Source organism: Eumetopias jubatus, unplaced genomic scaffold (assembly GCF_037043125.1).
Source record: "Eumetopias jubatus isolate StellerSeaLion01/CBP00866 unplaced genomic scaffold, mEumJub1_p1.0 scaffold_4, whole genome shotgun sequence".
NCBI lineage: Eukaryota > Metazoa > Chordata > Mammalia > Carnivora > Otariidae > Eumetopias > Eumetopias jubatus.
The window spans coordinates 100069485-100353278 of record NW_028274810.1 but is presented as its reverse complement, the minus strand read 5'-3'; the positions used below and the strand labels follow the sequence as shown (position 1 = coordinate 100353278).

At 50.7% G+C, this 283794-nt stretch overlaps 4 protein-coding genes and 1 non-coding gene across 10 annotated transcripts; 4 read left to right on the top strand and 1 right to left on the bottom strand.

The window, feature by feature from the left end:
* Positions 1-63547: 63547 nt before the first annotated feature.
* SLC25A33 (solute carrier family 25 member 33) lies at positions 63548-99529 on the top strand. 2 transcript variants are annotated; one of them, XM_028108350.2, is made up of 7 exons: positions 63548-63754; positions 77790-77969; positions 89850-89927; positions 91697-91797; positions 93442-93508; positions 97380-97660; positions 99052-99529. In XM_028108350.2, exons 1-7 carry the CDS (start codon positions 63699-63701, stop codon positions 99252-99254), a joined length of 966 nt encoding a protein of 321 aa, XP_027964151.1. In that variant the 5' UTR covers positions 63548-63698; the 3' UTR covers positions 99255-99529. The 2 variants fall into 2 exon arrangements, with proteins under 2 accessions (XP_027964151.1, XP_027964152.1); XM_028108351.2 differs by lacking the exon at positions 63548-63754 and adding an exon at positions 71360-74868.
* A 3094-nt stretch (positions 99530-102623) lies between these two features.
* Positions 102624-127474, top strand: TMEM201 (transmembrane protein 201). Of its 2 annotated transcripts, none has more exons than XR_003610197.2 (11): positions 102624-102758; positions 109358-109478; positions 109959-110153; positions 111331-111507; positions 112912-113261; positions 113831-114034; positions 119408-119637; positions 123020-123091; positions 123661-123960; positions 124192-124611; positions 124744-124823. XR_003610197.2 is itself a non-coding variant. In XM_028108597.2 (11 exons), exons 1-11 carry the CDS (start codon positions 102646-102648, stop codon positions 125469-125471), a joined length of 1998 nt encoding a protein of 665 aa, XP_027964398.1. In that variant the 5' UTR covers positions 102624-102645; the 3' UTR covers positions 125472-127474. The 2 variants fall into 2 exon arrangements, 1 of the variants encoding a protein (XP_027964398.1); XM_028108597.2 differs by lacking the exon at positions 124192-124611 and adding an exon at positions 125374-127474 and having other exon boundaries at positions 124744-124881.
* Positions 127475-140001: 12527 nt separating this feature from the next.
* PIK3CD (phosphatidylinositol-4,5-bisphosphate 3-kinase catalytic subunit delta) lies at positions 140002-203682 on the top strand. Of its 4 annotated transcripts, none has more exons than XM_028108150.2 (23): positions 140002-140095; positions 190739-190911; positions 192907-193135; positions 193225-193454; positions 193883-194062; positions 194308-194457; positions 194969-195058; positions 196146-196367; positions 196923-197019; positions 197109-197239; positions 197705-197755; positions 197824-197991; positions 198079-198200; positions 198338-198481; positions 198629-198728; positions 198876-199054; positions 199162-199274; positions 199457-199535; positions 200091-200258; positions 200860-200983; positions 201106-201251; positions 201395-201527; positions 202182-203682. In XM_028108150.2, exons 2-23 carry the CDS (start codon positions 190771-190773, stop codon positions 202317-202319), a joined length of 3135 nt encoding a protein of 1044 aa, XP_027963951.1. In that variant the 5' UTR covers positions 140002-140095; positions 190739-190770; the 3' UTR covers positions 202320-203682. The 4 variants fall into 4 exon arrangements, with proteins under 4 accessions (XP_027963951.1, XP_027963952.1, XP_027963949.1 ...); XM_028108151.2 differs by lacking the exon at positions 140002-140095 and adding an exon at positions 154100-154198 and having other exon boundaries at positions 197827-197991; XM_028108148.2 differs by lacking the exon at positions 140002-140095 and adding an exon at positions 154100-154198.
* Positions 203683-204029: 347 nt separating this feature from the next.
* Positions 204030-282501, bottom strand: CLSTN1 (calsyntenin 1). Its single transcript, XM_028108152.2, has 17 exons — positions 282196-282501; positions 241947-242069; positions 227501-227696; positions 224967-225175; positions 223476-223625; positions 223175-223360; positions 220924-221172; positions 220432-220553; positions 215176-215338; positions 210834-210991; positions 209504-209652; positions 209045-209271; positions 208386-208556; positions 207875-208020; positions 206584-206719; positions 206068-206252; positions 204030-205605 (listed from the first exon to the last, which is right to left on the bottom strand). Exons 1-17 carry the CDS (start codon positions 282284-282286, stop codon positions 205405-205407), a joined length of 2862 nt encoding a protein of 953 aa, XP_027963953.2. The 5' UTR covers positions 282287-282501; the 3' UTR covers positions 204030-205404.
* Positions 239684-239809, top strand: LOC114213425 (small nucleolar RNA SNORA40). Its single transcript, XR_003610211.1, has one exon. It is a non-coding gene; the product is annotated as a small nucleolar RNA SNORA40 (small nucleolar RNA).
* Positions 282502-283794: the final 1293 nt, after the last annotated feature.

Here is a 283794-nt window from a genome sequence, read left to right as displayed (position 1 = left end):
CCACGTTGACATTCCCAGCCCCCTCTTCCCTTGCGGGTCTCCGCTGAGGCCCGGAGAGCCAATGGCGCCTGGCACAGTCCTACCAAAAGATGCATTTGGGGTGTCTTCCGGAGGCCCTCTGGAAAGGCTTTGCTTTTCTTCCGTAAAAGACAGTAAGACCAGCAATGCCCCTTGCCCTTCTTCCTTCCATGACTGTGGGCCTGATTCCAGGAGGTGAACAACCACCTTTCTAAAGCCTCTAGTACCCTAGTGCACAAAGGCTCTCCAGCCGCTAACCTTCTTTCCCCCCGGGAGTAACGATGGCGATCCAAGGACGCTGGAAATGCTTGGAACATCATTAATCCAAAGAAGAGGGGCTGTACCCATCACAGCCTGGCCTACTACCCTCAGCTAATCCAAAGGAAACAGGATGTTAAAAATGATGCTGTTTCAATTCTAACGCAGAGAACCAGTCCAATACCCCCATGTTCCGAAGGGAGGTGCTAGACCCGCTCAGCAGGGCCCGCAAAGAGCTGTCGGGGAACCTGTGACCACCCACGCATGGGAGGAGGCAAGAAATCAGAGAGAGGATGTCTCCAGAGGATTTGTCGCGTGCTGGGGCACTTTCCCTCCCCGTGCTCCCGGTGCCCCACGAAGGAGGGGAGGGAGCATGGTGAGAAGGTCCTCGAGGGGGCGACTCAGAGCTGACACGCACGCGCGGTAGTTCACAGGACCAGACCGCTGGTGTCCGCCGCACGCCTGAGAAATCTTAATGAGGACAACACTAGAGTCAGAACAAGGATGGGTGGCTGCATGATTGGTGCAGAGCCCCTCGCCCCTGGTTTTCCCACAGACCAGATGCCATGAAAAGGAGCTGGCCTCAAGGGCTAACCGGTGAAAGGACTGAGCGAAGATGCTAAGGCACTAGCTAGGATGTCCTCGCCCCCTCAGGGAACCATGGGGGAGCAAATCCCCCAGCCTACGGGGAGTCACCGAGAAACCCCAAAGCGCCTCGCAGGAGAAAAAGTCAGCTTCAAGTATTTGCCATGGCCAAAGGAAGCAGCGGCCCACTTCAGGGGCGCCCCCACCCCACTTCACCCTGGAGGGGCTGAGGCAGCCCAGCGAGTGGAAGGAAAGAAGGCGGACGGAAAATGTGGGGAAATCAAGCGTGAGGGTTAATTCTGTCTGTCAACTTGACTGCCCCATGGAGTGTCCAAATATTTGGTCCAAACAGTATTTCTGGGTGTGTCTGTGAGGATGTTTCTGGACGAGATCAGCATTTGAGTCTGGACAGAGAAGAGCAGAAAGCCTGCGCCGGCGTGAGTGGACCTCAGCCAATCCACTGAAAGCTTGAGTGATAAAGAAGTCTCTCTGTCTTACTGTCCTCCGGCTGGGACATTGGTCTCTGCCTCTGCACTTGACTCAGAGCAGAACTTACACCCTCGGCACTCCTGAGTCTCATGCTTGCTGACTGCAAATCTTGGGCTTCTCGGCCTCCGTGATCCTTGGAGGCCAATTCATGATAGTAAATATATGTAATGGTCCTGTTTCTCTGGAGAACTCGGACTCCTACAGGGAGGATGCTTCGAGAAGGGCCCCTCCCCCATATCCTATCACAGCTTCTTCTGGTCGGGAGCAGCTGAGGTGGGTGGGAAAAAAATTTAACTTCAGTGAGTCTCTGGGGCACCGAGACCCTGTTGACTCAATGTGACCAGGAAACATTTCGTTATCCAGCAGCCAGTGAAGGTCACTGGGCTGCCAGACATTTCACTAGGGGGTTTGAAGAGAAACCGGCCCCCCAGGGAGTATGGAACAGGCTGGGGAGCAAAGAAGGGGCTTTCACTCCTGTGCACCCACAAATATTGTCTGTACCGCACCCCAGTTTTACAAACACAGCATGTGATGTCCGCCGCTGGTGTTTTTTAGACGGAACCCGACTGTTTCCCGTGTTCCTTCTCCCAAACGCTAACCCCCCTTTTATCCTCCTTGGAAATCTGCAGGTTCTAGAGCACAATACTCTGCGGAATCTAGCCCTCTGGTTTATCAAATAGAAAAAGTAGCTTCAAGGAGCAGAGAATTACACGACTCCTTATAAAGGTGCGTAAAAAGCAACCGGTTCGAAGCCATATCATCTCCCATCCTGCATCTCCAGAGCCCTGCTGGAACGGGGAGGGCTGGCTCAAAACTGCGTTTCAAGCGGCCCCTCGGCTGGTGAGAGAGGAGCTGGGGCTTTGCATCAGACAGTGTGTTGAAAACCATGAGACCAGGAGTAGCTGACATTTATCTGTCTCTGCCGAATTCCCAGGAATACTGCTGGGGGTTTCCAAGCCCAAGTGGGAGGCATTGTCAGCCTGTGCCTGGAGGCGCAAGAGAGGGAGATTGGGCAATCTCTGCTGCTTCGCTCCCGCTGCCCTCATCTTGCTTGGTGTTCACTCTTTCCAAGTTCCCTTGGTCCCCTCGCCAGAGCAGCCGAGTTGCAGCCAGGATATTTATAGTGCTGGTACAGGCCTGGGCAGCTAGTGGGAGCAGATGTTTTCTGATATGGGCAAAGGGAGCTATTTATACTGGGAGTTGAATGAAAATTAGTCAGAGGGGAGGCTGCACCCATAGTTGAGGTTCCTGTCCTCCCAACCCTGGAGAAAGTTCTGCAGATCCTTAGGTGAAAATATCCCTCACCCTCGCTGTTTAGACAGCTCAATGAGTGCCAGGCGCTGGGTGGGCACCAAGATGAGTAAGACAGGGCTCTTCCCACTGGTACAAGTTCAGGAGGAGAGACATCACGGAAGCCACTCGTGATGATCCGGTCCATCCCTGCCAGCTAGGAGCACCGTTGGAGCCCGGATGCCAGCATGATGGCGGCTGCTGGGTTGGAGGGTGGTGGGGGTTGGGTGGGGAGAGCAGAAGGAGCGGTCAGGGAGGACCACGAGGCCAGGGCCCACTAACCTGGCTAGGAAGGGGCCAGAGGAGAAGGTGTGGAGGCAGGGGGAATGGAATTTCGGGGGGTGGAAGTTTTGCAGCCTGCTTGATGCATTCCAGAAACATCCAGGAATCAGATGTGATCTGAGGGTAGAGGGGCTTCCCGAGGGATTTCAGAGGAGGGCCCCAACAGGCGAGCTGGGTCTGGGCGATCAAGGGCCATCATCCGTCCTCCGGAATGGGCAGTTGTCCGGCCTTCACCTTCAGGTGGAAGGAGCTGGCCACGCTTCTAAGGAAGGAAGCCGTCATTCCTCCGGGGAGTGGTAGAAACCACGGAGCTGTGCTCAAGTTCCTCCTGCCTCCGCGGAGTCCTGGTCCTGCAGCAGCGCACCTGGCATACAGTCGGTGCTCCATAAATGCTCCTTGAAAGAGCAGGTTCGCAGAGTTACTTCCCTGTCTCCAGGCGGCATGCAGACCATCCCTGACGTGAGCCCAGGCAGACGCTACAAGCAGGTGACAGCATAGGCACCATCCCCGGGCTCTCTCCCCATCGTGCTTCTCCTGGCCTCCGCTTGGCCCCCGGTCCAGCCCCGGGCCCGGCCCCGGCTCGGGTTCTGCCCATTGCGTTACCTCCACCTGAGCACTGGCCCACGGCAGGTGCAGCCTCATCCTTAGGGTTGCAAACCGAGTGATAACAATATTAGCCAAAGACGTTTCTGTGTCTTCTCGCGGAAAGTCTGGGGAGATGGAGCAAGTGTACAAATGCAAACAAAACAGATTATTAGCCTTTTCCTTGTTCTGAAACTCCCTTATGCCGTTTCTGCCAACGTGGTTCTCGCTTTCACCCTACTTCTGGCCCTCGCCCCCTGCCTCCGGTCTCTTCGCCCCTCCTCCTCCCGCTCCCCGAATGCCCGTTCTCGAATGATGCAAAAGCCACTCACGGTGTTCAGGGGCTTTTGTTTCTTGGTCCCCTTTTCTCTTGACTCTGAGGGCCTTACCTTTCACCCCTTAGCTGGGTCTTTTCCTAAACAAAGATTTTTTGTTCCCTAATGAGAATGCTGGTTCCGTGAGGCAGGAAAGTCATCTCCCCACACCCAGCATTACAGAGCCGTGTGTGGTACCATGTATATCCCACACCACTATCCTTGGGGCAAAATGTTGGAGGACCAAGATTCTTTGCTTGACCAAACTGTTCCAGGCTCTTGACATTCCTCCTACCCCAATCTGTGCCCTTCCTTGTAAGAGAACCCTGCTAAGTCAGTTCAGCAAGAACGCCCCCCCTCGATGTCTGATGGGGCTCCTCACCCCCACCGCCCCCCTCCCAGGTGATGTGTGACCACTCTGGCCTGCCTTCAACAGGAACCCCATTAGATGGGTTTAGCCAGAACCCCCTTTACCCCTGACATTTCCTCTCCGTGATTTCCCACCCCGGACCCCCATCTTGCGCCTTGGTTATAATTTCCTACTTGCCCCTGCCGTGTTGAAAGTGGAGCCCACTCTCTCTCCCCTACTGCAAGACCCCATTGCAGTGGTCCCTACGCCTATCGCCCTGCCCCCGCCTTGAATAAAGTCTGCCTTACCGTCTTCAACAAGTGTCTGAATAATGTGTTCTTTAACAGGAGAAAAGACTTCACCCAGAGCAATGCCACTTGGTATTTAGTCTCTTGCTCAATGGCTGGCTCCACTATATATATGCAGAAAGACAGAGACGAAATATGTCTATGTGGGCTGGGAGCAGACAGGACAGGCAAAAGCTCTTCCAGATCACCTTATATGGGAAAAGTTAACCCTCCTGGGTTGGAGGTGAACGTGGCGGAACCCGGCAAGGAGAAGCTCACTGGGTAAGCCCTGGGGATGAGAATGATGGGGGGCGGGGGGGAGGGCAGTGGCAACATGAGGAAGTAGAGAGAGAGGGAAAAGGAGAAAATGTGAGCTTTGTATGTTTTGAGTAGGACGAGACAGAAGCCGAGAGGCGCCCCGATCCAGGCTGAGATGGTTTTCTGAGCTGGGACCACGAAGAGCCTGGCAGGGCCAAGGCCAGGGCCGTGAGGGATGCCCTGGGCCGGCAGGCATGGGCTATACCCGGCAGAGAGCGTTTCCACCTGCAGCCACCTCAGTCCACTGCCTTGAGTGGGGGTCAAATTTTCCAGGGACCTTGTCTTTCTACAGAGACTGGGAAGTTGCTGAAAAGTCCTGTTCTGACTCTCCGGTGTTGGATACAAATTCTTGGTTTCTTCTTGGCATATGTCAAAGATTTTCCATGTAATCCAGACTTTTCCCCCCTTCACTTGTGTATTTCTGTCCCATAGCTGTTTGGTGTGGTCAGGAGTTAGTGGAAGAAGCCAAAAAAGGAGAGAGCTCGACACCCCTGGGCTCAGCCACTCGGAGCAGCCCTCCACCCACCACCACTCAAAGGGTGATGAGGCCAGTTGGTGACACTGAGGGAATTGCACTCGGACACGCGTGCAGAGACATGCAAAAGACCACCACGTAAGTATCTGTGAAAAGCAACATCAGGCCCACCAGAGGCCACCCAGGTCCCAAGGAGGAGGAGGGAAGGTGGGTGAGAGAGGCCCCCGATCCACAGGGCCTGCTGGGGCCTGAGGACCGATCACAGACAAGCAGAGAAATGAGAAAAAAACAAGGGTAAAGGTGGCAAGTGTTTCATAAAGCTAAATATATTCCATTAAAGATCATCTTCTGGGGCGCCTGGGTAGCTCAGTCGGTTAAGCATCTGGCTCTTGATTTCGGCTCAGGTCGTGATCTCGGGTTCTGGGGATCCAGCTCCGCACTCAGCAGAGTCTGCTTCTCTCCCTCTCCCTCTGCCCCTCTCTGTACACACGCTCTCTAAAATAAACAAACAAATCTTTAAAAATAATAAAAATAATAAAGACCATCCTTTAGTCATTCAGTTTGAGATTAAGTAATTCTGTAGGAAGAGTTTTCTTTTTTAAAAATGATTAGAATAGGGGCACCTGGGTGGCTCCGTCGTTAAGCGTCTGCCTTCGGCTCAGGTCATGATCCCAGGGTCCCGGGATCGAGTCCCACATCGGGCTCCCTGCTCGGCGGGAAGCCTGCTTCTCCCTCTCCCACTCCCCCTGCTTGTGTTCCCTCTGTCACTGTCTCTCTCTGTCAAATAAATAAATAAAATCTTTAAAAAAATGATTAGAATAGGGGCGCCGGGCTGGCTCAGTCAATGGAAAATGTGACTCTTGATCTCGGGGTCATGAGTTTGAGCCCCACATTGGGTGCGGAGCCTGCTTTAAAAAAAAAAAAAATCATAAAAAAAATGAAAGTGATCAGAATAGTATACGGCTGTTGTCCTTAAGGTTCTTATCTGGCAAAATGAGAAGCTGGAAACATTAAGTCCTTCCAATTAAAAAGGAAAAAAATAGCTGGCTCTAGGGAACCATGAATTGGAGGGTCACCTGGAGCTTGAGGGTGCACTCCTCCATCACCTGGATGCCGACGACAACTGCTGATCGAGGCAGTCTGCGGGGAGGGCTCCGGCAGGAAGGCTTGGGATGAGGAACAAGGAGTTTTTCTGACGTCTTTCTGAAAATAAGCCCGAGCATCATTTTCTGCTTTGCATCTTCTCCCGCCCCCCATATGACATCTCCACTGGGGAAATGCCCGAGAGCCAGGCTGAAGGGCACGGCATGCACCGAGGCCAGTCCCATGCAGGGCAGTGGTGGCCAGAACACAGATCCCAGGGAATGGAGGGCCATGCTGACCCTTAGAGGCCCCCAGGGAAACCGAAGCTGCTTTTGAGATCCGGGGCCCCCACCCACCTTAGGAGTGGCCTCGGGGCTCTGCGAGGAAAGTATCTAGTGTGTGAGGCTTCCCGGGCACCCTTCCCAACGTCCCAGGCTCCCTGTACCGTCTGCAGTATGGAGTCCAGTGAGGCCAGGAGCCTGTCACCGGTGGGAACATCCACAGGGGAAGAGGAGACGCAAGATTGGCCGCCTCGGGAAACTTGGAAACAACGCAGACCCACAAACCACGACCATCGGCTGCTCTCAGGCATGGTTCCGGGCACAGGTGTGAACTCTTGCATCTAGTAGCAGAATCGGGGAAAGGGGACCCCCCGATGTGCACGCTTTCGACTGTTACACGCACATGCTCTCCTACACCATTTTGGGCCCCACGCCTCGCTCAGCTGGTAGGAGAGTTGAGATCCTTCTCCAACGGGATGGTTTGACCTCTTCCCATCTCAGGACCCCTGGCCGGTCTCCCCCCAATATCCTGAGCAGCTTCCCCTCCTGCGGTCCCATGGACAGTGAGAGCCATGACAAGAGAGAATACGTCCCCGGACAAACCTCCCCGGGCACGTGTGGTGGAGAAGCGTGGCCCAGCCCCATGTGGCTGAGACCTTCCACCGTGGTGTCCTTATAACAACCAGCAGCCACCAAGGAAGAAAACCATCTTGGTGCAGTTTCTTGGCATAGCAGCTGCCCCCAGGACTAATTAGGGTCTGTTTAGACTCTTTAGAGAAAGCCTCCATTTTGCCAGATCTACTTTCTCAGGATCTCTTTACCACTAAAGATCCCAGAAGGGACTGATGCTATACTTGGAAAAGGAGGAAAGTACTTTTGAGTCATAAAATGGAACGAAAAGCAGAATGGAAACCAAGAAGGAAACTCAGTTTGCAGTCCACTGTTGCTATTTTATCAAAGAACCCTTGTCAGGTAGGTCAGCTGTGTTTACTCTCAAAGAAAATCATCAGGCTATTCCATAGGAAACCTCAATGCCTAGAAGCACTTTACGAAGTGGTGTGATTGTGAGAATCTGGAAGGTGCGCCATCCCCTTTCCTGAGCCTTGGAAATCGGGAAGCCAGACCAGGGTAGCGCTAAAGGAGGAGTGTGGCGCCCCCTGGCGAGAGCAGCTCGTAGACCTAGAGTGGGCTCCCACCTACCGAGGACTCATCTCCAGCTGCCTCACCTCCTCCACCTTTGCACAAACCCCAAGGTCAAGAGCTTTGCACAAAGCCCTTCGGAGTCTGCACCTTCAGGCAATGGGGAGTTAACGTGGCTCGGTCGTGGAAGACCTAATTTAGTTTGTGGCCAAGTGGGGAAGGACGTGTTTATCCCAGTGGGAGATGCACAGACCAGTGAAGGGCTGAGATCACAGATAGCCAGACAGCCCCGGGGGGGCGGGAGGGGGGGAGGGGGGAGGGGTGTGGAGGGCAGGGAGCCCTCAGGCCTTGCGGTCCCAGATGCTACCCACAGGTCCCATGACTCTCTCCTAGTCAACCACCCCTACAGCGGCCCAGGGTTTTCCTCCACAGTAAGGACTGGGCAGACATCAGGAAGCCTTCACATTGAACCAAGCATCTCGGTCCATCTGGGATAAACGTACTTGTCAGGATTATAGACAGTCCCAGGGAAGAGTAATGCCACGTGCTTGTAAAAGGGCGTGATCTCGGAACAACCCAACCCCAGGACTCACCTCCTAGGTCAAGTGGAAAAGTCCACAAAAGGCCAAAGATGGGTTCTGTTCTTTCCAGGCCTGGACTTGAAGCCTAGAGGAAGTTACAGGGAGTGAGATCTGGATGGGCCTCGGTGCCACAACAGTCTCTCCAGGCTCAGATTTACCTGCTTGATGGTTCCAGGTCCCAAACTGAGATTCCACCCAGGGCCCATTATCTGATTCTCATAAACAACATCTGTCTCTACGTAGCATTGATAAGGCACGCTCTGGACCTGAATCCAGAGTCACTGGGCATCCAAGAGGAATTCCTCTCTCTGCCGTAAGTGTTACTCAGGTGGGTTCTTTCCAAGCATTCTGAAATTCCCTGGAGGGATCAGCCACGGCCCGCTGTAGGACTTCTATGTGCCCTGACACCCATCTCCTGCAGAGGGTGGGAGTCTGGGCTCTTGGAAGGCTCAGCAGGGACCATGAGGAAGCAACCCAGAAGACCCCTTCATGACATCATCCATCCCATTAGAGAAGATCTGAAGATTGCATATACTCTGTGGCTTTCACATGCCAAATTTTAGATCAATTTTTTTTTTTTCTAGAAGTACAAGCCCGCCAATGATCAAACTTGAAAATAGCCTTGCCTTGGTGGCAGCCCAGGAACGCTCCCTCCGATCCAGAGTCTTGGTGGTGGTGTTGGGAGGCAGCCTGCCCCCCAGCAGGGCGTGGGGCTGGGAGCTCTGTTCCCACTTCTCCATCTTTGTAATGCCTACAGCTCTCACCCCATCCACTTTTTTCTTATTCTTAACCTTTGTGGCATATAATTTTTTTTTTTTATTGAGATCTAATTCACATACCACTGTACATGAGTTGTATGCTGGGACACAATTCACCCTTTTAAGGTACACAATGTGGTGTTTTCTAGTATATTCACAGAGTTGTGCATCCATCCCCACAGTCCTTTTGACAACATTTTCATTCCCCCCCCCAAAAGAAACCCACACTCTGTAGTCATCATCCCCATTCCCTCCAGCCCTACGTAATCACGAATCTACTTTCTCTAGGAATTTGCCCATTCCCGACGTCTCATATGAATGGAATCACACACTCCATTCTTTTGTGTCCTGGCTTCCTTCACTTGGCACCAATGTCTTCAAGGTTTATCCACGTTTGTATCCACGCTGTATTTCTTTTGGTGTCCGGATAATTTTTCATCGCATGGATATATCACATTTTATTTATCCATTCACCAGTTTCGGGCCATTTGGGTTCGTGTCCCCTTTTTGGCTATCATGAAGAATGCCGCCGTGAACACTCATGAACACGATTTTGTTTACACGTGGTTTCATTTCGCTTGGGTAGACGCCAAAAAGTGGAATTGCTGGATCACGTGGAAACTCCACGTCTAACCTTTTCCAGGAACCGCCAACTGCTTTCCACCGCTATTCACTTTTCAGGAGTCCTAAGAATTGGTCAGTCATATTTTACAAAACAACAGTGTCACTGGATCTTTCCAGAAAAGATTCTGGGGAAAAAAAAAAAGTCCTGGGGCTAACTCGCAATTTTAGCTGGGGAAAGTTGGCCAACCAACTGCCTGGGTTAGGTGAAAATAATAACAATCATGTTAAACTCCCATTTGGTTTTAACACTCGATGAGAAGCCTTCTAATTCAAATGAGCCCTCACAGCTGTGTCCCCTAGAAGGAAGAGAGCAGGGAAGATCACTTGATCGGGGTGATCTTCAGGGATCGCTAACACTCATGAGGGGCCGGTTGCTGGTCAGGCCTGGGCCCGGGTACGTGGGACCCACAGATGAACGAGGTAGATACTGGCTCTGTGCTTATGGGCTAAGTGCTAGCATGGGAGAGAGTCCCACAAAATGGACAGAATTACTGCTTAGCGGGTAACAGAGGGACTGAGGGAAAATAACCAGTGTGTTAGGGGCGGGGGCTGCTTCAGATACAGGAGGGCCAGGGAATTCGTCTCTGAGCTCAGCTGTGTAACAAGTTGCCACAAACTCAGCCATCTACAACAACATGCATTTATTACACCGTTCTGTAGGTCGGAAGTGTGGCTGGGCTGCACTGGGTTCTAGGCTCAGGGTCTCATGTGGCCAAAATCAAGGTGTTGGCAGGGCTGGGCTCTCATCGGGAAGCTCTTGGAAAGAATCCACATCCAGGCTCGATTCATTTGTCCAGAGTCCAGTTTCTTGCAGGCGCAGGCCTGCTTTGGTCTGTTCGGGCTGCTATAAACAGAACCCCACTGTCTAGGAGCTTAAACAACAAATGTTTACTGCCCTCCGGTCTGGAAGCTGGGAAGTCCAAGAGCAAGGCACCGGCAGACTCCATGTCTGGTGAGAACCCACTTCCCGGTTCACAGCCAGCTATCTTCCCGCCATGTCCTCACATGGCAGGAGGGGACAAGAATGCTCTCGGGGGTCTCTCCGAAAGGCACGAACCCCACTCACAAGGGCTCCACCCTTGTGACCCAATCACCTCCCGAAGGCCCCACCGCCTAGCACCCCCACAGTGGGTCAGGTTTCAACACGTGAGGACTGAGTCTACAGCAAGAACCAAGATCCCTGTCTACTTGCTGGCAGCAAGGGGGCTGCCCTCAGCACCTGGGAGACACCCACGTTCCCGCTCACGCAGCCCCTCCATCTTCAGAACAGCCGTGGTCCGTCCTGTCCTCCCCATGCCTCCATTCCTGAGACTTCTTCTGCCCCAGCCAGAGAAGTGCTCCGCCTTTGAGCGCACACGTCTTCCCATCTTCAGGCGAACTGTGTTGTACGATATAACGCAACCCCAGGAGTGATGCCTTATCCGAGTCCCAGATTCTGAGGATGAGGACATAGGCTGGGGGGAGGGGCATTCTAGACTTCGGCCAAGACACAAAGCGGACACTAAGACCCAGAGCAGGAGGAGGAGGTGAGGAGGTGAACAGGGGGGGATAGAGTATCCGGGACAGGGGAGGCAGCATCCCACCCACCCTCCGGGGAGAAAGAAGCTTGGTCTGCGGGGAGGCACTAGAAGGCCAGCTGGGCTGCAGGTGGTGAGGAGCATGGCCCGAAGAGAGCATGGCCCATGCGTGAGTGGGAAGCACCCTCTCAACCATCAGGTCCTCGTAGACAGAGGCGAACAGAATGGAGCTGGCGGTACCAGGCCTGGGACACTTGGAGGAGACTGCCTTTTAGAATTAAACCCCTGAAATTGTTTTAAAAACAAACAACAACAACAAAACAAAAACAAAAAACCTTGATTAAGATATTATGTATAACTTATGTTCAGTAAACAGCACATATTTCAAGTGTACATTCTGAGGGGCGCCCGGGTAGCTCAGGGGGTTAGGCATCTACCTTCGGCTCAGGTCATGATCCCAGGGTCCTGGGATCGAGTCCACATCCGGCTCCCTGCTCAGCGGGGAGTCTGCTTCTCCCTCTCCTTCTAACGCTCACCCTGCTCATACTCTCTCACTTGCTCTCTCTCTCTCTCTCTCTCTCAAGTAAATAAATAAAATCTTTTAAAAAATCATATATCTGATAAAGGGTTTGTATTCAAATACATAAAGAACTCTCAAAAGTTAATAAAACAACAACCCACTTAAAAATGGGTAAAATATCTGCACCAAAAAAATGCTTATTTTGTTTAATAAGCTTATGTTCTCCTTGCTGGATGGCCATTAAGCATAAAAGACAATGTAAAATCATTAGTCATTAGGGGAATGCAAATTAAAACCACAATGAGATATTACTGTACATCTGTTAGAATAGCTAAAATTAAAAAGACTGGGGTGCCTGGGTGGCTCAGTTGGTCAAGCATCCAACTCCTGATCTCAGCTCAGGTCTTGATCTCAGGGTCATAAGTTCAAGCCTGGTTTTGGGCTCCACATTGGGTGTGGAGCTTACTAAAACAAACAAACAAACAAACAAACAAAAAAACCTGACCACACCAGGTGCTGATAGAGACGTGGAGCCACTGGAACTCATATATTGCTGATGGGAATGCAAAATAGCACAACCCCTCTGGGAAACACGGTTTGGTACTTTTAAAAGAAGTTCCACATACGGGCGCCTGGGTGGCTCAGATGGTTAAGCGTCTGCCTTCGGCTCAGGTCATGATCCCAGGGTCCTGGGATCGAGTCCCGCATCGGGCTCCCTGCTCCTTGGGAGCCTGCTTCTCCCTCTGCTTCTCTCTCTCTCTCTCTCTCTCTCTCCCCACCTCTGTCGCTCATGAATAAATAAATAAAATCATTAAAAAAAAAAAAAAAGAAGTTCCACATACAACTGCCATATGACCCAGCCATTCTACTTCTAAATATTTACCCAACAGAAACAGAAACATACATCACACAAAGACTTGTAAACTGATGTCCATAGCAGCATTATTTATAAAAAGCAAATAACTGAAAACACCCTGAATGCTCACAGCAGGTAAATGGATAAATACGTGGTAGTGTATCCATAGGATGAGATTTTATTTAACAATAAAAATAAACCTGTACAGGTGAAAACGTAGATGAATTTCAAAATAATGAGGCTGAACGAAACCAGTAAGACAAAAAAAAAAAAAAAAAGGTACGTACTTGTATTAGTCTGCTGGGGCTACGATAACAAGGTAGCACAGACTGGGGGCTTAAATCACAGAAATTTATTTTCTCGGGGCGCCTGAGTGGCTCAGTCGTTAAGCATCTGCCTTCAGCTCAGGTCATGATCCCAGGGTCCTGGGATCGAGTCCTGCATCAGGCTCTCTGTTCAGCGGGAAGTTTGCTTCTCCCTCTCCCACTCCCCCTGCTTGTGTTCCTGTTCTCGCTGTGTCTCTTTCTGTCAAATAAATAAATAAAATCTTAAAAAAAAAAAAAGGTCTAGAAAATGCAGACGAATCCCTAGTGATAGGAAGCAGAGCAGTGACTGCCCAGAGATGGGGGAACAGCAGGGTTTGGGGGACGAGATGACAAAGGGGCGTGAGGAAACTTTTGGGAGCGATGGATCTGTTCATTATCTTGGCTGTGGACACGTTCTCATGGGTGTATACAGATGTCAAAAGTTATCAAATTGTACACTTCATTTTTTAAAAGATTTTTTTTATTTATTTGAGAGGGAGAGCATGAGTGGGGGTGGGGCAGGGGGGGCAGACTCCCCACTGAGCAGGGACCCCCCCCCAACACGGGGCTTGATCTCAGGACCCTGGGATCATGACCCGAGCCGAAGGCAGACGCTTAACCGACCGAGCCACCCAGGCGCCCCCAGATATGTGATTTGTAGGTATTTTCTACCAGTCTGTGGTTTGTGTTCAGTCTTGTAAGAGTATCTTTCAAAAAAACAGAAGTTTTTTCATTTGGATTAAGTCCAGTTTATCCATTTGTTCCTTTATGGATTGTGCTTTTGGTGCGATATCTAAAAAAATCCCTGCCTAACCCAAGATGACAAGATTTTCTTCTGTGTTTTCTTCTAGAAGTTTTACAGGTTTAAGTTTTATACTTAAGTCTGTTTTAGATTAATACTTTTATAAGACACAAGGTATGGCTCAGTGTTCCTTTTTTTTCTTTTTTTACAGAACATTTGTTGAAATGAGTATCCTTTTTCCACAGAATGGTCTTTGAACTTTTGTTGAAAATCTGCTGTCCATATTTGTGTGGGTCTATTTCTGGGCTCTTTATTCTGCTCCATTGATCTATTTGTTTGTCTTTCCGCCAATTCTACATTATCTGGATTACTGTTATCTTTATGAGCCTTGGAATCAGGTGGTATGAGACCTCCTCCTTTGTTCTTCTTCAAAGTTGCTTTGGCAATTCTATGTGTATCCCAATTCCATTTGAATTTTAGGATCAGTGTGTCAGATTTTGCCCAAAAAGCCTGCTGAAAGTTTGATTGGGATTGCATAAAATCTACAGATCAGCGTGAGGAGAATTAACACCTGAACAGTATATATATATTTTTTAAGATTTGTTTGTTTGTTTGTTTGTTTGTTTTGAGAGAGAGAGAGAGCACACGTGCACGTGCATGAGTGGGGGAGAGGGGGAGAGGGAGACGGAGGGAGAGATCTCAAGCAGGCTCCACACCCATCGTGGATCTCACCACCGTGAGATCATGACCTGAGCCAAAATCAAGAGTCAGACGCCCAACTGACTGATCCACCCAGGCGCCCCCAAACAGTATATTTTTCTCATGGAGATAAAAGTCACTACCATAACCTTCACCATTTTAAAGTGTACTATTCAGTGGAGTCTCGTACATTCACAAGGTTGTGTAACCATCACCACGACCAAACAAATCCCAGAATGTTTTCATCCACCCAAAAAGAAACCCCATCCCCATTAACCGTTATTCCCCACCCTCCATTCTCCCAGACCCTGGCAAGCCCTCATCTACTTTCTGTCTCCGTGAATTTGCCTGTTCTGGACCCTTCCATGTAAATGGAATCCTACAACATGTGACCTTCTGTGTGTCTGGCTTTTTTTGTTTTGCATAATGTTGTCAAGGTTCACCCACATCTTAACAATATTGAGTTCTACAGCACCTACGTAAATGGAGAGATATGCCAGCCTGGGGCACTGCAGAAACCACTTTTTAGAATTAAACCCCTGAAATCAGCTTTTGAAACATATATGTTTGCTTATTCTTTCTCAAAGTAAACCATGTGATTCATTTCCAGTTAACTGAGGGGATGGCTGGCTGGAGTTTCTAAAATCACTGAATTTAGAACTGACAGGAAACAGAAAATGTGTAGTCAAGAGGTTGCAAACCAAGTTGCCCAGAAGCCAACTTGGCAATCAGCTGTGTTTGTGTGGCCTCTGCAGGATGTCATTAATATGTGAGCCAACACTTCAGAATTTAGGAGCTTTCACAAAAAAATTCTTTAAAAACTCAGACGTCTGGTAGACCAGGGCCCACATTCTGCCAGGGTGGGGGATGACTGGGGGAGGGGTGGAGGCTCCTCTGGGGGTCTCCTAGGACCCCGCCACCCCCAGAGGGCATCCGTGACCTCACACCTGCCCCCTTCCCCATCAGCTTACCTGCCTTGCCTGTAGCCGGGTGAATTTGCATCTCCCCACACAGTTCCCACCTCTCCCTTTTACAGGTGAGCCCTGGCTTTTACAGGTGACCTGACTTTCCCAGGGGGACAAACCGCGAGTTAGGGGCAAAACCATAAAGCTGACGTTGAATTCTGTGCTTTTTCCTGCCCCGTAGACACCCCCTCCCACCAGGGTGACCAGCTCATTCTGGTTTGCTTGGGAATTCTCTGGTTTTAGAACACAAAGTTCTGTAGCCCAAAAGCCCTCTCAGTCCCAGGCAAAACAGGGATCATTGGCCACCCTCCCGCTCACTCCCCACCCTCTTCCCCCCACCAAAAAATGAAATAAAAATAAGCTGAAAATTGTCTAAAGTGCCGAGCCAGACACTGTCCTCATCAGCACCACCGTACCTGCTCCCCCTCCAAGCAGTGTGCGGGGTCCCTGTGGCAGTGGCTGGGTGGGTCCCACCCGTCCTGCCCGTCCCGAGCCTCCTGGGGCCTGAGTGGAGGAGCCTGGCGCAAGGCGGGCTCGGCTCGCGGACACCTTCGCTGCCAGATGGCAGAGCGCACCTCTGTTTGCGGTTAGGGGGCTGCCTGCGCTCGGACCCGAGCAAGCCCACGATGAAAGCTGGGAAAAGAACATCGTTAGAGACTTTTCATAGTTTCCCAAGTAAATATTACACTCACTGCTGCTTGAATTACTAATGCCTTGGAAGCGGAGGCCGAAATCTGTTCCCAAACAGACTCCTCTTTTTTTTCCTCTGTCACCTAGGCACTCGGCATTGTTGTCGAATTGTTTTCCTGGGCTCACTCACGGCTCAGAACATTCCCTCGGAGTGACCTCTTGGCACCCCCGCGAGCCCGGATCATTTCCCAGCGCCTCCGCGCTAGCTCCTGATCCAGCAGGCAGCCTGCCTCGGGGCAGGTGACCCCCAAGTCCTGTGATGTGGCCGCAGAAAGGGGAGCAGTGGAATGGCAGCCCCAGGTCTTCTGCAAGGAGACAGGGCTTCGAACGGGCCGCTGCAGACAGAAGACAAGGGCCCTGCCCCGCACGGCCCCTCCCGGCCCCCACTGTGGCATTCAACTTCTTCCTCGGCCGCCTGGAGACCAAAGGGCCCTTGGGTCTTCACTGTCTTTATTACTGCTTATAAAAAGCTAGTAAACAGATGGTTTGGTTTAGAGAAGTATGCAGCCAGGGTTATTAAACAGAAAGAAAGCTGAGGAATGAGGGAGGAAAGGGAAAGCAAGCAGGCTTGTACATGCAGGGATGGTGACAGCTCGTAAATCCCAACACCGCTCGTTCTGCCTGCGTCTCTGGTTGGGGCTACCCTGTCCACACCAAGCCCGAAAGAAGCCCCAGTTAGACCCACCTCACGCAGAAGACGCCCTCCGCCCTCCTCGGCGTCCCCCTTCCCGTGTGTTGTCCCACACATACTTGTGAGCTTGGGATCAGATGAGCCCATGCCACTTGGGGCCGGAGGACGCATATGTGGGCTGCCCTCTGGGGAAGCTGGTCACGCAGTAGATGGCCATGGGAGAGAGGACCAGGCCGTAAGGGGGAGGGGCTGAGCAACCTCAGACCCCTCCCTGCAGTAAGAAGTACCAAGACCACAGATCTCCCGCAGGGACAGAGAGGGCCCTGGGGACAGACGGCTTGGTTACGTACCTGGGAGTCACCCCGACTAGAATAAAGCTGCCAGCCCACCTGAGTCCTGAGAGCCTTCCCGAGAGGACAAGCCCAGGACATGTGGGCTTAGGACTGGACTGCGGGATGGAGGCCCAAGTATCGAGGAGGTAAATGGTGCCTCCTCCATGCTCTAGGGACACCCTTGACACACCGCGGTGCCAGGATTCAGTGTAGCACGTGGGTGGGGGCAAAGGGAGAAGAGAGGATCGGGGTGTGGCACCACCTTCTTGTCAGCTGGATACTACTGCAACCCAGCTGCAGAGGGACCTTGTCCCACGTCCGAGAGAGAGAGAGAGAGAGAGAGAGAGAGAGAGAGGCCACGAACGGTGGAGGGAAGCGAAACATAACTCCTCGGGATCTGCTAGCATCCCAGGAGAGCGGGGCCTGTGTGCTTAGATCTTACCCCAGGATCCCCAAACGGGGGGGGGGGGGATGGGGGCAGAGGTTTATACATCTTTCACTTCAGCTAAAGCAACATATACAGAAATCAGACAAAGGTGGGGCTGCCAAGGAGAGGAAGAAGGGCCCCAGGCAGATACAGATCACAGAGACAGGACAAGGTCGGCTGAGGGCAGGCAGAGGGATCTCAAGGTGGTGCGGCTCCCCGGGGGACCACTGGTGTGTGGGGCTCAGCGAATGGCTTGTCATCAAGAGTCCAACAAAAGAGGGATAGCAAGCAAGAGTAAACACTGACAAACTTCTATATGCCTTTTTCCCTTTGTTAGGTTTGTCCTATTATAGTTTGTGAAATGCAGTTTTGTTGACGCTAATGATAAAAAAGAAATGGGGGTTTGTATCTTGCATGGCTCTTGTTTCTTCCGTTTCATTTTCTTGAGTATGCGTGGTTCGTGCATTTCACAAAGGCAGGGGTCTGCTATCCGTTGGAAATGTTGAAAGCTGCTGGTCCTTCTCTGCAGAGAGTTTGAGACTCCCTGGCCCAAGGGATATGAAGCAGCAAGAACTTGCCCCTCCCCCCCACCCCCCCCACCCCCGGTCCTGGGACAAAACCAGTGAAATCCATGCAGCTGCAGGGGCCCAAGGCAGCCCCGGTGGTGGAGGGGGGTGGGGGGGTTGGGGGGGGTGGCGCTGACCAGGCAGCCAGGAGCCAGGCCCTCCCCCCAATGCCACAGGGACACATGGGTGTGGCAGCCGCTAGACCCCCTGTCCTGCACCGCCCAGGGGCGATCGGAGCCAGCCCCGCAGGGGAGAGCTTCACTCCCTGCAATGATGCAGGTGCCCCAGCATCCCACCAGAAGAAGTGAGGACTTTGGGGTGGGGGGCCAGGTTCCAGAGACCCCACTGGCCGGGCTCGACATGGCTCTGCTCTCCCCCTCCTTTCTCCTTCCCTGAACATCAAGTGGAAACCCAAGTTACCTGGGCACAAGGGGAAAGGATGCTGTGCCTTTCATTTTTAAATCAAGACTCTGCCCCCCGCGCCCCCCATCCTATATATGCTTTCCACTTCCTGTCTTGACAGCCACTGGCCTGTGGGTCAGGGAAGGTGCCTTCCCTTCGTGCTCTCCTCCCCCTAGCTGGTGGCGAGAAGGGGGCACTCGAGTCTCTCAGTAACTAAAAATGCTGTTGGCTTCAATCCAGGAGAGAACATAGTGTATGATTCCATTTACACGAAGTACAAAAACAGGCAAAACTAAGCTACGCTGCAAGCAGCTAGCATAATGGTTACCCTGGGGGTAGAGTAATGAGGAGCGGGGACCAGGGGGCCTTGCGGGGGGCTGCTCACGTGCCGTTGCTGAGTCCGGGTGCCGGTGAAAGGGTGCTTCAGTCTGTGACCCCAAACTTGGCCACTTACAAAGCTTGTACACTTTCTTCATGTATATTAAATTATCAATAAAAGGTTTGAAAAGCCTTTTGGCTCCAAGCATAACAACAAAAGTAAAATAAAATACGGGGACAGAGGTGTGCTCGACTTTATTCCGCTTGCATGAGAGGCACAGAGCCGTAGGACCACGGGAAAGAACACTTACCCTGGAAGGGAAGCTGGGATCTGTTTTTTGGGTCATTGTTTTCCCAGGTGGTTGGGAGGTGGTGGGGGGCATGGTTGACTCATTTGCCTTGCTCCTCCTCCCGCTCCGTCCCCACCATGTGGGGCTGGATGGGGACCAAGGGCTGGAGGGTTGGGACTGTTCCTTTGGTAATGTTTAAATATTGGCTTCAAGTTATGATGGTAAAATAAATAAGCAGGAGCCTTGGGGAGCTCAAAGTGGTCCAGCCCATTGTTCCAGAGCCCCACTCAAAGCCCATGCACCAAACTGGCTCAGCTCGCTCAAGTCTTTAGCTCTCTCCAGCAAGGACAGAACGTAGGTTAGGGGCTGCGTGCGCCCCGGACGCCAGGGACCCATCCTCCGTGCTAGATGGCCTGTCCCAATAGACTCTCCTAAAATTCTTGTTCATGGTGGTCCGGCAATATAGTGGCCAAGAACCCAAATCCAAGGCCTGGGGAAAACTTTCTCCATCTTGGAAGGTGGGGTGCGCACAGAGGGAGTTCGCAGAGCTAACACCACTGCTGCGGGTAGCTGTGCTTGCCTTCAGAAGGCAAGGGCAAAGAAAACTGAGTTGTTTCTACAGGGTACATCCAGGCACCAGGAGCAGGGTCCTTGAGATTCACAGCAGCAGCCAAGAAGATGAGGCCTCCGGTCTGGGAAGCAGAACAGCGCTTTGCCCAAGATAAATCCTTAATGCCAATCCCTTGCTCTCCCCACGAAGGTCTCTGACTGGGAGGTGTATAGCAAGTACTGGGCTCCTCTGGGCCTCAGTTTCCCCGTTTTTAGAGATGGAGGCAGGAGAGAATGGGACACCCGCCCTGGGAACACATCCCTTTGACGCTCATCCCGGCAGGCTTGTGGCAGATGTGCAGCGCGTAATCCAGGGTTTACGATCCGGCTGCCCTCGGGGAAATGGAAACTTCGCCTTGCCCATTCCAAACGCATCCAAATAATAAACCTCCACCGAAGTCTTGGCTCAGAAGATCTGCTTGTCCTGCTGTGTGTGCAAGGGAGGAGAGAGCAGACACACTTGGGCAGGGGCGAGGAGGGGGGACAGATCCCTCTGGGCAACGTTGAGCGCTGGGCGGTGCTGGGAGGGGCCCTGAGTGTGGGACAACCAGCATGAGGTCACGCTGTCCTCCCCCTAGGATGTGATGTGTCAGCCGGCCGCGATTGGCCTGCAAGCCATGATTCATGGCGGTGAGCATTCCTCCCACAGACCTCAACCCTCAGCCTGCTGCTACCCTTCCCAGCCGCCTCCTTGTTTTCTCTCCCTCCGGCTCTGCCCTCCTAGGGCTCCAGCCTCAGGCAGCCAGCAGGGCGTGGGGCGAGACAATGCACCCCCGGGGCTGGATGACGCTCCTTCCGACGTGCCGGTCCTCCGCAGGGCCCCAGACAGCACTGTGATGATCGTGGACGTTCACTGAACACCTGCTATGTCCCGTGTGTGTCAAATGCTTTCAGTGGTAACTGGCCTTTGAGGGCGTGTTTTGTTTCGCAGGGCTGCCCGTGACAAATTACCTCAAACTGGGTGCTTAAAACGGTTCCCTCGGTTCAAGAGGCCACAAGTCAGAAATCAAGGTGTCAGGGGGCCCATGTGCCCTCCAGAGGCTCCAGGGGAGAATCCTTCCCGGCGTATTCCATCGCCCGGTAGCCCCAGGTATTCCTTGGCCTTCGGCCACACCATGCACTCTCTGCTTTGTCTTCAGATGGCCTTCTCCCCTCTGTGCATGGCTCTGTGTGTGTCCTCTCCCCTTAGAAGGACACCAGTCACCTAAATCCAGGGTGATGTCACAAGGAGATCTTCAACTAATTACAAAGACCCTATTTCCAAATAAGTTCACATTCTGAGGGTCTGGGTGGATGTGAATTTGGGGATCCCCTTTTTACAGATGAGCAAACGGTACCAGCAGAGTGAAGTGGTTATTCCCGAGTCCTTCTGCCAGTAAACGGTAGAGTCAGGATTCAAACCCATTCCACATGGTCCCACGACCCACTGTTTTACCTGTGTCAGAACCCGACATCTGCAAGAATGCCCACCCTGCACATCCAAGCAGGAGGGGGACCAGGTGGGAAATCTCAGCTTTTGCGAGCAAAGCATGGTCCCATACTCCCATCATTCTCCAGCTTCAGTTATGGACGAATCCCCAAAAGGGGTTTGTAAAATCACTTGCCAGTTCTGACCCAGTTGGCTGGTGGGGAGAGGCGAGCCACAGTCTGCACTGGAAGAAGGGCCCTGAACCCCACGGGACTCGGTGAGGGCAGGTACAGACGGGTCCAAGACCATGTCCTGAATCCCTGAAGCATCCATTGAGACCAGACCCTGGACTGGAGATCAGCCCGTCTCCAGCTCAAGGTAAGAGCAGAGCATACAGCTCAGCCGAAGGGCCCGGTGCCCTCGTCCACGCCAGACGAGCCCAGTGCCAGGCCTGCGAGGACCAGAAGTCCTCTTCTGCTGAGCAACCCGAGGGGAGGTTTGGATTCAAACTCCCATTCCTGGAGGAGCCAATGCAGGCTCATTCTGGGAGAGCCCCAAGGCAGCTCTGGGCTCTGCCCAAACCCCAGCATGGAGGATTTGATTTGGAAAGGCCCAGAGAGTGAGCCAAAACCCTCTTTTCCCTTTATAATCCAGTGCAAATAGCTCTTCCCAGGGACTAGCCCTCTCTCATGCTGGAGTCACACACGCACCCTCAGTGCCAAGCGTCTCTCTGCCACTGGGGACCCCAGCCTCGCCCCGCGCGCAGCACAGCGCCCTCCCACCGCCCAGAGCCGCGAGGAAAACAGGTACAGCTGGTGAACAAGACGTCCTTGGCATCTCACTGGAGCTTGCTTGACCAGCTTTCATGAAAGTACATGAGCTCAGCTTCCGGACCAGCCACCCTGTTCCCACGGCCCCTGCGGTGGGCAGTGGCCCTGTGGGCGACCATGCCTAGAATTGCCTCTGGCTTACGATCCACTGCAGGCCCCAAACCCTCTGAGGTCGAAGAAGGGAGAAAGCAGGAAGAAATGGAGCCTCCCCGACCAGGAGGCCCTGTGGAATGACGGAGCATCCCAGGATGCCTTTCTTTTTTTACTAAGGTGAGATTCACCTAACGTAAAATTAACCATTGTTGTGGGATTTTTTTAATGTTTTTATTTATTCATGAGAGTCAGAGAGAGAGAGAGAGAGAGAGAGAGGCAGAGGCAGAGGGAGAAGCAGGCTCCCCGCCTAGAAGGGAGCCCGATGCGGGACTCGATCCCAGGATCCTGGGATCATGACCTGAGCTGAAGGCAGACGCTTAACCATCTGAGCCACCCAGGCGCCCCTAAAATTAACCATTGTAAATGAACAGTTCAGTGGCGTTTAGTAGAGTGCTTATTCACAGTGTTGAGCAACCACCACCTTTACTTACCTCCCAAACGTTGCTTCTCCCTAAAAAGAACCCCCTGCTTCTCCCTGCCTTCTTCCTTGCCCCTGGCATCCACCAATCTTCATCCTGTCTCTATGGACTCACCTCTTCTGGACACTTCCTATAAATGGAACCATACTGTATGTGACTGGACATCTGCCATTTTCACCTGCCTGGCACCCCAATTCCCTTCTCCTGATCAGAGCACCTGCATTTTACTTTAGGGAAGTCATCCCACCCCCCGCCCCTCAATCCATGGGGCTGCCTGCCCCCCGCCCAGTCCCCTGCTTGCATGTGGCAAGCGACCCAAGCTTTGCAAATTGGGTGCCATGACTGGTTCAAGAATGATCTCACGACTCACTCCCAGCCAGTGAGAGCAGCCGCGGGACGCACGCTGGAGCAGGCTCAGTTGGCAGGACGGGAGCCCGGAATTGCTGGCATCCATCTTTGCCACCTACGCGGCCAGTGCCCACCTGAGAACGGAGCCCACACAGGAAAGCGGGGAAAAGGCGGAGTTCCTGCCAACACGGGCTGAGCCCCTGGATTCAGCTCTTCCTGAAGGCAGAGCTGTCCTGGGACACGGCCCTTTTTGAAAGCTGATAACCCCCGTATGTGCTCAAAGTTTGGCTGAAACTGGGTTTCTGTGACCCACAACTGAGAGAAACCTGAACAATACACGTGGCAGAGGTGAGTCCGTTTCACTCTCCTGTCTTTGCGTCTCCCCAGCCCTTGTGGAATAAAATACAGCTCCTTAGCAGGGAGCATGCGGCCTTCCTGATCCGGCCCTTGCCCCCCTCCCTCTTCATCCTTGCACAGTCCAGCTCTCATTTAATATGCCAGCCACAGAGCTCACTCACGCACACGCGCGCACACACACGCACACGAAGCTTTTTCCTGCCTTTGCGTCCCTGCTCTTCCTGTCTCCTCTGCCCAGAACGCTCTCATCACCCCCAGCCCGACCCCCGAATGCTTACTCATCCTTTATCACTCGGTTCAGGCATGACCTCCTCCAGAAAGCCTCCCCTGACTAAGCGCCCCACCTCTCCTCCAGCTGGAAGCCGTGTCCTGGGCTCCCCACAGCCCCGTGTGTGGCTCTGTCACAGCACCTGACCGCGAGTTGTTTTTAATGACCTGTCCCTGCTTCCTCCTGCCCCCCAACAGGGCCAAGGGGGCAGGGTCCTTCAAAGCCACGTCTGTGCCTGGCTCGCTGCTGCCCGGCACCATGCTCGGGCCATAGCAAGGCCTCTACACATGAATGAACCCAATGCCATGGAAGACGGCTTGGAGAGAGAGTTTACTTTCCAAGTTTCTCCCAAAAATAGTTTACGTTTACACCAGCAGCCCTCATTCAGGCAAGCGTCAGCTCCATTCTGTCCTGTACTTGAGAGTGCAATTTCTAATATTTCAGCAATTGGTCATTTTGCCTTGGCTGCAATTGGACTCTGGGGCCACGCCCTCCCTGAACCCCGCTGTGCAGGGATGAGGAGAGATGGGCTTGCTTGCCAGTGGTGGCTCACAGGGAGGCCTCTGGCACCCACTGCTGACGGTGGGGCACACAGAGGTCTCCCCCCAGCCCAAATGATCCCCTTCAGGCCTTTAAGCACCCCCCCCCAAAGCCTATCTAATGCTTCTGATTGTGGTCACATGAGTGTTTTTAAATATGAGACCCCGAAGGCTGTCAGGGGAAGTCATCCATTGTCTGTCCCCCCTTCCTCCCCGGGTGGTTCTGATTTGCAGACCGGCCAAGGCAGTGATGTTAGGCCTCTTGCCAGCCGGCTCCACGGGCTTTGATTCAGTGTCTGGGCCTCCATGAGCAGAGAGGAGCTCAGAAGGTGGGACACGGAGCCTCCCCGGCACATTCTTTATTTCTGAGGCTCCCAGAAGGGACCAACCCCTCCGGATGCCAATGAAGGTGTGAACAGCTGGGGTGGGGCTGAGCTGGATGACTCAGGGCTGCTTTGGGAACCGGCTGTCCAGAGAGCGCCCAAGCCAGAGGTGAAGATTCACAGATGCCTTGACCCGAGCTGAAGGCAAGATGAGTTATGGCTCCTGGGACAATCTCCTTCCTCTGCCAGTCCTACCGTTTACTTTTCAGGGAGCAGAAGTTGTCTCTCTGGACACTCCCTGCCTCCAGGAGCTGCTAGGCTTCTGAGCCAGTCTGCAGGTTTAACTTCCCAGGATCGGCTGCACACCCGGCCCCTGGAGTTATAATAACCCGGTCCATGCAAGGACTTTATCAAGAAGAACGGATCCCAGGCTCTACTGGGGGAACCCACCATTGGCTGAATGTCAACAGGGCCTGGCTTCTGTCCAGGGGTCAGCAGGTCAGGGCCGGGGGGGCCGGAAGCCCTGTCCTCCGGGAAGCTGCTCACCCTCCAGCTGCCTCCCTTCCTGGGGCACCTGCACCTCCCAACCTGCCACACACTGCCCCTGGTGCCATTCAGCACCCTTGCACGTCCCCAGCCGGACCCAGCCGCCGCAACACTCCCCCCCTCCCCGGGGCCTGCTGACAGGAGAGCACCCAGACCCAGCTCTGAAAGTTTTGGGGAGATTACCGTGGAAGATTGCTTCTCAGGGACTCCTTTTTTCAGGAATAGTCTATTAAGTTGGGGAGAAGGGTGGTGTTTCACTCATTCGTTTTTCCACCAACATTCATCCAGAGCCTAGTAGGAGCCAGGCTCTGTGCTAGGTAATGCCCACCCTGGAGCCAATCACAATAAATTAAAAACAGCTAAGCACGAGAAGAGCACACTGATAAAGTGCTCTGGGACCTGGGAGAGTACCGAGAGCCAGAGTCCCTCTGAGAGTCCCCTCCTTTGTTTGGTTTATGTAACAAGGGCTTACAGAACATTCTGTGCCAGGCATTGTTCTAACAACAAATGCTAAGCCATTTAATTATCTTAACGGCTTTATGTGGGACCAGGATTACCACATTTTATAGAAGCTGGGGAAGCAGAGGCACAGAGAGGTTGAGTAAGTTGCCAAAGGTCACACAGCTGCTAAGTGGTAGACACAAACAGCGGTCTGGCTCAGGTCCCTGTCCTCAGCGCCTGTGAAGGCTGCTTCTGCGGATGGAGGGGGGCGGGCGGGGGGTGGGGGGGTAGGGATGTCTCTCTGGACGAATTCACACCAGCTGCGGTGTCCTCAGAGAGCAAGCTGCCGCGCACAAGCCCATCTTTGCATCTCAGGGCGTCCTGCTTTTCCCGCCCACTCCGGGGTCAGGGGTCAGGGGTCAGGGGTCAGGGCAGCCGGGGCTGGGGTGGGGTGGGGGGCGCTCCCAGGCCATACGGTTCTGCCTCTGTCCTCCAAGCCCTCAGGGGTGAACTCCAGGGGCCTGGGGGTGGGTCGCCGCTGCGAAGCTACGGGAGGTAGGCCTCCTGCCCCAGAAAACAAGGCTTTACGTCTGCCCTTGAATGAACAGTTTGTTCCAGAAGGGAAAAACAAAACAGTGAAACCTGATTCTAGGTAGAGGGAGACCTCCTTCTACCAGCGAGAGAACGTGCTCCCGGGAAGGGCACGCAGCGGGCGCGGCTCCTTCCCCGCCTGCAGCACGGATGACGTCATCAACACCGAGCGGAGGGAATGTTCCCAGCGGCCCACGTGGCCCGCAGCACCTCCCCCCAGAGATTTGTGAGGGAGCCTCGCCGGGCGGGGCCGATCTCCGTCCCTCGTGACGGCCGATTGTGCTGGGGGGGGGGGGAGGAGCTGGAGAAATTCTAGAAGCAGGAGAGGATCACTTTCCAAATGGTCTCTGCCCTCAGGGGCAACTTCTGGGGCAGGAGAGCCCCACCAGCCTGGAGCCCCAATTTCTGTCTTGTTCATGGCTGTGCCTCTCTGACACACCGGATCACAAGGCCCCACGATTTTCCTGTACAGTTTAAGTTCGCAGACCACGCGACCCCTGCTGCTGCCCGCCGAGCTGCCCCGCAGAGCACTGGCGGCCTCGTTCACTGCAAGGAACGCACGTGCCTGCGTCCCAACGACACTTTATTTATGGATCCTGGGATGTGAACCTCCTATCATTTTCCGATGTCATGAACTATTGTTCTGCCTTTGATTTTTTTTTTTTCCTTCCCCAACCATTTAAAAAGGTGAAAACCATTTCAAAATTGCAGGTTATACAAAACAGACGGTGGGTGGGATTTGCCCCCCACCCCCACCCCGCACCGGCTGCCGTTGGGCGTCGTGGTGACCACAACCCTCGGAATCAAACACAGTACGAGGCTCCGGACACCACTGATCAGGGTCCCCTGACCCCCATCTGGACCCCATTTAAAAACGTGCGCACTTCTCAGTTCACCCGCTGAGTGTGCACTTCTCAGTTCATGAACCCGCTCTTGCGGGTTCATCCGGAACATTCTTCTTCCCTTTCCAACATTTGATTTTGTTTTTTAAATAAAGATTTATTTATTTATTTACTTTAGAGAGAGAAAGAGAGAGTGCATGAGTGGGTGGGGCAGAGAGAGAGCGAGGGAGAGGGAGAGAATCACGAGCAGACTCTGCCCTGAGCGCTGAGCGCAGAGCCTGACACAGGGCTCGATCTCACGACCCTGAAATAAATCACAGCCTGAGCTGAAACCAGGAGTCAGACACTTAACCAACGGCGCTACACAGGCACCCCAACACTTGATTGATTTTTTGAGACTCAGCTCAAGGGTTCCACTTCCGGGAAGCCTCTCTTGATACCGAGTCAGGTTTGGATCCTCTTTAACTGCTTGAGGCCCCAAACTAGGCCCTTAATGTGTTGGTTCCTGGGTCTCTGTCATCGGCCTGGAAGCTCTGCAGCGCGGGGTCTAAGCCTGCCATCCCCAATCCTGGCCTCTGCAGTGCCTGGAACAGAGTATGTGCTCCATAAATGCTTGTGGGACTAATTCATCCCCCCTCCCCCTCCTCTTCCTCTCCCAGCCTCTAAGGGCCCGAGGGGTCTTTCTTCCCACACTCTCATCCTTTGTGAGTTCACCCCACAGAGGGCTTTCCGGCCCCCTATGTGGTGACAACTCCCAAATGTCTGTCTCCACTCCCGACTTTCCCCGTGGACCCCAGACCCAGACATCCCGCTTCCCACCAGCATCCCGACCTTCCATGCTGCACACCGGCCCCTCTTGCAGGCTTCCCCAGCTCGGTGGACAGCAGCACCAAGTTCCCTCTTCCCCTCACAGGCCTGGTCAGAAACTCCAGCTGGCCCTGCTTCGAATCCAGGTGGCGCCTTCCTGTCCCTGCCGGTCCCAGCCACCGGCCTCTCACCTGGATGAGCGTGGGGGCCTCTCATCTGGCCCCCTACCTCGGGGTCCTGGCTTGTCCCCCCCGCCCCACGCAGCTTCTCTTCACACAGTGGCCAGAGGGGCCCTATTGCCACAGAGAAGTCACGCCTCAACTCAAACCCTCCCAGGGCTCCCATCTCATGCAGGGGAGTGCTCTGAGTCTGTGCTACTGACACTGGCCCATTACCCCTCACCACAGTCCTGAGGTAGGACCTGAGAAACAAAGGCACAGAGAGGTTAAGTAGCTAGCCCAAGGTCACACAGTAGTGATAAAGCTCAAGGCCTTCAGATGGCCTTCCTGATCACGCCCCTCCCCCCATCCACTCCACCCTTAGCCCCAGGCCACCCAGGCCCCTCCAGGTTTCTTTCTTTCTGTTAAATTTTATTTATTTTTGAATAAGTAATGTAGGCATTGGGGCCAGAATTTCAAACGTACACGAGGGGAATACGTAAGTCTCTCTCCAACCCCTGTCCCCAGCCACTCCTCCCAGAGGTAAACTTCTAGAGTTCATTTTATTGTTTTTTTACGATTTTATTTATTTGAGAGAGAGAGAGAGAGAGCACGAGCAGGGTGAGGGGCAGAGGGAGAGAGAGAAGCAGGCTCCCTGCTGAGTAGGGAGCCCGAGGCGGGGCTCCATCCAGGACCCTGGCATCAGGACCTGAGCCGAAGGCAGATGCCCAACTGACGGAGCCGCCCAGGTGCCCCTAGAGTTCATTTTTTTTTTTTTTTTTTTTTTTGACAGAGAGAAAGACAGCGAGGAAGGGAACACAAGCAGGGGGAGTGGGAGAGGGAGAAGCAGGCTCCTGGCCAAGTGGGGAGCCCGATGCGGGGCTCGATCCCAGGACCCTAGGACCATGACCTGAGCCGAAGGCAGACGTTTAATGACTGAGCCACCCAGGGGCCCCTAGAGTTCATTTTAAAATAGACAAAGAAATATACATCTATAGCAAGTTTAGAAGGCCCTGTTCTCCACTTTGCTTGGCTAAGTGTATCTGTGTACCTTTCCCCTCCTTGCTTCTCAAACACACCAAGCACCCTACACCAGGACCTTTGCAAACTGTTCCCCTTCCGAGAGTGTGCTTCTCCGGGATGTCCACATAGCCCCGCCCCCCTCTTTCGTTGGGTCAGCTCAGAGGTCACCTCGGCAGAGCACTGCCGCTGCGCACACAGCAGAGAACCGCCCCCCACGCCCGATTCCCCTTCGGGCTGTCCCTTCTGCAGGGTCGTCTCACTTCCTGCTCAGGGGCTCCTGCGGCTCACAGTGTGTCCGCAGGGCCTAGACCAGGGCTTGGCACATGCTGGGGGCTCAATAAATACTGGGGAGGAGGCGGTCACTCCCAACAGAGCAGATCCTAGGACTTCGATCTTGTGAAATAGCAACCTATATAAATGAAGGAAGGAAGGAGCAAACGAGTGAATTTGTGAATGGTTAAGTATCAAACTTAGGGTTCTCGCCCTGGCTGCATGTGAGAATCCCCTGGGAGCTTCTAGAAACAAGGAGGCCCGGACCTCACCCCAGACTAATGTGAAGCCGAATCTCCAGGGAGTGCAGCCTGAGCATCCTTGGGTTTGAAAATCTCTGCCTCCCACTCCACCTCGTTCAGATGCACAAAAGGGGTCCAGAACAGCTGACCGACCGACCACCCCTGGGGCTCCCGATCCAGGAGATGAAAGGAGTGTCCTCTGTCTTATCGTCCAGTCTCATGTGGCAGCGTCAGGTAGCAACCATGAGAGGGGGCAGAGCGGGCTTGGCGGGACACGGCTTTGAAACCGCGTCAACACTGTCTTCCCAGGAAGGGAAGGCACAGAGCCCACACCCTCGCCACTCCGTGTGGCCCACGGACCAGCCGCGTCGGATCCCCTAGAAGCCTGTGGGAAACGCAGCCTCCCAGGCCCTCCTCCATAAAAGTCTGCACCTTCTCCGTTGCTCCAGCAGTGCCTGGCACATTCGAGCCCCTGCGGCTCTGTGCTGGCACATGTCCTAGGCGCAGGGTCATCCCACCCGGTCCCTGCGTCCCACACACACCCTCCCAGGGTGCTGGGGCTGCCCCTTAAAGGGCCTCACTTTCCTCACCAGCAAATGAGGGGACCAGAGAAGATGATCCAAATGTTTCTGCTTCAACTAGTAGCAGTGTATAGACCAGGGCACCAACAGGCAGGGCACTGCCTCGTCAGCCAGAAATAATGAGGCTGCGTGACCTGAGGTGTGAGGAACCAGGGAAAGTCAAGGACACCGGCCCGGAAAGAACCGGCAAATGTCTGCTCAGCCCCAACCAGAGGCTGGAAGTCCACCGGTCAGTTACCAGGGGGAGCATCTCGTCCATCGGCCCGTCGTTGCCCACCCTGGGCTCTGCCAGCCGACCCCACCCGCCTGCCCCTCCTTGCTGAGCTCTCCCCCGAGCTGGGTCCGTGGGCCCGAGCCCGTCTGCAGCCCCGGGAGCCGGGCTGCACACCCGCCACAGCGTTCCCAGGCAAATCCCAGGCAAACCGGGGAGAGAGGCTGGGAGCTGGAGCTCAGGCGAGGCGTGGGGAGGCGGCCGCTGCCTGCACAGCACTGCCTAAGGCTTTGATCTTGCAGAGTGTTCGCTGTCAAGCCAGGGAACACGTCCGCGGCCCCTGGGATGCTATTATTCTCCCCCTCGGGCTTTTTGCCCAGGACCGGTCTTCATGCTCAGCCTGTCACTTCCTCTTCGTGACATCCCAGCAGCGCCCCTCCCAGACGCGCCCGAACCTCTCCCCACATCTAGGCCCCTAACACCTGCCAGCCGTGCCTCGGCTCCCCGAAACCGGCGCGCCCGCCACCACGCCGCCCTCTCTCCCGCTCCTCAAGGTTCCCTCCAAAACCGCCCCTGACCTCGGTGTGTGAAGACCCAGAAGAAAATCCCCCAGATAAGAAACAACTTCTTATTTCCAAGGGTGCTATTTTTGGGCCAGTACTTCTCACGGGCCCGACTGCAGACACGATTTTGGCCAGACTGAGCATATTTGTGATACTCTGAGGGTTTCTGCTCTCTCTCTGAGCACGGGTTTCCCCCCTCTCCTGGCCCACCTCTCTGCCCTTTCCAGATGCTCTTCATCAAGCTGTGAGAAGAAACTGATTGGGTTATGATTTCTCAGTTTCTGCCTAAAGCACATGCAACTGGAGGCACAAAGTGTGGGCCTCAGGGGGTAATCCTGGAGCCCTAGGCCCGTCCCTCCCCCCCCCCCCACACACACACCAGTCATTCCAGCAGCCTGGGGCCCCTGCAAATGTCAGTGGAGCATCTCCCACGGGCCAGGGAATATTTCATTTGAAACAACCATCCTAGGGGGATTCACGACCGCCATCACAGGGAGGAAAAGCTAGGTTTGGGCAGGTGTAGACAACCAAACATGGCTGTATGGTCAGCAAGTAGGGCTGGGATTTGAACCCAAGACCTTACCTTTCCCATGGAAGCGGCAATCCCTCCATGCTCACATCTGGACCCTAAGGCTCCGGTCCTTCTGGTAACAAGGGAATTATATTCCACCTGCTGCTGCCTCCAACTGAAAGGACAGAGTTGCTGTTTACAGGGGTCAGGAAGTCTGCGGGAGGAGCAGGTTTGGATGGGAGGGTGAGAGTTATTTTGCAGAAGTTAGGGCTGAGCTCCCTTACAGGGCATCCCAGCAAGGTTCTGAGGCAGGTGGATGCGGGAGTCTGGCCTCATCAGACAGAAGAGCAAGCCCCAGCTGGCAAGACAAGGCCTGAGGGAGGTCGTCAGTGATCTGGTCAAGAGTGAATTCAGAGGCACGGGGAGGGCAAAAGGCTGCCCGGAGCAGGTTTTGGATCCTGCTCCTCATCACAGTTCTAGAACGAGTCCTCAGATGCTCCAATTTCCCTGGCTCCTCAGTTTCTATCTTCCTCGGTCACCATGTAATGATTCTGAAGTATGTGGCTCACTGGTCAATGGCAGATGTGCGGTGCTGTCAGTCACCACTGCCATCTACCTCCACCACATCTCATCCCCTCCCCCGAAGCACCCCACGCCCATGAGCTGTCACTCCCCGTTCCCACTCTCCCCGGCCCCCAGCAACCACTAATCTACTTTCCATCCCCACGGATTCACCTGACCAGGACATTTCAGATCAACAGAGGAGTCCCACAACACGGGGCCTTTTGCCTCTTTTGACACAGTGTTCTCAACGTTCACTCGTGTATCCATACTTCATCCCTTCCTACGGTGGAATGGCATTCCCATGCTATGGATGTGCCACCCTTCGTTTATCTATCCCCTTGTGGATGGACATTTGGGTTTTCCCCACTTGTTGGCTACCATGAATGATGCTTCTACGAATATTTGTGTGCAAGTGTTTGCACAGACATGTGGTTTCAATTCTCTTGAGTCTGTACCCAGAAGTGGCATTGCTGGGTCATAGGGTGACTTGATGTTTAACTTTTTGAGGAACCGGCAGGCTGTTTTCCACAGTGGCTGCACCATTTTACAATCCCCCAGCTGTGTGTGAGGGTGGTCAGGCCTTTCTGAACTGTAACTTCTCATCACCCTGATCTCATTCCTTGTGTGTGCCCACGTGTGTGGGTGGGGGGTGTGATCCACCGAAGTGGACCCTAACTCTTTAGACTCTAACTTTGGAGAAGTCCGTTTCATTGAGCAGGCCATAGATTATCATGGCGGTCTGTGACTTCCATGTTCTGGACCAAGGTCTCTGAAGGAAGGGGCAGGAGGTCCCAAGGAGCCCCCCAAATGCTCTCACTTCCAGGGTGGGAGAGAGAGAAGCATACTTACTCATCAAAACCACAAAGGAATGTCCAGAATAGAGAAATCTAGAGACATAAAGTAGATTGGTGATTACTCAGGGCTGGGGGCAGGGCACGGGACGACAGACAGGGTAATAGCTAAAGGGTACACAGTTTCCTTTTGAAGTGATAAAAAATTCTCACATTGACAGAGGTGATAGTTTCATGTATCTGCCTATACTAAAAACAAATGAATTGTACACTTGAAATGGGTGAATTGTATGACATGTGAATTATATCCCGCAAATAATTGTTAAAACACACACACACGAGGGAGACTGGAGAAATTTGGGGACAGAAACCAAAGAAATCAAGTTCTCCAAAGTGACACTGGGATGCCCCGCTTGTTTGTACAAGTCTGCAGCATGTTCCTGCAGTCTTGACCTTGGCCTTGACCTCATGCACATCTTTTAGGTTTATGCCTCAACTTCCCCCCTGGAGGAGGAGTTTGAAATCTCAGCAGGTCTCAGAGGGGGTGGAGGAAGGAGGGCGGGAAGCATGGGGCGGCGCCTGGGTGGGTTACCACGGTCTTGGCCGCCCTCTGGTGGGCACTGGGCCTGAGCCACAGAAAGGGGCATCAGGAGGGACCAGCCCGCCAGGCACGCTTTCCCAGCCAGCAAGGATACCTCTGAGTGACTGAGTCCCTTTGTACCCAAAGAAGTCTCTGTGTGACTCCTCTTTTTTATTTTTAAAACCTTTTTTATTACGGGTCATTTATATGGAGAATTGCAAACATATTTTTAAAAAAATAGAGAAATAGTCTAATGAGCACCCCCCCGTAAACCCCTCCCTTCAACAATTACCAACATGTGGCCAATTTCATTCTCATTTCACCTTGACCCCCAACGCTTCTCTCCAACTGTATTGTTTTAAAGCAAACCCCAGATAGTATATTATCTATCTGTAAATATTTATGCATCAATATTTGCATAAAAGATAAGGACTCTTTTTTTTAAGATTTAATTTATTTATTTGAGAGACAGAGAATGAGAGATAGAGAGCACGAGAGGGAAGAGGGTCAGAGGGAGAAGCAGACTCCCTGCCGAGCAGGGAGCCCGACGCGGGACTCGATCCCGGGACTCCAGGATCATGACCTGAGCCGAAGGCAGTCGCTCAACCAACTGAGCCACCCAGGCACCCGATAAGGACTCTTTTTAACATCACCACAATACTATTATCACACCTAAAAAAGATTCTTCAACATTATTCAATTCTCAGTGTCATGTTATCAATGGTTCATCAATACCAAAGTGTTTCTTTCCTTCTTTTTTTTTTTTTTTTAAACAATCTGTTTGAATCAGGATGCACTGAGCTTGGTTGATCTGCCACTTAAATTTCTCTTTATAGGGGCGTCTGGGTGGCTCAGTCAGTTAAGTGTCTGATTCTTGATTTTGGCTCTGGTCATGATCTCAGGGTCGTGGGCTCCACGCTGGGTGTGGAGTCTGCTTGGGATTCTCTCTCTCTCCCCTTCTCCCTCTGCCCCTCCTCCTGCTCGAGCTCTCTTTCAAAAAAAATTAATAAATAAAAATAAAATTTCTCTTTATAGTCTCTCTGTTCTTCTTGCAATTAGTTGAAGAAACTTGCTTTCCTATGTTTTCTAGCTTTGTTGAAGTATAATTGGCAAAAATTTTCTACATTTAAAGTGTACAATGTGAAGATTTGACATATGCATACACCATGATTAATCACCACAATCAGGTAATTAACATGCCCATCACTTCACATAGTTGCCCGTGTGTGTTGAGAACACTGAAGAGCTACTCCCTTAGTGTTTTCCTATTTTAACAAATAATTCAAATTTACAAGTGTCCTGGGACTGTTCATGTTAATGAACAGAGGGAACCAAGCCACATCCCTGCCATGTTTTTTTTTTTTTAAGATTTTATTTATTTATTTGAGAGAGAGAGAATGAGAGATAGAAAGCACGAGAGGGAAGAGGGTCAGAGGGAGAAGCAGACTCCCTGCTGAGCAGGACGCCCGATGTGGGACTCGATCCCGGGACTCCAGGATCATGACCCGAGCCGAAGGCAGTTGCTTAACCAACTGAGCCACCCAGGCGCCCCACATCCCTGCCATGTTTTATGGTTGGAGCTACAGAGGTCTTTTTATATATATATATATTTTTTTAACTTATTTATCTGGGGGGGAGAGCACAAGGGGCAGGGTAGCGGGCAGAGGGAGAAGGGGAGAAGCAGCAGAGGGAGAGGGGGAAGCAGACTCCCCCCTGAGCACAGAGCCCCACACAGGGGGGGGCGGGGCTCGATCCTAGGACGCTGAGATCATGACCTGAGCCGAAGCCAGATGCTTAACTAACTGAGTCACCCAGGCGCCCCACTACAGAGGTTTTCTTGGCCCTTTCTCTCCCAGTTTCCCCAGCTCTCTGTGGTTCTAATTCTTTTATCATAGAAAAAACATTTTTTTAAAACAGAAATGCAACTGAGAGACACTGTCAGAAAAAATTTAAAATACTGCCCAACTGACCTCTTTTAAATGACCTGAGCCTAAAATTTCTCAAAGTCCTGAGATTTCTGAGCCTGTGGAGAATAATTCTGTGAAGACAGCGGTGTGAAATGCGAAGAACCAGGCAAGCCTGAGTCTAGGTTTGAGCAGATGAGGCCCCCGCTCAGCTCCCTAGCTTGGCCACAGTCTACACTGGGAGCCCTTGACCTTTCTCTCTTAGCCGCCCCTCTTCCCTGAGCTCAGATGCCTTGCTCTCCTTCCAGAACAACCTGCCATTCTCGATCCCTGAGGGCCCTATCACATAGCCCATGTGCTGGCTGCACCGTGACTTCCAAGACAACACCAATGACGTTAAATGTTGTAAGTGACTGAGGTGTCACTTTGGGTCAACTGTGCCCTTTGAAGTTCGGATAAACATGGCTCAAATGCCCTGATTTCACAACCCACTCAGGTCTAGACTGAAACCCAAACACAGACACACTGCATCTTCCAGTCTTCCGTGCCCAGTGGTCCCCACTCTGCCCTCCCAGCTGGGGGTGTTGGCTCCATTTGCTTCGTCAGTTCACCAGTTTACTCCAGAATCCAGTCACACTCGGGCTGTCCTGAGATTAATAACCTTCACCAAGATCAAAGACCCAGATTGGGGTGGGGTCGGGGGTGGGAGGGGCCTCAACAGAGGGCTATAGGGTGGCTATTTTGCTGGGCTAGGGAACATTTGCATGAAAGATATCATCAGCCATCTGAAGACAGCACCAGAAAACCATCCTTAAAGATCTTATTCGTAAATACTTTATCCTCACAAATTGGTTACCTGATAGGGTTTTTTTTGTTTGTTTGTTTGTTTTTAATTGCATCTCGGGGCACCTGAGTGACTCGGTCGTTAAGCGTCTGCCTTCGGCTCAGGTCATGATCCCAGGGTCCTGGGATCGAGCCCCGCAACGGGCTCCCTGCTCCGCGGGAGGCCTGCTTCTCCCTCTCCCACTCCCCCTGCTTGTGTTCCCTCTCTCGCTGTGTCTCTCTCTGTCAAATAAATAAATAAACTCTTTAAAAAAAATAAAATAAGGGGCGCCTGGGTGGCTCAGTCATTAAGCGTCTGCCTTCGGCTCAGGTCATGGTCCCAGGGTCCTGGGATCGAGCCCCGCATCAGGCTCTCTGATCAGCAGGAAGCCGGCTTCTCCCTCTCCCACTCCCCCTGCTTGTGTTCCCTCTCTCACTGTCTCTCTCTGTCAAATAAATAAATAAAATCTTTAAAAAATTAAAATTAAAAAGTAAAAAAGAAAATGGAATCTAGACTGTCCCCTTAATGGCCAATTATTTCACCGGTATTATCACCTTCTCTTACTGTCTTCCTTTCCTGAAGTAAACAGTCGTACCATCAACTTGGGAATTCGAAACACATCCTGCTTCGCGTTTTTTTATACTTATTTGGGGTCTCTGGAGATGGAGGGTGGGTAAAGCCCTGCCACTCTCTCTCCTTGCCATCACCCACCCCAAGTCTTGGTACTTGGCTTCATTCAAAAACCACATGGAAGCGCCCCACCCTGAACTTCCGGCCTCTTGAGGAAGGGTCCCGAGAGAGGACCACTTCGTATACCCTGCCCTTGCAACTGATTTTGTGCGGTGGGTTCCCCTGGGCTGGTGCAGACTCTCCAGAGGGGAGAAAGATTGCCTCCCTCCACCCCTGGGGATGTGTCCTGAGAGATCCTGAGGGGCATGGGGTGGTAGGGGCGGGGCGCGGGAGGCGTGGAGACAAAGGGGAGTGATCTCCATCCCAGGAAAGGTTGGTTATGGGCGGATGAAGGAGTCTGGAGCACAATCCTGCCTGCTGACCCCCAAGCACCCACTAATCCTGTCCTGAGAATGGTGGCCCAAGACCTGAGAGAGAGGAATCTGGAAGAAAACTCAGTGTGGCCCCCTTTTGGAACACTTGATGAAGGTATCTTAGCGCCCACCCCTGGCAAAGCCTCAGGGACCAGTGCGGCCACCAGGGGGCGTAGTGGCACCCGCAGGAACCACAGGGAATTGGCGTGTCCTCCTGGGACCACTAACTAGCTGTCCACCCTGAGCCATCCACCTGTGTCACCTCGCTGATCTTCACCGGTGCTGGCCAGAGGTCTAATAACTACCCCCGTTTTACAGATGGGCGCCGACTTGCCGAGTTTCCCAGGTTTACAACCGTCACCATCAGCTCCCCGATTGTCCCCTACCGGGCCTGTAGACATGAGAATGACCTGGGCAGGCCTGGATGAGGGAACAACTGCAGTCCTCTGCCTCCTTAGGCAGGCTCTTCCAGAGGCTCTTCTGCTGCGAGCCCCATCGTCCCTTCTACTTCCAGCTAAGTGGGCTGGTGAGGGAGGTAAGGGGGTGCTCAGTGAAGGGTTTTTGGCTGAGTGAATAATTTGTTTTAATAGACTTTATTTTTAGAGCACTTTTGGATTCACAGCAAAACTGAGCAGAAGGTACAGAGATTTCCCATATACTCCTGCCCCCACACATGCACAGCCTCCCCCACTCTCAGCACCCCTCACCAGGGTGGTGCCTTTGAACCCATATTGACACATCATCACTCAGAGTTTGTAGTTCGCTTTGGGGTTCGCTCTCAGTGTTGTACATCCTAAGGGTTTTGGCCAATATATGATGACATGCATCTACCATTGTACTATCTTACAGAGTAGGTTCACTGCCTAAAAATCCCCTCCTATTAACGCTCCTTCCCTCCCCCTGACACCTGGCAACCACAGATCCTTTTACTGCCTCCGTAGTTTTGCTTTTTCCAGAATGTCACATAGTTGGAATCATACAGCACGTAGGCTTGATTTCAGATTGGCTCCTTTCACTTAGTAATATGCATTTAAGTTTCCTCTATGTCTTTTCAGGGCTTGATCGCTCATTTCTTTTTAACCCTGAGTAATATTCCATTGTCTGAATGTTCCACAGTTCATTTTTCCATTCATCTACCAATGGACATCTTGATAGCTTCCAAGTTTTGGCAATTATGAATAGAGGTCCTATGAACATCTGTATGTAGGTTTCTGTGTGGACGCTGTGTAGGCAAGGAGTGCAATTGCTGGGTCACACGGTAAGAATATGTTTAGTTTCGTAAGAAACTGCCAACATGTCTTCCAAAGTGGACGCACCATTTTGCATTCCCGCCAAAAATAAATGAGAGTTCCTTATGCTCTACATCATCCCAGCCTTTGGTGTGGTCAGTGTTCTGGATTTTGACCTTTCTAATAGGTATATTTTAATATCTCATTGTTGTTCTTTTTTAAAGATTTATTTATTTATTTGAGAGAGCGAGAATGAGAGAGAGTACAGGAGAGGGGGGAGGGTCAGAGGGAGAAGCAGGCTCCTCGCCGAGCGGGGAGCCCGATGCGGGACTCCATCCCGGGACTCCGGGATCATGACCTGAGCCGAAGGCAGTCGCTTAACCAACTGAGCCACCCAGGCGCACCTCATTGTTGTTTTAATTTACAATTCCCTAATGACACATGATGTTGAATATCTTTTCACATGCTTGTTTGCCATCTATCTATCTTCTTTGGTGAGGTATCTGTTCAAATCTTTTACCCAATTTTTGTAAAGATTTTATTCATTCATTTGACAGAGAGAGAGAGAGCATGAGCAGCGGGGGAGAAGGCAGAGGCAGAGGGAGAAGCAGACTCCCCACCGAGCAGGGAGCCTGACGTGGGGCTCAATCCCAGGACCCTGGGATCATGACCTGAGCAGAAGGCAGACGCTTCACCGACTGAGCCACCGACTGAGCACCCAGGTGCTCCTGCTATAGGTTTTTAGTGGACATTTTTTACCAAGTTGAGGAAGTTCCCCTCTATTCCTAGTTTGCTGAGAGCTTTTAATCATGAATGAGTGTTGGGTTTTGTCAAAAGCTTTTTCTGCATCTAGTGATGTGCTCATGTCATTTTACTTCTTTAGCCTGTGGATGTGATGGGTTACATCAATTGATTTTTGAATGTTGAACCAGCCTTGTGCTTGGGACAAATCCCACTTGATCATGGTGCTTAGTGAATAATTTCATGTACCAGCCCCGTGACAGTTTATGGGTCCCCTGTGCCCTATGCCACACCCACGCACTCCATCGAAATTGACCCAGGAGAATATGATACTTTTGCTGACTCGGACTTCTAATTTGGAGGACTCCCTCCTTCCCTCAGTGGGACCATTCCCATCATTTCAGAGCAGGTGGATGTGGTCCGAAGCCCACAGTTCCGATACTTTCCTCCTTTCTCCTCTGCTATCTCAGGGCTCTGCCCTCAGGCTCGCCCACTTGAGCGGGGGGTCACCCCACACCTTATGCAACAGAGGAAGGGCAAGTCTGAATCACCCTTCTGTGGACTCTACGTCCCCTACATAGTGAGACCCGGGCTCGGTGGCAGAGCCCCCAGGCCCACACCACGCCTCCAGCTGCCTTTTCAGCCTCACTTCCTCTTACCTCCTCACTCCAACTCCCAGCCCCTAAAAAGTTGCCTACTACAAATCAACAGGTGGTACGTCCACCCTGCAAATAGATATTGAGGGCCCCATGGTGTCTGATCCTAAGCCCAGTTCTGAGATACAAGGCCAGTAGACCCAGTCCCTGGCCTCAGAAGCAGACAGTGCAAGGGGCCAGAGATGTGAGTAAACAAGCCACTATAACACTGGGGGATCGATGCCAGAGCGGGGGTGGGGGGGGACACAGGACCTTTGATAGCTCTTCGGTCTCCAGCTTCTCCGCTCCTTCTCTTCCTCACTCCTTTTAAAACGTTCTTCCTGGAGTCTTACCACTGCAAACTTGTATTCATCCTGCAAAGCCCAACTCAAATGTTCCCTCTTCCATGAAACCTTTCTTGGTTGTCCCTTCTGCCCCAGGAGAACGAATTGCCCCTCCATCTTTGCATTTGTACATTTGGTGCATGCGCCAAGCCCCACCTCCAATGCACACTGTGCTAGATGGCCCTGACTCCAAGTACAACTCCCTGGGGTAGTGTGGTCAGCTGGTCCCCAGCGTCCCTATGTGGCCACCATATCACTTTCTCACTGTGCCCCTTCTTTCCGCAGCAAAAGCTTCAGTCACCAGCCTTCTCCCAGGACCAGCCTATCATCATGGAGATTAGAGACTCCTGGAAGGCAGGCAATGGTACTGGAGCACTTTGGAGGCCTGAACAGGGTTGCGCTGTATGGATGGGCAGGGCGTGCACAGCACACATCGAAGAGTCTGCTGTTCACATCGTGAACATGCTGGACCTCCTAGATTTGTATGTTTATTGCACCCATTTCCTGACAATCAAGGATCTCGAGGAAGGGATGCCTCTCGCTGATTCTCACAGGGCAACGGCCCTGGGCCTGAGGTAGCCGAGGCTGGAGGGAGCCGACTGCCTTGCTCACGGAGCCACAATGAGGACGCTGGGCCAGCGAAGATGAGAGAAGGGGGTGGGAGGGCGGAGCGTGCTGCAGGGGCAGACGCAGCTCCGCGGGTCCCTTTGCACTGTACTTTCTGCTCCCGGTGGCGCCCACTGGCCAAGTGCAAGTGGCTACTGATTAACAGAGGCCTCTAGGCAGTTGGGTGCGGCTCTTGCAATGAGCTGTGGGCACGTAAACTTTTCAAAGTCAAATGTGGGTAAAGAGGCATCGATCACAGAAGTTAAGAACGAGGCTCATGGAGTGTGGACAGCCGTGGGTTCAGCCCCAGCTGTGTGTGACCTCGGACGACTTAGCTAATTTCTCAGTTGCCACATCTGTGGGATGTAGGGTAGCGAGGGCACCCACCCCATGGGTAAATCGCTTAGCATGGGGAGCCTCGATTACCAGTGACCATAAAAGATTAAAACAGTGGTGGAAGGGGGGGCCCCGAGCAACCCCAGGGGCAGACTCTCCCCTCAGGCCCAGGAGACACTAGGCCTTGATACTTTTAGGAGCTCGCAAAAATGTTTTAATTACTTTATAAAATCAGGAAAAAAATGAATATATTACTAATAAAGATATAATAATAAATCCAGCCTGAATTATGTTTATCTTTATCCTGACACGGTTATAAAATGTAACTTTTAATAATTTCTTTATGAAATAAAAGACCCACGAAAGCAAAAGCGCCCAGGGCCCACAGAAGTCATAGCACATCCCTGAGCCCCACAGTGCACATTCCGGAGGCCCTTTCCTTGGGAACCTCAGTCCACTTGGCAAATAACAATGAAGTTCTTATATGTCCCTCTCTGAGAAGGACGTAATCCAGGACAAATTCTAAGCAGATGCTCTTGGGAGCCTGTGGCCCTCCCCTGCTTCCTTCCTACCATGAAGGGATCTGTGCCCAGGGGACCGTGGAAGACAAAAGCGCCCAGTTGAAACTTTGAGGCCTTGACAATGAGTGGTGAGCCAGTATTGACCCAGCGATTTGATTCTGGGTTCACCTGACTCTGTTCCAATTCAGATTCTCATTGGAAAGAGAAAAAGCTTGGCACTGGAGATTGAAACAAGCCAGTCTGATCCAGGAGCACAGGTGGAGGCCAGGGTCATGAAGAGTGGCTCCACACCTGGCCCCAGAGAAGACGCCAGGCGCCCAGGCCGTCCCGCCAGGCCCAGGTCTCCCCTTTGGTGTCAGGGTGCAGAAGGAGGGCGCTGATGACTTTCGTGGGTGCACACGTGCTGGCCTGACAGAGCATTTCTCCCCTGCCTAGGGCACTTCAGAGGTTGGCGGGGGCGGGGAGGAGCTGCTGAAGGAGAGGTCCTTCTGGGCAGGGCAGCAGGACACTCCCAGGGTCATTTCCGGGCCTGGCACTTAAGGCTTGGATTTAACTCTTTAGCCCCCGCCCCACCCCCACCCCCACCCCTCAGGTCCCTGCAGTGCTGGTTGGTGCAAGGAACCTCAGATCTCAGGGGCAGGCCAGGCAGAGGCTGTATGTGTTCCAGTCCCAGGGTGTGAATACGACAGAACCAAGCCCAGGAGCCCTGGGGAAGCTGATTACCCCGCCTGTCCTGATCCGGCCCGGCCAGGTCACCCAACCGGTCTTCGCTTTCCTCTCTCTCGAGAGCCAAGTGGGGAATATACTAGCATCCACCGTGCGGGTTAGTCCAAGGATTAGACGGTGTAAGTAGGTTAATGCTTAACCTACATAGCTCCTGGCATGTGGCAAATGCTGCTTTATTTTAAAATAAATACATTATAGATGAGGTACAGAGACTTGGAAGGACCATATTGATTTCCTGTGACCGCTGTAACAGATGACCCCTGAGTGGGCGGCTTAAACCAACAGAAATGGATTCCCCCACAGTGACAGAGGCTGCAAGTCAGAAATCAAATGCCCACAGGACCTGGCTCCCTCCGGCTGCTGGCAGCTCCCGGTGATCCTTGGCTTCTGCCAGGCCACCCCAACCCCCGCTTTCTCTCCACGTGGCCTTCTGAACTGGGTGTATCTGCCCTTCTTTTATAAGAAACCAGGCATTGGACATAAGGCCCACCCCGAGGATCCAGGGTGATCTCATCTAGAGATGTTAACTTAATTACATCCGCAAAGATCCTTTTCCCAGATAAGGCCCCCTTCACAGGTCCTGAGAGCTCATATTTTGCAGGGCCACCATTCAACGTGGCACAAGGCCTACTGCCCAGGTGAGTTAATGGTGAAAGGGAAGCTAACACCAGCTCCTTCATCGTCTGCTGGTGGTGGACAGGGAGAACCGGGCAGCAGGAAATCCACACAGTGTCCAGATTCACCACGAACCTGCTGAGACGTCCCAAGTGAGGCCGGAAAGTCTGCAGGGAGAGCTGGAACTTGAGGGAGAGCGAACTCTTCGTAATCACTCTGCAAACCCATCCGGCCTCCCTCCTCAGCCCCCTGTGACCCGTCACTCTCAGTGAGAACCGATGCACCCGACACTGGGTGTGAGACACTCGCCCTCAGCTTAGCTTCTGGAATCGAGTTCTTTGGCTGCTTTGTGGCTGTTTCTTAACTCGGCTGCTATAATCGAGTCTGCGTTTGATCTGGCATCATCACAAGGGTCCTGCAGACCGGGCGAAAATTCTGTCGCTTGCAAAACTGTCCCAGATTGCAATCCTGAGTTCATAGCTTAGATTGGAGAGAGATGACAATCAGGAGCTGAATCATGTGATTGTTTTTGGTTTGTGCACAACCTGTTCCAGTGTTGTTTTTTTCTGGGTTGGTTTTTTTTTTTGGTTTTTTTTAGATTTATTTATTTCTGGGGCACCTGGGTGGCTCAGTCGGTGAAGTGTCTGCCTTCGGCTCAGGTCATGATCCCAGGGTCCTGGGATGGAACCTGGTGTTGGGCCCCCTGCTCGGTGGAGAGTCTGCTTCTCCCTCTCCCTGTGCATGCTCTCCCCCTGCTTGTGCTCTCTCTCTGTCAAATGAATAAATGAAATCCTTTTTTTTTTTTAAAGATTTCATTTATTTATTTGAGAGAGTGAGCAAGAGAGAGCGAGCGCGGAGGAAGAGCAGAGGGAGAGGGAGAAGCAGACTCCCTGCTGAGCATGGAGCCTGCCTGACATGGGGCTGTCCTGGGACTCCAGAATCATGATCTGAGCCGAAGGCAGACGCTTCACCGACTGAGCCTCCCAGGCGCCTCTATTTATTTATTTTAGAGAGAGAGAGAGAGAGTACAAGTAGGAGGGTCAGAGGGAGAGGGAGAGAGAGACTCTCCAGCAGACCTCCCTCTGAGCGAGGAGTCTGACAGGGGCTCCATCTCACGACCCTGAGATCACGACCTGAGCCGAAATCAAGAGTTGGACATTGAAAGGATGGAGCCACCCAGGCGCCCCACACCTGTTCCCTTTTCATTCCCCCTCGGTTTCCAGGACCTCACAGATGTGTGCCACCAGCCCCGAGTGTAATGTGGTTTTATGCCCTTTGACTAGGCCGCCTGCTCTGGTCCTGAGTTGATCTAACGTTGCTCCACCCAAGCTGGGGTTGTCGTGAAAGTAACTCTGCCAGTTTACACAGTGACACCTCCCGGTTGTGCATGTATTACTAATCTAAATGAAGACTGCCTTAAAGCAGTCAGAGAGGGTTTGATTTTGTTTCGGTTTTTAGTGACAGCTTTATTGAGCTGTAGTTCACATACCGTTCAGTTCACCCACTTAAAGTGTACAATCCGCTTTTGGTATATTCACAGGTAGGAGCAACCATCACCACCACAGTCAATTCTAGAGCATTTTTACCCGAAGAAGGAGCCTTAGGCATCACCCACTCATTCTGCTTCCCCTCAGTTCCTAATAACCACTCACCCTCTTTCCTTTCCATCTCTATGGATTTACCTATTCTGGACATTTCATATAAATGCAATCATCTAATACGCGGCTTTTTTGGTGTGTCTAGCTTCTTTCACGAGGCGTACTGTTTTCAAGGTTCATCCACACTGTAGCAGGTGACAGACCTTCTTTTCTTTCTATGCTGAGTGATATCCCATCGTGAGGATAGACCACATTTTGTTTATCTGTTCATCAGTTGATGGACGTTTGGGTTTTTATGCTGTTTGGCTATTATGACTAATGTTGCTATGAGTGTTCGTGTCAGCAAGTTTGTGAAATATTGCGTTTCTTTTGGGACCACAAGTAGAAAACGTGCAAATGTCCTTAAGAGAATCATGGGCACCGTCTGGCCTGCTCACCAGGAGAGCTTGGGTCGCGAATTTTTTCCAGAGAAAGAAGGGACCTCTGTACACAGAGAGGGGGTGCCTTTTTTTTTAATTTAATTTATTTATTTGACAGAGAGAGTTAGCGAGAGCGGGAACACAAGCAGGGGGAGTGGGAGAGGGAGAAGTAGGCTTCCCGCGGAGCAGGGAGACCGATGCGGGGCTCCATTCCAGGACCCTGGGATCATGACCTGAGCCAAAGGCAGACAGACGCTCAACGGCTGAGCCACCCAGGCGCCCTGAGGCGGTGCCCCTTAAGCGTCCTCTAACGGCCAATGTTTTTGCAAAATTTGCAAAAGTGAGATATTCAACAGCAGTCAGCTAAATATTGCTTCTTTCCCTTTGGACTCCCCCTCCAATTCACTCCCGCTCCTGTCTGGGGGTCCTGCATGACAATGGCTGTGGGCCATGCTTGGGGACTGGGGAGGGGAGAGGGAGCGGGGTTTCCTGGCGTGCATTTATATGGGCCATAGCCAAGGCTGTTATGTTAAGTGTCTGCAGACAAGGCTTCCCGAAATGCTTCCACCACTCACTGCAGTTCACCCCACATGGCGACGGAGGTGCAGAGTCAGAGAGGGTGCAGCCAGACGTAGGAGAAAGAATGCCAGCAGCCTGCCAGCCAGCTGATTCACTTTTAAATGATTCTTTTAAAGTTTTTATTTATTTAAACAAAATGTTTTTATGGCCCCCCGCCTTGGGGTGACTTCTAGTACCGTGGTGGGCAGCAAGAGAATGAGGTTGGTGTGGGTCCCCGCGGTGTTGGAAGCATGTGTGAGGACACCCGGCAGGAGATCCCGGGGAGAGCAGGAGGAGCTCAATGAAGACAAGTCTGGGCACAGTGTCCACATGGGAGCCGAGCATACGGGTGCTTATTAATGCCCGAGAGGAAATGAGTCACCGGGGGAGACAGTGCGGGGGAGAAAGGCAGGCTGGGCTTCCTCACCAGGAGGTGGCCAGAGGGCGGATGGAGGGCCCTCTGGGTTTAGCAACAAGGAAGCCATTGGTGACTTTGGCAGGAGCAATTTCAGTGGCTAGAAGTCAGGCTGAGGACAAATCCAGAGTTTGGGGGACACATGGGGTGCCATGGTGGGAGGAACCCAAGGTGATTGGGGAGAAGGTTTTTCAAAGATGCTAGGTGCCAGAGGGCAGGAACGCACAGGGACAGTCAAGTTCAGTTAAAACGCAGAAGAGGGAGAGCAATGATTGCCAGGGTTGGAAGGGAAGCTGAGTAGGTGACGCATGGTGGGATTTGGGGGCGCAGCAGACCCGTTCCGTGTGACACTGGGCATTTCAAAATCCCTGGCACCATGGGCGCCTGGGTGGCTCAGTTGGTTGGGCGACTGCCTTCGGCTCGGGTCATGATCCTGGAGTCCCGGGATCGAGTCCCGCGTCGGGCTCCCTGCTCGGCGGGGAGTCTGCTTCTCCCTCTGACCCTCTTCCCTCTCATGCTCTCTATCTTTCATTCTCTCTCTCTAATAAATAAATAAATAAATCTTAAAAAAAAAAAAAAAATCCCTGGCACCAGGAGTGAGCCTTAATGGAGGCAAACTTTTAAAAACTCAATGAGGAGGATGAGAGGCCGACTGTGGTGAAGAATCCTAACTGTGTCACAAATACGGGGCACGCCCCGCTGAAGGGGGTGCCCACCCGATGTCACCTACCAAACCAGGGCTGAGTGGAGACCGGGGGATGAAGACGGAGGAACATGCACAGAAGCCCTTGCCCTCTGCTGGTGACATCATGCCTGGCGGTGTGCGGGCCAACGGTTCTGCGGCACCACGCGTGTGTGCCTGGACTAAATACACAAAACGGTGGGTGGTGAGGGCAGGAGCCAGGTTCTCGCTGTTGGAGCAGGAGTGACAGACAAGCACGGGGGATGCCTAGAAGGAACCATGTGATGTGGGTCTAGAGTTGGAGACATCCACACGAACTCATGTTCAGCCTAATGTAAGTACAGGCGATGAACACAGAAATCCTCGACATGCATAGATGCACAGAGTACTGTATTTGTGTGTGCATTTCCAGTTTTGTCCCTCAAGAGGGCTAGCAGCATGGCACCCAGTGGCAAGGGGCACACATGGCACCCGGATCTGGGTCTCTGATCCCATTCTCAACAGCAGGGACCAGGCTCCTTGACGAAATGGCTGATGCCAGGATGGGGGAGGGAACAGGTAAGAGCAGCCTCCCGAAGTATCTTGTCGATCCAGAGTGTCAGAAGTGCTCGAGAAGCAGAACAGTGGGGGCTGCGCCAAAGAGACAGGTGCCAACTGAAAGCCCCTGGTGGCTAACGCTAGGACAATTTGAACAACAAAATAAATAGTGTAGTGTTGCTAATAACTCAAAGTGTATAATAAATGTCCGTGAGTCCATACTTATGCAAATAACTGATTGAATAAGTACATAAATTGGAAAGACAAACCTCACGTACAGAGGAATTCTAAATTAACAATGTAGATATGACCCCTCGAGAAGGTGAAGCATAACTCCCACCCTTTAAGTGTGGGCTGTGCATGGTGACTTCCTTCCAACAAGGACACCAAAGAAAGGGGGACAAAGAGGAACTCTCCAGTGGAGACACCTGGCAAACACCACCTCGGCCAGGTAACCAAGGTCAAACGAGCAGTGGTGAATCATGTTGGTAGCAGGTACCCTTGATAGGGCGAGATGAGAAAGGCAGCGGCCCTCTGTGGTCTTCCTCCCAAAAAACAAACAAGCCCAGTCTACTCATGAACAAAACATTGGGTAATTCCCAACTGAGGACCTTCGACAAAACACCTGCCCAGTACTCAGAACTGTCAAGGTCATGGGGCACCTGGGTGGCTCAGTCGGTTTAAATGTCTGACTCTTTGATTTCAGCTCAGGTCGTGATCTCAGAGTCGTGAGACTGAGCCTGTGGAGCTTGCTTAATATTCTCGCTCTCCCTCTTCTCCTGCCCCTCCCCCTGCTCGCGTGTATGCGCACGCATGCTCGCTCTCTCTCTCAAATAAATAAATAAAAATCTTAAAAAAAAAAAAAGAACTGTCAAAATCATCAAAAACAAGGAAAGTCTGAGGAACTGTCACAGACAAGAGGAGCCTAAGGGGAACACAACAACCAAATGTGGTCTCCTGGATGGGCTCCTGGAACGGAAAGAGGATATTAAGTAAAAACTAAGGAAATAAGGAAATTTGAATAAAGTATGGACCTAAGTTAATAATAGTGTGTCAATATTGGTCCATTAGTCGTAACAAACATGCCATATTAAATTTTTTATAAAGATTTTTATTTATTGAGAGAGAGAGAGAGAGAGAGAGAGCATGAGAGGGAAGAAGGTCAGAGGGAGAAGCAGACTCCCCGCCGAGCAGGGAGCCCGATGCGGGACTCGATCCCGGGACTCCAGGATCATGACCTGAGCCGAAGGCAGTCGCTTAACCAACTGAGCCACCCAGGCGCCCAAACAGGCCATATTAACCGTAAGGTATCAATGGAGGGGAACCTGGGTTGGGAGGGGGGTGTTGTTAAGGGAACTCTCTGTACTATCTTCATAACTTTTCTGTGAATTTAAATGATTCTAAAGTTAAAAGTTTTATTAAAAAACAAAACTAAACTGCAGAAGAGGAGATCATCGGTGGAGCTGGAGGGGGTCGGGGAGCACTGGGCGAATAACAGGGAGGACCCCCTCCCACTGCACGGAAGGAAGGGAGGGGGTGGTGCTGCACGGGTCCCCAGCAGGAAGCCCCGGGAGTTTGAGGTGCACAGCCCCAACACCTGTTTTCTCTTTGAAGCCAAGCTGGGATCCTCTGGGGGCAGAAAGTATTGGTGGGGCCTGGGCAAAAGGAGGTTTGCGGAGGCCACTGCTGGGCGGAGGCGAGAACCCAGCTGAGGACACGGCATCACCTACTGAGCTATGGAATAACGAGCATTTTGTTTTCCTACTCTTGGAAAAAAGAACGCAATTGTTTTTCCCCCCTCTCTCTCCCCTCCTTGACACATACTATCTGGGGTTTGAGGCTAGAAACTCAGGGATTCTCTACTCTGGGACAAAGTTCAGTTTTTTCAATTTCCCCAAAAAAGTTGAACTGTCTGCAGAGGCCAGGGGCTTAGAGAAGGAGGGAAGGGCCGCCTGAACGCCCTGGAGGAAGGCTGCCTGGAGGAGGTGGCGGTGGGGCTGCGGCTTCAGCCAGAAGAGGGCGGGGCTGATCAGCCACAAGCGGAGGAGCCCAAGTTCCCTGGGTCCTGTCCCGGTGTCTGGGCCTCAGGACACCTTAGGACCTCCACAGGTGGGACGGCAGGGGCTGCAGTGCCTAATAAAGAATTTCTCTTCTCTGCCACATGACAGGGCCCAGAGCAGATACACTTTGATTTAAAGAAAATTAGGTGTGGGGGACCTGGGTGGCTCAGTGGGTTGAGCATCCGACTCTTGGTTTCAGCTCAAGGACACTATCGTGATCTCAGGGTCGTGAGACCAAGCCCGGAGTTGGGCTCCCAACTTGAGATTCCCTCCCTCTGCCCCTCCCCCGCCTCTCTCTCTCTCTCTCTCAAATAAATACATAAAATCTTTAAAAAAAATAAAATTGTGTCCCCTCCCAAATTCATATGTTGAAGTCCTAATCCCTAGTACCTCAGAATGTGACTCTATTATAGGCTGACAGGGCCAGTAAGGAGATGATCAAAGCTCAGGGAGGTCGTTTGTGTGGGGGCCCTCATCCGGTAGGACGGGTGTCCTCATAAGAAGAGAGAGACACCAGGGACACCCACTCATGGAGGAAAGACCATGTTAGGGTACAGGGAGAAGGAGGCCACCCGCACCCAAGCAGAGAGGCCTCCCAGGAAGCAAGACCTTGATCTGGGACCCTCAGCCTCCAGAACTGGGAGGAAACACATTTCTGTGGTGGAAGCCCCCCTAGTCTGGGGCACTTTGTTAGGGCAGCCTGGGCAAGCTGAGACAGTAGGTAACCTGACATTGCTAGCTCTGAGAATAAGGGAGTGGCGTTTACAGGGGGACAGGCGTGCTCCTGAGCGCCGCTGGCTTGGTGGCTGTCCAGAGGGCGATGTGGTGACGCCCTGAGTCCTAGCGCATGGGTACACCTGTGCTGCCCACGCCCACCACCCCTCTGTGAAGCCTCAGCATCGGTGCAGCGTGGATCTGGGAAGAGCCGCAGGTAAAGCTCTGTGTGAACCAAGTTACCTTGTCCACTTCATTCATTCATTCATTCATCACGTATGTACAAATGCTCAGTGCTGCCCAGCGTTTTACCAGGTGCTACCGATGGGTGGCATTATTAACTGCTTTATCATCAATATTCTAACCCAAGGCTCAGCAAACTTTCTCTGAAGTACCAACCGATACCTATTTTTAGCTTTGCAGCCATGCAATCTGTCTCAACTACACAACTCTGCCTTTATAGGGAAGGCAGGCACAGACAACATGTAAATGAGTGGGCATGGCTGTGTCCCAGCAAAAGTTTATTTAAGGATGGAGAACTTTGAATTTCTAGTCTTACGTCATGAAATACTATTCTTCTTGTATTTTTCTCCCAACCCTTTAAAAAACGTAAAAACCAGGGCGCCTGGGTGGGTCAGTGGGCTGAGTATCTGACTCTTGATTTCAGCTCAGGTCATGATCTCGGGGTGGTGGGATCAAGCTCTGAGTCGGGCTCTACACTCAGTGTGGAGTCTGCTTGAGATTTTTCTCCCTCTCTCTCTACCCCTCCCCATGCTCATGCACTCTATTTCTCTCTCTCTCAAATAAATACATAAATAAATCTTTTTTTAAAAAATGTAAAAACTGGGGCGCCTGGGGGGCTCAGTCGTTAAGTGTCTGCCTTCGGCTCAGGTCATGATCCCGGGGCCCTGGGATCGAGCCCCGCATCGGGCTCCCTGCTCAGCGGGAAGCCTGTTTCTCCCTCTCCCACTCCCCCTGCTTGTGTTCCCTCTCTCGCTGTGTCTCTCTCTGTCAAATAAATAAAATCTTTAAAAAAAAAAATGTAAAAACGATTCTTGGAGCCCAGGCCATAAAAAATGGGTCTTTGGGTTGTAGTTTGATGACCTCTATTTTTTTTTTAAAGATTTTATTTATGTATTCATGAGAGAGAGAGAGGCAGAGGGAGAAGCAGCCTCCCAAGGAGCAGGGAGCCCGATGCGGGACTCGATCCCAGGACTCTGGGAACATGACCTGAGCCGAAGGCAGACGCCCAACCATCTGAGCCACCCAGGCGCCCTGATGACCTCTATTTTAATAATAAAAAAAAATCCATCAAGACAGATGAATAATAAAATGACCCTGAGTCTAACTGATTCATCAGTTTCAGTTTTCCTTTGTTTCACCCCTTGCTGATGGATATGATTCCTGATACCAAGTCTGAGCTAGAAAACGTAAACTTAAGCTAGGCTGTCTCCCCGGGAGAGCCCCCCCCCCCTTCTGCCCGGGCAGCTGATCCTGGAATAAAAACATCCACGTAAAGTCACTTTCCCAGTTCACTCCTCACTGAAGACTTGTGACTTGTAACCGAAGCTGCCATTCAGGAACTTCTAAAGGCCTTGGGATGGAAATACGATCTGGGACCGTGAGAGCCTCCTGTGAGGGCACAGATGGGGGCCAAGTCCCTGCACCGTATCCTTAACAACCAGGGTTGAAGTGCCAGTTCTGTTTCTCGGTGGAAAGATTGGCTTGTCCCTGAGGTTGCCTAAGAAGTGCAAGCTACCCCACGTCAGTCCTAGAGCATCTGCTGAGCCCCTGCACTCCCCCAGGGGAAAGCCCTTGGAGGGGGGGCAGGGCTGAGGAAGGAGGCATCTCCATGCTGTCACAGCACAGCGAGTTCCCACCAGCTGCCAGGACACGCTAGTGTCCCATCCCAGGGATGGGTCCCCGGAGCCCTGCGCCAAGAGGTGCGTTTGAAACCCCACTGTACGGGAAGGAGGTAGAGCTCAGCACCATTTAAGACAAAAACAAAAACACTGATATGCACACTTCAGAGGGAGACCTGATCTAAAATTCACAGACCATTTTAAATAATTAAATGCTCTTGTTTTCGAGGACGCAGGGTTATTGAAACTAAGTGGACCCCCTTTGCCGTAGCAGGGCTCTCCTGAAGAGGGGACCAGACCGTGCAGGGAAAACAAGGCAGAGATGACAAATGTAAACAAATGCTTCTTTTTGGGGACATCTGGCTGAGGTGCCCAGAGGCGCACGGGGAGGATTGCTTAGCTGGGGCCGGGGCAGAAGAGCAGCAGTCTCCCCGGGGAGGTGGCATGTGAGGTAGATCTACCGGCAGGGAAAGGGGAGAGTCCAGAAGGAGGGCACAGCATGGACAAAGGCACAAGGCATGACGGAGTGTCCCGTGACAGAAGAATCTGAAAGTATCGCCAGGGGGCAGATGGTGCTTTGAGGTGGTGGCTTTGAGCTCACATTCAGCTGGGCTCCGGAGGATGGGAATCCTGTAAAACCACGGTGGAGGGTGTGGGACTTCCATTAGACCCCCCAGCACTGCCACCTGGGGCTACTGAGTTAATGGATCAAACACAGTCAGGGACTCCCCCGCATCCCCTCAGCCAGGCCCAAGTCATGGCAGACACTTCCTTGGTGGGCCCCTGTGGCTTCCGGAATCTTCCATGAGGACAGTCCCCGGCTATGGGAACACGGGCAGTCTGAGGGATCCAGGAGTTAGCCCCGAAGAAGGAATAGAAGTTGGTGGACAGACACCCAGCTTCCATGCCGCTGAGGGAGGCATTCTGAGCTCTGTCCCACACAGCCTCCCTGGGGTCCCATATCCCCACGGTGGTAACAGCTCATTATCACCCCCTGGACCTCTCTCCTCCCTTCCCTCACCTCACTGCAACGCCTGGGACCACCTCCCAAGCGAACTAGCCGCACTCAAGCCCCATCACAGTCCCTGCTTTGGGGAAAAGCAAAGGCAAGCCTCAGTTTCCCATCTGGCTCTTTCTGGATCACAAGGTGGTATCAGTTCGACTCCCAGACTCACAGGGAAGCAGGCCCGTGAGCACATTTTCAGAGGAGTTTTTTTTTCCCTCCTCCCTGCGTCCAGATGACAGACAAACCTCCTTCCCTATCTTTGCTGGTGGATGTGTTCAAGTCCACCCTTCACAGAGGCTGTGGCCCCTGGAGGGCCCCTCCTGCACCCCTATTCCCTCAACAATCTGACCCCAAACACCTGGATTATAAAGTTCAGCAAATAGCTAGAGGGTAGCCACAACTCCGTCTGCTGACCCCTGGAGATTTCTCATGGGTTTACTGAAAACATCATGGCACCTCCCCCAAACAATTAAGCATTAGAATGACCACACGACCCAGCAATTTCTCTTCTGCGCACACACCCAAAAGAATTAAAAGCAGTATTGTGAACAGATATTTGCATACCCATGTTTGTTAACAGTCTTACTCACAATAGCCAAAGGCGGGGGGGGGGGGGGGGGGGCAACCCAAGTGACCATTGGTGCATGAATGGATACACAAAATGTGGTTTATACATACAATGGAGCATTATCCAGCTTTAAAACAGGAAAGACATTCCGATACCTGCTACAATGTGGACGAACCTTGAGGACATGATGCTAAGGGAAATGAGCCAGTCACAAAAGACAAATATTGTGGGACACCTGGGTGGCTCAGTTGGTGAAGCGACTGCCTTCGGCTCAGGTCATGATCCTGGAGTCCCGGGATCGAGTCCCGCATCGGGCTCCCTGCTCAGCGGGGAGCCTGCTTCTCCCTCTGCCCCTCCCCCCTCTCATGTACTCTCTCTCTCTCATTCTCGCTCTCAAATAAATAAAATCTTAAAAAAAAATCTTTAAAACAAAAGACAAATATTGTATTATTCCATGTCCATGAAGTACTTAGAGTTGTCAAATTCATAGAGGCAAAAAGTAGAAGGGTGGTTACCAGGGGCTAGAGGAGTGGGCACAGAGTTAGTGTTTACTGGGGACAGAGTTTCTGTTTGGGTAGATGAGAAAGTTCTAGAGAGAGATGGTGGTGATGGTTGTATAATAATGTGAATGTCTTTAATGCCCCTGAACGGTATTCTTAGAAATGGTTAAAATGGTAAGCTTTGTTAGGTCTATATTAGAATTAAAAATAAATAAATGAATCAGAGAATCACTCAGGTTTGTGTTTTGTTTATATATTTTTTAAAAGATTTCATTTATTTGCCAGAGAGACACAGTGAGAGAGGGAACACAAGCAGGGGGAGTGGGAGAGGGAGAAACAGGCTTCCCGCGGAGCAGGGAGCCCGGTGCGGGGCTCGATCCCAGGACCCTGGGATCATGACCTGAGCCGAAGGCAGACGCTTAACATCCGAGCCACCCAGGCGCCCCTCAGCTTTGTGTTTTATTTTTTTTTAAGATTTTTATTTATTTATTGAGAGAGAGAGAGAATGGTAGAGAGAGAGCATGAGAGGGAGAAAGGTCAGGGAGAAGCAGACTCCCCGCTGGGCAGGGAGCCCGATGCGGGACTCGATCCCGGGACTCCAGGATCATGACCTGAGCCGAAGGCAGTCGCTTCACCAACTGAGCCACCCAGGCACCCAGCTTTGTGTTTTAAAAGTTATTTGTGGGGCGCCCAGGGTGGCTCAGTCGATTGAGCATCCGACTCTTGATATGGACTCAGGTCTTGATCTGAGGATCAAGTTCAGGCCCCTGCGTTGGGCTCCATGCTGGGCATGGAGCCTACTTACAAATTTTTAATAAATACATCAATACATAAACAAATAAATATTATTTGTTATGTCTCATCTTGGGTTTGGAGGCGTTTCTAGTGGGGGGGAGGGAGATCTTTTGGGATCCCAAATACGCCTCTTTCCAGAAGCAGAGGCTCTGGGACCAGAGTGGAGGGCCCTGCTGTCCCTCAGCATTTCTGCAGAGAGGCTCCCTGGCCACCCTTTCCAAAGGGGATGTCTGATGCGTCACACAGCACCCCACCTATTCCCTCATGGCGTCAGACACGAGGTAAGGATTTAATGTACCATTTGTTTCTTTGTTTGGTGACAGTCTCCCCAATTGGAATTTGAGCTCCAAGAGGCTCCAAGGGAACCACTCCTTGTTCTTACCTGAGTCCCTACTGCCCAGACCAGGAGGAATTCACGTAGAAGTTATGCATCCCTACCTCTCCCAAAAAACTTGTATATATATGTCAGACTTTTCATGATTCAAGGACACCACCATTAAACCCTGAGCTGCTTCCAGGCCTAGAAAGCACCTTGTGGGTGGCAATGTCCTTCTAATAATGGTAACTGTCCAGTGGGGCAGATAAGGTGGGCTTCGGGGATGGCAGATGTGGGGGAGGATGGGATGAAGGATTAATAGAGGTGCTTTGTCGATGTGCAATCCTGCCTGCCTGCGCAGTACCCATCGGAAGTGTCAAGTAGGTAGGTGGATGGATGCTCCAGAACATATCTCAGGGAAAGTGTGGAGCTGCAGATAGAAACGGGGAGTCATATGGATGCCATATAGATGGTTTTTAAGTCTTGGGGCTGGGGGAGGTCACCTAGGGAAGAGGGTATGGCCCCCAATCACAGGTGAGGAAGTTTGGTATTTTTTTTGAGCTGTAGGAACCACATTTATACCACATGGTCAACCACCCAAAACATCCCCTCTGGTGGTGGGCATTAGGATTCCACAGAAGGAGCTTGGAATCGATAAGACTCAAGCTTCATCTTATCTCTGCCCCTACTAACTATATAGCTTGGCAAGATGTGACCCCTCCCAGTCTCCCCATTTGTAAAATTGCCATGGGCCACAGGACCTACCTTATTAATCAACAATAAAACCCGCATTCCCCCAGTGTCCTTGAGCACCTGTCTGGGGGAACCATAGCCTGACAGCACTGGGCCCCACCCTTTGATGGGAGAGGCCTGGAGGCAGAGGGAGGAGAGTTACAAGGGAACAGTGGACCAAGTTCCAAGGCATCAGGAGGGGCCGCTTCTAACTCCGAGAGGGTGTAAGTTGGGAAGATTCCGAACCACCTGATGAGGTAAGCATTTTATTTATTTATTTTATTTATTTATTTGTTTTTTTTTTAAGTAAGCTCCATACCCAACGTGGGGCTCAAACTCATGACCCCAACATTAAGAGTCGTGGGCTCTTCCAACTGAGCCAGCCAGGCACCCCTGAAGGAGGCATTTGAAGCACCTTTTCATAAAAAAGAAAGGTACCGAGAAGGCAGGGAACTCGCTCAGTCATGCAGCCCGCCAGTGGCAGAGCACAGAGCGGCCGTGTACTCAGTTATCTGAGCTCTGATGTTGAAGGCCACGGCCAGGGCAGGCATGGTGCTGCAGGAATGAGAAGCCAGCCTGTCCTCCTCTCCTGCCCCTGCCTCCCTCACTGGTAATGGGTTTACACCCCAGCACAAAGGGGAGTGGTCCCTGGGGAAGGTGACTCACAGATCAGCTTCACGTGAACGTCAGAGGTAAGAAAGTCTGGGGATGCATTCTGCTTAGAGCCTCTAATCCAGTCCCGGGAGGAAGGTGGAGCCCAGACTCCGGAGCCAAACCACACTGGTTCAAATCCTCGGTGCCTCAGTGTCCTCCTCTGTAAAATGGGGACAGTATTAGTAGTCTCCGCCTGACGGGGTTGTTGAAACGGTTGGGTGAGTTAATACAAGCCCGGGATCGAGTCCCTCATCGGGCTCCCCGCTCGGCGGGGAGTCTGCTTCTCCCTCCGACCCTCCCCCCTCTCATGTGCGCTCTCTCTCTCTCTCTCTCTCTCTCATTCTCACTCTCTCAAATAAATAAATAAAAATCTTTAAAAAAAAATACAAGCACAGGTATTCTATAAACGTTAGCTAGACTTCTGGATCCCTTTTGCCGACCGGTCCCCCCTCCCTTGACCTGGGCCCAGGGCAGCTGCATCCCGGCTCTGTCCTACTTAGACCGTGGCGATGTCAGGCCTGCAACCGGAGCCAGCTCCCCAGGGATGACAGTGACCGTGGGAGAGTTCCCAGGAGCTAATGAATTCTTCAAACCCCTGGGGCTAGTTGGCATATTACATACCCTTTAACACTCTGAAGGGTGCCCTGGTGTGCCTCCCCGGGCAAGCAGGCCCAGAAAAAGGCCCACTGAAAAGTGACCCATCCAAGCCTGAACCGCTCTGCTTCCGTGGCAGTTCGGGGACTCAGGTGGGGACCCGTGTCCATCTGCGTGTCTGCCCTGAGCTTCTGGGACTCCCAGCCCTGTTCTGCGTCCTTTGTCTACCAACTCCTGTGTTGTCTCCAGGAGGCCAGAGAGAGCTGTTATTTCTCAAAATACTGTCAGGTGCAACTGGGGTGAAGCCGCCCCGAGAAAAAGAGCTCTCTCCCACTTGGCATTTTCTTTTCTACAATACGGCAGCCCCAGGCAGGCGGGACTCTGTGAGGCGCACCCACCATGGATACCCCACGCCATACTCAGGTTTGCAACAGAGCAGGGGCCAAATCAGTACTGGTCTCATGAATCAATGAATGAATGGGGGGTGTATCAACCCTCTTTCTCTCTCCTGCTCTGTCCCCCCGCCGCCACTGTGGGTCCAGTCACCGTTGCCTCTCCCACATCCATGTAGATGCTCCTGGCCCAGCATCCCTCAGGATTCAGTGCTGTCAGGCTGAGGGCCACACTCTGTGGGCAAGAACCCAGACCCCACTTCCCCTGCTGAGGGTCCTCAAAGGATTCCGGCACCATAGCATTTCCTAACTGCCAGCCACCTCCCCCCAGTAATGCGGCTTCACCTCATACGGAGCCCAAAGCATGACAATAACAAAGCTTATGTTTACTGCAGTTTCTCAGGGGCCCAGGCACAATTACCTTACCTAATCCTTACCACAACCCAGGTAAGACATGCTCGGAGAGGCTGACTGGTCAAGGCTCTGCGATCTGAACCCCCAAGGGCTGACTCTAGGGAGGGCACGCTCACCTCGGCCTCAGCTTGGCGGCGGAGCGCTCCCATTCTGCAGCCTGGGGTAGTTAGCTGACTTAGCCTCTCCGAAGCTCAGTCTGCTCCTCTGTGAAAGGGGCATAACAAGAGCCCATGGCACCGGCCTGGCGAATGCTCTGCCTCCCGGGCTTGCTGGAGGATGAAATGAAACGGCACACTCCCAGTCCCTCATCCCCAACTCCAAAATCCAAAAAGCCCCGAAGACTAGAGGCTAACTCCCTGGGCAGCAGAACCTGACCTGGCTCCGCCTCGTTTGGTGGCAAATCCTGACCCTGCCTGACCGTGAGGCTGTTCACAGAGTGCTTTGAAATCCCACCAAGTGTAACTGTTCAAAACTGTTTTGTGCTGGAAGAGTGAGTGCTGCCCTGGGGGTGGCCTCTAGCATATATGCGTCCTCTGACTTTTCTGAAACCATCAGAACAGCTCTGACTTGTGAAACACAACCTCCAGGGGTTTGGGAAAAGGGGTTGTGTTTATCTATCCTTCACAGGACGCTGGCATACAGCAGGTACTCAATAAATGACAGTTCTCTCTTCTTTTAGGATTAAACAGCTCCTTAACCTCTTTCTCGCCAGCCCACTCGGCTCTTCCATATTGGAAACAAGGTGCATTTCAATGGCTGCCAACAGGTGTGAGTACGAGTCCTGGTAAGAACGTCCGTGTGCTCAGTCCTGACCACAGACAGGGCTCTGAGCCCCGCCTGTGTCCTGCCTCAGACCTTGTGGCTGGTGGTTAAGCCCCTGCCCTCCCACCCGGCACTTCCTCTGTTCAAATCCCAGCTCAGGCCTGCTGTTTGAATGAAGTTATAGCTCCAACTTAAAGAGTCCTCGCAGGATATAGAGCAGTGCCCGGCACACATTCAGAGTTAGCAGAATTAACTATGATTCATCTCCACTCCGCAGTATGTACCATAACTGGAATGGAGAGATGAAGTCACTTGGTAGTTTGGCACCATGCTCTACTGCTGCTCAGAAGCTGGGACACAGGGCAGCGTGGGAGGGAAGGACAAGGGAGGAAGAGGGGCAGGGCCTGCCTGACCAGTCAGTCAGGTAGTCCAGTTACAAACGCCATAAGGTAATAACCAGTCTCCATCAAGCTCCAAGCGTTATTCAAAATGTATTGGAGTTGACGTTATACCAAAGATGCTGATGGGGCTCAGGACAGGTTGCCCTAAAATATGCCACTTTGGCATGTTGATTATTTAGAATTAAAGTTACTTAAGAAGCAGCTGGTGCGTGAAGGACACTCTGACCCTCCTCTGTCCGCCTGAAAGCAGGAAGTAATCTCTCATGTGAAATTTTACCCTTCCTGTACCAGGAGAAAGAAAGACATCCTTATCGCCAGAGACGGGAATTCTGGGCTGAGAAGGCCATATAAACAAAGCTTGGTACTTCCTCTCCAATTTCTACCCCAAGCCTGAACCCCTTTGTCTTGTCAGTCCTTCACAAATTTTATTGTTTCCTTGTCCACAAGGTATAAAACCTACCTGCTTGGGTCACTTCCCTGGGTCTGATATCTTTGGGGGCCCTGTACATATGAAATTCAATTAAATTGTTTTTCTCCTGTTAATCTCTCTTTGAATACAGGGGGTGTCTCAGCCAAGAACCTAGAAGGGTAGAAGTAAATTTATTTTTCCTCCCCCACAGTGCATTTCTTCTAAGAAATGAACAGGGAAACATGGGGGCAGGGACAAGGGGCTTACAAAGAGTTTGGACAAACAGGTTCCAGCCTGGCAGACCTAAAGAGGACAACTCACTGGCAGTGGCTTAGCCTCGGAGGAGCAGGGACAACACAGGCCTTTCATTAGCAAGAAGGCTGGGTTACAGAGTCTCACTTGGACTGTGGCAGAAACTTGGCTCAGGCTAGAACTCTTAAGAAGAAACAAAAGGAGGGAAGGCAGCAGCCTGCTGGGCATTTGTCCTTTGCCCCCCAACCATACCCCCTGCCTCTGCTGCCCGCCAGACCCTGGGCAGACAGAGGCCTTGAACGTCAGCTCATTCTAGATGAGGCCTCGCAGGAGAGAAACCAGCCCTGTTCCAGAGTTAGGCTCAATGAAAAACTGAAATTCTCCTTACAATGCCCTGCAAAGATCTGAAATCCCAGCCCTTGGGGGTGCAGTGGGAGGAGGTGTTTTCCCAGTAGCCGGCAGGCAGCTGGAAGCTTTGCAGAAAAACAAGGCTTAAAGAAGCCATTAGAGGTTTGACAGTCAATAATCAGAGGAAGAAAGCAAGACGAAACCAGCAACAGGTCAGCAGGAAGCCTCAGGCCCTTCAAAATTCAAACAGTTGCAAAAAACCCAAACAAGCCTCTCCTCCCTCACCTACCAAGGTCTGGGAGTGGTGGCTTAAATGGGGTAGCATCTAAATGGGTCTGCTTGTATAACCATCTGTCTGCACCCTTCCTCACCCCTAAACTTGATATTGTTGTACAAATATTTATACATGTAGTCTGCTTTGCTTTTTTCCTTGCCAATCAACTTTCTTGAGATATAATTTACATACAATAAAATGCACCTATTTTACTGAATTTTGACAAATACCTATACCCTGATCAGGATAGAGAACATTTTCATCACTCTAAGAAGTTCTTCTGGCCTCTTTGCAGTCAATTCCCTTCCCATTCCTAGCCTCAGCCCCAGGCATCGCCTGATGTGTTCTCTGTCACACTAATGTACAGTTTTGCCTTTTCTAGATTTTCATATAAATGGAATTATGTGTTCCTTTATGTCTGGCTTCTTTGTGATTGTTGCCGTTGTCCAGATGCTGCGGTAAATAGAATTTTTTAAAAATTTCATATTGAAAAAAAATAATAGAAAAATAAAAAATAAAAAAATAAAAATTTCAATATGAAACCGTTTGCAGCTAGCAAAAGTTATTTCTTTCTTGTATATTGACCTTGTCTCTTATGATCTTACTAAATTCTCTAACTAGTTCTGGTACTTGTTACATAGATTCCTTAGGATTGCCTAGTAAACTATGACATCATCTATAACTAAAGATATTTTCCTTCTTCCTTTCTGATCTTTAAATCTTGTCTTTATTTTTCTTGCCTTATTGCACTGACTGGGACCTCTAGTACCACACTGAATAAGTGGTAAGAACAGACATCTTGTTGCTGATCTTAGGGAGGTAGGCAAATAATCTTTTACCACCAAGTATGATGTTGGCGATAGCTTTATTATAGACACCCTTTATCAGGTAGAGGAATTCCTTCTTAATCCTGGTTTGCTGAGAGTTTTTTTCAGGAATAGGTATTCAGTGTTGTCAAATGTTTTTCTGCATCTGTTGACATGATCATCTGGTTTTTCTTTTTTTATTCTGTTCGTATGCTGAATTATATTGATTGACTTTCAAATGTTAAGCCAATCTCATTCCTGGGACATATCTTGTTTGGTCATGATGTATAATCCTTTTTATATATCGCTGGATTTGAGTGCTACTGTTTCAATAAGGATTTTTATCCATTTTAATCCCTGATGTTCCCCCAGAGCCTAGAAAACAACCTTGAACAGAACAAATGTTCAATAAATCTGTGTTGAATAAGTGAATTAATCAATCAAACATCTTCCTCCATGTGGGGGTCAAAGAATGTGCCCATTTCAACATTTTGGCAAAATGTCCAGACTTCCCTCTGAAGATGTTGTCCCGGTCTTCACTCCCACCAACACATAAGCCAGGGAATGAATGCTGGTGCTGCTCCCTGGCTTTACAGAAAAGCGAAATGTTGAGCTGGTTTCAGAGGAGGTCCAACAGAGGAAGGGGGCATCCTAGGCAACAGCATGTTCCAAAGCACAGAGGCATGAAAGATCATTGCATCAGTGGCTAACTAGCTGTGTGACCTTGGACATGTTTGTCCTGCTTATCCATAAAACGGGAACGAAAACAACAGGTCTGCCAAACATTGTGAGTGTCCAACGAGATAATATATGTGAAAGACCTTGGAAAAACTCTAACATGAAGGCAGTGTTACTATTAACAAGGAGGTGGGGAGGCTTGTTCTTGTGTCCCACACAGCCCAGACTAGCTTAGCAAAAGCAGGCAAGAGGTTGGGTGCTGCCTTGGCATTACAAGCCTGTGTCCCACCCTCAGACACCTCCATGGCATCTCCTTGGGTTAGAACCCTGCCCATATATGGGAGAGGTTCCCTCCTGATTAACAGTCCCGTTACTCTCTCCTGCCTTCTATCCATGCCTCATAAATTATCTTCAGTTAAGACCAATACTGACTGCGGGGCGCCTGGGTGGCTCAGTCGGTTAAGCGGCTGCCTTCGGCTCAGGTCATGATCCCAGGGTCCTGGGATCGAGCCCCATGTCCGGCTCCCTGCTCAGCAGAGAGCCTGCTTCTCCCTCTCCCTCTGCCTGCCACTCTGTCTACCTGTGCTCTCTATCTCTCTGTCAAATAAATAAATAAAATCTTAAAAAAAAAAAAAAAAAGACCAATGCTGACTGCACCAGCAGCTAAAACAAGGGACTTGGGAGTTCTAGCAAACACAAAGAAACTCACTTTTTTTCCCCCTCCTGTTTGTCTTCTTCCCTTTCTTTTCTCTTTTTTCCCCTATCATGGAGCACTAGTGTGCCTTTCCCCCTTTCTAAGCCTGGGAGTAATGGTTTTAATATGGAGTATTCACTGCGTTTGTGTTTTGGATGACTGCTCCTAAGAGCTGTTTTTGAAGAGTCCCAGCAATCAAATACCTAGCTCTTGTGTTTGCACACAATTTCCCTTCTGCTTAAGCTCTTTGTGTTTACACACTGGACATCCAGCAACTTGGTCTGGTCAAGGTACTGCTTTTAGCAGCTCTGGAGATTGAAAACACAGGGCTGGTATATTCTGTATCTGGTGCCTCTGGAGGGGCATGGGAGTGGGGGATGACAGACTAAGGGGTGGCCTGTGAGAGCAGGCAGATTTTTTTGCTACAAAGTAGGTGAGAGGCCATGAAAACTTCCAGCAGCAGTAAGGGCAGGAACACAGAGAAGGAGATGGCTTTGGGAGAATTTCAGGAAATGGAAGTGCCAGGTGAGTGATGGGCTGCTGAGAAAAAGGGGGTGGGGGCGGAGTCCACGGTAACAGGAAAGTGTCTGGTGTTAGTGGCTGTGCAGATGGTGGTGTCACCACCAGGACAGGAAATACAACAGGTGGGACAGGTGTGGGGTAGGGGAAGAATGTAAGATGAGTTTAGTTCGGGACATTTATTCATTACTTTCTCGGGCATTACTAGTGGCAGGTACCTTGCCAGGAACAACGAGAAATAAAAGAAACAAAGATCCCCGCTCTTCTGAAGCTTACACTCCGGGGGTAAAAGGTCAGCTTAAAGGAATAAATCAACAAAGTAACCGCAGGAGCCTACGTGAGGAAATTAAATGGAATCATGTGATAGTGTGCTACAGGGTGGCCAGGGAAGGCCTGCCTGTCAGACCTGGAGGTAAGATGCCAGGCTGAGTTTGACAGTGACCCAAGGACATAGTAGAGAAGCAGCTTGACTATAGAAGCTTGGAACTCAGAAGTCTGGGCAGCAGATGATCCGAAAGGATAGACCAAACACGTTTTTGCAGAATCATAGAAGAATAAAAAAATACACAACATTATCCTAGGGGTACACTGGGGGCGAGGTCTAGGCTGTTCTGATCATGTGTTTTCCCTAAGCTGGATGTTGAATACGGAGCTGCGAGATGTGGTATGTAATTTCGACACCTTTTTGTACATCGTATCACAAAAACTAAACTGAACCAAAAATAGGCTAGAAAATGGGAGGCAAGTCCAGGCCCTGGGTCTCCCTACGTTTTGGTAAGCCGGGTTTTCTCCGCATCGGAACCGGGACCAGGCAGCTTCGGCCGGATCTCACTCCCGGCGCTTTGGCCCAGGCAGGCCCCGCCCAGCCCGGCGCTCCGAGCAGACGCCCGCCCAGACTGCGCAGTCGCCCCGCCCACGTCCAACGCCGGCCAATGGGCGCGCGAGATCCGGGCCCACACCCCCGCCGCGTGCCGCCCGGGACTCGCGCAGCCGCGTGACGACACGGCCCGGCCCCCGCCACGTGACGGCTGCGCGCCGGGCTCCGGCTGGTGCTGGGCTCGCGCGGCAGAGACCGGTGAGGCGCCGGCGGCCACGGCGGGGAGGGCGCAGTGCGAGGGCGCGGGGTGTCGGGGCGCGCGCGCATGGAGGCGGAGCCGGCAGCCGCGTGAGGGCAGCCGGGCGAGCCGAGCGGGCCTTCTCGCGCATCCTTCGAGCGACCTCGTGCGCGCGGCACCCGGCGGCTGCGGGCCGCGGAGCCGGCGCGGCCATGGCGACGGGCACTCAGCAGAAGGAGAACACGCTGCTTCACCTCTTCGCCGGCGGGTGAGCGTCCCGGCCGGACCCCCCGTCCCCCCCCCCCGACCCCGCTGCCCCACCCCGCGCCCTCGGGCGCCCCGGCCGGTTACCCGCCCTCCCCCGGGCCGGAGCGCTGACTCCCGGAGGAGGAAGTCCCGGCGGTGTGGGGAGGCCCGGGGCCGCAGACCCCGAGGGTGGTTTTACCCGGAGCTCGCCGGGCTCCCACGCCCATTCCCCTCTCGTGGCGTCTTCTGTTTTTTCTCCTTTTGAACAATTAGAGGCTGGTGTGACGAGTGTCACACGGCGGCGGTCCTGCCTGGCCACTGTGGCTCGGTCCGCCCCACATCCTCCCAGCTGGCTGCTCTGTCGTGCTGCACTCGCTGTCCTTCTGCCTGTGTTGTGCTCCAGGGCCTCTTTCCGAAGGCCCTGGGAGTCTCGTGGATGCTCGGGGGGCCCGGGACTTCCCCAGCGCGGCGGCGAGTGCAGGCAGTCTAGAGAGCTGCAGGTGTTGGACGTCGGCGGGGGCCTGGAAAGTGCTGGCGAACCGTGATGCTGGCCAGCAAGCAACCTGTGGGAGGGCACCTGGGGGCCGGGGGTGGGGGTGGGGGTGGGGAATGAGGTCAGGAAGTTGTGTTGAAATGCTGCTCGGGGCGCCTCGGTGGCTCAGTCGGTTAAGCGTCTGCCTTCGGCTCAGGTCATGGTCCCAGAGTCCTAAGATCCAGCCCCACATAGGGCTCTCTGCTCAGCGGGGAACCTGCTTCTCCCTCTCCCTCTGCCTCCTTGCTTCTGCGCGCTCGCTCTCTCCCTACCTCTCTCTCTCTGTCTCTGTCAGATAAATAAATAAAATAAAATCTTAAAAAAAAGAAATGCTTCTCATCTGCTGCTGGACGCATCCACTGTAAGATCTGCCCTGTTTTTGAGAGCTGCATTGTTTTGATCATCATGCACCTGATACTTTTCAGTGGCGGCCACGCATTTTTAGGGAGGTTGGGTGGTAGGGGGTTTAGGAAGGGAGCTAATTTTTTGTTTCTTCAGAAAATAGTGAAAATGAGTATTAGTAATTTTCCTTTCTTTTTAATACAGCCAGTGGCTTTGGTTCCTTTTGGAGTCTTCCAGATATTTTGTCTTATTTGAGGACCTCACAAGCTTGGCACAGCAATTTTTAAGTATAGGACATTCTGCATAAAATAGAATTTACTCTGGTTAATCATCTTGACTTGAGTATTAGTTGCAGCTTGGACTGAGGTATGTTTCTTACTTCAAACGAGTAATGGTTCAGAGCTCACCTGCAAAATAACTATGCTGAAAGTGTTTGTACTTCTTACTGTCCTTGACCACCCACTCTGTTTCTCCAACCAAAAAATTTTAGTTCTTCATACATAGGGAGAATTTCTCATTCATCTCTTCCCTGTCATTCCCCCTTCATCCATTCACTTTATCTCCCAGTGTTTCCTGAAAGTCACAGGGGAGGGGGTAGCATTCCTAGATTAATACAGTATATTAATTGGTCATTCTGGGGAATTTTAAACAAGTTGGCCATGTTAAAGTAATTTCTCAAGCCAAGAAGGGTAACTTAAAGATGATTTTATACTTCATGATTTTGATTGCATGTTGTTAGTGAGGTGGGCTTTTAAAAAATTTCTTTGTCTTCCAGACTAGGAAGAGTTACTTGCTCCGGAGCAGCCTCTGTGAGGCTTGCTGCATAATCCATTGCCCTGTTTTGATGAATCTCCCTACCCGCCCTTCACAGTGCCCTCTGGCTGCTAATTCTCCTACCAAGCAGCAGCCTCTTAACTTGTGTTGGAGGAAAACTGCAGTAGCCCGCACAAGTCGCAAGGACTGATTAGAATGTAGAGGGTTTATTAGGGAGGTGCCTGAAGCCATTGTATTTAACAGGTTCCTTCTTTGTCCGAAGCTCAGGATTACTTGCAGATAATTCCGGAAAGAAATCTTCGAACAGGATGCTTTCAGAGTAGCTAATTGGATTTTGATTCATTCCCACTAGCCTAAAATAATATTACTTACATTTCTTTTAGGGAAGAACATTAAAAGGAGCTAAGTATTGAGTGCTTAGTATATCATATAGTTAAAATCAGTAAACCCAGTGGTCCCACCCGGTCCGATGGCAGACACACTGTTCTGCTCTAAGTAACTAGTTTCCACTGTTGTTAAGCTGGCATCTTTCCAGAAGTCAGAGCCCTTTGTTTGTAAATTTGTCACTTTTCTCCTGTTTGTTGAATAGCCATTGGAAACTAACATCAAACAAGCTTAATGCTGTCACCAATTAATGATACTGAATAATGACTTTTATCAGATATAAGAGGTTTAAGAATCGTTGAAAATTAATTTTGGAGCCTGGGAAATAAAAACTACACCCCAAACAACTCATAGTGTTTTAATTTTTGATTTTTTTTTTAAGACAGTTTCTTGGTCTCTTTGCAAAGGCAAAAATACTCCTTTAATCTCTAATAGTCATCTTTTTTTTTTCTTTTGGACAGAGAGAGAGACCGTGCGAGAGGGGAACACAAACAGGGGGAGTGGGTGGGAGAGGGAGAAGCAGGCTTCCCGCAGAGCAGGGAGCGCGATGCGGGGCTCGATCCCAGGAGCCTGGGATCATGACCTGAGCTGAAGTCAGATGCTTAACGACTGAGCCACCCAGGTGCCCCTCTAATAGTCATCTTTTTAACAGTTACCCTTGAAGAAGAGAACTGGAGGAAAAACCACCCACAAACCAACACCTAAAAAAGGCACTTTAGAAAAGGTTATGTGTATGTGTACTAAATGTAGTTCCATAGCTACTTTAAAATAGGCTCCTATTCTTTAAATTGCTTTCTTCTTAGTAATACATTAATGGCAACATGGTAGTGAATTTTCTCAGTATACTTTTCATCAGTCCTTACTGTTCAGTGGTTGCAATGAAGAAGGCAAATACAGTTTCCAAGCCCAGTGACTGGAATGTAGAGTGAGGATGTTACAGTAATTTTATGATAGGGCTACCTAATTTATTCTGATGACATAATTTCTATTTAATCTCATTTCTGATTTTTTTGCCCACTTAAATAACTGGATATCTTTATGTGTACCTGTGTAGTTCTCTGATTACTTCCTTAGGATAAACCAGTAATGATACAGTTGCTGAGTCAAAACACATTTTTAAGGCTTCTGTTACCTCCCAGCACTTTCGTAACCAGTTCTTATGGTGTGTTACTTCTGCATGAGCGAATGCCATTCACTTGATGTTGACTTTTAGTATCTTTAGGGATTCTGCTCTTTTCTACTTTCTTCCCTCCTGTCCCAAAATCTGGATAGTGTTGTTGCCAAAATAAAAAACATTCAAACAGATGTTGTTACTACATAATGAAACCTATGGTTCCTTTTCTACTGTTTAGACTCTCTCAGTAAGAGAGGCACAGAAATCCTCTGAAGGGCACCTGGGTGGCTCAGATGGTTAAGCGTCTGCCTTCGGCTCAGGTCATGATCCCAGGGTCCTGGGATCGAGTCCCGCATCGGGCTCCCTGCTCCTTGGGAGCCTGTTTCTCCCTCTGCTTCTCTCTCTCTCTCTCTCCCTCTCCCTCTCCCTCTCCCTCCCCCTCTCATGAATAAATAAATAAAATCTTTAAAAAAAAAATCTAAAAAGAAATCCTCTGAAGTGACCCTTCTGGGACTAGGACCTTAGGGCTGTTAAGAAAAATCCTTTAACCTTTCCTTCTGGAATGTCTCTGCGCTCCACTAGTCCATACAGTGTTAGCGACACCCTTCACCTGCTGAACAAGCAGTGAGAGCTGGGTGACAGCTTAGAAGACACGCTCAGCACCTGAACTAGCTGGGCTAAGCTGGCTCTGGAGTTAGAGGTGGACAGCCCAGATTATATGCTTTAGTGCTATTTCTCTGCCGTGATTTTTTTTTTTTAAGATTTTATTTATTTATTCATGAGAGATAGAGGGGAGAGAGAGAGAGAGAGAGAGAGAGAGAGAAGCAGGCTCCCAAGGAGCAGGGAGCCCGATGCGGGACTTGATCCCAGGACCCTGGGATCATGACCTGAGCCGAAGGCAGACGCCCAACCATCCGAGCCACCCAGGCGCCCTCTCTGCCGTGATTTTTTACTTTTGTCATCAGATATACTCACGTAGCTTTTAAAATGTATTTTTGGGGCGCCTGGGTGGCTCAGTTGGTTAAGCGACTGCCTTCGGCTCAGGTCATGATCCTGGAGTCCCGGGATCGAGTCCCACATCGGGCTTCCTGCTCAGCAGGGAGTCTGCTTCTCCCTCTGGCCCTCTTCCCTCTCGTGCTCTCTGTCTCTCATTCTCTCTCTCTCTGAAATAAATAAATAAAATCTTTAAAAAAAAATGTATTTTAGTGGGAACATGGTATGTCTTTAAGGTTTTAAAATACATAATCCAAGATAGTTTCAAGATTCGGTGTTTCGTCCCCGCCCCCGATTATGGACAGCTGTCACCTGGTATATATACTTCTACACTGTGCTTGTTCCTACGAATATAATCTGTCTCAGCTAATGGTTACTTCGGGAGTGTTAGGCACATGTTCATGTATTTGCCAGGGGAGCAATGCAGAGAAGATGCAAGACTTAAATGATTAAAGAAATGTTGGTAAGACAAGAATAGTGTGCACGTAATATTTTATATAGGGTTTATGTATATCGAGAACATAAGTTGACTTATTTCATCGGTGTATTTTATATATGTGACAACATTTTTTTTTTGGACAAGGTCATATTTATCTGACAGAGACACAGCGAGAAAGGGAACACAAGCAGGGGGAGTGGGGAGGGAGAAGCAGGCTGAGCGGGGAGCCCGATGGGGGGAGCCCGATGGGGGGAGCCCGATGTGGGGCTCGATCCCAGGACCCGGGATCATGACCTGAGCCGAAGGCAGACGCTTAACGACTGAGCCACCCAGGCTCCCTGTATGTGACAAACATTTTTAAATGCTGTGTGGTGTTTGTATGAGAGATTCCTGCTAGCAGTAAGCTTCGTGAGAATAGCTGCCATGTCTTTTTCATCACTTGTACATCTGAGTACAGTGTCACACTTGTTACAGATGCTTAAACAGTACTTGTTTAATGATTAAATGAATAAAAGGTAGTGTGTGTCTTATCTGGGGGTTTAGATTAATGTGGCCAGTTAAATTGTCTCAAAGAGAAGTGGTACTTTGATTATTTATGAATTGTGAACATGGTTCTGTATGTAAGATTTGCTGAACCTATATTGGCGTAAGGTAACATTATTTTGGATTTGTGTATTTGTGAAAAATAATGATTCTCTTCAGGTTCGGAAAGTACTATAGGGTTGGGTTTTTTTATTCATTCATAGGGTGCTATTTAAATTTTCTTTCTAAATGAGGTAGAATATAGGAAATAGCATCTAAAAGGTAATTAGCTGCATAGAAACTAGGCATTTTGCTTTGACTGAGTAAATACAGAATTTGCATAATCAAAATCTTCCAAGCCCTGTGCCAGGTATTCAAATAAGACATTCTGTAACAAAGTTACAAAGAAGCGCTAGTGTTTTCAAGTAGTGACTGTGTAGAGTTAGCAGGTGAACAGGGGAATTCCTTGAAGACTCCATAGATTGGGATCACAGGTTGTCTCACAGGTTCATTTGTTGGTGGAATCCATGTAGTTATGTATAAGCTGTGAATCTGGGAAACAGTTGACCGCCAGTTGGGTAGCAATTAAAATAAAGAGCATATCGGTCTTGGCTTTAGTGCCTAAGATGAGTGAGTGTATATACAGGAAACAGGTTCTTGTTGAAAACATCTAGTTTTGGTGTTTTTTTATGATTTATTTATTTATTTATTTATTTGACAGAGGGAATGAGAGAGAGCATGAGAGGGGGGAGGGTCAGAGGGAGAAGCAGACTCCCCGCCGAGCAGGGAGCCCGCTGCAGGACTCGATCCCGGGACTCCAGGACCATGGCCCGAGCCGAAGGCAGTCGCCTAACCAACTGAGCCACCCAGGCGCCCGAAAACATCTAGTTTTTGAAAGGGGTCCTTGTTACTTCACGCTCAGAGTTAAAAGGCAAAAATTTGTGTGTATAATTAAAATTTTTTGTGTCTCTGGTCACATGAAGATAAAAGAAGAAACCCAGTGTATGTATTGTAGTAGTGATAGTCTAGCTTTGTTCTATAAACTGGAAGAGAGGAGCCTAACCCATTGGGGAAGGCTTACGTGGGTGAAAAGAAAAGGTTAAATCCATGTTTATGTACTGAGCACATGACTTCAATTCTGGGCAGAAAGAATGAGAGAAAGTGGGGGGAGGGCATTCAGGAATAAGTAGTAAGACTGGGGAAAGGCACAGAAAAATCCAGGCAATAGATTTTTTAGAAAATTGGGCAAATAGATTTCAGAGAGCAACTCTTAGGACTGCTCCCAGACATGTCATTTAATGGCTTGCTGTTCATGGTTTTTCTGCCATTCTGTTCACTTCCATGGCTTCAGTGAGTGGAATATCCCACAGAGCGTTCTCTCTGAACTTCGGCATCAGTGGTTAGAGAGCATTACCTCAGGAGCAAAATTATATTAACATCCAGGGACTTTCCTCATAGCTGCTGGAAACATAGCCTACTAGCTACATGAGTGTTAACTACTTGTTGGAAGATTATTGATAATAGTAAAATTCTGTTAAGTGCTTTCTTGGAAAACGAGGGTGTAAATTTTTTTTTATTGAGTAGGCTCATTTAGGGGAGGCTTTCATTTGTAAGTAATAAAAACTCACTTCCAAATGGCTTGATTATTGGCACATATACCTAAATTCTAAAGAGAGAACAAGCTTTGGTGAGGGCTTATATAAATGGCTCAGCAATGTCACTGTGGTACCCCTCGTTGGTTGCTGTGTTCCAGAAATATCTGTGTGATTCCAGGACTGGTCCCTGCATGGACACGGACTGGCTTCCAGCAGCTCCTGGTGTTTCTCCACCATTGAAAAGTCTTAAGCTTAATCTGATTGGACCAACTTGGACATGCACCCATCTCTAAACTGGTCACTGCTCCGAGGAGATTATGCTGTTTATTTTGGGCTGAATCATGTGCCCATCTCTGAACAGATGACATGGCAACATAGATGGTATTATGTTGATTAAGTGAGACATAGAAATGGGTTCAATATTATCCAAACTATATGGCTTAAGAAATTTGGGGTCTTGTTAAGACAGAGGAAGAGGGGAATGGGTGCTGGGGAGGCAACCCGGAGTGCCCTCCACATTGCTTGTACTGCCTTCAAATAGATTGTTTTATTGATCTAGAACAGAGGTTCTCAACCTTGGCCAGATAATTGTTTGGGGAGGGGCAGGGTATTGCTGTGTGGTTTCCTGTGCATCCCGTGTAGGATGTTTAACGCCAACCCTGGTCTCTGCCCACTACATGCTAGTACCTCCTCCCCCAATAGCAATAACCAAAAATGTCTCCAGACATTACCAAATGTCATTGGGGCAGGGGCATAACTGCCACAGTTGAGAACCACTGGTCTAGAATAGTGCTCTGCAGCCTTTGATCACACAGTCCTATGATTAAAGTGTTCATGCATATCTGCATATATATTTTATGTTATCCTATTAATTTTATATATATTGTAAAGCATATACACAAAACAGAAATTTAATGGTAGAGATTATAAATAAGTGAAATTTTATTTTTTTTTCTGTAATTTTCCCCCTCCATGCCAGTATTCCATTGTGCACACTTAAGAGTATGTCCCCCACTTTGGAGATTAGTGGTCTGAAATATTGGCATCCAATCAGACTTGCTTTCCCGACAACATGCCAACACTGTCACCATGTAATTGGATGTTGGATGGGACTTTTCCTGTTGGCCGTGCATTGGCCGCTATGGCCCTCAGCTGAACCAAGCGGAGTCTACCGTAAGACTGAGACAGCAGGATCTGCCTGACTGCCCTTGACCGCCTCACCCCAGACTGTATATACAGAGCAGATAGGTTATAGTTGTCAGCACTGTGGCACATGGAGAGAGGGTTTTGCTCTCACTATCCCATACCCTGTTCTCAGTCCCTATTGGATGAAAGACTGGTACCTGGCTCTGACCAGTGCTTCCTGCCTCTGGGAGCCTGCTGCATTAGCCCATGCCAGCTGGATGGGAAGAAACCGGGGTGGTGTGCTTAGGACAGACATTGGGGGGGGGGACTTCCCACCAAAGGCCGATTTTGCTGCCCCCTGACGGACATGGAAGAATACTCTGGTTGGGCCCATTGGCTTGGTGTCAAGGAGCATGGGGACCAGAGGAAGGAAAGGCACCTAGTGCTGTCTGCAGGGTTCCCAGCCAAGTGAGGCTGAAAGGAAATTGGGGGATGGACTGCTGGTGGGACCAGGATGGGAGTGCCCCGTGAGATTGAACACCACCCCGCGGAGGCTTGCGCACCATCTACACTGAAATCATAACCTTTCCCGAGGCCGTTAATATAACAATCAGCCAGGTTGACCCACAGCAAGACAGAAACCAGTTAAATAAGACCACTTCACTCCTCTCTGTCCTCATGCCCAGAGAACCCTTAAAAGAAGGGAAGAAAAAGAGCAGACCCAAGTACCCTCAAGCCGTACTTCTAGCTGGCAGTGCTGGAGGGAAGTTTTGAATGAGATTTGAGATTGAAGTTTTAGACGGGCCTGAATTTGAAGACCTGGAAGTTACCAGATACCTGTCCATGGTGTCATTGCTAAGAACGGGGGAATTCAGTAGAGGACAGCTGAATAGCAGAGTTCGAGGAGGCCTGGTGGACAGAGCTGATGTCTTCTTTTGAATTGAGACTCAAAAGCTCTGTTGATAACTTCTGCCCAGAGTCACGGTGGACAGGGCTTTATCTGAGCTGAGTGACCACGGTTAGGAGCCAAGCTAATACTGAAGGACGTCTTTGTATCGAAAAATTGAGAATTAACAGGAACTTTTTTCAACAAATAATGTAATTTGTTGTAATCACAAGTGCTTAGGACTCAACATGATTAAATATTTTTAGAAAAACTTGGAAAGCCAATTCAGAGAAGTCCATATTTCTATTAATACTCCCAGATTGATGAGTGTCTTATATGTGCTCGTTCATGAAGAAAGAAAAAAGTTGAGCTGAAAGATACTTTAAAAATTCTGCTATGGGGCGCCTGGGTGGCTCAGTCAGTTAAGCGTTTGCCTTTGGCTCTGGTCGTGATCCCGGGGTCCTGGGATTGAGTCCCGCATCAGGCTCCTTGCTCTGCAGGGAGCCTGCGCCCTCTGTCTGCCGCTCCCCCTGCTTGTGCACTCACTCGCTCGTGTGCTCTCTCTCTCTCTCTCTCTCTGACAAATAAGTAAATAAAAATTCTGCTATGAAATGTTTTAAATTTCGGGAAGAATTTTGTTTGGAAATTTCAGTTTAGTATCAGAACTTCTTTCCTTCTAATCAGGAGTATTTTAGTGACAATGTATCCAACATAGCTTAGTAACTTAAAGTATTAATGAATTAAAAAATGATTTAAAATGACTGAAAATCTATGCTTGTTTCTCATCTAAGGTTTCTAGTAGGGAGGGAGGGGCTCGCCTACTGAAGAGTTGCTTCTTACCACTGGTTACGGTTGGCAGTGTTTTCCCCGTTTTGTCATTTGTTGTAACACTGAGGCAGCATCACTCCATCTTGTAGAAGAGGTGCCTGAGAGTGCCTTAGTTTGTCCCCTGGTGAGTGGTCTAGAAGGTCAGTCGAGGCCTTTTTACCACCACCGCCCCCCCCCTCCTGCCTTGGGCCCAGGGTATAACATACAAGAGGGTGTGTGGTTGTGACTGTGGTCTGCCAGCCTCAAAGAGCTCACCGACTTGCCATCAGTAGGGCACTTGCTTTGTGGGGCAAGCATACCGTCCAGTGGGTCTTTCTTTGATCAGTGGCGTGGATTTGGTTGGTGGTTGACCAGAGTGAGGAACGTAACTGACATGGGGCCAAAGCAAAGGTGGTTGACCTATATGGTGTTTGAACTTGTTGACTTTCTTATGAAAGACTACCCAGAAGTTCTGTTCTTTTTCAGCACTGTGGAATCGTGTTATTGAACATAAATAAATTTCAGTATTTTTTTTATCTTACTCTGTAGTATGTGAGTTTTCCAATGTGTTAAAATATTAAACCTTTTAAGCACATGGTTATTTTTCTGATAGGTAAGGGTAATTTCGTGTGAATGGACATGAGTTAAGTTCTTACTTTTTTTTTTTAAGACTCCCCACGATATCCCATTTTCTTTAGACATTTTCTAGTGCTTAGCAAATTATACAGACCAGTATTTAGTTAGGCTCATAAAGTTTCCTTGGTGCAGAAGAACACAGAGATTGATTGATTGGTTTAGATTTTATTTGTTTGAGAAAGAGAGAGCAAAAGTGCACATGAGCTAGGGAGAGGCAGAGGGAGGGGGAGAAGCAGACTCCCCGCTGAACAGGGAGCCCCACTCTGCTCCATCCCAGGACCTCCGAATCACGACCTGAGCCGAAGGCAGACGCTTAACCACAGATGCTTAACCAACTGAGCCACCCAGGCGCCCCAAACAGAGTTTTAAAGGCCTTATTGTCAAATCAGCTATTGGCCAAGTAAGAGTGTGAATGTAAATAGTCTAAATTATCTAACGAAACTATCTTTCCATCAGCCTTCCCAAGAGTATAGTGGGAAGAACATTGGATTTGGGTCTCAGTTTAGCCACTTCGTCACTTTGTGACTTTGAGAAAGTGTATGACCTCATTGAGACCAGGGTTCCCCATCTAAAAAGTAAAGACAATACCAGTGGCAAAATCCTTGAGGGTTGAATGGTACTTGTCTGATACACATCAAGTCCTTCCTGCCCTTCTCCCTTCCCATTCTGTTTGTGATCCCCTAAATTGCTTTTGTGGTTGATGGGCTTTGGCCCAGAGTTCAGAAAACACTGTTGTATGTAAACAGTTCAATTTATGGTGTATTATCATCATGATTCTACTTTTTTTTTTTTAATTTATTTGCGAGAGAGAGAATGAGACCGAGAGCATGAGAGGGAGGAGGGTCAGAGGGAGAAGCAGACTCCCTGCTGAGCAGGGAGCCCGATGTGGGACTCGATCCCGGGACTCCAGGATCATGACCTGAGCCGAAGGCAGTTGCTTAACGAACTGAGCCACCCAGGCGCCCGATCATCATGATTCTAAAGCAGGTTTGCCTAAACAGTCAAAAATTACTATTTTCCTCTCCACCCTCCCCCAGTCTGTACATTTCATTCTCTTTTTCTGACATTCATACTCCTCATGGTAAATTGAGGGTAAATAATAGCTCCTACCTCATAGGATTGTTGGAGGATTGAATGCCTGTCATAGAATAGTCATTGGCAGTAATGCTATTATTTAAACTGATAGCTTCCAGCTCTTAGTTATCATCATTTTACTTGCTCTGTGGAACTTCGGGCTCCTGATTCTAAAATACTGCGTGGAGTTTTACTTCATTCTTTCAGGGTCTGTGCTGGGTGCTAGATTCACTTCCACATTTCCAACATTTACATCTGGTGGCGTAGGGAAGCTAACTTAAGTACTCTCTGTCTGCCAGCACCTGTCCTTTGCTGTTGTTACTGTTTCCCAATCACAGGTGCTGGTGCTTATCATTTTTATTGAGCCACCTGTTTGCCAGGTGCTATCCTCAGTGCAAGAGTATGTGAATACACAGCCCCTCCCTACATGGAGCTCCCGGGTAATGGAGCCTGTGACAGAAGGTAGAGAGTATGTGCTATTTTCTTTCTTTCTTTTTTTTTTTTAAAGATTGTATTTATTCATTTGACAGAGAGCACAAGTCGGGGGAGTGGCAGAGGGAGAAGCAGGCTTCCCCCTGAGCAGGGATCCTGATGCGGGGCTCGATCCCAGGACCGTGGGATCATGACCTGAGCTGAAGGCAGATGCTTAAACGACTGAGCCACCCAGGCGCCCCGAGAGTATATGCTATTTTCAAACATTTAGATCCCTTGAAAGACATTGTCCTTGAAATCTCAATTTAATAATTCCTTGGCTTAGCAAATACTGTTTATGCACTTGCAAGTCCTGATGTCGGGGATATAAAGGTGAGTAAGACACGGGTCCTGATCATCAGTGTTTTCCAAAGAGTAAAACATTTATTGGCGGTGGTGGGATGGTTTTAGATGGTACCTGACATCGTTAATTATAACTAGGCCATCAAACATGCAGTTCATGGATATTATTAAGAAAAGATGGGGGCGCCTGGGTGGCTCAGTTGGTTAAGCGACTGCCTTCGGCTCAGGTCATGATCCTGGAGTCCCCGGATCGAGTCCCACATCGGGCTCCCTGCTCAGCGGGGAGTCTGCTTCTCCCTCTGACCCTCCCCCCTCTCAGGCTCATTCTATCTCATTTTGTCTCTCAAATAAATAAATAAAAGCTAAAAAAAAAAAGAAGAAAAGATGTGGGGTCCCTGGGTGTTTCAGTCGGTTGAGCATCTGATCTTGATCTCGGCTCAGGTCTTTTTTTTTTTTTTTTTAAGATTTATTTATTTGAGGGGCGCCTGGGTGGCTCAGTCGTTAAGCGTCTGCCTTCAGCTCGGGTCATGATCCTGGGGTCCTGGGATCGAGCCCCACATCGGGCTCCCTGCTCAGCGGGAAGCCTGCTTCTCCCTCTCCCACTCCCCCTGCTTGTGTTCCTGCTCTCGCTGTCTCTCTCTCTCTGTCAAATAAGTAAAATCTTTAAAAAAAAATTTTTTTTTTTATTTGAGAGAGAGCGTGTACGTGTGAGAGCCCCTGGGGCGGGGAGGTAACGGGGACGGGAGATGGAATCTCAGACAGACTCCACACTGAGCATGGAGCCGGACGTGGGGCTCGATCTCATGACCCGAGCTGAAACCAAGAGTTGGACGCTTAACCGACTATGCCACCCAGGCGCCCCTCAACTCAGGCTTTGACCTCGGGGTCATGAGTTCAAGACCCATGTTGGGCTCCGTGCTGGGCTTGGAGTCTACTTGGAAAAAAAAAAAAAAAAAAGATGAAAGTGGGTATTTTAGGATAAATAAGTTGTCTTGAGGAAAAATATTTAAATTTTTAATTTGGGTAATATTTTGACATGAACAAATTGTAAAGGGTGGTTAGGAGAACCCTGATCAGGGAGACTGAAGGATGCTTGAAGACTTCATCGTTAAAAGGAGCTTTAGCTTTATTTTCAGTGGAGTCCAAATTAATCGTATTTTAATAGAAGTCTGTGTTGTAGTGAATGTTGATTTCTCAAAATGGCATTATCTGAATAATTTTTGACTGTGCAAAGATGCATTGTCTAGAATATTCACTGCAGGGGTGCCTGGGTGGCTCAGTCAGTGAAGCGGCTGTCTTCGGTGCAGATCATGATCCCAGGGTCCTGGGATGAGTCCCGCATCGGGCTCCTTGCTCAGCAGGGAGCCTGCTTCTCCCTCTGCCTCTCTGTCTCTCTGACAAATAAAAATCTTAAAAAAAAAAAAAAAATAGAATATTCACTGCAGCATGGCAGCAGAGTTGGAAATGGCTAACAGTAATAATGGGTTAGAATGGTAGACCTTGGCAGAGAGTACTAGTGTGTAACCATCACAGATGGTGTGGGTAGGTATAGATGTGGCCACAGAGAGATGACCACAGCATCCAGGGAAGTTGGGGAGGGGACGTTAAAAAGCCAGTGATAAAAACCCTAAAGGGCACGCCATCACGTTAACAGTGGTTCTCTCTTTAGCTGCTGAGACTTCAACAAATTCTTTTTACCTCCTAGTATGTTCTAATTATGAAATAAACAGGTGCCTTTTTTTCTTAAGAGAGAAAAATGAAATTTCATACTTTATCAGTCTAGGGAATAGTATAGCTTTTCTTTTTTTTTCTTTTTTTAATTTTTTTTAAATTTTATTTATTTATTTCAGAGAGAGAGAGAATGAGAGATAGAAAGCACGAGAGGGAAGAGGGTCAGAGGGAGAAGCAGACTCCCCGCCAAGCAGGGAGCCCGATGCGGGACTCGATCCCGGGACTCCAGGATCATGACCTGAGCCGAAGGCAGTCGCTCAACCAACTGAGCCACCCAGGCGCCCAATAGTATAGCTTTTCTGATCCTGTTGTGATTTCTTCTCTTACAGGTGTGGGGGCACGGTTGGTGCTATTTTTACGTGTCCACTAGAAGTCATTAAGACACGGTTGCAGTCTTCAAGATTAGCTCTTCGGACAGTCTATTATCCTCAGGTTCATCTGGGGACCATTAGTGGAGCTGGGATGGTGAGACCAACATCTGTGACACCTGGGCTCTTCCAGGTTCTGAAGTAAGTTCAGTCCCCGTGCTGGACCCCGGATTCTTACTGAGTACAGAAGGTCTGTCAAGCCCATCAGATGGGGTGTTCTGTTTGCAGTCTCTGTCCAAACTTGAGACTTAGGTTTCCGTACTGATACCTTTGAGCTCTGACCTCCCTTGGCAGCAGGGCTGCGTGTGATCATCATCCAGCGACAAAGTAAACTAACAAAGTAAGCCAAAAATCCATGTTTAAATTGTTGCATCAAAATGTTGCTCTTGCCCAGAATCTTTTGAGGACTGGCAAGATCTGGGTTGGTAGAGTGACATTAAAAATTTAAAGACTGCACATTATATAGAGACAAAATATTCTGATGTTTTTTACTTGCTGTTTGGAAATAATTTTACGTTTCTAGAAAAGTTGCAACATATATTTAGTGAAATAGTTTTTTAAATATTTGTTTCATACTGAGGCTCCCTGCTTAGTGTGTTATTTTTACTGCATTAAAAATGTCTCATTTGCGTATGAAGTGGCTGAATGTTCACAGGCTGAATTTGGCTTAAGGCAGAATCAGAAATGCAGAAGAGTGCTTGGCAATGCCTGCGGTTTAGCTTGGGGCCGTTTACTTTAAGAGAGGTGTTCAACAGGGGTATCTGGCCGGCTCATTTGGAGCGCACCACTCTTGATCTCAGGGTCGTCAGTTCAAGCCCCGTGTCAGGTGCAGAGATTACTTAAAAATAAATCTTGGGACACCTGGATGGCTCATTCGGCTAAGCATCTGCCTTCAGCTCAGGTCATGATCCCAGCGTCCTGGGACCAAGTCCCTCATCTGGCTCCCTGCTCAGTGGGGAGCCTGCTTCTCCTTCTGCCTCTGCTCCCCACCCCCAGCCTGCTCATGCTCTCTCTCTCTGACAAATAAATAAAATCTTAAAAAAATAATAAATAATAAAAAATCTTAAAAAAATAAATATAAGAGGGGTGTTCAATAAATAGTAGTTGAATTTAGCTAAACATGACACTCAGATCTCTGAAACTTATCACCAGGAAAGGGTGTGTTCAAGAAAGACATTGCTGTTTTGTCGATGTAGATGTTTAGTTGGGAAACGTTAGAAAAAAATGCAATAAAATGGAGATGTTCTGTCTTAATAACCATATCACTTAGCACTTTGGACAGAATTCAGTCACATTTTAGATAAGGTGGAATGAATTGGAAAGTGCTTAATTTATTTTTAGGCACGTTTTGTTTGTAAAGTCTACCAATGAGTCACCCAGGCCTCCATGCCAGATGTGTGTATGAGAGTGCATCTGAGTTTATTGAGCAAAACTGGACAGTGGACCAGCCGCTGAGGGCAAGGTCCCAAGTGAGAGAATCAGAAACCCAGCTAGGGGAAAAGGAAGGAAACCCAAGACTCTCCGGGACGATCAGACAATTTAGTGAGATACCGAGAAGGGGCTTGGAGACACAAAAGGCAGAAAGCCTACCTGGAGATAGGCCCAGGAAAGAGAAATACAGAGATGTGGAGGTACACTTTGATCCCAGTAGGGAGACAGACAAGCTCACGTCGTTAAAAAGCCATGACAGTGGAAACATCCCTAGCCTGGTTTGCCTTTTTACATGTTTAGGCAGTGGCAGTGTCTCAAGTGACACCTTTCTTCTGAGGAACACAAAGTGTTTTGGACATAATGAAACAGGTAATTTGCCAACTTTACTGACATCCAAAAAGAACTTCCTCTTAACGTGCTTGCCAAATAACTCATGACTAGTGGATTTATCTATTTACTTAACTGGAAGCTGTTACCCAGAAATTGTGGGTGTCAACAGGGCCAAGCCTGTAAGGTAGACAGAGGTAAATGGGGATGTTTCTCTAGTTGAAGTTTTTAAGATGCATGTTCTGTATCCCTAGTATTTCTGTCTGTCTCCTGTAAATCTCTTCTCTCTTTCTCTTTATGTATATGTACGTATTTTCCCCCACTGAGGATAATTGTTTATTAAAATGTAAGTCAAAGAGAAAAAAGCCTCTCTGTCTTGTAAAATACAGGAACAGTGCCCACACCACACCACACACAGGACAATTCCTTGTCCCTGTGGACCCACAGCAGAGTCATTGGTTCACGCAGCCACAGCTACACAGTTGTGAGACATTACTGACACATGAGTACTTTTTAAACCACCTATTCTAGGGGCGCCTGGGTGGCTCAGTCTTTTAAGCATCTGCCTTCGGCTCAGGTCATGGTCCCAGGGTCCTGGGATCGAGCCCCGCATCGGGCTCCCTGCTCGGCGGGAAGCCTGCCTCTCCCTCTCCCACTCGCCCTGCTTGTGTTCCCTCTCTCGCTGTGTCTCTCTCTGTCAAATAAATAAATAAAATATTTTAAAAAACCCACCTATTCTATATTCACATCAAAATATGAATAATGGAAAAATTTTTGTCATAATATTTTGCTAGAAGAATGTGTGTAAAGTGGCATTTTTCACCCAAGAGCTATTAAGTTTTATTTCCTTAGCTTGATGTATATATACATTTTTAAGATTCTCAACTGATCTTCATTAGCTTTCGAGTTAAAAAATGATCACGTTTCTATAGTATTGCTTCATTGATTTTTCGCAAGAACCCTGAGATTAGCACTCAGGTGTGAAATTATAGACCCTTATTTTATAGATGAGGAAATGCAAATTAGAGGTTAAGTGACTTGTTCAATATCATTTCAATGTATATTCACCTTAAAATAGTTTTTTTTAAAAGATTTTGTTGATTTATTAGAGAGAGCATGAGAGCAGGTTGAAGGACAGAGGGAGAAGCAGACTCCCCGCTGAGCAGGGAGCCCGATGCGGGACTCGATCCCGGGGTTACCAGGATCATGACCTGAGCCAAAGGCAGATGCTTAACCGACTGAGCCACCCAGGCGCCTTTAAAATAGATTTCTAAGAAAGATTTGAAGCAGCTAAGAGTAGACGGCAACAACCCGCCCCCAGCCCTGCCCAACACGAACCTCTGCTTCTTCTTTCACGTGGAAACAGCAGTGGTTCTGGCTCAGCGCCCGACAGGACCACATTCCCACCACGCCAGCTGCTGCTTCTGCTTTGCTGAGTCTCCGTGACAGCCTCTTGATGTTGGAGGGCCCCAGGGCTCCCATGGTGACCCTCTGCCTTAGCTCCAGCCGCCCCTTCTAGGATCACCTTCACTCTTGTGGCTTTAATACCACCTGTAAGCTGACAGCGTTTGTCCTCTGAGCCTCGCACGTTAGTCCAGCTGCCTGTTGGACGTCTCAGCTTGGATGTCTACTGGGCATCCAAAGTGTAACTTGTGCAAAACGAAACTTCCCCAAACCTGTCGCTCCCAAAGTCTTCGTGTCCATTAAAGGTGACTCCATCCTTGCCACTCCAGATCTGAAGCCCCAGAGTCGTCCTGAGTTCTTATTTCTCGCAACCCCACAGGAAAATCCCCCAACTCTGTCTTCAGAATCTGTACAGAGGGCGCCTGGGTGGCTCAGATGGTTAAGCGTCTGCCTTCGGCTCAGGTCATGATCCCAGGGTCCTGGAATCAAGCCCCACATCAGACTCCCTGCTCAGCGGGGAATCTGCTTCTTCCTCTCCCTCTCCCTCTGCCTCTCCCCCTGCTCATGCTCTCTCTCTCTCTCTCTCTCTGTCAAATGAATAAATAAAACCTTTAAAAAAAAAAAAATCTATACAGAACCCGACCCCTCTGCCCTCCTTTCTGCCTCCTTTCTCTGCTGCTGTCCTGATGGCGGCGACCACATCTCACCCGTGTTGCTAGACTGGCGTCCTGTCTCACTTGCCCACTCCTCAGCAGAAAATCTGCTCAGATCCCTCCAGGGGCTGCCCTCTCCCACCAAGGAAAAGCCAGAGTTGTGCTTGCCACTCAGTAGGCTCTCCATGGCTGCCACCCCTCCCTGACTTCTCCGACTTCACCTCCTTATGTTTCCCTTCCCATAGCCAGCTACACTGGCCTCCTTTCTGTTCCTTCTCGGCCTTTGCACCTGGGAACAGTGCAACATTTGCTGAGGAAGGGCCTTTGTACTAGGACGCCATCTGCCTGGCTGACTCCCAGTTGTTACCTTTGCAGGAAAGCCTTGCAGGGACCATGCTATTTAAAACTGAGCCCTCCCCTTACTCCCCATCCTTCTTCCTGCTCTATTTTTATCTCCAGCACTTACCCTCCAACCAACGTACAGTGTAGTTTACATAATTATATTGTTTTCTCTTCTCCCACCAGAATGAAAGTTCCTTAAACACGGGGACTTTGATTTGTCTTGGTCCCCAAGGTGTCCCCACGCACATAGAATGCTGCCTGTCACGTAGTAATAAGCATTCAGTACCAGTAGAACGAATGAATGAATTTGGGCATGTCGTAAGATATTGAATATAAAGGATTCAGCATGCACACCGCACCATGTAAATAATAAATACTAGCTGCTGTCATAATATGTATTTTCTGTGCTTTTTTTTCTTAAAGATTTATTTATTTGACAGAGAGCATGAGAGAGCACAGCAGGGGGAGTAGCAGAGGGAGAGGGAGAAGCAGGCTCCCTGCTGAGCAATGAGCCCAATGTGGGACTAGATCCCCAGAACCCTGAGATCATGACCTGAGCCAAAGGCAGACGCCCAACTGACTGAGCCACCCAGGTGCCCCATTTTTGACGCTTTTTATTTCTTTATTTACTTATTTATATTTTTTCTTTTAAAGATTTTCTTATTTATTTGAGAGAGAGAGAGAGAGAGAGAAACAGCATGAGAGGGGAGAGGGTCAGAGGGAGAAGCAGGCTCCCCGCTGAGCCGGGAGCCCGATGTGGGACTCCATCCCAGGACCCTGGAATCATGACCTGAGCCAAAGGCAGTTGCTTAACCAACTGAGCCACCCAGGCACCCTCTGCACTTTTTAAACATAAGATTTATAATTGCGTTTCTTGGTGGCCAAGGCAAAAAAAGGGGAATATCCTATTACATAATTCTCATCTGAAGAAAGTGCACTTGCTCTTCAGGGGAAATATATGTCTTTCCCTGTTACATTCTAAAAGCAGCATGTTGGGGCGCCTGGGTGGCTCAGTCGTTGAGCATCTGCCTTCGGCTCAGGTCATGATCCCGGGGTCCTGGGATCGAGCCCCACATCGGGCTCCCTGCTCAGCAGGAAGCCTGCTTCTCCCTCTCCCACTCCCCCTGCTTGTGTTCCCTCTCTCGCTGTCTCTCTCTCTCTGTCAAATAAATAAATAAAATCTTCTAAAAGCAGCGTGTTACTCAGCACTTACATAAAGAGAGTGCGCCAGCATGGGAAGCGTGCTTTCAGGTGCTGTAATGGACAGTGACTGCTTTTCTCTCTGCCCCCACCCTGGTTGAAGCAGCCCTCCTCCTGCACGCAGATTATTAGATAGCTCTCTCCTTCTTCCATTAACATGGCTGAGCTAAGGGCAGTGGTGGGGGTCTACAGAGAGGGCTTTTTATCTGGTAAATGATAAAAGGAGGACAAGAGTCAGGCCTTTCCCTGTACCACAAAGCCCATCAAGGTTGTCTGTTCAGTTTTAAAAGACATTGGGTTACCAAAAACCCAAGTGAATAAAATGGTTATTCACTTAAAACTAAGCAGCTTATATCTAGTCTTGCTCTTTCAGGCAGAATGACTTTAAAAGACTTACCACGCAACAGAATTTCTTTATAGGAAGCTTATTTTTCAAAATGTAAATCAGTGTTTGCATGTGTCTCATGTTAGGGTAACCTATTAGGAAAAAAAAAATATCCTCCACTGGCGCACCAGTAATCTTTACATTTTGAGTATGGTTACTTAAAAAGAAAAAGGCAAGATGCTCTTGCTGTTAGATTTGCCATAGAGATTATTAATGTATCAGTTTATCTCTGGTGTCTGCTTTAAAAAATCTTAAGCGTTAATCTTTTTTTTTTTCTTTCTATCAGAGCTCCTATTCTGTAAAGTACTCAGGTATCTTATTTTTGTTTTTTTCAAGTACTTTTTTAATCTGAAAAGTAACATATTAGCTAGTCTCTATCTTGTAAAAAGGTATTATTTTTATTTTTGTTTTTTCAAGTACTTTTTTAATCTGAAAAGTAACATATTAGTGAGCTAGTCTCTATCTTGTAAAAACTTTTATGTTCAGATGAGATCTTTGTCTTGGATTAGTCTGCAGTATTTGTATTGTGATTAAAGCTAGTGAAGAGAATGAAATGCTCCAAACAAGACCCTAATTTCCTATTGCATTTCTTTTCTAAATCAAAGTTGAAATGACTGTGGGAAAATTAGTCTGGATACTAACATGCTTTATTATGAAGCCGAAGAGTACCATTTACATTTATAGTAGGAACTTGATTGTTCCAGAAGAGTTTTGTAAACATCCAGATAGGGTAGCAGTTTGAATTATGTAACAGATTTGACTTTTTGCCCACTGTTAATAATGCGTAGCTATGGAGACCATCTTTCTGCAGTTCTGAAAAGGCCTGAGTCACTTGAGGACATGAGTTCCCTACTGCATTATAGATGAGAGGCTTCGGGCTTCCTAGAGCCAGAGTCCCTTAATTGTGTTTAACCGCCTCCTGGGCCTGGCTCTGCACCCTGTACATTAATGGGACCACAGACAGAATCTAAACTTTAAAAATATTTGAATATACTGACCATTTGAAATCATTTACATACTCTTATAAGTTGTAAGTCACTTCAAGGTGTTACTGGAGAGAAGTTTTTGTTCAGAGAGCTTGGCTTTTTGAAAGCACAGTCCTGTTTTGAGTAAAAGCAAAGTATTTACAGTTGAAAACACTAAATTCACATGCCTCTAGTAAGAGCCGAGTGGCTTGTTTGAGCCGGTATGAAAGTTCACTCAAAGTGCGGGAACTTCATTTGGCGTGTTAGGTTTAGAGAAACCCAAGAATTGTCTTTACCCCACCCCTTACTTCTGTGACTTGGTGGGCTGTTGTCATGAGTTTAATATATTTTTTTTAAGATTTTATTTATTTATTTGACAGAGAGACACAGCGAGAGAGGGAACAAGCAGGGGGAGTGGGAGAGGGAGAAGCAGGCTTCCCGCGGAGCAGGGAGCCCGACGCGGGGCTCGATCCCAGGACCCTGGGATCATGACCTGAGCCGAAGGCAGACGCTTAACATCTGAGCCACCCAGGCGCCCCTAATATTTTTATAACCTATGACCTATACCTTGTTTTTTTTTTTTAAGAACTTTTTACTTTGAAATCATTTCAAACAGAAGAGTTACAGAAATGGTACAGATTACCTGGTTATATTCTTTACCTCTAATCACCAATTTGTAACATTGGCCCATTTGTTTTTGTTTTTTTTTTCTTTTTTGCTCTGTATACATACATATTTTTTCTGAACCAATGGAAAGTAGGTTACACGCATTATGCCCCTTTACCCTCAGTTCTTCAGCATTTATTTCCTAAGAACAAGGGTATTCTTTTAAAGCCAAGGTATGGTTTTCAAATTCAAGAAATTCAGTATTTATAATACTGCTTTCTAACTAATCTACAGTCCATATTCATTCCTTTTATTTTATTTGAGAGAGAGAGAGAGCATGAACAGGGGAAGGGGCAGAGGAAGAAGCAGACTTCCCCCTGAGCAGGGGGGTTGACGCAGGGCTCAATCCCAGGACTCAGGGATCATGACCTGAGCCAAAGGCAGACGTTCAACCAACTGAGCCACCCAGGTGCCCGCCACTCTGGTATGAGACATTTTTCAAGGAGCCTTTCTTTTCTCCTTGATGGGTTTTTTGTTTTGTTTTGTTTTGTTTGAAGATTTTATTTATTTATTTATTTGACGGAGAGAGACACGGTGAGAGAGGGAACACACAAGCAGGGGGAGTGGGAGAGGGAGAAGCAGGCTTCCCTTGGAGCAGGGAGCCCGATGCGGGGCTCGATCCCAGGACCCTGGGATCATGACCTGAGCCGAAGGCAGATGCTTAACAACTGAGCCACCCAGGTGCCCCAAGTTTTTTGGTTTGTTTAACATTAAAATGTAATTCACATACCATACAATTTACCCATTTAAAGAATACCATTCAACTGTTTTTAGTATGTGCACAGTTTTGTGCGGCCAACACTACTAATTTGATTTTAGAACATTTTTATCCCTACTAAAAGAAAACCTCTCATCCATTTGCAGTCACTCGCCATCGCCCACCCCCAGCCTAGGCAACCAACCACTAATTTACTTTCTGTCTCTGGATTTGTCTCCTCTGGACATTTCATATAAATAACATGAAACAACATAATGGCCTTTTATGTCTGCCTTCTTTCACTTAATCTGATGTTTCTTGAAGGTCATCCTTGTTTTTGTGTGTACCAGTACTTCTTTCCATTTTATTGCCAAGTAATGTTACATTGCATGGCTAGGTCTCATTTTAAACGCCTTGCTTTTGCATTCCCCAGATGCCATGAAAAAAAAAAAAAGAAAGAAAGGTGCTACTTATAGTAGATGTGCTCTCTAATTGTGTAGTATCTCAGACAGAGGCCCTTCATGTGATACTCAGGGGTGGCCAGAGGGTTTAGGCTGGGCTACACAGACAGAGTGTGTCATGGGATCACTTAAAAGGGCCTGGGTTGATAACTGCCAGTAAGGAAAACATTCTATGATTAGAAAATAAGACTATTGTTTAGAGACAGAGAGAGAGAGAGAGAGAAAAGAAGACTGTTGTCCCTCTAATATTTTGAAATAATAATTTAGATGGAACTAGGGTCCAGTTCATTACTTTTTAAAAGAATAGCTTTATTGAGTTATTACTCACATACCATAAAATTTATCCTTGTGAAGTGCACAATTCAGTGGGCTTTAGTGTAGTCACAGAGTTATGTAACCACAACCACTATCGAATTCTAGAACATTTTCGTCACCCCGAAGGAAACATGTACCCATCAGTAGTCAGTCCCAGTCCCCCCCCCCATCCTGGCAACCACTGATCTACCCCAGCTCTCTGTGGTTAGGGATGTTCTTCTCCTTGATGCTGTTGTAAATGGAATCAGTTTTTATGTTTGTATTCAGATTGTTCATTGCTACTGTGTAGAAATATAATTGATTTTTGTATATTGATCGCATATCCTGCAACCTTGCTGAACTTGTTCATTAGTTACAGTAATTGTTTAGTGTACTCCTTAGTATTTCTATGCATAAGATTATGTTTGTGTGAATAAAGATAGTTTTGCTGGGGCGCCTGGTGGCTCAGTCACTTAAGCGTCCGACTCTTGATCTCAGCTCAGGTCTTGATCTCAGGGTCATGAGTTCAAAAGCCCCATGTTGGGCTCCATGCTGGGCATGGAGCCTAGTTTAAAAAAAAAAAAATGATAGTTTTGCTTTTTCGTTTCGCATTTAGATACTTTTATTTCTTTTTTCTTATCTAGATAATTGCTAGCCTGCCATTTTTGAGGGTAGCTCTTACAGGTACAAATACTCTTTCATTTTCAGGCAATTGAAATATTTTATAAACATCCAAAAATTTGGGGAAGAGAAGCTTAAGATTCACATTTTTTAGTTTGTACATTCAGGGACTCTAGACCATGAAAAATTGCATTGACCTGAAAAAAGGAAAGAACAGGAAAGAAAACTATGAATGGATAAAAGTTGAACATTATCCAGCACGCTAGGGACCAAAACATCAACGTAACCTCTTCTGCACCAAAAATTTCAGCTTTGTTTCTAGAAGCTTTCTCTATGGGAAAAGTGGAAGGTGGTAGAAATAAAATTGGCAGGATTCACTTTACCAATAGGTTTTGCATAAAGTGGAAGATACTGTTTTATCTTACCTTCAGTGTCCTAATGAAAGTAAAGCATTATATAAACTCTTTTGACAACAATACCGTTATTAGTGAGCTAGATAGAATGCTGTCAAATCGGAGGTACTAATTACCAAGTGCAGAAAAATCTGCAGTAAGAGAAGGAAATGAAATTAGAGGGGACCTCAGTGTAATGTAAATTCTCTTGGATACCATGAAAATTGAGCCATTGAAAAGAATAAATTTTAACCAACTTGAAGAATCATTACGTTGGAACGGGAAAATGCCTCTAAAGAATGTTCTACACAGGGGCGCCTGGGTCGCTCAGTCGTTGGGCGTCTGCCCTTGGCTCAGGTCATGAGCCCAGGATCCTGGGTTCGAGCCCCACATCGGGCTCCCAGCTCAGCGGGAGGCCTGCTTCTCCCTCTCCCACTCCCCCTGCCTGTGTTCTCTCTCTCGCTGTGTCTCTCTGTCAAATAAAAAATTAAAAAAAAAAAAATCTTAAAAAAAAAATGTTCTACACAGTCCTTTCCTTAGTCACTTTTTTTTTTTTTTAAGATTTTATTTATTTATTTGACAGAGAGCACACACAAGCAGGGGGAGCGGGAGCAGCAGAGGCAAAGGGAGAAGCAGCCTCTCCACTGAGCACAGAGCCTGATGTAGGGCTCGATCCCAGGACCCTGGGATCATGACCTGAGCTGAAGGTAGATACTTAACTGACTGAGCCATCCAGCTGCCGCCCCTCAGTCACTTTCAATGAGAAAACATATTAACACCTTTTTTTTTTTTTAAAGCACATTGGCAAGGGTGTGGAAAAATTGGAACCCTTGTGTATTGTTGGTAGGAATATAAAAGGGTACAGCTGCTGTGGTAAATAGCATGGCAGATTCTCAAAAAATTAAACATAGAAATTACCATATGATCGAGCATTTCCACTTCTGAGCATGTACCCCTAAGAGTTTAAACTAGGGACCTGAACAGATATTTGGACACTCATGTTCACAGCAGCATTAATCACGGTAGCCAAAAGTGGAAGCAATTCGAGTATCTATCAACAGAAAAATGGATAAACAACATGTGGCCCATATACAATGGAGTGTTATTCAGCCTTTAAAGAAGGAAATTTTGGCACATTCTGCAACATAGATGAACGTTAATGTCACTGTGCTGAATAAAATAAGCCAGCCACAAAAGGACAAATACTGAACAATTCCACTCCTTTGAGGTCCCTAAAGTAGTCTGATTCATAGAAACAGAAAGCAAAATGGTGGTTACCAAGGGCTGGGGTGGGGGGGGGCGTTTAATAGGGAGTTAGTATTTAATAGGTATGAGTTGCAGTTCAAGGAGATGAAAAAGTTTTGGAGATGGATGGTAATGGTTGCACAACATTGTGGAAATACTTAATGCCACTGAACTGTACACTTTAAAATGGTAAATTTTTATGTATATGTTACCCATGATTTTTTTTAAAGATTTTATTTATTTGACAGAGACACAGTGAGAGAGGGAGAAGCAGGCCTCCTACCGAGCAGGGAGCCCGATGTGGGGCTCGAACCCAGGACCCTGGGATCATGACCTGAGCTGAAGGCAGATGCCTAACAACTGAGCCACCCAGGCGCCCCATGTTACCATAATTTTTAAAAATTAAAAAGAAAAAGTATTCTCTTTGAGCTTGAGATACTGTGCTTTAACTTTAAAAAACATTCATCCAGCCCTTGAACATCATTTGGTTTTTCTATTCTGTAGATCCCTGGTTGGGGCCCTTCTACAGTAAGTAAAGATCTGAAAATAGGATTATTAGAAATAAGGAGTAAATCCAAAAGAAATACGATCCAAAGAAATCAGACCTGATTCCTTGGATCAGCTGCTTTGCCAGATGCTCGTCCTACCTCACTAAGATATCAGCGTGTAGTACAAACCCTGAACATCTCGGTCCTTCATGAACCAGGGAAAAGGCTTCTTGAAAAGAGGTCGGACAGATGCTTCTGAAGCCTGCTTTTCCGCTATGGTAATAAAAGCAGTATTCCTCAGCCTTCTGATGCTGTGCTGTAATACGATGAGATAAGAGTCTGGGGTCTCGTAAACACTGTTCTGTATTCACAGAGCTGATGTGAAGGCTGGCACCTCACTGTTGCATAGGCCCTGCCTAAGGATTTTAAAGATCTTCTCTTATTATTCAGGTCAATCTTGGAGAAGGAGGGACCAAAGTCACTTTTTAGAGGCTTGGGTCCAAATTTGGTTGGAGTTGCGCCCTCAAGGTAAGCATTAAACGTCCAGCTCGCTCACTACATATACTTTCTTACTGAAGTGCAGTACTGCTAGATGGCCAGTTTCTTCCTCTGTATGGCATTTGCCTAGTTTGCAGCTGACATACAGAGTAGTGACAAATGCTGGTGTATCTTGTGGGGGGTGTGTGTGTGTGTGTGTGTGTGTGTGTGTGTGTGAGAGAGAGAGAGAGAGACTAGTTATTTTATTCTTCAACGAAAATCCTCTCATCCCCTGGAATCTTCTAAAGAGGTATCTGCTACTTCCTATATGGTACGTGGCCAGCAATATTGGCATCACCTGGGGCTTGTTAGAACTGCACACTCTCAGGCCATACCCCAGACCTACGTCGGGATCTGCCTTCTAGCAAGATCCCCAGGTGATTCATGTGCACTGGGTAGCGCTGATCTGAAGCAATTTTAAAGGCTTCTAGCCTTTACTTTATTTAAAACATCCTTATTTCTGTGTCTCTTTAAAGCCTATTTGATAAAAGTGAACAGGTAAGTATGTAGCATATCTCTGAAAAGTAGATTAGAAATTGCCTCCTGGGAGGGGTGCTGGGTGGCAGGGTAGGCTACTTACATTACTTTATGTAATACTTGGATAGATTTTAAAGAGAATTAATCTTTAATTCTCAAACATGAAAATGTTGTTTTCTATAAGGTAAAGACTAAAAGCTTCCTAGAATTCTTGCAGATTTGTGCTCTGAGGTGATTTATACACAAATCACCTGAGAATGTTGTAAAAATTCAGATTCTTAGTAAATCCTTTTGTTCCTTTAGAATTTTGTAGCATATGTGTATCATCTATTTAAAAATAAGAGCACTAGTCTGTGAGATTATATGGGGTATGCATTATAATAGATGATAGACTTACTGCATACGTATAGTAAATAAAATTGAGTTGTATCTCCTCATGGACAGTGCTCATTTGGTAACACCTGTTAATCTGGTGTAGCTTCCTGGCTGCCACACCCATTTAGAACAGTTAGGACCTAGAAAAAAACAGAATACTGTTAGATAAACACAATAATGATAAGCAGTCCAAAGCCTAAGTTGAAAAATACATTCTGTGATTGGTGCATTAGCCAGCCAAAATGAAGAAGCATTTTCCCTGGCATTGCTGGTGAAGGAGCAGGGAAAATACCAACCAGCCCCTACTCCCCAGCCCCAGTAAGAAAGAAGTCAAAAGAGGGAAAGCAAAGACCAGACTAGAGCTGAGCGTGGGGATGGGGGTGCACCTAGCCTCCACCTACAGGAGCTGCAGGGTTGGGGGAGGCGGGGGGTGTGTATTCAGTGGCGGAAGCTCTTCATGAAAATACGCTTGTGATGATTGTTCCCTACGTGACCCTGAGTCATCAAAAAAAGTCAAGTTATATTTGACATACTCATTGTGGTGTAAGGCAGGACAAGTGTGGTAATACTTCTAAGAAGTATTACAAATTTTTAGAAGTTTTAGTATAGATTTTGGTGCTTAATGAATTGACATCCAAAATGAAGAATATAAATGGATTTTGTATATTACCAAAATCTCCTCTTCCTCAATTATTTTGGACACTTCTACCATCACTGAATACTTTCTGGAGGGACAAGCAGGAACTTTTTGCAGGGGCCTGCAGCAGCTTTTGGTTTTACAGATGAGGTCAAGCTTTTGGTTACATGTTAACCTTCTTTCTCATATTTTCCTAAACTTTTCAGAGGTTGCGGAGGGACGTATATAGTGCCATGCCAATGTCTGTAGCGTTCTCTCTTTCTTCAAACAGGGCTGTGTACTTTGCGTGTTACTCCAAAGCCAAAGAGCAGTTCAATGGCATTTTTGTGCCTAACAGTAATATTGTGCATATTTTCTCAGCTGGCTCTGCAGGTATGTTACCCTAGTGAGTGGAGATAAGTTTCCCACTTTCCTAAAGCATGTGTTGTGCCAAACAGCTTTTTCCAGGAATTAGACATTAGCTCTCTGCTTCTTTTGCATCTAAAAACATTTTTCTAACGCTTTATGTTAGAACTAATAAAACATGAATGTTTGAGAATAGTTTGTAACTTGGTTCCATTTTCTTTGATAACTAAGACTTCTGCCTCAAAATTTACCTGTGCTCCTGCATACTACTGGTGAGTGTTAATGTTTCTTTTAAAGGAATATTAATGCATTTTCATGTCTTTCTGTTCTGTTAAGTTATTTTAAAGATGGAGCTTTTTTGTGTGTGACTCCCTATGGTGTCCAGCGTACCCTGTGGATAGCTGGCATTTCTGCCCACAGCTGGGTTCTGTGATGAGGGCTTGGGGCTGTGGAGGAGATCTTTTAGGAAGGCTGGTACCAGATCAGGTAGTATGGGAGTCATTCCACTCATTATAGAAAATTTGTAACAGGATTTGTTCCTCAGGAAATACTTGGCAAAGAACCATGGATTTGTAGATTGCTGAGAGAAGGCTATGTCTTTTTAGGTATCATTTTATGTCTTGTGTAAATAGAATAGTATTCTAGAGAACTTAAACAGGCAATCTCTGAAACGTTTCTGCCTCCTGCCAGCCTGCAAGGTTTTGTCTGCCTCTGTCACTCCAAATAAAAGTTCTAGTAATCTATCTGAGTAGTTATAAGTCATAATTACTAGACCCCAAGTAGAAGATAGCTTATCTTCTTGCTGCTTCACACAAGAAAGGAGTTTCTGCCGAATACGGAGTTCCGAGGAGGAAATGCAGAGTGGCAGAACGAACGGGTCAACCCTCACTTATGAGGGTGGTAGTAAGTGAGCCATAAGCTCTAAGCTGTTCATCGGTTTTGTGACTTTTGCAAAATTAACTTAGAGGAAGGGTTGGCAAATAAAGCAGACCTGGAGGGAGTTCTCTAAACCACTCTCTGGGGTCCTAATTAATCTGCTTAGGACTGTGGAGGGGATGAGGTGTTCAGAGCTCACCATGTGTCAGGCTGATGCCACGGTACTGCTCTTTCTGGTTGGTCTGGAACAGTGGGCAATATTAAGATGAGGAAGACTTGAAAAATGGTTCCTATAAGCAGATCGGTCTTTAAAACTTCCAATTTCCTGATATGATTAGTGAGATACTAAAATGTGTATGTCCACATTCAGGTAAATGGAGATTTAGTGGCTTCTGTTTTAAGTTTGATATAAGGTAACCTTTTGGATTAGATCACCAACTTTTTAAAACAAATTATTTCTGGACCTGAAGCTTATAAATTGAGTTTTAGAATAGTTTACATATTTATCATAGGAATCACATTTACAGAAATATCAACAGCACCATCTACAGGTTGGAAAAACTAGACGGCTCTAGAAAATTGAGAGATTTCTTTTAGGTCCAACATATCAGTAGATGTTACATTTTAGGGGACTGTACCTTCCATCTGCAGTCTGGAAATACAACTGCTTCCTATTCATTTTTACTCTTAAGCCATTTAAATCCTGATCTCAAAGTTTATCATATGAAATAGACAGCTTTAATAAGCATGGACTGTGTTCAGTGATGTTTTCTGTTTTCTTTTATTTTCTTCCAGCTTTTGTCACAAATACCTTAATGAATCCTATATGGATGGTTAAAACCCGGATGCAGCTAGAACGGAAGTAAGTTATTAATTGTTCCTCCCTAAATATTCGTGGAGATTTTCTTTTTCCTCCCAACTCCAGTTGTGAAATGAGGTGTACAGAGCCCTTAGACATCCCCATCCTTGTTTTTTCCTGAATATAAGCTCTATGTAGAAACTCCTTTTGTTTTGAGATGTGTGCTGCCAGCCATTGTGGGGCTATGAAGGCCAACAGAAGTTACCACTCGGGGAGGTTGGAAGCTTATGGCCCCTGATCTGCTCCTGACTTCTCAGATAGTTGGTGGGTCTCCGCTCTTGGCTGACCCCACCGTCAACTAGAGCGCCGTGGGCTCCTCCGGATGGCCTCTCTTTTAACTGGGAAGAAGCCAGTAAGGGTAGAATGGCAAAGGGTCATTGTAATCTCCAAGGTCTTCAGATTTACTGGATTTCTGCCCTGAAACTCTCGCCCGTGGTTCTTTTTTTTTTTTTTTTTTTTTTTAAGATTTTATTTATTTATTCATGAGAGGCAGAGAGAGAAGCAGGCTCCCCACGGAGCAGGGAACCCGATGCGGGACTCGATCCCAGGACCCCGGGATCATGACCTGAGCCGAAGGCAGACGCTTAACCGACTGAGCCACCCAGACGTCCCTTCAGAGTAATATTTTTGAAAGCAATGGAAACCAATTGTTGAAGTATAATTATCAATGCAATATAGTAATATACTTGTTTAATACAGTAAATAAGATCAAACAGTGGCCCAATAACCACCATAATTTCAAAGACATGATGGTGATAAGGGACACTCTCATCAAATTCTAAGAACTCTTGTATAACTGTGTGGCCTGGAAATACGTGTGGGCACTGGAAGCTTTCAGCTAGTCCAGCTGAACTCTAAGCAACCTGTAAAGAAAAGAGAGAAGCAGCAAGAATACCCCTCTGGATGTGTAGCTAGGGGTCTGCCTTCGTTTGTTTTTTCTAATGACCACAAAAACCTCTGAATTGGTCTCAGATTCCATGTTTCCCCCAATCCATTCTGTGTGAAAGAACCTTCTAGAATGCATCAGATCTCATCATTTTGGACAGATCGCTAGCTGATAATCCTTCAATGAATCTTGCTTACTCTCACAGTCAAATCCTAATTCCTGGGCTTAACAGTCAAGGTTCTTTGCAATTTTCTAAAACTGTCATGTGCTCTTAGGCTTCCCATCTCCCCGAGTGTGCTGTCCCCCACCAGGAATCCCTCTCCCCTTCTTGTCGCTCAAGAACACCTGCTTGTCCTTCAGGCTTCTGACCAGCATCCTCTCCTGGAAACCTTTGCTAATCACTCCCCATTCCAGCTGTGCCCCACACAGTCCTGGCCGGTATCATTCCTGCTTGGCAGCAGGTACATGCACAAGTCAGCTAAGAGCCTGGACGTGCACTCTTTTAAATCTCCGTGCTCCATGCAATGTCCATGCTCAGGACATTGTATTTTTTATTTTATTTTTTTAAGATTTATTTATTTGTTTTAGAGAAAGCGTGCCTGAGTGGGGGGAGGGGCAGAGGGAGAGAGAGAATCCTCAGGCCGACTCCCTGCTAAGCACAGAGCCTGACTCGGGAATGAGTTCCAGGACCCTGAGATCATGACCTGAGCCCAAATCGAGAGTCGGACGCTTAACCGACAAGCTATCCGGGCGCCCCCATGCTCAGGACATTTTAAAAAGCTTCGTTTGGGTGGGCTCTATTAACCAGTCCTGCAACAATGCTGATTTGTTGCATGCTTGCTATGTACTAGTCACTGGGGAAACGGGAGATAAGCCATAGGCCCTGCCTTCCAGAAGCTCACAGCTTTACAGAAAATAAAGAGAATTGTAGGCTGATGAAATAGGGGCCAGAAATGCTAAGGACCCCAGAGGGTCCCTCATGCCATCCAGGCAGGGCGGGCACAGGAGGGCCTCCTGCGGCAGTGATGTCCACCCTCTACCATCTGAAAAGTAATGGGGAGGGGTCCTGGCACTGCACGTACTTCAGGCCAAGAACAGGGTATGTGGAAAATCTATAGACAAGAAACACTCGTTTCTGGGGACCCGAAGGAAGGGAAGCATGGTTGGAGTGTGCTGTGTGTGTGTGTGTGTGTGTGGTGTGCACGTGCACGCTGGAGGAGGTGGGGATCATAGAAAGCCAAGACTGCAGAAATGTATGGGGTGGGGGACATATCCTTCAAAGCCCTGGGAGGGTCTTGGAGTTTGGCTTCGGGCTCTAATTTGAGGGCCGTGGGGAGCCATTAGAGCTGTGGTTTGGGGTGGGAGTGGGGAACATTCTGCCCCCCAGGGGACATTTGGCAATGTCTGGAGACATTTCCAATTGTCACAACTTAGGTGGGATGCTTCTGGCATCTGGTGGGTAAAGGCCGGGGTATTGCTCAACATCCTACAGTGCAAGGACAGCTTCCACAGCAGAGAATCATCTGGTGGAAAGTGTCAGTAGTGCCCAGATTGAGAAACTCTACATTAGAGGCTTTTAAGCAGGGCAGTGGTGTGGTCAGATCTGTATTAGAAAGTTCCCTCCACACAAACAATGAATCATGGAACACTACATCAAAAACTGATGATGTAATGTATGGTGATTAACATAACAAAATTTTAAAAAGAAAGGTCACTCCAGCTAGGGTGTGGAGAAGCAGCCTTGGAAAGACACGATGAAGAAGGGAGAGCCCTTGTGACTGGTTGGAGCAAGGGGTGCGCTGGGCTTCAGTGCCGAGGGAGGACTCTGTGGTGCAGACCAGTGGATATGCTGTCAGGCCCTGGGGTTCACTCTGCATCGGGCAGTTTAGGATACTTCCCATCACGAGCCAGGAGCAGTGAGCCTGAAGCCTTTTATTCTTTTTTTTTTTTTTTTTTAAGATTTTATTTATTTATGACAGAGAATGAGAGAGAGAGAGCACAGGAGAGGGGGGAGGGTCAGAGGGAGAAGCAGACTCCCCGCCGAGCAGGGAGCCCGATGTGGGACTCGATCCCGGGACTCCAGGATCATGACCTGAGCTGAAGGCAGTTGCCCAACCAACTGAGCCACCCAGGCGCCCCAGCCTTTTATTAGTTCTTATGTAGTTTATTCGATGTTTATCATTCCATAAATTTAGAAATAATGGAATCAAAACACACCATCTGGAGACTAGAGTTAAGAAAGCTTACTAGTGTAAGCAACCTTGCGCTCACTGCCCAGGCGGAATGTTGGTGAGGCTTTTCCTTTGGCGTTTTCTGAAAGCACATTTGTGCCGTGATTGTAATTATATTCACCATATAATTGTGTCCTCCTTTCCACACAAAGCACTTCCACATAGCTGACTGCCTGCTCAACTATGTTAACTTAGTGTGTGTATCATAGTTTACTTATCTATTCCTATTTTTAGATATTCTTTTTTTTTTTTTAAAGATTTTATTTGAGAGAGTGAGAATGAGAGAAGAGAGCACATGAGAGGGGGGAGGGTCAGAGGGAGAAGCAGACTCCCCGCTGAGCAGGGAGCCCGATGCGGGACTTGATCCCAGGACTCCGGGATCATGACCTGAGCCGAAGGCAGTTGCTGAACCAACTGAGCCACCCAGGCGCCCTATTTTTAGGTATTCTGATTGTTTTGATTATATCGCAGTTATATTTTCCTCTGTGATGAACATCCTCCGTCCGGCTCTTTCCAAAGTTAGGTCAGAGGCTGTGGACATGTTTTCATGACTCTTGGTACAGATGCACATACTTTCTGTGGCTTATCAGGTGTCCCATCTGGTGGGCCCGGGCTCAGCTGAACACAGGACACGGAAGACATTTCATCTGCCCTATAATTTCTCTTTATACTCAGCGCTAATTTTTTGCAGCTTGATACAGGAGCCCAGCTCCTCCTGAGTGTGGATTTTAACAGCTCTTCATTGATCTTTACACAGAGTGAGAGGCTCTAAGCAGATGAACACACTCCAGTGTGCCCGCTATGTTTACCAGACAGAAGGCATCCGTGGCTTCTACAGGGGATTAACGGCCTCGTATGCTGGAATTTCAGAAACTATCATCTGTTTTGCTATTTATGAAAGTTTGAAGAAGTATCTGAAAGAAGCTCCATTAGCCTCTTCTACAAACGGGACTGAGAAGAGTTCCCCAAGTTTTTTTGGACTTATGGCAGCTGCTGCGATTTCTAAGGGATGTGCTTCCTGCATCGCTTATCCGCACGGTATGTTTTGCTTTTTCTTCCAGAACAGTAAAGCAGCTGTGCGCTTTGTGTCACTGTCCGTATATGTAGACCTCTGCAGCTCCCAGTGCAGTGCCAGTGCCTGTAGGTATGGAGGTGCCGGAGTACAAGTGAGCTGGCTTCTACTGTCTGTAGGCTATGTGAGCGGCAGGCGCTCAGCTCTGCTCAGCTCCAACTGCTTGTGGCCAAAACGTATTGTGCAGAACGTGGGCCCTCTGTCGTAGAACTTCACATGTTTTCAGAGAAGCCCCAAATCTGGATTTTATTTAAAATTCCTCGATTTAAAAAAATGGCGTGAGTGCCAACCAAAAAAAAAAAAAAATCAGCTTCCACTTTGAATGGAGTGCTGAGTGAGGCTACTTTGCTAAGTCTGTTTTTTAAGGAATTAGAGACCTAATGTTCCACTGACCTACTTTATTTTTTTACTTTTTTTTTTTTAAAAGATCTTGTTTATTTATTTGACAGAGACAGCGAGAGAGGGAACACAAACGGAGGGGTAGGAGAGGGAGAAGCAGGCCTCCCGCCGAGCAGGGAGCCCGATGCGGGGCTCCATCGCAGGACCCCGGGATCATGACCTGAGCCGAAGGCAGACGCTTAATAGACTGAGCCACCCAGGCGCCCCATCCACTGACCTACTTTTAAAAAGAATAGCTTAGTTTATCGTACCATGCAAAACAGGTTTTTGTTTTCAAAAGCCCACTGCGCTGTCAGCTATGGCGACATGGTCAGCTCCAAAGCAGGTATTTGAGCCCCTGTCACATGCTGGGGCACTAAGCGGCCCCCCAGGGCTCAGGGAAAAGAGGTTGGGCTGCCTCCCATGGGGTGGGGAAGACGAGAGCGTGTCAGGCAGTGACAGGTGTCAGGCTGGGGGTGCCTGCGTCGGGGAGGGCCAGGTGTGCAAAGGTTTGAAAATGTAGGAGGCAGCTTTTGAGCTGGAGAGAGTGATGGAGAAGGGTTTTAGTGGGAGAGGAAGTTGGCAAGTACATGAAAAAATCTCGTTGATGATTTGCTGTGCTTAATACAAATGACACCTTCAGTGAAATTACAGCGTTTGCTTAATTGGGAGTAGAAAACCACAAACTATCTTAAAATGAAGTCCCATTCAAAGTAAGCTTTTACAGTCCCTTAAAAGTTACTTTGTACTTTTGTCTGTATATGTAATGTCCCTAATTGACCATTTCCCAGAATTAGAAAGTGTTATAAAAAGACTGCAATTTTTCATTGTCCCTAGGCGACTTTGCTGTCCAAGTAGAACTGCGATGGCAAATAGCCAGAGATGTACATTGACAGTTACAGAGCTGTGTGCTTTGAATTCTCTCATTGTATCGCTTGGTGATGCAGTTCTAGCATAAAGTATGTGTTTCTCTCTGCAGAAGTCATAAGGACACGGCTCCGGGAGGAAGGCACCAAGTACAGGTCTTTTGTCCAGACCGCTCGGCTGGTCTTCCGGGAGGAAGGCTACCTTGCCTTCTATAGAGGACTCTTTGCCCAGCTCATCCGGCAGATACCAAATACTGCCATCGTGTTGTCTACCTACGAGTTAATTGTGTACCTGTTAGAAGACCGTGCCCAGTAATGGGCCAGAAAATTGTGCCCTCGAAGAATAAAATTGAAAAACTCTAGAGAAAACTTTTTTTCCATTGATGTTTTAGAATGTTTGAGACTGAAACAGGAAAGGCCATAAAATACGTGGCCTATATCACCCGTTGGACATTTCCTTTTGGATTCATGTTTTCTGGAAGGTTTAAATTCATTAACGTTAATAGTTAATTATAACTTTTGTTTTTTTAACTTAAGAGGATTCAGGATTAAGCAGCTAAATTAAATCATGCTACTTAATTTAAGTATAAATTTGGTTTGTGTCCTCTTTTATGTTCACTGTGCTGCAAACTTGTACTTCAGTGAAACACGACCCTAGAAATGTAGAGAAAACCTGCAAAATCAAAATATAGCTTATTGTCTCATGTGACAGTACGCCGCCGAACAGGTAGGATGTGTCACATTCTGGTGGCACTGGGTGGACCGGGGCAGGCCTCCCAGCCATTTTTCTTATCTGTACATTTCCAAGTCTCATGCCAATTGATAAGTTAAGCCTTCAGTCTGCTAAGTTAAAAAAAAATAAGTACAACTTTCTGATACTAAATATTTTAAACTGTAAACATCTTTCTAAAGTTATCCTTTATCCCCAGTTTGAACCAAAGGCAGGAGTTTTAATGAACTATTCACCGACTGTCTTACTCCTGGACTTATTTCCAGAAGTTTAAGTCTGGTCAAGCCCAGGTACCTTAAAAGTGTCAGCTGTGAATGTGGAGTAGGGTGAGTAATTGACCTTTCCTGTCAGGTCTTTAAGTCCGTTCTTGGGTCCCTAGCACTGGGGAGAGGGAGGTGACACAGGGTTGATTGCCCACCTCTCACTTTTCTCACTTTTACTCTCACAGGAGGTGTGTTTAAATACCCTCGTTCAATGTTTAAAAAAAAAAGCCTACAAATGACCAGAATTTTAACCACACCCCACCACTCCCCACTTTTAAAGGAAATTTTTAATAAGGGACAAAGGTAATGCAGAAGGCAGGTAGGACGGACAGCCTTCCATTAGCTCTTCCACTGGAATTTGCTTTATTGTCCATTGAGATTAGTTTTCAGTCTGAGTATCTAGAAAGATACTGGGTTCTAATAACTGATGCATTATAGTTTCAGATTCAGTTGCAGATGCACTGGTGGGGACGAGAGTAGGATATTTTCAAATTGTATTTAAATGCAGTTTAATTTTGCTCACCTTTAGGCATGAAGGAGGTTAGTTGGTGTGCTTGAGCTCACTGGTAGAATTTGCTTGAACTGTAACAACTGTGCGGAAGTCCAAATAAATCACTTTAGTCAAGCATCAGTGCTTGTAAACCGCATAGCAGTCAAGAGATTTCTATTCCAGGAGCTCAGTTTAACTGTTGGATAGTGGCATTTAGCAACATCTTTCTATTTTAGTGCTTATATTAAAATCTGAGTTTTTCCCTCAAGATTTAAAGGTTTAAAAATTAGGTTGCTTAATATTTGCTAATTGGGTATGAGAATTATTTGAAAATAGTTTTCATTTCTACATTCTTGAATTAATAAATTTGATGCTGACCATTTAGTTCTCTAATTGCTTCTGCACTGCACCAGAACATTGAAATGAAAAAGGTGAGCACCAGAAAAGTAGGAAGAAAAGCAAGAAACCATAAAGTGGCTTGTCAGATTTAAAATGGGAATTGTCGCTGTTTGAGCTGTCCATGGGGAGATCCCATGATTTCTCTCTTGGGCACAAGCTCAGTCATTGGGATTTCATTATTTTTAAGTAGTTATATACATAAGACTTGGAAAACCCTCATTGCTTACCCACTGGGTAACAAACACTGTGTAAGATGTTCTGTATTTTCTCATGGAAATTATTTCTGACACCACCTCATGAGGCAGGTATTACCATAATCCACATTTTACAAATAAGAGAGGCTCAGAGGTTTAATGACTTGAGGTCTGAGAGATGGTAAGTTGTAAAATGGCCAGTAGTGGGTTTGTAGTGCGTGTTGGGTAGATGAATATAAGCTAAAGGGGGCATCTGAGCCTGTGGAATGGTCTGACCGAAGCCAAGGTCCAGCAAACCATTCAGTTCACTCAAGGATCACGAGCCCAGGGGCACTACCACCGATGAAGGTGAGATTACACTAGTGTAACCCCCAGGACACAGTTGTCCACAGCAGTCTCCGAATCTAACTTGGAAAGAAAATGGTACTTAAATACAGTGCCACACATTATAAAGGAGGTTTCACTACTCTTTGTGCATTTGTGGTGAAAGCAGCAAAGTGGCCAAAGCAAGGCCTTGGCTCTGACCCACGTGGAAGAAACAGGAGCAGCCTCTCTCCAGCCCCTGGGTCCTGTGCCCTGCTCCCTGCCCTCTCTGCAGCTCCTAGAAATGCCGGTGACTAGGGTGCAGGACAGATTAATTGGCAACAGGAAACAATGGTAACGTTTGCTGCTAAACGACCCCACACCGACACTGTCCACCGCAGGAAGAACTCCAGTGTTGACCTCAGAAACACTGGAAAAGTGTGGACACTGAGACATGTATTGTGTAACTGAATACGAATATTTACAACCAGCTGGGTTTTTTGTTTTGTTTATTTATGAAAGTAATTCATCTCAAGCCAATAATACTGAAACTGGCATAAAAATCTTCTCTAAATCCACACCCCTGGGGTAACTTTGCAGCTCAACGCTAACAGTCCTCGACTTCCTACAAGCGTACACACATTCTAGGAGTGTCTTTATTCAAACTGAGTTATTCCCAAAATCAGTGTGCCTGTCCCGCCCCCCCTTTTTTTTAACTATCCTCCCTCCAGGCCAATACTTATAGCTCCCACCTTACGTTCCGAAGTTCCGAGGTAGAGCTGTCCTGTGATTCGTTCAACCTCGCCCTTGTGGATGGACGTTCATGTCTCCATTAACTATTACTTGTTTAATGGAGTGGCTTAAAAGAGCTGCAACTTGGAGCAAAACAGCTGTTCGAGCGCAGGCTGGTCTTGGCCAGCGTTGGGCAGACCGGACTAGCGGGAGAAAAGACTACTTACAGTCTGTGCCCCAGGGCGCTAAGGTTGGCGGACTTTGCAGGAGGCGGGGGGGGGGGGGGGGCGGGGGCGGGGGGAAGCGCCGGGCGCCTCGTCGCCTCCCACCTCCCGCCGCGGGGGGGCGCGCTCGGCCCAGTGCCGCCGCTTCCGCCGGCGCCCCGCCCCCCGGGCTCGCCCCGAGCCCCGATTGGCTGCGCGGCGGGAGCGCGCCGAGTCAGGGGGCGGGCCCGCGCCGGCTACAAAGCGGCGAAGGTCACGGCGCGAGGAGGCGCGCGCCGCCGCCCCGCGTCCCGCCTGCGGCCCTGGGCCCCCAGCCCCGCGGCCCACCGCCCGCCGCCTGCCGCCCGCTGCCCGCCGCCCGCGCGGGGAACCATGGAGGGAGTGAGCGCGCTGCTGGCCCGCTGCCCCACGGCCGGCCTGGCCGGCGGCCTGGGGGTCACGGCGTGCGCCGCGGCCGGCGTTCTGCTCTACCGGATCGCGCGGAGGTGAGTGCGTGCGGCCCACGCGGCCTCGGCCCGCCGTCCTCCGCCCGCCCCGGCCCGCTCCGGGGCCGCACGGCTCCTCCCTGCCCGCGAGGCCGCGGCGTGGCGGTGGGGGCCCGGCCTGGGCGCCCACGCGCCGGGACCCTCTGTGCACGCCCGCGTGCCCCTGGGGGCTGCTGGGTTGGGAAGCTTCGTGGTGGGGAAGCGGCCGGGGAGTGGGTTCGGGGATCCCAGAAATGCGGGGCGGGCGAGGACGGCCAGCGCGTGGGTTACAAACTTCCTCCCCCGCGGAGACGCGTGCCTGCCGAGCCGCGGGATCTGCGGGGCCGCCCCACGCCCACCCCGACACCCTGCGGGAGAGAGCCGCCGAGATGGCACTGCGCTCTTGTCCGCCTTCAGCCCTGTTCCGGGCACACGTTGGAATGGACTGATGCTAGCTAGCACTTTCTGGTCGGCGTACGCTGTCTCAGGCGTTGTTCTCATTTCAGAGGGGCCCAGTCAGAGTCACGACCCCAGCAGCCCGTAGAGAAGGAAGCCCAGGGACAAAAGAGCTGAGTAAATTGTCATTAATTAGAAGAACCAGCGTGTGAACTGAAGCCGCCTGGGCCTGGAGCCTGCACTGCTAACCCCTGGGGCAGGAAAGCCTGCTGCTGCTGCTGCTGCTGAGCTGGTTCAGTGGCTGCCCCAGCCCTGGCAGGGCTCAAAGATCATGCTGACCCCTCTGAGGGGCCTCCGTGGTCAGGGATAAAAGCCAAGTGGCCTCTTGTTTGAGCAGGGCCTCAGAGGCAGCCCAGCTGTTTCCGCATCTGCTCCAGCGGCAGATGACAGGGAAAAAAGATAGGGCTGTGAACACATCCTAGGGACAGGGTGGGTGGGTTTGTACTTTGAGCACAGGGACCCGCAAAGCTCAGATACAGGGTAGGAGAAGAGAAGGACTTGCCTGCAGGCACTCAGCGGCAGGTGTGGCAGAGCTGGGATTTGAACCTGGGCAGTCTGGTGGTTCTTCCTTAACCGCCACCATGTGCTGCTTCTCATCTGAGGGAGAAAGAAGTGAGGGCGACTGAGTCACAGGCTTCCTGGAGGAGGAAGGGTAGGAGGAACATCAGCTGTGTCTGCAGGGTGAGCCAGACGGGCAGGCTGAGGAGGGGGTGGCCTCCCAGGGGAGGATAGCTGGGGATAGAAGGAGCTTCTAATTCAGGGGGTCCGTGACACCCCATGTCTCCCAGTGTTCCAGTTCCTGCCCAATTTCGGGAAGCTGGAGGGGCTTCCAGGACCAGCTGGTTCAAAGTGGTCATTTTATACATGAGGGAACTGAAGTGCAGGGGCACGTGGCGGTTTGCTCGGATTCCCAGAGCATGTGGACAGCAGAGGGGAGTCCAGGGCCTGGCCTGTCTCCTGGACACTGCTGTCTGCTGGCTACCCTGGGGTGGGGAACACACCGAGGGTCGGAGCCTGGCTCAGGCTTCGGGTGTGTGTGTTAGTGTGGCTGAATTTGGACTGGGTTTGCTCACTGTACCTCCCGCTCCTGTGTCTTTAGCTGTGGCTGTTCGCAGGGTCGTGTTCTCCCTCCCCTGGGCTGCTAGCCACAACCTTCCCTCTCCTGGAGGCAGGAATCTGGAGCCTCGGGGCAGTGTTGGGCAAGCTGGTTCAAGGGGACCCAGGAGCGTACCTGGCAGGCCTTTTCACTCCAGCGGTATGACCCCAGAGTCATGGTGTGGCATGGGGACCTCTTGGTTGGGCTGAGAAGGACCAGACCTCTCCCAGGATGCTCTGAGATTTTCAAAAAGCACTGGTTTTTGTCTGAGCATCCTAAGTTGGCCGCTGTCCGGCTCCAGAAGCAAGACCAGCCCTGCAGAGATTGAGCCCTTCTCCCTCTAGCAGGGAAGACGCTGTGACAGTGAGGAACGTTGGCTTTGGCTGCACCATGGGATTTGCGTGCCTTTGGGGGAGGCTGTGTGAGGAGAGTTGTTTCTGGAAAGCGACTCGGGTGGGTGGGGTGTTAGTGGGCTCGGCACAGAGGTGGCGGAGACCTAGAGGGCAGAGTGACCCGGGAGCCTGAGGAAGAGGCCACCTCTCGGAAGGGCTGCAATCCTCCCGAGCCCCGGTCCTGCCCGGATTGTTAGTAACTCGGTGCTGACGTGCGGGGTAGTACCTGCACACCACCGCCCTCCAGAAACCCATTCTCCAGATGAGGGAACCGGGGCTCAGAGGGGTTGGGCTCGTGCCCTCCTCTTGCCTCTGTTGAACAGCAGATCCATTCTAGCCCTTCAGCTCCTGACCAAGCCGCACGCTCTGGGTCCTTGCTGAGCACGCGCCGGAGGCCGCCACTGTCTGCACGGGCTGGGAGCCTGCATTCCACTTCCCTGGGCTAGCTTGCCCTGCCTCCAGGCGCTCCCGATGGCTGCCTGTTCCTGCCCCCACCCGACTCCCATCTCCGGACTCTGCTGCTCCGCATTGTGTCCAGGGTCTTATCTTCTGCCAGCATGTCCCTGCCCAGGGCCTCAGGGGCCTCCCGTGGCACCCATGGGTGTTTGTTGGATTATCTCCTTTCTGGGGTTTGGAGAGGGAGAAGAGCGGCCTCCCGGGTTAAGTCGCAGAGCCTCATCCTGGCGTCCAGAGTCCCTGTCTCCCGCCCACCTCTGGCCACACACTCCGGCTGCTAGCTGAGGGGCCACCACTCCCTGGATGCACGCTGGGTGTCCCCTCCCCCCTCGGCCCAGCAGCCCCGCCTGTTTGAATGCCATCTGCTCATTGTGCCCTGCTGACCAGCAAACCCGTTCCTTAGGGTAACGGCAAATGCTCTGCTTGTTGGCCTCCTGTGACATCTGTCACCAGCTGCCCTGTGAACTTGTTCTCGTTGTCGTGTCCAGGTCAGAAGTGGAGAGCCTTGCTCATTTCTGTCTCCTTACAAGCCTAGCGTGTGCTCGTTAAACACCGGTTGTGCTGACGTGAAGGAGGGCAGTCCGCCATCCCCAGGCCAGGTGTGCCCCCAGAGAGGTGGATTTGGGGGCTTTCTGGCTTGGTGCTGGCAGGACTGCCTTGAGGCTGGGCAGGAGGCCTGGAGGCACCAAGTTGTCTTTGGTGCTGCTGGTGCTGCTGGTGCTGCAGCCCCAGGGGCACCTGCTCGGACTCTCCTGGCCGGATAGGATGGCATGTGCTGTGCACCCAGGGCACAGAGGAGCAAGTGAGGAGGCACCTGGAGGTCCAGCAAGGCCCCCCTTCACCTGTGAGGTTGTCCTGCGCTGTCTTTTGGGGCCCTGCCCCTGATTCCTGAGGGAACCAGCTTGACTCTCATAGAGCCCGTCTGCCAGACTTCACGCAGCCAGCACCAGTGCCCAGAGTCATAAGCTGTCTGTCCGCCAGGCCCCTCTCAGGGGAGGCTGGGCCCTTCTTGGGGCCTGGAGGACCCATGGACACAAGTCTTCCCCAGACGCTAAGCCCGCTTGGATAGGGATGGGGCCCCATCCTTGAGTCTTCTCCATGTGACACGGTGCCGGGCTCCCAGCAGGTGTCGAGGGTGTAGAGCTGCATCCCTCAGAGTGGTGGGCTCACTCCTAGAACAGACGCCCCCGCCGCCATCTGTAGGAAATGTCAGGGCATGAGCTGTGTTGTAACTAAATGTCCATCAGAGCTGATGGGGTGATACCATTGTTGAGAGCATGTGTCCCATCTTTTTCCCCCAGTTTGTGTGTTTAAAAGGGCTTGTGGAGGGGTGGGTCTGGAGCAGGTACCTGCCCGTTGCTTCTCCCGAGGGGCCTACCCTGCTCCTGGCTGCTTCAGGCCTCTTGCTCCAGCAGAGCCCAGAAGCTCGGCACGCAGGTAGCAGAAGCTGGGTGGACCCTTCTAGACCCTCCTGTCTGCCCACCTGCTGGGGCCCAGCCTTCCTCCCTCAGGCCGCCTGGCCCCGGCGCCGGCTCACTCTTGCCTGTGTTACAGGGACAGGCTGTCAGACCTCGGACCTCGTCCACTACTCAGAGTGGTTTGTCCTAGCGCCTCCCTGGGATGGGGGTTGTTGGCTGGGGGAGAAGCGTTCGGAGGTTTCAGGAGGGGACCAGGGGGAGCCTCTCCCTGGGCAAGAGTAGGACCAGTGCTGGCTCAGAATAGAGACCCTAACACTCCTTCGTCGGGCCTGGTGCAGGTCCAGGTGGGGGCGGAGGTGGGTGCAGCCCTGAGAGGAGCAGCGCTGGTGAGCGGCTGACTCGTGCCCGGCACCCCAGGGCCCGCTGGCCCGTCCGCCGCTCCCGGGCCCTGGACCCTTTGAGGACTGACCGCATAGGAGCTGTGGGGGAGGACTCGGTGGCCGGGAGACCCCCGCCCGCATCCCTGCCCCGGGCAGGGATTGCCACGGGTGAGAGGGACAGGAGCCAGAGCGGCTGGCTGGCCCCAGGGACCAGAGCTCATCCCCTGCCTCCCCTTCCTGCCCCCCGTTTCCAGGCCAGGCTCATTTCCTGAGCAGTGGAGCTGGAGGCTCCGAGTGGAAATGGTGGCTTCCTGGGGCAGGATGGGCTCCGGGGGCTCCCTGGGGCCGAAGCCGCAGGTCCCGCTCACCCCCGTGGGTCCCCAGGGCCGGCGCCTTTACCTCCTGCCTGGCTTGCCCTTGACGCTGAGGCTGCAGGTTCCTCTGCTTGGCTTCTCTCCAGAGGCCAGGCGTGGCCTGGTTGGGGGGGTAGAGGAGGCCCACGGTGAGGATGGGGGGGCCCCGGGGGCGGGAGAGAGAGATCTCTCGGCTGGCGCCATCACAGAGACACCTGCAAAGCAGGTACAAGTTAGCAGAGGGCAAGCCAAGTGCCCACATAGCGGGGCAGGCTTCCACACTGCCTGCCCTGCCTGGTGCCACTCCCACCGCTCTCTGCGCAGAGCCCAGGGAAGCTGTCCAAGGGCCTTGAGCCAACCACCTGCCAGGCTCAGCACTTTCCTAAATGCCCTGGTTTGATCCTCTCGGCGGCCTCCGTTTGGGGCAAGGATTATCATTATCCCCAAAGCAGCGGAGGGTCCAGGGGGTAGGTGACTGCCCAGAGGCCACACCGCACAGCCGTGATCGCGGTGCTGTGCGGCGGGGCCGTTTTTAGGCCTTGCTCTGGCCTCCTGCTGTTGACAAGACGTGGCGGTCCCTTGTCCATCACGAGGGCTTTGGCCCGAACAGGGGCAGAGAGTGTGCCGCTGTGGTTGCTGGGGGCGATGCAGGGTGCCCTCTGTACCCTGGGGTCCTTCCTTGCATATCCTCCTTTCCCCCAACCCCTTCCCAGCCTCATGACCATTTATTAGGCACTTAGGCTGGCATTGTTTGGTACTTCCCACCCTTGACATGCTCTTGTCCCCAGGTGGCAGGTGTTGGACTGAGGCCTGGACAACCCTCATAACCTGCCCATGGTCAGTAGGGGGCAAGGGAGGGGCAAGGCCAGGAGGCAGCTGCGGTTCCAGGAACTTCCTCCGAGGCCCCTGGCAAGCCCAGGGACAGGAGAGTGACCGAGCTGGCCCTTTGCATTACAGAGCACCTTTATGTGTCTCGTGTCCTCGGATCGTCGTAACACACGGATGCACAGGTTCTGTGATCGCTCACACTTGGCAGGTGCAGGCCCAGCTGGGCGAGAAGGAGCTTCCTGGGGCTAACATCTAGAAGTTGGCAGAGCCAGGGCCTCTGGCTTGAGGAAGCACGAGGTCGTGGCTGCCCACTGCAGCAGGGGCCCAGGCAGTACCCCAGAGCTGGGGGTGGCCTTTGGCGGGGAGGGCGGGAGCCGTGAGGCCAGGACCCCAGGGCTCAAGTAGCTGCCGCCCATTGCCTACGTGGTTTCTAGATCCCTGGGGCTGGGGGGGGTTTGTTGGGCAGTCGCTCTACTCCCCCTGGCCCCTGCCACAGCCAGTGAGGTGGGCGGAGGGGCCCAGAGCACAGATCCCCCAGTGTCTGGGCCGGGATTATCCTGCAGACCCCACCTGTCTCCGCATGTGTGGCCAACCAAGGCCACTGTGGATTGCCTGCCCTGTCTCCCACCCCCCCCACCCCCCGTAACCTCCCCCCCCCCCCGCCCGGCCCAGGAGGGACGCTTGGCTCCAGTCTGAGCAGCTGTTTCTAGTCCCCGCCCCTCAGTGTCCTCGGCCTCCATCTCTTGGGGTTTTCATCTGTGTAGCACAGGAGGCTCCTGCCATCTGGAAACTCCCAGAGAAGCACCGTTTCCACAGCCCAGGGACAGGCCCGGGGTCTGCAGGCCTCAGGAGGGTGGTCCTAGGGCCTGGCCCCCTGTTACTCCCCCTGCTGAGCCCCAGGACGCCAGGAGCTGGTGGCCCTGGGTTCCCATGGAGACCAGCAGGAGCTAAAGGGTCGGGTGCATCTTCAGCTGTCCCCATTGGGGCAGGGGGTTGGGCAGAGCACGAGCGGGCAGGCTTTGCCTGTGGCCTAAGGAGAAGCTTGACCCAGCCTTTGCCTCCTTGCCGGTCCTCCTGGTGAGCCCTCAACATGCAGCCAAGCCCCTCGCCGAGTCATTTCCTCCAGCCCGCTGCGTCTCCGGCTCTGGGTCCCCCGTCCTGCTTCCCGTGCTTTTTCTCGGGTCCCTGCAGCATGCGAGGCAGAGCTCTTCTGGCTGACGTGACCCTGTCCTCGTCCACAGGATGAAGCCGACGCACACCATCGTCAACTGCTGGTTCTGCAACCAGGACACGGTCGTGCCATACGGGAACCGTAACTGCTGGGACTGTCCCCACTGCGAGCAGTACAATGGCTTCCAGGAGGTACGGGCCCAGGGAGCTGGGGTGGCAGTGTCACGCCACTACAGGTGGAGGGTCGGGGTCCATAGCCAGGTCCTTCTGGCTCCAAAGCCCCTTGCCGGCCTTGCGTCAGACCAGGTGGAGGCAGGCTCCCTGCGGAGGCTGGGTGGCAGCTCTGCGGGCCATGCTCTGCCGCGACCGCCCAGCTGTGCCCCACGCCACCGGCGTCAGCAAGCGCGCGGGCTCTGCTGTGGGAAGACTCCACGCACAAACCCAGGCGGCCAGCCCGCGGGGTGCAGGTTGGCGGGGTGGGGGGCAGGCTGCACTCTGGGGGCTCCACATGAAGTCTTTTTGGAAGAAAAGCTCCCGCCGCTGCATGTAATGAGATCCGCCACCTTTTCTCTGGAGTGGCGCCAGATGGGGCGTCCGGCTCTCCTGTCGGTGGGGGGGGGGGGCTGGGCTCCCCCACTGACTCCTGTCCCCTCCCCTCCCCCCGCCCCCCAGAATGGCGACTACAACAAGCCCATCCCCGCCCAGTACCTGGAGCACCTGAACCACGTGGTGAGCAGCGCGCCCGGGCCCCGCGCCCCCGCGCAGCCCCAGCAGTGGGTGAGCAGCCAGGTGCTGCTGTGCCGGAGGTGCAGCCACCACCAGACCACCAAGATCAAGCAGCTGGCTGCCTTCGCGCCGCGTGACGAGGTGAGGTGGGCGCGAGGCGGGGGCCAGGCGCTTTGGAGCTGCTGCGGGGAGGCGCGCACAGGGCCCCCTCCTCACCCCGTGTGGCAGCGGCCACCAGGGCTCCCGGCCCGGGCACCTCGTGGAGACCCCAGCGCCTGCCAGAGGGGTTTGTCCCCGTGCAGGGCTTGGGGGGGGGGTCCTTGGGCTCCCGTGCAGGCCCTGTCGGAGCCGTCCTGTCCGTGTCCCTGGGTCAGTCTTGTCCACTGGCTGGGCAGGCAGTTTGCTCTGGAGTTGGCGGAGGACGCTCCCAGCTTCTGGGAGAGGAAACTAGGTACTGCCGAGCAGCCCGGTGTTGGGAGCTTGCCTCCCCTGGGCCCACCGCGGAGCCCAGCAGGCCTGGCTAGCTAGCACAGCCCAGCTGCCTGCCCCCCCCCCGCCAGGCCTCGCCCTGTCTGGGGGTCCCCTGACCATTGGAGAAGAGCCCACCTTTCCCACGGTTCTGCGGGCGGGAAGGAGTACAGCACGGAGCCATGGCTGAGCAGGGGGAGATGGGAAACCTGCACAAAGAAGGGAACGCGTGTGCAGTCTGGCAACCAGAGCAGTCGTTCTGGCATATTTGATCCCAGTGAGAGACCAAGCTGATAAGTTTCCTGGCCACTGCAGACTGCAATATTTGACTCCCCTGGGGAAGGGGAGGTGTGTTGCTGCATCTCTGGAGCCAGGAGGGCTGAGACTCGAATCTGGGCGCTTTCTGAAGCCCAGAGGACCCTTCAGCTCCCACGCAAGCCCTTGACTCTCTAGTGTTTTCTGGACGCTTGGTCTTCGGGGGAGGGCGGGCCCTACCTCTGGGTGGTTCTGTCTGCGCTTGAGTAGCGTCAGCCCGGAGCTGTTTCTCCTGTGACTCACCTGCCTTCCTGGAGCCCAGGAGCAGAGCCTGAAGCAGGGCCCACGGCCCGAGCTCCTGGCTTCCGGTGCCTCCCGCGCGGCCACAGAACCTGGCTAGAGAGGCCCCTGTCGCCCGTGGGCCCCTGCTGTGTGCCGGCTTCTGGGCCGGGCCTGCCCCTCGGGCGCCGGCATCACCGCAGGCAGCGGGCCATCGGTCGGGTCGGGCACCACCGGAAGCAGGTTCCAGCAGGGACGCCTTGCTTGGGGTCACCCCCGAGGACGCTGAGCCGCTGTCGTGCCCCCGCCCCTGCAGGGCAGGTACGACGAAGAGATCGAGGTGTACCGCCACCACCTGGAGCAGATGTACAAGCTGTGCCGGCCCTGCCAGGCGGCCGTCGAGTACTACATCAAGCACCAGAACCGTCAGCTGCGCGCCCTGCTGCTCAGCCACCAGTTCCGGCGCCGGGAGGCCGACCAGACCCACACGCAGGTTGGAGCGAGGCCCCCCCCACTGCGTGCGGCAGCTCCCACCCTTGAGTGGGGCAAGAAGCCCCGTGCGTGGAGGGCAGCTCTTCAGAGCCGAGAGCCTTCCCAGGGGCCCCATCCCCGCCTGTCCGTAGGCCCCTTCGTGTCCTCAGCCCAAGCAAGGGTCCCAGGAAGAGGGGCTCAAGATCGTGTTGCGTTTGTGTTCATGCTCTTGACCGGGGGGGGGGGTTGTCAGGGCCCTGCTGTACGTGGATGCTTCCCCGACACTGGCATGGGTTCCCCACGGCACCCTTCATGGTGGGTCTGCCCTTCGGCCCCATGACCCCCAGTTAATAGCTGGAAACCAAACTTGGGGAGTTAAACTAACTTGCAGAGCGCCACACACCAGGATTTGAACCCGGGACTGTCTTGCTAAAGCTGTTTTTAATTATTATCACTGTACTAGGTTGATAGAATGTTCTGGTTTAAAAACTCTAATGTGAAACAGGTGTATTTAGAAGTAAAACCATCCACCCCAGGGGCGCCTGGGTGGCTCAGTTGGTTAAGCGTCTCCCTTCGGCTCAGGTCATGATCCCGGCGTCCTGGGATCAAGCCCCACATCGGGCTCCTTGCTCGGCAGGGAGCCTGCTTCTCCCTCTGCCTGCCGCTCCCCCTGCTTGTGCTCTCTCTCTCACAGATAAAATCTTAAAACAAAAAAAAACCACCCACCCCAGAAATATTCCAGGCTGCACCCAAGCCCCTGACCACAAGGCCACAGCCCCGGCCCCCACGCCCACCTCTGCACAGCCAGAAGCCAGACACTCTGACCTTTGGTTTTCTCCTCAGCACCGTGTTCCTAGACGAAACAACTTATTGCTGTGTTCTTTTAACTTCATTTTGGCCTGAGTCATCTTTGTGTGTAGTTAAGAGCATGATAGGAACTTTTGATGAGAACTTGACAAAACGAAAATCTTATTAGAAAAAACAGGTCACAATGACATCAAAAGGGATTTCTCTAAAGAACGTAGAGCAGTAGCCTACCCAGCGTAGTGATTTCCGCGGTGGTTGGAGGCTGAGAAAGGAGACAGATCAGTGGAACACAGCAGTAAACCTAGAAACAAAGTTGGGAGTATGTAAGAATTTAAGGCCCAGTAAAGACACTGTCTCTGACCATCAGGAACCAAGTGGATTTTTTTTCCCCCCACGGGGGGCTTGGACTCACAACCCTGAGATCAAGACGTGAGCTGAGATCAAGTCAGACACTTAACTGACTGGGCCACCCAGGCGCCCCTGGAACCAGGTGGATTCTTCAGCAAGTGCTCTGGGGCCCTGGCAGGGGCCCTGGCCAGACCCCCGCGCACAGCGGGCACTGGGAATGGCTGTCGGTGGCGCTGGCCATCTCGCTAACCAGTCTCTCTCGCTCCCTCAGAGCTTCTCATCCGCGGTGAAGGCCCCGGTCCAGGTCATCGTGCTCCGCGCCCTCGCCTTCCTGGCCTGTACCTTTCTGCTGACCCTTGCGCTCTATGGCACCAGCAACCCCTTTGCCCCAGAGGCCACCCTGCCCCCAGCCCTGCCGCCCGGTGGCAATGGCTCAGCCGCACCCGACAACAGCACCGCCCCGGGGGCCGAGGGCTGGCAGCAGCTGCTGGGCCTGCTGCCCGAGCACGCGGCAGAGAAGCTGCGCGAGGCCTGGGCCTTCGGGCAGAGCCACCAGATGGGCGTCGTGGCCCTGGGCCTGCTCACCTGCCTGCTGGCCATGCTGCTGGCTGGCCGCATCAGGTGCGTGTGGAGCCAGGTGGGGCGGGACTCGGTGGGAGGAAAAGCTCCGTGGTGTGGCTGGAACAAGACATGGTCCCTCTTCTCTGGCGGCTGGGAGTCGGGGGGCGGGCAGAGGAAACCAGCGTGACCTGCCCGAGGGAGTGGTGGCACTTAGAGCTGGCCTGCCCCTACCTGCCGTGCGCTTCGGCCACCTGGCATGCTTGTCCCCCTCAGGCTCCTCTCCTGCAGAGTCGGGATGATAATGACCGCCTACCTCTCCGGTTGTTGGGGGACCAGGTGGGTCCCTAGCCCCCCCGTGCACTTGGAGACTGTACCGAATGGTGTTCGCATCATGCCAGTGGCTCTGAGGGACGGTCCTCAGCCCGGGTGTATAGGCTGGGATCTGGAGGCCCATCCAGAGTCAAGCAGCATGTGGGTGTGGGAAGAGGCCCCCGCTCTCCTCTTGGCCCTGGACTCTGATCTCTAAGCAGAGCCAGGGATGGACGTGGGAGGCTGGAAGTGGCAGAAGGGGATAGGTTCTTACCCTGCCCGCCCTGGGCCCTCACCGCCGCCCCTGCTCTGTCCCGCAGGCTCCGGAGGATCGATGCCTTCTCCACCTGCCTGTGGGCCCTGCTGCTGGGGCTGCACCTGACTGAGCAGTACCTGCAGGCCGCCTCACCCGGCTGGCTGGACACACTCAAGTTCAGCACCACATCCCTGTGCTGCCTGGTGGGCTTCACGGCAGCAGTGGCCACAAGGAAGGCGACAGGCCCGCGGAGGTTCCGGCCCCGAAGGTCAGAGAAGCAGCAGTGACTGCGGGGGGAGGACAGACGGACGGACAGGCCCGGAGCAGGGCCCCTCTGACTTGCGTCTTACCTGCCTCACTCCTGCCCTTGCCCAGCCTAGAGCCCCCTGTCCTTTCCGGCACTACCAAGCCACCCTCCCAAGTGTCCTCTAGCTGCCCACCACTGCCGCTGTCTTTCTGGCCAAAGACCCCGTCAGTGCCCCGAGACTGGATCACGGGTGGCACCCACATAGCCTGCCTCTGACCCAGGGCCTCCAGCCGGCAGCTCCAGGAGCCCCCACCCTGGCCGCGCCCTTTCCCTGGCTCTCACACGGTGGGTGAGCGTCGGGTCCCTGCTGCTCCTCTCACTTTGCTCCACCCCTGAGCCCCTGGCTCGGGCTGGTGACAGTGGCTATGGGCTGGACCCTTGCCACATGGTCTCCTTGGGCTGCTTGGCATGGGCAGGTGCTGCTGAGCAGGGGCCGGAGCAGAGCCCCCCCCCCCCCCCCCGCCTGGTCCCCACATCACTTCCCTGGTCCATCCTTTTGGGCCTGACAGTGGTCCGGCCACCCCTCGCAGAGCCGGGGCAGCAAGAGGACACAGGGCTGCGCCTTCAGGTTTACAGTTCGCTTTCAGCTCCAAGACCTTTCTGAGACCCATGGTCCCTCAGCTTCCTTCCCCAGGAATGGAGAACACAGTTCTTGGGTCCTGACTGGGCCTGACCAGGAGTGTGTGGGGCAAGGCTCTCGAGGGGGACAGTAGAGAATCCTGCTGCTCCTATGGTCAGCAGGTGTCTTCTTAGCAGCCAGGCTGCTGGGGGAGTTCGTCCAGGTGGGGATCCGAGCAGTCTTTCCTTTATTCATCTGTTTTTCAGGCACTGCTGTGGGCTAGACAGAACCAGGGCACGCACGCGCTGCTTCCTCTCCTGAGGCGCAGCTGCTCTGCCCTTAAAAGCCAGGGCCCAGTCCTGGTGGCCAAGCCCTCCGCCCACCCCGGCAGGGGCTGGGGTGCAGGCCTCCCTAGCAAAGGCTGCCCCACCTGGCAATGGACGCCTGAGTGCTCTTGGCCCGCTCCCCTACCCTGTGCCTGGGCTGTCCCGTTCCCTCCACTCAGCCCCCGTATGGTGCCTGGGGAAAGTTCTTGCTCCCTGCAGATAGCACGGGGCAGGGGCCCAAGAGTGACACACATGACACGGGGTCATTTGTCACCTTGTCCCTTTCTGGCCTGTCACTATCCTCCTGGCTCCTGGCGCTGCTCATGGAGGCCACTGAGACTCCCGCGTTCCAGTTCCCTGTGGGGCAGCAGGAGGGTAGTAGGGACAGAGCCACCGCTCCCGGGGAAGCACGCCTGCTACTCACTAGCTGGTTCCAGCCAGGCCTCGGGCTCTTCCCAGCCTCAGTTTACTGTCTGTGAAATGAGAGGTGGACCTTTCTCCAGGGCCCCTGAGTGCTGCCCTAGGCGTGGACACACTGTGGACACAGAAGTGCCACCCGCATGCAGAGGAAATAGTTAGCCTAGGGTGCCGTCTCTGAGCGCTGTCCCCGCAGGTGGGCAGCCCAAGGCTGTCTCCGTCCTGCATTCTGCACTCTGATGACTCCCTCCAGGGCCGATGTGCCCTGCCACTCATCGCTCTGAGCATCAGTCCCCCTCCAGATGGGACCCCAAGGGTGCCAACCACTCCCCTTTGCACATCGGAGCTGGGGGAAGGCAAAGCAGATGACGGGCGCGTGAGGCTCATGTGAGCCTGAGGGGCACATCAGAGAGCACCCTGGCCAGGCCCTTCATGGAGCCTGGGCCCCACCGTCACGGTCTTTCTATGCTCACGGGGTCCTAAGAAGCCACCCCGCCCCACTCAGATGCGTGTGCGGCAGCCCTTGCCCCACCCTGGCACCCGGGTGGGTCTGGAGCTGCCCCCTTCGGCCCCACCTGGCTGGGCTCGGCTTGTTCTCTGCGGAGGGTGAGGTGCAAGGTGACTGACCAGGAAGGAGGAGGGGGGAGCCTGGCTGAACCGGGAGCGAGCCCTGCTGGCCTGGCTTGGCTGTTGGGCGGTGGCGGGGGCGGGGGGCGGGGGCGGCCCGCTGCCTGTCCCTTCACCCCCATCAGTCTGCCCGGGAGGGGAGAGGAGGCCGCAGGTACCAGGCCGAGAGCCGGTGGTCTGTGGCTGTGCGTGCCCTCATACGTGGAATCTCTCATTCTCAAGGAAACGGACAGTGTGATGCTAATTACTGCTTTTCTTGGCGTTGAGTAGAAGCAGGACATCTGTGTGTATGTGTGTATTTAAGTTAAATTATTTATAATAACCATAACCAGCTCTCTTGCTGGCCAGGAGCCCCTGCTGAGCAGATGTCTTTCCTGCCCTCTAGCGGGGAGGGGAAGTCACCCTCCTGAGATGAGCCTCACCAGAGCGCGGCTGCCTGGGCTTTTTAGAGTTCTGTGTGACTTTTTTAAAATTACGTGTCTGTCCTTTCATTACTTGGAGCATATTTCCAGCACCTTCTGATGTTTACTGGCAACAGCTGAGGAAGTGCAGGCAGCACTGGGATCGTGGCTTATTAACTGGAAATGTGTCGCCCTACCCCGGACCTCTGTCCCCTCCACTGGGGACAACTGTCAGACCACCTGGGGTCGGGGTGACTGTCTCCAAGACGTGAGGGAGGCCCGCTTGGCTATCTTCTCTCTCCGAGTCTGGGGTCCCCACCGTGGGCTGAGCAACCGCCTCGACGCACCCGCCCGGGGAGGAGCCCGTGTCCCTTCTGTCTGTGACTCTTGCCAAGTGGCTCGCCCTCTCTGGTTGTGTAGCGCACCTGCGGAGGATTGGCCGGTGACTCTCTTTGCTGTAACCGTAATTCCTGGCCGTAGATGTCGTGTGTTTCATGCTGTATTTTCAATAAATGCCTCCGGGGCTCTGCTTTCACCGGCGGGCATCAGGTACCATGTCTTTTTTGTTTGTTCTTTCACGTTCCTTCAGAGGCTTCTGGGCCGGGGCAGGGGACTTCGGGGCACAGGCATGCCCACAGGAGTCAGGTTTGGGTGCTGGCGACGCGGGCCCCGAACGGCTCGGGGCCCGGCTGTCCCCCGTGCCCTGCTGGGTCCTCTTTCCCCCCGTCTCAATAAACTGCTGCTTAAAATGTAGTCCTTCTCTCCTTCCGTTCCCATCTCGGACTGGGATTGGATCAAAAGAGACCGGCCGGCCCCCTTAGTGTCAGATGGGACATGGGACAGCCACCTGCCCCATCCCAGAACCCGTTTATCCCAGTAAGCGTACAGACTTGGATTCGGGGCTGAGTGCCTCTCTGAGATGGGGTTTGAGGGTGCAGGGTGGGCTGCGGGGGGTTGCTAGCCAAAGGAAGCGTCTATACTTCTGAGCTCTCTGGAGCCTGGCAGAGGTTCCCAGGGACCAGCTGCTGCGGAGCCATGATGGCAGCTCCCTTGGCACTTTACAGAGGATCTGCCAGGTGACTGATGTCCCTGTGTGTCACAGCAGGAGGGCTCGGACCAAAGAACCAGCTCCTTAGGGCCAGCGTTCTTAGTGGAATCAGAGATTGGGAACGGCTCCTGTGCCACATGGCTGAGAGATTCGGGTTTTAAGCCCTGGGGCGGCCCCAGGTGTGAGCAGGATCTGGGAAAAGCAGGGGAGAGCTGGAAAGACCCTGGAAGCTTCTCCTGGGCAGAGCTGACCACCTCTGAGCCCTGCAGCCCGACGTGGAGCCTCTCCCCTCACTTGCCCAGGTTCGGGGTGCACGCTGTGGACTCTGTGGTAGGGGGTGGGCACAGGAGGCCCGGCGCAGAGTCCTGCTGCCATCTGCTGGACAGGCCTAGGCATGCCCTGCCCCCACCCGGTCCTCGGGGAGGCGCAGGCCCCGGCAGGGGACAGAACTTCACACGCGATCAGAGCAAGCTGACCAAAGGCCCCAGTGCGTCTTCCCTGCCCCCACAGTGAGTGAGGTGCCCCCCTGCCGACCTCTGGCTCTTCCCCCACAGTAGTGGCGCCATCCTGCCACATGGTATCACAGTTCTACAGTGACAACACCAAATCGATCTGTGTAGAGACAAAACCTTCCTCAGGTGTCTGGGGGGCAAGGAGGTGGGTGTCCGATAGGCTTGGGCAAAACAAGTCAGCATGTGGAGCGTGGGTGCGTCCAGCCTGGAGTTGGCCAGATCCTTCTGGTGATTGGCTTGATGAGTTCCTGCCACGATTTCCCCATGTCCCCCAAACCCGGGGGCCCCGCCTTTGGTTCTGACATCCACGTAGCCTCGTGGCACTTTGGAAAGCATTGAAAAGGTCCCATATGAGTCTCTAGGAGGGCAACCGTGGACCCCACGCTTGCCTCACAGGATTTATTTAAAGCAAGGACTGGGAGTGAAAAATAGGGAAATAAGTGGACTGTATAGTTTGGCTGGCGGTGCCCTGAGCGTTTGGTCACGAGGGGCGCGGGGTGGGTCCCTTAGCAGGCCCCCGGCTCTGCTGCAGGGCCTGAGCCAGCCTGCCCGTCCATCGGCACCTTGTCCATGGCCCCAATTGTCCCTTGGGACTGAGGTAAGGCTGGACCTCCCCCAGCTCCGTCCAGACGGCGGACTAATGTATTAACTGCCTCTGTCCCTCTCCTCCCTCTGTAATCGGTTGCCTTAATCAGAAGCATGGTTGACAATCTGGCTTGGGGCCACCGGGTCCTGTTGTGTGATTTGTCCCATTCTCGAGTTAAAGAGACACTGTCACCTTCCGTCTGTTGGGCAGCCTTGCGATCGTTTACCGGTCTTGTCTAAGCTTGAGTTAGGCTTGTGTCCCCCAAGAGCCTCTTCCCGAGGATCCCCAGCCTGGCCGCCTCCCCCTCCGCTCTGCAAGGGGCTTTAGACGAGTGTCCAAGACGAGAGAGCAGTAGCGGGATTCCCGGAGCCGGGCCCTGGGGCGCAGGGGGCTCCCCGAGCTCAGCCGCCCTGTCAGGAGGCTCTGGGCACGGGCACAAAGTGGCCAGGGGGAGCCCAAGGCCTTTGGCCTTCACTGAGTGCCTGGCATGGGGTTGGGCATCTTTGCTTCAAGGCGAAGGGTTGGCGTGAGGTTGGCAAGGGCGACAGTGTCACTTTAATACCGAGACTAGTAGTGGAACTAGTTTGCTGTGAAGCCGAGGGGGCGGGTGGGTGGGATCGGAGGGGGCATGCAGGGAGGGGTGGGTCACGCTGGCTCCTCCCAGCCACCCGCTCCTAATGGCGTGAATGTGGTCGGACTGCTTTTCTGCTTCAACTAACGCACGCCTCCCTGGGACCCCGACTCCGGCCCCACCTGGCACCAGGGGAGAGGGGACGGGACCTGGGCGGAGGCCGCCGCCTCCAGAGCCTCCCGGGGCTGACCCTCCTCTTGTCTCCCGTGCCCAACGGGCTCTTGCAGGTATTTCCCACGTGACGCGGCCGGCCTTTTCCCCGCGAGCCCCAGCCTGGCTGTGCCCTGCCCGAGCGCGGGCCCTTCGCCGTCTCTGTTCATCCCCACCCCACCCGGCTTCCTGCCACTCGCCAGCCAGCAGCTGTTCCGGTCTCCTCGACGGGCCTCTCCCTCCTCGCTGCCAGGCCGCCTCAGCCGGGCCCTCTCGCTGGGAACCATACCCTCCCTGACGCGGGCAGGTAAGGGGCGCTCGACAAGGGCGGGCAGAGCGGGGCTGGCCGCGGGGCAGGAGGGTGCTTAGAGCTCCTGCCATAGAGACGGGCGGAACTGGGGTCAAATCCTGGGGCGTCCATTCGGCAGCTGCCTCACTTCTCTGAGCCTCGGTTTCCCTCCAAGAAGACGAGGTTAGTAGCAGAACCTGCCTGTGGGTGTTTGTGGCAAACTGAGGTGACACATTCAAAGCGCCTTCTAGAAGGTCGGCGGGCACTCGGTAGACAGCCACACACGTCGGACGTTCTCTTCTACCACCATCCTTACTGTCGTTATTACTGTCGTTGTTTTGCGACCTTGGGGGCTGGAAAATTTGCCCGCGTTTATTGAGTGCTTGCCGCATGCGGACCCTGGCATGACCGAGACCTGCCTGGTCCCTGTCCCGAGAGTCTCATCCTTCACCTTTTTCCAGCACAGTCTTCCTGGGAAGTCAGTTACAAATGAAATCGAGTGTTTCCTCCTCGGAGCCTGGCAAGCTCTCTGTGATGGCCCTCGGCACTCTGGGAAGCCACTGGGCGGACTGGGCTTGCCTCCTCCTCGGGCTGTGTCCTGGGGGCTGGCTGCGTGGGTAGCAGGCTTGGGAGTAGGAAGCCACGAGGCAGGATCCCAGCCTCCAAGAATGTGGATGCCATCTCAGTTAATCCAGGCTTGGTAATCTGCAGTCGGTGTCTCGTTCAGGCCTCTCGGCAGCTCCGCCGGGCTGGAGGCTCCAGTTCCAGTCGGATGCTCCCCTGAGCTTCAGTCTCCCCCCGTGACTTGCCCAGGGTCCCCCTGCAGGCTGGGCTTTGTGCCCAGTCATCTGGCTCCTGAGCTGAGGCGTCCTCCTGGGTAGAGGGTGGGTCACACCGCAGGAGGGACAGGTCATAAGTCATAACGGTGGGTAGGGTTCAAGGCCTTCGGGGTAGGGCCAAAGGTGTGATTGCCCTGAGTACAGACGCCTGGACTCCAGATAGTTCTGCGTAACCAGAAGTGAGCTGGCTTGCTGGGCGAGCCGCCCTTCTCCGGGAATGGTCATTCAGCAGAGTTCTTGATCCCCTGCCTGTGGCCCTGGGGGTGGGGGTGACCCTGGAATTCCCTGAATGTGGGAACCTGACAGGCCCAGCAGCTGGGCCCTTCCCCTAGAGTGTTCTCTGGAGCTGTCCCATCAGGCCTTCTGGGTGGGGATGAGGGTGGGGCTGGTTGGGGCCAAGGTGGGGACAGGGCCCCAAGCTCCCAGGCCTCTGTGGGACCAGCTCACTTCGGGTCCTGCCAGAGCCTTCTGATGGCCGTTTTAGGGACAGAGATGCAGACTGTGGGAGAAGTCTGCCTCTTGTTTTGCTCTTTAAAATATGAAATGACTGGGGCGCCTGGCTGGCTCAGTCAGTAGAGCATACGACTCTCAATCTTGGGATCGTGAGTTCAAGCCCCATGTTGGGCATAGAGCCTACTTGAAAAAAAAAAAAGAAAGAAAGAAAGATAAAGAAATGACTCCGGTTAATGTCCTATGGGGTGAAAGGCAGGGACTTGACCTCCGAGGGGCACCTTCCTACCCCTCCTGTTCCCTGTAGGACAAGCTCAGGGTTGAAAAAGTGAGCCCCAGGCTCCCCACCACGGCCCCTTCCTCTGGAGAAAAGCCCACCAGCTGCCGGTCTGATGGAGGCAAAATGGGGGTGCTCAGACTCCCTCACCACCAGCCGGGCTGGTGATGATACACGCGCCGTGGTGGTGTTGTGAGCACCTGATGTGGGCAACTGAAGTGCCAGGAACCATCAGCTGGGTGCAGCCAAGCAGGCCCCCAGCCCATGACCCTGGGAGGGTCTAGAGCCAGAGGCTATGCCTCAGGGCTGAGATGGGCATGATGTCAGGGAAGCTTCTAGAACAGGGCCGTTAAAGGCCATTTTGCTCATATCCCGAGTTCACACTCGGATGGTTTTCCTTTTCCCCCTGAACAGAGATGTCCCTGTCTGTTCCCTGTGGCCCTTGAAGAGAACGTGGGGAGGGAACAGTCCGACTGCTGAGGGCGCCAGGAGCCCGGCACCTGCCCAGCCAGGAGCAGCCCCGCCCTGGGCCCCACGCTCCCGGGACGACTCTCCGTGCACGCTGACCCCGGGGGGCCGAACTGGGGGGCTTCCATTTCAAGCGCCTTGGAGCGGTGGGTGGCATCCCAGAACCAGCGCAGGCCGTGGAGGCAGGGTCCCCCACCCATCGTGGAGGACCCGCGGCCTCCCTGTTGCCCTGTGGGGCTGGAGGCAAGGACAGCAGGGCAGTTGTGGGACGCAGGCTGGTCTCGGAGTGTCTGGTGACAGGTGGGATCCCAGGGTCTCCCTGCTGGGGGCGTTGAGGATGAGTTTCTGCAGCTCCTTGGCTCAGGTAACCAAGAGGCACTGGTGGTCCGGGGCTCAGGCGCCAGGCCAGGTTCCCGTTTCCTGTGTGTGTGTGTGTGTGTGTGTGTCTCTCTCTCTCTCTCTCGCCCTACTCGCCTCTGCTCCTCCCTGCTTCCGGCCTCATCCCTGCGCCCCTACAGCTCATGCTCGACAAAGACTGCTCTCCTAGCATCTACAGAGCAGGTTCTGGAAAGGACTCTGTGCTTGGGCGACATGGCCACCCTTACCCAGATACGGGTTGACCTGGCTCTGTGTCCCCGGGCCTTGTGGGGGAAGGGGCTGGCGGCATGCTGTGACCGAGGGACCCTCAGAGCCCCCAGGGTGGTGGAGCAGCAACCGCTGAGGACGGCACGTGGCGGCCGCTGGATCTTTGCACACTCAGCTCTCAGCCGAGCGCTGGGGGAACATAGGATACGTGGGGTGGTGTCTCTGCCCTCGGGGTGTACTTGGCTGAGGAAAAGCAGCATGTGATGGGGCGCCTGGGTGGCTCAGTTGTTGGGCGTCTGCCTTCGGCTCAGGTCATGGTCCCAGGGTCCTGGGATCGAGCCCCGCATCGGGCTCCCTGCTCGGTGGAGAGCCTGCTTCTCCCTCTCCCACTCCCCCTGCTTGTGTTCCCTCTCTGTGTTTCTCTGTCTAATAAATAAATAAAATATTTAAAAGAGAAAAAGAAAAGCAGCACGTTCGGTGCCCCCTGAGGTGCAGCACGGCCGGCAGGCGCAGGTTAGTGGAGTGGGGGACCCCAGAAGGCTGAAGGAGTAGCTATGGGGGCAAGGGGCCGCTGTGGGTTTCTTTCTCTGCAAGCTGAGAGCGGGCCAAGCGGATCTCTCTTCGCTGAGAGACGCAGTCAGTTGAGGGCGTGTGTTTTCGTGAAAGCCTGACGTGAGTGACAAAGGTTAAATGTCAGGAGAGCGGGGACTGGAGAATGGAGGGGGTGGGCGGCTGTCATCACCACGGCCCGACACGTGTCGCCCTTCTCTTTCCTCTCCAGACTCGGGGTATCTGTTCAGCGGGAGCCGCCCTCCGTCTCAGGTGTCTCGATCTGGAGAGGTTCCTGTTTCAGGTAAGGAGGACGGGGAAGCTGCTTTCCAGCGGGGGCAGTGTGGGGCCGGGGTTTCCAGAGCATCCTGTGGGTGGGACAGCAGTGTGGTTAAGCGTGAGCTTTAGGGTCTGACGGGCCTGTGTTCAGGTGTCAGCCCTGTGCCTCCCAGCTGTGCAGCCCTGGGCAAGTGACTCACAGCGCTATGCCTCGCTTTCCTCTTCTGTGACATGAGCGCGGTAGTTTCCAGGAGTAGATACCATGCTGTCACCCTTATCAGTGATGACTGATGGAGACGCACACGCAAGATCCCTCCAGGAGCAGGGCTGGGGTTCACTGACCCTAGTTAAGTCAGGAGTGCCCTCGGGGCAGCAGGGATGTGGCAAAGGGTCTGTGATCCTCTGCCCGCCCTCAGGCCCCGGCAGGCCTCCCTCTGTCCCCCGTCTGGATGCGGCGTTGCCTTTCTTCCCGGGTTACTAGGGGAGAAGCCCCAGGAACAAGGCCGCCGTAACAAGGGTAGCTGCGACAGTGGGGGACACTCACGCCTTGTCGCCAGTCTTACCCGAAGTTGTCTTTGTCCTCCTGCCCTCCAGATTACTTCTCTCTGCTGTCGGGGTGCTGCCCCTCCTCCCCACTCCCTTCCCCGGCGCCTTCCGTGGCCGGCTCCGTGGCCTCCAGCTCTGGCTCTCTGCGCCACCGCAGGCCCCTCATCAGCCCAGCCCGGCTCAACCTGAAGGGGCAGAAGCTGCTGCTGTTCCCGTCACCCCCCGGGGAGGTCCCCAACACACCCAGCAGCTCAGACGAACACTCGCCCCACAACGGCAGCCTCTTCCCCATCGAGCCGCCCCACGTCCCCCAGAGATCGCCGGCACAGGACACGAAGCTCACCATGGGTACGACCCTCTGACCGCCCCCCGGGAGTCGGGAGAGCCCGGCCGAGCTGTGACAGCGCCTCTGGTCACGTGCAGGTGTGGGATGACCCGGCACAGGGACTGTCCTTGCTCCTCCCTGGGCACGTGCAGCTGTTCTCCCAAGCTCCAGACACTCCCGGCCTGCCTTCTGGTGACCTTGAACCATCTGAGACGCTGCCCTCCATTGCCTGATTTTATTTTTTTCTTTTACAGTTGACCTTGAGGGTCCTTTGTTCCTTGGGATGGATCAAAAACGCATCATGCCCTGCTAGCCTGCACCTGTCTGGTCGCAGATATTTTTGTTTTGCTCAAATGGTGGTGTCCTGCCAAGCATTTTTTTAAATTTTTTAAAATTAGGCCTCAACCTTTAAAATTTAGAACTTTCACATGAATGCGTGGATTTGCTGTGCCCCTTACAATGTCAGAAGATCCGGCCGCGGTGGGTCTGGACACTGGCCAGACAGGTGGAAGGACGGGTTGAGACCCCACTCCCCAGCCTTGGCCACCCCCCAGCCCCGCCTCCCGCGGCCTTGCTTGTGGCCACCATCTGTCAGCGCCTGTTGGCCGTGGAGTTTGCTGCTCCTGGCAGCCACACAGCCAGGACATCGAGGACCTGGCCTCCCGTTGCCCAGGGTAGGGCAAGTGGGCTGGGACGGGCAGGGCTGGCTGGCCACGTCCAAGGACTGTCCGGGGATTGGAGGTAGCACTGCCCCACGTCTGTCCCTGGGGGTGAGATGTCCACTGAGACACCCCTTCTCTCCGCAGACATGAGGTCAGTGCCAGAAAGAGGCAGTGCCTGCAGTACCCGGTCCATCAAGAAAGAGGACGAGTCATCTCAGTCATCCACCTGCGTGGTGGACACCACCACCCAAGGGTGCGCGGAGGAGGCCGCCGCCTGGCGAGGTCTGTGCTCCGACCTGGGGGTGGAAGGCAGGGGGGCGTGGGGGCCATGGGGCTGCAGCCTCTCTCCTCCCCTCCTGGTCTGTCTGGGACCCTGAGAGAAAAAGGCCTCCAGGGCTCTCGAGTGGCGGAAGACAGTGGGTTACCCCGCCCAGCACTTTCTGGGGCCAGCCGCCCCTCGGCAGACAGCACCTGCCCTCGGATCAGGGTCTGGATCCGCGCTGGTATAGCCGCCTCTGGCCACAGGGAGCTGCTGAGATTTGACCGAAGTAACATTTAGTACCAGTAACAGTGGAGTTCCTCAGCCCTGTCCCTCAGGGCTTGACCACGTGACCCCAGGCGCAGGGGGTCTTCCTGGCCTCTGGGCCCCGCAGCAGCATCCCCGGGGGGGCTGGGCCGGTGGTCCGCGGCACGGCGACCCCGCCACTCCGCCACCCACAGGTCTTTCTTCTGACCTTTGCCCTCTGACTGTGTCTCTCCGCTCTCTCCCTCAAGGTCGTCTCAGGCCCTCCCCGGTGCGGGGCCTCCTGGCTGTGAGCCTGGCCGCCAACGTGCTCTTCACCTCGGCCTATCTGTACCAGGCCCTGCGCTGACCTGTGGTGCGCAGCCTCCCGGCGCCCAGGTGCATGCCGCTCCCACCACTGCCGGCCTCGGAGCCCCCCTCCGCCCCCCCCGAGGGGCTGCCTCCGCTGTCCTCTCCGGGGCCCGTGACCTCGCTGGGCCAGTGCTGTCCTCGGGATATCTCCTCCTCACCCAACAGGCCGCAGGGCTGAGCGTGGTCCGTGGGCTCACTCTCCTCCCTGCCTGCCTCCTCAGCTGACATCACTTGTGTTTGGTGCTGACCCTGATCCCGAAGCCGGGGATCCCCGGGGCCCCCTCCCCCACTGCCCAGCCCGCCGGCCAGGAGAGCCACTACTACTGTACCTACAGCAGGAGCCGGCTGCCTCCCGACCCTGCGCTGCGGGCCGGGACCACGTCTCCGGACTGTGCTCTGGTCCCACGCAGCCGCCTCAGGTTCCCTGGGGGAGGAGGGAGGGACGGGGCCGTGCCCCTCCTCCTCAGTCCTGCCCGGGGAAGAACGCAGCCCTTGGGCCGGCCCTCTTAGGATGGGCAGCCCCTGCCCTGGTCCTGCCCTGTCCCATCAGCTCCAGACCCGGCCCGCCCTCTGGCTCTCCTGGCCGGGCAGGTGGGTGCCTGGGGTCCCCAGCCCAGGGCCCCTCAGAGTTCTAGCGTAAGCACCTCCGCCCGCCCCCGCCAGCCTCCCTGCTGCCCTCTCGTGCCCCCATCTTATTACCTCTAGTGACCTTCCCAGGCAGCAGCCCCGTGACACTGAGAACACTACCCAGGGCCCACCCCACCCCCCTTCCAGGCCCGCGCCCTGGGCCCCTCCTCCGTGCACTGCCCACAGGGGCCTCGCTTGAGCCCCCAGCCTGCATCGCCCTGTGGGACAGGCCCGGGACAGCCCGTGGGTCTCTGAGGAGACCGGACCCCGCCCCTGCCCTGCCACCAACCTGGCCCCTTTCGGCCCCCGAGGGCCTCACTTCCTTCCTCCCTTCTGTTGTACTGTCACTGTGGGCTCAGTGTGACCTCGGTCTCCAGGCCACCGCGGCTGGCTTTCTCTCCCACCCCACTCCCCTCAGGCCCTGCCGCTGCCCAGCCGACCGCTACCACAGATTTGCCCCCTACCCCTGCCTTTGTGCCGGGGTCCCGTCCTGCCCCCGAGCGGCGGAAGGGGGAGGGGCCCTTGGTCTGGCGCAGGGACACCCCCTCCCCCCCAGTGCTGTGAGGAACGAGTGTGTGTGTGCATGTGGCCCTCCGAGTACCCCCGTCCCTGCTGCCCTGGGCCTGGGCCGCGGGCACGGGCCGCGTGTGTGTCCTGCAGGTGCCCGCGCCCCTTGGGGAGGGCCTGGCGGTCTTGGTGAGTCCTGAGACTGCCTGGTGGGAGGGTGGTGGTCGTGAGGGCAGGAGGAAGGGTCTTTACCATTCAGGGATAAAGTTTAGTTTTATTTTTCTATACATTGTTGCCAGGTAAGGCATTCTGCGGGTCAGCAGGATGCCCTCAGTTCTCCCTGCCAGGGAGCTTTCGTTTTTTTAAGCCTTGGGTGCTTTTTTAGTAATTTTTTTTACCATGTGGGGAAGGAGTTGCTCTGACTTCTTCCTCTCTCCTCTTCCCCCCACTCCTGTCCTGAGAGCTCTTTCCTGCCCAGTCTCCCACCCCAGCACCTGGGGCCTGGGAGGCCAGGGGCCGCACCAGGACCCCGAGTCCCACTGCCAGAAATGATGCCAACATGGAGGTGGTGCTTTGGGCCTCCGTTTGTAGAGTGGGCATGCGTGTCAAGTTTTTTAATTTTATTTTTTGCCTAACAAAGCCGATCTCCATTCCCAAATACCCTTCCTTTGTGGCTCTGAGGAAGCCCCAGCACAGAGTGCCCGCCCCTCTCCTCTCGCCCCTCCTGGCACCCCACAGGGGGCAGGGGAGAGGCAGAGTGGGGAGGGGGGCTTACTTATGTTTTCTTTCAAACAAAAAACACAACCTTATTTTTCTTTACAAAAGCAAAAAAGGAAACCAAAAAAGATACCAACCTTTGAACTATATACCTCAGTCCGTCTGGTCTTCATTTTGTTCCCTCGGGCCGCTAAGGCCTGCGGGAGGGGGGAGGGGTCCTGGCAACGGCAAGAAGTGATTTCTCTCATTTCTTCAATATGGAGTTGCGAGTGGGGTCCTGGGGCTTACGGTGGCCGTCGCCGCGGCAAGTACAGCGTGACCGTGTCCCCAGGAGGTGAAGGGATTTGAACCAGGCGACCGGCTGCCTGAGGGGGGGTGCCTGGGCGGGCAGGGCAGACAGGAGTTTGCTGAGCACAGAGTCAAGAAGGGTGTCCCAGGGGACATGTGAGCGAGGGCTCAGGCAGAAAGCCTGTCCCAACCAGCAATCCCCAACCCGACCCCAGAGCTGCAGGGCCGACAGACCTTGCTTTCTCCTGAGCCCCCTCCCAGTGGCCCACTGAACCTCCTGGCAGCCAGGCTTGGCGCTGAGTGCTCCGCCCCGCCCTGAGGTGCGCAGACAGACACTGCCCAGCCTGGGTGAGGAGGCCAGGCTTCAGGCCTAGCGAGGGCAGGTGCAGGGTGGGCCCGGAGAAAGCGCTCGGAGGTGCCCCAATGGCCCCACGCTGAGCCAGGGGCGCAGGGGTGGCCCTGGTCAGTGTCCCCTGGACGGGCTCTGTGCTTGGGCTGTCTGGTGACTGGGGGGTCTCCATTTCTGTGGCCTCACTTGAACTCTGAAGGCGTGGGCGTGAGGGGGGTTAAAGCACAGCACGATGCAGAGGGGCAGCCCAGCAAATGTGAGCGAGGGGAGGCGGGTGGTGGGTGGGTGGCTCTCGGGGGCCATTCAGCAGGGGCCCGGGCTGGGCCAGTCGCCCGTGGCGCCGAAGCTGGTCCTCTGCGATGGCAGGGACACGCCGCTCACACGTGGAACCTCAAACAGACCGCAGGGCTCATTGACTGGGAGGGTGCTTGTCGTGCCCCCTGAGGCCATGACCGGCCTGCAAGGTGTGTGCATAGGACAAGCCCATGGCTCCCACAAGGCACCTGCGTGTCCCCTCGCCCCGGGCTCCCCGGGCCCTGTACCGCGAGGAGGGAACCAGACGGGCGTTAGGAGAGTCCGTCCCAACGTGTCGTTTCTGTGAGGGGTTCTCCTCCTTCCCTAGATGTGTTCGTCTTCTACTAACACCTCTGTTGCTTTCTTGTACGTGGGAAACACGTTCGTTGTAGAAAACCTGGAAATACCAGTGAGCAAGAAAGAAAATCCCCCGCAGTCCCACAGCTAAAATACTGGCCTACCCTTTTTTCTCTACATCTGTATCTACATATATATCTTTTTTTTTTTTTTTTTTGCAAAAATGGGGTTTTTCTGTACCTACCTAACATTTGTCACTTTGTTTCTCCTGATACGGTTGTAAACCTATTTCCATGCCATTAAGTGGGCTTTCTCCTCCCCCTAGAGGCCACCCCGTGTGGCAGCGCTGCCGCTGATCTTCCCTCACTGTTGAGCGCCTAGAAGACTCGCCCGTTCTCCCTGCATTTATAACTGGGGCCGCCATTCACCTCTCTGTAGGCTCCTATTTTTTCTGTATGTAAGGCTTTCCTTGGCTAGTTGAGAGTCAAATCATTCTGTCAAAGGTTTATCAAGATTCAAAGCTTTCTATATGTGATGCCTGGTTGCATACTAGGAAGGACAGAAAATTACGTAGTCGTGGGGCTTTATGCTGGTTTTTTGTTCATTTGTTTTTCAAAAATCCAGAGCTGACTTTTGCTTTGCACACCTGACCCTGGTTACCAGACAGCTTACGTGGTGGGATGGGCAGATGATCAGGTTGGAGTTCTAGTAATATTTGTGAAGAGATGGTTTTCACCCCGGGCTCCAGGGGGAATCTGGGGAAGGATGAAGGGAGTGGGGGGGACAGGGTGCCTGGCACCACCCCGCCTTCTCTGCTGGGCTCCACTTGAGTTTTATGTCAGGAAAAGTTCTGCTGATCTTTTAAAAAGTTTCAAAACCACTGCTAGCCTGCCACCCCCTTACCAATAAGCCATGTGACACCGGGACCTCTCTGTGCAGCAGGAGCCAAAGGACCTAGTTGATCTGGTCCTTCTGGGAGGTGATCAGACACAAGACCCCCTCTGTGAGGACACATCTGGGGGGTACAGAGTGGTTCCACCTCTGCAAAATGTTTTTTATGGTAGCAGCTCTGAGGACATTTTGCTACCTGGGGCGGGGGGCTGGGGAACATGGGGAAGGCTGGGGTACAGCCAGCTTGGTTTGGGGCCAACATGGGATTGTGCGCACTTGGTGGCTTTGAGTTCTGGGTGCCCCCCACTCACTAGGTGGGAGAGCTGGGTCACAGTGAAGGAAGGGAGAGATCCGGGATTTCCACAGCACGTTCTGCACACGCACAGCAGAAGGCTGTGAGGTCCCAGGACATGGTGTCTCCAGTGAGAATGGTCAGGAGGCTGGAGAGGAAGCTCAAAGACAAGATGGAGATCACTGTACAGGGGTGGGGTGGGGGGGGGGTGTCCGTGCTTATGGAAAGACCCCGGAGCCGGCTTTCAAGGAATTAGTGTGGCAAGAGCCCAGGGAGGGAGGAGAGCAGGAGGTCCCCCGCGAAGGATGCATTGGGATTTTCGATTTCATCCTAAGAGCAAAGGGAATGCCGATCCTGCATTCAAGCAAGGGAGTGACATGAGCAAATGTGCATTATTTAAAAGGTCACTCGGCACAATATGGAGCCCGGGTTGGAAGAGCACAAGAATGAAAGGAGGGAGCCAGCAGGGGGAGCCACCTGGTTCAGGGGGGAGCAGGTGCAGTGAGACCAGGAGGATGGAGGACACTGCCGGATTCCCGGGACAACCCACGGGACCTGGCGATTGGAGGTGGGGGCGGAGGGGTGTCCAGGTGGAGCCCTGGGCTTTTGGCCTGCACAGTTGGCTGGGTGGAAGGGCCCCTCCTAATCTAGGGAAACTAGGAGGGAGGGGGACAGGGCCGAGCACGGGTTCTGTGAAACTCAGCTTCGAGCTTTTGCGTTGGATGCTTTGGAGACAGCGGACGGACACGTGCCCCTGGGCGCCCTGCCCAGAGCCCTCCTCGCCTCACTGCGCAGCCACAGGCACGGCTCAGAGGCCGCCTGCTTTGAGAGGCCTCTGTCTGGATCCCCCCGTGACTCTCCCTCCGTGTCCTGTCGCTTCCATTCAGTCCCAGCAGTGGCTGCCTCCCCTCTGGAAGGGAACTCCCACCGGGGCAGACCCCTCGGCTCATAGCTGGAGGCTCACGAAATACTGTTGAATGAACGAGATGTCCACGAGGAAGCCAGCGTGCAGGTGTTTCCCGGTCTCAGCTCCGAGGAGAGGTGACAGGAGAGACACGCCCCGAAGCCAGGCAAGAACGCCAGAAGCTAGCTCGCGGAACCGGAGCAGACGGGTGAGACCAGGTCCCCAGGGAGGCTTGAGGTCACGCATATTCCGCCTCCACAGGGGGCATGTTCCTGTCCCCCTAGGGTTTGCGGGGCGGGGGGGGGGGAGCAAGGGGACACAGGCTTAAAGGAACAGTCACAAAGAATGAACTACTGTCAGAACGTCAGGTAGAAGGCGCCTGGGTGGCTCAGTCGGTGAAGCGACTGCCTTCGGCTCAGGTCATGATCCTCGAGTCCCGGGACCGAGTCCCGCATCGGGCTCCCTGCTCGGCGGGGAGTCTGCTTCTCCCTCTGACCCTCCTCCCTCTCATGCTGTCTATCTCTCATTCTCTCTCTCGCAAATAAAAAATCTTAAAAAACAAACAAACAAACAATGCTTAGAAGCTGCTCAGGGCCAGGTTTCCCACTCGGTGCAGGCCCCGGGGGTTTGGGGGGGAACCTCCAAAAACTGACTGAGTTGTTGCTGCCCAGAAAAAGTACATATATATCAAAGACAGAGTCTCCAAGGGCCAGAAGAGGCGACGCCTCTATTACACGCTGTTGGGTTGACAGCAATGCCGGGTGTGACTCCCAGGGGTTTTTCTGCTGCACTCAGTGCTAAGGAGGCAGGGGGAAATTTACTGGGGTCTTTTCATTGTTCCCATGGATTCTAAAGGCGGAAAGAGTTTTCAGGTGGTGAAATTTTTTTAACTTAAAAGTTGTTCAATTTTTGGAAAACCAAAAAAGATCGGAGTCCAAGATCTATGTGTGGAGAAGCATTTTCCGTGTTTGATGTTTTCCTCTACTTAACTGAATCAAATAGTCACTTACGTAGCTTGAATCCCGTGTGGGAATCAATAAATTCATGCCTACGGCATCTCAGCCAGAATCAGGCAGTGCAGGTGCCATGGGTTGCAGAAAAGCTTCTGGGGCCACTCGGGTCCTTTTGCAGAAATAATTTCTTTCTTCTTTCTTCTTTCTCTTTCTTTCTTTTTCTTTCTTTCTTTCTTTCTTTCTTTCTTTCTTTCTTTCTTTCTTTCTTTCTTTCTTTCTTTCTTTCTTTCTCTTTCTTTCTTTCTTTCTTTTTCTTTCTTTCTTTCTTTCTTTCTTTCTTTCTTTCTTTCTTTTTCTTTCTTTCTTTTTCTTTCTTTCTTTTTCTTTCTTTCTTTCTTTCTTTCTTTCTTTCTTTCTTTCTTCCTTCCTTCCTTCCTTCCTTCTTTCCTTCCTTCCTTCCTTCCTTCCTTCCTTCCTTCCTTTTTCTTCTTCCTTCCTTCCTTTCTTTTTTTAAAAAGATTTTATTTATTTGACAGAGAGAGACACAGCAAGAGAGGGAACACAAGTAGGGGGAGTGGGAGAGGGAGAAGCAGGCCTCCCACTGAGCAGGGAGCCCGATGCAGGGCTCGATCCCAGGACCCTGGGATCATGACCTGAGCCGAAGGCAGACACTTAACGACTGAGCCACCCAGGCGCCCCCCAGAAATAATTTCTGTAAATGAATTTAACTCTTCCTTTCAATACTAGTGGAAATTTCCAGATTAATGCATCCAAATGCTGCACATTAGCACAAATCCACATCGCAGGTTCCCAACGTGCAGACCCTCAGGCCCAGGACCTGCGGGGTGTTCCATTCCAGCGAGGGGATGTGGGGTTTCCCCTTCTCCACTTGCTGTAGCCTGAACACAGGAAGAACAACAGAGCTAAAACATGCGGCACGTGGTTTTCGGTTTTACGGCAAAGTCTAGTACAGAGCTGCCGTCACTGGTCAGGGCATTTTATGACCTTGAGTCCTCCCCACAGCTGTGGAGAGGTTTGCTGAGCTGGGATTTTGTCTAAAGATTTTGTTTTCTTTTTGCCGAGACACTGACAATTTGTCATGAACTTGCAGCTTCCAAACTCGCTGTGGTCGGGCTTGAGGAACAGGCTTCTCTATTTCGACTTTATAAATAGTAAAGGGAGGAGGAGTTGAATTTAATACTTCATTTTTATTTGGCCCCTTCACTCAAACCTGCTAAACTACCAACTGCATTCACTGATGACTTGACAAAAGGGCTGATATAAATGTCCCCAAGTGACCCCTAGCACGATGGAACAATCTAGAAAAAGACCAAATTAGCAAGTCCCTTCTTCTGCCTTTATGCTGAGTAAACCGCAGGATTACGTTGCTTTTATTTATTTATTTTTTGGAGAGAGTGACAGAAAGTGTGATTGGGGTTGGGGCAGAGGGAAAGAGAGACTCTCAAGCAGGCTCCAAGCTCAGCGTGGAGCCCAATGTGGGGCTCGATCTTACAACCCTGAGATCATGGCCTGAGCTGAAATCAAGAGTTGGGTGTTCAACCCACTGAGCCACCCAGGTGCCCCAAGTTGCTTTTATTTATTTATTTTTAAGATTTTATTTATTTGAGAGAGCACTTTCATGAGCCAGGGTTGGGGAGAGGGACAAGCAGCCTCCCTGCTGAGCAGGGAGCCTGATGATGCAGGGCTCGATCCCCTGAGATCATGACCTGAGCCAAAGTCAGATGCTTAACTGACTGAGCCACCCAGGTGCCCCAAGTTGCTTCTAAACACATTTTGTTAAACTTGCATTCCCTACCACCCCCCGCCAACAAAATCACTAGAATACATGCAACTGGCATGCAGTTCCTAAATATTACCCTATGTAAAAACAGAACCTTGTTGTGGAGTTTTGCTAATAGTGTTACGGGTTCATTCATTTCGACAGAAGACCCCCACCAAAAATATGAGATGATAGCAATCAGCGAAAGCAGATGTGGGGTGTACAGAAACTCTGTTCTGACTTCTCTGTAAATCTAAAATTATTCGAAACTAAAAAGGTTAGTTTTTATATTTTTATTTTTTTTAAGATTTTATTTATTTATTTGAGAGAGAGAATGAGAGAGAGAGAGAGCATGAGAGGGGGGAGGATCAGAGGGAGAAGCAGACTCCCTGCCGAGCAGGGAGCCCGATGCGGGACTTGATCCCAGGACTCCAGGATCATGACCTGAGCTGAAGGCAGTCGCTTAACCGACTGAGCCACCCAGGCGCCCCAAGGTTATTTTTTTTAAGTGACAGAATGTGGGGAACTGGTCATTTTATAATAGCATTGCTTAATGGGACAGTCACTTGAATATTTTTCTTAGGCATCTCCCGCCATAAATGTTTTCACTCTTCCACTTGGTTCCTAACTGATCACCACTATATATGCATCACCACTGTCTAATTCCAGAACATTTTCATCACCCCAAAAAGAAACCCCATGCACATTAGCAATCGCTCACCATGTAGTCATTAGAGAAATGGAAATCAAAACTACAGTGAGACCTCACCTCCCAACCCCCGGGGACGGCCAGAAATGATGGGGACGGACAACAGCAAGTGCGGGCGAGGATTTGGAGGAACTGTAGGCCTCGTGATTTCCAGATGCTACGCGCCACGTTACCACGTGATGCAGCACCCCCACTCCTGGCACAGACCCCACACAAAGACTCGCACGTGAAATTTATAGCAGCTTTAGTCACGATGCCAAAAACTGAGAACAGCTTAAATGTCCATCACTGGGTGGATGGATGAGCAAAATTCGACAGAACGGAACACTGCCTGGAAACAAGGACCGGGCTGCTCACACAGCCGGCAGTATGGACGGGTCTCCAAATCAACTATGTTAAGCCAAAGAAGCTAGACACAAAGGAGTACTACAATTCTAGCAAATGCAAACTAATTTATAGTAATTAACAACAACGAAACAAACCCCAACCCAGAGCTGCAGCCCGAGCTCAGCTCCCAGCCCCCAGTCAGTGCCTGAGGGTGGACCACACCCTCCCCTCCAGGCCCCTGGCCACCCTTCGGCTTGCAGCTCCCCCCCTGTTCACGGCCCACAGCGGAGGGCTCTGCTGTCTTCTCTCGCCCGCCTCCTTCAGGGACCCTGGCCAGGCCTGAGGTGGGACAGTCCCTCTCTCCCAGAGCTGGCTCCTCCCTGGGAGGGTGACTTCAGGCTGGCTGCCCGCCCTGTCTCCCGTCCTCGGCTGAAGTTTGATGAACTGAAATTGGGCCTCTGTGCCAACTGGTTTTCTTTATTCTCAATAAATATTGGGCTTTGTAATTAAAAAAATAAATAACAGATCAGTAGTTACCTGGGGCAGAGGGACAGATAGATACAAAGGGGCCCAACGCATCTTGAGGGGTGACGGGAACGTTCTTCATCCTGACAGAGGCAGTGTTTCAAGGGTGACTGCGTTTGTCGAAACTCAGCCAACAGGATACTCTAAATGGGTGCAGTTTGCACGACATAAATTATAACTCCAAAAGGTTTATTTTTTAAAAAGAGAAGAGGGCGCCTGGGTGGCTCAGTCGTTGAGCGTCTGCCTTCGGCTCAGGTCGTGATCCCCGGGTCCCGGGATCGAGCCCCGCATCGGGCTCCCTGCTCCGCGGGAGGCCTGCTTCTCCCTCTCCCACTCCCCCTGCTTGTGTTCCCTCTCTCGCTGTGTCTCTCTGTCAAATAAATAAAATTTTTAAAAAAATAAAAAGAAGAGGTTTTTAAAAACTCTTTCATTGTCTCAAGATGCGTGGCCCCCAACTTGATTAAAGGGATGTGCTGGCAGGCAGAATAATGAATGGCCCCCAAAGCTGTCTGCACCCTAATTCCTGGAATCTGTCTGACCTGGAGAGGTTGGGAGGTGCTTTGCTGCTGGCTTTGAAGATGGAGAGAGGGCCAGAAGCCAAGGAGCGCCGGCACCTCCAAATAGCTGGAAAGGGCCAGGAAGTGGATTCTCCCCTGGGGCCTCCAGAAGGAATGCAGCGCTGACTACTTGACTGATCTTCGCCCGGTGAGACCCCCTTGGCACATCTAACCTGAGGAACTGTCACATGATGCACGTGTGTGGCTTTAAGCCCCGAACTTTGCGGTTACTTGTTACCGCAGCTACAGGGAGCTAGTACGACCTTCCTGGTATCTGTATGGACGCACTTGGAGCGGGGCAACCCTCCCTGCACTCGGCTGACCTTCTCTCTCACCCGCTGCGGGGCTGAGATCCAAAGCTCCTGTGATTTTGGTATGCCACCCCTGCGCCGCCTGCCCCCAGCCCAAGCCCCCCCCCCCCCCGCCTCCCCTTCCCCCAGGCCCTGCTGCTTCCCGCACCTGCCTGACTACTCGCACCTGCGCCCTCTGCACTCTGATCCTCTGCCTGGATGATGTTCCAGGTGAAACATTTCCCTGGCGCGGCCCTCTCTTTCTCCTGAGGACTTGACATTCCCACTGGCTGGGGCTCAGCTCAGACTGCAAGCCCCCAGCCCACCGCATGGAAACATCCTCTCCCCAGAAACTCGGGTTAGTCGTGAGGTCGAGAAATTGAAAATAGCCTGCATGTCCGTCGGCGGGAGACTGATGAAATAAGTACTGCACATCTCCAGCCGGTGAAGCCTGGGACAGCTGCCGGCGGCGAGGACAGAGAGCTCTGCGCGCGCAGACCTGGAAGTCGGCTCCTCATCCACAGTCTCTGCATCAGGAGGAGCCAGGCAGAGGTCAGCCGGGCGAACCCCAGACCAAACCTCCCCCTGTCCTCCAATCCGCCGTCCGCTGCTCACACTGTAGCCTTGGACGAGCCACTATTCCTCTGGTGCCTCTTGTCCTTTCAACTGTGTGATGGGGACAAGGACACTTTGCCTCTATCCCGTGATCCCTACCTCATCGCACTGGAAAGGAGATCGGTGTGCAAAGTGCCTGGTACATAGCGTTACGTGTCATTCTTCATAAATAAAAAAGCAAATGCCAGTTGCAGAATAGCCAGTTAGGAGGTTGGCTCTCTGTACATACTTAAAAGCCTGAACATATTTTAGGAGTGTATTGAAGAAGCAAACCAGCGAGCAGAGCTAGCTTTAGGGGTGTGAGGCCCATGCCGCGACACAGCCCCCCGCGTTCAGAAAGGCCCCACGCTCCACTTACGGCCCCGCTGCGCCATCTTGAAATTCTTGATAACTTTTGAACCTGGGGCCCCTCCTTTTCGTTTTGCACCAGGCCCCACGAATATGTAGTCGGTGCTGGCAGGAAGGGACTTCCCACCTGACTGCTAGGACAGCCATCCCTGGGGAAGAGGGCTGCGGCAGAGTGAAAGCCGCAAGGATCTCCTGGAAAATTCTGTGGAGTCTACAACACCTGGGGATTGCTTCCTACCCCTTAGAGCTGCTGTTAGCTGGAAAGAGTCCATAGTGCAAAAGAGCTCTTTTCTGTAACAGGAGTAACAAACCACTGTGTGTTACTTAGTGAGCATGACTGGGCAGGGGAGGGGCGGACGAGCGGTGGAGGACAGACAGAAGACCCTGGGGTCAGAAGCCTCGACTGAAATGCGACAGGTGACAAAGTAGGAGAATCCAGCTCAGCCCGGCTTCAGCCAGAGAAGCCCTGGGCAGGGGAAGATGAGGAGCCAGCCTGGTTGTGCCAGGATCGGAAGCCCCCCCAGGTGGGGCTTGGCTGGACCATTGTCCCTGTGCCTCTCAGGGCCCAGGGAGGAGGTCTCCGGCTCGCCCAGCTCACTCTGCATGGCCCCGACCCCAAAGACGGGGAGCCTGGGATGTGGGCCCCTGTCGACAGGGGACAGGTAACTGGGCTGAGTGTTCGGAACCAGCAGCTGCTCCGTGGGTGAGGACAGGCGGGCAGGGGTGGGAGCCCAGAGAGGGCAGGAAGAGAAGATGGAAGGGCAGGTGCAGGTGCAGACCCCCTCAGACCAAAGCCCAAAGTCGGGAGAAAAGCAGCCACGCGGATGGGTCTCACTTCGGCTGCATGGCCACCAAACCTCGAGGGGCCTCCTGCAGCCCCGCAGTTCCACTCCTGGGGGGGGCGGTGCTGGGGGCTCCTGGGGAGACTTTCCACACCCTCACTTCCCGCCCTCATTCTCAGCATCTCCTCCCCTCTCCTCCGTCAGCCAATGAGCTTGCTTCCTACTGCACAGAACAAAACCACAAAACCCAGGAGAGAGGTGCGCAGACTCGCCGGCTACAGCTACCAGCCTACGGACAAGCTCCCCTGGCCCTGCCCTCCTGCCCCTGGCTGGACTGTGCACACAGCCCTCCAGGGCCGGCCCCTCCACTGGCACCCGCTCCCGCTCCCTCCTACCCCGCCACCCCATCCAGTCCCCACCAGACTGTTCCTCTGTTATCGGAAGACACCTTGCTTTAGGATGTATGGCGTTCACTGAGCTACTCTTTCTGCTTTTTGGAGGGTTTGAAATTTTCCAAAATATCCAGTTGAGGGACCCCTACCCTCTCTGCTGGCCCCTCCTCCATCCCTTCCCTCCTTTACAATTCAGTCCAAAGGGCAAGGGGCGGGGCGGGGGGAGGGGCGAGATGTGGGGTGAGGACAGCAGCTGTGAGGCGGGCTGTGGAGCCCAAGGGGGGGGTGCCTGGTCTGGTGGCCCCCTACCCTGCTTTGTTCTCCCCAGTACCACCCACCTTGCAAGGTATTAGAAATGCATTTGTTTCTTATTTCTGAATCACCGGCTCCGTCCCCCACTTCAACGTCCTGGAGGCTGGGACTTTGGTCACAGTATTGTCAGGGTATAGGACCACACGTCTGGTGGCATTTGACATGTGTTGAATGGGTGAGTGAAACTTATAGCCCCGCCCCATGATGGTGGCACAGACCGCGAGGCTTGGTGACACCTGCAGTGGTGGCGGGGGAGGAGAGAGAAGTGAACCGTGAGGCGGGTTTCTGCTTTGGCCACGGGGTGAAGAGGGACCACTTTCACTGAGGCGGGAAGGAAGTGAAGGACCGGCCTAGGTTGGGCGGGAAGTTGGGCTGGGGTCACATTCCGTTGTTGGGGACTGCCAGATGTCCCGGTGGAGACGGCACAGGGCTGCCGGCGAGGAGCTGGCGAGCTGGGAGAGAAGCCCCGCGGGGAGACGCCGCGGCCCCGGGGCCCGGAACCGCGAGCGGCTGGCGCGCTGGGGAAAGGGGGAGAGGCTGGGGCTGCGCTGCCCAGCCCCAAGCTCAGCCAGAAAGCGGCTCTGGAATAATCTGCCGCTTGCGTGCAGGAATTGAGAAAGCAACGGGAAGCGTGGAGAAAGCAGAATGAGCTTGCGGCCTCGATACCTGCCGGCAAACCAGCAGCAGCCCCAGCGCAGCAACGCAAGGGGTTCCGCGCTCGCCCCCACCCCCGGAGGAAGCTGGGCAGGAAGGAAAGGGAGTTCCGTGGGCACCAGATCATTAGCTTGGCAGAGTCCCGCCCGGCACACCTTAGCCAAACGCGCGGCCGGGAGCGGCTAAGCGCGGCTGGGCCAGTGGTGGCGTTGACCACCCCCTCGCCGCCACCAGGTGGCGCCCGTGCTTCCCTGGTGCCCAACCAGGAGGCCCCGAGGTCGGTGCCCCGAGCGAGAAGGGGGGCTGGCCAGCCGGGTGGCCCCGCCCCGGGCTCCACCTCTGCCTCTTTGTCGGGTGCAGCCTCGCACCCCATCCTGCCCTCCTGCGGGGGTGGGGGCAGCGCAGGGTGGGTGTGTGGGTGGTGCTGGGGCGGGGTGGGGGGGGCATCCAAAGCTGGCCTCCAGACCAAGCCTCCAACAAACTTCGCTTTAATTCCTGTTCAGTCACTTAATGCTGCCTAAAAGTAAGCATGTGGCCTCACTTCCCTCACCTGTAAAATGGGCACGTAATCCTGACCTCACAGCAGGGTTGTAAAGATTAAATTAGATGGTGATGATAATACACATATACTGAGCTCTTACTAAGGGTTGGGCATTGTTCTAACCACTTTACATATAACAGCTCATTTTATTTATTTATTTATTTATTTATTTATTTATTTATTTAAATTTATTTTAAGTAGGCTCCACACCCAGTGTGGGGCTTGAACTCATGACTTTGACTGAAATCAAGAGTCACAGGCTCCACAGACTGAGCCAGCCAGGCGCCCCTCTAACACCTCATTTTAATAGCTCCCTTTTATGTGGAGTGGCTGGGGACAGAGGCTGGGTCTGCTCTGCAAAGGAAAGGAGGCATCCTGCTGGCCCCTGGGGTGCTGCTCAGGACTGAGGGGAGACTGCTACCCAAAGAGGGTAGAAAGAGGCAGGGACGCCTCTGACACCCAAGGCCCAGAGCCTCTCTTGTTTCCAGTCCTGCAGTCCAGCGGCCCGGCTGCAAGCAGCAGGGGCAGCTGGTGGCGGCAGAGCCCACCCACCACTCAGCGGCAGAGGGACACCAGTGAGGCTGACCGTGCCCCGTTGCCTGTCCATACGTGGCTTCTGCTGTGGTCTGACAGCCCCCAGGCTTCTGGGAAAGGCACTCCTGTCGTGGCGGGTGAGTGAAGGCCACAGCATGACACACTGTGGTTTCAACCTCAGAGACTGGGGGCAGGGGGGGGCAGTGCCTTCTCTAGGGGGTAGCCAGGTTTGGTGGGCCTGGGAAACTCCACTCGAGAGTTTTGTGGAATGTGGGAGAATGCCCAGAGGTAGCCGGAGGTAAAGAGGCGATGGTCAGGAAGGAGGTGTGGGTGAATGAAGCTCAGGGCAAGACCCTCTGGTCAAGGCCTGGGAGAAGCTAGGGCCGGAAGGGCGATCTCCGGCCTCAAGGCCTCAGATCTGTGGAAGCCGGGGCCAGGAAAGACTTGGGGTGGAACTCTGTGGGGGGAGCGTCCCCAGATGTCCTGGTCTGCCTGCTGTGGTTTGTCCTGGCGTGGGTGAGCAGGGTGAACTGAGCGTCATGTCCCGGGGCCGGGAGAGCTAGGGTCCAATGTGTGATCGGCTGGGGTGGCCTTCGGAGCGTTCTCTCCCCACCTCGTCGCCTCACTCCTGTCTGGAGACCTAGAGCCAGCCTCCCCTCTTCTCCCTGGACTCTCATTCTGATGCTGCCTCTCAGGCCCAAAACTATAGGTTTGGGGCTGCCCTGAGTTCCAGGCCTGAAAGGGAAAGGGCTCTGGACTCACCAGAAGTTCTGAGTCCTTTGGGCTGTCAGCCAGCTGAAGTTATCAACACTTGATTTTATTGGGGGTCGATCCATCCCCCATGACTCTCAGTTGGCTGACTTCCCCTCCAGGGCACCCCCACCCCCTCTCTAACAAAAGGACCAGGGCACTTGGGCCTTCCAGCTCACACATTGCAGGAAACTGAATCTCAGGGGATGAGCCCTCAGAAGCCTTTTCTTACCACCAGCTTAGATGTGCTGAGATGAAGGAGCCAGAAACAGTGCTCCCCCCTTCTGCCCTCCCCCCACCCCCCTGTCCGCTCACAGGCCCAGAACAAAAACACGCCACAAATAGAAATCAAAGTCTGAGAAAGAATCAAGGAGCCATGACCCGGCCGTGGGAAAGACTGTGTGGCCTTGGCCAAGTCACTTAACTTCTCTGAGTCTATTTGCTCATCTGTAAACTAGGGGGGTTGTATTAACCTTGAGGAGCTGCTGGAAACAGGTGAGAGAAGATGTAAAATGCAGAACACAGATGTCACGTTTGGCCTAAAAACAAGGCCCCTAAAATTACAGCCGAAGGAAGGGTCTTTACTGGACTCTCCCATCCGCACCCCCCCCCACCGTGCCCCCCCTTCAGCTCGGGCCGGGGCTGCCCCATCACCACTTTCCTGTAAGGCTGCGGGTGGAAGGGGGCTGCCACATTCGCTGGGTAGCTGCTGCAGGCTTGCTCTCAAGCTCCACTTCCTGTTTTTCTCCCCAACGAATTTTGCACCATTGCTCTTTCATCAGAGCAGGCTGGGGGGTGGTGAGGTGAAGGCAGAGGCCCGCCTGGGAAGGAACCCTGGGGGTCAGAGAATCCCAGGGGGGCATCAGGAAGCCGGAGAGAGCACTAGCCTGATGTGCTCTGCCATCCAGCTGCCAAGCTTTGGACCCTGTGGTCTCCATCTTAGAGCAGATTCAGCAGTGGAGGTTGGGAGGCTTGGGGGGGTGGCAAACCGGGGGGCTGCCTGATGGGAGGAGCATAGGGGGCCTCGTGCCCAACCTCCATCGGAAAGCGGTGGTTTTTCTAGACATGGGGGCGGGACCTAGGAATGGACGGACCCAAGCTGAAGCCACATCTCTGATGAAATGTGGGGTGGAGGGGCTACTCTGAAAGGTGAGGCTGGGCTCCCTGAGGCTCCCAGGTCACTGGGTGCTAGGCTCCCGCTGGGAGGAAATGAAGGCGCTGCTCCCACACTGGCAGGACCAGGACCTTTGTCCTTGCTCTCCCCTGGCTACAGACCCCTGACCCTTCCACTGGGTAGAGCCTGTCCAGCCATGACTGGGTCATTCATTCATTCGTTGGTTCCACATTCCTACACACTCAACTTGTAGCACTCTGCGTGCCCAACACAAGAGCTCAGGGCCCGGATGCCAGCCTGGATCCGCGAGGAGGCCCCACTCCCGGGAGCCTCTGAGCACCCAGGCTGTCACACTTGAGCAGACCCAGCCTGGAATAAAGACCCTTCTAGGGTGCCTGGGTGGCTCAGTTGGTTAAGCGACTGCCTTCGGCTCAGGTCATGATCCTGGAGTCCCTGGATCAAGTCCCGCATCGGGCTCCCTGCTGAGCAGGGAGTCTGCTTCGCCCTCTGACCCTACCCCCTCTCATGTGCTCTTTCTCTTTCAAATAAATAAAATCTTTAAAAAAAAAAAAAAAAAGACCCTTCTAGACAAGGAGGGCTCAGTGGGTAGTATCTGTGTGAACTGGCCAGGCAAATGAGGAGGGGGAGGGTAAAAGGAAGAGTTTGGAAAGGGCACTCCGGGCAAAGGGAACAGCATGAGCAAAGGCCCAGAGTCAGAGAGCCTGGGGAGGTCTGGAGCTGCAAGGCACAGCCCAGGGTGCAGCACGAAGGGCGAGGTGGGGGAAGTGGTGGGAGGAACCCCAGGGGGCTGGCTGGGTTGGCTCCCTTGATTATTAGATGCCTTGAGCTGGTTCTCCATCCACAGCTGACCCCATACCCCAGTGCAGGTTGCTGTCCCAGCCAATAAGTGGCTCCAAGGGTCAGAAATCAGTCCCTGGTAGGGGCGCCTGGCTGGCTTAGTCAGTAGAGCAGGCAACTCTTAATCTCAGGGTTGTGAGTTCGAGCCCTACATTGGGTGTAGATTACTTAAAAAATAAAAAATCTTTTTTTTTTTAAAGATTTTATTTATTTATTTGACAGAGACACAGCGAGAGCAGGAACACAAGCAGGGGGAGTGGGAGAGGGAGAAGCAGGCTTCCCGCCGAGCAGGGAGCCCGAGGCGGACCTCGATCCCAGGACCCTGGGATCATGACCTGAGCCGAAGGCAGACGCTTAACGACTGAGCCATTCAGCCTCCCCCAAAATAAAAAATATTTAAAAAAAAAAGAGGGAAGGAAAGAAGGAAGTAGGGAAGGAAGGAAAGAGAGAGAGAGAGAGAGCAATCAGTCCCTGGTAGCTGAAGCAGGAAAGGGGACTTTTAGCAAAGGCACGGGGTGTTCTCATGGACCCCAGAGACGCAGCCTGGCTTTGGAGCCCTGGAGCCAGAACTCTTGGACACTTTCTCAGCACTGCCCGCGTGTCCCCCATTTGCCCACCGGCATCACACCTGCCAACCTGATGTGGCCTGGATCCCTTCACCCAGAGAGAGCTAGATCCAGGTCCCAAGCCCTGGGAAGCAGGAATCGGTTACGACCAGTGGTCAAGTGGATATGCTGCATTTCTGTCGTGACTATGTGAGGAAGGGCGACCAGGAAAGGGGGCCAGAGGGACAGCCTCGTAGCCTAAAAGTCCACTTTAGGCCATTCCGTTTTATCCTACCCACCCCCTCTGCCACGTGCTTAATTCCTTTGGCTTTCCCCAGATAGCTCCGTTCCAGTTGCTGTTGCTTAATCTTTATATCACAAAGTCCACCACAAATATCTCTCCCCCTGCCGAAGGTAAGTCAATCCAGGTCAGGTCAAACTGGGGCCTCCAGAACTCCATTCTCAGAGCCGCTGTCTCCAGCAGACACCCACCCCTGTCTGCTTCTACTGAATCTCCTCTGAGGTGGCTCCCCCGGGTCCCCCTCAATCTATAGACCGAGTGATCAGTTTCACCTCTCCTTCCATGCTTGATCTATAGAGCAGAAAAGGGAAGCACCACACAGGCAAAGTAAATTACACATCGGGAACAAGATACCGCATGGGGTTTGCTCTGCTGGTTACCTTCTCTGGCTTCTTCGTTGGCAAACACGGCTGTCCCAGGTTCTGCTCACTGGGAAGGGGTCCCTTCTCTAGGGGTCTTTCAGGTCTGCCCCTGAAAGGTTCTTGAGAAACCTTTTTCTAGGAGGGACCCAGCTGCCCTGGTAGCCTGCTTCATATTGGTGCTGGGACTTGGGCCGAGGGTAAGACATCACAAGCCCCAATGTGCCAGATTTTAGGGTTTCCTGGAGTTTCAGTCCCCACAGAAGCGTCGTTAACTGGCTGCCAATCTTCTTTTGGGTCTTGTCATTAACCAATAACCATTGCCATGAAATCCTGTCTGGTTGAATATTTGACCTTAGGCTGGGCCATCCCCCAGGGCTAGGGTGTCTCAGTAGCAAGCAAGGCAGCTCGTTTCTTCTTTTAGCCTAAAGGTGAAGAGGAAATCATTATCTAACTTGGGTGGAAAGAAGCCTTTTCTCTCTGGGGCGCCTGGGTGGCTCAGTCGTTAAGCGTCTGCCTCAGGCTCAGGTCATGATCTCAGCGTCCTGGGCTCCCTGCTCGGTGGGAAGCCGGCTTCTCCCTCTCCCACTCCCCCTGCTTGTGTTCCCTCTTCTGCTGTGTCTCTCTCTGTCAAATAAATAAAAAATAAAATCTTAAAAAAAAAAGAAGGGGGCGCCTGGGTGGCCCAGTCGTTAAGCGTCTGCCTTCAGCTCAGGTCATGATCCCGGGGTCCTGGGATGGAGCCCTCATTGGGCTCCCTGCTCCACGGGAAACCTGCTTCTCCCTCTCCCACTCCCCCTGCTTGTGTTCCCTCTCTCACTGTCTCTCTTTCTGTCTCTTGCCTTGGCCAAGAAACGTGTGGTGAAGCTTCTTGACTAAGTTTAAGTTTAAGTTTAAGTCATTAAGACGTTTAATTAGTTAAGATGAGGTCATCCTGGATTAGGGTATCTTTATAAGAAGTGGGAAATTTGGACAAAGACGCAGACACACAGGGAGAATGCCAGTGAAGATGGAGGCAGAGATCAGAAGGATGCTTCTATGAGCCATTAGAAGCCAAGAATTGGGTGCAGTGCTGGAAGATAAGAGGGAGGCCTGGAACGGGTTCTCCCTAGAGCCTCCGGAAGGAACCAACCTGGCCAACACCTCGATTTCAGACTTCTGGCCTCTAGAACTGCAAGGGAATAAATTTCCATTGTTTTAAGCCATCCGGATTGTGCTGATTTGTTACAGCAGTCCTAGGAAACTGATACAGATTTTAAGCAGAATACAGGAGTTAGGCATAAGGGCATAGGGGACTTTCAGAGGAACCCAAGGGCAAGAATGCAAGGACATTCTTGATGCAAGACAAGGAACCGAAAAGTTGCCCTAAATTGTCTCTCTCGCCTGTGATCCTCTCTTCCTCTCTGTGCATCTGCTTGCTGGTTTTCTTTCAATCTCGGTCTCTGCACGGCAGCTTCTCTGATTTCCTTAGTCCTGTCGAGAGGCGTAAGTGGCCCCCAGCTCCCCAGCTTATGTGTATAGCACCCAAGCTCCAGGTACCTGAAGAATCACTACGCTCTTGGTTCTTTTTTTTTTTTTTTTTTTAAAGATTTTATTTATTTGAGAAAGAGAATGAGACAGAGAGAGAGCATGAGAGGGGTTAGGGTCAGAGGGAGAAATAGACTCCCCGCCGAGCAGGGAGCCCGACGCGGGACTCGATCCCGGGACTCCAGGATCATGACCCAAGCCGAAGGCTGTCGCCCAACCAACTGAGCCACCCAGGCGCCCCATACGCTCTTGGTTCTAATTCCGCATTCTTGAGGAAACCACTGGTTGGCCAACCTGGGGCCAGGTGGCCACCACTGGGGCAATCAACTTGGGCATGCTTCAAGGCCAGCATATCTGACTGGAGACTGCAGTATCCCCATGTGGATGTACAGGGAAGTGTTCCTGGAGAAAGGAGCTGGGTGTGCACCCCAGGAGCACTGTGCTCTTGCCATCTAGCACCTCCCCACGGGGTAGTTCCCATTGGCTGAGGCCCTACTACCCACTGATGGACCTTCCCTGATGCCACCTGTATCCCCAAAGGACTCCTTCTCCAGGGGCTTCTCATCCCTCTTGCTGAGAGACGAGGCCATGGGGTCGTTACGGTTTGACCGGAGCCCAGGCAGAATGGAACAGAGGCTCATCCATTGTACTGGTGTGAACAGCAGTAAGAGGGATTATCAGCTCTGACTTGGGGAAAGGAAATAAATTTTACATGTTTTTGCAGTTTTATTACACATTTGGCAAAATGTGAACAGAGAGGAAAAAAAAATGGCAAGGAAAACATCTGTAACCCTCCTCCTCCGAAGCTTTCACTGTTCAGTCACCTCCTACTACATACGTGTGCATATGTCACGCTTACAGGGTGGCGATCCTGCACAGAGGCAATTCTGCCTTGAACTTGACCCCCCCCCTTGATGATGTCACCATTTCCCATGATGCTGCGGGTCTTCAGGATCGCCACTTTCTTTTCTTTTCTAAACTTATTTATTTATCTGAGAGCAAGAGCACACGCATGAATCGGGAGGGGCAGAGGGAAAGAATCTTCAAGCAGACTCCCCGCTGAGCATGGAGCCTGCTGTGGGGCTCCATCCCACAACCCATGAGATCATGACCTGAACCGAAACAAAGAGGCGGACATTTAATCGACTGAGCCACCCGGGTGCCCCAGGATCGCCACTTTCAATGGAGGCAGACCCTCCACAGCGTTAAGGTGACACATTTTCTTCTTCCCATTTTTGGTTCACGGTCCAACTTCCTGCGATCGCTGGTCCAATAGACCCCACACCCTTCCTGTCACCTGACTTCAGAGTTCTAGGAAGGCTGCCACCTAATGAACTCCCACCTGCCATCTGGGTGACCTCGGCGAGTTACCTGCCGCATTGCCTTAGTGTCTTTGTTTGTAAGATGGGGATAAGAACAGCATGTACCCTACGGGGTTCCAAGGGGGATGAAACAGGGTAATGCATGAAAGCAGCCTGCGCTGATAGCTCACTATAGATCTACTTTCTTTCATTTGCTGTGTAGCCCAGACGCTTTCCACGAGGCCACGTTTACTGGCTCCATACATGCTATAGCAAAGCACCACAAACCCTGTGGTTTATTTTTTTTTTTAAAGATTTTATTTATTTATTTATTTGAGAGAGAGAGAATGAGAGATAGAGAGCACGAGAGGGAAGAGGGTCAGAGGGAGAAGCAGACTCCCCGCTGAGCAGGGAGCCCGACGCGGGACTCGATCCCGGGACTCCAGGATCATGACCTGAGCCGAAGGCAGTCGCTCAACCAACTGAGCCACCCAGGCTCCCCAAACCCTGTGGTTTAAAAAAACAGAGATTTGGGGCACCTGGCTGGCTCAGCTGGAAGAGCGTGCGACTCTTGATGTCAGGGTCGTGAGTTTGCGCCCCACGTTGGGTACAGAGATTCCTAAAAATATATATGTATAAATAAGAATAAACAGACTTAAAAAACAAAACCCAAAACACCAGAAATTTATTCTCTCACAGTTCAGGAGGCCAGAAGTTCAAAATCAAGGTGTCAGCAGGGCCACTCCCTCCAGAGGCTCTAGGGAGAACTCTTCCTTGCCTCTTCCAGCTTCTGGGGCTCCTGATGTTCCTCAGTTCGTGGCTGCATCTCTCCAACCTCTGCCTCCAGCTGCACATGGCCTTCACCTCTGTCTCGGCTTTCCCTCTGTCTTTCTCTCATAGGGACGCTTGCCATTGGATTTAGGGCCCACCCAGATAATCTAGGATGACCTCATCTCAAGATCCTTAACTTGGGCGCCTGGGTGGCTCAGTCGGTTAGGCGGTTGCCTTCGGCTCAGGTCGTGATCCCGGAGTCCCGGGATCGAGTCCCGCATCGGGCTCCCTGCTCAGCGGGAGTCGGCTTCTCCCTCTGAGCCTCCCGGCTCTTGTGCTTTCTCTCTCTCAAATGAATAAATAAAATCTTTTTTTTTTTTTTAAAGATCTTTAACTTAATTACATCTGCAAAGACCCTATTTCCAAATAAGGCCCCATTTCCAGGTTCCAGGGATTAGGACTTGGACATACCTTTTTGGAGGTCACCAGCCAGCCCCCTCCAGGTAGAAAATGGCTTTCCTTCTCCTTCTAACTCTTCTCGCTCTTCAACATTCATGCTCTTTTGTTCTCGTTTTCCTGTCTGGGGAAAAAGTCACCAGACATATGCCTTCTCATTGAGGTTTTTGGGGTTTCGCGTGGGGGTGCTCCTCAGCATCGATGTCTTTAAAGATAGATATCTATCTAGAGGGGTACTTATCTAGACAGAAGGAGGTTTTTAAAGCAGGTGGTAGAGTGGTGGGACACAAGACTGGAGCAAACCCCAGCTCCCGTTAGCGCTCCCTCCTCTGCGCCCTGTTTGCGAAGCTGTGACTGTCCCCAAACCACTTTCACTGAAAGATCTGTTAGTTTTACAGGCTCTCTGAAGCTGGAGTAATAAGCCCCATCTTACGGAGGACCAGAAGATGTGGGGGCAGGGCTGGGTCTCGGGGTCCCCAGAAAAGGTTCAAAAATATACTCCCCCCTCCATCAGACTCCAAGGGCGGGGAATAAGGCCACGCCTTCTTACTTTCTGCAGCACCCCCTTCTGTGACTCTGCCCCCCCCCCGCCCCACCCCAAACCATTGTATTCTAGGCTTGTAAGGGAAGGGCCTGTTTCCAGCCCCAGGGACTGATTGGGCTTTCCTACCTCCCGCACCTCCCCATTCTATTATTTTTTCTTTCTTTCTTTCTTTCTTTTATTTATTTGAGAGATAGAATGAGATAGAGAGAGAGCATGAGAGGGGGGAGGGTCAGAGGGAGAAGCAGACTCCCTGCTGAGCAGGGAGCCCGATGTGGGACTCGATCCCAGGACTCCAGGATCATGACCTGAGCCGAAGGCAGTCGCCTAACCAACTGAACCACCCAGGCGCCCTCTTTCTTTTTTTTTTAAGACTTTTTACTTATTCATTTGAGAGAGAGAGAGACAGAGAGTGCTGGAGAGAGAGCAGGAGCTGGGGTGGGGGGGTGGGGGAGGGACAGAGGCAGAGGGAGAAGCAGACTCCCCGCTGAGCAGGGAGCCTGCCACCAATCCCAGGACCCTGGGATCATGAGCTGAACCCAAAGGCAGATGCTTAACTGACTGAGCCACCCAGGTGCCCTATTATTTTTCCTTGAAAGAAATGCTTAATTTTAGAACAATTTCAGATTTTTTTTTTAAAGATTTTATTTATTTATTTGACAGAGAGAGACAGTGAGAGCAGGAACACAAGCAGGGGGAGTGGGAGAGGGAGAAGCAGGCTTCCCGCCGAGCAGGGAGCCCGAACAGGGGCTGGATCCCAGGACCCTGGGATCATGACCCGAGCCGAAGGCAGACGCTGAACGACCGACCACCCGGGCGCCCCAACAATTTCAGATTTTTAGGGAAGTTGCAAAGAGGATAGAGAGTTCGCACACACCCCACACCTTGTCTCTTCTATTGCTAACATCTTAACTACTACAGTACATTTGTCACAAGGGATGAACCAACATTGATACGTTATTATTAACTGAATCCCAACTACCTTAGTTTTCACCTGCTGTCCTCTCTCTGTTCCAGGAGCCCAGCCAGGGCACTGCATAACATTGGCTTGTCATGTCCTCCTTAGGCTCCTCTTGGCGGACAGTTGCTCTAAATTTCCTTGTCTCTGATGACCTTGACCGTACGGAGGACTGGTCAGGTGTTTTTGTAGACCCCCACTGTCCCTCCACCATCTCTCCCCTCCTCCCCACCCCCTATGTCTTTGCAGCACTTACTACTTCACGACACTGTATCTTATTTTTATTCTTCATAGTTTCTCTTCTTGGAGTGTAAGCCCCGGGAGGGCGGGTCTTTGGCTTGGACGGTGCTGTATCCCAGGGCCCCAACTGTAGCAGGCTCGCAGGCTGAATGAGTCAGTGTTGCAAAGCCTGGGTCACCCCCAGTGTATGGAGGCAGGAGTTTGGATCCAGCCCCATGACCCCAAACCCTGCTGCTCCCTACCACCCCCTTTCCCCAACACCCCCACACCCTGGACTAGGAAGAGCATTAGAAGGTATGTTTAAAAGTCAACTGCTGTTTCTGGAACATTGACTTGGTGCCAGGGGCAGGACCCTCCCTTAGTCCCCCGTTCAGGAGGGCCGGAGGGATCCCCCCAGGGTTGCACAGTGGGTAGGGGTTTGGGCTGGGATTGGAACCCAGACATCTTGGGTTTGGAGTGTTTGCGTTTTACAAAAAGGACAACTCAATTTCTGTTTGGAGCGTTCATTTACTTGGGCCCAGAAACTCAATCTCCAGCAATTCAACCCTGACCCCATAAGGGCCTGGTTTACCTGGGCCACCTCTGAATGATCTGGGTCTTTCTGGACCGTTCAGTCCAGCTGTGACCTGGGATGAAGCACAGGGGCACGACCCATCCACCTCTGAGTCTTTCTCCAGAGGGTACAGCCTGGGGACGGGGGCTGCAAGGACCCCTGTCTTCTCTTCCTCAGGCACCTGCACCTGGCCAGCTCTCCAGGCTCCTCGGAGCCTGTGTCCTCAGAAGTCAGACTTTCTAGGAATCAGTTCTGACCTTGGCCTGCTTTTCCAGGTCTGCACGCCCTTGCACCATCACCACCATGATGTTGCCCCAAGCAGCAGCTGTCTCATCGCGGGGACCTGGGGGCCTGCAGTAAGAAATGCATTTTATGTCTTAACTTAATGCACACTCACGCGTCCCTGTAAACGGGGCAAAAGCCACAGGCCGTGATACCCTCCCTCCCGAAGTGGAATACAATCTGACCATTTCTATTCTGTTCCATTTTTGTAAACTTGACGTGCTGAGCGGGTTTCCAGTCCACTAACATGTTCGTATGTCACACCCTGCTGTGGGGAAATGTTGTTGTGGAGCAGAAACATCCAGTGCCACGGAGCACAGAGACCCTGTTCCAGGATTGCTAGAGAACTAACCTTTTCAGGGGGTTCACTCTGTCAGCACGGTTAGAAGCAGTTTCCATGTACTATTACCTCGGGTAATTCTAAGAATAATTTTTATTTATTTTATTTTATTTTATTTTATTTTTAGATTTTAATTTATTTACTTGACAGAGAGACACAGCGAGAGAGGGAACACAAGCAGGGGGAGTGGGAGAGGGAGAAGCAGCCTCCCGCTGAGCAGGGAGCCCGATGTGGGGCTCGGTCCCAGGACCCTGGGATCACGACCCGAGCCGAAGGCAGACACTTAACAACTGAGCCACCCAGGTGCCCCAAGAACAATTTTTTTTTTTTTAAAGATTTTATTTATTTATTCCTGAGAGACAGAGGAAGAGAGAGAGAGAGAAGCAGAGGGAGAAGCAGGCTCCCAAGGAGCAGGGAGCCCGATGCGGGACTCGATCCCAGGACCCCGGGATCATGACCCGAGCCGAAGGCAGACGCTCAACCATCTGAGCCACCCAGGCGCCCCCCCAAGAACAATTTTTTAAAAGATTTTATTTATTTGAGAGAAAGAGAGAGCAAGCAGGGGAGGGGGAGAGGGAGAGGGAGAAGCAAACTCCCTGCTCAGCTGGGAGCCCGACTTGGGGCTCCATCCGGGTCCTGGGACCCCGAGATCATGAGATCATGACCTGAGCCCAAGGCAGCTTAACCTGACTGAGCCACCCAGGCGCCCCTCTAAGAACAATTCTAAATGCCGAAAGCCATGATTAGCACCCCTGTTTTCTCAGATGGGGAGTGGAGGTTCAGACAATTTTAAGTCACTTGCCAGAGGTCACACAGCGCCACAGCAGGGCAGTGCTGAGGAGTTTGGCTCCAGGGAAGGTGCTCTTAATCAAGAAGCTTCACCACACGTTTCTTGGCCAAAGCAAAAGGGCAAGGATTTGAGCTGGGTAACATTTGCTTGGGAGGAAAGGACCCCACAGCAAAGTGGGCTTCCTGCCAGGACGGGGCACACAGACAGGTGCCCAGAGTCCTGCATGGAGGGGCTGAGGAGGTGGGCTTCTCATGCTTGCACCCCTGCACTGGGGTTCTGAGCTTGGCTCCGGCTGCCCTGAGATAACCCTGCTTGTGGGCTTGTGTGGGTGTCAGTGCTGAAGCCACTCAAGGCCGAACAGAGATGCTTACTGCATCTGCGAGAAGCTGCACACGCTGGATGGATTCTGGAGGAGAAGTTTTGCAGGAAAGGGGGGCAGAATGAAACAGGGCTGGAGGGCTGTGTGTGCTCCTCCAGGCAGCAGGGCACCTTCTGCCGGCCGGAGCCTGTTCTCCCCTGACCAGCAGCCCCTTTAATAACCGAGACCTCTTTTTTCCCTTCCATAACATGGGGCAGAAGGATTGGCCCTTCAGGAGATCATGTGAGTCATGAGGCATTGACTTCCATGCAGCTAGGATGCTCCTTCTCTTCTAGGACTGCTATAAATTCTTACCGTGCCTAGCCTATTTTGTTTACAATTCAAAGGGAACTTGAAGTAGCTTCCTCCAAACACACATGACAACAGTTAAAAATAAAGTCAGAAAGAGAGTTCAGAAACTATAGAGAGGAAGGCAGAAGGCAAGTCTACCGGGAACTTGAGAGACAAGGGAGAGCGACGGCTGAGCCCTGCGTTACTGTCAGCCTCTTTCCCCCAGCACCCCAGGCAACACTGGGAGGTCCTATGGTGCCATCTCGAAACGGAAATGTGCTGGGTTTTCAGGAAAGTGAAACTTCTAGGACTGGGACCCAGGCAGCATGACATGGTCAGAGGAGCAGTTAGACTGTGTGGCCCCCAACTGATTAAACTTTCCTGAGCCTCGGTTTTCTGATCTGTAAAGTGGGGCTAAGGTTGCCCTTGGGAGATTGTTGTAGGGATCAGAGATAATAACCGGTGGAGCATATCTGAGCATTTGGCATGCCTTGGGTCCTCGTCTCTCATGTTACAGAGCATGAAGCGAATGGCTATCAGCAAATATTCAGTGAAGCGTTCTTCTGAATGAGGCAAAAACATTCCTCATCTGCCGGCTTCTTACACCAAACTCTGAAAGCCAGGGAGTAAATTGTTTAAACTGCAAACTAGCAAAAGCAGGGCTGGGGCAGGTGTTCGGAAATCTCAGGGCAGGCTGCCTATCCTGCCATCACATTTTCTCTCCGATGTGCCCATTTCTCTTCTGGCTCCTGGCAGTACCTCCCTGGAGTGGGCTGGAGACCTCTGCCAAGGACCAGTGAGCCGGGCCTGGGGCAGGAGTGAGGCTGTGAGCCTGGGATGTTTTGTTGGGAAAGATGTCAGGGTACATTCCTGGGGACTGACCAACATTCTTCCCTAAAGGGACAATGTGGTCCCTTCTGGCTCCTCCAAAGGTGTCCAGCTGAGAATTCAGAGCCTGCAGCCTAGATCTTAGAACACTGGAAGCATTAGTACCCAACGGGTCTTGCCTCAATGCTCTCCCCTTTCCTGGCAGGACACAAGTTTCTGCTCCTCCCTTTGCTGCAGCCAGAGCTGGGCCCACATCGGGGCTGGAGGCCAGCGTACTGCATGGGTAGAAAGAGCCTTCCCAAGTTTCATGTTCCTCATATCTCCAAGGGGACCAGACAGGTGCTTTACCTCCCAGACCCTGTTGGAGAGGGTCCTTTAAGTCTAAGCAACTGACCGACTCTTCCGCCATCACACCCCAGAAGGATTTGAAGCCACTCTTGTAACCGGGCTACTCCCACACCCCCTCCTTGCTCTTGACTCCCCCAAGCGTGGAGGCCAGGGCTTCCCTCCAGGGCTGAGCCAGCGGGACTTTGCTCCAGTCTGTCTGCCTGGCCTCTTGGACCCTCCCTGGAGCCCAGCCCCTGCGCTCCTGGCGCCGGGGGGGCACCCCCGGGGTGCCGGGAGCTGCGGCTGCCTCCTCTCTCTCCTGCCCTCCAGCCTTTCTCTGGCCACTGTGGAAATTCTTGGTGTGTGAATGTGGAAGGCGTGGGGGTTTTATGGGCTTTAGGACCTTTATTTGGTTGTTTTCCTTTGTAAAGAAAACTTGTTTTGAAGAAGGGCAAAATGCAGCTTCCAGAGATACCTGGGATGATGCCCCTCCAGCCGCAGACGGGGTGCGGATTTGGGGGGTGGAGAGGACCGGGGGGGGGGGGCGGACTGGCGGCAGGAGGACCTGTTGTTTTTCCTGTTGCAAGTAAAAAGGAAACAAAGTGGGAAGTGGAGTGTGCGGGCTGTCAGCAGGCGGGGCGCCCCCACCGCGCCCCGCCTCCCTCCCTCGAGGCTCACTCGCGCCCAGAGCCTTAGCTCCTAGCGGCCGCCGGGCCGAGCCGCCCAGCCCCTGCCAGCCGCGCCGGGACGGTAAGCACTCGCCTCTGGCTGCGTCTGGGGAGGTCGGGGAGAGTACCGGGACCCGGCGCTTCGGGGACCTCGGGGACCGGCTCGCGGGCGTCTCCCGGTGCCCACAAGCGGTGCGCCCTGGCCGGGTGCGCCTCCCGCGTCTGGAGAGAGCCCGGCAAGGGGCGCCCCCCGGGATGGCCGCCGAGACCTGGGCGCGCACAGCTCCCCTGCGCCGCTACTGCGCGCCCTGCGGGGCCCGACGGGGAGTTCACGGGCGCGGCGGCGGCGGCGGCGGCGGCGGCGGCGGCGGCGGCGGCGGCGGCGGCGGCGGCGGCGGCGGCGGTCGGGCCGCGCTCCCACTAGCGGTGCAGCCCGGTGTACCGTCCCCTGCGCCCTGGCCCTGCGCGCCCTCCCCGGCGCCGGCGAGCGGGGACCGGGCTGGGGAACCGCCGGAGTCGAGCCTGCCGGGCGCCCCCCTCCGGCCTCGCCCGGCGCGCCTGGGGGCCCCCGGGCCTCGGGAGCCGCTTGCCGCGTGTTTACTGCAGCCGCCAGCGGAGACCAGCCCCCGGATCTGCGGCTGAGCCTGGGTTACGGCGGCAAAACCGCCTCCAGCTTTGCATTTCCGGACTTTTTTCTACCCCCTTCTTTTTAATATTCTTACCCGTAATTCAGCCAGAATGAGGCTTCTTTTTTTTTTTTTTTTAATCGGGTTTCCTGTTTTTATTTAGGCTTCCTTCTCTGCACCTTCCTTGAAATCTGGGAGAGGGGAGCAGGGAGACCTTTGGTGGGGACCAGGATGCGGGAGCACGTAGCAGGCGGTGCTCTGCCGGGGTGGGGAGATGGGGGTCCAGAGAGCCAGGAAAGGACTAACGCGAGGCCCCGAAAAGCGCGCTCCCGGAGGGGACGAGGGTGGGGATGGGATTTCCGAGGCTGGGGTCGGGCGCCTGGGGAGGCCCGGGCTGGGGGTCCACGTACCAAGTGGCCCCGCGGCACCCTTGGGATCAGCCCAGTTTGCAGAGCGAGCGCTCGGGAGCCCTCGAATGACCGAGCAACTTTCACTTGGTTCAGATCCCCTGGAAGGAGAGAGCTGAAGGTCTAGAACCCCAACAGATTATCCAGTGGGGCGGCTTCACCTGGGCTCCTGCAGAAAGCCCCATTTGCGCGCCGCCCGCCCCGGCAGAAATGTGCTGCACGGTCGCGCCTGTATGTGGGGCAGGTGTGCCCTCGGTGTGTATGTGTGTGTGTGTGTGTATGTGGGGGGGGGTCCTCTTTCAGGGGCTTCGAGGGTAAAGTTCGCCGCTCCAAAGAGACCCTGAAACTGAGGATTCATCCCACTGCTCACTTGCAGGAGAGAGGACGGTGCTGGAACGCCTGGCAGTGCCTTGGTGTTCTGGTCGAGTGAATGGTACTCCTGGGACTCTTTCTGCCCCCCTCACAAAGAATCAATCGTTTTTACATACGTGTTTTCAGTTAAGCAGTCATAGGAGCTGACTGAAGTCTCCATTTTCCAGGGGAAGAAACTAAGGCCCAGAAAAGTTAAATAACTTTTTTTTTTTTGCAAGTAGCTGATCCAGAACGCGCTGAAGAGTTCCATCATCTGTAGGTGCTGTGGTTTGCCGATTAAGGAGAACATTTCCTAATAGTTCTCTCGGTGTAGGGACGAGGACCCTTGGAGTGTCTTTTCAGAGATGCAGCCTCTAAGGGACCCACCTTGGTAATCCCCGGTAAAAGCCGCCCCTACTATTAACCACCAGGTTTGACTGCGGTGATTAAGTGGGCATAAAGAATCTTCTGATCGGGGCGCCTGAGTGGCTCAGTCGGTTAAGCGTCTGCCTTCGGCTCAGGTCATGATCCCAGGGTCCTGGGATCGAGCCCGGCATCGGGCTCCCCGCTCCGCGGGAGGCTTGCTTCTCCCTCTCCCACTCCTCCTGCTTGTGTTCCTGCTCTCATTGTGTCTCTCTCTGTCAAATAAATAAATAAAATCTTTTTTTTTTTTTTAAAAAAAGGAATCTTCCGATTAAGGAGGCTGTCACCAAATACAAAGAGATGGGAATAGAACTTTCTCTTCTGTTCTCCAGAGCAGGTATTTGCCAACCCTTATCGTTTCCACACCCTGCTGTGGTTTGATTTCTCGACTTCAGGATCCCATCATCCATCGTGCCTCATGAGAGCACTGCCCAGCATATGCTGAGGTTGGTTCTTGGGCCGCTTTCACAAATTCCTACAAGTAGTGGAGGACACTGGGGGGGGGGGTCGGGGCAGGGGACAGGGGTGAGGGTCGGGTCTCTTGAAACCTAGTTGGCCCTTGCCTGTTCTAAGACATCCGAGCTTATCTCTTTCTGAGCCCCACTGCCCCCCACCTCCTCTGCTCACGTTTAGAAACAGTGCTGGCCACGCAGCAAATAGACATGTTTCTGCAATTAGGGCAAGTGCCCCAGAGGCGCTCCTGGCCACGCAGGTGGTCCCCTTCCATTAGGACTTTTCCCTGGCTTTCTTACATCTAACAAGTGTTTATCGAGATCCCCGTCACAGGGGCTCTGCTAAAAACGAGGCAGGCAGGCGGGGAGGGTCCCAGCCCTCGGGTGGGTGGGTAGGGGGCTTATGAGACGCAGGCAGTCCACCCATAACTAGAGACCAGCCTCAGGCCTGGTTAGCTTGTACTCCCAGCACTGCTGTGTCCAGGGAGATTGTGGGGATGTGAATGGGTGTGTGAGGGGTCAGTTCCTGCTTGTTTTTCTTCAATCGCACAGTTAAAGGGAGAAGTGAATGTGCAACTCATGAAGCAATTCCCCTTTGGCTGGCTTATTTTTCAAAACGATTTTTGTTTAGAGAGCAGTCTCCTCCCTCCCAGAGGCCAGATGCTTCTGCGGGTCTGGTGATGGGGCGTGGGGCCCCACCAAACGTTTCTTTACCGTGGGACCTTAGAAAAGCTCTTTCAGCCACTCCCCAGGGGACAAACATGTTTCCCAGCAAAGCTGTTGGAGGGGCAGGTCCAGAGGGAAGTGCTCCTGGAGGATGGGGGGGGGTGGTTTGCTGCCCTGTCTGATGGCAGAGGCATGTAGTCATTGACCACCAGCTGCAGGACGGCAGGAGCCTGACTTGTCAGGAAGGGAGGAAGACATTCTCCTCTGTGCCACGGCCAGTGTTTCATAAATGGCAAGGCTTGCAAAACCCCTCCTCTCTCTCCTTGCAGCTAATGCTAAAACTGAATTTTCTTTAATTTGGTTGGCGGAAATCCCCCGCAATCATATCAGAAATGCTGCCAGTTTCAAGATGGAAAAAAAAAATTTTAAACCCCGGGAACCTTCCACCCCACTCCTTCCTTGCAGACCCACACGGTGGCCCCCTCTCCCCTCTCTGGGGGCCAGCACAGTCCACGGGGCCTGAGGTCGGTGCAGTGAAGGTTCCAGCTGCCCTGGCCTGTGAGAACCGCCCCCCACTCCTTCCCTAGAGGTGATAACCTGGCTCCCTTGGATAAGGGGGGGGGTCAGGACTTCTAGAAATGGGTGCTTCTCAAGGCCGCCTACTTTCTGGGCCGAGAGGGAGAGTGATTGGAGGAATGGGAGTGGCATTTCTAAAGTGGTATTTCAGTTCGCTTCTGTTTCACTCACTTTGGGGAAAATGCTTTCCACTTAGAGAAAGTGCCAGGAGAGTGGGGGTGGGGGGAGAGGAGCTGCCACAGAAAGGGAGCAAGCTGCCTGGGTCAGATTTATGTCCTGGAATGACACTATATGTGTTTCCTGGGGCCGCTGTGAAAAATGACCGCAAATTCTGTGGCTTCAAGCAGCAAAAATGTATTCTCTCACAGTTCTGGAGCTCAGGAGTTCCGAGTCGAGGTGTCAGCAAGGCTTTACTTCCCTCCGGGGGCCTAGGGAAGACTCCATCCTGCCTCCCCCAGCTCGAGGCGGCTCTGGGCTGTCCTTGACTTGTGGCCATGCCACCCCACTCTCTGCTCCCTCTTCACTTGGCCTTCTCTGTTTCTGTGTCTTTCTGCTGTCTCTTAAAGGACACTTGTCATTGGATTTAGGGCCCATCCTTAACTTAATTACATCTGCAGCGACCCTTTCTCTGGATAATGATTTTCCCACATAATCCCCAGGTTCCGAGGGTTAAGATGTGGACACATCCCTTTGGGGCCATCATTCAGCCCTCAGCAGTTGGACAGGAGCACGTTTCTTTCAGCATCTCCCGGGAAGGTGTTGAACACAGTTATCATTGCAAAGAACCAGCCGTCCCCTGCGTCTGGGCCCTGGGCTACTGCTTCCCAGTTTCCACCCTTCCTCTCCCTATCTCCAGCTTCCCTTTCCCAGCTTTGTGAACTGGTGGCCACCTTAGTAGTGGGCTCTGCCAATGGCAGGCCCCCTCCCAGGGTCCCAGGAGCAGAAAAGACAACTGCCAAGCTTGGAGGAGTTGCCCGCGGGCTAAGTTCTGCACCTGCAAAGAATTGCCCCTGCCTCCAGGCAGTCCTCCGGTCTCCCTCCTGACCTTCCCCCTTCCCTTCAAGAACAGCTCCTTTGCTGCTCAGGGCCTCTCCCAGCCAGGGCTCCCCCCCACCCTCTGTTTGGGCCACACAGCACTTCTCATTTTGGAGTTTTCTCTGTTGAGCAGCCCCCGCCCCAACCAGGAGAGTTGGGGGCAGGGCTCGGTTTTGCTGCTGTGTCTGCTGTGGGATGGAGCTGGTGGTGCTGAGAGGGATCCGGAGCTCCCCAGATCTGGGGGTGCAATTAAGGAGTGCTCCAGGGCTCTCTGGAGGGCGGGGCCACTCTCCTGCCTCCTCTCCCCCTCCCTCAGCCTCCCTGCCCCAGGGCAGGAGAGGGGGGTGAGTGTGCATTGCTGCTCTTTGCTTTGGTTGTGAAATCTGGGAGAAGTCTTTTCTTATCAACAGGGAAGCAAGGTCATAGCCCTGTTACTGAAATTTTGAAAAGTCACTTAAGTATGGTGGGGTGGGCCAGGGCACAGAGGTGATGGAGGGATCTCTGCATGGAAGAAGAAGCATTATCTTTGGAGCCAGCCAGACTGGGTCTTAATCTCAACCTCATTTTATTTGCTGAGTGACCTGTGGCAAGTCACTTAACCCCCCTGAACCTCAGAATCCCCGGGGGTAACACGGGTATAGTAATATCGTCAGCCTGTAAGATTTCATATGTTGTCACGTGTCTAGCGCCAGGCACAGGGCCCCACGACGAAACACGCAATGCCTGTAAAGAGCTGGGGTACAGCGGGTGGCCCGTGAGTGTCATGATCCCGCTGTCCCCAACGCAGCCACTGCCAATTGGACTATCTTTTCCCTTTGGGGGGGGTGCACTTTTAATACAGTTGGACCTCATAAGCAGGTGGGTTTTTATATTAATTTTTGTGTCCCAATTGTCAAATATACACGAAAAACTTTGCCATCTTGACCGTGTCCAGTTTGGTGGCATTTGGTACATTCACACTGTCCTGCGACCAGCAGCGCCATCTCCAGAACTTTCTCATCTTGCAAAATTGAAACTCCGTCGCCATGAAGCAGTAAGGAGCCATTCTTCCCTCCCACCACCCCCCCCAACCGGCCAGCAATCACCATTCTACTTTCTGTCCCTCTGAATTTGACTGCCCTCTCTGCCTTATTAGTGGAAGCGTACAATGTCCTTGTGTGACCGGCTAATTTCACTTCGCGTAATGTCCTCAAGGTTCATCCATGTTGTGGCCTGGGTCAAAATGTGCTTCCTTTTTAAGACTGCCTAAGGTTCCATTGGGTGTAAATGCCACGGTTTGCTTATCCATTCATCTGTCCACGGACACTTGGGCTGCTTCTGTCTTTTGCCTACTAGGAATAACGCTGCTATGAACACGGGTGTACAAATATCTGTTCAGGTCCTTGCTTTGAATTCTTCTGGGTACATGTCCAGAAGGGGAATTGCTGGGTTGTTGGTAATCCTATGCTTAATTTTTTGATGAACAAGGCAGGTGCTTCTGTAGTTTGCTTCCTTCACTTGATGTCGGCTCGTTGGCATTCTTCCTCTGCTTTGTAACCAAGCCATCCTTCCCAGTGGTATTGTAAGTGTCCTAAGGGACACCATCGTTTTATCAAGCATCTTCCATTGTGGGACATTTATGTTGCTTCCAGCCACACACACACACACACACACACACACACACACACACACACACACACGTGCCCACGAGACTCTCAAGATACTATCGTTGACATTTTCCCATATTCGAGAATTATTCTATCAGGAGCACCTGGGTGGCTCAGTTGGCTACGCGTCCGACTCTTGGTTTTGCCTCAGATCATGATCTCAGAGTCAGGGGATCGAGCCCCACGTCGGGCTCCATGCTGAGCATGGAGTCTGCTTGAGACTCTCTCTGCCCCTTCTGGTTGTGCACGTGTGTGTGTGTGTGTGTGTGCGCGCGCGCGCACGCGTGCACTCTTTCTCTCTCTCTCTCAAATAAATAAATTTTGGAAAAAAAAGAATCATTGCATCAAAGGCATTGTACATTTTGATGGCTCTTCCTGCTAAATGCTTTTCCATTTAGGAAGACTGGACTAGTTTATCCCAGTGATACACAATAGTTTCACGACACGCTCACTAGTATTAAATAATATTGGGAAAAAATGTTTTACTCATAGGTCCCAAAGGTAATCATCTTAAATGTGTTTCTTTCATTGCTAATGAGGTTAAATAGCTTTCTTCTTGGCTCTAGCTGTGTGTATAACATGAGGTTTGCTGCAGTGTAATGCAGCGGTTTAAACCCTTGAACTCTGGAATCGGATGGATTCAGATTCAAAACCTTAGCTTCCCCACTTGCCAGCTGTGCGACCTTGAGTAGATTATTTACCTTCTCTGATCCTTGGCTTCCTCTTCTGTAAAATGAAGCTAATGCGACCTATTTGTCGGGTTGTCTCAAGGATTAAATGAGATCAATTAGATAATGAACATTGGCTGGCACATAGTTGACAGTCAGGAAATATTAGCTGTTATTGTGCTTACCATTATTCTAATTTAAGTTAACAAGTCTCCACTTACCCTCAAGATTCATCTTGTTTCCACTAGGGCAGACGGTACACACTTATGCCAAAGGGATTTAGGTTAAGCACAGGGATCAGTTTCCTGCTCTAAACACAGACAGTCCCAGAAGGAAGCCGACAGCCGCCCTCCGGTGAAATGGACAGTGTCCTTGGCTGTCTGGCTGGATTTGGGTGTGAGCCTCCCTAAGGCAAGCGGATGAGCCTGTGCCACGTGATGCTTACCGCCCGGGAGATGAGAAGAGCTGTGACGGGCTGCCCAGAATCCTGAACCCCCAACAGGGCTGTTTCTTCAGGACCCTGACCCCCTGCGGTTCCGCAGCCTCCGTCTCGTGCAAGTGGCAGATAAAGACTCAGTAGATGGTCGAGTCCAGAGCTCATTTTGGTGGCTGTTCCACAGCTGACCTCCAGATGCTCCATCAAACAGTTTGGGAAACTGAGGCAGGCACTTCAAAGGCAGGACCCCTGGGCTTTGGCGCCAGCCTGGGTTACCGTCCTTGAAGCCTGCTTTTGCAGCCCCTTAGAGGAAAGTGGGGGCCACTCTCCGGTAGACCTCGGGGAGCCCCAAGTGAGGGGCATGCCAGGGGAGCAGACAGTGCTGGGGCGTGCTTAGTGCATGCATTCTTTTCTGCTGCCCACCTGGGTCTGAGGAGGAAGTTAATGAAACCAGGATCTGGGTCTCAAATAACCTTTTCTCAAGAAGTTTTCTTTTAGGGGGAAAAACACTGAAAACCGTCAACTTTCCCCATCACCTGTCACTGTGTTCAGAGCCAAGGAAAGGACAAGCAAGACCATACCTCCTGTTTCTGGTGGTTCCTGGGTCTGGGCGCTGGAATCACCAGGTCCTGAATCTTCGTTCCCTATTGGTGGTGTGGCGAATATTTGAGTAATACGGCCCATCTGCCGTCATTTGGAAAGCCGTGAGGAGTTGTGGTCTTTTTTTTTTTTTTAATTAAATGCGGCAGCACGTTGACAATGTGGTAGTTTCTGAAGGCATGTGTGGCTTCATATTTCTGGTGGGAAGCACAGCGCAAGGCACAGTGTTTCAAGAACAAATGGAAAGGAAGCTTAATGTTAGTGTCAAAAGCCAGAACTTTAGAATTCAGTGGAAGTCCAGGTCTTAGCTTTGATGCTTGACACGTGGATAACCTTGCAAGTTATTTTCCCTCTCTGAGCCTCCAGGTTTTTTCCTGAAAATTGGGAACAAGTACTTCTTTTACTGGATTATCAAAAAGATTAGAAATAAGGAAAAACCTGTCGAAGGTCACAGGCTCTCCAAAAATCGCTATTTTTGCCATTGGATGAATGAATCCTTGCAGCCCACGTTACGGGAACGAGTGTTTTTTTTTTTTTTAAGATTTTATTTATTTATTTGAGAGAGAGAGAGAATGAGAGATAGAAAGCACGAGAGGGAAGAGGGTCAGAGGGAGAAGCAGACTCCCTGCCGAGCAGGGAGCCCGATGCAGGACTCGATCCCGGGACTCCAGGATCATGACCCAAGCCGAAGGCAGTCGCTTAACCAACTGAGCCACCCAGGCGCCCCAATGAGTGGGTTTTTAATGACAGGGGTCACTGATTGTTGGGGTTTGCTTGCGTCGTAAAGTCTATCCACCCGTCATTTCATCTGACCCTCCCGGGGCTGACCTGTATGAAAGGCACAGAGCATGTGGCAACAAATAACCACCATTTTATACATAAAAGTCAGAATGGCTTTGTCCTTTGCTATCAGCCTGCTTCTCTCAGATGTGTCAAAGCCCAAAGTTTATTTTTTTCCAGCTTTTTCTAACCCTTCATTGTCTAAAGGAGCTTGGCAAGTAAGAGCGGAGGGCTGAAAGGGTGAGATCTTTCTGGGCCTTTTCTTCCTTCGGAGCGGAGGGGTTGAGAGAAGCAGCCCCTGGACTAGCCCACCTGGCCTGGACTTGCAGGCAAGAGCAGTTTGCCCGTGAGGTCTGCCATCCAGTGACCTTGGCCATGGCAATTGGACCTTGGCCGTGGCAATTGGACCTTGGCCGTGGCAGTTGGACCTTGGCTGTGGCAGTTGGACCTTGGGTCAGACCGGTCATTTGAGTGGCAGCAGCAAGACGGGGGGCTACAGAGTGGGCGAGGTGCCCTGAAGGCAGCCATCCCAGGAGCCCTTGTGCTGCAGGTGTGTGGGAAGGTGGTTGGGGGAAGGTCTGGCGGCTGCCGTGACCTTGGCCCTCATGGACCATGCCTCTCCTAGAGGGGATGGGATATGCAAGCCTGGCCTCCTGCAGCCCACTCCAGCCATGACCTTGCTTTGAAGCTTCCAGTTTTATTTTTAACACGAACGTTAATTTTACATTCTATTCCATGATAAGCCCGTGTTTATTTTACTAGGAGGCATAGTTCGCCCTAAACATTGAGTCAGATGGATGCTCTGGGAAGATGTTTGTGTTTTTTCTGTGGCTTCCGCTACTCCCAGGACAGCATCTCTCACCATAGTTTGAAAGGGTGGATCAGGGCAAAACAGCGTGAAGGATGATTGGCCACAATCGTGACAAATTGTAAACGGTTTAATAGGAGTCCCGTTTTCCTATGCGATTCGCTGGTTGAGTTGCCAAAACTCTGGTTGGTGTAGAGAGTATTAAAATGCTACCCCTCAAATCCAGGGGCGCCTGGGTGGCTCAGTCGGTTAAGCCTCCGACTCAGTCTCAGCTCAGGTCTTGATCTCAGGTTTGTGAGTTCAAGCCCAGCTTGGGCATGGAGTCTACTTGAAAAAGAAATAAAATAAAATGCTATCCCTCAAATCCAGACATTTTAACCTAAAACGCATACATGTACGTTGGTTCACTGATGCACAGATGCAAGGCCCCAAGGGCTTCAGCCTGAGCTGGCTCTTCATTCTTGCAGGGGGCCCACTGAAGGGGACAGTCCCTGTAAACTTTGCTCCTTCCCCCTGGTCTCTCATGCCTTGGCTATTCCGCTGCAATGGAAAGTTTGTTTTAATGACTCCTCTTCACTGGGTTTCTAAAGCCTTCTGCTTCGTTGTCATGGAAACGGCTCTTTCTTTATACACCCATATTTCATCTGCTTTTCCTCTTCCGTGTCGTTTAATTACTAAGGTGAGCAACTGACATGAGCTGATGTGGGCCCAACCAAGCACAGCCAATTCCTGTTAGCGTGCAGGGACTGGGGCCCTTGGGGAGGATCCTGCTGGCCCCAGTGGTCAGCACGCTGAGGCCATCGGCCAGGTTGGGTTGGAGAGGGCATGGGGAGCACAATCCGCCCCTGAGTCTGCGGGGGAGAGGTTGGGTAAGGCCAAAGGATAGAAGGAATCGCAGCGCAGGGCCAGGGCGGGTCGGAACTCCCGGCCGAAATTCACCAGCCCCTCACTCTGAGAATGGGCACCCCAAGCTCTGGAGGGGAGGCATCCAGAACCAGTTTCTTTTTCTGTGGAGCCAATCAGCAAGCATGCCTACTTCCGCGTTTCCCCATCGGTCAGCTCAGAGTCACCACCTTTGTTAACCGGGCTATTTCTTTGTCTGATAATTATAATGGCAACACGCACCCACTCTGTGCTAGGCGGTGTTGCGGGCACTTTGAAAATGCAGATTTATTCTTCTAAGTTATGTTGCGATCCCTGCTTTATAGAAGGGGAAACCGAGGCATGGAAACACTTAGTAACTTACTTAGGGATTGCCCAGCTAGGAAGTGGCAGGGCCTGTTCCTCACCCCTGTGCTGGCTGTCTTAAAATGTGGCTGCGTGTGGGAGGGAGCGCTTGGTTGGGGCAGGGGGATCTGGACCCCAGGCAGGAGGATGGGCGAGGCCTCTGGGAGTCCGTGGCTATGCAGAGGGGCTTCCCAGCCCATTCTGACCGGTCCCCTCTCCCCACTCCCCACCCAGGACTTAGTTGGGCAGCCCTCCCTGTTCTTGCTGGTCCTGCAATTCTGGGAGAGCTGACATCCTGGGCTCTGGTCCTCTAGAGCGAGAGAGGCCAGGAGGATGCGGCTTCTGTACCCAGCCCCGCCCCAGTCGGCCCAGGGTGGTGCCCCTTCTCCCCCTCTGTCCCGAGGAAGCAGGGCCTGCCACCTGAAATCTCAATCGCCTCCTCGCCCAACTCTTGAAACTTTTGCAGGAAGTCCGTCTGACAGTCCTCTGCTGGTGGGTGACAAACAGGGCAGCAGGACTCAGGTGTCACTTCAGTCAATGGCCCCAATCCAGTTCCTTTGCCCTGACCCAGGAGAGGCGGTGTGGCGCGGCCTTGACAGCAGCCTCCGGGGTCAGCCTGGATCCGACTCTCTCATTCCGTAGCCGTGCGGCTGTAACCTCCTTGAGCCCCGCTTTCCTCCTTCACAAAACGGGAGGCCTGCCTTAGGGGCTTGGCGTGACCAATAAATAAGAAAAGAGACAGAAGGCACCTACACTTTGCCGGCTGATGGCAGGTGCCCAGCGATGGGCTCTGCCCTGATAAACTATGCAAGGCTGTTGTTCCGGACAGAGTCTGAACATGTCCAGAAGCTCCCAGGGGCAGAAGTGGCCTGGAGTCCTGCTCTGGGAGGGGAAGGAGGTGACCCGGGGGCACTTGCCGAGGAGAGACTGGCCCCACGATGGATGATGGAGGGAGGTGTTCAGAGCACTGTGTGTCATCCCCAACATAAGTAGTCTGCAGATCTGGGGTCTTGCGAGAACAGGAGGGAAGGAGGACACGTAAGCCTATGGCCGGACGGGGAACTGGAGTGTTGAGTGCCTGGGTAAACGGCCAGCTGCAGAGCCAGACCCCAGGAGAAGGGGGTAAACCGCCCCTTAGCTGAGACCCTTGAGAAGGGGACCCATCTCCACTGCTACCCTCTGTGTGTGTGCGTGTGATTAGCTTAGGGGGTCAGAACAGAAGGAGGAAGTGGAATTTGCAGTTTTAAAGGATATTAATTATTAGGGGGTCTTGATATTGGGGCAGTCTAGATCTTCTGGGTGTTATAGGCTGGGATCTTGCCCGTGGATGTTTTTAATATATGTGCTATGTTTTATAAATGTGTGTATGCGTGTATGCTATATATTTTTAATTGTATAGGATCAGTGCAAGCTAGTTATGAAACGTTTGTAAAATACAGATTTGCCAAAGAAGAAATCCATCATCTACCTATCCTAGAAAACCCCCACCACTCAGCGGTTCCTGATATTTTTCAGATTTTAAATCCTTTTGAAAATCTGCTAAAGATCATGGACCTCTCCCCCAGAGAAAGGCTCTTACAGTATAATGTCAGGGGGTTCCTGGGTGTCTCCCAAGTTCATCCTAGACTCATTAGGATGCACCGAAGGACTGTTTGGGTCCAACCACTGGCTTCTCTGCATTATGGGATGCTGCCTCCAAAACCAACGTCGAAGGCCAGAGAGAGACAAAAGATTCCAGCACCACCGAGGGCTGCATAAGACATTCTTGCCCAACAACTTATTCAAAGTCTGCTTTGAGAGGCGCCTGGGTGGTTCAGTCAGTTAAGCGTCCGACTCTGGATTTCGGCTCACGTCATGATCTCAGGGCTGTGAGATCCAGCCCCACATAGGGCTCCACCCTAGGCATGGAGCCTGCTTGAGAGTCTCTCTCCCCTCTCTCCCTGCCTACCCGCCCTTACTGCTCACGCGCTGTCTTTAAAAAAAAAAAAATCTGCTTTGAAGCTGCTTCTGTTTTCAGCCTTGACCACCTCTTAGGTACCATGTATGAGTTTACTCTGTGCTGTTTAAATCCTTTCTTTTGTCTAAAATTCACTACTCCTTTTGGGGGGCTTTCAGCAAGGACCGACTCACGTAAATCATTTGATGACTCTCTCCTGTAAGGTCAGCTCACTTACGGGGACAGCTGAGCTTTGGGATAATTGCCTCCTGTGGTTTTGTGGCCCTCCCTTTGGCTTGGCAGGTGGAAGGGCCTCGGAGAGGTGGGTGTACATCCTGGGTGGGGGGCGTCATCTACAGAGGATGGGAAGTCAGAGCCCATGTCCAGGCTCAGCATGTTGGGCTCTGCGCAGCCTGAAACCAGGCAGGGTCTCCCTGGAAGATTAGCAGGCAAACCTCCTTTTGCCGAGTTTCGGGGAGCTGACTCCAAGCATCCCACACCACGGCATCCGAGGCTTTGGTTAGCTATCCTTTGCACCATGGTCTCTGCCCCAGGCACGGGGAAACCCCTCCACTTCGTTTCCCCAGCTTTGCCGGTGGCCGGCCTCCCTAGGTGCCACTCCCTACTTGGGACCGGTGACCTTGCCTGAGCTCCTCCTCCTCCTTTTCTAATAAAACAAGCTTTATATTTCACTTCATGTGCACAATTCCACGGTTTTCCTATATTTACAGAGTTGCACAACTGTTGCCGGAATTGACTGTAGAACATTTTCATCACCCCAAAAAGAAACCTCATACCCATTCACAGTCACTCCCCACTTCTCCCCAGCCTTCCCGGCCCTTGGCAACCATGAATCTCCTTTCTGTCTCTATGGACTTGCCTATTCTGGACATTTTGAGTAAATGAAATCATACAGGATGTGGTCTTTTGTGGCCAGCTTCTTTCACTCAGCCTGTTGCCTCTTCTTTAGAAACATGTCTGACTCATACAATTACAGTGGAGGGGTTGTTTCTACCGATCATTTACTCCATCACAAGTATTGATGGGGCATCTGCTGTCCTAAGCCTGCTGCAGGTGCCGGGCCACACAGCAAGGAACACAGCAGCCGCGGAAGGTATATTAGTCATCTATTGCTGTGTAACAAATGATCCCAACACTTAGCGGCTTCAATGACAAACACTAATTACCACCTCACGGTTGCTGTGGGTCCAGAATCTGGAAGGAGCTGGGGCTGCAGGTGTCTGGAGCTGGTGTGTTGGCAGGTCTCAGTGACTGTCCTGCTGATGGCCAGATATCTCCCCCCCCACCCCCCCACCCCCCCACGTGGGCTTCTTCACAGGGCAATTTGTGTCCTTCCAACGTGGCGGCCGGCTTACCCGATATTGAGAGATGAGAGAGACAAAGAGGCCAAGGCTAAAGCCCTCAGTTTTTGTGAACCTAATCTTGAAGGTGATGTGCCATCACTCTGCCAGATTCTCTTGGTCACACAGAGCAATCATGCTATCATGTGGTGGGGGCTGCAAAGAGGTGTGAATACCAAGAGGGGCAAGTGACTGGATATGGTTTCATATGGAGAATGGCCCTCATGATAGCGAGCTCCCAGCCAGCTTGTTCATGAAGGGCCCACCGGGCTGCTTCTGAACGAGCCTTGGGTTGGCTGTGAGTTTTCTGGTTCCAGGCTCCACTCAGGCCTCCTCCACCTTTCCCCGCTCCGTATTTGAAACTAGGGAACGGAGTGTGTAACTATATACATTGCCCTTGGTACCACCTGATTTATCCACTTCACATAGAATAATTTTTACAGATGATTTTCCAGGTATCTGTGAATTCTGTGTGCATTTCTATCAAATGAATGAGTCAGCTTTGGGATTTCCTTTCATTTGTGTGGTCCAGAAGGATGTTGACTAGAACCGTCCCCGGGATCCATCCCAGTGGGTTTGATACTTCCCCACCATGGCCTGGGGTCACACCATCCCACAGAAGGTGCTGGAGACACCTTCTTTCCCAGATGGCCCATGAGACTGTGTGGAGGGGGAGGGTCAGGTCTTGGTAAAAGGGACATATATCATGCATTAAAAAACTGAGCCTCATACCCTGGAGTAGTTGGAAGCTCTGTTGTGAGAAGCCGTTTTAGGCTCAAACGCATTTAGTCAACACAGAACGGCCAGCAGATCAGTTGCCTGAGTCCCCAGGGCATCTTTCAGGAGCCTTGATGTGTGACTCACACAATGAATGCCCTGTTGGTTCCATTTACCCCCCTTTACCCTAATTTCTCCCAGTACATATACACTATTGATCTTCTCCACAAGCAAGGAGTAGCTTTCCTTCTCTAAAAGATACAAAGAAGTCTAAGACGGGGCATCCTCCCACGAGGATCACATTCTGGAACTGGAGAGACCTCAGACTCCAGGAAACGGTGGCGGAATGCAGTGTGTCCCCGGATGCGCTGCTGTGAGGTCCTGGCTAGAAAGCCCCCTCCAGAGGCTGCCCCGTTGATGTTTGCCTCCGCCGGCCGAGCTGGGCACTGTGTGCAGGCACCTGCTTTTACAGCTGAGGAAACAGCTCTGGAGTGGTTAAGAAACTCTTCCAAATCCAGATCTAACGCCAGGGCTCATGCTCCTGCCTTTTGCGAGAGAGTCCCTGCAGGCATGAGTGCTTTTGGTATACCCCTCTCCACCCCAAGTCACAAACTCAGAAAGCCTCAATGATGGCAGACTTTTGGTCTAAGCTTGGGGAATTGGCCAAAGGAAAAAAGCAAGAAGCTCCAGAGTCTAATTAACTTCGCTTTTTAAGTACAGATGAGGCAATTTTGAATTAATGGGGGGTGAGAGTCTTGAAGATTAATGGAAATATGTGAAGATGGCAGGAGAACAGGGGCCAGACGTTCCTGTAATTAGGCTCCCTCATCTGTGCGCCTGGAGAGTAAAAAGATCAAGGGGACAAAGCCATGTGGGGGTTCTGTGAATAACTAGGGAAACTCTCTCTCCCCTTTGAGGAGGATTATTTTCCAGAGTCCTCCTGTTTTTCCTAAAAGAATTAAAAACATTTAGCTGTGCTTTTTTTTTCCTTGTTAGTTGCATCTTATTTTTACTGACTGTAGCATTCCTGTTCTCGACTCTACTCCGCATCCTATCTGATCACACCTAAAAATGCTGTAGGGCAGGAAGAATCAATTTCCCTCTATCCTTCTAGATTCTTGGCTGAGAATCCCCCACCCAAAGATAAAAAGATGGGTTAACAGGAGAAAAACATATTTAATTACTAAAGGATGGGAGCCCCACAAAAAAATATGAGATTCAAAGATGTCACCAGGGCAGGAGGCTTTATACTTTTTATATTTATTTTATTTTATTTTATTTTTTTTTAAAAGATTTTATTTATTAGAGAGAGAATGAGAGATAGAGAGCACGAGAGGGAAGAGGGTCAGAGGGAGAAGCAGACGCCCCGCCGAGCAGGGAGCCCGATGTGGGACTCGATCCCTGGACTCCGGGATCATGACCTGAGCCGAAGGCAGTCGCTTAACCAACTGAGCCACCCAGGCGCCCCGGCTTTATACTTTTTAGACAAAGAAACAATAAATGTATGAAGAATTGACAAGACAGAGAGGTTCGGGTTTGGGGTAGTAAAATGGTGAAGTAACAAGGTTCGTTTATATGGCCTTCTTGGCCCTAAATCTCCAGTCCCTGGTGATAAGGATGCCTTCTACCCTCTCCAGCCCCCCACCCCAACCCCCTGCCCCTTACAGGGAGGGGTACCTTTCACACATGAGATTTATCTCCTGCTGTCAGGGGGACAAAGGAGGTTCAGAGTGTCCTTCTTGCATTGCTGTTTCTCAAGTACCTTTTATTCAAAACAATCAGGATGCCAAAGTGGCATATGGGGGTGACTATTCTAAACCCCTACAATGCAGAGTGCCAAATGTGAATAGGAAGAGCCCACCAGAATTCCAGGAAGATTGGTGGTTGGGATATTGGTGGGCAGCTGGGAGAAGCTGACATTTCCTCACCTTGAGCTTACCTGGAAGTGTCAGGAGAGAGGAGGAGGTGTGACTAATGGAGCAGAGAAGTTTCCCTCTTACGGAGCTTGTTGATTGTAGCAAGGGTTCTCACGGGTGGGAGCAGAGAATCATCTGGTTTCCTGCCTTGTGCTTGGGAACTTATAAAGAGGATCCAATCTTTTGGCTGTAGCAAGTAGGAGGGCAGGAATCTAATTTTTCTGTTTACTCTGATTTCCTAAGACTTGGGGAAACCTATTTAGCCACCAAAGTAATTTATTTAGACCCTCGTCTGTATTCCAGAAAGGATTTAACATACCTGAGCCCCGAATGAGGCAGGAATCAGGACACTTGGGTGGTCCTTTCCTCTCCACCATGTTGAGCACGTCACTCCGTCTTTGCATGTTTCCCATCCATCTGTGAGAGCAAACGCTTTTCGAGCAATTACTGTACACACCAGGTACTGTTCTAGAGACTTTTCACTCACCTGTATTAAGTCACCTCATTACCTCCCAATTATTATGTGATGTGTCTTTCTGGATTTGTTAGCGCAGTTTCAGTACGTTGTTCTAATACGGGCAGGATGACTTTTGGTGGCTTCCGCCATTTTCAAGGAATGCCGGCTTTTCCTTGGGGCTCCAGAGGAACCAGTACCTGACGCTCCCAGTTTGAACCCCAAGCCATGCCACTGGGTTCCATTGCTGATAAAGACCTTGTCTTTGCACTTGGCTTTCCATGCTGGAAAGAAAGCGAAGTCTGCAGGACTGGGCCCCGAAGGAGAAGGGCACGCACGGGGAGAATGGGGGAGTGGAACCGGGAAGCCTGTCTGCCCACAGACAATCTCTCCCCTGGCTTGGCGGCGTGGGGTCATTATCCTTTCCTGGTTGGGTGTTGTTGGGGAATACTACAGACCCCCAGCCAAGATGGTTGTCAGAGAGAACTCTCAGCTCAGTCAGCCTAAGATCGGGCTGTGACTTCTGGCGGCTTATGTCTCATCATCATACTGCACCTCCACCCCACCCCACCCCACCCGCACACCCCTACACTCCCCACCTGTGAGTCAAGGGCAGCTCAGCAGGAGGCCTGCCCTCCACCACCCTGACCTCCTTTGGACTGTCTTCCGCTGCACTGCTCCCCTTCCGAGCTGGGGGTGGGAGGAGTGAAGGGCAAAGTAGAAGAAGCCAGCGGGTGCAACCCTGGGGTGGACGGGGTGGCATGCTGGGCGGTCGCCATCCGGGGGCCCAGGCTCCGCCTTTTCCAGACCTCCTCTGCCAAGTGCACAGCCACGCTGCGCCATGTGGATGGCTGGGTGAGGTTCGGTGTGTGAATGTGCATGATGGGTGTGTGTGTGTGTGTGATCTCTGTGTCTGTGTCATCGTGTGTCAGTCTACATAATTGTGTGGGGGGTGTGTCTTCGTGAAAGTGCATCCGTGTGTGGCTTTGACCTCTGTGTCTGAGTGCGTGTGAGGGAGTTTGTGACTTGGTGTGTGCCTGTGTGTGTGAACGTGTACGGGAGTGTTTGTCTTTGTGAGTGTGACTGTCTGTGACATCAGGAGCTGTGGAGGGGGGTTGCTTCCTCCAGCCCTGAGATGCCAGGGACTCCGGACCCGTCTCTGACAGGGTTGCCAGGTGCTGGGGACGGGGACACAAAGGTCACCAAGGGTGGCGGGACCCCCCCCCCAACCCACAGCCCGGCCCTCTCATCCCAGGCTTCTTCACGATTCCAGGAGCTTAGGGCTGTTTTTCTCCTTTTCCTCCTCTGGGGCACTGGGCGACGCTGGGGCTGAGGGAGGCCCTGGGGGCTCCGATGGACGGGCCCTGCCCCGGGCGCCTCACCTGGAGCACTCACTGCAGGCGGAGTCGACCACCAGAGTCATCCTCAGACCACTTTCGTGCACCCCACGTCTGCCGCACCCGCTGGGACACCGGGGTGATTCTGAACTCACACTCCCCTCCTCCTCCTGCGCTCCACGGTGGCAAAGCTTGAAGTCTAGGGCTGTGGACTCCCAAAGAACATTCTGCAGGACACGGGACACTGCGGGGCAAGAAGCATTGCAGTCCGGTACCAAACCAAGGTGGTTCCGAAGCTAGCCCTGCCGCTGCGTGCGGACCTGTGTGCGTGTGAGGGTCAACTGCTTGCCCTCGGAGCTTCGGGTTTCTCATTTACAACCCGAGGGAAAACAGCACCCACTTCGCAGGGGGATGCGTGGATTCACTGGAGCGCTGTGTGAGGTGCAGGGCGGGGGGTTACGCGTTATTGCACCAACGCCCCTCCAGCGCGAACGTGGTTCATTGTAATGAATGGATGCACTAGCGAAGGTCCCTGGCCAACTCGTTTACCTTCCGAATCCGACCTGTAAGGGGAACCCCGATGGAAAGGAAGGCCCAGCGGCTGGGGAACAGCCCGCACACCGGATGGGAGCCCAGAGTCCGGGATGCCCAGTTACGCGGGTGACCCCGGCTCCGGATCAGTGACGGAGGTCCAGTGACCCGTCGGTTCTGGTGACTCCCTGGGAACCCGGCAGGGGAGAGCGGTTTGGCGGACCACCAGGCCCCGTTCCCTTTGCAAATGGCACTTTCAGTTCTCCGGTTACGAGGCGGGAGGGGGGCCAGGACCAGCGTGCGCACGCCGCCCGGGGTCCCGCGACGGCTGGCGGGCTCCCGGCTCCAAGCGCACACCCCACCTGCCGGCCGGGCTGGAGCAGCAGGGGTCGGGGAGGATTTGCAGCGGCGTCCGCTGCGCTCCCCCGCGGTCGCCGGCTCTCCGACACTCCGCCTGGCTGGGGCTGCGAGAATTTGCGGACGGTGCCCGCGGCGCGGCGGGCCCTGGCCCCGCCCCCCGCCCGGCGCCCCGCCCCCGGCCCCGCCCGCGCCAGCCCGCTGTCCGGGCCCCGCCCCGGGCCGCGCCCCTCCGCCGCTGCCCGGCTCGCCGGCTCCGCGCCGCGGGCCTGCCCTCAGGCCCCCGCGGGCTCGGCGCCGCCGCCGGGAGGCTCGCGTAGCTCCGGGACCCGCCCGCCGCGTCCCCTGGGCAACCGTCTCCAGGGAGATCGGGCCCCGCCCCCGGCACCGACACCCGGTACGGAGCCCACCTGTGCGGGCGTCTGCGGGGTCCCAGTGCCCCCCTGAGCACACCCCGCCCCGCCCAGCGCGGGGCTTTGTCCGCCTGGGGCGATCGGGGTCCAGGGGCGTGGGGGCTGGGGGAGGCGCGCGCGTCCCGGGGCGGACCGGACCCGGCTGGGGAGGCCGAGGCAGGGGGCCGCGCTCGCGTTGTGATTCTCGGGTGTGGGCTGGTTCATGCTCTCCGGCTCTCCAGATCTCCATGCATCCCTTTTGTGCCTCCGGGGGGGCGGGGATCGGGGTGTCCCGCTGCCGCCCTTGATAGGATGAGCAGGGCCCTCAGCCGGGCTCCGGACGTGGACGCGCCTGTTCAGGGCAAGCTGTTTACTTGTCAGGGACCCAGCAGTTGCCGTGCGCATCTTCCCCTCCCCCTGTCCCCGATTCGGGACGGAGCATCCTGCGCTGTGTCCATTCCTGGCGTTGCCTCCCAAGCTTTGCCCTTGAACCCAGAGGGCTAGAGGGCGGCCGACCCAGATCCTGAGGTCTTGGGCAGACTGAGGGCCCGAGCAGAAGACGCACCTTCCTCCGGGAAGAGCCTCCTTCTTGGCCGCCCTCTTGTGAATTCTGCCCCAGCTCCCTGTTTCCTGACCTGAATTCCTGAGGACTAATTCCTTCTTGCTTTCCCTAACTCTTCCTTCCCTAGGTTCCATCATGCTTTCTGCTTTGTCTTTCCTCGTTTTGAAAGTGCTTTCTCTATAATCATGTCTCATTTCCCTGTGACTGAACTGCTGGGTTTTGTCCTCTTGTTAAACTCCATTGGTCAGCAATGGAAGTTCTTTCTTCCTTAGCTCCTGGAGCTGACCTCTCGTTTCTCTTGGGAAGCCCTTGCCATCCTCGCCTGGATGCTGAGTGGAGAGACCATCCAAGTCCCCGTTCCCGGGCTCCTGCAGCAGGGTCCATGGGATATCCTTCCAGGGATTAGTCTCTCAGCAGTGAGAATTCCAGCTTGGACCCTGGGAAATGTATTCTTGGAATGGACACCTTTTCCAACTGCTTCCCAGCACTGGGCTTTTTGCTTATGGAGAAGCAAATGGTTTAGGGGACCTGATCCTCAAGAGCCCTCCCTAGCCTTGCCCAGGGGCTTCCCGCTGTGGAGGTGGCTGCGCCCTGAGCCGCGGGTTGGAGAAAGGGGCGGGTCCTACTCTTAGCATTCAGCCGGCGGGGCTTCCGGCTTCCGGAGCTCAGGTGTCTTCCTGTCTCTGGGGTCAGATTATTTCCAGGAGTGGCCGGCAGTGGGGGAAAAGAAACGCCACGGATGCATTGAGTGGGCGGCCCTCTCCCCACACACCTACGCGTTTCACCTCCAGCAAGCAGGGATGAGTCTTCCTGTATGATGCAATTTAGTACTTGAGTAGGGACCTCAAGTCCAGGAATCTGCTTTTTACAGCCATTGAATGGAACTTGAACCCAGGCTTGGCACAGATCGTTCACTTTGCCTTCAAAAACCAAACCAAACCAAACCAAACCAATGAATACTTAAGAATGATCTGAGTTATCTGTATCTGTGTGTGTGTGTGTGTGTGTGTGTGTGTGTGTGTGTGTGTGTGTGTTCCTGTTTCAGGCTCTGGAAATGCTCCAGTGCTTTGCTTCAGTATCACCAAAGGAGCTGGGGGATGGCACTGACGTGGGTTGTAAGAAGAGCCCATCAAGCAGAATGTGATTGGTTTGCAAAATGGGAGCCTAGGTGAAAGAGTAGCTTTTGAGCTAAAGTCCTGTGAGGGAATGCATAGAAAGTTTGTGAGACTTTCTCTTTTAAAAATTTCATTCATTCATTCATTCTTCCCCGCCCCCCCCCCCGACAGATAAGGAGCTCAGAGTCAGGCAGGGGCGGAATGGTGCTCATTGATTCCAAAGCATCTTCTTTGATCTGCCAGCCAGAGGGGCATTTGCTGCTGGTCTTTCTTGGACCATTCCAGAGAGGTAGGTTGGGTGAAGGAGACAAATGTGTGGGGAAGAAGAGATGTGATTTTGTAGACAGCTTAAGAATTTGAACAGACTCCGCCCTCCCTGACCATCCAGCCAAAGGAGAAGCTCTCTAACTTCCGGTCTAGGACTAGATCATGCAAAGGAAGAGAATGACCCAAATGTGTTCCATGAGCCAACAGGTGAAGTGAACTAGACCTCGGCCAGCTCCCCAGGAGAGGGGTGCTGCTCCCTTTGAAAGGAAGGGGGGCCCTGCTCCCAGAAGCCCTGGAGCTCATTAATAAGCTATTTGACTTGCTTCAGTCATGGTAGAGTTGGGCTGGCCCATCTGGGGAGAGAAAAATGAAAACATTCTTCTGAAGGGAATGGATTGAATTCTTATAACTCAGCATTGCTTCTCAAAGAATCCTTAGGTGGGGACATTCTGTTTCTCCAGAGAGTTGGCAGTCACTGTATCAGTAAGACAATGCTCCTTGGAACTTCTTAGATGTTTGCTGGGAGATGAATGCAGTCCTTTCATTGTGCAAATGAAGAAACTGAGGCCAGAGACTGACATTGGCTGAGCATTGGCTTTGGTGCCTGGGGCTAGCTGGGTATGGTTAGCAAGCTCCCAGATTGGCCGGCCGCGGTCCCATTTGCAAGCCCTGTGGGTGCATAGCTGTGCTCCGGCTGCAAAGTCTGTTCCTTCTTATCTGGATGCTTGAGCAGCTCCTGTCATTTCTGATGGAAAGAAGCATGGGGTTCCAGCATGGTGTCATCCTTGGAAGCTTCCCCCCTGGCCCCACCCCAACCTCATTTTCTCTAGATCTTCATCAGTACTTTCCAAACGTCTTTGTTAGTGCAGCTCTCTTTAAAAAGATCAAGATATTGGGGCCCCTCGGTGGCCCAGTCGTTAGCCTCTGCCTTCGGCTCAGGGCATGATCCCAGGGTCCTGGGTTCGAGCCCCGCATCGGGCTCCCTGCTCAGCAGGAAGCCTGCTTCTCCCTCTCCCACTCCCCCTGTTTGTGTTCCCTCTCTCGCTGTGTCTCTCTCTGTCAAAATAAATAAATAAAATCTTAAAATAAAATACAATAAAAAGATCAAGATATTAAAAATAGAATTTTGACCTATAGAGTAGATAAAAACAGAGTGCCCTGTGGTCCAGGCAGAGACTGGCCTAGGACTTCCACTTAACACCCTGTCCCACTTCTGCCACCCTCTAAAGACCTTGGGGTGCTTCTATGGAACCCCAGGACCCCCTGGAACATAGTAAAAAACCATGGATTGTGTAGACCTTTGTTGGAGGATTAGAGTTTCTTCTATACACCTCTTTACCTACTTACAATATCTTGATTCTCTCTTTTTTTAAGATTTATTTATTTATTTGAGAGAGAGAGAATGTGCACACAGGGGAGGGACAGAGGGAGAGGGAGAGAGAGAATCCCAAGCAGACTCCATGCTGAGCACCGAGCCTGATGCAGGCCTTGATCTCACAACCCCAAGATCATGACCTAAGCCAAAACCAAGAGTCGTATGCTCAACCAACTGAGCCACCCAGTAGCCCCAACAGTATCTCGATTCTTGTTTCAGCAGATGCCTTTTAATAATTTTTAACCCTCATGCTTTTTTATTTATTAAAAAATACTGATTTATGGGCGCCTGGGTGGCTCAGTTGGTTAAGCGGCTGCCTTCGGCTCAGGTCATGATCCCAGGGTCCTGGGATCGAGCCCCACGTCTGGCTCCCCGCTCAGCGGGGAGCCTGCTTCTCCCTCTCCCTCTGCCTGCCTCTCTGCCTACTTGTGCTCTCTCTCTCTCTCTCTCTCCGTCAAATAAATAAATAAAATCTTTAAAAAAAAAATACTGATTTACTGTTGAAAGTTTGCCAAAAAAATTAACATAACCTACCCTCCCCTACACCCCCAGAGAACCACTGTTTCCTTGATGGAGTGTCCAACCCCCAAACCCCCCAGAAAGCCTTCTATGTGCCTATCTTTGGAAACTTGATTTTTATGTATTGTTAATTATTATAATGAACTTCCGTGAAAACTAGTAACATAACTAATTGAATGCATATGTTTCTCCTGGCTCTGCTTCAAAAGCCCACTAAAATGAGAATAAAGGAATAAAATAGGACTAAATCCTTAAGGAAACAGAAAAGGAAATGATTGAGGACGAGGAGGAGGAGTGAGCAAACGCACTGAGAGACAGAAGGCAGGTCGGTAAAAGAGATGCAAAGCTTAGAATCTTGAATGTCCCGTGCTGTGGTAGAAGAAGGCTGGTGTGTTCGAGGACCCACCAAAAGTCCAAGAGTGGGAGCTACAGTGTTCCTGGTGACAGGCTGCAGGGTGGGCTGGAAGCAGGAAGATTGATGAAAGGTGTGTGTTGGAGCGACAGACCCCTCTCTCAGCCCACATAGTTAGGTGGCTCCCTCCTCCTTCCCAGCAGAAGATTCCTGTTTTCCCAGAGGTATTGCTGAACCAGAGTAGCTCGGGGCCAGCCTGGGGTGGAAGGAGGCTGTGTGGGGAGCAGCTGAGGGCAAGAGACACTGCATTGAAAACAGAAAGATTCAGTGAAAGTTTATATACTGAACAGTGAGACCATTTCCTGGTTGGCTCCCAGAACATGGCAGCCTCCTTTATACCACTCTCTGGTCAGGGCCTTGAAGAACTTCTCTCTGATGAAATTGAGCTCACAAGAAAAAAATGACCCTCAAATACTAACATTGAAGAGACACTCTTGGAAAGCTAGCTGGCCAGCTTTGTCATTTCACAGCGATGGCTCCCAAGCAACTGGCCTTACCTGTGCACAAACAGCTTTGAGTGCCTCTCTCTTAAGTTTGAATAGGGCAGCTATGGATCATCCCACATAGAATGAAGCCTCTAGCATGAAAGATAGAGACCCAAACAAACAGAAGAAAGGGAGCCAGAAGTCATAAACATGGTTGTTTAAAAACAGGAATACTTATGAAACAATAATAAGCTCTTGGATATAAAAACTCTGATAGTAGAGGCACCTGGCTGGCTCAGTTCGAAGAGCGTGCAACTCTTGATCTCAGGGTTGTGAGTTCGAGCCCCATGTTGGGTGTAGAGATTACTTAAAAATAAAATCTTAAAAAAAAAAAAACCCTAATAGTAGAAGCAAAAATTTCAATAGAATAGAGCTGGAGATTGAAAACTAAATTTCTAGAAAGTAGAACAGAAAGACTTGAGAGAAGGAAAATGGGAAAGAAAATAGAAGAAACCTGGAGAATCAGTTCGGGACTCTTGATATCCACCTCAGAGGAAACCAAGACAAAGAGAAAAATGAAGAAGGGGAAGTTATCAAACTACAGGAAAAAAATTCTAGAACTGAAGGAACTTGAACATGAAGAGTCTCTGAGTAGTACCCAACAATGAATAATAAAAGACATACTACATAAAAGTAAAGTATGTACTACAGGACATCATCATGGACTTTCAAAACTCCAGAGAGAGAAGTTGCCAAAAGTCAACAGAGAGAAAAGGGGCCACATCTAGAAGATCAGATAAAAGAATGGCACTGGACTTTACAAAAGCAACACCAGAAGCTACAAGACAATGGAACAACTCATTCAAATTTCCAAAGGAAATTAATTCCTGAGCAAGAATTCTGTAATTGTCATCCAAGCAAAATAATAGAATAAAGGCACCTTTGTAGATGTGAATTTTCCAAAGCTCTCTGTGTGTGCACCTTTGTATCGGTATTCAAGGAAACTAGTGGAGATTGTACTCTACGAAAATGAGAGTAAACTAAGAAAGAGGAACAAGTGATATAATATATGATTGTCTCTTGTTCTCATTTGGCTCCATTTCCAAATGGCTTTCAGTATTTCAGCTGTTACCTTACTCTGAGTTTTGCAAGTGTGGAGAAAAAAAAAAAACAAACAAACACCTACCCCATCATGGGAACTGAAAAGGACTGACTTCCAAGCTTTCCCTGTAGCCAGGACCTGTGACCTAGACTCCACAGATGAGATGTACCTATGCTGTATTTTGACAGAGGAGAGGGATGAAGCATGTGCTGTATCCGTGGTTATGGCGGTGGCGGCAATGATGGGCTACAAGTTCAACTTGTTGGCACGGAAATGGCAGAAGTACAAACTAGCATTCAGTACTCAGTGGCAAATAGGGGCAGTTTTGCCATCAGACATGCATCATGGAATCTAGTGTACTAGGTTCTATTTCTTCTTTTTTGTTTAACTTTCTGTTTTTCCTGGAGTTGATAAGCGCCTCATCTCTTATTAGCTATGTTTGCAATGTACTACTAATTCTTCCTCAAGCTCTCCAACAGAACTGTGAGACTCCTCACAGTGCAGCGAATAAGCCAAATAATCTGTCAGCAAATTTTCTGCTTAATCAGTGGGAGTTGGCTTCTTTACTTACAACCAAGAACCTTGACTGGTAGAGAGGATGATGAGGAGAATTCCCATAATAATGGTGAAGCAAAGTTCCAACGGTACAGCTGTGCAGCTCATCTAGAGATGAACCAGGCGAATTTGGAGCAGTATGGCTGAGGACCCCAGGAGGAATATAAAAAATGAAGCTGATGGATTATCTGACATATTTACCATCTTAGGAAGAGTTTTATAATTCTGTTAGAGAGTTGAGGGAAGAATTACATATTTGTACATAGAAAACAAAGGAATTATATTTGTACATGGAAAATGAAGCAAATTATAAGTGAGGCAACTATCAACTATAGAAATAACAAAAAGTTGAACAAGAAAAGAAATAAAACCAGAGTATACAATGTGGTTTAGTGTTGAACAGTATTTATGTAGTCATAATGATGTAAGCACTCAAGCTTTTCTTTTTAAGATTTTATTTATTTACTTGAGAAAGAGAGAGCACAGAGGGAGAGGGAGAAGCGGACTCTCCACTGAGCAGGGAGCCCGATGTGGGGCTCGATCCCAGGACCCCGAGATCATGACCCGAGCCGAAGGCTGACACTTAACCCACTGAGCCACCCAGGCATCCTCACGTTTGATTAACAAAAAATTTATCACGTAGCTATGTTCAGAGGCTGGAGGAGAGGATATGTGTGTGTGTGTGAGGGAGGCACAGACTCATCTTCTAAGATCAGAAGTTAAAAGTTGAAAATCGAGAAATACCCGCCTAAATCGATCATTTAGAAAATCAGAGATAAATACCCAAAGAAACACCTGCAATCGGGGGGTGGTAGGTTTGGATGTGCAGGGCAGGGGGCTGCTCCTTTTTTTGCCGCAAGCAGTTTAGCTTTAATTTTCAAAACGATGTGCTTGCCTAACTTTCACAGATAACATTTTGAAATCATTATTATAGCATCCATGTTCACCCATGTTAGAGCTGTTTTCATTTTCTCTACCCTTTCTGAAATGTTTTGTCCACAAACAGATGTGGCCATGGCAGATGGAGGGGCATTTTTGGTTCCATTTCATGGGGGGAATATTTGCAGGGCTCTGTATTCTACACAGGTGCCACTGTAATGACTGTCTTCACTCCTGATAAGTCAATTATCATAATTTCCCTGTTATTTTTGATTTTCCACTTTCATGAATACCACAAATGAATATCTTTGTACAGATAACTTTCTATATTTTTTTTCTTTTGCATTGCTTCCTTAGGACGAGTCCCAAATTCCCCAAACTACCAAACCTGAGACCATGGATCTTTCTCTTGATTTTGATGGGTAGTGTCAGGGGATTTTCCACTTGGGTGCAGGCCCCTGGCCTCCCTGGGTGGGCCATGAACTGAGCATCATAGGAGATAGTTGGGATAGAATTTTTTTGGTGGGATAGTTGGTTCATTTTTCCGGTGACCGCAGAAGTCAGGAGTCTCTCTCTCTCCCTCTGTCTCTTTTTATAGAACAGAATTCCCAGAGATCTTTGCCCCTCATTCTTCGATGTCTATTTGTCTATTTGGTTTTCCTCCACTGAGGATTTTTTCTTCATTTTGAAATATTCAAAATAAAAGTTACCACTCTATTAAATAATATGGCTTCAAGGGAGACACATTTATAAAATGGGAGAGAGTATTGGGCGCCTGGGTGGCTCAGTCGGTTAAGCGGCTGCCTTCGGCTCAGGTCATGGTCCCAGGGTCCTGGGATCGAGCCCCGCATCGGGCTCCCTGCTCGGCGGGAGGCCTGCTTCTCCCTCTCCCTCTGCTTGCCCTGCGTTCATGCTCTCTCTCTCAAATAAATAAATAAAATCTTAAAAAAAAAAGTGGGAGAGAGTAAAAAGAAGAAGAAGAAACAAAGAAAGAACAGAGGGAGGCAGCAGCGGACAGACAAAGGAGTAAGGCAGCTCATGTCCTCAGCTTACCTGCCAAGCAGACATCGGGATGCCTTTTGCAGGACTTCACATCACTTTATTTCATCCGTCCTCGGCCTTCACCCTTCCCATCCTTTTTCCTCCTGTGGCGGGAGCTTGGGCTGTCAGACCACCCTCCACACAAGCCCTTCCTTCCTAGTCCGGGGCATGGTTTTGGGGATGTCCTACTTGGCTGGCCTCTGGCTTCTGGAGACTTCCCTCCCATTCCGTTTTTGGGGACAGGTTCCTCCTTCACCTGACCACCACTGGACACCGTCTGCAGGGCAGGACCCCTTTTGCTCTGCCGTTCCTTTGCTGCGGTGCAGAGACTCTGCCCCACCACCTGGGGTGGCCACCAGGGACGGAGGGTGCTGCTACCCCCGGGTCTCCCGGGGGGACACACTGATGCGGGCCTCGGGAGAGGTTCCGTGTTTTGGGAGAACAGCTCACCTGTCCTAAAACTGCACCTGTTGGGGGGACCCTGGGCCAGTCCGTTTTCCGTCTGGTCTATGGCTTCAGTTCTTTGTCAAGAAGGTTCTTACGGACGGGGAGTTTCAAGGCTGGGGTGTTGGGATGCCTGATCCTCAGCTGTTAAGAGCAGAGGCTTGGGGCGTTTTGTGGCAGGCAGGGCCCAAGTTTTCCCTCATTAATCTCGCCCTGTCAGCTCTTGCCTGGGGCCCTGGCCTGATTGCTTTCCCACCTCATTCTTGCCTCTCTCGCTTCCATCTTCCTCACGGCAGCCAAAGCAATTTCTGTTGAGCATAAAGTCAGGCCGTATCAGTCTCCTGCTTAAAACCCTCCAGTGGCTTCCTATTGCAGTGGTAACAAAATCTGGCTCCACACTGTGGCTACAAAGCCCTGTAGGATCAGCCTCACTGCCTCCCCCAGTCATCTCCCCTCTGGGTCCTGGACTCCAGGTACGTGGTCTCCTGCCTCAGGGCCTTTGCACTTCCTATTCCAGCTGCCTGAATCCTATTTCGTGGATCTTTGCCTGTTCTTTCTCATCCTTTGGGCCTCAACTCCAATATGATCTCACTTGAGCACCTGCCCTGGACCTGCCCTCCAAAGGAGACCCTCCCTCCCTGCAAAGCCCTTTTTATTCCATTCCAACTCTTATCTTATGTCATCTTGTTTGTTTTTCTTTTTCTTTTTCTGATTTTCTCCTGTTAGACTAAAAACTTCGTAGGATCAGGGATGGTGCCTGTTCCATTCCCGATGGGCACATTCCCTGATGCTCAAATAAATATTTGCTGAATGAGTGAATGAACAGAACTTGCAACCTGCAGCCTCCTGGGCTGAAGGGGGCCCCATTATGTCCTTTTTCCCAAGGGTCTCCGGGAGGATGTGGTTATTGATTCGTCTCTGGGCTTTCCCTGGATGCCAGAACAGGGGGGGGGGGTCTCTAGAAAGCTCCTTTAAGGCAAACATCCAGGAGTTCCGTTGGGAAGTGGGACCTCTGGGTAAAGCATCTTTGGAATTCATCTCTGAAGTGCCCACCTGCACCCACTTCCCCCATAAGTTAGGCAACAGGAAAAGCATCCACTTCATTCTCCACAGAAGACAGTCTGGGAAACAGAACACTTCTTAGAAGGACTTTTTGAGGCTGAGAAGCACCTGAAAATCAGCCCAAGTCAGGAGGCCTGACTGGACTCTGCTCTGTCCAGCATGGTGCAGAAGGCCTTCCCGTGTGGCTCCCTGTCCCTTGTCCCGGTGGTTACTGGTCTTGTATCCTCTGAGCCTGGGTTGATGGTAGATATTGGACTATGTATGTAAGCACCTTCGAGACATTTCTGAGACTTCTCTTGAGCTACTGGGGTAGTGACTTTCAGCTCTGAAATCCGGGTTTTGAGCAGATGTTTTGTCCTAGAGTTACAAGAACAGAGCATGTCTCTCTATAGGTGGATTCATAACAATGACCCAGGGGACCTTTAGACTCTTGCTCTAGAATGACAGGTGAAGGTACGAGGCCTGTCTTGCTCAGGGCACCCTCAGGGAGGAGGATGTTTATTGCTCAGACAAGCAGGCTACAACTTCCCTCCTCCCTGCTGCTTGTCCCCTGCACCGAGCCGGCTGAGAGTGACTCAGGTGTTCCCTTGGGAAGCTGTCCCCCGGGGCATGTGACTCGAGCACCAGAAAGCCTGCCTTTACGTTGACAAATGCTGGGCAGCGGTTCCCACTCAGAGTGTCAGCCACACTTGCGAGAAAGATGTGGAGCCCTAGCAGACCCAGGAGACAGATAGCAGCTTACAGCCTTAACATGGTGGAACCTCAAAGAAATGAGAGGGAGGCTTCAGGGGTCCTGAGCTCAGCACAAGCCACCAGCCAACAGGTCTGCCAGCTGGGGGCAGGGGTGGGGGGTGGGGGGGAGGCGGACTGGTCAATGGGCTGCCTGCCGCCTCCTTCCCAGGCTGATGAAAGCACTGTGGCTCTGGGATGCTACATCCCTTGCATGCCCTCCTCTCTTAGAAATAAATGAGGGCTGTTGGGGCGCCTGGGGGGCTCAGTCGGTTAAGCGTCTGACTCTTGGTTTCGGCTCAGGTCATGATCTCAGGGCCGTGAGATCAAGCCCCACGCTGGGCGTGTAGCCTGTTTAAGAGTCTCTCCCTCTGCCCCTCCCCCCACTCTAAAATAAAAAATAAAAATAAACTGCATTAAAAAAAGAGAGGGAGAGAGACAGAAATTAAGGCCCTTGAAACACTCACTGCGGCCGGCTGGGAAGGACGGAGGTAGCATAGATGCTTTTACGGACTCGGGAGAAACTCCTCTCCTGGCTGCTCGGGACTCAGACGTGGGCAGGCCGAGGAACTGCGCTCCGACCTCGGGCCGGAGGGAGCGCGGCTAACTGGGCGCATCTCAGGACAGCCGGCCGAGGGATGGGGCGCTCCGGGGACAGAGCCCCACGGCGGGGGAGGTTCCACCATCACACAGCCGTTCTGCGCATGGCGCTGGCCAGAGTGGGGACGTGGAAGGACGGTGCTCCCTCTTGTCCCGTTCCTTCGATACTGTATTCATGATTCGGATGCGGACAGGGAAGTCGGCCGCCAAGAGTCGGGCTGACTCCGAGCAAGGAAGGATGGCTCATGGTTCATCTTGGGTTGATGCCTCTAGTGCCTTGAGATGGCCCTGGCCCTCGCTTACCCTCTGTCTCCAGGCCAGCTCACCTTTCTCTGTGGGGAGCCTCCTGACCCCCAGTTATACCTTGGGAACCGCAAAGACCTCTCCCCTAGGCGCCACACTCGGGGCTGCTCCTTGGCTCTCTCCACGGGGTTGTTCACTAAGCAGCTCAGGTTCACTATGTCTGAAATGGACCTCTTGCCGTCTTGTTGCCCCCCAAATCTGTTTCTCCCTCACACTTCCCCCATCTCGGTGCATTTCCACCACCCCTCCAGTCTCCCAAGCCCACACCCGGCTGTCATCCTTCCTTCTTCCCTGAAGACCTCCCATCTTACCCGCCAGGCTCCTGAATATAACCCGATTCCCTGCCTTTCTCATCCCCCGGGGGCACGAGCCCCCCACCCCACTCCCCATGGGCAATGCTTGATTCTCTCCGGTCCTTCCACACTGAAACAGTGGCATCATTTTAGGTGCAAATCGGGTCCCATGGCTCCTTGGCTAAGACTGTCCATCACTCTTTGAGTGACCCCCAGGCGTCTCCCGTGTAAAGACTCCGCAGGCCTTGGTCCCTGCTGACCTCTTCAGCCCCTCTTGTTCTGTGTCCTCCCCTCCCTGCCCCACCCATACACTCCAGCGGCGGTGGCCTGCCTTCCATCTGCTCTGGACACAACTGGCCCACTCTGGTCCTCCGCTCTGAGGGGCTCTCCCTGGCCTCCCCACAGGGAGCAGGCTGCTCTCCATTACAACACCATTTAGCGCGCTGTCTTAACCGTGTTGCTACAAGGTGTGATCGTTCTTCCTACCTACTCTGGGCTTGGTTATCAGTGTCTCCCCCTTGCACCACTCCTGGCACTTAATAGTTTAAACTAATGTATCTCAGACTGAGTCGTACGTACAAAATATCAAGTCCAGTAATACACGGATGCCGATGATTTCCAAGAGATGAAATCACCAACAGTAATTGTGAATTTCTGCATTCAGATTCAGGAGATTCCTTGGGAGAACCTGGCTTCCTGGGAGAAATAGCTAGAAGGTTGACAGCCAATGAGCTCAGTGATGTGACCACTGAAGAACTTTCTTGGGGGAAGGGGCTGATATGTTTTTTTAGGCTAAGCAATGGGAGTCTGGTACCCAGAACATTCTTCTACAGTTGGCCTGTCAGGCCCCATCCACAGCAACCTCTTGTTTTCTCAGAGTACCAAATTTTGGCAAGAGTCTAAAAACTGTGTTGTAGGGAGCACAGTCAGAGGTACTGAAGCCATCATCCAGTAGAAAGAGCCATCAGGTGACAGACAGCTCTTGGTACCTCTAGATGACAACACAAAGATGAGGGTTGGCTCCTAGAGGCAGGCCAATTTCCAAGGAAAGAACCTTCTAAACACTAAAAGCTAAAATGGAACGTGCAGCTGCAAGTGACCAAAAAACAAAAAACAAAAAACATCCAAAAAAAACCCCAAAAACCAACTCAAACTGCTCTAAGTTAAAAAAAAGATTGGGGGCGGGAGGCAGGGAGGGTTTTTTGGCTGAAAGAACTGAAACGTCCAAGGACAGAGCGTAGCGTCAGGCATGCCTGCATCCAGGGGTTCGGAGGATGTCTTCAGGACCCCACCGCTCTACTCTGAGCTCGCCTCTCCTTCGTGGTGGTCTTTTATCAGGTTTCACCCCTAGGAGCGGCAGGAGGTGGTCACCGGCAGCTCTAGGTGGCTACTCTCTCTTTTTTGCTACCCCAGGATGCAGTACCCAAAGAAGTCCGATGTCAAACGCCCTGGACTGACTTGACGTTCTCGTGCCCAACCTGGAATCCGTGGCCAGGAGAGGACACACGGTGATTGGCCGGGCCCAAACCCCCTTCCTGGTTCCAATCCAATCCCTGCGGCCGGGGGACGAAATTCAGGGCTCTGATTGGCTGGGCCTGAGGCTCAGGCCATGCTAGTGGCCAGGAGTGAAATCAACTTGGCTGAACCACTTGAACTGAGGGTGTGTTGCCTTTGTGAAAAGTCCCCAGCTTCCAGATCAAGAAACTGAAAAGTACCAGCCCCCAGAAGCCCCTCAATACCCCTTTCCCCTGGGGTAACTGCCCTCCTTCTGGGGTCACCCCTGTCTTTTCCTCTGCCAATATAAATGAGCTCTGCCTGTGTTCTCTGGATAATTAGAATCATGAGCACATACGCTTTTCTGCCTGACTTCTTCTGTTCAGACTGTTTATGAGCTTCGTTTATACTGTTGTGTGCATTTGTAGATCGTTCATCCTCATTGCCATGTAACATTCCATTGGGAAAAGAGATCATCATTTATTTCCCCATTATACTGTGGATGCGCATTTGGGAAGTTTCCAGTTTGGGGCTATGGGGAATAGCAGTGCTGTAGACAGTCTTGTTTGTGTTTCTTCTTGCACATGGACTCATGTTTCTGGTGAGTGTATACCTAGGCGTGCAATTAATTGCTGGGTCATAGGGCACCATGTGCTCAGTTTTAGTAGATACTACCAAGAGTAGATACTTTGCCAAAGCGGTTGTACCCAGTTGCATTCTTGGAGCAGTTCTAAAGTCCCTGGATTAGTTGGCATCTTTGTCCCATACGTTGCAGAGTGATGAGTCTGAGCTTCATAGAGAGTTGGGGCTTGTGAGTAGCTGCACCTGGGTCTTGGGCCCGCCAAGAGAGAGAGGGTTCCTGCTTCCTCCTCTTGAATCTCTGGCATCTGATTATGTGCTGCCAACACCATTCTGGGTCTTCCTTCCTTAGGCACGAGCTTTATGCATGAAAGTATGTCCACGCATCCCAGGTGGGTAAGTGTAGTTGAAGGCTTCATTCCACAGCACTAAGGGGCAGAAGAGCAAGGGGGTGCATTTGTCTCAGGCACCGCCCCTTTGGCTAGAGTCCTAAGGAGCTCATGCTACATGTGCTCATCTTGGCCTCGGGATCGAGTGGCCGAAGGTGCCCCTGACATCCTGAGCATGGCCAAAGCACATTTAGCATTGTAAGTGGATTCTCGAGGATTCCTGCCTGCCCCCCCCCCCACTACATTTTGAATCAAAAAGAAAACCTTTGGCCTGGCCATTCTCAGAAAGAGGAACCCAAAGTAGGATGTGGTTTTACAATCAGAGGAAGTGGATCCCAGCAGTGGTAACATGGTTGCGCCAGCGTGATACGCATGTCCTGCAGCTCCAGGCGGATTCTGCATCCAGCCCTTCTACAAGGCTGAGGTCTGGGCCCTATTGGCAGAGCCCCCCCAAAAATATCTCTCATAAACTAAACAATCTCTTTCAACTATTTTTCAAAGTCATTTAAATCTACAAGGATGTGACCCTAAGGTAAGGAAATCTTTTTTGAAAGAATAAAAATCATAAAACATAAAGGACAATATTTGACTACATCAGCATTACAAACTTTTCCTCACCAAAAAAAGGCACCATAAACAAAGTGAAAAGGTGACTTGGACCAAAAGAAGAGATCTCCAACTCATTTAATCAACAGAGGAATTGAATCTAGAGTATATTTTAAAAAACCCTATAAACCAATAAGGAAAAGACAACCCCACAGGAAAAAAAATGGGCAAAATTTATAAGCAGGCTATTTGCAGAAGATAAGTATTTTATGGCTAATCAGGGAAATATAAATTAAAACGACGAAAGAGCCTTCCGTGCCCATCAGATTGGCAGAAATGAGTGAATGGGACGATACCAAGTGCTGACGGAGATGGGGAGAGTAAGCCGCGGACAACGCCGGTGCCATTGCTAATGGGCACCACTGCTTTACTTTAGTAAAGCTCAGGATCTTGTTCTAGCTGTCATAGGTTATGGCTGTGATCCCACAGTTCCCCTGGACCCGTGCGGTCCAGCGTGGCGGCCCCTTGCCACGGGTCTCTCTTGAGCACTGGACATGCGGGAGAGGGACTGAGGAATAAATAACATTTCTAAGCATTTTATTTCATTTTGGTTCATTCAAATATAAGAACGGGTACTCAACTCGTTTCTTGGAAAACTTTTCAGTATATTTGGAGCAACTGGAGTCCGCGGCCCTCCTTTTTCATCTGTAAAGTGTACGACATTGACATATAGATAAGGTATTTCTGATGGAAATCTAGTACCCAAGCTGCAGTGTGCTCTAAGTGAAAATGCACACCAGATTTCAAAGACTTCATGCCCTCCCAAAAGAATGTAAAATATCTCATTAGTAATTTTGCTATGTTGATGGACATTTTGAAATGACTATATTTTGGATATATTGGGTTAAGCAAAGTAGATGACTAAACTTAATTTTTATCTTTTTACTTCTTTTGAATGTGGCTACTGGCAACTTTGACATGATGCATGTGGTTCGCATTGTATTTCTTTGGACAACACTCATCCCCACTCTACATACACACAAAGTGAGGTGTGTAAGGATATACATTGTAGCATTGTTTGTAATAACCAAAAAGAGTGGAAACAAACCCTGAGGTTCATCAACAAGAGAAGGGGTAAATAAATTGTGGTTTATTAACACAGCGAAATAGCACAATAGTTACAATGAATGATCTAGAGCTACATGTATCCCCTTGGATTAGCCTAAAGAACATAACGTGGATTGCAGGTTGCAGAAGACTCCCTATTCATACAAAGTTTGAAAGCATGCAAAAATATTGGGAATTGTTTGTGAATACATATTAGTATAATCAAAGTATAAAAACATGTATGGAAATTATAAACAACCAGAATCCAGATGGTGGTAGCCTGGAGCAGGGGAGATACTCGAAAGACCTTTAATTGTGTCTATAGCATTTTGTTACTGAGGAGTGGGTATGACTCAGGGGGGTTTGGTATGATTGAGCTATTTCAACAAATTACTTGATGGCCAAAGCCGTTTTTAAGCCACGTGATTATTTCTGGTTAGAAAGTTTCCAAGAGGGGCGCCTGAGTGGTTCAGTCAGTTAGGTGGCTGCCTTCGGCTTGGGTCATGATCCCAGGGTCCTGGGATCGAGCCCCGCATCGGGCCCCCTGCTCGGCGGGGAGCCTGTTTCTCCCTCTCCCTCTGCCTCTCCCCCTGCTTGTGCTCTCTCTCTGTGTCAAATAAATAAATAAAATATGAAAGAAAGAAAGAAGAAGCAAGAAAGAAAGAAAGGGAGGGAGGGAGGGAGGAAGGAAGGGAGGAAGGAAGGAAGGAAGAGTTTCCAAGAACTGCATCCTTTGGTCCTTCTCGAGTCCTGGGTTGTCTGACCAGCGACCCTGCCGTCCCCTGCCTCTGGCTGCCGGCTGGTGGTCGTGGAGGGATCTTCCATGTGTATGCGTTCCTGAGAAAAAATGATTTGGAATGGGTCTGTTGGTGTCTTGAATTTGGGCCACTGTGGTGAGGGATGCGGGGTGTGATGAGAGGTGAGGGGGGGCCTGGGGGGCAATAAAGCCACCCCAGGAAGGATGAGGCCAAGAGGGAGGCGAGCCTCAGGTGCCCGCGGGAGAGACTCCTTCCGGACCCTCCTGCCACCAAAGGTCCTGACATTCTGCTTTCCAGAGGATCCTTTCAAAGGATTCATCCAGCACGTTTGGGATGGCTCATTTTGCCTTTCCTTCCTTTTCAGGACAAGCGGGGTCTGAGAAGTGAAAGTGCAGGATGCCCCCTGGGCTTGACTGCCCCATGGAATTCTGGACCAAGGAGGAGAATCAGAGTGTGGCCGTTGACTTCCTGTTGCCCACCGGGGTCTATCTGAACTTCCCTGTGTCCCGGAATGCCAACCTCAGCACCATCAAGAAGGTACGATCCCGACCTTCGAGCCTGGAACTCAGAGGGAGAGACAGACAGACAGATGCTCAGGCTCAGCTTTGAGATCCTATAAAACAAATTTCAAAAGATAAATAATATCTAAAATTTTTTTGCAAGCTTATAGTTAGAGCCCAGCTAGCATTTTGAATGCAGCTTCTCCCTTTATCGGGGCAGGATTACCCTCTCTAGATTCCAGTGGGAGCCTCGGGCTGTGGTTCCCATGGTGGCTTTTTCTTCTCTCCATGACAGTGCTATCATTTCTGGAACCGATCCCCAGCCCTAGCCACTTAAAAGAGTCTTATCGGTCTTTTCTCCATAGAGCTGTCATCATAGTAAACATCATCTTTGGAAATAGTTTTGGGTTCTGTTGAATAATTTTCAGGGTGGATTACTGAGTCAAAGGGTTAGACATCTGGAAAGTATTTGGCAGAGAGTGTCTTGTGATCTTGCAGAGGGTTTGCGCCACTTGCGAAGTGTGGGATTTAGTGGCTCACGCCAGAGGACAAGACCTCAGCTCAGAATTTTAAAAGCTTGTACTTGGGAGTGGATCAAAAAAAAAAAAGGAAAGAAGCAGTGGATCGTGGATCATCCTTGACGTTTTATTTTGCTTTTTTAATCTCCCCTTCCTGGGAGATTTTTTTTTTTAATTAAATTTCCTTTCCCTCCCCCCCCCCCACATTTCAAAATATGGACATATTGATTGGGGAAAATAGGAAAAAGTAGAAGAAGGAAAAAAATCACCTGTGATCCAGCCCTTATAAGACAACCACAGTTAACACTTCGGGTGTTTCCTGTTTTCTATGGAGTGTTGTTTTTTGTGATAATTCCGATTATGAACTTTGAGATCTTTTTTTTTCCCTGAGTTAACATTATAACACATTTTTCATGTGATTAACTCTATTTTAAGGGTAATCTGATTTTTCTGAACCATACATGCATCCTACTACAATTCCAACAGTGCAGAAATGCAAAACACATGGGTCCCTGCACACACCCCAATTTGCCTTCAGTTTCTTCATACTTTTCTTTATCCAAGAGGCCAGCTGGTGAATATTTGAGGCTTGGCTGACCATCTGGTATTTGTCGCAACCACTCAGCTCTGCCAGTGTGGGTCCAGAACAGCCTTAGACTCCATGTAAATGAGTGGGCATGGCTGTCTTCTAGTAACTTGGGAGTGGACCAGGTTTTGCCTGCAAACCCTAGTTCCTTTTGTCAAATCCCCGTCTCTATTCATTATGATGTTTATTCGAGTTGTTTTTGCAGAAATGGGCTTGAATTATATCTGCTGTTACATACCTTGGGTTTTTTTTTTTTTTCCTACTTAGCATGTCTCTTGGAGCCTTCTGTGCCCGTTCATACAGCTATCCCCAGATTCTGGGTCACGCTCCCCATGCTATCCCTTCGTGCTGATGGACCATAATTATACATCCCTCATGGAAGAAGAATGGGACTATTCTTTTTTCCATCTTCTCTGTGACTCAGTGGTGAACACCTTTGCAATAAAGCTTGACCCTTGGATGGCTCTCCCAGGGGTCCCTGGGGACGCCTTTCCCTGAGGGCGCCCACTGACCGCCCTAGCTGAACACAGCCCGTAGAGGGTTTGACAGCTATCTCCGTGTGTTCAGCTCTTCTGAATTCGTTGCCAACATTTGGAAATCAGGGTGATGAACGCCAGAACGCTGAGCTGGGGGGTGCCTGGAGGTCATGTCCGGCCGGCCGTCTCTCAAGGGTAACATACAGAGGAGACTGTGGACAGACTTTTAGCCTATTCCAGGCGCCCTCCACAGAAGGGCAGCGACAGAGACTCCCGGGGTCCCATGTGGTCAGCACTTAAGGGGTCAGGAGAGGACGGGGTTTGGGCATCTTGGCTTTGCCCTCTGGTCAGGGTCGTGCAGGGCTGACTGAGGCCAGCCCCCAGCCACCTCGCGGCCGCCTGTGGCCCTGCTCGCCTCGGCCGGAGGGGCTGACCGGCCGCTGTCCCCTCAGGTGTTGTGGCACCGAGCCCAGTATGAGCCACTCTTCCACATGCTCAGCGACCCCGAGGCCTATGTGTTCACCTGCGTCAACCAGACCGCAGAGCAGCAAGAACTGGAGGACGAGCAGCGGCGGCTCTGCGACATCCAGCCCTTCCTGCCAGTGCTGCGTCTGGTGGCCCGAGAGGGGGACAGGGTGAAGAAGCTGGTCAACTCACAGATCAGCCTCCTCATCGGCAAAGGTGACCCGCGCGCGCGTGCGCGGGCGGGCCCCGCCCCGGCCCCCGGCCCTCGGCCCCCCCCGCGCTGACCCAGCCTCCCCGCCTCTCAGGCCTCCATGAGTTCGACTCCCTGCATGACCCCGAAGTGAATGCCTTTCGCACCAAGATGCGCCAGTTCTGCGAGGAGGCGGCCGCCCGCCGGCAGCAGCTGGGCTGGGAGGCCTGGCTTCAGTACAGCTTCCCTCTGCAGCTGGAGCCCTCGGCCCGGAGCTGGGGGGCCGGCACCCTGCGGGGCCCCACCCGGGCCCTCCTGGTCAACGTCAAGTTTGAGGGCAGCGAGGTGAGCCCGTGGCTCCTGCGGGGGACGCTGGCCCGTTGGCAGCGTGAGGGCTCCGGGGCCCACTAGGGGGCTGCTTCCCGTGAGACTTCCCAGCCCTCCACCAGCACCCCAGATTCGCTCTCCTCCCAGGGGCACCAGGGGGGCATTGGTGGGGCACCCATGCCTGTGATGAGGGGCTTGGGCCGACGTCCCACCAGGCAAGTTGGACAAGGCCGAATGACCCGATGGCCTTGGTCATGGGTCCATTCATTCATTCGATAACTATTTCCGGGGTGTTGGCCGTGTGCCTTCATCAGACTCTGCCTCGCGTTCGGGGGGCCGGGGGGGGGGGCGGCTATTCCAGACAAATAGGCAGCGCCACCCTCTGCGTCCCAGAATGCGTGGGCCCTCCACGAGGGTGGAGGGCTGACCCTCCCTCCTCCCCCCAGGAGAGCTTCACCTTCCAGGTGTCCACCAAGGACGTACCACTGGCGCTGATGGCGTGTGCGCTCCGGAAGAAGGCCACCGTGTTCCGGCAGCCCCTGGTGGAGCAGCCTGAGGACTACACGCTGCAGGTGAACGGAAAGCATGAATACCTGTACGGCAGCTACCCCCTGTACCAGTTCCAGGTAAGGGGCGGCGCTCCTGGGGCCCGCGGGGTGTGGGGAGCTGGGCCTTTGGGGATCCCCTTGCTCAGCCGCCCTCCCCAGGGGCACAAGGAGGGCTCCATCTTCAGGAAGTGGGTGAGGGCAGAAGGGTCAGCAGGAGAGGCTGGAAGGCCTGGGACCGGCAGTAGTCGGCACTGGGGAGTGTCCCTTATCCGGACAAGGTTGGGGCTGCCCCATCGGCCACTCACTCTGCCCCCCCATCACAGTACATCTGCAGCTGCCTGCACAGCGGGCTGACCCCCCACCTGACCATGGTGCACTCCTCGTCCATCCTGGCCATGCGGGACGAGCAGAGCGACCCTGCCCCCCAAGTCCAGAAACCACGCACCAAACCACCCCCCATTCCCATGAAGAAGGTGAGCCGGTGCCTTCCACCTCCCCTCCCCTCCATCCCTTCCTCCCCGCTGTCGGCCAACCCTAGAGCCCAGTGGCAACGCTGCGGGTTGGCGGTGGGTCCAGGGCCCCTGGTCTCATGCTCCTTGGTGGGTCAGTGTTAAGAGCTGGGCCTTGAGCTTGGCCTGCCACCACCACAGCGGTGTGCAGCGGCAGGGGGTGCTGTTTGAGCTTCCCGGGGCAGCTCCCAGGCCCGGCTCACGGGCTGCCCTTCTCCTGCCCCCTGTACTGGAGAGAGAGACAGAACGCCATGCCCGGCAGAGCTCGGGGGTCCTGGGGCGGCTGCATGGCAGGTTTCCTGACAAAGCGGCTGGCATCGCGGGTGGGCACCTGAGCCTTATCCCCAACCAGCAACACTCACCCCACCCACGGGTGGCCACGGGCCTTGGGAGGGGCCAGGGGCGCTAGCCTCGGGAGCTCCCCTGGATTCCTCTGCTTTGACGGCCCTGCTTCTCCCCCTCCGGCCCGCCCCAGCCTTCTTCTCTGTCCCTGTGGTCCCTGGAGCAGCCTTTCCGCGTGGAGCTGATTCAGGGCAGCAAAGTGAATGCCGATGAGCGGATGAAGGTAGGGGGCTTCTGGGGGGAGGGGGGATGTTTTCTGCACAAACAAGGTGGCTGTGGTCTAGAGGGATGGCAGAGGAAGAAGGGGGGCGTCACATGAAAGCCACCTGACCACATTACCCAGCATCCCTGCCTGGGGTGGTTGTGAGCTGCTTCAAAACAGGAAGGGGGGAGGGGAGCTGGCTGGCCGGCCAGAGAGGCTAATTCGTAGAAACCAGGCCCAACAAGTTCTGGGTATTTGACTCGGGTGGAAGTTGTGGGGCCAGGCCCAGGCCCAGGGATGTGAGAACTGCAGGGTCTGGGAGGTGACAAGTGCGGGAGAGGAGCGGCTCTGGCTGGGCCCCGGGGCCTTGGGACTCCCAGGGGCCACTTGGGAGGCCTGCCGCCTGGACCCCTGGGGGCCAAGCCCGCTTCGCTTTGGGGCTGTTCCCACACCCCATCTCCCTCTGTCCCCAGGACAGCTCGCGAGGTGCTTATTTCATTGTCCCATTTGCTGGATGTTACGCTTGGGTCCACAGAGGTCCAGTCTCTATGTGGAGCACTTTTTGTCGGGGTGATTTCACAAGCAGGCAGGGCTGGGTTTCCCTGATGGCATCCTGGAGCCCTGGATGGGGGCAGCTTTCTGGCTGGGCCCTGAGGGCTGTCAAGGTGCAGTTGGAGGAAGCAGGGTAGGGGTGTTCAGGTGGCATGAAATCCTTGCCTGCCCACGGGGCTCATATGATTCTGAGCTGTGGAGGGAGCTCGTGGGTAGCGGAGCGAGAAGGGCCCCTGGAGTTCCCAAGCCCCAGTGGGGAAACTGAGGCCCCGAGCAGGGAAGCGACATGCCCCGGGGTCCCACAGAGTCGTGGGGAGCCCATGCGTAGCGCCCATGGTACCCTTCCCTTCACCCTGTGGCCCCTTGTCCCACTCAAGCAGTCAGCCGCCCCCCCTTCGGCGCCACTTTCTTCCGAGTGGGAAGTGGGATTCAGATCCATGTGAAATAAGGACGTTTCAGGAGCTCTGAGCCTTAGGTGGGTGGGAGAGAACCTCGGAGGGGAGCGGGGGGCTGGGCCTCTGCCGCCTGGCACCGACCCCCGCACCCCCCCGCCCAGCTTGTGGTGCAGGCTGGGCTCTTCCACGGCAACGAGACGCTGTGCAAGACGGTGTCCAGCTCGGAGGTGAGCGTGTGCTCGGAGCCCGTGTGGAAACAGCGGCTGGAGTTCGACATCAACATCTGCGACCTGCCTCGCATGGCCCGTCTCTGCTTTGCACTTTACGCCGTGATCGAGAAGGCCAAGAAGGCTCGCTCCACCAAGAAGAAGTCCAAGAAGGCGGTGGGTGGGGCTGGCTGGGGGGCTGGGGCCGGGCCTCCGGGAGCCGCTCCCCGCTCCCCGGTCCACTCTGAGCAGGCGTGCACCTCGGGGGGTGGGGATGGGGGCGACCCTCCCTCCCATCCTGGCCACCATCCCTGCCGTGTGACGGTTCTGGGTCCCAGGGCTGATGAGCAGGGTGACTCGGAGGCACCTGGGAACCTGGAGGCCGCTCTCTGGGTTGGAAGGACAAGCACACTGTCCTCACAGGGAGCAGGGTGTCCTGAGTCAGCAGCCAGCGGGGAAGGAGTGGGGGGGTGGGCCCTGAGTCACCAGGCCCAGGATGTGACCGGCCACTGAGCCACGCCGACTTACCCCACAGCCGAGCTGGGCCAGCCTTTTGGGGCCGGTGTGGTTTGTTTGTGGGTTTCTCAAGAAGCCGGCAGTAGGGATGCCTCTGGGAACAGAAGGGAGCCGAGAGGTGGCTGACCTTGCTGCCTTCCTCGCAGGGAGTCTGGGTGGGGGCAGGGAGCTTGGCCCTGCCGCCGCTGGCCCTCACTTGCCCGTGCTCTTTCCCAGGACTGCCCCATCGCCTGGGCCAACCTCATGCTGTTTGACTACAAGGACCAGCTCAAGACCGGGGAATGCTGCCTGTACATGTGGCCGTCTGTCCCAGGTGCGCCCGGGAGCAAGGGAGAGGCGCAGGGGAGCGGGCTCCCGGATGGTGGCATTCCCCGGGCAACTCCCGTCTGTCCCTGTGTCCAGACGAGAAAGGGGAGCTGCTGAACCCCACGGGAACAGTGCGGAGTAACCCCAACACGGAGAGCGCTGCGGCCCTCGTCATCTGCCTCCCTGAGGTGGCCCCCTACCCTGTGTACTACCCCACCCTGGACAAGGTCAGCCCCCTCGCCATCCAGGGTCTGGGATGGTCCAGAGGCTGTGGGACTAAAGATGACTATTCTTGACCCTGCCTCTGGGGCTCCCCCCGCCCATCCCCTAAGGTGCCCAGGGCTGGGGCTTGGTCATCCACACAGCTGGGGACTTCCTTAGCTCTCTAGAACCCTCATGTGCTCTAGAGCAGTGGTTCTCGGTCAGGGCCATGTGGCTCCCCGGGGGACTTGGGGCAATGTCCAGAGACACTTTTGGTTGTCACAGCTGGTGGGAGAGATGCTCCTGGCATCTGTGGGGTGGAGGCAGAGATGCGGTGCACAGGAGAGCCTTCACCGCTGAGGGTCGCAGGCCCCGCAAGGTCAGGGGTGCCGAGCGGTTGACACCCTCCCCCCTCCCCCGCCGGCCCTGGGGCCCTGCCAGGGCTGGCCCAGGGTCCGGGGTCTCCGCTGAGACGGGGCCACTCGTTGCAGATTCTGGAGCTCGGGCGGCACGGGGAGCACGGGCGCTTCAGTGAGGAGGAGGTGAGCCGCGGCCCGGGGCTGGTGGGGCGCCAGGCTGGGCCGCAGCTCACCCTGCCTGCACCCCTCAGCAGCTGCAGCTGCGGGAAATCCTGGAGCGGCGGGGGTCCGGGGAGCTGTATGAGCATGAGAAGGACCTGGTGTGGAAGATGCGGCACGAGGTCCAGGAGCGCTTCCCCGAGGCGCTGGCCCGCCTGCTGCTGGTCACCAAGTGGAACAAGCACGAGGACGTGGCCCAGGTGGGGGGCAGGGGAGGGGTGGGGGAAGGGGGGAAGGGCCTCCCGCCTGGCCCCGCACCTTGACCACCGGCCCCGCCCCCCCCCCAGATGCTCTACCTGCTGTGCTCCTGGCCCGAGCTGCCTGTCCTGAGCGCCCTGGAGCTGCTGGACTTCAGCTTCCCCGACCGCCACGTGGGCTCCTTCGCCATCAAGTCTCTGCGGAAGCTGACGTGAGGCCCCCGGGGGCTCCCTGCTCCTCAGGAGGGCGGTGCGGTCCTGACTGTCCCCGGAAGGCGGAGCCGGGCCCGGTGAGGGTTGAACCTTGCCTGGGGTCTGCTCAGGTGAGACCGGCCTCCCTTCTCCGCAGGGACGATGAGCTTTTCCAGTACCTGCTGCAGCTGGTGCAGGTGCTCAAGTACGAATCCTACCTCGACTGCGAGCTGACCAAGTTCCTGCTGGACCGGGCCCTGGCCAACCGCAAGATCGGCCACTTCCTCTTCTGGCATCTCCGGTAGTGGACCCACCGGGGCCTCTGTGTCTCCCTGAGGGCCCTGGGGAGGAGGGGGCCCCTGGCCTGCTGGCCTCCCGTTCCTGCCGGCCCCAGGGGTGTGGCCCTGCCAGGCTCGAGGCTCAGCCATCCTCCCCTCCCTCCCTCCAGCTCCGAGATGCATGTGCCCTCCGTGGCTCTGCGCTTTGGCCTCATCATGGAAGCCTACTGCAGGGGCAGCACCCACCACATGAAGGTGCTGATGAAGCAGGTGAGGCTCGGGCCCTGAATCCCTGCCCTGGGCCAGGCTCTGTCTGAGTGGGGTCGGGCCCTTTGGAGCCCCCGCGGTGGGGCCGAGGCCCAGAGCCTGACCCTCCTGGCCTCCCACCCCACCCCACCGGCCCATTCTCCCTGCCAGGGGGAGGCACTGAGCAAGCTGAAGGCCCTGAGTGACTTTGTCAAAGTGAGCTCCCAGAAGACCACCAAGCCCCAGACCAAGGAGCTGATGCACCTGTGCATGCGCCAGGAGACCTACCTGGAGGCCCTCTCCAACCTGCAGTCCCCGCTGGACCCCAGCACGCTGCTGGCTGAAGTCTGGTGAGCCCCGAGCCCCCGGGGCCTCCTCCCGCCCCGCCCCGCCAGAGGCCCTGCTGAGCGCCGCCCCCCCCCCCCGCCCCCACTGCTGACTGCTTTCTGGCCCACAGCGTGGAGCAGTGCACCTTCATGGACTCCAAGATGAAGCCCCTGTGGGTGATGTACAGCAATGAGGAGGCAGGCAGTGACGGCAGCGTGGGCATCATCTTTAAGAACGGGGACGGTGAGCTGGGCCCCGGGGAGAGTGCCGCGGAGGCCTTGGCCCCCTACACGTGCTGCGCTGGGTGGGGGGAATGGGGAGGGCGGGCTGAGGATGGGGTCCTGGGGCTCTGGGGCCTGGGCCTGGCTGGGAGTGGAGAGCCCACCAGAAGCTCGTGCTTTTCCTTCCGGGGGGCGGCTGCCCAGACCTCCGCCAGGACATGCTGACTCTGCAGATGATCCAGCTCATGGATGTTCTGTGGAAGCAGGAGGGACTGGACCTGAGGTGAGAGGCCCTCCTGTCATCCGCTCGTTCTCGCTGCAGGCCTAGGACCCTGTCCCTTTGGAGGAGTCCTCTGTCAGAGCCAACGCTGCCACCCCCGTTGTTCTAAGAAGAGCAGAGACCAGTTTAAAATTAGGGCCAAGGGAGGCGATATGGGGCCACAGAGTGTGAGGGTGGAGAAGGCCAGGCCTGGTCCTCGGCGTCTGTCTCGCTCCACTACTTCCCTCGCCCCACGCGTCCCTGGCCTCCTGCCCCATCTTGGGAAGCGGTGGCATCTTCTTCCAGGCCACCTGGATTTCTCTCTGAGCAAACATGAGCTCGGCCAAAGTGCCTCCGTTTCTTCTGTGCAGCTTGGGTGCAGGTGCTGACCTCTCCAAGGAGTCTTCCCCCCGAGTTCCGGGCGTCACGGACTCCTCCCAGCGCCTCTCCCCTCCCTTGCAGCGTCTCCTGGGGCTGTTTTGGCTGTCTTGAGCCCCTCTGGGTGGGACGGAGTGTCAGGTCACCCCAGGGACAGCCCGTGACCTCAGCATTTCCTTGCCCCTCCTCCCCCCTGGCTAGGATGACCCCCTATGGCTGCCTCTCCACGGGGGACCGCACAGGCCTCATCGAGGTGGTGCTTCACTCAGACACCATCGCCAACATCCAGCTCAACAAGAGCAACATGGCGGCCACAGCGGCCTTCAACAAGGATGCCCTGCTCAACTGGCTCAAGTCCAAGAACCCTGGGTAGGTTCCGGGCCCGGGGGATGGACGCCCTCTCCTTTCCAAGAGTCAAAGTTTTAGGAGTCAAAGGTGAGGGGTAGGGCCCGTGACAGTCTCCACGGCTTCTTTGCTCAGCCGGGCACCAGGCCTGCCCTGTTGGGGCAGAGTGGGTCTCCATTAGCCCAGGGGTCAGTTACCCGTGTCGCCATGTAGCGACCACTCTCAGCTTAGGGACGTAAAACCACCACCAGATATTATGGGCTCACAAACCTGCAGCTTGAGCTGGCTGAGCTAAGTGGTTCTCTGGCCTGGAACCACTCATGCAACTCTTCGCCGCTGGTGGCTTGACCGGCCGGGCGGGCCCCGGTCACGTGTCTCCACGTGGCCTCCCCTCTGCAAGTAGACCGGCCCTGGCTTCCTGAACCGGCCTGGCAACAGGTTAGATTCAAGAGCTGCCAGGTGTCTTAAGGCCGAGACTGTGGGATGAGCCCAACACCGCTTCCTCCCTGTCCCACTGGTCATAAGGCCAGATTGAAGAGGAGGGGACACAGACCCCACCTCTTCGTAGAAGTTGTTGGGAAATGCCCACCGTTTTGAATCCCCCTTCCCGCCAACACACACACAGGGAGGCCTTGGATCGAGCCATCGAGGAGTTTACCCTCTCTTGCGCCGGCTACTGCGTGGCCACTTACGTGCTAGGCATTGGTGATCGGCACAGCGACAACATCATGATCCGCGAGAATGGGCAGGTAGGGCAGAGCCGGCTGCCGGGTGCGCCGCACCCTCCCGGCTTTCTGTCTCTCCCTCCCGGAGCCCCCCTCCCCGACCAGGGCACTCTCCTCTCTGACCGCTTCTCCCTGCCTCTTCTTAGCTGTTCCACATCGATTTTGGCCACTTTCTGGGGAATTTCAAGACCAAGTTTGGAATCAACCGTGAGCGAGTCCCATTCATCCTCACGTATGACTTTGTGCACGTGATCCAGCAGGGGAAAACGAGTAACAGTGAGAAATTTGAAAGGTGAGGGTGCTCGGGGTCCCGGGCCGGGCTCAGGGTCGGGTCCTGGAGGAGGAAGGGGCGGGGGCCGTTTCCAGGGTGAGAGCAGGGCGGGAATGGCTGGGAGGAGCCAGAGCCCTGCCTGCCACGTCCCTCTGGCCCCGCAGATTCCGGGGTTACTGTGAGCGAGCCTACACCATCCTGCGGCGTCACGGGCTGCTCTTCCTTCACCTCTTCGCCCTGATGCGGGCCGCCGGCCTGCCGGAGCTCAGCTGCTCCAAAGACACCCAGTATCTCAAGGTAAATGCCAGGGTAGGGCCGCCCCAGTCGGGCAGACCCGGTAGCCCCCAAGTCCCCGAGGCCCGCCTCCGAGCACCGTGGACCCCACAGGGCACTCCCAGTGGGGGTTCCTCATGCCGCCCGCGACCCAGCCGGGGGTCAGCCTGGGTCCGTGGCAGATGTGCTGGGACCTCCCTGGCCCGCCCTCCCGTCCTCCGCAGGCTGCCGTGGTTCCACTCGAACAAGAGGGCGCGATTAGATACATTCCGTCCTCGTTTAAAACTGCTTTTCCTTCCTGTGTCTTTTCAGTGTGGGAGAAGCTGGGGGGTCGGGAGGGTGGTCGGCCACGAGCCCCTCTGTGGTGCCTGGGTCATGCACAACAACGCTGCCCCCTCCTCCTCTCCCCCTGTGCGGAAGGTGAGGCCACCTGTCCACCCCTGCGACTTTGGGGGCCCGCGGCTTCCTGGCTGGAGTTGGCTTCTTACTTGGAGGGTGGGTCGGGAGACCCATCTCGGTTTGGGATCAGAACAGAGAGCTTTTCCCAGGGGAGATGTTGGTGGCTGTCTCCCGATTCCCTTCCTGCGAGTCTTTCAGGAGGGAATTTACCATATTCGGGGCGGGGTGGGGGTTGCCCCTCGTCGGGTCGAGCTCACTGCTTTGGCGGTTTTACCCCAGGACTCCCTGGCGTTGGGGAAGACAGAGGAGGAGGCTCTAAAGCACTTCCGGGTGAAGTTTAATGAAGCCCTCCGGGAGAGCTGGAAGACCAAAGTGAACTGGCTGGCCCACAATGTGTCCAAAGATAACAGGCAATAACCGCCCGCGAGCCACCCACCCGCGTCGGGAACCGGGCACCAGGCACCCTCAGCCATCCTTTGGGGCCGAAGAGCCTGAACGGCACCCCACGGGCAAGCACCTACACACTGCCTTTTGTTTACACTGGTTATTTATTTATGACTTGAAATGTTTCAGGAGCTAAACAGCCATAAATGGAAATGCATCCTTTGTACAGGGGAGGGGCGCCGTCTTCCCGCGCCCCTGATCCGAGCCTCAGGCTCTGAGGAGACGCTGGGAGTCGGGCACCTCCGAGGCTGCATCTTGCTAAGGACCGTCAGTCACCCCGAGTCTTCCAGCTGGTGAATCAGGACCCAGCAAAGACTGCTCTCTCCCCGCCGCCGGGAAGCCTGCCTTCTTCCCGGGCTCCCGCTGGGCTGCACAGGGCTTGGCGCCTGGCGATCACCCTGCTGACAGGGTGCCCACGACCCCGTTCCCCCCCTCCACCTTTGTGCTCTCCACTGACTGAGCGCTGGGCAGCTCCCAGGGGAAGCCAGGGTTCCCTCTAGATTCAGGGATGCTTGCTTTCCACTTTTAAAGTGACTCTTGGGTACGGGACTCCTCCCATCTCTCTGCTGTAAAGCAATTCTGTTTGCGGGTAAGAAAGAAAACAGCCAAACTACTCACTGAACCTCGATGGCTCAGAATGGCCTCAGCCCCATAAAGTATAATATATGCTGGTCCTCAAGATATTAAAAAGATTGGAGCTTGATGGAGCTCAACCATGGATCAAGGCGAACGCAGGTCAGAGTACTCTGTGCAATTTTCCGTCTCCTGCCTCGTAAGGCAGGTTTTGAGCACGGGAGGACTTGATCTCCAGAACTCTCCCCTTTAACCTGCTGTGGGTGAGCAATCGGGTATCAGAAATGTGAGGTCGGTCTGTGGTGGAATGTCTTCCTCTGACAGTACTTGGCTTGAAGCAGTTCAGGCTTCGCCTTCGGTGGACCTGAAGAGCTCTAGCAATGCCAGGTTCCTGGGCCCCTCCCGGCCGTCTGAGGCCGACTCTGGAGACAGGGCTAGGAATCTGGGCTTCTTGAAGCCCACGGGTGAGCCTGAGGTGTTAGCAGCCGCCTCGGGCCCCACCCAGCTCCACTACTGGTCTCTCAAAGGCCTTGCAAGGCCTGGCAGAGCCAGGAGCAGCTGCCCTCTGTACAGGTGCATGGCTTTAAGAAAAAAAAAAGAACCCAGGTGCCGACCTTCTTTGGTTAGTTAGAGGCACAGTCCGTGAGCAGGGAGTGCCACCCACAGAACACCACTGACCCCACTCTTGTCCCCAACTAAGTGCTGAATTCATTCGCCCCACCTCGACGGTTTGGCAATAGGAAAAGCTGAGCGTATGTCTCTATGTTATGTTATTTATTTAAACGAGTCTATGTGCTTCCTGGCGTTCTGGTTCAGGTACATGGCCTGTGCACCTGCCAAGAAAGAATCTTTTCTGGGTTTTTTTTATTATTATTATTATTTTTTTGGTCTTTTAACAGTTCTGTATGGGGAAGGTGAGTTCAACACTTAACCCATGGGGGTTGAAGACCAGCACTCTGTGAAGCCTTGGCAGGAGAGGTAAAAGCATACTAAAAGAAAAGCCTTTTTCTGTTGTGTTCTCAGGTCAAAGAAACCACAAAAAAACAAAAAAACAAAGCAAGGGGATGCAGGATTAAAACAAAACCGGGCCCAAAGCTGACACACTGCCACTGGGGTTAGAACCAGCACTTTATTGTAGTGTATACACGTTCTGGCCTCATCAATATACACATCCGGAAAGCGGCCCACGCGGGGTCCGCGTCAGCCTCTATCATTGTCTACACGGGGCAGGTACAGTGACAGTACGCGCAGGACGGCCACACACAACGCAGGACAGCCGCAGTGTCCTCGCGACTAGCAGTCATGATCACAGAACAGGACTCAAAATGATTTTCCCCCAGTTTTAGAAATCTAAAATTTTACATGTAAATTAAAAACAAAGTGCCATAGGGGTTTTAGCTCGGGACGTGACCTCTCTTTTTCCTCCCCCACCAGGCTGAGTAGCAGGGCTCCCCACCCCTGGGGAGGGGGCTTACCTCTGGGGCTCTTGTGGGGGGGAAGCTAGCACTTTGCCTTCCGGCCACAGGGCGTCCTTGCAGTGCGTCTGTCCTCGGACGTCCTGAGTACGGGCCACTCAGGCCTGTTCTGTCTCCAACCAAGTGGCCAGACGCTTTGCACCGTCCGTACGCACACTCACCAGCAGGGCAACGGACATCTAGTAGGTATGAACCCAAGGCTGCGCACGAGGAGTCCAGCTTCCTGCGCAAGGAGCCGCCGGTCATCGGAGGAGTGTGTGAAAGAGGCCAGGGACCCCGGCACCCCCAGCCCTCTGCCAGATCAGAAATGGGTAGAATCCGAAAGCAAAGGCCTGGCCGTGTCCAGCCTCCAGAGAGGGGTCCCGACCTGCTGCCCTCCTCCTGAGCTGGGGGGTGGGCGCAAGTCCATTCCCCCTCACTGTCTGGCCCACCCACCGAGGGGGTGCACCCAGCAAGGCCCGAGCAGGGCAGGTCCCTCTCCTCTCGGGCTGGGGGATGAGGCAGGAGCCCGCGGGGTCTCTCCTACGCTGTGTTTCAGGCTTCACTTTGCATGCCAGTCCTGGGTCACGCTAGCACGGAGGACATGAGGAATCGCAATTTATTTACAAAATATTAAAAAGTCAGTTCATCATCTACATATTAACCCCCATCCTGCCATTTTATACATGCACTAGTTTGGAAAAAATAAAACCTTTAAAAAAAAAAAGAAAAAAAAAAACCAGATTACGAGGTGGGAGTGAGCGATTTTAACCCTTTGTCAACGAGTCCGTTCACTGCAGCTTTTCTGGAGGCGCGAGGGGGCGGCGCAGAGCGAGCCGTGGGCGGCGAGCGTCAGCTCCTCACATAACTTAAGGGCGGTCTGGGTGCAGGGCGGGGGGCCTACGCGCCAAGCACAGGCGGGCGGGCGGCGACGGGGAGGCTCCGCGGACCTCCGGGCCGGAATGACTTTGTACACCGTGGACCCTCGGGCCTGGGAGGACACAGGGCGGTGGCGGCGGCGGCCGGGCGGCTCAGTAGCTGAGGGTGGAGTCGTCCCACTCCAGCTGCTGCTGCCTGCTCCCGTTCCGCGGGTCTCCGTGCCCGCCCTCCTCGTCCTCGCTGCTCTCGGACTCGGCGCTGGTGATGTCGTCGTCGTCCTCGCCCTCCTCGCTCTCCTCCTCCTCCTCCTCCTCCTCCTCCCCCTCCTCGGCGCCGTGCTGGTCCGCGTACGTCTGACGGAGACACGGTCAGACGGCGGTGAGCCGAGCCCCGGGGCCCCGCGCGCGGCCACCCCCCCCCGCCGGGGGCGGCGGACCTAGGGACTCCCCGCGTCACAGGCCCCGGCGACGGACGGACGGACGGACGGACGGCCGGCCCGCGCTGGGAGGCACCTCAGCCCAGACGGAAGGGGAAACGCGGCCCTAGTCGCCGCCGGGGAGGCCCGTCACGCGCGGGGGAGGCCGTTTCTACCCTGACGCGGTGACGCGCGCTCTGACACGGCCTCTCTGGGCCCTCGGCGTGCCCACCGGAGGAGCGGGGACGCCTGCACCTCGCCCACCTGTCCTGTGGCTCACGTGACATTTAAGCCACGTAAACGTGGACGTGCCACCGCCATGTGGCTTCTCTGGGGCGCGCGTCGCTCTGGCCCTGGCCTGCAGTGGTTTTCAGTCGCGGGGCCGCCTGTCGGCACCTACCTCCATGGGGTTTACGGTGATGGTCAAGGCAGAGTCGTCCCAATCCATCTCGTTCTCCTTCCCGGCGTCCTGGTCCCGCATGGTTCGCTGGTGAGCGACCCGGATCCGGAACACGCCCAGGATAATCATGAAGACCAGGAAGCTAACGCACACCACTATCACCACCGTGGCGGTGCTGGGGACAACTGCGACCGAGGGGAGACGGGGCGGTGAGGCTGGTGCCCGCCCCAGGTCGTGCCCGCCCCCCCACCCCCCCGAACACACGGCTGCTCCATCTGACCCCAGAGAACAGGAAGAGATGTAAGGAAAGTCTGAGCACAGGTTTCGAGCCCTGGGCTGGCCACTTTCCGCCCTGCCATGCTTCCATCCCTCGCGGGTGACGCAGAATCACAGAGCCCAGTTAGCTAGGGCTGCTCAGACCAGGGGCTGGGCTCCCAGCAGCACGCGGGAGGGGGGTCCCCCCCCCCCCCGCCCCAGACCTGCCCCAGACGGCCCTGCTTCTGCCCACAGTCCTACCTGCAAAGGGATGGGGGCTGGCCAGGTTGTGACCCGAGAGGTCGACGAAGGCATGGTGCTCCGGGTAGACAAACTGGGGCTGTGCGGCCATGTGGCTGGCGTGCTCCATGGGGTTGGCCGTGTGGATGACGTTCACCTGCAGCAGAGACACACAGAGAGGCCTGAATGTGGCCCCGGGGCGGAAATGCAGTTCAGAAGCTACCGGGACTAGCGCAGCTCAAAGGGGTCCCCGGACCAGCAGTGCTGAGCGGATGGGAACAGAGAAAAAATTTAAGGGTCAGCTCTCAGAAACACATCATAACTGCCTGATGCTGTCACCCATCCCAGAAATAGAGCGCTGTTCTAATAATTCCCTTTCATTGTATTTCATAAAAGAACCTGTCCACAAAAGAACAGAAAAACCACCACCACCGTCCTTCACTGCGGGTCATTTGAGACGCACCGGCATAGCCCATTTCCCTGCTTTTCTCCAAAACCACAGCCACATGAAAGAGCACAAATCATAACCATTTATTTCCTTTCAAATCTGTTAGCCTTTGGCTCAAACAAAACCCTCATCGATTCTTCAGCACTGTGACCTCAGCATTCTGCTGCTGAGGTCACTGTGCAGACATCTGATTGCTGAGAATAACTCTGGGCCCGTTTCTTCAGACCACAGAAGCCCTGAGTGACGAAGGGCTCCCATCCAGGCCTGTGGAAGACTTCAGAGCAGGGTGAGCACCCTCTGACAACCACGCACTGAGTTGCCACCATCAGGCTTGGCAGACAGCACAGCACCCCTCTCCCTGCGCCAGCCCCACGTGAGGACCCCTGTCCCTGAAGCCAGCCCCGCGCCAGGATCCCTCCCCCTGGGCCAGCCCCTCGCCGAGACCCCTCTACCCGGGGCCAGCCCCCCGCCAGGACCCCTCTCCCCCGGGTCAGCCCCACGTGAGGACCCTTCTCCCTGGGCCAGCAGCCTGCAGAGAATCTTCAGTTCCCTGGGAAGTGCTCTTTCTCAAGCAGTGTCAAATCTTAACAAACAACGTTGGCTCTACTCGTGAGGTATTAACCACCCGAGGTATTATTAGCTCCTGACCACCTACCTCCTTCCAAAGGCCCCTCAGACGCCCACAAAAGGGGCACACCAGATGCACCCCGGCCCACCCAAACCTGCGCAGGTCTAACCTGCAGCAGCCCCCCGGGCTGGGAAAGGCTAGTGCGCACCTGGATGTACCCCAACAGTTGTCACACGAATGCTCTAAAAATGGCGTTTGCAAACATCAGGGCCGTAGGTGGGCACCCAATCACCCACCTCCACCTGAAACTCGTTGCTGACGTAGCGGCCATTCAGCTCCGAGCAGACGAGCTTGAACTTCCGGTCGAGCAGAGACCTGGTGTGCCAGTTCCGATAGCGCAGGAGGCGCAGCGCCTCCTCGTAGCTGGCCATGGTGTCCACACCTGTGGGGACAGGGTGAGAAGGCTGCCCGCTGGCTGGGGTCAAAGCCAGGGTCAGGGGAGGCTGGAGTCGGGCCCAGGGGCGGCTGGACCAAGCGGGTACGCGTGGTGGCTTTCCAGTTGTGGGGAGAAGTGCGAGTGTGTGGGCACGCCTGTCCCTCTCTCGGGTGCCATCCCGAGCCTGACTTCCACCCCCTCGTAAGGACAGGAAGTAGGGCAATACCTGTACTTCCTGCCAGGAGAGGGCGAGCAGCCCATGCTGAGCCTCCAGGACTCTCCCAGAGCTCAGAGAGGACGGGGGGGGGGGGGGGGGGGGCAGCAGGGCTGAGGCTCCCGCTCCGCCCCCAGCCTGGCCTTGGCCCGCTCACCTGTGAAGACCATGCCCAGGTCGGAGGCGCTCACTGCAATGCCCTTCTGCTGCAGGCGGGCCGTGTCCACCTCCAGGCTCTCCTGGGCCGGGTTCAGCTCGTCCCCGTCCACTGTGACCTCACAGGTATCCAGGTCATGCACGATCTCCTCGGACACCAGTGACTCTTGGACTGCAAAAACAGACCAAGCACCCATAGCAGAGGCCGGGGAGCCCAGGCAGGCCGGTCACGCTGGGTGGCCTGCTGGCTGTCCTTGAGCTCACAGAGCCCTTTCAAAGACCGATGACAGAGACACAGGGCAGGCCCTTTGAAGAACTGGGGTGCCTTATGTGCCTGGGAGGACTGGCCCCCATGCAGCCAGCGGGAGCAGCATCGTCCCCTGCAATCGGCCCGGATCCTCTCAGCCTGCACAAGGGCAGCTCAGATCCGGACATCCCACTGGAAAAGGAGGAAAGGACTCTGCAGGTGGGTTTCCGAGGAGCACAATGAGCTCTCGACCGTGGGTCAGATTCCAGGAGCAGACCCAAGAGTAACATCGAAACATCCAAATCTCTCAAAATCTCAGGAAAGAAGAATGCGGGAAGTAGGTAGCAGCTGTGGGGTGTCAGCCACCCGGGTTCAAGCCAAGGGGAGGGCCACTAGCCCAGCAGAGCTGTTACCTGTGGGGTCCGCATCTCCTTCCCCTTCAGGCTCCACTTCTCTCGTGATGGTGCTGATGATCCGAAGCTCAGGGAAAAGGAAAACCCCTTCTGGGCTTTCAAATTCAGAAGCCGCTCGAGCGAAATGGTGGACGCCACTGAGGCTGATCTTGGGCTCCTCGGGCTGCAGCACCATCACGTAGCCGTCCACCGGGGGCACGGAGATGCAGGAGGCCTCGTTGAAACACCTGCCAGCAAGCGATGGAGGTGGCAAAGGTCAGGGCTTTGAGAAGCGGTTCTGCAGGCTACACACGCACTGGCCCATGGATTCCCCAGGCCCTTGGGGGGACAGAGGTAGCGGCCGGGCCCAACACCATTCACGGACACCGTCCATGCCCTCCGGTAACAAACGACGGCTGAGGTGTCTTAGAAACCTAAATATACATGTTTTCTTCTCAAGAGTTAAGAATCAGCACGTACTTGACCGTGCTGGTGATTTTGAGTCTTCGGATCCCCGGTGTGGGGAACTGCCGGGAGTTCAGGTAGGCAACGTGCTGCATGGCCTTATCCAGCTCCCCGATGTCATCTCCCTCCAAGGTCAACGCCAACTGACTGGGGTTCGTATGGATCTGAAATCAGGCCAGAGGGCGAGAAAAAAAGGGTTCAAACTGCCAGAAGTTCAAACACACTCTGGCAGAGAAAGAGGGTCAGCTGGGGATCGGTCTGGACTGGGGACCTGGGCAGGAAACCTCACGGAACTGCAGCGACAAGACCCTCTTGTTCGAGGGAAAACACCGAAGGCGTGAATGCGTCTGTGGCGTAAGAAATAAAAGGGCGCCCGGCGGGCTCAGTCGGCGTCGTGTGTGACTTGACTGCGCGATTGTGAGTCCAAGCCCCATGCTGGGTGCAGAGATTACTTAAAAATGATAAAATCTTAAAAAGAAAGAAAGAAATATATATACATATATATATTTGGTCTCTATCCCCAGTTTCTGGCACAGAGACCCCCACACCCTGGAAATTTCCTGAGTGATAAGAGCACCTTTTGTTACTCATAATAAGCCCCTTCCAAGCACACCAGCACCTGTGTTAACGAGCAGTTTCTGGGCGGCTGAGGCACTTCAGGATGGAGCTGGCCACCCCAGAGCCCACGTGACTACAGGGCTGGCACGTTCAGCCCCAACCCTGACCTCTGGCCAGTGATTTAACCAGCGGTGCATACCTAACAAAAGCTCCGTAAACACCCCTGAAGGACAGGGTTTGGGAGCTTCCCGTGTGTGGGAGGGTGGCGCTCCCGGGGCAGAGGGGAGCTCCTTCCTCCTCCCCACTTCCTTGCCTTCTGCAATGTCTCCATCTGGTTGTTCCTGAGTTGTATTCTTTCTAATAAACCAGCAGTAGTAAGCAAAGTGTTTTCTGCAGTTTTCTGAGTAGTTCAAGCAAATTACTGAAACCCAAAAGAGTGGGGGATAACGGGAGCGCCTAACTTTGTAGTGAAGCTGGACAGCAGTGTGGGTAACCCAAGGGCCCGGCACCTGCACACAGCATCTGCAGCGGGGGCAGTGTGGTGGCACCGAGCCCTCTTCTGCAGGCTCTGTGCTAACTCCTGGGAGTCAGTGTCAGAAGTGAAGCGACTTGCAGGACACCTGGAGGTGCAGGTGTCTGGAGAGGTGGGGACTGGCTCCTGGGAACCCCCTCCCCCCAAGTTTGGAGTCAGAGGTGTTGTGAGTAAACACATCAGTCCTTTGCCAGCAGCCTGCATGCCGGTGCTCGAGGAGGTCGCGAGGGCCGTGCAAGGCAATGCCAAGGTTACCTCCACGCCTCTGCCGCTGTCTTCGGGGACCTGCAGGTCCAGCCCTTCTTTGCAGGTATAAAGACAGTCGATCACCTTCTTGTCAGCGAGTTTCCCGGAACGGATGGTCAGGCCGGCCAGGTTACCTCGGAAAAACTGGGTCATGTGCAGCTCACCACCTTAGGAACACGGGGGGGACAAAGCAGGCAGTTACGTGCACGGCCCGGGGCCTCCTGCTTTACCTCACAATGCAGCGTTATCGGCGGTGGCAGCTGGATGGAGGGACATGCGGGTTAGTTTGTACCAAATCCTGTTAGCCTTGCAATCTACATGGAAGCGCAATGGAGAAATTAAATCGTTTATGATCATGCACATGGCATGGAGAAAAGAGGTGGTGGGGCTCCCTCACCCGAAGCCCGGAAGCCAAGAGGTCCCATGGGTGTCCCCACGCAACCGGCCACTCCCTGGAAAGGGTGGCCTATGCTGCCCCCATCACCCTGTGCACTGGTGACATTTTCCATTAGCACCAGCCTCCTGGGTCACCGCCTTCTCGATCAGCTGGGTCACACTCTGGGCTGCTTTTTCTGACTGAGCACACTCAGGGACACATGCAAACTTGGGAACGAACCCACACCAACAGGACTAGGAAGAGGGCCGCTTACTCCCCCAGCCTGCATGTGAGTGGCCTCGCGTGGCTGCTATTTGGCTGAGTCCCATCGGGCCAGCCCCCACGACTAAGGATAACTGGGAACTGATGGTGTTACAAGGAAAATGGAGACCCAGAAAGTGGCCCTTGATGGACTGTAGCCAAGAGCCCAAAGCAGGTGAAACAGAACTTATTCTCGCAATGACAAAGGAGACCAATGTCCACAGCATGTCTCGTTCCTGATAAGGACATTAGACACTATGAGCCATCACCAGGGACTGAGATTTCTAAGAAACATTTGTCTAAAATTTAGTATCGGTCAGGATAGAGAATCTAGTAATGAGTCTCTTCCTGTCTCGTGGTTCAGCCACAGGGGAACCAGGAGGTGGCCTCCCTGATGTGGCCTGTGAGATTTCAGCAGGGAGCCTCATGCAGTGGGATCAGGGTCAAATCTGATTGGGGGGTGGGGAGGAGTCCCATTAGTGCAGTGCATTGATGAGTCATTTGCCCTCACTGCAACTGGGATCAGACTGGGCAAAAAAAGGGTCAATCCTGTGAAGCAGTGGGGGGGAGCATAATGCAAAGCAGCAGCTCAAATGGTTCTGGGACCAAAATGCAACTCGGGCATTTCATGCGAAATGTGGAATGAATTGATGTCTCGTCTTTAAATGAAACACAAGAGTGAACCGTAGGGAAAGATCCAGCAACCTGTAGAGGCCACAGGCACAGACTCGGTTTCATTGTCATTTTCAAATGCTGGATACTCTGTAGAAAAGCAAGACAAAGACAATAAAAAGGACCAAGAGGTTAGGCTCTTCACACTGGAACTTGAAAATTAGTCTTGAAAAGCTACCGAATATAAAACACAAAGAGAATTCTCATCTTGGCCCCTTAGGGACGCCTCCCCTCCCCCAAGCAAACTTATCCTCCATCACCTTTTCCAACCCCCTGCTCCCTGCCTTTCCGCATTCTTCTTTTATCTTTGCACACCTGCCTTGCCAAAACGCAGGCCCAATTCACAAGAGGAAGAACAAAAGCACGTCCGCTGAACTCCCATCTCTTCGGCCTGTGTTACCGGGTGGGGTATTGCAAAGAGGCCGCTCAGACAGCCGGCAGAGACATGCCAGATACAAGTACAGCCAAACCCTGGGCCCACAGCACTTCCCTCCCTGATAGGGAGGGCACTTGCAGAAACAAAATGGGACAGCGCCAGTAAGCATCCAAAGCCTGGTATGTGTAGTAAACATACAAAAGCATGTGTTTTTTGAGCTCAAAACAAGTTCACTTTGGTCTAGACTTTAACTCCTAAGTCACAGAGAAATGAAGGCATTTTTACCCACTTTTTCAGAACAAAAAGGGAGAGTCTGGGGTTAAGGAACTTACCCCGAGAAATAGGTAATCAGTCACTGGTGGTGGGCCTGGGGCCTCTAACTACTGATCCCTCTTGGCCCTGGCCCGGTGTTCTGACCGTAACAGCAAGCCAGGGAGGCCCACGCCCAGTGACTGAGCACAGAATCTCCACTTTCCAGACTGTGTCGTGGGAGCACTCCACAGCCCACGGCACAGGCCCCCACACCTCCTGTGCTGCAGCGGCATGGAGATGCGCTGGGGACAGGCCTGGCATAAGCATCTGCGTTCCCATGATGCTTCCAGATGCCTCCAGGACACCGTTAGGGATGGCGTTTCAGTCGATGGGTGGGAGGCTGCTGCTTACAGCATGGGCCCTCCACCACGAACGTGTAAGGGAAGTGGTTTCCAAATCTAAAGGGAGGAAGGAGATCTTCCCCCCGGGGAACTACATTTTATAAACCATGTGTTTGGTTTGAGAGCTTAGGTGTGTTTTTCTGGCTGAGGATCTTGAGAGGCTGAGGTAGAAAGACATGAAGCTGATGGCCAGTGGGTGACAGACGCTGTGGCCCAAATAGGGCCTGGAGGCAGCCCAGAACAGGAGTTTTACTTTGACCCAAGCAGCAAAGCTCCTGGGTTTGCATTCATATTTTTATTCTTATTTTAAAAATTCTTATTTTTAAAACAACGTGAATTATTGTTTAATTTGGGAAGCAACTCCGGACTGAAATGTTAAGACTTAGCAACTAAGGGGGCGCCTGGGTGGCTCAGTTGGTTAAGCGGCTGCCTTCGGCTCAGGTCATGATCCCAGGGTCCTGGGATCAAGCCCCGCATCGGGCTCCCTCCTCTGCAAGAAGCCTGCTTCTCCCTCTCCCACTCCCCCTGCTCATGCTCTCTCTAATAAATAAAATCTAAAAAAAAAAAAAAAAAAAAAAAAAGACTTAGCAACTAAAACAATTCCCACTTCCCTGTAATCTGTTTCTCGTTCCTTGGCCTCAAGTTCCACTTTCTCATAGATGAACCGTCCCCGAAATTAAATCTAGGAGTCAGCTAAAGAGGTTCACTCTAAAATGCTGTCTTAACCTTTTCAATTTAAAAGGATCTGCAGGAAAATGATGAAATTCAAAGTCTCTGAAATTATAGCAATGCTGTCATGGGAATTAGGCTATTTGGTAAATTTCTCGCCGACCTCAAGGTACAATGTTTCCACAGGGAGAAAAAAATACTCAAGAGGTCTGTCTGGCAGGTACAGACAGTGATGGCGACCCCGTCGAGTGTGAGGGTTCATGTGAGGCCGTGAACCTTGAGGGGAGACTGAGGGTCCCGCAAACTCGGGCGGGAAAGATTACGTGCTTACTTCCACGGATTTCTGAAGGTGAGCTTTCCCTTTGGATACGAATGTCACTACAAAGCACGGCCTGGCTGTCACCACTACTTCCTAGCATGTCGTGATGCTGCAAATACCACAAAGCCCGTTACCACTTCCAGATTATGGCAGTTATTAAACTTGCTGCCAGAGCTTGTTCTCCATTTGTTAATAAAGCAGCACAGGTATTACCATGTCAAAACATTAGTCTTCTAGTACTTCGATAACTCTCTTTCAATTTAATTGGTTACCTTGGAAATCCTACGTATTTTGTTTCATAGATTAATATAAAATTATCCTGGGAAGGGGTGCCCATCAGATCACAGGCTCTCAATGCACCGGCTTCAGGGGTTCAAATCCTGATGCCAAGATTAACTAGCAGGGTAACCCTGGGCTCTGAGCCTGTTTCTTCGGCTATAAAATGGGGCTAAAAACTGCTCTTTCCCCACGCACTTACTGTTAAGGATTAGTGAGAGAATGCATACAAAGTAATAGGCATGCTGCCTGCCGGTCAGATAGCATGAATAAATGGTATTGTTGCTTTGGTGGCTGTCATATCCCATCCCTGGTCCTGCAGCAGAGACGTCCTGGGAGTCCCTTCAAGCACCGCTCCTGCTGGGTTAGCCAGCACTCAACGCTCTGGAAGAGTCCTCTGGGTCAAAGTATACTTACAGTTCTGTGCCTGATGAGGTCAGGTGCCGCCTCTCTGTTTTCGTGAACTTTTCAATCAACAGATTACTTTATAAAAACAATCCCTCAATTGCACTCTCCCTCCCAGGTTCCCAGAAGGGGCTGGTTGCTTCAGTCCTATAACACACCGTTAGTGAGCGCCCCAAAGTATGACATCAGCAGTGTCCCCAGAAAGGCCATGCCCAGGAGAAGGGACGAAAGATGAAGGACATGAGGGTGGAGGTGAGACACTGAGATGAGCCTGCTTCCACCGCTAAGGCCGAGAGGCAGGATTTACTTCCCAAGACTGCGGAGAGGGCGCCAATGACCGTTACCTTGCCAGCAGGCCCCAACCACGAGCTGAGTTTTGATCTTGGATGGATGAAGCGGGTAATCTTCGGTCACAGAGAAGGGCTCATGAGAAACTCCGTCCACATAGAGAGTCACGCTTGGGAATTCCACATTGAGGACGTAGTGATGCCACTCCTCATCACAGACCTACGAGAGGCCAGTGGAAAAACCAGAGCATGAAACATCTACCTTCCCTCTCATCCAGAAACAACGAAAGCCATACAACTGGATACGGAGAGCAAGTCACCCATAAGGAATAATGTCTTCTGAAAAAGGAAACAACATTTTTTAAAAACCTAACAACAAAATACATCTCACTCACTCAACCACATCTCACCCCAAAGGGCCAAAGCAACACTATCACCTCTAGGGCGTTCCAGACCAGGCGGCAGTGCTCACTCATCATGCGACAGGGCCTCAGAATACAGAACTGCCCAATCCTCTTCTGCCAATAGTCTGACACCAGGAGATTCTGGTATCGGCAGGCTGGACAGCCTCCCACTGAGCCGGCTTAGCCTGCCTATTGGCCATGCCTCCTTTTCTGGATCAAAATGAAAAATACCTCCCATCTCAAGATAAGGCATGCTGGAGCACATGTATCTTCTTTTTCAATTCAAAGGTGATGATCTAAGTAAACTGAGCATACAACTCAGAGGGCATGATAAATTAAACCACATTCCTTCCCCATCGTGAATGAGCATCTCTCTCGCAGCTGAGGGAAAGCACTGGTCAGCAGCCTCCAAGGCCCCTTCAGTCCAGCACTCCCTCGTCTTTGGCTTCAGAGGAAGAGGCAGGCACTCAAGAACAGAGACAGGCAAAAAAAGAGACGGAGTGGGCTAAAGAAGTTTTTAAAAAGTGTTTCTAAATAAGCTTGCCTAATTTACACGTTCTAAAAAACTGAACCAATGAGAACTTCAACAGACCAGAAACATCACAATAAATGAAGAAATTACCAAAGAGTACCCCCCAGAAAAAAGCGGCTGCTCCTGATGAGTTTATTACAGAAAAAATTCAAACCTCTAACATCGTGCACATGTCTATTTCATATGCATAACAGATCAGTACATATATTGATTACATGAAACATTTTTAAATGAAAGAACTGCACAGCAATTCACTTTTGAGGCAGGTAATATCTTAATTTCAGCCTGTCTCTATTTAAAACAAGTTCTGTAGTATTAGCTCCTTCAGAAAGCAATTTGTTGTCCCCCTAGTTTCTGGGGCATCAGCAGAATGACACTGTAACTGAAAATCCACTTGACGCTAGTCAGAAGTCCATGACAGTATTCTGGGAAGACAGGGCTAGAACTGGCATAATTTTCGGATTTCCCTGAAAACTGGGTGAGCAGAATAGCAAAGCCCAAAGCCACAGATAACACCCACGATACTCCTTAGTTCGGTGCCCGGGTGCACCCTGAGATGCGCATAGGTGGAGAAAAGCAACGGGGCTCCAGGTCCGGGGGATATCAGAGGACGGCGAGACTGTATCTACTTGTTGAGATGCTTTATGACAACAGGAGGGGGAGGCAGGGCCCAGAAACTAGGAAAAGGGTCATGCTACCCAACTCCCCCCTTTGAAAGTACAGGAAAAGGAATTTTATAATAAAAATGAGGAGGGGAGAAAGGACCACAGCTCAATCCCATATGAACTTTTTAAGAGAAAGAAAGAGAATTGCTGGAATAATATCCCTCCAGACCCCCTTTCAAGACACGCCGGCAACAAACATGAAAATGATCACGTATTGTCTCAAAACACACTAGAAACATCAGGAAACTGACACAAAACACGAAAGAACGTAGCTCCTGGGGGCACCTGGGTGGCTCAGTCATTAAGCGTCTGACTTCGGCTCAGGTCATGGTCCCAGGGTCCTGGGATCGAGCCCCGCATCGGGCTCCCTGCTCCGTGGGAAGCCTGCTTCTCCCTCTCCCACTCCCCCTGCTTGTGTTCCCTCTCTCACTGTGTCTCTCTCTGTCAAATAAATAAATAAAATCTTTAAAGAAAATCGGGGCACCTGGGTGGTTCAGTTGGTTAAGCGACTGCCTTCAGCTCAGGTCATGGTCCTGGAGTCCCGGGATCGAGTCCCGCATCGGGCTCCCTGCTCGGCAGGGAGCCTGCTTCTCCCTCTGACCCTCCCCCGCTCATGTACTCTCTCTCTCTCATTCTCGCTCCCTCAAATAATCTTTAAAAAAAAAAAATCTTTAGGGGCGACTGGGTGGCTCAGTCGTTAAGCGTCTGCCTTCGGCTCAAGGTCACGATCCCGAGGTCCTGGGATCGAGCCCCGCATCGGGCTCCCTGCTCGACGGGAAGCCTGCTTCTCCCTCTCCCACGCCCCCTGCTTGTGTTCCTGCTCTTGCTATCTCTCTCTCTGTGTCAAGTAGATAAATAAAATCTTTAAAAAAAAAATCTTTAAAGAAAAAAAAGAACATAGCTCCTGACTACAGCAACTCTGACAAGAGCTGACAAAACAGGAATGACTCGAATAGAAAGTACAGAAAACAGGTAAGGAATACCAACCAAAGGCGAAGGGTCTCCAGGGAAGAAAAACAAAGTGATGAGGGGGGCGTGCTAAGAACTGTTAACAACATCAAAAACTTGCCTGAAATACCAAACAGCTTTCAACTATATACTAAAAAAGGGCATACCACATATCTGTAAAAACAAGACTCAAAACAATCACGATGTAGGCATAAAATTAACTGGTTTCAAAAAAGAAAAGAATCCTTTGGTCACCCAAGCGAAAGGACCAAGTGTTTTACAAGGGAAAGAAGACCGGATGGCCATCAGACGACCAGCAGCATCTTATGTCAGAAGACAACAGACAGAGAGATCTTCTGTTCTCGTAAATCCTAAATGGGAGTCAGAGATTTTATATCCAGCCAAACTGACCTTCTGTGTAAAGGCCACAGACACGCTATTAAACACGGAGGAACTCAGGCTGTTCCCATGAATCCCTCCTGGGGACACACGCCCCACAACACAGATGATGGAGACAGAGTGAGCACGAATGGCTCCTTACATCACAGAAACAGAAACAACCAGACAGAGAGCCTAAAGGGACCAGGAACATGCAAACCCAAGCCCAATCAAGCCTCAAGGCCACATTACTGATTTACAGGCTGTAAGGAAGAGAACAGAATATATGGCCCCACAGGGATGCAACCAGCCAAATCTACACCATGGGAAACTCTGTGGGACAAACGGCCTGATTTTGTCATCAAATAAATTACAGGAGAAAAGAGAAAAATCTACAGATTATAAAATAAACTCAACCAGTCACCATGTATGGCTCCTTATTTGGATCCTGATTCAAACAGATTATAAACATAGAAATATTTATGAGACAGGGGCCTGGGTGGTTCAGTCAGCTGGACGTCTCCCTTCAGCTCAGGGTATGATCTCGGGGTCCTGGGGTGGAGCCCCACGTCAGGCGCCCTGCTCGACGGGGAGTGTGCTTCTCCTTCTCCCTCTCCTCCTCCCCCCAACTCGTGCTCTGTCTCTCAAATAAATTAAAAAAAAAAAACATTTACGAGACAATCTGAAACTTGAGCACTGGCTAGATATCTGACGATATTAAGGAATTGTTAATTTTTTTTGAGAGTGAGAGAGAGCGTGCACATGCGCACAAGCAGAGGGAGAGAATCTCAAGCAGACTCCATGCTGAGCGTGTGGCCTGATGCAGGGCTTGATCTCATGACCCTGAGATCATGACCTGACTTGAAATCAAGAGTTGGATGCTTACCTGATTGAGCCACCCAGGCACCCTGTTAATTTTTTTAAGACGTGAAAAAGTATTACGATTATGCTTATCTTTTAGAGACACATATTGCATTATCTCCACAGAGAACGAAATGCCACATCTGGGATTTACCTCGAAGAGCTAACGACAATCATTAATAATGAAACCTGACTGGCAGAGTGTTAACTGTTGAAGCTAGATGAAGGATACGTGGGGTTGTTCTTTACACTAATCTCTCTGCTTTTACGTATCTCTGAAATTTCCCATAATGAGGCTTTTTTTTTAAATGTTATCAGAAGAAACTAAACACGTAAATATAGACTATGGTTATTATAACAGAACTGTGCCTATGAACTCTATGTACACTGCAAAAAGCTTTTTCTGGACTGTACATTTCTTTAGTTTCTTGAAAAACTGTATGTATAAAAGTTTCTGAGACCGAGTCTCTACATAAATGAAAATGACACAGTGAGAAATGGATGCCACCAGCTGGACCATCACTTCGTCTTTCGTCTTTGCACTACCACACACTACCACACACGGTCTTCTTCTCCCGTTTATGCTCGCACACATCCGTCTATCTTGTACGTGTCATGGAAGACGCTGTATTCCAGCAACTATGGGCACATATTTGTCAGCCGTGGCCCACCAACTCCATGAGACAGAACTAAGCTCAGGCCACGGGTTTCTGTCTTAACCCAACCAGAAATTAAGAGGAGAAATGATCCACTGTGATTTTAATGGAGGGGACTCAATTCACTGCGTCCCCTTGTTTCCTGTAACACATCGGTTTTTCTCACGTGATACTTGCTTTTCATCACAAAAACTATTGGGAAAGCAGCTTTGCAGAGATAGGCTATCATCAAAAGGGATATAACGTGACCTCATGTTGAAACTGTAAACTCCCTCCAGCTAGTAGCTTGTGTGGGTTCTGAAAGATGTCGAGATTGCTGGCTCTGTGACAATTTAAAATATCCCGTGGCACCCCCAAATTTGCTGAGGCCCCCTAGGGGCCCCTGGGCACAGTTTAGGAGCCAAGGCTTTAAGTAATGAATAAACCAATACAAGGACCTCAAGCCCAATTTTTAAGCAAGCGCTGCTTATTTCAATAAATTACAACACAGTATTTTTAATTTAAAGCCTATAATTTCTTTATATTAATACTGGATATATAAAATACACACTTATAAAATGAAAAACTTAGGCTTTCAGTGGAAAGGAGTTCAAAGGATTTAAATTTGCTATCCTATCACCCATAGGTAATAAAGTTTTTTTGAAGTATCATCAAAAGAAACCAAACATGGTTACTATGGTTACTATAATATAACTGTGCCTAAAATGTCTACGTAGGTTGCAAAAAGTTTTTTATATTTTTATATTTATTCATAAATATAAATATACAGTGCCCATAAACTGCCCATAAGTAGCTGTTCCTGTGTAAAGTTGTAGCACCTAGTTAGAGCCTCTGAAAGATCAGAATGAGCGAGTTTTCCAGGCACGTACCTGATTCAACTTCCAGTGGAATTCTGCAGGTTTGTACTTCTTCTCTTCCAAAGGATCCTGGCGGAGGAGGAAAATAAGCCGGCAGCCGTGGACATAGAGTGAATAATGGTGTCGGTTCATGTCTGCAGAAAGAAATCCTACTGGTCAACTGCCAACTTAAGACCCAAAGGAGAAGTAAAGGCCATCTCCTTAATAGATTTTGAAGACACGGTTTTATCAGCGTAAGTGAACTCTCCAGTTGGGCCAAGGCAGAATTAGAAACAAACACACCTGGGTTTCACTGAGACGTGGAGCCCAATTCACTGAGTAAAACTAACAACCAAATACCAGTGCAGTATCTTGAGGACAGAGCACCCTGGCCCAGAGCACAGAACGCTGTGTGTCGCCAACCAGCCTGTGGGAGCCTCTGGGGGACGTCAGGTGCTCTGCTTCCAGCAACCACTTCGGGGCCCACTCGAGTATGACGGGTGCCAGGACGGCAAGTTAACCTACCTGTTTTGTCTGAACTACAGAGAATCGTCTCCTTCTTCCTGCCAAAAGGGCCGTGCCTCATCCACACAGAAATGGTAAAAGGCTCTTTCGGGTTGACCGAGACAACGCCATCTGGGATCCTCACTGCTTGTGTGCCATTGAACTCGAAGACCTGGTCACTGTCATGGCCATTGTCAGTGGGGAGGCCCACAGTCCAGTTCGAGGACCCGCTCGGGGAAGGGAGCAGCTCAGCAGTGCCAGACGCAGCACCTAGGCCAACACAGTAACATTTAACACACCTTATGTAAAGGGCTTAAAAGGCATAGTTTCAAAGCCACACTAAGGCAACATTCTTATCTTATACAACTGGCTAGTCCCAGTTTACATTCCCTCAAAAATAACGGTTTTGATTAAAAAAAAAAAATCATAAATAGTAACTGTGAATATTTTGAAAAAAGGAAGAAAACCTTACTTGCAATCCCACCCAAATATATCCACTATTAACACCTGCATATAAACACTTCCAGTCTTTTCTTTATGAATACATACATATTATAAGAATGGAGTCTAGTGGTATACATACATACATGCACCCCCACTAATACTCTTCTACAGCATGATTTTAAATGTCTGAAAGGCATTTCATTGCACAGATATACTGTGATTTAATTAGATCTCCCTAGTAACACTGAGGTTGTCCCCACTTTTTTCTATGACAAACCTTGCCTTTATGAGGACCTCTGTGTGACTCCATCATTATTCCCTTACCATAAATTCCTAGAAATGGAATTAGTAAGCCAAAGAACATGAAAATAATTTTCCAGCTGTCATTATACACTGCCAAGTTCAATTTTCTTTTAAATGTGTCTACAGAAGAAGGCTGCGCTCCCCCAGTCACCTGGTCCTTCCCTGTTCCTCGGAGCCACGTGACCTAACATAAAACCTCAGTCAGATGTGAGCGCCTGCCACTTCCTAAAAATGTGAACCTACCCTCCTCCAGTCACAGTTCATTCCTCAGTAAAAATGAGGTCACCACCACCTCCTTGTAGGCCTGATGGGCACATATGGAAATGCAGGGCATACAGCAGGCACTCACATATGAAATTCTTCCCACTCTTCCTGACTTTAAACTGTTCTGCTGAGAAAATGTTCACTTAATACCTTAAAAAATCATGGCACTGGAGAGAGAAAGAGTTTTAAACATTATACTTAAATATGTATGGGGCACCTGGGTGGCTCAGTCAGTGAAGCGTCTGCCTCTGGCTCACGTCACGGTCCCAGGGTCCTGGGATCGAGCCCCACATCGGGCTCCCTGTTCATCAGGGAGCCTGCTTCTCCCTCTCCCTCTGCCTCTACCCACACATAGTTTAAAACAGACTATATCCCAGTCCTCTTAACTATATATATATTTAAGTACATGAATATTTGGACTCAGACTCATGCAAAACCAGAGTACATTCATCATGGGGATAAGCTAGCAGAGAATATACTTTTTTGTTTTTGCTTATTCCAGTTTTTTAAGAAATCCTAAATCTGCTGGCTGTGATCAGGCTGGTGGAAAGACAGGTAAGCATGGGTGAACAGCTGCTGCACAGCGGACACTGAGTAGCTCTTGAAGCACAAAATACCCTCAGATCACAAAGAGCTCATTCAAGTTACGGGTATTTTGTCACTGGTGAAGTGAAACATTTTTCCTCAGCAGTTTCCACGACAGGCATCCATACCTCACCTCTACCTCATTTAGATAAGCCAGAAAAATGTCCACAACTGATGGTGAAGACAGAGCTCGAGGCTTTGATCAGATTACAACACTGGTCTCTTGACTTCACGTAATGTTTGTGGTAAAAAGAATCTGCTGAGACTTGAAATTAGATGGGAGTATTCTTAGTTTTGATTTTCTAGCTCATGTTTGCCATAAGCTATTGCATTACCTATGTTTTTTTCTTCAGTCCTGAGATAAACATCTCATTTCATTTCAAACTCACTCTACTTAGATAATCCCTCTTTTGAGGATTCCCTAGGTTAGAGAAATACTTTCTTCTAATCACTGGTTCTTAAAATGCACATGCACATAACATTTTAAACAGCCTGTGAGGGGTTTATGAACCTCCTAAAGCCCAAAGTATGAAAATTAGCCAGGAAGCAGTAATGGCCACTTCAGAGAGTCCAAGTCTGTTTCAATGTCTGATTCTAACCAGCAACACAGGCACACATTCCCTTCCATTTGAGAGGGGGTCTCTCGCCTTCCCTGAAGACCACCAGGCCCCCTTACCACACAGTTGGTGAAGGGACTTCTCAGAATAGGTGTCCCGGTCACAGCCTTTCCCGATGTGGCCGGTCTCTAGCTCCACCGTTGCCTGCACCGAGGCCACGGATTCATCACATGTCTCCAGGTGGACACTGGGGAAGAGGGCCAAGGTGCCCGTGCCAGGCTCATACTCGATCCTGTTGTTCCATCCTGGGTCAGTCCACAAACCCGGGTGGGGAGAAAGGAGGAAAACTCACACTTTAGTTTTCTCTGGTAGATGGTGTTTAAGAATAGCTGCGAGAGCAGAAAGGACAACGAAGCTCACCTTGCCACCCCGGGGTGCAGGTGGGCTTGATGCTGACCTTCACCAAGACATCTTCTGCTGCTCTCCGCTTTCCGCAGTCATAGGCGGTGACTGTCAGCTTGTACTGGTGCTCCTTCCCGTAGTTCAGCTTCTCTGTGTTTTTTATATAACCTTCCAGAGGGGCAGAACAACAGTGAGAACGCAGAGCCGAACTGAGACAAAGTGCACGAGCTTCAAGCGTCATAAACACTGACGGCGACGTAAAACCTCGGCTGGAGATAATTAACACTCGGTCTGGCTGTCCGGAGCTGGAACACACACTAAGTACACCTTTAAGGACTGTTCCAACAGAAGGAACGAGACTACACAATTCAGCCTTCGTTTACTCTTATGGTTTTTCTTTTTTGGGTTTATGTATTTGTTTTAAGCTTAAGTAGTTCACATGTAAGAGGACAAAGAAGACAAAATAATTCAAGTAATTCAAATACGAAACACAAGATCAAGCTGCACTATTTCTTATTAAAAGATTTACTTTGTGTGTGTGTGTGTGTGTGTGTGTGTGTGTGTGTGTGTGTGTGTGTGTCTGTCAGAGAGACAGAGAGATTTCCTACACCCACCCACTAGAACAGGAGCCTGCTTTCGAATGTGAGTGCAGATGTCTTGCAGAGTTTGCAATGTCCATGATTTCATTAGAAGATTCTGGACGGTGCATTAGCAACACAGATTGTAACACCATCAAGAAGCTATAACCTAATAAAGAAGCGGAGTTTTAGCACGAGTTCGTTCAGCACAATGATGAAGGACGGGAGGATCTGCCAGGAAGGCATAAACCTTCACATTCCAGATGAGGCAGAAGATCCAAATCTAACAACAGAAAACAGACCAACCAAAGGTCAGTCTTTTCGGGTGCACACTGATGGAATGGTGAGAAGGTACATACTAAAAACATGTTAAGTGGGGGATTTTTTAGACCCTGGTGGGAGAGGAAAAAGAAGGGCGCCCCATAAAAGAACACACAACTTCAGGTGCCAGGAGCAAGGCTTTCAGGGGACAGAATAAAAAAAATGTGAAACACACACATACACACACCATCAGGGCTCTCTGCTATGGACTGAATGCTTGTGTTCTCCCAAATCCCTACGCTTAAGTCCTAACACCCAATGTGATGTCACAAAGAGGTCCTCCTTGGGGAGGAACTTAGGTTTAGGTGAGGTCGTGAGGGTGGGCCCCACACTGGGGTCCCAGAGGGCTCTCTCTCTCCCCACCACATGAGGAAGCAGCAGGAAGACCTCCGGTGAACCAGGCCTCAGGCCTCATGAGACACTGAATCTGCCAGCACCTCGATCCTGGTCTCCCAGACTCCAGAACCATGCGAAGTTAAGCGTCTTGTGGTACTTTGTTACAGCCGCCTGAAGGGACGGATGAAGATCGTCTCGAATCTGAGTTTCGCCCGTGTGCAGACCTGCCCACAGACCGTCGCCCCAGTAAGGAAGGCTTGCTCCTCTGACTTACCGTCTTTGTCGATGGCGAACGGCACATCTGGAGTGACGATTTCATAGCTGCAAATCTGGCTGAACTGAGGGGAGCAATCTGCGTCCACAGCCTCCACCCGCAAGATGCTGTCATACTGTTTGCCCTCGATGACAGTCGCCTTGTAGGACTTCTCCTTGAACACCGGTGCGTATTCGTTCACATCGTTCACCTGAATATGGACAGTTGCCCTGAAAGAAGAAAAAGAAAAAAAGCTGTGTGCTCGGTTTGTGTTTTTCCCCAGAGCATACCAATTCTGCCCTAGTTTTAGATTTCTTTTTGCTACTATCTTGTTTCATGAAGATCAAATGATGGAGATCAAAATTAAACAAGTCATTGTTTTTACTTTAGCGTGGAGACGACTTTAGAAAGTTAAAATAGGAATTTGAGTTGATTCTTCCAGATCCTAAGAGTAAGGCGGCTGGTTTAAAAAAAAAAAAAAAGAAAGAAAGAAAGGGGCGCCTGGGTGGCTCAGTCGTTAAGCGTCTGCCTTCAGCTCAGGTCATGATCTCAGGGTCCTGGGATTGAGCCCCACATCCGGCTCCCTGCTCAGCAGAGAGCCTGCTTCTCCCTCTCTGTCTGCTGCTGCCCCTGCTTGTGCTTGTTCTCTGTGTCTGTCTCTCTCTCTCTCTCTGCCAAATAAATAAATAAAAAATCCTAAAAAAATAAAAAATAATTTTTTAAAAGAAAAAAAAGGGGCAGTAATATAAAACAAAAGAGACTTGGGGTTTTCTTGACAGTATGGGACAGGGCGTGCAGAAGGGGGTAAACTAGATAAGACAAAATCAGAGCCCAAGGAAGAAGGGGTAAGACAGAGAGAGAAGATGGGAAACATGGACGGGGAGTCTGACTGGGAGCATGGCAAAAAGTTCTGTCCCGCTTCTGTGGAACCGAGACCACTAGCAACCCATTGTTACCCATCCCCCATTACTGATCCAACAAACGAAGGACCTCAACATGACCTCAACGTTCCCCTCCTAGCAGACCCCTTGCTGCCATGTTCCACCTCCCCAGCTCGGGCAAGAGGCAACAAAGGTGCCATCAGACTCGGTAGCAAAGGGAGGAAACGGTCAGTCTCAAGGGCTATTGATCAGGGCGTGTTTCTGACTCAGACAAGATCTCTGACTCAAATAATGCCTTTTTCAAGGACAACAGTAATGTCACATCGTGTGAAAGGGATGAGGAGAGATTCGCTGGCTCTCAGCACCCGAGTGTTCACCAAGACCCTCCACGCCCAACGTGGAGCAACCTCCTGACCCAGCACAGTGGGTCACGTGCTGTCATCCGGAGTGCCCCTCTCCCCTCAGCCCAGGTGCTAAGTAAAAACTGAGACTCAACAAAACGAAATTTGCCTAATGTCAAAGGGATAGCAAGTGGTGGAGAAAACAATGGATTCTGGGGCGCCTGGGTGGCTCAGTCGGTTAAGCGTCTGCCTTCGGCTCCGGTCATGATCCCAGGGTCCTGGGATAGAGCCCCGCGTCGGGCTCCTTGCTCTACGGGGAGTCTGCTTCTTCCTCTGCCTGCAGCTCCCCCTGCTTGTGCTCTCTCTCTGTCAAATAAATAAATAAAATCTTAAAAAAAAAAAAAAAAAAAGGTATATGCTGCTGGATTAAGTGTTAAAAAAAAAGAAAGGAAGTAAAGACTGGATTCTATCTAAATCTACGTTTTGTCCAGAGTCCCGTCAGTTACATCAGTAGTTCTCAGCCGGCAGGAAGGACAGGGACACAGCCAGGAGGGGGGCGCAGCGCTCAGCCTGCTCCCACCAGCAGGAAGGAATTCTACACCCTTAGAATTCACAAAAAAGGGGTGACTGGGTGGCTCAGTCATTAAGCATCTGCCTTCGGCCAGGGTCCTGGGATCGAGCCCCGTATCAGGCTCCCCGCTTGGCAGGAAGTCTGCTTCTCTCTCTCCCACTCCCCCTGCGAGTTCCCTCTCTCGCTTCTGTGTGCCTCTCTGTCAAATAAATAATAAAATAAAATCTTAAAAAAAAAAAAAAAAAGAATTCACAGAAAAAAGAAACCTAACAACAAAATACCTCCCTCGGGAAAAAGTGGGCTTTTCCAACTTTCAGCGTAGGGCCTTAGTGTCTTTAACAGAGGATTTGGTGGGATAAAATTACTCATTTATTTATTTATTCAACATCTAATGCTGTGGGGTAAACAGATAGGATTCCTGCCCTCAAAGAGCTTATAGTGTCATAGGGGACAACCCAGAAATATCTTCTGCCTCACCTTTAAAAAACACAGAGCCTTCGGGGGCACCTGGGAGGCTCAGTTGGTTAAGCGTCTGTCATTGGCTCAGGGGTCCTGGGATTGAGCCCCATGTCGGGCTCCCTGCTCAATGGGGAGTCTGCTTCCCCCTCTCCCTCTACCCCCTGCCCCAGCTTATGCTCTCTTTTTCTGTCTCTGTCTCAATAAATAAAAATAAAATCTTAAAAAAAAAAAAGAGTCTTGGGGACAGGGACAATGGTCACTACTGCCTTCCGCACGCACCCGCTCTCTGCCCAGTTTACTTACTTATGAGACTTTTTTATGTTGGTGCCGTCCGGCCCCTTGCCGCAGTCATAGGCCTGGATGGTGAATGTGTAGTCTTTCTGCAGCTCACAGTCCAGTTTCTCTTTTGAGCGAATGATTCCCTCGCCAGTGGACTTATCCACTACCACTGCATCAAAGGGGACATTCTGCCCGTGAATTTTAAATCCACAGATCTCACCTAGGGAGTCAAAGCAGCGCAGGTTAGAATTTCTGCCCCGTGCATCTGCACATACCCCCTTCCTCCCCTTCCCGGCCCACGCCCCCAAAAAGAAAAGAAACGACAACAGTTCAGCAGCCAGGGGTTTAGAGGGTCTGTGGACAAAGCAAGGGCACTGTGCTTTGACAGGGATAAGTTCTGGGGCTTTAGTAAAAAGAAGCATGTTCTGGCTTTCCAAGCAACTTGCTTAACTTTGCATCCATTCATGCAGGAGTACAAAAGAGAAAAAGAGAAAATATAGACAGGCATTTCACAGGAGTACTTAAGATAGCTCCAGGGTAAAAGCAGTGTCATTAGCAAACAGCCGTGGCCTGAGAACACGGGGAGCCGTCCCCAGCTACTGGGGACAGCTGGGCAGCGATTTTGATTTGGACCAGAGAGAGGGCTAAAATGCAGTTAAGTGTTGAGAAGGGAAGAAGTGTGATGTTATATTATAGGTTCAACACCATAATTACAGAAATTCTGTCAAAAAAAAAAAAAAAAGAAAGAAAGAAAAATCAAAAGAAACAAGTCTTCCTGTGCAATGAGCCTGGCTAAAATTAGGGAATCAAAACAAACTACTGAATGAGAAAGGTAGAAATACCAACTTCTCAGGCATCCATTTCAACAACTATAGTCCACTATTAAGATCGGTTCTGTCACGGGCAGGGATTGGCTAGACTTGCCTTTGTTGCCAACACTAGACTATCAGACCTGGAAAAGAAGCCTGCCTGGGGACATCAGTACATCTAAGTTGGCTCACAAGCTCAATTAGGGGTGAAAATCTAGGTTTCCATTCTTGCCTGTGGGAGAACAAACATAAATGTTTTGATATACATATAAAACTTCAGAAAAATGTATTTCACATAAAAATAAGACTGCCCTCTTCCAAAATTACAACTCACAGAAAACGGTTACAAAGTGAATCTCTGAAGTTCAATTGAGAAAAAAAAATGCACAGTATTATCCATACAGTTCAAATGGATGTCTGATTTCCAGATATTTCTAACCAAGGGTTTGGTTACATACAATTTCCATCAATACATTTAAAAATAGAAACAAAGTAGGAGAATAAATCAGGGTAAAAGAACATGACAGTTTCTTCTGTTTAAGGGCTGATTCCCAATTTTATAAACAAAGTTAGTGGGTTAATATTCATAAGAGCGATAGAAAGAACCCTTTATCACCTTCTTTGGTGACTGTCACCTCAAAACTCTCTAAAGGGAGAAAAGATAAACCCAAGTCAGTAATGCAGGAAAGAATAAAGACGGAACAATAAGGAAAAAAGTCAAAGATGCACATATTACATAGAAAAGCTTGACATAATTCAACAATCAGCTCAGTAGCCACTCGCCAGAATCGCTACGGAGAACTGGATCTTCAGGAGCACAAACCACTACGTAATGTTGAAATTACACCAACCTGGAGATGAAAGCTACTATAAAATTTCATAACACCCCTCAAGTGCCGTTTGGACCATTTTTAATGACCACTTTCATGGTAACAGTTAATAAGTAAACCTATTTGTTATTTTACAGTTTTCAAATTTTTCATTTTCAAACTGAGTTCTTGTGGCTCAATTCTGGTAACATTCAACCCAGTACAAGATTTGATGAAACAAAAAACAAACATTTGGGGACCAGAGGGTTTTACTTCTCTGTTCTTGAGCTGGAGAAATAACCACGTTTTCTAATCTAAAGGACCCAACCAAGGCAACGCACACAAACCCCTCATCTAACGGAACATCTGCTTGAATGTGAACTGAAACCAGATTCGATCCTCACTGCAGTGACACCACAATGACCGTGGCTTTTAGTGAAAACACTGTTCTCCAAAGTCAACAGAAGCGCTGCTTCCTCACCCCCCCAACCCAGGGCTGCTACAGAGGAGTGCCACCACGCAGAGGTCAGGAGGTCAGAAGCCCCACCCACTGCCTCTTCAGGACAGAGTCAGCCTCACTGGGGCATCTTCTCTCCCCCAAAGGCAACGTACCGGCTTTCTCTTACTTTCCAATGGTTTTACCATATATTTGTATATCCCTGAATAATGTTTCATTTTGCCTGTTTTGAGGTTTGAAAAATGGTATCACATGGTATGCAATTTTTGTGACTTGCTTTTTTGTTGTTGTTTTAAAGTTTATTTATTCATTTTTTCTTTTCATTTTAAGAAGGCTCCACGCTGGGGGAGAGCCTACTTAAAATGCAGGGCTCGAACTCACGACCCTGAGATCAAGACCTGAGCTAAGATCAAGCCTCGGACACCTGACTGACTGAACCACCCAGACACCCCTACTTTATTTTTTTAAGTAGGCTCCGTGCCCAACATGGGGTTTGAACTCACAACCTCGTGATCGAGAGTTGCATGCTCTACCAACTGAGCCAGCCAGATGCCCCGTGACTTGCTTTTTCACTCAACCTTGCGCGTCTAAGATTCATTCATCGCTGTTGGCGGATACAGAATACAGTTTATTTCTTTTCGCTACTACATTCGGCGAGAATCCAAGGAGTTAGAGCAGCTAAAGTGCTTAGAACATGGCCTGGCTTAAAGAAAGCACTCAACAAATGTTTCCTATTACTCTAAGTATTTTCCACTGTGTGAGTGCACCATCATTCCCGTTTTCTGCTAAGGACAATGCTGTGACAGACATTTCTAAACGTGCTTTCGGCTGCACGTTTGCAGTCACTGCAGGCCCCGTACTGCCCAAAACTAGAGCCACTAGCCCACATGGGCTGTTTAAAATTAAACTAAAATTCATATTAAAATTGAATAATATTGGGGCACCTGTGTGGCTCAGTTGGTTAAGCATCTGCCTTTGGCTCAGGGTCCTGGGATCAAGTCCCACATTGGGCTCACTGCTCAGCAGGGAGTCTGCTTCTCCCTCTCCCTCTGCCTCTCTCCCCAACTCGTGCTTGCTCAAATAAATAAATAAAATCTTTTTAAAAAATGGAATAATATTAAAAATCAGTTCCTCAAGCGCCCTGGCTGTCACACCACAGGTGCTCAGTAGCCACACATGAGGAGTAACTACTGAGTATGGGATGCAGACACAGAACATTCTGTCACACATGAGGAGTAACTACCGAGTGTGGGATGCAGACAGAGAACATTCTGTCACCACAGCAAGTTCTACTGGACAGAGCTGCTCAGAATCCGGGCAGACAAACTACGGCCTGCACACGAAATCCAACCTCTGTGTGTACTCGAATAGCCTGGAAGCTAAGAGTGGTTTTTACTTTTTAAAATACGACTTTGTGGGGCGCCTGGGTGGCTCAGTTGGTTAAGCGTCAGCCTTCGGCTCCGGTCATGATCCCAGGGTCCTGGGATCGAGCCCCGCATCAGGCTCCCTGCTCGGCGGGAAGTCTGCTTCTCCCTCTCCCTCTGTCTGCCACTCTGCCTACTTGTGCTCTCTCTCTCTCTGTTAAATAAATAAAAATCTTTAAAAACAAACAAAAAATACTACTTTGTGACAAAAGTAAACTGAAATTCAAAGTTCAGTGTCCATAAGTAATGTTTTACTGGAATACAGACGTGCTCTTTTGTTTCTGTATGGTCTACAGCTGCTTTTCCACTATAGTGGCAAATCTGGGTCACTGCAAGAGAGACCCTATGGGCCACAAAGTCTAAAACATTCACTACCAGCCCTTTACAGACGTTTGCTGATTGCTAACAGATACACCTCTGTGTAGAGAACTGCTGAGTGCCAGGTATGTCAAATTTCCAGAATGTCCTAATTCACTCCATTATGTTTACGCTTCTTTTGGGTGTATATTAATACTGCATAATGCATTTTAAGATAAGTCAAGTTGCTCAGTTTTCAACTCAGAGTTTACTCTTCTAAAGAGAAAACAGTGATCCAGATCCACGTTATCGGAGTTGGCATACCTGACAGTGACCGAGGGTGCCTTCCTGGCAAAGGCCGCTGTGCAGGTGAGTGCAGATTTAAGACCCTGCCATGAGGTATCTATCGTGGGTAATGCTGCTTACGTAGTGCATCACTGAATAAAAGTATAAAGAGGCTGGGGTGCCTGGGTGGCTCAGTCGTTAAGCGTCTGCCTTCAGCTTGGTTCATGATCCCGGGATCCTGGGATCGAGCCCCACATCGGGCTCCCTGCTCGGTGGCGGGAAGCCTGCTTATCTCTCTCCCACTCCCCCTGCTTGTGTTCCCTCTCTTGCTGTCTCTCTCTCTGTCAAATAAATAAAATCTAAAAAAAAAAAAAAAAAAAGTATAAAGAGGATCGTTCAAGCAATGTCCCTGAGACTGTTTCTGACCATGAGTTTATCATGAGGAGTGGAACTGTTTGCCAAAAGATGTACACTCCCTAACTTTCTCCTCTGAGATACCAGGCTGGGAGGCGGGAGGAGAATGTAGAGTGTATAGGAAGACAATGGGGTGTTTCAATTTTATATTTCAGTGTTCAGGGGAGGTTTCGTTGATAATGTCTGAGTAGAAACCAGAGGGAACTAAGGGAGCAAGCCACATGATTATCTAGAGAAGAATTTCAGACCAGGAACAGCAAGTGCAAAGGTCCTGAGGCAGGCCTGGGCCTGGCCTGGCTTAGGCACTTGGAGGCTGATGCTGCTGCAGTGGCTAGGCAAAGGGGAGACCAGCAGAGGAGGTCCAACAAAGATGAGTGACCCGAAGCTACAGGGGCTGCTTCAAGAATTGCAGCTTGTCCTCCTAGGGAGAAGGAAATGACTGGAACGTTTTATGCGGGAAAAAAAGTATGTTTTGTATTTTGAAAGAATCCAACTGGCGTCTACAAGCAGGCAAGGATGGCTACTGGAATAACGCAGGCACGAGAAGCTGAAAGTGGTCAGATTCGGGCTGTGTTCTGAAAGTACGGACAATGCCGTGGAATTATGAGTGAGAAACCCAAGGATTAATAAATTCCCTGCGGCCGACATGGGAGAGACCACTGACAGAGGGTCTGGACAGGGAATGGGAACGCGAGCTGCAGCTTTGAACATGCATCTGTATTACAATGTGTTAAGGAATAGCCTCTCAAAGGTATGATTATCAAATAAAAGAATGTAAATTATTTAAATGCTCGTATTTCCAGGCTGCTCTCTAAAAGACTGGATCCGTTTATAATGAGAACAGCAAAAGGGTGTACTTCTGTCTTTCCCACATATCCCCATCTATTTTCAGTGTTTAAGGGGGCTACCTGAAACATGGGCTGCACCAAAAGGACTTGGCGCCTCAAATCCACGTACTTATTAAATCGCTGGGAGGCCGGGTCCTTTCGCCTAGAACGACTTTAGACACCGTCTGGCCAGGTGGAGCTTGCTGCAGCAGGAGCAGCGCCGGTTCACACTCGGGCAGACCTGGGTCTCCCGTACCAGCTGTGTGACCCTACGCATCGCTAAGCCCGCCGAGCCGCCATCCTCAGACCTGGCGGTAGACCGTCTCTTCCTTCCATCCACGACCCCCGATTTTAATGAGGCTAAGATCGGCCCGAGTGGAGCAAAGTGAGGGGCAAGTAAACAAGTTAAAATACTGCAGTATGTCTGATGGGATCTGAAAAGGACTAACCAAAGGTAGTTTCAGGAAGAAACATTTAAGGGATCTTCAGGAGAGGCAGGACTTGGTAGCCGGCTGGACAGACAGACAGGAGTCTGGGGCAACGCCCGGGTGTGGCCGATGGTACCAGTTAGGGAACAAAGGCAGAGAGAACGGTGAAGCGCTCTGGAGTTTGCTTCACTTACTCCCCCAACTGCCTGCCGGTCGCTTTGCAGGAGTATCTTAAAGCCAGACTTCCACGCATCCCTCCTTAGAGATGTCTCACAGACAGACTTTCGTTAACATCGCTACAGTAACATCACACAGCCAACAAAATTAACAATCCCTTCGGAATTTTCATAGTGAGGATCCTACTGCCTCTCCAACTACACTCCGTTTATGACCTTCCTCCCCTCAACCGGAGACCAGTTTGTGTCTTTCTGTCCCCATCCTCCCAGGAGCTGATTTTTTATTTTTTTTTTTTAAGATTTTTTATTTATTCATGAGAGACAGAGAGAGTGAGAGAGAGAGAGAGAGAGAGAGGGAGGGAGGCAGAGAAGCAGGCTCCCGCCGAGCAGGGAGCCCGATGCGGGACTCGATCCCAGGACCCTGGGATCATGACCTGAGCCGAAGGCAGACGCTTAACCATCTGAGCCACCCAGGCGCCCCCAGGAGCTGATTTTTTAAACTTTGAAGTTGTCATAATCCATTTTCTTCGCTCTTTCCTCCATTCTTGTACCTACAGCTCTGTTAGTTACACACATGACAGTTACATGTGTGCATTACACGCATCCCGTGGGTCACATCGTGGTGACCGCGTGTAAAGGTACATCTCTGCCCCTCTGCATTCCCAGGCTGCTCCCCTGGACTCAGCCCTCGCAAGAAGAACCTCTCAAAATCACCTCTCCTATTCTACTTTCTTTCTGCTCTGCCCCTTCCCACCCAATTCAGACCACCTGCTACTGCTCTGCCAGGTAAGTCTACGGAAACCCCTGCTCTCATCATGTGTGAAATACCCCACCAGCTTTCCCAGAGGATCTCTCCAGCTATGCTAGCCTCCAAATACACCAGCCCTCTCCCCGCTCTCTCTCCTCTCATTCCCCAGGAGCATCTAAAATAGTCAAAAGAACTTTACTGAAGCATTTTTTTAAAAGCAAAACATTAAAACATAACAATGGTTACACCCAACAAAGTACAGATTTGACTTCTCAATGTCCTAAGTCATGTCCAGGGTTCTCAGCTGACCGTGGTAGCCCTCACTTTCCTCTTCCATCCCTTTGAGAAAGCTCAGCTTCAGGCTGGCCCTGCCTTCCGTGTCTTCTTCCAAATCGGAATATGGCCCACACTACACTGCTCTTCCACAAATGGGAGGGGTGTCTCTAATGCCTAACCTACAGTCTCCCAGCTCCCAGGTAGTCCTGCCCTTATATGCACTCCTTACCGTCACTAGTGCTGGCCCAGACAGTTAGGGTTCTGTGGGTGCAACAGAAACCCATTCCAGCTAAACTCAGGCAAAAAGAGACTTCAGTGAAGAACCATCAGAAGCCCATGGAACTGGGTGCCTGGGTGGCTCAGTTGGTTGGGCAACTGCCTTCGGCTCAGGTCATGATCCTGGAGTCCCGGGATCGAGTCCTGCATCGGGATCCCTGCTCAGCAGGGAGCCTGCTGCTCCCTCTAACCCTCCCCTCTCATGTACTCTCTCTCTCTCTCATTGTCACTCAAAATAAAAATAAATCTTAAAAAAAAAAAAAAAAAAAAGAAGCCATGGAATTAACTGCAAGCCAGAGAAAAGGACTTGGAAAGAGCCAGAAACCAAGGCAGGAGGGCGCCTGCGTGGTTCAGTCCTTAAGCGTCTGGCTTTGGCTCAGGTCATGATCCCAGGGTCCTGGGAGCAAGCCCCGCATCAGGCTCCCTGCTCAGTGGGGAGTCTGCTTTCCCTCTCCCTCTCCCCCTGCTTGTGTTTTCTCTCTCGCTCTCTCTGTTAAATAAAAATTTAAAAATCTTAAAAAAAAAAAAAAAAAAAAAGAGGCAGGAATAGGGGCCATAACAGTCCCAGAGCAAAATGACCTGGGTGGATGGAATGCAACTGCAAACAGTATTAGCATCTTTGTCCCTCTGCTCAATATTCATATCCACGGAGAGAACATCTAGTTGGCCAAGCTTGGACTGTGCATGCACTTGGCTGGGGAAGGTGTAGTAATGGACTGCAGATCCACCAATCTGGACCCAGTGGGAAAGAGGTCAGGGGCTGTTAAGAAGGAAAAATAGACATTTGCTGAGAGCAAGTGTCCAATACCATGTCCCTGCTAGTCTCGCTCTTGTCCCTAACCCAATTCTCTCTACACAGCCTTGGGGCGCATGCTCAGCAGCTGGATGTCCAGGCTGACCCTTATTTTCAGTGACTTGACTCCTTTGCTGACTAGTCCAGGCTAATTTCTGGGACAAGCTTGAATGTTGCTCTAATCAGAACAGTTTTCCAGTTTATATATATGTTTTTAAAGATTTTTATTTATTTATTTGACAGAGAGAGATACAGCGGGAGAGAGAACACAAGCAGGGGGAGTGGCAGAGGGAGAAGCAGGCTTCCCACTGAGCAGAGAGCCCGATGCGGGGCTCAATCCCAGGACCCTGGGATCACGACCTGAGCCGAAGGCAGACGCCCAGCCTGAGCTGCCCGGCACCCCAGTTTTCCAGCTTAAATGTGCAGCAACCACCAAACACCCAGGGGCTACCCCTCCAAGCTCCTCACTGGCTACAGCCATGACTCTCAAATTTCCTGTGCCAAGAAAAGCCTGAGAAGCTTGTTAAAAATGTGGTCTGTCTACCTCCATCCCCAGAAATTCTGACTCCGCGGCTCTGCGGTGGAGCCCAGTAGACCTGCATTTTTAACAAGTGTCACAGATAGCTGCAATGCAGCTAGAATGTGGTCTACACTCGAGAGCCTGGCCTGTCACTGGCTTCCAAACCTCGCTGGCTGGATACAGATTTCTTAGGCTCTCCTCCTGGACGTTTAGATCCAGGCAGCTGAGTCTGTACCTCAGTGACTACACTCAACGGGCAGGCCCAGGTGATTTGGACATGGTATTAAAAACCACATGTGCAGAAACATCCCATCTACTCAAGTTGGCAGCAGAAATCTTGGGGCCCCAAGCTGACTTCCAACCCTCTGCTCCCGCACGGTGTGCTCACTCCACACACCCCACGAACTGACTGTCCATCTCTCCCTTTGGAAGCCCCTCCAGCTCCCACCCCTGCTCGACTGTTCTCCACTGGGCACGTCAGGTCCGCTCATCTTTCACACCCAGTCACCTCTGTACCTTCTTTAACCCACACCATCTCCAGTCCAGGCTGCGTGTCGCCGCTCTCACTTGGCACTAAATTATAAACTCCAAGTACCCCCACTTAACTCTTGGGCAATGCTGGTTTTGCTTCCCACCTAGATTATCAGTGCTTTGAGAATAAACAACAACTTTTATGCTTTTCTTCTATTCTCTGGGTGACCTGGTGTGGCTACCTAATATTTAATGGTTACTATCTCAAACCTCTCCTGAAGGCAACTGCACTCAAAATGAATTCCCTCTAGTCAGTCACTTAATGTGGAGTTTCTGGCCTAACATTCAGATACTGAAAACTGCTAACCTAATGGAGAACTAACTGCCTTATGTCAGGCTGAGCCACATGAAAATTTCTGGCATTCTATTTTTTCAAATATTTTGATATTTTCAACACACAACAACGGCCATTTCATGTGGCTTAACCAAATATATCCAAGTCACTGTGGCAAACACAATGTCTGCCCAGTTGCGTCTGCTAAAAAAGCAGAATTGTGTGGTGATGTGTGGCGGTCAACCCCCCTGGCCATCCTCAGGCCACATGAGTTACACAAATTACCCAGAATATGGAGAAGAGTATCACAGATCTGAGCTGGTTCTAACTAAATATCAACAAAGACGAAGTTCTCATTCTTGCCCTGAAATTTCCTTTGGATTCTCTACTTGCAAATGATCCGAACTCCATCTGGGAAGGCAGGAAATGAGTGCTGGGCTGGAACCATGTAGTAAAGGGAAGAGCTTGCAAACAAGGGGCCGAGGGGGAGACTGGGGTTTCTCCTCCAGGCAGTGAGAGGGGTGGCCTATATAAGGGGTGCAGGCTCCTAACTCCCCATGGAATACATAAAACATATAACATACCTCCCTACCCACGTCTACTCGGGCTATTAGCAGATTACGGAAAAGGGGTTGAGTAAGGAATTGACTCATTTTAATTTTCTAGAATAGCTGACAAGTACCAAGACTTTAGTCTCTGGGTTTCCCCCAAGGAAACAATCTGGACTGGACCCTGTATGTTCAACACCAGGGTCTGATTGGAGACTGTTTACAACGCACTCTGGTGATTAAGCTTCCAACGTTATGTGTATTTATCTCGGGGCTTCGACAAGTAAACCCTGATGGTTGCCCACATTCACGTCCCGTGATGGGATACGACTGTGAGCCAGGACGTTCACAGTGTTTTAAAGATAACGCCAGGGAAGTGGGCACAGCGAATGTATGAATCCACACTGGAGCCAGACTGCCTGGCTTGAGGGCGGCTCTACCACTTCTGAGCTGGGTGATCTTGGGCAAAGCCTCTCGTTCCTTCTACGAATGTTTGTGGGGCATCAGCTACTCCCACATGCCAGCCTGGGCGCTGGGGATTAAGTGAAGAACAAGGTTGTCATGTTACTGACGGACAGACCCCGACATCCAGTCCCTCATCTGGAAAGCCAGCAGCAGCAAGCGTACCCGCTGCAGGAGACTGTTGAATCAGAGAAAGTGACCCATGTAAAGCCCTTAGAACAACCTCTACCATCTGCTCAGCAAGCATTAGATGCTCCCACTGCCACAGCGCCAGCACCATCATGCTGGTAAACTAAACTCCATCATGTCATCACCAAAACCATCTAAGATCAAAATAAACCTCCCGATGGGGCCTCTGCCTTACCCAAAAAACTGTTTAAGAAACTCAGTGAGAAAATGGAACACTACGAGGACTGTTACAGAAAGACAGAAAAATATTTCTCACAAAATGTTAAATAAAATGTTTCTAGAAGATTCTATCATTAACAGCAGCAGCAGCACACACTGTATACAGCACTTACTATGTATCAGGCACTGCTTTGAGCTCTTCATTTTTATAAATAAGCAAATAATCCCCAAGCCCTGGAGGTATGTGACATCACTCTCCTTTTTTACAATGGATGAAACTGGGACACAGAGATGTTCAGTCATTTGCCCAAGGCCATCCAGCCAGTAGTTGGCCTAGGCAAGACTCAAACCCAGGCTGGGGTCTGTGTTCCTGACGTACCTGCCAGCTATGGCCTCAGGGGGGGCAGCGTTCTGAGCTGCGGCTGGACGGGTGCCAGGGCAAGAGAGGAGGGAGGGAGGCCCCCCAGCTGCCCCCCTCTCCCCAGGGCAGGGGGACCAGGGCTGTGCTTTAGTAAGAGCATTTGCCCAGCAATTTCATGCCCAGGTGTCCACCCACACACACCGAAAACCTACGTCCACACAGAGACTTGTATGCTAATGTTCACTTCAGCATGATTCATAATCGCCGCAAAGTGGAAACCATCTTAATGCGTGTTAGCTGATGAACAGACAAATGGGAAATGTGGTATGTCCACACGATGGGATATTATTCAGCAATAAAAAGGAAGGAAGGACGGATGCATGCGACTACTGAAGCATGGGTGAAGCTTCAAATTACCACGTGAGGCGAAAGACACTCGTCACTACAAATCCAGAATAAGCACATCCATGAGACAGGAACTAGGTTGTCAAAAGGGTGGGGGATGTGGGGAGTGGCTGCTAATGGTGCAAGGGTTTCTTTGAGGGTGATGAAAATGTTCTGGAATCAGACAGTGGTTGACGGCTGCACAATCCTGTGCATATACTCAAGCCCTGTGAACTGTATACTTCGCTGCTTGTGTGGATTTTCTGCTGTGTGGATTATATTTTTTAAAAAGATTATAAGAATAATTGGTCCCCCATGAAAATCTCCAGAAGGAAAGGACCGATTTACCTGTCTACTAGGGCAAATACAATCACGTTACCACTATGACTTGGCTCTCAACTGCTTCTCTTCATAGTTTTTTAAATCTCAATGTTAACTTTTGCACATCAATAAAAAACAGCTGGGAACTCCTAAAAACATACAACTTTAAAATAAGTATTATTTCATTCACAATAATACATTAGGTTTTGATAAATGCTGCAATAACATTCAATCCAACGAGAAAGAAAAAATAGATGACATTTCATTAATAGGACTTTTTCCTCAAAGTGTATTTCACTTCCTGCTTCTGTTGCAGCTTCCTGCAGTGCCCACCAGGGCCTCATCATGGCAAAGAGCCACCCTGCCTCTGACACATGCTGACAGATGGGGTCACTGCTCTGTGTCCCAGCTTCCTTTCCTTCAAATGGGGATGGCAGAAAGCACTTGCGTTTGCTTTTGTTTCATCTGTGGGCAAAGACTTAGACAAGAACCCGAGGTAAGTCCTGTCTTGCGGCCCAGAACTCACTATTCAGTCTGACTGTTGATATGGAAAAGAAGGAACACGACATCTAAAACGGGAGAAAGTGATGGTGGGGGTGCTGGTCAACAGGAAGGTTGGGTCCAGGACCACAAAATGACTAAAAGCTTAGGACATAAGAGAAATCTCAGCTATACTGAATTTAACATTCTAACTTTTACGTCGACATGAAACAAAGATGGCTTCTTTTTTCCGGCTTCTCACTTGAGAACACAATGTCTGGACTTCAAGATACTGGCATATCCCCCAAATCTGTCCAATGCTAGCGGGTGATTGTTCCGGGGTGAACATGGTTTGAACTTCTTCATGTTAAGGGGGTGTCTGAAATTGAGAACAAGGCAGATCCATCTACTCTGACCCGAAACATGAGGGCAATTTTTGAAGTATGTCCATATTCAAGCGGAGGTCAAAGGAGCCCAATCGGAGGAACCACGGACTGAGACAGTGATAACCGGGACTGAACAAAAGTTCTTTTGAAAAGGACTATTTTGAAGACTGCGATTCTGACTTTGGAGGAGCTAAGGTGATTGGGAGTGGAAGGAATCACATGTAAATTCCTTACGTAAAAATGTATTGACTTTAAAAAGAAAGAAACAAACCGGGGATGATGACAGGAAGCACTTACGTCCTAAGACTGTGGAGGACTACATACAAATTTGTATTTGTAAAGCACCTAGAACAGTGCCTGCAAGCTTGCAAAGGCTCTATACACGTTCCGTATTATTAGTGAGGCAGCAGGAGGGTGCTCTGCACACAACAGGTCTGCAGCGGATACTCCACAGAGACCCAAGGGAGTGAGTCTAGAACTCCTGAGTGCAGTCACCCCTTAAAATGCATGAAAGGTGTAAGTCCACTCCAAAACATAAGCTGATTTACACAGCACTAAATATCCCACTCCCGAGGAAGAAATGGACATAGTAACCATTTGGTACACATGGGATGTCTGTGTGTATATATATATATACCTAGGTAGTTACAGAGAAAACCAACATGTAATGCTAAAATGGTTTTAAATCTAGGGAAAACAAAATGAACAAACCACCTCAGCTGACAAACACTAATGTGTGTTCACGGCACAGAGCGCTTCCTCTTCTGTCCATCTAACTGGGTTTCTCTGTAAAAACCAATAAACAAGTAAAACTAACTGACTCGAGGAGCGCAAACTGGTGCTCAGGTTACGTTCCTGAAAATGGGATGTGGCACTCGAACAGAATACGAAGAACACAGTCATTGTAAAAATAGCTCTTCAGAAACAACCGCACACTCATTTTCCTCAATGTACCACAGTAAAATTAATGTACGATAGAATCTATATGAGTTCACTCAATTGTCCATATCTGTCCCTAGACAAAGAGAACACCTTCTTTAATATGAGAAACTGGGTTTGGGAAAAATATCCTGCAAAAACTACTGTTTACAAAAATTACCGTCACGATGTCAGTTTTGACTCTGAGGCAAATCAAGGGTGAAGCAGCACTTTCCCCCCCAGCTAAGGAAGCTACTATGGTCACTGTGTAAAAGCACAGTTCTGATCTGGAAAGTGCTATTAAATGTTACAAAGCAGAAAAGCTCCAAAGCAATCCCAGAGATTTGTCTCTTATAAATACTTAGGTTACAAGCTTATGAAGCAACCCATGTTAAAAATTTATTAAAAGTAAAAATCGAAGCCAAAAGGATTCCTCTATAAACACGGCTCCATTTTCTCAGCTCAGTCTTTCCCATTACCTGAAATCTGGGCCATGCAAGGGCAGCCTCGAGCCACACGAACCAGCAGCACCAGCAGCACCAGGGAACAGGTCAGAAAGGCAGAATCGCAGGTCCTCCCTGACCTGCTGTACCCGAATCCGCATTTTTAACATGATCCTCAGGTGCTCTGTGTGCACGCTAGTCTGAGATACACTGGTCTAGGTGTTCTCTATCTGGTCACACCGAGGAATACAATGATGCAATAAATATTTTGCTTTTCAGCAAGGACAGGTTTTTTCTTTCCAGTTACTCTATTAAAATTAAAAGGAAAAAATGTCATACACAGAAGCCACAGACACCTCTTAACTATTAAGACATTTTCAGAAAGGCTCAGAAATAATCTAAATGGGATATGTGAAATGCTTTGCATCCAGTCCTCATTTATCAACAGTAAGTAAGATAAAAGCCACGTTCATACCTGCGAATCGCAGAGGTGCGTCTTTATCCAGGGCAATCAGAGGAGGGTCAAGAAGCACTGCATTATCGTTTTCTGTGATTATGCCATGATAGGTGGGCTCGAGCCATGGTTTGTGCTTGTTAACTATGTTTAAAAAGAGAAAAAGAAGAAAGGGAATAAACCAGGTCAGAATTATTAAACTCCACTGCTTCTAAAGACACACATCTATTACTAAAATAACAAAACACTCATTAGTCTGGAAGGCAACACTTGTAATTTTTTTAAAGATTTTATTTATTTATTTGAGAGAGAGAGAGAGAGAGAGAGAGCGAGAGAGAGCGCACGAGCAGGGGGGAGGGGCAGAGGGAGAAGGAGAAGCAAAATTCCTACTGAGCAGGGAGCCCGACGTGGGGCTCAATCCCAGGACTGACCTGAGCTGAGGCAGATGTTTAACCAACTGAGCCACCCAGACACCCCAACACTTGTATTTTTTGTTGAAAAGTTTGGCATCAAGACCCTAATGGGATGAAATTCTGAATTCCAGAGTAAGTAATATAGAAACTGAGTCTAGGGAGCAACCGGAATTAAGAAATAAACTACTCTAGAAATTAAAAGACTGATGGCTATAGACAAACTGTTTTTAAGCTATCACAGGAAAGTTACAAAGAAAAATATACTATCACTTCTTTATGGCAATAATAATACAGTATTACCTATTTAAAACTAGCATTACAAATAAAAATATAAAAGAAAACTTATGAATATAAAATTACAGAGTATAGGGGCACCTGGGAGGCTCAGTCGTTGGGCGTCTGCCTTCGGCTCAGGTCATGATCCCAGGGTCCTGGGATCGAGCCCCGCACTGGGCTCCCTGCTCTGCGGGAAGCTTGCTTCTCTCTCTCCCACTCCCCCTGCTTGTGTTCCCTCTCTCGCTCTTGCTGTGTCTCTCTCTGTGTCAAATAAATAAATAAAATCTTAAAAAAAAAATTAGAGAGTATAAATAAAACTAAACGCAAATTTCTGAAAACCTTGACTGAAAACAGTGTTTACAAATAACCCAGTTTGAGGGTCAGGCCGTGTTAAGGTCAGATTCCAGCTCCCTCCTATTACTGGCTGCGTGACCTTTAGCACATAACCGGCCTCTTAATTTCAAGTCTCCTCATCTGCACACCAGGGACATGCGCACAACCCCCAAGGCTGGGGCAGATCACTGGAGAAGCGACCTGTGTCCTTCTTGGTTGGGCACTGGCACGGATGCTCTTGTTCCTAAGGTAAAAACAGCCATCCTGGCGGTCTGCTCTCGCGGTGAAATCCAAGTTTTCATTCCATTTGTTTTGCCTGGGGCTTGGCCCATGCGAGACCTCCTCCTGCTCAGAGCCAGGGCCCTCTCTGAGTCCCCATTTCCCCCAGCACGGTCTGGGCGGCCCAAACCTTTTCATTTCTTTTTACCTTCACCTTATGAGTGCTCACATTACAACCTCGGTGTGTGTATTGACCGCGGGGGGCTGGCCCCAGCTGAGCCGATCTAAGTAGAAGGAATGGTATGAAGAAGCTCTATTTCCAAGTAGATGGTGCCTATTTGTTGAATGAACGACCCGATTCTTTCCCGCAAGTCCATCTTCAGAAGGAGCTAAAACTAAGATTCAGTGTTTAGCCACGATGTGATACTAACAACCACCACAATGTGTTTGCTGTCACGTGATGACCATCACGAGCCGCCAGGAGCCTGGGCTTCACGGGCATGTGCTCTGCGGCTCCCATGTGCCATTCTACACCAGCACGGAGGCGGGAAAGAAGCTACCGTCTCGCTGACTGATGGTGCATTTACCAGACATTTACCCTCACCTTTTTTTTTTTTTAAGATATTTTTTATTTATTTATTTGACAGAGAGGTAGAGAGCACAAGTAGGCAGAGCAACAGGCAGAGGGAAAGCGAGAAGCAGGCTCTCTGCTGAGCGGGGAGCCCGATGCGGGGCTCGATCCCAGGACCCTGGGGCCATGACCTGAACCGACGCAGCCGCTTAACCGACTGAGCCACCCAGGTGCCCCTACACACACCTTTTCTAAACCAAGAGCAAACCCTGTCGTCTTCACTTTCAAAGTAAATCCAGACCCATGGGAGTTATTGGTTCATGGGTACAGAGTTTCAGTTTTGTGACATGGACACAGTTCTGGGATCGGCCACACAGCACCGTGAATGGATGTACTTAACACCGTGTGCACTTCCGATGGGAGGCTTTATGTATGCGTTACCACCATCAAAAAAAAAAAAAAAAAATCCACACATAAAAATCAATCCAGACGGAGCCATTTCTCATCGTCCGTGCTGCTCACCTGGACTATTTATAAAATCCAGGTAACCAACCTCATCCTTGCCCCCCTGCATGGCAGCCGGACGGACGCTTCTCCACCTCTGCTCTCAGAGCCCACGGACACCACATGTTCCTGAGGACCCTACGTGGCTTTCGTTCATGTGGGATCTATCTATTAACTGGCGACCTAATCAGCATTTACTGCACTGGGAATCAAAATCAAGAAATATTTTATTATTTATCAATTCATTTTTAAAAACAGTATGTCTATTACATGTTAACATAAGTAACATTTTCGTGGAAGTAACTATACTTTTTAAAACAGAGTTTACGAAGAAGAGCGGCGACGTGTCACATGTTTGCAAGTCTTTCTACAGTCTGCAGAGTCCTGCTTCTCCCGCAGCCTGCAGGCCGCTCTGTCACATGTCACGCGGCCCCTAGAGAGCTCCAGCAGGAACGTGAGAGACGAGGAAAAAGGCAAGCGACGTCTTAACATAATTAAAACAGCTCTGACCTCTTCCAACCCGACAGGGTCTCAGGGGCACTCATCACCTCACTCGGGTCTCCGTTCAAACGTTCCCTCCTCCAGCTACAGCACCTTCCACTCTGGTCCCCACGTCCGCTTTTCCTTTTCTTTGGCTGCTCGTCGCCACACCGTCAGGGAGAGGGCAGCGGTGCGAGCTGGGGGCGTCGGGGTAGGCTACATGGCTTCCTCAGTGGGCCTCAGTTTCCCCACCCATAACTGAGGATGGCAATAGTACCCAGCTGATGAGTTGTTCGGTGAAAGGCTTAGGACAGAGTCTAGCGCTCAGTAAATGCCATTAGGTGTCGCTGTGACTTCTCCTCCATTCAAACGTGAACTAAACCTCTTGTTCTCTGGTAATTCCCAGCACCTAGCACTGTGCCATTCATTACGCAGTTGCCAAGACTCCCATCCTCCCCAGACAGCTCGTTAAACCATCTAGGACGGAGGCTGGAACACTGCCTGCAGTTACACAGACAATACTGAGAAACAGGCCACCTGAAAGGAAGTAGTGCAAAGCCCTCTGTTTTTTGTCACTAATCTCATTTTATTTATTTTTTAAAAAGATTTTATTTATTTGTTTGCAGAGAGAGACACAGTGAGAGAGGGAACACAAGCAGAGGGGAGTGGGAGAGGGAGAAGCAGACTCCCCGTCGAGCAGGGAGCCCGATGGCGGGGCTTGATCCCAGGACCCTGGGATCATGACCTCTGCCTTCGGCTCAGAGCCACCCAGGCGCCCCACTAATCTCATTTTAAAACACAGAAAATGTGAGTTCGACTTACTATTAACAATGCACCATTAATAGCAGTATTTGGTTCCAATTTGTTTTCATACTAAAGGTTTTATTAATAAAGTTATAAGCGCGGCAAATAAAGCTGAAGATTATTCCAGTGTGCAAGTCCATAAAAGTCCTGACACGTAAGCCAAATGACTGTGTTCAGCCCCCTAGGAATGTGGAAATGCCAGGCAGAGCACACCGCAGGAAGCCTGTGATGGGTAGGAGCACAGTGTGTGCCCTTCTGCTACTCTCACGGGAAGACCCGTAGTGGGGCACCCGGCTGGCTCAGTCGGTGGAGCATGGGACTCTTGATCTCGGGGTTGGGAGTTCGAGCCCCATGCTGGGTGTGGAGATTACTTAAAGATAAAATCTTAAAGAAAAAAAAAGAAAAGAAAGGAAGAAAAAAGAAAGGCCCATAGCTGAAAATGGCTAATGGTTCAAAGCAAAAATAATTGTATAGCTATATTCCCAGTTCCTAATTTTGTAATTCAGAATTTATAAATTGCTCCTTTCAGCTGGCAGTAGAATGAAGAGATTCGGCCAGTTCCAAGGACTGAACTTTTAAATATTTAATAAATGATATTTTTAATATTTCATCACATTCAATTGGCCTTATCAAATATTTATAGAAACAAGTGAATAATATTTCTGTAATCTTCCCCCCCCCCAAAAATCACAAATAAAGGAACATGTCACCCATGTTGAGAGTCTTCACCTGATTCGTTTCACCACATTCTAGGTCATTAAAAAGCCAATTCAATTTTTAATTGAAATCACGGAATAGCAAGACTGGCAATCAGACCTCCCGTACTTAAGTTCCACCTGGGGACATGCCTAGGACTTCAGGACAGGGCTGGTTTTGTGGTTGTGGGAGATTTTTTTTTTTTTGGAGATTTATTTATTTACTTGAGAGAGAGCGTGAGTGGAGGGAGGGGGAGAGGGAGAGGGAGAGGGAGAAGCCCAAGCAGACTCCCGGCTGGGTGGACACAGTGCGTGATCTCACAACCCTGAGATCACAACCTGAGCCAAAATCAAGAAGAATCAGAAGCTTAACCAACTGAGCCCCCCAGGCACCCTGTGATAGATTTTAATCATTAGAAATTGCCATCAATTTAAAAATCAAGAGGAAAAGAACGCCAACAGTCAATCTCAGGGTTAACTTCAAATATATTACTTAGGCCTCCCTAGTACATCCCAACTCTATGGGCTGAGGAGAGGCTGGTCCCCATCCAGGCTGCACAAGTCACCCACCCTTGGAGAGGTGGTTCTGGAGCCACCTCTGTGGCCTTGACTTCAACCCAGCACCAAGCAGTTCCCCTCTGACTTCTTCCTTCTACTATAAAAAGACATCCGCTGTTTTTCGAAAGAGAACTTAATGTGTGCCCCTTCTCGTTCCCAGAAACCCAGGCTGGTCACACTGGACCAAGAATGACATAATAAATAATAACAGCTGGATGTCTTAAGAGACCACCAGCATTTCACAGCAAATCCTAGATGGTGTTATGTTTTGTTTGCAGAATCAGCTTTAAATCTCGGGCCGTAAGAATCTGCCATTAAGGAATGCTACCACTAGATGGCGACAGGTACCACTGATCGGCTTGGATGAAACACTCCAGCCCTTGCCTCAGGGAAGGAGGGGAATGTAATCTTGAGTCACCGGACCCTCCTCTCAAGACGATCTGCACAGAAAAGTGTCCTGTGCTATGTAAATATAAAATCTCCAGCTGATTCTTTTTCACCTCAAAGAAACATTTAGAATAAGTAACAGTCCCAAAATCAAAATGTAAAAAGGCACACACATTCTCACAGGCTCTCTTTGGGACAGTCCTCAGTCCGATAAATTCTTATTTAAATCAGACCATCCCTCGTCATTCAAGCCAGCTTAATGTCAAAGGTCCTTTCAGCTTCACATCCCACTGACTTTGATTTTGTCCCAAGAGATCCTTCCTGAGTATCTACCATACATAAGCACGCTGCAAGGTGCGGGGCTTTGGGGAATCAAATCACAGGCTCGCTGAGGACACAAACATTATCAACAGCCATCTACAATATTCCAAAATGGCGTGGCTATAATTAAAGGGCTATACAGTGTGGTAAAAAAACTACAGAAGGAGACTCACCCAGTGTTGGGAACTTCATCAGCCAGCAGAGACCGGCATGACCTAGAAGCCATCATCTCAAATGTGGCCCTGCCCCGTACCAGAGGAAAAGGTGTCATGGGAGCGACACCTTCCACCCAGAGGGCACACATGGCTCCTCGCTCATTCAGCCAGAGCTAATTACATGGCCCCACCCAAACCCACCAGGGTGGAGAAGTGCCATGCTACCATGTGTCTGGAAGAAGGGCTGGAAATCCGAGATCAGCTCTAGGGTCCCTCAAAGTACAAGCGGAGATCTCCCAAGGACATCTTTGAAGGGATAACTGAGGCGTCCTGGGTGTGCGGGAGCATTTTAAACAGAATAAAAATGTGTATCAGGTCTGTGGCACATTCTGGGCCCAGCAAGACTGCTGAATGGACAGCTCTAAGAGTATAATGAGGTACAGCTGGAGAGGGGCCTGACGGTGAGCATCCCCCTACACCAATGAGCTCTCTTCATTCTTTAGACAGCAAGATGCTGTTAAAAGTTTTAGACAGCGCAGTCTGGTGGAAAAGGCAGGAACTTTGGGATCGGACAGAATGTAGTTAAGTAAGTGAACTTTGTTTCTGACTCACTCTGTAACTAGGTGTGGATTCTTTAACCACCCCTTACCTATTTCTGCATTGTAAGTCAGGAATGGGACCACCTTCCACAACCTTGTTTGGCAGATTATAAATAACATCAGTGAAGAGCCCACTCTGTGCCTGCCACACAAGTGCTCAACAAATATTTGTGGATAAATTAAGTATAAGCAAGAGCTAGATTTCAGAAATAACTGCGAGGGCAGAGCTAAGGAGACTCAGGAGGCACTCCCGTGATGACCTCCCTATCATCATCATCTGAAGTACAGCCCAGAGCTACAGGAAATCCCTACAGTCTCAAACCCTGTAGGGGCCTCACTTTATTCCTTTTACCCTGGAAAGAAAGGAATTAAGGAGTATTATACACAGTAATATTGCTAAGTGTAAAACAAAAAGCCAACAAAAAAAGTGTTTTGTTTTTTTTTAGTGAAAGAGGAAACTTTAATTAACCAAAGTAACACTGCATGAAATTTACAAACAGTAGCTCCCCCTTTCAGCTGACACTGTTCTAGTAATGGTTTGGTTAACACAGCATCACTTTCCTCTGACTTTGTAAAATACATTTTTTATACTCAACTTTTTTTCTAAAATGGAACACTTCCAAAGAACCTCTACACAAAATCTGTAAGCAAAGGTTAAGGGCTTCATCACAATCCCAAATAAATTTAATACTAAAGTGTTGGGAAAACCTCTATCATGTAGCTCAGGGTCTCCCAATCATCCTGCACCAGATCATTCTCTGCGGCGGAGCTGTCCTGTGCTCTGCAAGATGTTTAGCCGCATTGCTGGTCTCCACCCACTAGACGCCAGGAGCACCGTCCCCAGTTGTGACGAACAAAATGTCTCCAGATGTTGCCAGTGTGCCCAGGGGGCAAACGCCCTCCCCAGATCCCTTGAGAACCACTGACATACCCACTTCCTTAAGGAAAACCGAAGTTTTCCACATTAAAATCATTTGTAGACTTCAAAATAGCCAACTTTACCATTTATACGTATTACAAGTTCATTTTCATTTATTTTTAAAGATTTTATTTATTTGGCAGAGAGAGACACAGCGAGACAGGGAACACAAGCAGGGGGAGTGGGAGAGGGAGAAGCAGGCTTCCCGCGGAGCAGGGAGCCCAACGTGGGGCTCGGTCCCAGGACCCCAGGACCCTGAGATCGTGACCTGAGCCCGAAGCAGACACCTAATGACTGAGCCACCCAGGCGCCCCTGAAGTTCATTTTTAAAATAAGACCACATTTCTGTGTGAAATAAATCCTTAAATTAAGCCAACAATTAGTCTTTTGAGTGGTACAGCGAAAAGTTCCCTGTGTTGATTCACTCTTCACGGGACAAGCATTCCACGTGCTTCGCACACACGGCTACAGGAGCACTCGTGGTAAGCACTGCCATCTTACAGAAGGTAGGGATGCTGCCTGCCGGGAACGCCGGCTGGGCCCTCAAATCGGCCCTGGGTGACGGTGGGCACTGTGGGTCTGTGCTGGGCCGACTGAAGAGCTCCCCATGGTTCCATGTGGCTGGGAACATGGCCCACGGAGCAGGGCCGGGGGGGGGGGGGCGGTCACGAGATGAGACCAGAGAGGAAGCAGACGTGAAATGAAGAGGAGCCTTGATGCACAAGTTCAAACCTCACAGCCTGTGCAAAGTGGGGAGGCAGTGAAGGGGGAAGCAGGGAGAGACCTGATGCTGCGCCTGAGGGAAGATCTCTGCCTCACGGTGGAAGTGACAGGCGGGGCAAGAGTGGAGTCACTGAAACGGAGGTCAGCAAGACGACAGTTAAGGGGCTGAACCAAGGCGGGGGCTTAGTGTCTAGGCTTCTGCGGCACACGGCTGAGGGGGCAGCCATCCCGTCTGGGGCTGAAAGGTGAGGAGGGACAACAGACTAGGGAGAATCCAGGGAAAGGGGCTTCTTTATTCTTTCTTTTATTCATCCACCTGACCACCCACTCCACGCATCCATCCATCTGTCCACCCCCCATCCGTCCGTCCATCTGTCCATCCATCCATCCATCCAACCACCTACTCCACCCATCCGTCTGTCTGTCTACCCAGCTTTACTGAGCCCCAGGTAGTCTCCCCTGTGCTGAGACAATGGTGAATTAAACAGTCCCGGACCTTGTAGAGCTTATGTTATGGTTGATTAAAATATTAATTTTAAGCATATTCTGCAAAAGGATTCTTAGGGAGCAAAATCACACTTTCTTCAAAATCACACACATTTTGAAAGATTAAAGGGGGCCTTCTAATCATTCCTTCAAATTCCAAGCCAAGATTTTTTAATTTATTTATTTTTAAAAGATTTTATTATTTATTTGACAGAGAGAGACAGCGAGAGAGGGAACACAAGCAGGGGGAGCGGGAGAGGGAGAAGCAGGCTTCCCACCGAGCCGGGAGCCCGATGCGGGGCTCGATCCCTGGACCCTGGGATCATGACCTGAGCCGAAGGCAGACGCTTAACGACTGAGCCACCCAGGCGCCCCAAGGTTTTTTTTTAATTGTGGAGTCAAAAACAACATAAAATTAACCATCTTAACCATTTTAGGTGTACCGTTCAGCGGTTCTAGGAACATTCACATTGTTGTGCAGCCATCACCACCTTCCATCTCCAGAACTCTTTTCATCTCGCAAAACTGAAACTGTCCCCATTAAACACCAATTCTCCATCCCCCTTTCCCCCAGCCCCTGGTGACCATTCTACTTTCTGTCTCTATGAATTTGACTATACTCAGTATCCCCAATAAGTGGGTATTTATGACTGGTTTATTTCACTTAGCATAATGTCCTGAAGGCTCATTCATATTATATATTGTGTCAGAATTTCCTTTCTCATTAAACTGAATACTATTCCATTTACCCTCATCCATCAATGGACACTTGGGTTGCTGCACCTTTCAGCTCTTGTGAATAACGCTGTCACGAATATGGGTGTACAAATATCTTCTCGAGATCCTGCTTTCAACTCTTTTGGGTCTACACCCAGAAGTGGACTTGCTGGATCCAAGTAATTCTATTTTTAATGTTTTGAGGAACCGCCATACTGTCTTCCATAGTGGCTGCACCATTTTACGTTCCTACCACCAGTGCACGAGGGCTCCGGTTTCTCCACATCCTCGCCAATACTCATTCTTTTCTGTTTTTTTTTTTTTTAATTTTTATTTATTTATTTATTTGACAGAGAGACACAGCAAGAGAAGGAACACAAGCAGGGGGAGTGGGAGAGGGAGAAGCAGGCTTCCCACTGAGCAGAGAGCCCGATGCGCGGCTCGATCCCAGGACCCTGGGACCATGACCTGAGCCGAAGGCAGACGTTTAACGACTGAGCCACCCAGGCGCCCCTCTTTTCTGGTTTTTGATAGTAGCCATACTAATGGGTGTGACCAAACAAGTTTTACATCGAAGAATTTTATCTTTTTATATTACATAAGATATAAAAGACAGAACAGAATAATGAATGACTCCACCACTACAATTAGCAACAAAGGGCCAATCTTGTTTGATTTCTACACCCTCATTCCCACCACCAATTTCAAATATTTTGAAACAAATCCCAAACTTCATACACTTCACCCCTCAATACTTCAACATACATCTCTAAAAGACAGTAACTATTTTTAAAACCGTAAGGGCATTATCATCTAAATAATTCACAATTACTTAATAGCATCAAATAGCCAGTCAGGATTCATATTTATCTGGATGTTTTGCTATAGCAAATGATTTAACCCAATATATCTCTCTGACATATTTCATCATAAAGTCTACTGCTATGAAAGAAAAAACTTTAAACAATAATGCTTTTGTGGTTTCTACAACGTTCCCGACTTTTTTCACCAATAAGTATGTCTACTAATTAGGTTTTTCTGTAACTATTCTTTATCAGGTTGAGAGAGCTCCCCCCTACTCTTTACTTGCTGAGAATTTTTGTCATGAATGGGTATTGGATTTTGTCAAACGCTATTTCTGCTTTGATCGACATGATCAGGTGATTTTTCTTCTTTAACCTGTTGATATGGTGGATTATTGATTTTTTGAATATTGAAATAGCCTTGTGTACTTGGAATAAAGCCCATTTGGTCATGGTATATAATTCTTTTTAGACATTGTTGGGTTTGCTCTGCTAATACTGTATTGAGGATTTTTTTTTTCAAACAGCTTTACTGAGATTGTCATTTTAAAAAGTATTTCAATAATAATGGGGCGCCTGGGTGGCTCAGTTGGTTAAGCATCTGCTTTCAGCTCAGGTCATGATCTCATGGGTCCTGGGATAAGCCCTGCTCAGTGGGGAGTCTGCTTCTCCCTCTGCTCCCCCCCCCCCCCCGCCTCGTTCACCGTCTCTCATGCATGCTCTCTCTCAAATAAATAAATAAAATCTTTTAAAAAATAGTATTTCAATAATATATTTCAATTCAGTTCTGTGTTGACCTGAAAATTCTACTGGCCTGAGGGGCGCCTGGCTGGCTGGGTCAGTGGAGCGTGTGACTCTTGATCTCGGGGTTGTAAATTCAAGTCCCATGTTAAGTATAGAGATTAAATAAAATCTTAAAAAAAAAATTCTACTGGCTTAAGTAATACCCAGTTTTGTATATTCAACATCAAATACAGCATGTACTCACTGATCATTGGCTACATTCTAGGCACTCTGTATGCTCAATTTTGCTTACCATTAAGACTAATTTTCTAAAAGAGATGTAGCTACACGATTAGGCAAGAGACAGCAACAGTCACAATGCTATTTTTGAGAAATCAGAGTGTGATGATCTCAAGTGTGATTTTAAAAATTAGGATAAAAAAAGTCAAGTGGAGGGCGCCTGGGTGGCTCAGACAGTTAAGCATCTGCCTTTGGCTCAGGTCATGATCCCAGGGTCCTGGGATGGAGTCCCACATCGGGCTCCCCCTGCTCAGCGGGAAGCCTGCTTCTCCCTCTGCTTCTGCCGGCAACTCCCCCTGCCTGTGCTCTCTCTATCTCTCTGTCAAATAAATAAATAAAATCTTAAAAAAAAAAAAGTCAAGTGTAATAAATGTTTCTGATATTAAGTCTGGCTTAAATATAGCAACCCCAAATTCAAATAACTGGAGAACTGTTATGGAAGTAGCATGACCTCCTAAAGCAAAGTTCATAACATTTTCACGTTATGGACTCTTTTAAGAACCTACAGAAAGCCACAAAAACCCCTCCGAAGGAAAAAATGCAAACATAGAAAACACTAGGCAGGAGGTTTTAAGGGCTTCAGACTCCTGCTGAAATCAGTCCAGGTTAAGAATCACTACTCTAAAACATAGTGAAATCTCTATTAATGACCCTAAGAAATCTAACATCTTCAAAATCAAATTGTAACACTATGTTTCTTTTATGCCTGCCCTTCCCAAATTTTACTTGTATTCTCTTCAGCAACAATATCTTTTTTTTTAAAAGATTTTATTTATTTATTTGAGAGAGAGAATGAGATAGAGAGAGAGAGCATGAAAGAGGGTAGGGTCCGAGGGAGAAGCAGACTCCCCGCCGAGCAGGGAGCCCGATGCGGGACTCGATCCCGGGACTCCAGGACCATGACCTGAGCCGAAGGCGTCACTTAACCGACTGAGCCACCCAGGCGCCCACTTCAGCAACAGTATCTTAACAGTTCACAGGAGACTTCCCCAAGTGCTACCCTGGGGAAAGAGACCAGGGAAGAGACACAAATAAGGTGTGATATTGGTGCCGCATTTCCAGAGGATGTATAGGCTAGTGACACAGAAGGGCTGAAAAGCAACAAAGAAGTTAATTTGAAGCTGAAATGACAGCATATGCTTTGAATAATGGTAAGAAATAAATAATAAAGACAAAAACATTATGCTTTTACTGAGAATAATAATTTTAAAAAATGAACTCCCAAGAGGGTTGCTTCCTTTTTTTTGTTCCCCTAATTAGTTTTATAGATGGACATCTTTGTTACACTATTCAACAGGTTTCATAACTCAGCATTCTCACTTGACTGTTACGAGAAAGATGGAACAGAAGCCAGATAGATGGGTGGGTGGATGGATATACAGAGAGATGGACAGACAGACAATATAAGGGTTTCTTTCTTTAAACAAGTTCTGGGTATATTCTATAGAGGGGTCTGTGAAGCCCTGCTCTGTGTATGCACCCATCTAGAGCACAGAGTAACAATCTATCCTAAGCCAATCAAGAGCAGTTGGTATATTTTATTCACTGTTATCAGAAAAATGTGTATATTTTAAAGAAGTCTTTAATAAGTTTTTTGATGTTGGGGCGCCTGGGTGGCTCAGTTGGTTAAGCAACTGCCTTCGGCTCAGGTCATGATCCCAGAGTCCGGGATCGAGTCCCACATCGGGCTCCCAGCTCAGCGGGGAGCCTGCTTCTCCCTCTGACCCTCTCCCCTCTCATGCTGTTTCTCTCTCTCTCTCTAATAAATAAATAAAAATCTTTTAAAAAATAAATTTTTTGATGTTTACATTTAAAGAGGCCACACCTCAGGGCCTTATTATCTCATTTTTCTACCACCCAGATTTTCTTAAGAAGTTACATTTAATTTTCCAAAGTAACTCAGGATCATACTCACAAACTTTTCTAGTAATCAAATGAAAACATTTCACTAGCATGAAGTGCAGAAATCAATTACTTTCCTAATCAAATTTTCTTTTACTCAATATTAAGATTTACCACATAAAATTAAAAGGCCAGGCACCAACCCAAAACATAACCAGCAAGGCTAACAGAAATTTAATGTCCGTGTTCCATTCTTCATCTCCTGAGCAACTATCTCACGTATTAACTGAGAGCCTCTCTTTAATGTCACAAATGTCATGCGGCAGCCACGCTAGTATGGGAACCTTGTGTCCAGCTACAGTAGGATTTCCAAAGGCAAAAACTCTTACACAACTCTTCCAGAAGTCCAAAGGTGATGGGCAATGAGCACAGGGAAGATAATTCTTAAACGTTTAAGGAGTTAACGGGTCTCCCTCAGGATAAGGCGGTCACATCTGGAAGGGTCCTGGTGGACGTGCTCCTGGAGTCACAGGATCCCTCGCAGGTGCTGGTAATCAATACCCTGCAGCCAACCTTGTTGCCCTGAAGCCCACAGCCCTGCCCTCAGCTACAGGAGCCCTGGCAACAGAGCAAGCACTCGGCCTGAATCCCACAATACCCCAGAAGGACGCATAAAGATGGGTGCCTGAAAGGGCACTGTTTGCTGGTCTGCATACCCAGGGGACTTGGGGATCTTCTTTGACCAACACGGGTGGGCACTGGGTTAAGTCCAAAGGGTCCTGAGTTTTTTCTCAAGCTCTGTTCCCTCAGGTGGTGGCTGTTCATGCATGCATTTCAGAACCACGTTTTACAAGGAGGAGTGAAAAGGGAGGAAGAGATGGAGTTGGAGAACGTGTCTTCCTCCTTCAGATGTTTATCTCCGCAGCAAGTAGGGGAGGTGCGAAACTGGAGACACTCGATTAAAATTAGTATCCTAACAGAGGAGGGGAGACCAAACCAGAGAGCAAAGAATATGCCTCAGTTCATCAGCCACAGCAGCACTCCTTAGCCTGGTGTGAGGCAGCATCCCCTAGATGCCTCCCATCAACTACACCTCCTGGGCCCCATCCTGGAGTCTGAGTCAGGCAGGCTGACCTGGTGCTGGGCAGGTTGGGGATGGAACATTCTCCAGTTGGTTCTGACGCACTCCCCGACAAAGAACAAACATATCACAGAAGGCTCGTGAATAGAGGCATTTGGAGAGTTTCCTTGTCAGAGAAACTGAGCGATTTTCACTTTTGCTCTCTTAAATGCTCTCTTGCCCTTTGTCCTCCCCACCCAAAACTCCCCCACTTCTGAGCTATTTTGGTAGGGACCTGTCTTTGGCTTAGCTTTTCTAGGACACTTACTCACAGCTGGTACCAACTATGGCCACTGGCTCCTTGCTTATTTTAGCACAAGAGCCCCCCCACTTAAGCAAAATCATCTCACGCATGACCATTAATTCTCGGAAATGTAACGTAGAGCATTTCTCACAGGCAAAGCAATGCAAAAGTGTGAACTTTCTCTTCGGTGTCAATCCACTGCCTTTCTATACGTGCTACAGACAGGTTCCCAGAGCTTCCCCTGGCGGGCCAGAGTTTCCAACGTGTACACCTGCCCCTTCCCCCATCAGTATGTGCTTCCAGATTTTCCTGACCTCCTCATTTGCACTGAATCAAAACTTACCTGCAGCAACTTTCCACTTCCTCACAGTCCTGCTAAGACTGGCCAGTTGGTCTGAGAAATGAACTTGAGTTGGGCGCTGATCAATGACAATGACTTAAGGTACCCACACTTGCATTTTGCAAAGAACTGCAATGATTTAATATAAAAGTAGAAACTAAGGTAAGAAGTGGAGGCAAGTTGCAAGCTGCTGGAGGAAAATATTTTTGGAACAGAGCCCTTTCACGCCTCTCAGTTCCTAGCTTATGAGCATGGAAAGGATTCAGAGTACATATATTTTTATGCAGTTTTCTACAGAATTAAATATATAACATGACAGTAACAAATTCACTGCCAAAACACGATCAGAACATTTCAAGTTGTTGGTTCGTATTCATCCATTTATCAATTAACCCTTACAATGCAAGTCAATCAGAAATCTAGCGACACAACAAAGTGCAGGCCATGATTTCCTTAAATTTCCTCGTCTGCGATGTTATCAGAAAATACAGGCCAAGAATGCCCTTTCCTTTCTTCTTTATCATCACCACATTTGTCTCAAATTCAAATAGGACAGGGCGCTGTCCCGAATCGTAACATAATAGTCTGGTGGTAATTTCCAAGTTCTGCGTGTTTTTTTTAGTCTCCTGACCTTCATATACAATGGAAAACTTTATCATATATAGTTCAGATAAGGCCACCTAGCATTCAAGACCTGCTGACATTCATGATCAATGCAGAGTCCTTAACAGCTGTTACCCAAAATACTGTCATTAAGTTGACTAGACTTGCCTAATAAATCCAGGACAGCTAGTCAGAAAAATGAAGTTTCTGTCCATGCTCCCCTACTTTTTGCTCATTGGTTACATTCTTACAATACTACCCACAGCAAGATAAACGCTTTTACATAGAGTTCTTACATTACTTAAAAATCAGTGTAACGGGCGCCTGGGTGGCTCAGTTGGTTAAGCGACTGCCTTCGGCTCAAGTCATGATCCTGGAGTCCCGGGATCGAGTCCCGCATCGGGCTCCCTGCTCGGCAGGGAGTCTGCTTCTCCCTCTGACCCTCATGCTCTCTCTCTATATATATCTCATTCTCTCTCTCCCGAATAAATAAATAAAATCTTTAAAAAAATAAAAAAAAATTCAGTGTAACATTTTTATGATAAACAGGAAACAGAACCACTCAATCTCATTCTGCCACCTCGTCTCTCAAGAAGCACGTTTATAGTAGAAAGAGCAGAATCGCTGTAACGATGAGAGAAGTCCAGTCCAAGACTAGGGAAGACATACAGACAAAGAAGAAAAGGACACACTTCTCCTAAGTTTCGGGGCAGGGGGAGGTTTAAGTCACAGGACACGGAGAAAACATATGGACAGAATCGCTACACTACACTACAGTTTAACTTTAAGGAATTTGCAAGGCACATAATACCCGGATGTTCAAAATGGGAAGATGGACAGTTCGAAACTGTATTTCAGTGAGTCTGACACTGATCACGAACAAAATTCTAGATTGGTTTTTGTGCCTTTAGAGAAGGAAAAGAAATCACAAAGAGCTGGTAACATTACTCACAAGTACAAGTGATCTACACATTTCCTTTTGAGGGGGTTACCAGGAAAGCGACAGGGACGCTGGAAGAACTTCAGCTACAATTTACGGAGTGCCAAGCACCGCGATAAAAATGATGCTTACCACAACTCAAATAAACTCCAGAAAAGGTGTATTAAACTGTGACGAGGCATCTGGCGAAGACTTTCATTTTCTTGTGACTAAGAACAAGATGGCAAAACGGAAACTGGATGGAAATGAAGATGGGTGGACTTAAATGGGTTTAATGACACCCCAAAAGGTCACTGAATAATGACCCTAGGAAACCTAGAACAGTCTCTCATTCCCTTTCAAAGTTCACACTTGGTTGGCCGTCTCCAGCCTTTACATCAAATCGGAGAACAAACAGATGGAATGTGGAGTCAGGATCAAAACTCACTTGACAGAATGGGGTGGTGGGTCACACACAGCAAGATGAAATGTAAAGGCCTGCATTAAAACAAAGCATCGAGTTAGAAGATGAGAAGCGTGGTTCAACACCAACACGGTGGAAGGACTTGGTTAAATAAAGTTGGTGTGACAAAGTGGCTGAAGAGCATAGACAGGGGGTGCTCGGCCCACAGCGTTCCAACTCTGCTCCTGTATGCAGAGCTCTTTTAAACCCTCTGCCCCATCTGAAGAAAGGTAGTATCTACACCATGGAGCACTCAAGGAGAAAGGAACGAGGCAGGCTGGCAGAGATTCTGTTAATAAAGTCATAAGTGATATGAAGAACAGTTGAAGAAATAGAGGATGCTTTACTTTGAGATGTAAAAAGTTGAGGTGCTGGGATGGAGGAGGCAGTAACACCCTCTGCAGGTAGGAATGCAAAGTAGTTCAGGCATGTTCTCTGGTTCCTCAATCAAAGAACTACCATATGACCCAATAATTCTACTCCTCAGTAGATACCCCAAAAACTGTTCCTGGTACTCAAATACTCATACACTAATACTCACAGCTGCACTATTCACAACAGCTAAAGGGTAGAAACAAGCCAGAATGTCCATCAGCAGATGAATGGATAAACAAAATGCAGTGGAATATTATTCAGCCATTAAGAAGGAATGGAGTACTAACACACGCTCCATTGTGAATAAGCCTCAAAAATGTTATGCTAAGTGACAGCAGTCAGACATATTGTATAATTCTATTTACATGAACTATCCAGAACAATTAAATCCAGAGACAGAAAGCAGATTAGTCATTACCAAGGACTCAGGGGAGAAGGGGAGAGGAAGTGACTTGGGATGATGAAAATGTTTTGGATTTTGGAATTAGAGGTGGTAGTTACACAACACTGTGAATATACTAAATGCCACTGAACTGTACGCTTTAAAATGTTATACTGATGGGGTGCCTGGGTGGCTCAGTCAGTGAAGGGTCTGCCTTTGGCTTGGGCTGTGATCCCAGGGTCCTGAGACTGAGCCCCACATGGGGATCTATGCTCAGTGGGGAGTCTGCTTCTCCCTCTCCTTCTCCCCCTTCCCCCACTGGTACTCTCTCTCTCCCCCTCTCAAATAAATAAATAAAATCTTTAAAAAAAAAAGTTATATTGAGAACTTGTGGTTTCTGGTCCAGCACATAAGGAGTTTAGAAGTCACCACTTTGTCCTAACAACAAGTAAAAAGTTGAACAAACTGCAATATCAACAACTCGTCTTATGTCATCAGAGAAGTGAGGTCACAGGGCAGACCACTGTCCCCCTAAACTGTAGGGACAGGAATACAGAGAGAGAACTCACAATTCATCTGAGCAGAACCCTCAGCGGGAACCAGTGCCTGGGTAAGAGATCCTGAACTATAACTGATGAACAGCTGGAGGCTCGGTGTGGACAAATCTGAAAGCTAAAAACTCCAGGAGGGCCCAGTCTTCGGGAGGCCCCCACACTTTTGCGAGTTTTATCTCCAGGAGCCCTACAAGATCCTCACGGGGAATATCAGAGAAAATCCCTTAGTGCTTCCAGCAGAGGGAAAGGAGAGTAAGCATTATGAAATATACCAGACCATTCAGTTCTTCTTTACAGGGCCTGCCCTTGGGAGGAACTACTTGATCAGAGCCTAACCCACCTGGAGGAAAGGAAATACCCACCTCCAGCCCACCCAGCCATCCCTCGTCCCACCTTGGTGGGGAGAGGGATGGCTGAGAGGTGCTTGTGTTGTTCACAGTCCCGGGGCACAGGTTACTCAAAGACTGACTTAATCACAGCACTAGGAAGCACCCCCACACATCCCTCACCGCCATCTCACTGAAGGCCTGTTCATGGCAGTTCCTTTCACCCAGCACATCATGTCCACTTTTCAACAAAAAACTACAAGACTTAAAGAACAACAACACAGGAGTGCCTGGGTGGCTCAGTTGGTTAAGCAACTGCCTTCGACTCAGGTCATGATCCCAGGGTCCTGGGATCGAGCCCCGCATCGGGCTCCCTGCTCAGCCGGAAGCCTGCTTCTCCCTCTCCCACTCCCCCTGCTTGTGTTCCCTCTCTCGCTGTGTCTCCCTCTGTCAAATCAATAAATAAAATCTTAAAAAAAAAAAACCAGAACCTCAGATGTACATAAAGAAAGGAAGGGCAATGGAGTATGAATAAGGTAAAATAAAAACTTTTATTTTTCTTACTCTTAATTTATCTAACAAACATAGTTTCTCAAAATAACAACAGCAACAACGTACTTGATAATGGAAGACATAAAGAGGAACAAAGAACAAGGCAACAAAAAGAAAACAGTAATTAAGACAACAGATATTAAACCAACTAAATCAATAATCAGTGTAAGCATCAAAGATATAAATCCACCAATTAAGGGCGCCTGGGTGGCTCAGATGGTTGAGTGTCTGCCTTCAGCTCGGGTCGTGATCCCAGGGTCCTGGGATCGAGCCCCACATCGGGCTCCCTGCTCCGCGGGATGTCTGCTTCTCCCCCTCCTTCCTGCGTGAGCTCTGTCTGTCTCTCTCAAATAAATAAATATTAAAAATAATGATAATAATAAATCCACCAATTAAAAGACAGATTGTCAGGGGGTGCCTCGGTGGCTCAGTCAGTTAAGTGTCTGCCTTCAGCTCAGGTCATGATCCCAGGGTCCTGGGAAAATCAGTAAGGACACAGTTGAACTGAAAAGCACCAATAAACTGGGTATAATGGACATCTATAGACTACTTAATCCAACAACAGCAGATTACACATTCTTTTTAAGCTGACATGGAACATTCACCAAGATACACCACATTCAGGGCCATAAAACACAACTTAACAGATTTAAAAGAATAAAAATCATACATCATTTACTACCAGACCATAATGTAATTAAATAAGAATCAATAACATAAAGATAGCTGGGAAAGCCCCAAATACTTGGAGATTAACCATTAAACTTCTAAATAACACAAAGATCAGAGAAGAAATCTCAAGAGAAATCTGAAAATATTCTGAACTAATGAAAGTGAAAATACAACTCATCAAAACGTGTGGAGTGCAGCCAAAGCAGTACTTTGAGGGAAATTAATAGCATGGAATGCATATATTAGAAAAGAAGATCTAAAATCAATACTCTAAAGCTTCCATCTTAGGAAACTAGAAAAGAAGAGCAAATTAAATCCAAAGTAAGCAGAAGGAAAGAAATAATAAAAGTTAGAGCAGAAATCAAGGAAACTGAACACAGGAAATGAACAGAGACAAACAAAACAAAACAAAACAAAAAAACAACAAAACCAAAGTTGGTTCTTTAAAAAGACTGATAAGCTTCTAACCAAGATAAGGAAAGAGAGAAAGCGAATGAGAAAACACAAATTACTAATATCAGAAATGAAACTGAATCTACTAAAGAAACTGAATCAATAATGAATAACCTTCCAAAATAGAAAGCACTAGGCCCATATGGGTTCACTAATAAATTCTACCAAACATTTAAGGAAAAAAAAATGTATCAGTACTCCATAATCCCTTCCAGAAGACAGGAGCAGAAGGAATATTTCCTAATTCATTCTATGAGGCCAGCATTATCCTAATACCAAAACTAAGCAAAGATATTATACGAATATCTTTTATCTTATCTTATACCAACATATCTCATGGAAAAATCCTCAACAAAACATTAGCAAATCTGTATCAACAAGGTATAAAAAGAATTATACAGCATGACCAAGTCAGATTTATCCTAAGTATGTAAGGCTGTTTCAACATACAAAAATCAATTAATGTAACCCATCACATCAACAGGTAAAAGATGAAAAACTACATGATCACATCAAAAGATGGAGAAAAAGCGGGGTACCTGGGTGGTGCAGTTGGTTGGGCAACCAACTCTTGGTTTCGGCTCAGGTCATGGTCTCAGGGTCCTGATCTCAGGATCGTGAGATCAAGCCCCACAATGGGGCGATGGGGCGATGGGGTGATGAGGTGATGGGGCGATGAGGTGATGGGGCAATGGGCTCTGAGCTCAGCAGGGAGTCTGCTTGAAATTCTCTCCCTCTGCCCCTCCCCCACCGTGCTCACACTCTCTAATAAATCTTTTTTTAAAAAAATATTTTATTGGGGCGCCTGGGTGGCTCAGTTGGTTGAGCGACTGCCTTCGGCTCAGGTCATGATCCTGGAGTCCCGGGATCGAGTCCCACATCGGGCTCCCTGCTCGGCAGGGAGTCTGCTTCTCCCTCTGACCCTCTTCCCTCTCGTGCTCTCTATCTCTCAAATAAATAAATAAAATCTTTAAAAAATATATACATATTTTATTTCTTTGTCAGAGAGAGAGAGAGAGCACAAGCAGGGGAAGCGGCAGAAAGAATGAGAAGCAGGCTCCCTGCTGAGAAAGGAGCCCAATGCAGGACTTGATCCTAAGACCCTGGGATCATGACTTGAGTCAAAGGCAGATGTTTAACTGACTGAGCCACCCAGGTGTCCCTCAAATAAATAAATCTTAAAAAAAAAAAAAAAAAGATGGAGAAAAAGCATTTGACAAAATCCAACACTTCTTGGGAAAAACAAAAAAACAAAAAAACTATCAGCAAGCTAGGAATAGAAAGGAATTTCCTGGGGTGCCTGACTGGCTCACTGGACTCAGTAGAGCATGCAACTCCTGATCTCAGGGTCATGAGTTCAAGCTCCATGTTGGGCGTAGAGCTTACTTAAAAATAAAATAAAAAATAAAAAATAAAAGAAAGAAAGGAATTTCCTCAGCTTGGTAAAGAACATCTACAAAATACCTATAGTTAACATCATACTTAATGGTGAGAAACTTGAAGCTCTCCTGCTAAAATGAGGAATAAGACAAAAACATGCCTTATGACTACTTCTTTTCAACATTGTCCTGGAAATCCTAGCTAATGAAATGAGACTAGAAAAGGAAATAAAAGGTCTGCAGACGGGGATGGAAGAAGTAAAACCATCCTCTGTTCTCAGATGATACATGATCATCTATGTAGAAAATGTGAAAGAGGGGCGCCTGGGTGGCTCAGTTGGTTAAGCGACTGCCTTCGGCTCAGGTCATGATCCCGGGGTCCTGGGATCAAGCCCTGCATCGGGGTCCCTGCTCACCAGGAAACATGCTTCTCCCTCTCCCACTCCCCCTGCTTGTGTTCCCTCTCACGCTCTCTCTCTCTCTCTGTCAATTACATAAAAAAATAAAATCTTAAAAAAAAAGAAAGAAAATGTGAAAGAATTAACAACAACAAAAAAACTCCTGGAAATAATAAGTGATTATAACAAGGCTGCAGGACAGAGGGTTAATATGCAAAAATCAATCACTTTCTTACATACTATCAGTGAACAAACAGAACAGAATTTAAAACACATTACCATTTACATTAGCACCAAAAAAATTAAATGCTTGGGTAAAAATCTAACATATTTATGCCTAAGATCTAAATGAGGAAAAATCTAATCAAAGGTATCAAAAAAACAACCAAATAAATGGAGAGATATTCCATGTTCATGAAGAACACTCCATATAGTCAGGATGGCAATTCTTTCCAACTTGATCTATAGACTCAATGTAATTCCAATCAAAATCCCAGCGAGTTATATTGTGGGTATCAATAAACTGATTCCAAAATCTATAAAGGAAGGCAAAAGACCCCAAATAGCCAACTGAATATTGAAGAAGAACAAAGCTTTATACAAGGGCACCTGGGTGGCTCAGTCGTTAAGCATCTGCCTTCGGCTCAGGTCATGGTCCCAGGGGCCTGGGATCGAGCCCCACATCGGGCTCCCTGCTCAGCAGGAAGCCTGCTTCTCCCTCTCCCACTCCCCCTGCTTGTGTTCCTGCTCTCGCTGTCTCTCTCTGTCAAATAAATAAAATCTTTAAAAAAAAGAATAATTTAAAAAAAAGCTTTACACAAAGCTACAGTAATCGACACAGTGTGGTACTGGTGAAAGAATAAATAGGTCAACAGAACAGAATGGAGCCTAGAAGTAGATCCACATACAGTCAACTGATCTTTGACAAGGAATCAAAAGCAATACAATGAAACAAAATCTTTTCAACAAATGGTATCAGAACAACTGGACCTTACACCTGTCACAAAAAATTAAATCCAAATGGATGCAGGAGACCTAAATATGAAATGCGAAACTATAAAATTCCTGGAAGATAATGTAGGAGGAAACGCAGATGACCTTGGGCACTGTCATGACACAGTCCATTAAAGAAAGAATTGATATATTGGATTACATTAAAATTAAAAACCTCTGCTCTGTAAAAAGTAATGTCAGGAGAATGAGAAGACAAGCCTAGGAGAAACTAAGACAAACTAGGAGAAAATATTTGCAAAAGACACATTTGATAAATGACTGTTATCCAAAATATACAAACAATAAGAAAACAAACACACAAACTCAACAATAAGACAACAAACAATGATTTTTTAAATGGGCAAAAGACCTGAACAGACACCTCATCAAAGATATACAGATGGAAAGTAAGCATGTAAAAACATGTTCAACATCATATGTCATTAGGGAATTGCAAGTTAAAACAACAATGATACCACTATACACCTATTCGAATGGCCAAAATCCAAAACACTGATAACACCAAATGCTGGGGAGGATATGGAGCATAAGGAACTCTCACTCATCGCTGCTGGGAGCCACTTTGAAAGACAGTTTGGCAAGTTTCTTACAAAACTAATCATACTCTTAACATATGATCCAGCAATCACACCCCTCGGTATTTACCCAAACGAGTAGAAAACTTATGTCCACACAAAAACCTGCACATGGATGTTGACGGCAACTTTTTTCATAATTGCCAAAACTTGGGAGCAACCAAGCTGTCCTTTAGAGTAGGTGCATGGATAAACTGTACTCCATCCAGACAAGGATTATTCAGCACTTAAAAAAAAAGGAGGAGGGGGGCACCTGGGTGGCTCAGTTGGTTAAGCAGCTGCCTTCAGCTCAGGTCATGATCTTGGAGTCCCGGGATCAAGTCCCGCATCAGGCTCCCTGCTCAGCGGGGAGTCTGCTTCTCCCTCTGACCCTTCCCCCTCTCATGCTCTCTCTCTCTCATTCTCTCTCTCAAATAAATAAATAAAATCTTAAAAAAAAAAAAAAAGGCTATCCTCCATGAAAAGACACGGAGGAACTTTAAGCGTGTTAGTAAGCGAAAGAAGCCAAGCTGAAAAGGCTAAGTACTGTATGATTCCAACTCTACGACATTCTAGAAAATGGAAAACTATGGAGACAGTAAAAAGATCAGTGGCTGAGGGGTTGGGTGGAGAAGGAAATGAACAGGTGTAGCACAGAGGATTTTTAGGGCAGTTGACACTATTCTATATGATCCTACAGTAGTGAATACATTTGTCAAAACCCACAGGATATACAACAAACACCAGGAGTGAACCTTAACATACATTATGGACTGGGTGATAATGATGTGTCAATTGCAGGTTCTTCGATTTTAATACATCTAACACTATAGTGCGGGGTGTCAAAAGTGGGGGAAGCTGTACATGTGTGGGGAACAGTGTATATGAAAACTCTATGTACTTTCCACTCAATTTTGCTCTGAACCTAAAACTACTCTTTAAAAAAAAAAAAAAAGGTTCATTAATTTAAATCTGACAGGGGAACCTGGGTGGCTCAGTCAGTTAAAGCATCTGGCTTCGGCTCAGGTCATGATCCCAGGGTCTAGGGATGGAGCCCCACATGGGGGGCTCTCTGCTCAGTAGGGAGCCTGCTTCTCCCTCTCCCCCTACTCGTGTTCTCTCTCTCACTTGCTCACTCTTTTTCTCAAATAAATAAAATCTTTTAAAAAAATTTAAATCTGGCAATGAAGGCTGCTGCCCCCTAAAATGAAAGGAGCTCCCTGATTAGATGAATCCCAGCAGACACTGGCTAACTGATGCCAGTCCTCATTGTAGAGAAAAATCACACGCCAAGAATCACTGTCAACTCTGACACTGTGATTTGGGCATAGTGTGCAAACATCTGGGATGTTTGCACAAACAAGTGCTACAGAATTAAAAATGATGTAACTTTAATACAATGTACTTTCTCCAGAATTTTTAAAACTCCACTCCAATTTCATAATCATGCCTGACTCAACTGCACATGAAATATTCCTAACTAGTCACTCAAATTTATGCTCTCTGAATATTCTTTATTACAGAAAAAAATGGGTTAAGGACTCTAGATGGGGCTCTACATATTCCTGCTTTTCATAGTATGAGCTACAAAATACCATACTGACAAATAACAACTTCACTTGTTTATTCTTTGGTAAAATGGGCTGATTGAGCTAAATTGATTCTAAAATCCTCTCCATTTCTAGAATTCTGGCCATTTAATTCAGAAACTGTTTTTTTAGATAAATTAGGTTTTTAGGCCAGGTTTTAAAAAGTACTTGAAGTTCCAATGCAATAATATACAAGTAACCAGAGATTACTTAAGTAGGAAAACAAATTGTCAGGTTTTATTTTTTTATTTTTTAAAGATTTTTATTTATTTATTTGACACAGAGAGAGTGCAAGAGGGAACACAAGCAGGGGGAGTTGGAGAGGGAGAAGCAGGCTTCCTGCGAGCAGGGCGATCCATGCGGGGCTCGATCCCAGGACCCTGAGATCACAACCTGAGCCGGAGGCAGACGCTTAAGGACTGAGCCACCCAGGTGCCCCACAAATTGTCAGGTTTTAAAAGTAAAGGACTGGTGCTGGGGCACCTGGCTGGCTCAGTTCTAAGAGTACACGACTCTTGATCTTAAGAGTTGTGAGTTTGAACCCCATGTTGGGTCTGGAGATTATTTAAATATAAAATCTTTAAACAACAAAAAATTAAAGGACTTTATCATAGAAGAGGGAAAAGGATCAGATTTGACCTTTCAAGAGGAAATTGGATTTATGGAATATAGTCCAAGAACTAGGTCATCGGTTAACCAAGAATCCTGTCAAAACGACCAACCAACCATTCCCCACCAAGACAAACAGGACAGGTACTTATGTATAACTTATTCCAGATTCTGAGAAAACTACAAAAGATTTTTTAGGAAAAGAAAGCAAATAGCACAAGAGACTTCCTTTATTGGGGTAGTTTTAAAAAGCACTTTTACAATGAAATCAGCCATTTAAAGGTCTCAAAAGGGCCATCTTATAAAGAAAAAAAAGAGGGTAATTTTTTCTTTTAAGTATTGAACTTTAAAAAAAAGCTTGATTTTTTTCTAGATCTCATTCTAGAAATACTAATAAAGTGTATACTCCCAAAGAAGAAGTCCAAATAAATCTGATTTTAACATCTACTTTTTCACCTATTCTTGCCTTTTCCCTCATTAAAAATTTGTCCTACAGTAAAACTAAAAAGAAAACCAAAGTAATCAACCACAGGCACACGAGATCTGGATTCCTCACATGTAGGGTATTGACTGCCGACGTGTAAAGGCCCCTCACTGGGTGGCAGCAAGATGTGCTGTCCATCTGCACATTCCAGGCTAGTCCACGCCTGGGCCCCAGGGCCGCACCGTCTTCTAGAGCACTCAAGAAAGCAAATGACAATGTAAATAAGAAAGAGACAGGATTACAGGAATCAGTTCAATTAATTCTAATTTCTCTCTTTTTTTAAGCAAATCCTTTGCAAACTTTGCTTTCTACTTCATCTATTATTTAGAAGCAAATTACAGGCGACATATCCCTCAACTGTATGTTGACATCAACCACTGTTATCAGAATGTGGTTGGTCTGAGGACTCCTGGGGTCCCCAAGACCCCTTCAGGAGGTCCACAAAGCCCTCCCTTCTCCAGCTACATATCTGTGCTAGGCTAAATTTTCTTCACTGACTTCAACCAAACAACAGATAGCAAGGGGTTGAATACAGAATCTAGCTAACTTCTCTTAAATCCACATTACAGAGATTAGCAAAAATGTAAAACAATGCCAGTCTTCTCACTAAATTGTTTTTTGTTTTGGAAAACACAGTGTGTTTCGTTAAAAATATAATGTTGCCCAACTATATTTCAATTTTAATATAGTAAATAATGTTATCACTTAATGGGTTTATTACCGCTATTTTAAATAAGTTAATAAAATATTTTAATAGGTTCTCAGTTTAATTTCTAAGAGTAAATAGTGATCGATAAAACCCACATAAACTCTTTGAGGTCTTCAATAATTTTTTAGAGCACAGGGGTTCCTGAGACCAAACAGTCTGGAACTCTACAGGATTAGTTAAATAGATCTTATTACATACATCCTTCTACTGGATATACCCACCATGCCCGGGACAAATGTTTAATTAATGACACTGAGAAAGTTACAAAACAACTCGTATAAAGTGGACTCAATTTTGTTTAAAACTTTGACTACTGGGGCGCCTGGGTGGCTCAGTTGGTTAAGCGACTGCCTTCGGCTCAGGTCATGATCCTGGAGTCCCGGGATCGAGTCCCGCATCGGGCTCCCTGCTCAGCGGGGAGTCTGCTTCTCCCTCTGACCCTCTTCCCTCTCATGCTCTCTATCTCTCATTCTCTCTCTCTCTCAAATAAATAAAATCTTTTAAAAAAAAATAAAAAATAAATAAAACTTTGACTACTTAAATTTTTACAAGAGAAAAAATCTAGAGAAATACACAAAAGGGTTAAGACTAGTGATCTCAAAGAGGCAGTATTTTAGGTCATTTTAACCTATTCTTTTTGCACTAAATCGTATTTTTCTTTTTCTACAATATGGAGGTGACAGCATTTCCCAAACTGTGTTCCAATGTACAGTGGTGTCACGGAAGAGTCCATGGTCTTTAGCTGGATGAATGTGGATTATACCTCCCCATCCCTCACCCCCAGCAATTCTTCAACACAGTCTGCTAAGGATTCTGAGAAGTCCTACAGCGTTGACAGCATTTCCCAAACTTTGGTATGACAAACCTCTTTTGCCAAATAACACCTAACCACGTAACACCCTTAGGGAAACACTGCCTCAGAGACCATCCTAAACAATGATTTGAAGAGGGGGCCTGCAGGCATCCTTTATCATTCGGTACTCTTAGAAGTCACCAGGTCACCACTATTTAGAATGGATGACCACCAGTAAACAACACGTACACATCCAATCAAGAATATTTGGGGGTTATGTAAACCATCTCTTTTACATTTGCTTTAGTAAATTAACTCTACAAGAAGTAAATTTAATTTGTATACACTCTGGAACTTGGACAATTCAAGCAATGTTTTGTTTTGTTTTTTAATGATTTTATTTATTTGACACAGAGAGAGTGACAGCGAGAGAGGGAACACAAGCAGGGGGAGTGGGAGAGGGAGAAGCAGGCTTCCCGCGGAGCAGGGAGCCTGATGCGGGGCTCGATCCCAGGACCCTGGGATCATGACCTGAGCCGAAGGCAGACGCTTAACGACTGAGCCACCCAGGCGCCCCTAAGCAATGGTTTTAAAGATTTTTATTTATTTATTTGAGAGAGAGAGAATGAGAGAGAGAGAGCACGAGAGGGAAGAGGGTCAGAGGGAGAAGCAGACTCCCTGCCGAGCAGGGAGCCCGATGTGGGACTCGATCCCGGGACTCCAGGATCATGACCTGAGCCGAAGGCAGTCGCTTAACCAACTGAGCCACCCAGGCGCCCTAAGCAATGGTTTTAAATGGCAATTCTTAAGTAAAATCTTCTTTGATGAAAGTACGTGTGACCATAAGTCATTCCTTTAAATGATGCACACGAGTAAGCATTCTCTACAAGGGGTGACCTGCACACACAGGCGTTCATGTGGTAGACACAGCTATTGGCAGAAAGCCCTTGGCACCCATCCTGCACACCCCCACGCCCCCACAGGCTTCAGCCACCCCTGCAGTGTTGCCACCTGGTCACCAGGGGGCCTGCTGGCCCACGTCTCCCCGCTTCTTTCCTCCTCTCCAAGATCACAATGAACGGGTCGCTTTCCCACCCGTCCCTTTCAGGGGCCAGGTCACTTCGAAGTCACCCTCTTCAGTCCCGGTGTGAGCCAAGTGTGACTGATCACAGCTAATGCTCCCCACAAAATCTTTTAAAGCCACTCTACTACTTCAAGCCCTACTTGCTGTATTTTTTTTAGAAGGATATGAACCTTTTTATTCATCACCTACTTTTAACAATTGTTAACATTTTGATATATTTGATTATTTGTTGAAATATTTTAAAATAAATCACAGATATTATGATATTTAGCACTTCATCTCTGGTTTATAAAATTAATACTGTAATAGTGTGTGTGCTGTGTTTTACTACAAATATACCTGGTTTCCACCTGTGTTATGGGTTAAATGTGTTTCTGACGATCACTTTTAGAGCTTAAAGGGTTTATAACAATGTTTACAGGGGGAAAATGCAATTTGAGTTCTAACTTAAATTCCTAATAGGTGGATACAAATTAATTGCCTTTTCAGGTCACCTGGGAATTAGAAACGGGGGGGGGGGGGGGGGGCGCCAGGAAGCAACACATCAAGTCAAAGCTTGGGGCTAACAGCTGAATGAAAAGACCTCACGGAGCTGAGGTGGTCACAGAGCTCATACCCAGGCATCTAATTTTTGTTAGCCACTGCTGAGGGTGTGGTGGCCCCGTCACTGCTCACTGCACCAGCCTGCCTCAGTTTGCCTGCCTGTACTTGAATTTCCCAAAGATAAGAAGGTACAGTCAGAACTGCTCTGTTCCAAGTCAAGGCTTCTGCCCCAAATCCCTATCTGCTCTCCTACACCACTGAGCTGGGTTTCCAGATAAAACAGGAACTTCAGGAAACCCTTCTAGCATTCCTCCTTCAGGCCTAAACCATCAAAGCCTGGTCCAAGTGGCCCACATTTGCTTTCTCGCTGCCCCTCGTTCCACTCTGTCCATCAGCACTGAAAACCACATAAATACACACTTAATAGGAAGAGAAAAAAATGCAACAAATACATACTTGCCTTATGCATTACTTTTTTAAAGTAGTGGTAAAAACCTCAAGCCTTTCAAGAATACTCAAAGAACAATTCTAGAAAAAGTGGGGTTAATATATTTTTACTGATTTTTATTTATTTATTTGTCAGAGAGAGAGAGCACAAGCAGGGGGAGCAGCAGAGGGAGAGGGAGAAGCAGGCTCCTCACTGAGCAAGGAGCCCAATGTGGGGCTCGATCCCAGGACGCTGGGATCATGACAGAGCCGAAGGCAGACGCCTAACGACTGAGCCACCCAGGCGTCTCGGGGTTAATAAATTTTATCAACTGAATAAGCAAATATATACTAATCACTGGCATTGATGACCTATCTAAAACATTTCATCAAGTAAATATTAACGTTACAGTTGTTATTAAAGTCACCATGGGGGAAAAAGGGAGACGTTGTTATGAAAATATCCCACTGGTACATGTTCCTCCAGGTTTAAAAATGACCGATCTCATATAAAAAAAAAAATTTAAGTCACTTTCTCTTCTGGGCTGTGAATGTTTGGAAGATGCTTATTAGTTGCTTCTCTTAAACGAGCAGTTTCTTACACTTGGGCGTGGACTTTTTATTTATTTATTTACTTACTTATTTACTTATTTATTTATTAAAGATTTTATTTATTTGACAGAGAGAGACACAGCGAGAGAGGGAACACAAGCAGGGGGAGTGGGAGAGGGAGAAGCAGGCTTCCCGCCGAGCAGGGAGTCCAATGTGGGGCTCGATCCCAGGACCCTGAGATCATGACCACAGCCGAAGGCAGACGCTTAAGGACTGAGCCACCCAGGCGCTCCAGGCATGGACTTTTTAAACCCTTGCCAAATGAAAATGCTTCATTCAGGAATCATGGGCAGATATTAATGGATTTCTTACAAACAACTCAGAAGCAAGCTCAAAAACACTGCCAATTCAGGGCTTTATAATACAGGCTGGGGATTATCAAGGTACCCTATTATCACAGCACTAGTAACTGAGGTGTTCCCATACTGAGAACGGCCCCTGCCCACCTTTTAATCCCTGTGGGGTTCCTATAATAACTGCAGCCCAAGTGAGTGGGGCCTAGGAAGAAAATTCATTCAAGCCAGTGCATTTCGCTACTTACTAGCTACTCTGATGAATGTTTGAAAAGCGTGGCAAAAAAAGATTAGGGGTTATCCAAGAATTTTAATTATTTCTTTTGTCCTTGTTACCGATTCCATAAGTAATAGGAAACTGACATGAACTAGTCAAGGCATTTTAAAAGTAAACATAATCTGCTGAGGCAAAGGCTTTTATCCCCCAAATCAAAAGCAACCCTATTCCTCAATTAGCTTCTACCTCTGATTTGCTGACACTATTGTAAGCTGAGTATACTCTGTCCTTTGCTAGGTGCTGAGGAGGGAAGAGTGAACACCCCCCACCCTAAGGCGACCAGTCTTGCCACGAGGAGGGGGGCGTCAGGGGAAGGTGCTGCTGAGGAAGGAAGGCAGGGCATAAACTGGTTCACCTGAGCAGGTCCAGAGGACCAAGGGCTCTGGTGAAAATGCCAGGGCCAGGCCCACCTTCCGACTATTAATACCCTGCCATGTAAGTCTATCAACACTCAAGACAATTTTCTAGGTTTGCTGGGCCCCATGCTTGGTTTAATGCTCTTTGTCATCTTGAAATTATTAATAATTTTTGAGAAAAGGGGCCTGCACTTTGATCTTGCACTTGGCCCCACATATTATGCAGCTAGTCCTCTCAATATTCATCATTAACTACATCTAAAATATGTAAAATTAAATGTGACTGGATTCTGCATTTCAGACATAATAAATTATGTTCTTTAAAAGCCACAATAGACAACTTCATACAAATCATTTTCAAGTTTTACATATCTTCAATTTAAGTTTATGACAATCAAGTTTTTTCTTGGTGATCCTTAAAATGAAAGTATTGTATTATACAAGAAAAAAATTTTTAAGTATTAGGAAGAGCTCAGAATGTCCTTGTTACACCTTAAATAGGTCTTAAGCAAAGATGCCATTCATATTCACTGAGTTTTAAAATTCACTTTGAGGGTACCTGGGTGGCTCAGTTGGTTAAGCGACTGCCTTCGGCTCAGGTCATGATCCCAGGGTCCTGGGATCAAGCCCCACATCAGGCTCCCGGCTCAGCGGGGAGCCTGCTTCTCCCTCTGACCTTCTCCCCTCTCATGCTGTTTCTCTCTCTCTCTCTCTTAAATAAATAAATAAAATCTTAAAAAAATAAAAAATAAAATTCGTTTTGAATCTGAAGACATACATTTTTCTAAGTATTTTATACTATGATTAAAGACTGGATAAATAGGGGCACCTGGGTGGCTCAGACGGTTAAGCGTCTGCCTTCGGCTCAGGTCATGATCCCAGGGTCCTGGGATCAAGCCCCACATCAGGCTCCCGGCTCAGCGGGGAGCCTGCTTCTCCCTCTCCCTCTGCCTCTCTCCCTGCTCATGCTCTCTCTGTCTCTCTCTGTATCTCTGTCTCAAATGAATAAATAAAATCTTTTAAAAAACTTTTTTTAAAAACTTAAAAAAAAAGACCAGATAAATAAGAAATCGTTACTTAAGAATAAAATCAAAGGAGACAAAATAATTCACTGTAAAAAAACACACTTTTTAGCCAATTAGCAGAACAAAAATGTAATGAATGAAGAAACGTCATATTCTAAACTAGTTGTTGAAGCATTCTAGCATTTCGGGGGCACCTGGCTGGCTCAGTCAGGTAAGTGTCCAATTCTTGGTTTCGGCTCAGGTCATGATCTCAGGGTCCTGGGATTGAGCCCTGCATCAGGCTCCACGCTAGGCGAGGAGTCTGCTTGTCCCTTTCCCTCTGCTCGCTGGCTCTCTCTCTGTCTCTGTTTCTGGAATAAATAAAATCTTTAAGAAAAAAAAAAGAATTCTAGCATTTCATCCGTTTCCTTTCAAAAAGTTAAACCCTGCTCCTGGAAGCTGGAGGTTCACTCTGCTTGTCCCCCAACCACAGAGTCTGTACCTTATGAGCTTATTCCTCATCACAGCCAGAAATCAGAGCCTGGGGTTGGACGCAGGCTGCAAACGGTTTCAGCCTTTCTTAAAGTGAGAGGTGGTAAAAACAAAAGAGCTGCAGGGCTGGATGAGGCAAAGAGCTGAAGGACTGGTAAGCTTCAGACCTAAGGAAAGCCAACTCCAGTCTCTGTTTTTTCAGGAAAGTGTTGCTTTTTGTGCTAGCAGGTGCCCAGGCTGAATGATCAAATGTCAGGGAAGTGTGAAGAAATATCTGTTTTTACAGGGAAGGCTACTTAGGTGTAGAGGGCAGAACTTTCGACGTTAGAAATGATACGGTAGAGGACGGTGGAGGAAGGGGCTGGTTGGATGAAACACCAATTTATCCCTAGAGCAGGAAAACATCAGCAACTTAAAACCCTTGTAAGAAAAGGCCGACAACCATGAAATAAGTATCTGATTAGAAAAAAGCTCCCAGGGGGCGCCTGGGTGGCTCAGTCATTAAGGGTCTGCCTTTGGCTCAGGTCATGATCCCAGGGTCCTGGGATCAAGTCCCGCATCGGGCTCCCTGCTCACCAGGAAGCCTGCTTCTCCCTCTCCCACCCCCCCACCGCTTGTGTTCCCTCTCTCACTCTCTCTCTGTCAAATAAATAAATAAAATCTTAAAAAAAAAAAAAAATAGAAAAAAGCTCCCAGGAGCAATTACAGAGGTCAAGAGTAAGTGTAAGGTGGTGCAGCTACTCTGGGAAATGCTTCTGCAGGTCCCCCAACATGTTAAACAGTGACCATGCGACTCAGCAATTCCACTCTTGGGTGTACACCCCAGAGAACTGAAAATATATGTGCACACAAAGCCTGCACACAAATGGGCAGAGCAGCATTATTCACAGTAGCCACGAAATGGAAAACCACCCAAATATCCGCCGACTGATGAACACATCAACAAAATGTGGTCTATCCATACAAAGAAATAGTGTCTTAGTCTATTTGGGCTGCCAAAACAAAATACCATAGACTGGGTGACTTATGAACAACAGAAATTTACTTCTCACAGATCCAGAGACTGGGAAGTCCAAGATCAAGGTGCCCACATGTTTGAGTTCTGGTGAGATCCCTCTTCTGGTCTGCAGCTGGCCATGTTCTCGCTGTGTCTTCACTTGGTGGAAGGGACTAGGGAGGTCTCTGGGTTCTCTTTTATAAGGGAACTCATGCCTCATGAGGGCTCTACCCTCAGACCCTAATCCCCTCTCAAAAGCCCCATCTCCAAATACCATGATATTGGGGATTTGGTTTCAACATACGAATCTTGGAGGGACACAAACCTATGGCAAATATTATTCAGCCATAAAAAGGAAGGAAGTTCTGATACACGTTACAACATAGACGAACCTTTAAAACATCAAATGAAAGAAGCCAGTCACAAACAGATCACATATAGTAGGTGATACGAAATGCCCAGAACAGGCAAATCCATAGAGACAGGAAGTAGATTGGTGGTTGCCAAAAGCTGGGGAAAAGGGGAAATTAGAGTGACAGTTAAAGGCTCAGGGGCTCCTCTTTGGGGTGCTGAAACTGTTCTGAAATGAGGATGCCTGGCTGGACCAGTCAGTAGAGCATGTACCTCTTGATCTCAGGGTCGTGAATTCAAGCCCCACACTGGATGCAGAACTTACTTAAAACAAACAAACAAACAAACAAAACTATTAGGGGTCCCTGGCTGGCTCAGCCAGTAAAGCATGCGATTCTTGATCTCAGGGTTGTAAGTTCGAGCCCCACACTGGGCACAGAGCTCTGTCAGCTAAGCAACCAATTCCTGATTTCGGCTCAGGTCATGATCTCAGGGTCATGAGATTGAGCCCTGCGCTGGGCATGGAGCCTGCTTAAGATTCTCTCTCCCTCTGCCCCTCCCTGCCCTCCCCCCGCCCCTGGCACCCCTGCTCATGCATGCTCTCTCTCTTAAAAAAATAAAAAATAAAAAAGTTAAAAAAAATAAAATTTTTATGGGCACCTGGGTGGCTCAGTTGGTTAAGCAGCTGCCTTTGGCTCAGGTCATGATCTCAGGGTCCTGAGATCGAGCCCCACATCAGGCTCCTTGCTCAGTGGGGAGTCTGCTTCTCCCTCTCCCTCTGCTGCTCCCCTGCTTGTGCTCTCTAATAAATAAAATCTTTGAAAAACAAATAAATAAAATAAAAAATAACTTCTAATAATAAAATCTTTAAAACCCAGAATCTTAAAAAAAAACAAAACAAAAACAACTTTAAAAAAAGGGGACGAAGAGAGGACTTGGGGGGCACAGTCAGTTGAGCGCCTGACTCGGTTTCGGCTCAGGTTGTGATCTTGGGGTCCTGGGACTGAGCCCTGCATCGGGATCTGCACTCAGTGGGGGATCTGCTCGAGATTCTCTCTGTCTCTCCCCTCCACTGCCCACCCACACACATGCACGAGCATGCACTCTCTCTCTCTCTCTCTCTCTCTCAAATAAATCTTTAAAAAAAATAAATGAGGGGATGAAGAAAAGAGAGTCTTCTTTTGCCCTAAACAATGAGTTTAAAGAAAGTACAGATCAAGGTAGACTTGAAAAGTAGCAGATTCTAAAAAGTTCTTGTCACAAGAGAATCACACTGGTCCAAAACAGATGGCTGAAAGATAATATTCACGTCTGACCTAAGGTAAAAAAGGAAAACACGATTCCTCCTTTACTATGGTACCACCTACTTCTTACCGGGGTTCTGGAATAGAAGATGTGTTTTATAGGTTTTTAAGATGTTCTCAGTTACTTTGAAGTAAATGAATTTTCATCTAAAACTTTAAAAATGAGGGGCACCTGGGACGCCTGGGTGGCTCAGTCAGTTAAACGTCTGCCTTCGGCCCGGGTCATGGTCCCAGGGTCCTGGGATCGAGTCCCACATTGGGCTCCTTGCTCAGCAGGGAGCCTGCTTCTCCCTCTGCTTGTGCTCTCTCTGTCAAATAAATAAAATCTTAAAAATAAATAAATAAATAAATAAATAAATAAATAAAAAATAAAAAAAATAAAAATGAGGGGCGCCTGAGTGGCTCAGTCGTTAAGCGTCTGCTTTTGGCTCAGGTCATGATCCCAGGGTCCTGGGATCGAGCCCCGCATCGGGCTCCCTGCTCGGCAGGAGGCCTGCTTCTCCCTCTCCCACTCCCCCTGCTTGTGTTCCTGCTCTTGCTGTGTCTCTCTCTCTCTGTCAAATTAAAAAATAAAATCTTAAAAAAATAAATAAATAAAACTTTAAAAATGAAAAAGCCTTGGCAACACATCTTGTGAAAAACTTTAACAATGATATCCTACAGCTAAATGAGAAAATGAACAAAAATACACCTAAAACACAGAGAAGAAAGGACCTATCAAAACGGGGACAAATGCAGTATCCCCATTCCTCGGTGGTGGCCCTAAGAAAGGATGGCCATAGCACATCATCAGCTCACAGCAGGCAAGGGAATGTCGTCAGTTTGAGGGTTCCCATCTCTGGCTTTTGCACAGTCTCTACTGATATCAAAATGTCGCTTTTGTTTTGTTTTTATACAGTGCTAGAACACAATGCCGTGTAAATCATTTCCCCCAATCTTGAATCCCTATTTCTGAAGCTGTACCAAACTCTGCATTTTGTAACAAATCAATTATCTTAAATTGCATTTATAAAAGATACAACATATCTTCAAATACCTCTGCTCTTACCAAATCAAGACCACAGAAAAAGACATATTTTTTTTAAAGCATAATGATCTTACGCCCCAATTAACCAGAGTAAGTTAGAAATAGACTCTTGGTGATTTTCAGGATAATCAGACCTCCTATTTTGTTTCAACTCTTATAAATGAAAACTTTACCCTTGGCCCTGAAATTTATATTTTCCTGCCTTAGGAAGCAACAATAAAAATAACTCAATCCTGGGGCACCTGGGTGCCTCAGACTGCCTTCGGCTCAGGTCATGACCCCAGGGTCCTGGGATCCAAGCCCGGCATCGGCATCGGGCTCCCTGCTGAGCAGGGAGCCTGCTTCTCCCTCTCCCTCTGCTGCTCCCCCTGCTTGTGCTCTCTCTCCCTCTGTCAAATAAATCATCTTTTAAAAAAAATAAAATAAAAAATCACTCAATCCTTTTTAAAAATGTCTTAAAACTTTAACATCCTCACATTAAACATTAAGAGATGGTTTAATAAACTTAGCCAAGTCCTGAAACCAGTATCATGGAATTACAGCATTTTCTAACTTGAATGCAAAAATGTTTTATTTCATTAAAATTTCATTTATGGGTCATATTCTTCATACCTAAAACTGAAATATTAATTGCTTTTTTTTTCCATTTAAAAATCAAATAGTACGGACACAGATAATGTATGATATGAACTTCTAAAACTTCCTTTTGCAAAAGAATTCCTATGAAACTGCTTGGTTTTATGCTTTTCTGCCTAAAAGGGGTCTGCAGCCAGAAGATGAACTCTAGTTAACTGAAGGTTCCAGTTAACTGAGTTAGAGCTCTTAAACTGCAATACATTCAGAATTATTAATATTTTATCATCTGGGGTGCCTGGGTGGCTCAGTCAGATAAGCTTCTGCCGTCAGCTCAGGTCATGATCCCAGGGTCCTGGGATAGAGCTCAGCAGGGAGCCTGCTTCTCCCTCTCTCTCCCTCAGCCGCTTCCCCCTGCTCGTACTCTCTTTCTGTCAAATAAAATAAAATCTAAAAAAAAATTAATAAATAAAAAAATTAAATTATTTTTAAAAATCTATCTTATTTCTTTAGCAGTTATAGGTCTCCTATTTGAAATAAATGACAATTTACTCCCAGCAATACAACTGTTAGATTAAGTATAATATTGAAGTCTGTATTCAAAGGACTTTTCCTCAAAGTTACTTCTGAAAAACAGGGTAACAAATTAAGAAACCACTTTCCAAAAAAGCAGAGAATTACAGTATTTTTAAAAATTAGACTCAGGGGCGCCTGGGTGGCTCAGATGGTTAAGCGTCTGCCTTCAGCTCAAGTCATGATCTCAGGGCGCTGGGATGGAGTCCCACATGGGGCTCCTTGCTCAGCAGGGAGCCTGCTTCTCCCTCTGCCTGCCGCTCCCCCTGATTGTACTCTCCCTCTCTCTCTCTCTCTAGCAAATAAATAAATACAATCTTAAAAAAAAAAAAATTAGATGCAGAGTGGTGGCCACAAAGCTACAGCCTTCAAAAGCTGCTACAGATTTTTACGGTCTAATATCCCCAACACCGCAATCAAAGATCCTTGAAAAATTATCTACTAATGAATTTCTATATCATAATGCAGAATTTAGGTTTGTTTTATAGTCTGTAATGCCTTTTTCAGTATATAACATTTATCTGTCAGATGAAAATTAGGACATAAAAATACTATGCTGTCGAAACTGAGGTAAGAGTTGTCCAGGATTCACATGCGAACAAAACAGATCAAACACCTCCCCATCTCGGGGCCTCTGTCCTAGTGAGGGGAGACAGACAATAAACAGAATAAGGCTGTTTGAATGGGATCAAGTGCTATGGAAAGAGGAAAAGTAAGGCAGGGAACGGAGGATTCAGGGGATCAGGGAGAGATGAAATTTCACAGAGGATGGCGAGGGGAGGCCTCACTGAGAAGTCTGTGCGCAAACAAACAGGACAATAACAATGAAAATAATTCCTTTGGCTTTGAAATACAGTCCGTGCTCGCATTAAAATATATATATATATATATATATATTCATAAGCTTTCTATATGCTCCATTTCAATTTACTGTTTCTTGATCATTGACTGACTGGAGAGAAAGCAGGCAGCCTAGGGCATGCCAAGGATGTGCCTAATATTTTGATTTACTCGATGTTTTTTAAGAACGACAGCTACAAATTAAAGTGAAATTCGGAGTTCTCTATTAAACAACTAATTAATAGTCAACATGCAATGTATATTACAAAACCTAACATTCTCTCCAGCAATCTATACGTGATATTTATCCCATTAATAATCATTAGAGGTAGCTAGAGTATGGCCAGCAGTTCATGTCATACTGTCTTAGAGCAATACAAAAGTCAGAATATTAGTTGAAATGATCACCTTCTAAAATGAGCCCACAGAAAGTGTCTCTACAAATTGCATACTTACATATAAAATCCACTTGTAACCCCCCAAAATGAAACCATTTTATTAGCATTTCTTGTAATACTCGCAAGACATTTTCTACCTTGCAGGCTGGGGGAAAGAAAAAAAAAAGCAACAGAATAACTGATGTCTAAACTGTGTTTTTATTTTGAAGACTAATTATTCTTAAATACTATAAATGCACCAAGAAAAGCTTAGAAAGTCAACACATCTTTCACATAAGAGTTCTGTTAGTCCACCACAATGAAGATATTTGATAGCTGAAATTTATATTTGTTGAATAACCCAAGTAATTCAATAATGATTAGCAAATGGAGGTGAATGGACAAACAAGAAAATACGGATTTTAACAAGAAATGTTATCACTGACTAAATATATTTGAACTGTTCCCAAAATACTCAATCCAAGCACATATTTTTGTGAAATGTGTGGGTTTTCCCCAAGAGAAGCAGAACTTTGACATTTTCTCTTGGATATATTAGACTTTCAGACCTCCATTCCACATCTGGAAAGAACATTTCAAACTCAGCTTGATGTAACTTTTAAAAATCAAACTGAGAGCGATTAGATACTTAGTGACTGAGACTTGACTATGACACTCAACAATGTTAGAAACGAAGTATTCAAAGTTTATCAGCCCCAATGTGAAGAAAGGAACACGGAACAAAAGACGCATTTGCCTCTTCCGCCCTTTAATTTGTGAACACCATACTTAACTCCGTCTGTCATGCCAAGGAAGAGAAAATGAGGATTTTTTTTTAAGAGCTTGCTAATATGAAATATGACCGTTTCATTTAGATTTCCATCAGCTCTCCCCCCCAGATTTTTTATTAAAAATAAAAAAATCAAAAGAATAGATCCAAGTCCAAGTCCTCTATTGACTGCACCTAGATTACTTTGCTCCAAGGCCAAGGAAAATGTTTACGATTCCAAGATCCATTCGGAAGCAAGTATCTGCAATGCGTAAGCTTTTCGTTGGCAAGATCAGTCAATATCAGAAAGCGTGTACTGTTTAAAAGGTTAAGTGGATGAAGGTTAAAACAACAACAAAACAATTCACTAAGAAATATTTTTCTGCCAAGTAACCGTACAATAATGTCAGCCCTGAGGAACCGGAGAGGTTTCTGTTGAGGGTGGTGTTAAGCCCCTGAACGATCTAAATCACCGTCAGAAAAACTGCACCAAGGTGTCAGGAGTGGAGGAGATGCAGATTTCTAACGCGGGGTGAGCCCGCGATCGTAAACCTCATCACAATTTCACCTTTGGATGAAACGTGGGTGGGGAGCGAGAAGTTTCAGCTTCTGCTCGTCTGAAAACAGACAAGATTTAAAGAACCCCGGGAGGAGGCTGAAAGGGGCGAGGATGCGGTGTCCGCGGTGCAGCAGCAGAGAACCGGGATCCTTGGAAAGGGATGCGGAGGAGTGGGCTCTTATGTAAGCACACACCAAAAACTGTGCGTGCACCCCCAGCCTGATGCACATCTGAGCACACAACACAGGCACACGGCCTCTCACCGGGGTGCACCCCCGCCTGCAGGCGCTGCGGAGGAAGGGGGACCGACCCCTGGGCCCGTCTGCACGTCCCCTCCAGACCCGCGCAGCCGCCACCCGGGGCTCCGGCGCCCCGCCCGGGGACGGAGCCCCGCTTCCCCGGCCCCCCGCGTCCGCCCCGACTCCCCCGGACCCGCCCTGGCCCGCCGCTTACCTCGCGAGGCCCAGACCCCGCCGCCGCTCAGCAGCCCGGCCAGCAGCAGCCAGGCGGCCGGGGCCAGCGCGGGCGCAGGGCGGCGCAGCATCGCTCCGGCTCCCGGCGCCGCGGCCGGCCCGAGGCGGGAGCGGCAGGCACGAGCGCGGGGCGCCGAGCAGGGCTCTCGCGGCCCGGAGCCGGCTGCTTCGCGCCGCGGCGAGTCCGGGGTACGACGAGCCGCCGCCGCGACGCTGGGCCGCGCGCTCGGGCCGCGGGCGCCCTCCCCTCCGCCGAGGTAGCGCTTGGTTGGAGGCGGCGGCAGCAACTAAGATGGCGGCGGCGCGCTCTCTCGGGTCCGGCGAGGGTACCGGCGGGGGCGGGGTGGCGGCGGGAGGGGCGCGCGCGCGCGCGCGCGCGGGAGGGGCGAGGTGGCGGCGGGAGGGGGGCGCGCGCGCGAGGGAGAGGTGGAGAGGGGCGCGCGCGCGCAGGAGGGCGGGGGAGGGGCGCGCGCCTCGGATCGCCGGCGGAGCCCGGAGCGCGCGCCCGCGGGGCCGCGCCTGGGATGCCTCCGGTGCGGCGGCGAGATGTCTGGGGGCTGCACCCTCTGCCCCAGCTGCGGCCGAGAGCATCAGCCCCTCATCGCCACGCGCGCCCCCAGGCTCCGGAGCCAAGCGAGCGGTACCCTGGGGCCAGCGCCGGCCTTTCAGCCCTTCGCAGCCCCAGCCCCGAGGAGGGCAGACCCCTCTGGAGGGTGCAGCTGGGGCCCCTGAGCGCCAACACGTTGGGCCCCTTCGGGCAAGGCACGTCGCCTCCCAGAGTCTTGGTGTCCTCTGCTGCCAAGTGGAAGTGATGACAGGGAGCCTGCGGGGTCGTGAGAGGTTTTCAAGGAGATGGAGGTCAGCGAAACGCGCTTTGTAAACAGTCAGGGACCGCGCAGCACGTGCTGCCGTGGTTCCGCCCTGGGAGGGGGTATTAGCTGCCCCAGGGAGTCCGTCCGGAATTTGTAAATCCAGATCCCTTCGTCCGCTGGAGAAATCTGTGATGGCTGTTTAAAGACGGCTTGTGCGTGCCCTTTCTAGATGATCTGAGTGTGATGCCAGTGGTCCCTTAGAAATGCAGAGATCCAACTGGATAAAGAAGGGTTCCTGGGGGGGGGGGCTTGAGTCCTCCTCTTCTGTCCTGGTTCCCCCACCTTCCTTCGGCCCCTGGGACCACCCCACGCTAGAGGAAAGGACTGGCACAGTCATAGATGGATCCCTCGGCCAGGCACTGTGAGACATTGTTGGCCCCATTTTGCAGATGAGGGAAGAAAGACTGAAAGGCAAAATGACATCCCCAGTTGCGACAGCTACAGCGAGAAGAACACTCAGCCATCAAGGCCAGGGAGGTGACATTAGGGAGGCCCCAAGAGCAAAAGCTAAATAACAGTAAAATGTGAATTATTCTAGACGGTGCTGCAAGAGCGATGGAAGGTGATTGGAACACTGTGGTTGTCATAGCCGTGAAAGCTGAGAGGGTCTGGCAGGCTGGTGGGCCTTGTGAAGGCCAGCTTGGGGTGGGGTTCAGGAGGGGGGCCCTTTTGGGGGCTGGGAGAAGTAGGAGGAGAGCGGAGGATTT

Excerpts from the sequence above, each read along its gene's own strand:
- TMEM201 (XM_028108597.2), top strand. The coding sequence starts at position 102,646 with ATGGAGGGAGTGAGCGCGCTGCTGGCCCGCTGCCCCACGGCCGGCCTG. Across the intron at positions 102,759-109,357 it reads CTCTACCGGATCGCGCGGAG|GATGAAGCCGACGCACACCA; the intron begins GTGAGTGCGTGC and ends CCTCGTCCACAG. Across the intron at positions 119,638-123,019 it reads ACCCTCCCTGACGCGGGCAG|ACTCGGGGTATCTGTTCAGC; the intron begins GTAAGGGGCGCT and ends TTTCCTCTCCAG.
- CLSTN1 (XM_028108152.2), bottom strand. The coding sequence starts at position 282,286 with ATGCTGCGCCGCCCTGCGCCCGCGCTGGCCCCGGCCGCCTGGCTGCTG. Across the intron at positions 242,070-282,195 it reads CGGGGTCTGGGCCTCGCGAG|TTAACAAGCACAAACCATGG; the intron begins GTAAGCGGCGGG and ends TTTTAAACATAG. Across the intron at positions 208,021-208,385 it reads CCTGGGCATGGTCTTCACAG|GTGTGGACACCATGGCCAGC; the intron begins GTGAGCGGGCCA and ends CTGTCCCCACAG.
- PIK3CD (XM_028108150.2), top strand. The coding sequence starts at position 190,771 with ATGCCCCCTGGGCTTGACTGCCCCATGGAATTCTGGACCAAGGAGGAG. Across the intron at positions 190,912-192,906 it reads ACCTCAGCACCATCAAGAAG|GTGTTGTGGCACCGAGCCCA; the intron begins GTACGATCCCGA and ends CTGTCCCCTCAG. Across the intron at positions 200,984-201,105 it reads TGATCCGCGAGAATGGGCAG|CTGTTCCACATCGATTTTGG; the intron begins GTAGGGCAGAGC and ends GCCTCTTCTTAG.
- SLC25A33 (XM_028108350.2), top strand. The coding sequence starts at position 63,699 with ATGGCGACGGGCACTCAGCAGAAGGAGAACACGCTGCTTCACCTCTTC. Across the intron at positions 89,928-91,696 it reads GTTGGAGTTGCGCCCTCAAG|GGCTGTGTACTTTGCGTGTT; the intron begins GTAAGCATTAAA and ends TTCTTCAAACAG. Across the intron at positions 97,661-99,051 it reads CTGCATCGCTTATCCGCACG|AAGTCATAAGGACACGGCTC; the intron begins GTATGTTTTGCT and ends TTCTCTCTGCAG.